At 40.0% G+C, this 288,358-nt stretch overlaps 2 protein-coding genes across 4 annotated transcripts; one reads left to right on the top strand and one right to left on the bottom strand.

The window, feature by feature from the left end:
* Positions 1 to 64,695: 64,695 nt before the first annotated feature.
* tyw5 (tRNA-yW synthesizing protein 5) lies at positions 64,696 to 158,003 on the bottom strand. Of its 2 annotated transcripts, XM_007239514.4 has the most exons (8): positions 157,839 to 158,003; positions 152,599 to 152,753; positions 106,259 to 106,328; positions 87,902 to 87,946; positions 66,729 to 66,866; positions 66,360 to 66,447; positions 65,258 to 65,374; positions 64,696 to 64,984 (listed from the first exon to the last, which is right to left on the bottom strand). In XM_007239514.4, the coding sequence occupies exons 1-8, from the start codon at positions 157,917 to 157,919 to the stop codon at positions 64,716 to 64,718; spliced, it is 963 nt and encodes a 320-aa protein (XP_007239576.1). In that variant the 5' UTR covers positions 157,920 to 158,003; the 3' UTR covers positions 64,696 to 64,715. The 2 variants fall into 2 exon arrangements, with proteins under 2 accessions (XP_007239576.1, XP_007239577.1); XM_007239515.4 differs by lacking the exon at positions 87,902 to 87,946.
* A 17,999-nt stretch (positions 158,004 to 176,002) lies between these two features.
* pgap1 (post-GPI attachment to proteins inositol deacylase 1) lies at positions 176,003 to 274,558 on the top strand. 2 transcript variants are annotated; one of them, XM_049485166.1, is made up of 26 exons: positions 176,003 to 176,402; positions 177,907 to 178,060; positions 178,340 to 178,515; positions 178,954 to 179,125; positions 182,683 to 182,843; positions 186,462 to 186,514; positions 187,663 to 187,729; positions 187,808 to 187,913; positions 201,893 to 201,951; positions 202,026 to 202,109; positions 203,173 to 203,222; positions 205,108 to 205,159; positions 208,654 to 208,731; positions 208,963 to 209,038; positions 236,302 to 236,375; positions 236,500 to 236,551; positions 236,677 to 236,743; positions 236,849 to 236,954; positions 242,608 to 242,646; positions 243,214 to 243,398; positions 244,894 to 245,124; positions 251,070 to 251,205; positions 251,310 to 251,360; positions 253,130 to 253,344; positions 253,813 to 253,917; positions 256,711 to 257,553. In XM_049485166.1, exons 1-26 carry the CDS (start codon positions 176,271 to 176,273, stop codon positions 256,754 to 256,756), a joined length of 2,727 nt encoding a protein of 908 aa, XP_049341123.1. In that variant the 5' UTR covers positions 176,003 to 176,270; the 3' UTR covers positions 256,757 to 257,553. The 2 variants fall into 2 exon arrangements, with proteins under 2 accessions (XP_049341123.1, XP_022519152.1); XM_022663431.2 differs by lacking the exon at positions 256,711 to 257,553 and adding an exon at positions 257,562 to 274,558 and having other exon boundaries at positions 176,081 to 176,402.
* Positions 274,559 to 288,358: the final 13,800 nt, after the last annotated feature.

The raw sequence follows: 288,358 nt of genomic DNA, 5'->3' as shown, positions 1-288,358 counted from the left end.
GCTGTGCTCTTGCAGTCATTTTGAAAGGATGAGAGTAGCAAGAGTGCTTACGTGTGTCTTACTGTGGACACATGAACATTAAGGCTTTTAAAGATACTTTTGTAACCCTTTCCAGCTTCACGCATGTCAACAGGTCTTCTGAGAGCTCTTTTGTGTACGCAAACTCAAAACTGGTGTGTTTTTTATAGGGCAGGGCATCTTTAACCAACACATCCAATCTCATCACATTCTGGCTCCAATTAGCTCTTAGAAAAGTCATTAGCCTAGGGGTTCACATACTCCCCACCCCCCAGAACTGTGAATGTTAACATGTTGTGTTCAATAAAATCATGCAAACATATATATTTTTTGTGTGGTCTTAGTTTAAGCAGATTGTGTTTGTCTGTTTTTGTGACTTAGATGAAGATCAGAACACATTAATGACCAGTTTATGCAGAAATCTAAGTAATCCCAAAGGGTTCACATACTTTTTTTGCAACTGTCTTCATAAGCAAAACAATGTATATAAAAAGATAACAATAACAAACATTTCAAGAGACACAACTGGAAGCATAATTCGCAATCTTAAAGCTAAAGACACAATGGAAATGCTATCTGGCTACTGCTGTCCAGTACCTAAATTGAAAGGTGGAGAAAAATCCCCGACTGACAGCTGAGGAACTGTCAGGACTTGTAGAGGGAGGTACTCAGGTTTCGGCCCAGACAATAAGGCGCACATTGTAAGATGAACTCCAAGGCGCATCCCCCTGCTGACCTCAAAGCATAAGAAGAGTTGGATCCAGTGTGCCATAACCCTAAAAGGGTTTTGAGGAAAGGACATTTGTTGGTATAGTGGAAAAAATATTGTTGTAATTTAAGTTGCATTTGTGTACTATGTAAGTCTTTATATGATATGATTGTGAACAGGGCCGCTGCTAAGGTTTTGGAGGCCCTAAGCATAACTGGTCAGGGAGGCCCCCCCCCCCAAAAAAAAAACAAAAAAAAAAAACACACACACACACAAACACAAAAGGTTTACGCAAAATTTTACTATTTATTAAAATTACACATGTAACTGTGAATATTTACAACGTTATAAGTAAGGCCAATAACAGTGAAGAACAGCACAAGAGTACTATTTATAATGTATAAATAATAAATGAAACGATGCATGTCTATTTTAAGCAGTGGACACGTCATTTACACAAGCCAGCCTTAAAGGTTATGAAATTATCGTTTATATTCGTGGTGTATTTATATCAGCCTGTCAAAATCTATAGAGCTGTCTGATCCTGCTGTCATACAGACCATTTGGATAGTGCACTGACGGCATTAGTCAATAGGTAGGCTACTCTGTTTATTAATTTTTTATTAAAGTCACTAAAAATCTTCAAACTACACTACTACTATTTGCAAACGTGCCACGTGCCTTGCAATACCCAGATTAGTTTCTAGTTAAGCGTTTAAAGCTACCAAATCAGCAAAGCCAACGTAACTAGCTCAGGCAACACCACTGAACATGAAGTAATCAAAACTATTTAAACCTTTATCATCGAAGTTACTCACCAGAAAGGGATGCATGGGCCTCATCTTTCTGATTCTTTTTCTTCTTCTCAGCTCCAGACTCAAACCGTCGCTTCATAGTTGAATTACCATTTAGTAGCAACTTCGCGCGGTGAACTTGTCTCCTGCCAAACTCAAGTAGCGTTGCTACTTTAGTTAGGACTAAGGTTGCCAGATAAGTTACGATTTTTCATCCTATTTGTTTATTTTATTTTAAGTTTTTAACTTACACAAATATTGCACTGGACAAGTTTTTGTATAGAATGGCCACATACACTTTAAAAATGGTTAAACATGCGCAAGATTTAGCGCCTCCATGCATTTTTTGATTATTTATTTGACTGGAAAATGTCACATCTGGCAACAACCAACAGAGCAAACCGAGCCGTGCCATTTCAGGCAATAGGGGTGGGGGCATTATATTATGCACAAAAATAATAACGTGCCGCTTTTAAGTAGTAGAGTAGGTGCCCCATGCAATGTTTAAAGACAAAAAAGATGAGCGTATCATAAATAATTCACATTGGGTTTTAAATTTAATAATGTCATAATTTCAACACATTTCATTCTCAGTCAATTTGGCTCCCTGCAACTGCAAAATGGTTGAGGCCTAACGCTGGCTGCGTTGTCTGCGTATGCAGAGCGGCGGCCCTGATTGTGAACAAGATAAACAAAAAAAAAGTTAAACTTGTTAAAACACTGCAGTGGGGATTGAATAATTTTGAACACAACTGTACCTTATACGCTGAACAAAAATATAAACACTTTCTTAAACACATATATATATCTTTTTCTTAAACACTCATTTTGTATACAATTGGGTCTAAATCTATGTAAGTGAGCATTTCTCCTTTGCTGAGATAAACCATTCACCAGTCACAGGTGTGGCATATCAAGATCCTGATAAGACACAGGCTGTATTCACAATGGCATACTACATACTACCAGTGTTGGGAAGTAACGGATTACATGTAACGGCGTTACGTAATCAGATTACAAATTATAAGTAACTGTAATCCGTTACAGTTACTGCTTCAGTAAGTGGTAATCAGATTACAGTTACTCTGCTAAAATAAAAGGGTTACATTGCGGTACTTTTCTATTTTTGCTCTTCCAATCCAACACTGACAAAACGCAAATAACATTTTGCGGTGAAATCGCTCTGATATGACAGGGAACTGTCTGCCCCTCCTCCCGTCTCGCTGCACACACACACACACAGGGAGGAGGGGCAGCGGCTCACAGCGGCTCCACGCTCACACAACGAGACGAAATTAACTGACATTTTGGTCAACGAATAAAAACGAGACGAAAATGTTTGGCAGGGACGAAATCCAATCAGACTGATTTAGGTCTGTGAAAGGTAGGGACCAGTTAGGAAGAGATCCAATCACTGCTACTTTAGCGAAGGTGAAGTACCCGCCTCTTCTGCAGCAGCGCCGCGCGGAATTAAACTGTCGATACGGAGCTCGACTGGAAGTTAACTCGACAGTGTTCAGCAGGGAGAGAGGGAGAGAGAGAGAGAGAGGGGAGAGGCGATATATTTCTCTTTTGACGTCGCGAAAAACAAGATTACGTGTAAACCGCGTGGAGCGACTCCATTACCGGTAAAAACACCACTAATCTTTCAGCTTCTGCAGACCAGAGTCACACAGATCTCCATGCAGAGATCCGCGTTTTAATGCTGATGTTATTTCATGAGCTGATGTGTTTAACTCAGCAGTGCACTAAAACACAGAACTGATACAGAACCCTAACTCATTAAGATCAGATCATCTGTTTAGTCTCACAGTGGGAAAGATATAGCTAGTGTTAAATCAGCAGCAGGTCAGAAAGGAACTCAATAATATAACGAAAATAAAACAATAAAATAAGTCAATCTATGAACCCAAAAGTCTGTGTAAAGTTCCTTACAGCACTTTCTCATAAGTTTCTCACTTTAACTCATGAAGTCTCTCAGTACATCCTGAGAGCATCTCTACAGGACAGTGTGTGAATGTGTGTTCATTTATAGACTGTAGCTACAGTAGGTGTGCTGGGTTAGTGCTGGAGATAAAACTAGATCCTTTAAAAGTTTTTGCATCTACAGCTCTGTTCAAACTATAATTTAACTATTCAGATGTTTTATGACCTGATTTCTAGAGCAAAATTTTAAATGTAAAATATGTATAGTCACACACCTACAATAATAATAGTAATAATAATAATAATATACATTAAATCATATATAAATATATTTCACTTTCAAACATTAACAATATTACTCAAGTGGTTATTAAACGTTTCATTTTGTATACATGTAGAGTTAATAATTCAAGGGAACTGATGAAAAAGCATTTACATTTACACCCTTTACATTTTAGTCGACTAAATTTACTGTAATTTTAGTCGACTATATTCTTATGACATTAAGTCGACTAAAACTAAAAACATTTCAGATGACTAAATTGTGACTAAAACTAAATACTATTTTCGTTACAAGACTATGACTAAGACTAAATCACAATTTGTTGTCAAAATTACACTGGAGGCAAACCTGCAAGTAGATAGCTTACAGTTGTTGTTACATTGTTTGGTTTTAAATGGTTTTATCATCAAGTGTTTTATAAAATTGTTTGATGAAATGGTTTCATAAGTATTTTTATAGAGTGATTGAAAAGGCTGTTTTATTTGTTTATCTATTTGTTACATTCATTCAGGCTTAAAAAATGACAATATTTAAAGTAATCCACAGTAATCAGATTACGTTACTCACTTGAAGTAATGTAACTGATTACGTTACAAATTACATTTTGAGTGATGTAATCAGTAATCTGTAAGGGATTACATTTTAAAAGTAACCTTCCCAACACTGCATACTACTCGCGTACTAAATCTGCCTAAAGCCAGTATGCAGTACGCAGTATGCGACCAAACTGAGAATCTGTAGTGCACTACAGGTACCCGGATGGTGTACTACTCCGCTCCGATTTCGCAGTGTGCATGGGGAGCTATCTTCGGCGGTGTACTGCATCCCAACATGCATTGCAACTGGCTTCTCCAGCTCGCTTCAGAAAAAAACAAGATGGAGGCGAGTGCGAGAGAATTATGGAAATATATATATTTTTAAATTAAGGGAATTATTTTGGAAAGTATTGGCTCACCGCTGTCGAGACCCTCCGCTGCCGCGGCCGAGCGCTCTCCGCGGCTGGGACCCTCCGCTGACGCGGCCGCGCGTTCTCCGCGTCCGGGACCCTCCGCTGCCGTGGCCGCGCGTTCTCCGCGGCCGGGACCTTCCGCTGCCCCGGCCGAGCGCTTTCCGCGGCCGGGACCCTCCGCTGTGTGCTGCCTTGATGTAGTAAATAATTCCCTCAGTTTTAATAAATTATTCTGTTATTTTAATAAATAATTTCCTCAGTTTTAATAAATTATTCTGTTATTTTAATAAATAATTTCCTCAGTTTTAATAAATTATTTTGTTATTTTAGTAAATAATTCCCTGTTTTAATAAATCGTTCTTATTTATTTAATAAATAATTCCAAAAAAAATATTCTGTTATTTTAATAAATGTTTCCCTCAGTTTAAATAAATTATTCTGTTACTTTAATAAATAATTCCCTTAGTTTTAATAAATCGTTCTCTTTATTTAATAAATAATTCCAATAGATTGTTCTGTTCTTTTAATAAATAATTCCCTCAGTTTTAATAAATTATTTTGTTACTTTAATAAATAATTCCCTCAGTTTTAATAAATTTGTTACTTTAATAAATAATTCCAATAAATCGTTCTGTTAATTTAATAAATAATTCCCTTCTTAATCAATCGTTCTGTTGATTTAATAAATAATTCCCTCAGTTTTAATACATATTTTTCTTTTAAATAAGGGAATGATTTGAATACAAATTAATAAAATTGTTTCACTTGTGCAACGTGTCTCATTTCTTTTATTGTTGAGATTGTGTAAATATGAATGAGAGTTTGTTTAAATGTGTTCTTCTTGTTGGTATTTACATAGATGAAAATAGTAATCTACTAAAATAAATAGGAAAACATATTTAACTGGAACATACTTGGGTTGTGGGGGCTGCTGCTAAATGGTTGTTAGAATTGGGTTAACTGCACATTAAACTGCACATTAAAACCAGCAATTGCTGTTCTGGACAGTATGCAGATCTCATTAGTCTTAATAATGAAAAGGTAGGACATTTTTCATGTTCTTTCTGTTTACAACTCACTCTGAGGAATTCAGAGCACTACAGAGCACTGACTGGTGTGTCACAGCAGGACCGCGTAGGGTACTACAATCAAAAGTGTTACAGTACCGAATACTACATACTGGGCAGTGTGTAGTATGCAGTACATACTAGTGCAGTATGCAGTACGCAGTATAGTAGTATGCCATTTCGAATACAGCCACAGTGATTATTACACAGGTGTACCTTGGGCTGGCCACAGTAAAAGGCCACTCTAAAATGTGCAGTTTTGTCACAAAGCACAATGCCACAGATGTTACAAGTTTTGAGGGAGCGTGCAATTGGCATGGAGAGGCAGTATGGAGAAACAGAAGCGGCAGAAAGCGGGTGCGGAGAAGTTACACGTGAACAAGTTCAAGAGTTTTACTACGTTAGGATAACACAGGGACTTTGAGGTGATTGAGGTAATGTTAGCTCTATAACATCAGAAAGATGAGCAATGGCGATTGATTAGTATCAATATTAATTGGTATTTGCATACTTCCCAAAATCTGGCAGCCACGCCCCCTGATTCTGATAAAATAGCAAACGGTCAAGACTGAGGATGTGACCGAAATGGCTCCCTACTCCCTCATTAGTGTTGCGCTATGTAGGGAGATACTAATAAGTAAAACTGGAGTGAATTCGGACACTAACTCATCATTATCATGCGCCAGCACCGGTCGCATAAACACACACAGGTGAGAGAGGGGTTGAGCCGTGTTTAAAACTCCATAAACACACTGAACTGAGCTCTGAATTAAAGATAGTGAAGCTCTGAGCTGATCATGAAGTTATTTATCTGTTTGTTATATTTACGCTGTTTAAAAGATGATCCTCACATTACTGAAACTACATGAGGAAAACCTTAAAAATAGCAGCGTACACCGGCTCGCATTGTTGCCAGATTGGGTGGTATCATGCCAAATGTTGAGTTGTATCTGAAATTGTCTGGAGGAACAACGCTGTGATTTGACAGGTGAACAAAACTACCAAGTGTAAAGAGTTTGGAAATTTAACTCGGCGGTGTTATAGTTAGATATCTAACCCTGCAGAGACAGAGCTTTTAGTCCTGCTGATGGAAATTTGAAGCTGCGTTTATGTTTATTATTATATGTGAGTAAGTTATTTCTTTCTTTCATTGCTTGCAAGGTTGTTTTTATGTACTGTTTTTACGTTTTTGTTTCGTGTGTCCAATGATACAAGGCACAAAACACATAACACAAACATGCAGATAAACTAATTTAAATATATATTTTTTGTAATCAGTGATATTTAAGATATTTAAGGTATTTTAGTTAAGATCATGTTGGAATAAACTCTGTAATATTGTTAATATGACGAACATCAGCGGTTTGGGTGGTTTTCTCGGTAATTTTGTGGATTTGAAACACGTTTTACCCTGTGAATTGGTTTTTATCTGAATCCCACTGTAACAATCTGGCAACCCTGGTGGCTCGCTGTCCGCTCCCTTTCTTCGGCTGTCTGTTGCTTAGTAGCGAGACCCGCAAAGCATTTTGGGACACATTCAGCTCGCTTAGTAAGCAGCGAAGTTTACTATAAATCATGATGCATTATGGGAGTTTTTAGTGCCCTCAAAATCACGTTTGAATCCCCCCTTATGATTCGGACACTCAAAGAAAAATGGCTGAAATACTCAATAGTGCCCTAACTAGTAAATAGGGAGCCATTTCGGTCACAGCCTGAGATTTGTTGGATGAGCACCAAGTGTCCATTTTAGATATTTAGGTTAAATCTGTGTTGAAAGGCTGCAGTTTGAATTTGTATGTGGTGCTGTGATTCAACATTTTTTAAAAAGCACTCAAGGGAAATAACAGATTTTTAAACTGATAAATGATAAGTAAAAGCTTTGCAATTTAAGCCTGACTAAAAAAAATATCAAACTGTTGTAGAAAAGAAAATGAAAGGTGGGCTACCCCCACCTCTCGTCCGGGGTACAACTCCCCTGCGTGCTCGTTTGGTAGAGAGTCGAAGGCAGGTGGAGTGAAGTTGAAAGCAAACCAAGTATTTATTACTGAATTCAGGAGAACCAATACATACAGACAGTTAACACAGCCTTCCCAGTAGCAGTTCTGACCCCCCTCTAATCTGACTCCTTGTTTATACCCAAAATGACGTAAAGCCTGTTGCTGAGGCGTTGTTAAAATCATCTCATGTTAGCATGCGTAATTTCACGTGTTAGTACTCAAGTTTCACGTGTCTGACTGGACCACTAGTGTCTGACCTTGACTGTGTTCTTCCAGAATGGAACCTCATGGCACTATCTGTGTGTGTGCGTCACCCCCCGCTTTGAAGCAGAGGTTTTAGGGAGGCACTCACTCACCAAAAGGCTGCTTTGATCTAAGAGCCTTTTCTGTAGCAATTTAGCCCCGTACCAGTCGAGTTGATGACCATTAGTTAGGGTCATGCAGTAAACAAAATACTTCAAGCCTGAGCTACATCTCATATGTTATATGTTAATGTGTTAGTAGCGCGTGGTTAGTCCGCCATATAATAGATCCTATGTGTTAATATACGCCTTATGTATCATGTGGGTTAATTTGTCATAATAAGGGTGATGTTAGGCACATGCTCGATCAAACAGTGTTTTAAAGAATATACTGTGATTATTGGTTAATCTTTTATATAAATGCGTGTAAAATACACTGTGAGTAATAAAGATGATCAAATACAATGTGAGTATTGGTTATGCATATTGAATACAAGGTTTCACACAATGATTATGTCATTATAGATACTAAGATAAGTAATCATAACTGAAAGATATTTGTCAATAAACCCAACGTATAATAAACAGTTACTCCTCAATACCCACACTGAATAAGAGTAAGACAGTGTCAAATGATTTTAAGACATAGTTGTGTTGCATGAATTCATAAAGCAGCTCTGTTTGTAGCCTGATACAAATACATTTTAAAGCTGTTTAATGGAGGAAGCACCTTTAACCTGAAGAATTAGAATTCACTTTTATTTTTATTTATATTTTTTTGCATGACTGGGCTTTTATATAGGCTGTGACTTACTCTACTGTTTGAAGTACATATAATATAAAACACTAAGGCTTTAATTTAAGGCTTTGATTAGTATTTGGTTTACTTTGCCCCACAAAATTACACTATATATGAGGTAATCAAACTTTATTAGCAAGAAAACAGCTGAAGAAGGTAAACAACAGACCACATAACTAAAACTAAATATTTTAATAAATAATTTAAGCCATTAGAAACATTAGAGTATTAAAATCAGCCACAATTTCCTTCTTTCTCGCAGCTGGGAACAGCAAGTTACAATGACAGTATTTGAATACCCAACATGTTTCTTTGGTGTTGCTGTTCTACGGTTCAAAATTGCGCACCGGTATACCGAATGAGCGGATATACCACCCAGCACTACACTAAACTTCTTGTATTTAATGTTGATGATACATTATGCTTCTCTGTAACACCACATACATAAATTACAAGTCAGTAGTGCTCCACTAATTATGAGGGGCCGGTCTAAACCAAAAATGCCAGGGCCAATTTTTTGTCCCAGTCCAGCCTTGTTAACATGTCTGGTGAGTAGTGAGTGGTGAGTGCAGCATGGGGCATTATCAGTAGAATTAAGATATTTTTAGGGTTCAAGCACCGAAGGTGCGTAGAACCCTATTGTTTTTGCTAAGATTTTTCTTCTTCTTCTTCTTCTTCTTCTTCTTCTTCTTCTTCTTCTTCTTATTAGGGGTTCGAGCACGTAGTGCTAGAAACCCTATTGTAATTGTTCTGATTATTATTATTATTATTATTATTATTATTATTAGGGGTTCGAGCACGTAGTGCTAGAAGCCCTATTGTAATTGTTCTGATTATTAGGGGTTCGAGCACGTAGTGCTAGAAACCCTATTGTAATTGTTCTGATTATTATTATTAGGGGTTCGAGCACGTAGTGCTAGAAACCCTATTGTAATTGTTCTGATTATTAGGGGTTCGAGCACGTAGTGCTAGAAACCCTATTGTAATTGTTCTGATTATTATTATTATTATTATTATTATTAGGGGTTCGAGCACGTAGTGCTAGAAACCCTATTGTAATTGTTCTGATTATTATTAGGGGTTCGAGCACGTAGTGCTAGAAACCCTATTGTAATTGTTCTGATTATTATTATTATTATTATTATTATTATAGTTCTTATTCTTTTTCTGCCATAGAAGTGATTGGGCAGAAGAAACCGTAAGGCCTACAGGGCTGAGACTTGGTCATATGGTAGTACTTCTCACCGCTACTCAGATTCAAAAGATGAGCCCGATCGGCCTCAAGGGGCGCTATGGCGAAGGTCAACGCGTTAGGCCACGTTTTTTTTAAGAACTGAAGTTGTTTCACCAAATGCCCACTAGAGTGCAGCAAGACACCACATAAAACCTGATGAACACTACAGCTCAATTTATCAATGCTTTTCAACTAGTTTACTCACACCACTCATCTAGCATTGTCATTATGGTCTTTATGGTCACGCTGGTTACCCAGCTTGGTTATCCAGTTTGGTGATGACGGTCAACCAGCAACAGGTTTTAAGCCTAACTGGCCTCCAGGGGCCTCTTTGCCTGTGACGCTCGAACCCCGTAAATCGCCGCTTGCGGCTATATTTATTATTAGGGGTTCGAGCACGTAGTGCTAGAAACCCTATTGTAATTGTTCTGATTATTATTATTAGGGGTTCGAGCACGTAGTGCTAGAAACCCTATTGTAATTGTTCTGATTATTATTATTAGGGGTTCGAGCACGTAGTGCTAGAAACCCTATTGTAATTGTTCTGATTATTATTAGGGGTTCGAGCACGTAGTGCTAGAAACCCTATTGTAATTGTTCTGATTATTATTATTATTATTATTATTATTATTATTATTAGGGGTTCGAGCACGTAGTGCTAGAAACCCTATTGTAATTGTTCTGATTATTATTATTATTATAGTTCTTATTCTTTTTCTGCCATAGAAGTGATTGGGCAGAAGAAACCGTAAGGCCTACAGGGCTGAGACTTGGTCATATGGTAGTACTTCTCACCGCTACTCAGATTCAAAAGATGAGCCCGATCGGCCTCAAGGGGGCGCTATGGCAAAGGTCAACGCGTTTGGCCTCGTAACTCCTACGCCCTGATAGCTAGAGCAAAAATTCTTGCATTATATGATTCCTTGGTTAATGGCAAATCAAAAAGGTCAATAGAACCACTTAGCTCCGCCCACTTAGATTTTTTGCTATTTAGCATAATATGCAAAACCTACTTTTGAGAACTTGTCCTAGGGTCATTGACCAATCCTGTCATATTTGATGTCAAACAACTCAGCAGAGTCCCAACCTCAATAATTATCGAAAAAATTGAGAAATTTGTAAACAATATGGCCGCCATATGCAAATTAATCTTACCGTGGCACACCCAAATTTACTCTAACAGCTGTAACTTTTGAATGCTTAAACCTACACTAATGCCACTTTACAACTTTGATGCCAACATGATTCTGAGGTAGCCCGTCAATCTGTGTAGACATACGCCCCCAGGGGGCGGAGCCAAAGCTAAAAATCTGTTTCTCAGGAACCGTACAAGCTATGAAGCTCTCCTTTGGCATGTATCATCTATGGCCTATGTCCTAATGTTTTACAGAAGGAAAATTTGATATGCAAATTTTTGCGATCGTTATTAGCCAATCATTTTCAAGCAAGCTTTTGACAGGCTAAACAATGACCAATCAGGACGATACTTATACCCTACATGTATCTCAGGGCCTTCTATCATCCAATAAAATATGGCATTGATTGGCCTCAAGGGGGCGCTATAGCAGAAAATCAGTTATATCTAAAGGTACAAGTGGCCTAGGCTTGTTATTCTTTTTTAGTTGTATACTTTGCTGTAGCCTTTACAACTTTGTAATTACATATGTTTACCAAAAATGCAAAGATTTTCATCAGTGGCCAAAAGAGTAAAAATTGCTCTTTTCGAACTTTTCTTTAAGTCCTTAATCAATCAAAACAAATTTGGTCTTGATGCAATCTTGAGACCCTGTAGGTAAATAATTATCAAAAAAATCTTGACATTTTAACTATTTGAGGCCCATAAACCTTGATCAAACATGTACGTGAAAGCCTTTTCAGAGTTATTTGGCCAAAACTGTGTCAAAGTTTAAAACATGCCAAAACTGTTGAAGCTACTAATTAACAATGACATTTGAAGTACATGTGCCAAGTATGAGCCAAATAAGTCTTCAGTAGGCTCTACAGTGAAAAAATAACTATTTTCAATTTATTCTATTTATCGCTATTTTCCAACCTAAATGGACAGAAGACAGGAACCTTTCATCCTATCAACACACAAATTTATACACATGTATAGACTGATAATCTGATCTTGACTGCAAATTTTCAGCCAAATCGGACATGTTTTGCCTCTACAACGGCTGGAAAACTACAGCGATTTTGTAGGCCTCAAGCCTGTATTATCGCTTTTTTCAAATCTAAATGGACAAAAGTCAGGAACCTTTGACCCTATTGACACAGAAATTGACACGCATATATAGACTGATATTGTGATCCTGATTGCAAATTTTGAGCCAAATCAGATATTTTTTGCCTCTAATATGGCCAAAGAGCAACAGCCATTTTGTAGGCCATAAGCCTGTATTATCACTTTTTTCAAACCTAAATGGTCAGAAGTCAGGAAACTTTGACCCTATCAACACACAAATTTACATACATGTATATGTAGACCACTTGATCATGAGTACCAATTTGGAGCCCAATCGGACTTTTCTTCTCTTTTTAATAAATAGAAACACACTGATAGGGAATGTTCTGTCTTTCTGATAGAGTGATAGATTTCCAGCAGGTTATATGTGGTCTCTTGCTGCGCTCTGGTGGTCATTTGGTGAAACAGCTACAGGTGAATTATTCTAAATTAAAGCTCTGCTGAACTTATTCAATCTTGCTTGTCTTGAACATATTTATCCTTCTTGTTCATGCTGGTCAGCCGCCTGGGTCATTCTTGTTTATGCTCCACCCACTTAATTTTTTTTTAAATTTGCATAATATGCAAAACCTACTTTTGAGATCTTGTCCTTGGATCCTTGACCAATCATGACATGTTTGGTGTCAAACAGTTCAGCAGAGCTTACTCCTCAATAATTATTAAAAAAATCTTTACATTTATGAACAATATGGCCGCCATATGCAAATGAGTTCTACCATGGTGCAGTAAAATGTCTTTAACACTTATAACTTTTGAATGCTTAACCTGACACTAATACCACTTCAGTCCTTTGATCATTACATGATTCTCAGATACCCTGTCAGTTTAAGTAGACATACACCCCTCCAGGGGGCGGGGCCAATGCTCGATGCTGTTTCTCTAGAACCATACAAGCTATCAACGTCATCCTAGCCAATTATCATCTATGGCCCATGCACTAATGGTACACCAAATGAAAATTTGATATGGACACTTTTGTGGTCACTATTAGCCAATCACATTACAGCAAGCTTTTAACAGGCGGAATGTTAATCAGGTCAAAACTTATATACTATATATGGGTTATTTATATGCCCTTTTTATGCCTTGTGTTTTTTCAATTTAAGAACTGAATTTGTTTCACCAAATGCGCACTAGAGTGCAGTAAGACACCACATAAAACCTGATGAACACTACAGCTCAATTTATCAATGCTTTTCAACTAGTTTACTCACACCACTCATCTAGCATTGCCATTATGGTCTTTATGGTCACACTGGTCACCCAGCTTGGTTATGCTGGCCATCCAGCTTGGTCATGCTGGCCATTCACATTGGTCATTATGGTCATGCTGGTCATTCAGCTTTGTCCTCATAGTAATGGTGGTCTTCCAGCTTGGTCATACTGGCCAACCACCTTTGCCATGCTGGTCATCCAGTTTGGTCATTATGGTCTTCCAGCTTGGTCAATATGGTCAACAAGTTTGTCATCCAGATTAGTCATGCTGGTAATCTAGCTTGGTCTTCACGGTCATGCTGATCATCCTCATCCAGTTTGGCGATGCCGGTCAACCGGCAACATGTTTTAAGCCTAACTGGCCTCCAGGGGTCTCTTTGCCTGTAACGCTCGAACCCCGTAAATCGCCGCTTGCGGCTATATTTATTATTATTATAGTTCTTATTCTTTTTCTGCCATAGAAGTGATTGGGCAGAAGAAACCGTAAGGCCTACAGGGCTGAGACTTGGTCATATGGTAGTACTTCTCACCGCTACTCAGATTCAAAAGATGAGCCCGATCGGCCTCAAGGGGGCGCTATGGCGAAGGTCAACGCGTTTGGCCTCGTAACTCCTACGCCCTGATAGCTAGAGCAAAAATTCTTGCAGTATATGATTCCTTGGTTAATGGCAAATCAAAAAGGTCAATAGAACCACTAAGCTCCGCCCACTTAGATTTTTTGCTATTTAGCATAATATGCAAAACCTACTTTTGAGAACTTGTCCTAGGGTCATTGACCAATCCTGTCATATTTGGTGTCAAACAACTCAGCAGAGTCCCAACCTCAATAATTATCAAAAAAATTGTGAAATTTGTAAACAATATGGCCGCCATATGCAAATTAATCTTACCGTGGCACACCCAAATTTACTCTAACAGCTGTAACTTTTGAATGCTTAAACCTACACTAATGCCACTTTAGACCTATGATGCCAACATGATTCTGAGGTAGCCTGTCAATCTGTGTAGACATACGCCCCCAGGAGGCGGAACCAAAGCTAAAAATCTGTTTCTCAGGAACCGTACAAGCTATGAAGCTCTCCTTTGGCATGTATCATCTATGGCCTATGTCCTAATGTTTTACAGAAGGAAAATTTGATATGCAAATTTTTGCGATCGGTATTAGCCAATCAGATTCCAGCAAGCTTTTGACATGCTAAACAATGACCAATCAGGACGATACGTATACCCTACATGTATCTCAGGGCCTTCTATCATCCATTAAAATATGGCGTTGATTGGCCTCAAGGGGGCGCTATAGCAGATAATCAGTTATATCTAAAGGTACAAGTGGCCTAGGCTTGTTATTCTTTTTTAGTTGTATACTTTGCTGTAGCCTTTACAACTTTGTAATTACATGTATTCACCAAAAATGCAAAGATTTTCATCAGTGGCCAAAAGAGTAAAAATTGCTCTTTTCGAACTTGTCTTTAAGTCCTTAATCAATCAAAACAAATTTGGTCTTGATGCAATCTTGAGACCCTGTAGGTAAATAATTATCAAAAAAATCTTGACATTTTAACTATTTGAGGCCCATAAACCTTGATCAAACATGTACGTGAAAGCCTTTTCAGAGTTATTTGGCCAAAACTCTGTCAAAGTTTAAAACATGCCAAAACTGTTGAAGCTACTAATTAACAATTACATTTGAAGCACATGTGCCAAGTATGAGCCAAATAAGTCTTCAGTAGGCTCTACAGTGAAAAAATAGCTATTTTCAATTTATTCTATTTATCGCTATTTTCCAACCTAAATGGACAGAAGACAGGAACCTTTCACCCTATCAAAACACAAATTTATACACATATATAGACTGATAATCTGATCTTGATTGCAAATTTTCAGCCAAATCGGACATGTTTTGCCTCTACAACGGCTGGAAAACTACAGCGATTTTGTAGGCCTCAAGCTTGTATTATCGCTTTTTTCAAACCTAAATGGACAGAAGTCAGGAACCTTTGACCCTATCGACACAGAAATTTACATACATATATAGACTGATATTGTGATCTTGATTGCAAATTTTGAGCCAAATCAGATATTTTTTGCTTCTAATATGGCCAAAGAGCAACAGCCATTTTGTAGGCCATAAGCCTGTATTATCGCTTTTTTCAAACCTAAATGGACAGAAGTCAGGAACCTTTGACCCTATCAACACACAAATTTACACACATATATATGCAGACCACTTGATCATGAGTACCAATTTGGAGCCCAATCGGACTTTTCTTCTCTTTTTAATAAATAGAAACACACTGATAGGGAATGTTCTGTCTTACTTATAGAGTGATAGATTTCCAGCAGGTTATATGTGGTCTCTTGCTGCGCTCTGGTGGTCATTTGGTGAAACAGCTACAGGTGAATTATTCTAAATTAAAGCTCTGCTGAACTTATTTAATCTTGCTTGTCTTGCTTAATTGAACATATTTATCCTTCTTGTTCATGCTGGTCAGCCGCCTGGGTCATTCTTGTTTATGCTCCACCCACTTATTTTTTTTTTTATAAATTTGCATAATATGCAAAAAATACTTTTGAGATCTTGTCCTTGGATCCTTGACCAATCATGACATGTTTGGTGTCAAACAGTTCAGCAGAGCTTACTCCTCAATAATTATTAAAAAAATCTTTACATTTATAAACAATATGGCCGCCATATGCAAATGAGTTCTACCATGGTGCAGTAAAATGTCTTTAACACATAACTTTTGAATGCTTAACCTGACACTAATACCACTTCAGTCCTTTGATCATTACATGATTCTCAGATACCCTGTCAGTTTAAGTAGACATACACCCCCCCCAGGGGGCGGGGCCAATGCTCGATAGCTGTTTCTCTAGAACCATACAAGCTATCAAGGTCATCCTAGCCAATTATCATCTATGGCCCATGCACTAATGGTACACCAAATGAAAATTTGATATGGACACTTTTGTGGTCACTATTAGCCAATCACATTCCAGCAAGCTTTTAACAGGCGGAATGTTAATCAGGTCAAAACTTATATACTATATACGGGTTATTTATATGCCCTTTTTATGCCTTGTGTTTTTTCAATTTAAGAACTGAATTTGTTTCACCAAATGCGCACTAGAGTGCAGTAAGACACCACATAAAACCTGATGAACACTACAGCTCAATTTATCAATGCTTTTCAACTAGTTTACTAACACCACTCATCTAGCATTGCCATTATGGTCTTTATGGTCACGCTGGTCACCCAGCTTGGTTATGCTGGCCATCCAGCTTGGTCATGCTGGCCATTCACATTGGTCATTATGGTCCTGCTGGTCATTCAGCTTTGTCCTCATAGTAATGTGGTCTTCCAGCTTGGTCATACTGGCCAACCACCTTTGCCATGCTGGTCATCCAGTTTGGTCATTATGGTCTTCCAGCTTGGTCAATATGGTCAACAAGTTTGTCATCCAGATTAGTCATGCTGGTAATCTAGCTTGGTCTTCACGGTCATGCTGGTCATCCTCATCCAGTTTGGCGATGCCGGTCAACCGGCAACATGTTTTAAGCCTAACTGGCCTCCAGGGGTCTCTTTGCCTGTAACGCTCGAACCCCGTAAATCGCCGCTTGCGGCTATATTTATTATTATTATTATAGTTCTTATTCTTTTTCTGCCATAGAAGTGATTGGGCAGAAGAAACCGTAAGGCCTACAGGGCTGAGACTTGGTCATATGGTAGTACTTCTCACCGCTACTCAGATTCAAAAGATGAGCCCGATCGGCCTCAAGGGGGCGCTATGGGGAAGGTCAACGTGTTTGGCCTCGTAACTCCTACGCCCTGATAGCTAGAGCAAAAATTCTTGCATTATATGATTCCTTGGTTAATGGCAAATCAAAAAGGTCAATAGAACCACTAAGCTCCGCCCACTTAGATTTTTTGCTATTTAGCATAATATGCAAAACCTACTTTTGAGAACTTGTCCTAGGGTCATTGACCAATCCTGTCATATTTGGTGTCAAACAACTCAGCAGAGTCCCAACCTCAATAATTATTAAAAAAACTGTGAAATTTGTAAACAATATGGCCGCCATATGCAAATTAATCTTACCGTGGCACACCCAAATTTACTCTAACAGCTGTAACTTTTGAATGCTTAAACCTACACTAATGCCACTTTAGACCTTTGATGCCAACATGATTCTGAGGTAGCCCGTCAATCTGTGTAGACATACGCCTCCAGGGGGCGGAGCCAAAGCTAAAAATCTGTTTCTCAGGAACCGTACAAGCTATGAAGCTCTCCTTTGGCATGTATCATCTATGGCCTATGTCCTAATGTTTTATTGTTTATTTTAATGTTTTGCATATCAAATTTTTGCGATCGTTATTAGCCAATCAGTTTCCAGCAAGCTTTTGACATGCTAAACAATGACCAATCAGGACGATACTTATACCCTACATGTATCTCAGGGCCTTCTATCATCCATTAAAATATGGCGTTGATTGGCCTCAAGGGGGCGCTATAGCAGAAAATCAGTTATATCTAAAGGTACAAGTGGCCTAGGCTTGTTATTCTTTTTTAGTTGTATACTTTGCTGTAGCCTTTACAACTTTGTAATTACATATATTTACCAAAAATGGAAAGATTTTCATCAGTGGCCAAAAGAGTAAAAATTGCTCTTTTCGAACTTGTCTTTAAGTCCTTAATCAATCAAAATAACTTTGGTCTTGATGCAATCTTGAGACCCTGTAGGTAAATAATTATCAAAAAAATCTTGACATTTTAACTATTTGAGGCCCATAAACCTTGATCAAACATGTACGTGAAAGCCTTTTCAGAGTTATTTGGCCAAAACTCTGTCAAAGTTTAAAACATGCCAAAACTGTTGAAGCTACTAATTAACAATGACATTTGAAGCACATTTGCCAAGTATGAGCCAAATAAGTCTTCAGTAGGCTCTACAGTGAAAAAATAACTATTTTCAATTTATTCTATTTATCGCTATTTTCCAACCTAAATGGACAGAAGACAGGAACCTTTCACCCTATCAACACACAAATTTATACACATATATAGACTGATAATCTGATCTTGATTGCAAATTTTCAGCCAAATCGGACATGTTTTCCCTCTACAACGGCTGGAAAACTACAGCGATTTTGTAGGCCTCAAGCCTGTATTATCGCTTTTTTCAAACCTAAATGGACATAAGTCAGGAACCTTTGACCCTATCGACACAGAAATTGACATACATATATAGACTGATATTGTGATCTTGATTGCAAATTTTGAGCCAAAACAGATATTTTTTGCCTCTAATATGGCCAAAGAGCAACAGCCATTTTGTAGGCCATAAGCCTGTATTATCGCTTTTTTCAAACCTAAATGGACAGAAGTCAGGAACCTTTGACCCTATCAACACACAAATTTACACACATATATATGCAGACCACTTAATCATGAGTACCAATTTGGAGCCCAATCGGACTTTTCTTCTCTTTTTAATAAATAGAAACACACTGATAGGGAATGTTCTGTCTTACTTATAGAGTGATAGATTTCCAGCAGGTTATATGTGGTCTCTTGCTGCGCTCTGGTGGTCATTTGGTGAAACAGCTACATTTGAATTATTCTAAATTAAAGCTCTGCTGAACTTATTTAATCATTTTTGTCTTGCTTAATTGAACATATTTATCCTTCTTGGTCATGCTAGTCAGCCACCTGGGTCATTCTTATTTATGCTCCACCCACTTAATTTTTTTTTTATTAGCATAATATGCAAAACCTACTTTTGAGATCTTGTCTTTGCCTCCTTGACCAATCATGACATGTTTGGTGTCAAACAGTTCAGCAGAGCTTACTCCTCAATAATTATAAAAAAAAATCTTTGCATTTATAAACAATATGGCCGCCATATGCAAATTAGTTTTACCATGGTGCAGTAAAATGTCTTTAACACTTATAACTTTTGAATGCTTAACCTGACACTAATACCACTTCAGACCTTTGATCATTACATGATTCTCAGATACCCTGTGAGTTTAAGTAGACATACACCCCCCCAGGGGGCGGGGCCAATGCTCGATAGCTGTTTCTCTACAACCATACAAGCTATCAAGGTCATCCTTGCCAATTATCATCTATGGCCCATGCACTAATGGTACACCAAATGAAAATTTGATATGGACACTTTTGTGGTCACTATTAGCCAATCACATTCCAGCAAGCTTTTGACAGGCAGAATGTTTATCAGGTCAAAACTTATACACTATATATTGGTTATTTATATGCCCTTTTTATGCCTTGTGTTTTTTGAATTTAAGAACTGAAGTTGTTTCACCAAATGCCCACTAGAGTGCAGCAAGACACCACATAAAACCTGATGAACACTACAGCTCAATTTATCAATGCTTTTCAACTAGTTTACTCACACCACTCATCTAGCATTGTCATTTTGGTCTTTATGGTCACGCTGGTTACCCAGCTTGGTTATCCAGTTTGGTGATGACGGTCAACCAGCAACAGGTTTTAAGCCTAACTGGCCTCCAGGGGCCTCTTTGCCTGTGACGCTCGAACCCCGTAAATCGCCGCTTGCGGCTATATTTATTATTATTATAGTTCTTATTCTTTTTCTGCCATAGAAGTGATTGGGCAGAAGAAACCGTAAGGCCTACAGGGCTGAGACTTGGTCATATGGTAGTACTTCTCACCGCTACTCAGATTCAAAAGATGAGCCCGATCGGCCTCAAGGGGGCGCTATGGCGAAGGTCAACGCGTTTGGCCTCGTAACTCCTACGCCCTGATAACTAGAGCAAAAATTCTTGCATTATATGATTCCTTGGTTAATGGCAAATCAAAAAGGTCAATAGAACCACTAAGCTCCGCCCACTTAGATTTTTTGCTATTTAGCATAATATGCAAAACCTACTTTTGAGAACTTGTCCTAGGGTCATTGACCAATCCTGTCACATTTGGTGTCAAACAACTCAGCAGAGTCCCAACCTCAATAATTATCGAAAAAATTGTGAAATTTGTAAACAATATGGCCGCCATATGCAAATTAATCTTACCGTGGCACACTCAAATTTACTCTAACAGCTGTAACTTTTGAATGCTTAAACTTACACTAATGCCACTTTACAACTTTGATGCCAACATGATTCTGAGGTAGCCTGTCAATCTATGTAGACATACGCCCCCAGGGGGCGGAGCCAAAGCTAAAAATCTGTTTCTCAGGAATCGTACAAGCTATGAAGCTCTCCTTTGACATATATCATCTATGGCCTATGTCCTAATGTTTTACAGAAGGAAAATTTGATATGCAAATTTTTGCGATCGTTATTAGCCAATCAGATTCCAGCAAGCTTTTGACATGCTAAACAATGACCAATCAGGACGATACTTATACCCTACATGTATCTCAGGGCCTTCTATCATCCATTAAAATATGGCGTTGATTGGCCTCAAGGGGGCGCTATAGCAGAAAATCAGTTATATCTAAAGGTACAAGTGGCCTAGGCTTGTTATTCTTTTTTAGTTGTATACTTTGCTGTAGCCTTTACAACTTTGTAATTACATGTGTTTACCAAAAATGCAAAGATTTTCATCAGTGGCCAAAAGAGTAAAAATTGCTCTTTTCGAACTTGTCTTTAAGTCCTTAATCAATCAAAACAAATTTGGTCTTGATGCAATCTTGAGACCCTGTAGGTAAATAATTATCAAAAAAATCTTGACATTTTAACTACTTGAGGCCCATAAACCTTGATCAAACAGGTACGTGAAAGCCTTTTCAGAGTTATTTGGCCAAAACTCTGTCAAAGTTTAAAACGTGCCAAAACTGTTGAAGCTACTAATTAACAATGACATTTGAAGTACATGTGCCAAGTATGAGCCAAATAAGTCTTCAGTAGGCTCTACAGTGAAAAAATAACTATTTTCAATTTATTCTATTTATCGCTATTTTCCAACCTAAATGGACAGAAGACAGGAACCTTTCACCCTATCAACACACAAATTTATACACATATATAGACTGATAATCTGATCTTGATTGCAAATTTTCAGCCAAATCGGACATGTTTTGCCTCTACAACGGCTGGAAAACTACAGCGATTTTGTAGGCCTCAAGCCTGTATTATCGCTTTTTTCAAATCTAAATGGACAGAAGTCAGGAACCTTTGACCCTATTGACACAGAAATTGACATACATATATAGACTGATATTGTGATCTTGATTGCAAATTTTGAGCCAAATCAGATATTTTTTGCCTCTAATATGGCCAAAGAGCAACAGCCATTTTGTAGGCCATAAGCCTGTATTATCACTTTTTTCAAACCTAAATGGTCAGAAGTCAGGAACCTTTGACCCTATCAAAACACAAATTTACATACATGTATATACAGACCACTTGATCATGAGTACCAATTTGGAGCCCAATCGGACTTTTCTTCTCTTTTTAATAAATAGAAACACACTGATAGGGAATGTTCTGTCTTACTTATAGAGTGGTAGATTTCCAGCAGGTTATATGTGGTCTCTTGCTGCGCTCTGGTGGTCATTTGGTGAAACAGTTACATTTGAATTATTCTAAATTAAAGCTCTGCTGAACTTATTCAATCTTGCTTGTCTTGCTTAATTGAACATATTTATCCTTCTTGTTCATGCTGTTCAGCCGCCTGGGTCATTCTTGTTTATGCTCCACCCACTTAATTTTTTTTTAAATTTGCATAATATGCAAAACCTACTTTTGAGATCTTGTCCTTGGATCCTTGACCAATCATGACATGTTTGGTGTCAAACAGTTCAGCAGAGCTTACTCCTCAATAATTATTTAAAAAATCTTTACATTTATAAACAATATGGCCGCCATATGCAAATGAGTTCTACCATGGTGCAGTAAAATGTCTTTAACACTTATAACTTTTGAATGCTTAACCTGACACTAATACCACTTCAGCCCTTTGATTATTACATGATTCTCAAATACCCTGTCAGTTTAAGTAGACATACACCCCCAGGGGGCGGGGCCAATGCTCAATAGCTGTTTCTCTAGAACCATACAAGCTATCAAGGTCATCCTAGCCAAGGTCACTATTAGCCAATCACATTCCAGCAAGCTTTTAACAGACGGAATGTTAATCAGGTCAAAACTTATATACTATATACGGGTTATTTATATGCCCTTTTTATGCCTTGTGTTTTTTCAATTTAAGAACTGAATTTGTTTCACCAAATGCGCACTAGAGTGCAGTAAGACACCACATAAAACCTGATGAACACTACAGCTCAATTTATCAATGCTTTTCAACTAGTTTACTCACACCACTCATCTAGCATTGCCATTGTGGTCTTTATGGTCACGCTGGTCACCCAGCTTGGTTATGCTGGCCATCCAGCTTGGTCATGCTGGCCATTCACATTGGTCATTATGGTCCTGCTGGTCATTCAGCTTTGTCCTCATAGTAATGGTGGTCTTCCAGCTTGGTCATACTGGCCAACCACCTTTGCCATGCTGGTCATCCAGTTTGGTCATTATGGTCTTCCAGCTTGGTCAATATGGTCAACAAGTTTGTCATCCAGATTAGTCATGCTGGTAATCTAGCTTGGTCTTCACGGTCATGCTGGTCATCCTCATCCAGTTTGGCGATGCCGGTCAACCGGCAACATGTTTTAAGCCTAACTGGCCTCCAGGGGTCTCTTTGCCTGTAACGCTCGAACCCCGTAAATCGCCGCTTGCGGCTATATTTAGGGGTTCGAGCACGTAGTGCTAGAAACCCTATTGTAATTGTTCCGATTATTATAGTTCTTATTCTTTTTCTGCCATAGAAGTGATTGGGCAGAAGAAACCGTAAGGCCTACAGGGCTGAGACTTGGTCATATGGTAGTACTTCTCACCGCTACTCAGATTCAAAAGATGAGCCCGATCGGCCTCAAGGGGGCGCTATGGCGAAGGTCAACGCGTTTGGCCTCGTAACTCCTACGCCCTGATAGCTAGAGCAAAAATTCTTGCATTATATGATTCCTTGGTCAATGCCAAATCAAAAAGGTCAATAGAACCACTAAGCTCCGCCCACTTAGATTTTTTGCTATTTAGCATAATATGCAAAACCTACTTTTGAGAACTTGTCCTAGGGTCATTGACCAATCCTGTCATATTTGGTGTAAAACAACTCAGCAGAGTCCCAACCTCAATAATTATCGAAAAAATTGTGAAATTTGTAAACAATATGGCCGCCATATGCAAATTAATCTTACCGTGGCACAACCAAATTTACTCCAACAGCTGTAACTTTTGAATGCTTAAACCTACACTAATGCCACTTAAAAACTTTGATGCCAACATGATTCTGAGGTAGCCGGTCAATCTGTGTAGACATACGCCCCCAGGGGGCGGAGCCAAAGCTAAAAATCTGTTTCTCAGGAACCGTACAAGCTGTGAAGATCTCCTTTGGCATGTATCATCTATGGCCTATGTCCTAATGTTTTACAGAAGGAAAATTTGATATGCAAATTTTTAGCGATCGTTATTAGCCAATCAGTTTCCAGCAAGCTTTTGACATGCTAAACAATGACCAATCAGGACGATACTTATACCCTACATGTATCTCAGGGCCTTCTATCATCCATTAAAATATGGCGTTGATTGGCCTCAAGGGGGCGCTATAGCAGAAAATCAGTTATATCTAAAGGTACAAGTGGCCTAGGCTTAATATTCTTTTTTAGTTGTATACTTTGCTGTAGCCTTTACAACTTTGTAATTACATGTGTTTACCAAAAATGCAAAGATTTTCATCAGTGGCCAAAAGAGTAAAAATTGCTCTTTTCGAACTTGTCTCTAAGTCCTTAATCAATCAAAACAAATTTGGTCTTGATGCAATCTTGAGACCCTGTAGGTAAATAATTATCAAAAAAATCTTGACATTTTAACTATTTGAGGCCCATAAACCTTGATCAAACATGTACGTGAAAGCCTTTTCAGAGTTATTTGGCCAAAACTCTGTCAAAGTTTAAAACATGCCAAAACTGTTGAAGCTACTAATTAACAATGACATTTGAAGCACATGTGCCAAGTATGAGCCAAAAAAAGTCTACAGTAGGCTCTACAGTGAAGAAATAACTATTTTCAATTTATTCTATTTATCGCTATTTTCCAACCTAAATGGACAGAAGACAGGAACCTTTCACCCTATCAACACACAAATTTATACACATATATAGACTGATAATCTGATCTTGATTGCAAATTTTCAGCCAAATCGGACATGTTTTGCCTCTACAACGGCTGGAAAACTACAGCGATTTTGTAGGCCTCAAGCCTGTATTATCGCTTTTTTCAAGCCTAAATGGACAGAAGTCAGGAACCTTTGACCCTATCGACACAGAAATTGACATACATATATAGACTGATATTGTGATCTTGATTGCAAATTTTGAGCCAAATCAGATATTTTTTGCCTCTAATATGGCCAAAGAGCAACAGCCATTTTGTAGGCCATAAGCCTGTATTATCGCTTTTTTCAAACCTAAATGGACAGAAGTCAGGAACCTTTGACCCTATCAACACACAAATTTACACACATATATATGCAGACCACTTGATCATGATTACCAATTTGGAGCCCAATCGGACTTTTCTTCTCTTTTTAATAAATAGAAACACACTGATAGGGAATGTTCTGTCTTACTTATAGAGTGATAGATTTCCAGCAGGTTATATGTGGGCTCTTGCTGCGCTCTGGTGGTCATTTGGTGAAACAGCTACATTTGAATTATTCTAAATTAAAGCTCTGCTGAACTTATTTAATCTTTTTTGTCTTGCTTAACTGAACATATTTATCCTTCTTGGTCATGCTGCTCAGCCACCTGGGTCATTCTTATTTATGCTCCACCCACTTAATTTTTTTTAATTTGCATAATATGCAAAACCTACTTTTGAGATCTTGTCTTTGCCTCCTTGACCAATCATGACATGTTTGGTGTCAAACAGTTCAGCAGAGCTTACTCCTCAATAATTATTAAAAAAAATCTTTACATTTATAAACAATATGGCCGCCACATGCAAATTAGTTTTACCATGGTGCAGTAAAATGTCTTCTAACACTTATAACTTTTGAACGCTTAACCTGACATTAATACCACTTCAGTCCTTTGATCACTACATGATTCTCAGATACCGTGTGAGTTTAAGTAGACATACACCCCCAGGGGGCAGAGCCAATGCTCGATAGCTGTTTCTCTACAACCATACAAGCTATCAAGGTCATCCTTGCCAATTATCATCTATGGCCCATGCACTAATGGTACACCAAATGAAAATTTGATATGGACACTTTTGTGGTCACTATTAGCCAATCACATTCCAGCAAGCTTTTGACAGGCAGAATGTTTATCAGGTCAAAACTTATACACTATATATGGGTTATTTATATGCCCATTTTATGCCTTGTGTTTTTTGAATTTAAGAACTGAAGTTGTTTCACCAAATGCCCACTAGAGTGCAGCAAGACACCACATAAAACCTGATGAACACTACAGCTCAATTTATCAATGCTTTTCAACTAGTTTACTCACACCACTCATCTAGCATTGTCATTATGGTCTTTATGGTCACGCTGGTTACCCAGCTTGGTTATCCAGTTTGGTGATGACGGTCAACCAGCAACAGGTTTTAAGCCTAACTGGCCTCCAGGGGCCTCTTTGCCTGTGACGCTCGAACCCCGTAAATCGCCGCTTGCGGCTATATTTATTATTATTATTCTTATTCTTTTTCTGCCATAGAAGTGATCGGGCAGAAGAAACCGTAAGGCCTACAGGGCTGAGACTTGGTCATATGGTAGTACTTCTCACCGCTACTCAGATTCAAAAGATGAGCCAAATCGGCCTCAAGGTGGCGCTATGGCGAAGGTCAACGCGTTAGGCCTCGTAACTGCCACGCCCTGATAGCTAGAGCAAAAATTCTTGCATTATATGATTCCTTGGTTAATGGCAAATCAAAAAGGTCAATAGAACCACTAAGCTCCGCCCACTTAGATTTTTTGCTATTTAGCATAATATGCAAAACCTACTTTTGAGAACTTGTCCTAGGGTCATTGACCAATCCTGTCATATTTGGTGTCAAACAACTCAGCAGAGTCCCAACCTCAATAATTATCAAAAAAATTGTGAAATTTGTAAACAATATGGCCGCCATATGCAAATTAATCTTACCGTGGCACACCCAAATTTACTCTAACAACTGTAACTTTTGAATGCTTAAACCTACACTAATGCCACTTTAGACCTTTGATGCCAACATGATTCTGAGGTAGCCCGTCAATCTGTGTAGACATACGCCCCCAGGGGGCGGAGCCAAAGCTAAAAATCAGTTTCTCAGGAACCGTACAAGCTATGAAGCTCTCCTTTGGCATGTATCATCTATGGCCTATGTCCTAATGTTTTACAGAAGGAAAATTTGATATGCAAATTTTTGCGATCGTTATTAGCCAATCAGATTCCAGCAAGCTTTTGACATGCTAAACAATGACCAATCAGGACGATACTTATACCCTACATGTATCTCAGGGCCTTCTATCATCCATTAAAATATGGCGTTGATTGGCCTCAAGGGGGCGCTATAGCAGAAAATCAGTTATAGCTAAAGGTACAAGTGGCCTAGGCTTGTTATTCTTTTTTAGTTGTATACTTTGCTGTAGCCTTTACAACTTTGTAATTACATGTATTTACCAAAAATGCAAAGATTTTCATCAGTGGCCAAAAGAGTAAAAATTGCTCTTTTCGAACTTGTCTTTAAGTCCTTAATCAATCAAAACAAATTTAGTCTTTATGCAATCTTGAGCCCCTGTAGGTAAATAATTATCAAAAAAATCTTGACAATTTAACTATTTGAGGCCCATAAACCTTGATCAAACATGTACGTGAAAGCCTTTTCAGAGTTATTTGGCCAAAACTCTGTCAAAGTTTAAAACATGCCAAAACTGTTGAAGCTACTAATTAATAATGACATTTGAAGCACATGTGCCAAGTATGAGCCAAATAAGTCTTCAGTAGGCTCTACAGTGAAAAAATAACTATTTTCAATTTATTCTATTTATCACTATTTTCCAACCTAAATGGACAGAAAACAGGAACCTTTCACCCTATCAACACACAAATTTATACACATATATAGACTGATAATCTGATCTTGATTGCAAATTTTCAGCCAAATCGGACATGTTTTGCCTCTACAACGGCTGGAAAACTACAGCGATTTTGTAGGCCTCAAGCCTGTATTATCGCTTTTTTCAAATCTAAATGGACAGAAGTCAGGAACTTTTGACCCTATTGACACAGAAATTGACATACATATATAGACTGATATTGTGATCCTGATTGCAAATTTTGAGCCAAATCAGATATTTTTTGCCTCTAATATGGCCAAAGAGCAACAGCCATTTTGTAGGCCATAAGCCTGTATTATCACTTTTTTCAAACCTAAATGGTCAGAAGTCAGGAACCTTTGACCCTATCAACACACAAATTTACATACATGTATATACAGACCACTTGATCATGAGTACCAATTTGGAGCCTAATCGGACTTTTCTTCTCTTTTTAATAAATAGAAACACACTGATAGGGAATGTTCTGTCTTTCTGATAGTGATAGATTTCCAGCAGGTTATATGTGGTCTCTTGCTGCGCTCTGGTGGTCATTTGGTGAAACAGCTACAGGTGAATTATTCTAAATTAAAGCTCTGCTGAACTTATTTAATCTTGCTTGTCTTGCTTAATTGAACAAATTTATCCTTCTTGTTCATGCTGGTCAGCCGCCTGGGTCATTCTTGTTTATGCTCCACCCACTTATTTTTTTTTTATAAATTTGCATAATATGCAAAAAATACTTTTGAGATCTTGTCCTTGGATCCTTGACCAATCATGACATGTTTGGTGTCAAACAGTTCAGCAGAGCTTACTCCTCAATAATTATTAAAAAAATCTTTACATTTATAAACAATATGGCCGCCATATGCAAATGAGTTCTACCATGGTGCAGTAAAATGTCTTTAACACTTATAACTTTTGAATGCTTAACCTGACACTAATACCACTTCAGTCCTTTGATCATTACATGATTCTCAGATACCCTGTCAGTATAAGTAGACATACACCCCCCAGGGGGCGGGGCCAATGCTCGATAGCTGTTTCTCTAGAACCATACAAGCTATCAAGGTCATCCTAGCCAATTATCATCTATGGCCCATGCACTAATGGTACACCAAATGAAAATTTGATATGGACACTTTTGTGGTCACTATTAGCCAATCACATTCCAGCAAGCTTTTAACAGACGGAATGTTAATCAGGTCAAAACTTATATACTATATACGGGTTATTTATATGCCCTTTTTATGCCTTGTGTTTTTTCAATTTAAGAACTGAATTTGTTTCACCAAATGCCCACTAGAGTGCAGTAAGACACCACATAAAACCTGATGAACACTACAGCTCAATTTATCAATGCTTTTCAACTAGTTTACTCACACCACTCATCTAGCATTGCCATTATGGTCTTTATGGTCACGCTGGTCACCCAGCTTGGTTATGCTGGCCATCCAGCTTGGTCATGCTGGCCATTCACATTGGTCATTATGGTCCTGCTGGTCATTCAGCTTTGTCCTCATAGTAATGGTGGTCTTCCAGCTTGGTCATACTGGCCAACCACCTTTGCCATGCTGGTCATCCAGTTTGGTCATTATGGTCTTCCAGCTTGGTCAATATGGTCAACAAGTTTGTCATCCAGATTAGTCATGCTGGTAATCTAGCTTGGTCTTCACGGTCATGCTGGTCATCCTCATCCAGTTTGGCGATGCCGGTCAACCGGCAACATGTTTTAAGCCTAACTGGCCTCCAGGGGTCTCTTTGCCTGTAACGCTCGAACCCCGTAAATCGCCGCTTGCGGCTATATTTATAGTTCTTATTCTTTTTCTGCCATAGAAGTGATTGGGCAGAAGAAACCGTAAGGCCTACAGGGCTGAGACTTGGTCATATGGTAGTACTTCTCACCGCTACTCAGATTCAAAAGATGAGCCCGATCGGCCTCAAGGGGGCGCTATGGCGAAGGTCAACGCGTTTGGCCTCGTAACTCCCACGCCCTGATAGCTAGAGCAAAAATTCTTGCATTATATGATTCCTTGGTTAATGGCAAATCAAAAAGGTCAATAGAACCACTAAGCTCCGCCCACTTAGATTTTTTGCTATTTAGCATAAAATGCAAAACCTACTTTTGCGAACTAGTCTGTGGATTTTTGACCAATCCTGACAAGTTTGGTGTCAAACAACTCAGCAGAGTCCCAACCTCAATAATTATCGAAAAAATCTTGAAACTTGTAAACAATATGGCCGCCATATGCAAATTAATCTTACCGTGGCACACCAAAATTCACTCTAACAGCTGTAACTTTTGAATGCTTAAACTGACACTAATGCCGCTTTAGACCTTTGGTAATAACATGATTCTGAGGTAGCCTGTCAATCTGTGTAGACGTACGCCCCCAGGGGGCGGAGCCAAAGCTAAAAATCTGTTTCTCAGGAACCGTACAAGCTATCAAGCTCTCGTTTGGCATGTATCCTCTGTGGCCTATGTCCTAATGGTCTACCGAAGGATATTTTGATGTGTGAATTTTTGTGGTCGCTATTAGCCAATCAGATTACAGCAAGCTTTTGACAGGCTAAACAATCACCAATCAGGACGATACTTATATTGTACATGTATATGAGGGCCTTTTATCATCCATTAAAATATGGCGTTGATTGGCCTCTAGGGGGCGCTATAGCAGAAAATCAGTTATATCTAAAGGTACAAGTGACCTAGGCTTGTTATTCTTTTTGAGTTGTATGCTTTGCTGTAACCTTTACAACTTTGTAATTACATGTCTTTACCAAAAATGTATTGTTTTGCATCAGTGGCCAGTAGAGTAAAAATTGCACTTTTCGAACTAGTCCCTGGATATTCAACCAATTAAATCAACTTTGGTCTTTTCACAATCTTGAGACCGTGTAGGTAAATAATTATCAAAAAAATGTTGGAATTTTAACTTTTTATGGCCCCAACACCTTGATCAAACATGTACGTGAAAGCCTTTTCAGAGTTATTTGGCCAAAACTCTGTCAAAGTTTAAAACATGCCAAAACTGTTGAAGCTACTAATTAACAATGACATTTGAAGTACATGTGCCAATTATGAGCCAAATAAGTCTTCAGTAGGCTCTACAGTGAAAAAATAACTATTTTCAATTTATTCTATTTATCGCTTTTTTCCAACCTAAATGGACAGAAGACAGGAACCTTTCACCCTATCAACACACAAATTTATACACATATATAGACTGATAATCTGATCTTGATTGCAAATTTTAAGCCAAATCGGACATGTTTTGCCTCTACAACGGCTGGAAAACTACAGCGATTTTGTAGGCCTCAAGCCTGTATTATCGCTTTTTTCAAATCTAAATGGACAGAAGACAGGAACCTTTGACCCTATTGACACAGAAATTGACATACATATATAGATTGATATTGTGATCTTGATTGCAAATTTTGAGCCAAATCAGATATTTTTTTGCCTCTAATATGGCCAAAGAGCAACAGCCATTTTGTAGGCCATAAGCCTGTATTATCACTTTTTTCAAACCTAAATGGTCAGAAGTCAGGAACCTTTGACCCTATCAACACACAAATTTACATTCATGTATATACAGACCACTTGATCATGAGTACCAATTTGGAGCCCAATCGGACGTTTCTTCTCTTTTTGATAAATAGAAACACACTGATAGGGAATGTTCTGTCTTTCTGATAGAGTGATAGATTTCCAGCAGGTTATATGTGGTCTCTTGCTGCGCTCTGGTGGTCATTTGGTGAAACAGCAACAGGTGAATTATTCTAAATTAAAGCTCTGCTGAACTTATTCAATCTTGCTTGTCTTGCTTAATTGAACATATTTATCCTTCTTGTTCATGCTGGTCAGCCGCCTGGGTCATTCTTGTTTATGCTCCACCCACTTAATTTTTTTTTAAATTTGCATAATATGCAAAACCTACTTTTGAGATCTTGTCCTTGGATCCTTGACCAATCATGACATGTTTGGTGTCAAACAGTTCAGCAGAGCTTACTCCTCAATAATTATTAAAAAAATCTTTACATTTATAAACAATATGGCCGCCATATGCAAATGAGTTCTACCATGGTGCAGTAAAATGTCTTTAACACTTATAACTTTTGAATGCTTAACCTGACACTAATACCACTTCAGTCCTTTGATCATTACATGATTCTCAGATACCCTGTCAGTTTAAGTAGACATACACCCCCCCAGGGGGCGGGGCCAATGCTCGATAGCTGTTTCTCTAGAACCATACAAGCTATCAAGGTCATCCTAGCCAATTATCATCTATGGCCCATGCACTAATGGTACACCAAATGAAAATTTGATATGGACACTTTTGTGGTCACTATTAGCCAATCACATTCCAGCAAACTTTTAACAGGCGGAATGTTAATCAGGTCAAAACTTATATACTATATACGGGTTATTTATATGCCCTTTTTATGCCTTGTGTTTTTTCAATTTAAGAACTGAATTTGTTTCACCAAATGCCCACTAGAGTGCAGTAAGACACCACATAAAACCTGATGAACACTACAGCTCAATTTACCAATGCTTTTCAACTAGTTTACTCACACCACTCATCTAGCATTGTCATTATGGTCTTTATGGTCACGCTGGTTACCGAGCTTGGTTATCCAGTTTGGTGATGACGGTCAACCAGCAACAGGTTTTAAACCTAATTGGCCTCCAGGGGCCTCTTTGCCTGTGACGCTCGAACCCCGTAAATCGCCGCTTGCGGCTATATTTATTATTATAGTTCTTATTCTTTTTCTGCCATAGAAGTGATTGGGCAGAAGAAACCGTAAGGCCTACAGGGCTGAGACTTGGTCATATGGTAGTACTTCTCACCGCTACTCAGATTCAAAAGATGAGCCCGATCGGCCTCAAGGGGGCGCTATGGCGAAGGTCAACGCGTTTGGCCTCGTAACTCCCACGCCCTGATAGCTAAAGCAAAAATTTTTGCATTATATGATTCCTTGGTTAATGGCAAATCAAAAAGGTCAATAGAACCACTAAGCTCCGCCCACTTAGATTTTTTGCTATTTAGCATAATATGCAAAACCTACTTTTGAGAACTTGTCCTAGGGTCATTGACCAATCCTGTCATATTTGGTGTCAAACAACTCAGCAGAGTCCCAACCTCAATAATTATCGAAAAAATTGTGAAATTTGTAAACAATATGGCCACCATATGCAAATTAATCTTACCGTGGCACACCCAAATTTACTCTAACAGCTGTAACTTTTGAATGCTTAAACCTACACTAATGCCACTTTAAAACTTTTATGCCAACATGATTCTGAGGTACCATGTCAATCTGTGTAGACATACGCCTCCAGGGGGCGGAGCCAAAGCTAAAAATCTGTTTCTCAGGAACCGTACAAGCTAAGAAGCTCTCCTTTGGCATGTATCATCTATGGCCTATGTTCTAATGTTTGACAGAAGGAAAATGTGATATGCAAATTTTTGCGATCGCTATTAGCCAATCAGTTTCCAGCAAGCTTTTGACAGGCTAAACAATCACCAATCAGGACGATACTTATAACCTACATGTATATGAGGGCCTTCTATCATCCATTAAAATATGGCGTTGATTGGCCTCAAGGGGGCGCTATAGCAGAAAATCAGTTATATCTAAAGGTACAAGTGGCCTAGGCTTGTTCTTCTCTTTTAATTGTATACTTTGCTGTAGCCTTTACAACTTTGTAATTACAAGTATTTACCAAAAATGCAAAGATTTTCATCAGTGGCCAAAAGAGTAAAAATTGCTCTTTTTGAACTTGTCTTTAAGTCCTTAATCAATCAAAACAAATTTGGTCTTGATGCAATCTTGAGACACTGAAGGTAAATAATTATCAAAAAAATCTTGACATTTTAACTATTTGAGGCCCATAAACCTTGATCAAACATGTACGTGAAAGCCTTTTCAGAGTTATTTGGCCAAAACTCTGTCAAAGTTTAAAACATGCCAAAACTGTTGAAGCTACTAATTAACAATGACATTTCAAGCACATGTGCCAAGTATGAGCCAAATAAGTCTTCAGTAGGCTCTACAGTGCAAAAATAACTATTTTCAATTTATTCTATTTATCGCTATTTTCCAACCTAAATGGACAGAAGACAGGAACCTTTCACCCTATCAACACACAAATTTATACACATATATAGACTGATAATCTGATCTTGATTGCAAATTTTCAGCCAAATCGGACATGTTTTGCCTCTACAACGGCTGGAAAACTACAGCGATTTTGTAGGCCTCAAGCCTGTATTATCGCTTTTTTCAAATCTAAATGGACAGAAGTCAGGAACCTTTGACCCTATCGACACAGAAATTGACATACATATATAGACTGATATTGTGATCTTGATTGCAAATTTTGAGCCAAATCAGATATTTTTTGCCTCTAATATGGCCAAAGAGCAACAGCCATTTTGTAGGCCATAAGCCTGTATTATCACTTTTTTCAAACCTAAATGGTCAGAAGTCAGGAACCTTTGACCCTATCAACACACAAATTTACAAACATGTATATACAGACCACTTGATCATGAATACCAATTTGGAGCCCAATCGGACTTTTCTTCTCTTTTTAATAAATAGAAACACACTGATAGGGAATGTTCTGTCTTTCTGATAGAGTGATAGATTTCCAGCAGGTTATATATGGTCTCTTGCTGCGCTCTGGTAGTCATTTGGTGAAACAGCTACAGGTGAATTATTCTAAATTAAAGCTCTGCTGAACTTATTCAATCTTGCTTGTCTTGCTTAATTGAACATATTTATCCTTCTTGTTCATGATGGTCAGCCGCCTGGGTCATTCTTGTTTATGCGCCACCCACTTAATTTTTTTTTTAATTTGCATAATATGCAAAAAATACTTTTGAGATCTTGTCCTTGGATCCTTGACCAATCATGACATGTTTGGTGTCAAATAGTTCAGCAGAGCTTACTCCTCAATAATTATAAAAAAAATCTTTACATTTATAAACAATATGGCCGCCATATGCAAATGAGTTCTACCATGGTGCAGTAAAATGACTTTAACACTTATAACTTTTGAATGCTTAACCTGACACTAATACCACTTCAGTCCTTTGATCATTACATGATTCTCAGATACCCTGTCAGTATAAGTAGACATACACCCCTCCAGGGGGTGGGGCCAATGCTCGATAGCTGTTTCTCTAGAACCATACAAGCTATCAAGGTCATCCTAGCCAATTATCATCTATGGCCCATGCACTAATGGTACACCAAATGAAAATTTGATATGGACACTTTTGTGGTCACTATTAGCCAATCACATTCCAGCAAGCTTTTAACAGGCGGAATGTTAATCAGGTCAAAACTTATATACTATATACGGGTTATTTATATGCCCTTTTTATGCCTTGTGTTTTTTCAATTTAAGAACTGAATTTGTTTCACCAAATGCGCACTAGAGTGCAGTAAGACACCACATAAAACCTGATGAACACTACAGCTCAATTTATCAATGCTTTTCAACTAGTTTACTCACACCACTCATCTAGCATTGCCATTATGGTCTTTATGGTCACGCTGGTCACCCAGCTTGGTTATCCAGTTTGGTGATGACGGTCAACCAGCAACAGGTTTTAAGCCTAACTGGCCTCCAGGGGCCTCTTTGCCTGTGACGCTCGAACCCCGTAAATCGCCGCTTGCGGCTATATTTATTAGGGGTTCGAGCACGTAGTGCTAGAAACCCTATTGTAATTGTTCTGATTATTATTAGGGGTTCGAGCACGTAGTGCTAGAAACCCTATTGTAATTGTTCTGATTATTATTAGGGGTTCGAGCACGTAGTGCTAGAAACCCTATTGTAATTGTTCTGATTATTATTAGGGGTTCGAGCACGTAGTGCTAGAAACCCTATTGTAATTGTTCTGATTATTATTATTATTATTATTATTAGGGGTTCGAGCACGTAGTGCTAGAAACCCTATTGTAATTGTTCTGATTATTATAGTTCTTATTCTTTTTCTGCCATAGAAGTGATTGGGCAGAAGAAACCGTAAGGCCTACAGGGCTGAGACTTGGTCATATGGTAGTACTTCTCACCGCTACTCAGATTCAAAAGATGAGCCCGATCGGCCTCAAGGGGGCGCTATGGCGAAGGTCAACGCGTTTGGCCCCGTAACTCCTACGCCCTGATAGCTAGAGCAAAAATTCTTGAATTATATGATTCCTTGGTTAATGGAAAATCAAAAAGGTCAATAGAACCACTAAGCTCCGCCCACTTAGATTTTTTGCTATTTAGCATAATATGCAAAACCTACTTTTGAGAACTTGTCCTAGGGTCATTGACCAATCCTGTCATATTTGGTGTCAAACAACTCAGCAGAGTCCCAACCTCAATAATTATCGAAAAAATTGTGAAATTTGTAAACAATGTGGCCGCCATATGCAAATTAATCTTACCGTGGCACACCCAAATTTACTATAACAGCTGTAACTTTTGAATGCTTAAACCTACACTAATGCCACTTGACAACTTTGATGCCAACATGATTCTGAGGTAGCCCGTCAATCTGTGTAGACATACGCCCCCAGGGGGCGGAGCCAAAGCTAAAAATCTGTTTCTCAGGAACCGTTCAAGCTATGAAGCTCTCCTTTGACAAGTATCATCTATGGCCTATGTCCTAATGTTTTACAGAAGGAAAATGTGATATGCAAATTTTTGCGATCGTTATTAGCCAATCAGATTCCAGCAAGCTTTTGACATGCTAAACAATGACCAATCAGGACGATACTTATACCCTACATGTATCTCAGGGCCTTCTATCATCCATTAAAATATGGCGTTGATTGGCCTCAAGGGGGCGCTATAGCAGAAAATCAGTTATATCTAAAGATACAAGTGGCCTAGGCTTGTTATTCTTTTTTAGTTGTATACTTTGCTGTAGCCTTTACAACTTTGTAATTACATGTGTTTACCAAAAATGCAAAGATTTTCATCAGTGGCCAAAAGAGTAAAAATGGCTCTTTTCGAACTTGTCTTTAAGTCCTTAATCAATCAAAACAAATTTGGTCTTGATGCAATCTTGAGACCCTGTAGGTAAATAATTATCAAAAAAATCTTGACATTTTAACTACTTGAGGCCCATAAACCTTGAAGAAACGTGTACGTGAAAGCCTTTTCAGAGTTATTTGGCCAAAACTCTGTCAAAGTTTTAAACAGGTCAAAACTGTTGAAGCTACTAATTAACAATGACATTTCAAGCACATTTGCCAAGTATGAGCCAAATAAGTCTTCAGTAGGCTCTACAGTGACAAATTAACTATTTTCAATTTATTCTATTTATCGCTATTTTCCAACCTAAATGGACAGAAGACAGGAACCTTTCACCCTATCAACACACAAATTTATACACATATATAGACTGATAATCTGATCTTGATTGCAAATTTTCAGCCAAATCGGATATGTTTTGCCTCTACAACGGCTGGAAAACTACAGCGATTTTGTAGGCCTCAAGCCTGTATTATCGCTTTTTTCAAATCTAAATGGACAGAAGTCAGGAACCTTTGACCCTATTGACACAGAAATTGACATACATATAGAGACTGATATTGTGATCCTGATTGCAAATTTTGAGCCAAATCAGATATTTTTTGCCTCTAATATGGCCAAAGAGTAACAGCCATTTTGTAGGCCATAAGCCTGTATTATCACTTTTTTCAAACCTAAATGGTCAGAAGTCAGGAACCTTTGACCCTATCAACACACAAATTTACATACATGTATATACAGACCACTTGATCATGAGTACCAATTTGGAGCCCAATCGGACTTTTCTTCTCTTTTTAATAAATAGAAACACACTGATAGGGAATGTTCTGTCTTTCTGATAGAGTGATAGATTTCCAGCAGATTATATGTGGTCTCTTGCTGCGCTCTGGTGGTCATTTGGTGAAACAGCTACAGGTGAATTATTCTAAATTAAAGCTCTGCTGAACTTATTCAATCTTGCTGGTCTTGCTTAATTGAACATATTTATCCTTCTTGTTCATGCTGGTCAGCCGCCTGGGTCATTCTTGTTTATGCTCCACCCACTTAATTTTTTTTTAAATTTGCATAATATGCAAAACCTACTTTTGAGATCTTGTCCTTGGCTCCTTGACCAATCATGACATGTTTGGAGTCAAACAGTTCAGCAGAGCTTACTCCTCAATAATTATTTAAAAAATCTTTACATTTATAAACAATATGGCCGCCATATGCAAATGAGTTCTACCATGGTGCAGTAAAATGTCTTTAACACTTATAACTTTTGAATGCTTAACCTGACACTAATACCACTTCAGTCCTTTGATCATTACATGATTCTCAGATACCCTGTCAGTTTAAGTAGACATACACCCCTACGGGGCGGGGCCAATGCTCGATAGCTGTTTCTCTAGAACCATACAAGCTATCAAGGTCATCCTAGCCAATTATCATCTATGGCCCATGCACTAATGGTACACCAAATGAAAATTTGATATGGACACTTTTGTGGTCACTATTAGCCAATCACATTCCAGCAAGCTTTTAACAGGCGGAATGTTAATCAGGTCAAAACTTATATACTATATACGGGTTATTTATATGCCCTTTTTATGCCTTGTGTTTTTTCAATTTAAGAACTGAATTTGTTTCACCAAATGCCCACTAGAGTGCAGTAAGACACCACATAAAACCTGATGAACACTACAGCTCAATTTATCAATGCTTTTCAACTAGTTTACTCACACCACTCATCTAGCATTGCCATTATGGTCTTTATGGTCACGCTGGTCACCCAGCTTGGTTATGCTGGCCATCCAGCTTGGTCATGCTGGCCATTCACATTGGTCATTATGGTCCTGCTGGTCATTCAGCTTTGTCCTCATAGTAATGGTGGTCTTCCAGCTTGGTCATACTGGCCAACCACCTTTGCCATGCTGGTCATCCAGTTTGGTCATTATGGTCTTCCAGCTTGGTCAATGTGGTCAACAAGTTTGTCATCCAGATTAGTCATGCTGGTAATCTAGCTTGGTCTTCACGGTCATGATGGTCATCCTCATCCAGTTTGGCGATGCCGGTCAACCGGCAACATGTTTTAAGCCTAACTGGCCTCCAGGGGTCTCTTTGCCTGTAACGCTCGAACCCCGTAAATCGCCGCTTGCGGCTATATTTAGGGGTTCGAGCACGTAGTGCTAGAAACCCTATTGTAATTGTTCTGATTATTATTATAGTTCTTATTCTTTTTCTGCCATAGAAGTGATTGGGCAGAAGAAACCGTAAGGCCTACAGGGCTGAGACTTGGTCATATGGTAGTACTTCTCACCGCTACTCAGATTCAAAAGATGAGCCCGAACGGCCTCAAGGGGGCGCTATAGCAAAGGTCAACGCGTTTGGCCTCATAACTCCCACGCCCTGATAGCTAGAGCAAAAATTCTTGCATTATATGATTCCATGGTTAATGGCAAATCAAAAAGGTCAATAGAACCACTAAGCTCCGCCCACTTAGATTTTTTGCTATTTAGCATAATATGCAAAACCTACTTTTGAGAACTTGTCCTAGGGTTATTGACCAATCCTGTCATATTTGGTGTCAAACAACTCAGCAGAGTCCCATCCTCAATAATTATCGAAAAAATTGTGAAATTTGTAAACAATATGGCCGCCATATGCAAATTAATCTTACCGTGGCACACCCAAATTTACTCTAACAGCTGTAACTTTTGAATGCTTAAACCTACACTAATGCCACTTTACAACTTTGATGCCAACATGATTCTGAGGTAGCCCGTCAATCTGTGTAGACATACGCCCCCAGGGGGCGGAGCCAAAGCTAAAAATCTGTTTCTCAGGAACCGTACAAGCTATGAAGCTCTCCTTTGGCATGTATCATCTATGGCCTATGTCCTAATGTTTTACAAAAGGAAATTTTGATATGCAAATTTTTGCGATCGTTATTAGCCAATCAGTTTCCAGCAAGCTTTTGACATGCTAAACAATGACCAATCCGGACGATACTTATACCTTACATGTATCTAAGGGCCTTCTATCATCCATTAAAATATGGCGTTGATTGGCCTCAAGGGGGCGCTATAGCAGAAAATCAGTTATATCTAAAGGTACAAGTGGCCTAGGCTTGTTATTCTTTTTCATTTGTATACTTTGCTGAAGCCTTTACAACTTTGTAATTACATATGTTTACCAAAAATGCAAAGATTTTCATCAATGGCCAAAAGTGTAAAAATGTCTCTTTTCGAACTTGTCTTTAAATCCTCAATCAATCAAAACAAATTTGGTCTTGATGCAATCTTGAGACCCTGTAGGTAAATAATTATCAAAAAAATCTTGACATTTTAACTATTTGAGGCCCATAAACCTTGATCAAACATGTACGTGAAAGCCTTTTCAGAGTTATATGGCCAAAACTCTGTCAAAGTTTAAAACATGCCAAAACTGTTGAAGCTACTAATTAACAATGACATTTTAAGTACATGTGCCAAGTATGAGCCAAATAAGTCTTCAGTAGGCTCTACAGTGAAAAAATAACTATTTTCAATTTATTCTATTTATCGCTATTTTCCAACCTAAATGGACAGAAGACAGGAACCTTTCACCCTATCAACACACAAATTTATACACATATATAGACTGATAATCTGATCTTGATTGCAAATTTTCAGCCAAATCGGACATGTTTTGCCTCTAATATGGCCAAAGAGCAACAGCCATTTTGTAGGCCATAATCCTGTATTATCACTTTTTTCAAACCTAAATGGTCAGAAGTCAGGAACCTTTGACCCTATCAACACACAAATTTACATACATGTATATACAGACCACTTGATCATGAGTACCAATTTGGAGCCCAATCAGACTTTTCTTCTCTTTTTAATAAATAGAAACACACTGATAGGGAATGTTCTGTCTTACTTATAGAGTGATAGATTTCCAGCAGGTTATTTGTGGTCTCTTGCTGCGCTCTGGTGGTCATTTGGTGAAACAGCTACAGGTGAATTATTCTAAATTAAAGCTCTGCTGAACTTATTTAATCTTGCTTGTCTTGCTTAATTGAAGATCTTTATCCTTCTTGGTCATGCTACTCAGCCACCTGGGTCATTCTTGTTTATGTTCCACCCACTTAATTTTTTTTTTATTTGCATAATATGCAAAACCTACTTTTGAGATCTTGTCCTTGGATCCTTGACCAATCATGACATGTTTGGAGTCAAACAGTTCAGCAGAGCTTACTCCTCAATAATTATTAAAAAAATCTTTACATTTATAAACAATATGGCCGCCATATGCAAATGAGTTCTACCATGGTGCAGTAAAATGTCTTTAACACTTATAACTTTTGAATGCTTAACGTGACACTAATACCACTTCAGTCCTTTGATCATTACATGATTCTCAGACACCCTGTCAGTTTAAGTAGACATACACCCCCCCCAGGGGGCGGAGCCAATGCTCGATAGCTGTTGCTCTAGAACCATACAAGCTATCAAGGTCGTCCTTGCCAATTATCATCTATGGCCTATGCACTAATGGTACACCAAATGAAAATTTGATATGGACACTTTTGTGGTCACGATTAGCCAATCACATTCCAGCATGCTTTTAACAGGCGGAATGTTAATCAGGTCAAAACTTATATACTATATACGGGTTATTTATATGCCCTTTTTATGCCTTGTGTTTTTTCAATTTAAGAACTGAATTTGTTTCACCAAATGCCCACTAGAGTGCAGTAAGACACCACATAAAACCTGATGAACACTACAGCTCAATTTATCAATGCTTTTCAACTAGTTTACTCACACCACTCATCTAGCATTGCCATTATGGTCTTTATGGTCACGCTGGTCACCCAGCTTGGTTATGCTGGCCATCCAGCTTGGTCATGCTGGCCATTCACATTGGTCATTATGGTCCTGCTGGTCATTCAGCTTTGTCCTCATAGTAATGGTGGTCTTCCAGCTTGGTCATACTGGCCAACCACCTTTGCCATGCTGGTCATCCAGTTTGGTCATTATGGTCCTCCAGCTTGGTCAATATGGTCAACAAGTTTGTCATCCAGATTAGTCATGCTGGTAATCTAGCTTGGTCTTCACGGTCATGCTGGTCATCCTCATCCAGTTTGGCGATGCCGGTCAACCGGCAACATGTTTTAAGCCTAACTGGCCTCCAGGGGTCTCTTTGCCTGTAATGCTCGAACCCCGTAAATCGCCGCTTGCGGCTATATTTATTATTATTATTATAGTTCTTATTCTTTTTCTGCCATAGAAGTGATTGGGCAGAAGAAACCGTAAGGCCTACAGGGCTGAGACTTGGTCATATGGTAGTACTTCTCACCGCTACTCAGATTCAAAAGATGAGCCCGATCGGCCTCAAGGGGGCGCTATGGCGAAGGTCAACGCGTTTGGCCTCGTAACTCCTACGCCCTGACAGCTAGAGCAAAAATTCTAGCATTATATGATTCCTTGGTTAATGTCAAATCAAAAAGGTCAATAGAACCACTAAGCTCCGCCCACTTAGATTTTTTGCTATTTAGCATAATATGCAAAACCTACTTTTGAGAACTTGTCCTAAACTCATTGACCAATCCTGACATGTTTGGTGTCAAACAACTCAGCAGAGTCCCAACCTCAATAATTATTAAAAAAATCTTTAAATTTGCAAAAAATATGGCCGCCATATGCAAATTAATCTTACCGTGGCACACCCAAATTTACTTTAACAGCTGTAACTTTTGAATGCTTAAACCGACACTAATGCCACTTTAGAACTATGATGCCAACATGATTCTGAGGTAGCATGTCAATCTGTGTAGACATAGGCCCCCAGGGGGCGGAGCCAAAGCTAAAAATCTGTTTCTCAAAAAGCGTACAAGCTATGAAGCTCTCCTTTGGCAAGTATCATCTATGGCCTATGTCCTAATGTTTTACTGAAGGAAAATTTGATATGCAAATTTTTGCGATCGTTATTAGCCAATCAGTTTCCAGCAAGCTTTTGACAGGCTAAACAATGACCAATCAGGACGATACTTATACCCTACATGTATCTCAGGGCCTTCTATCATCCATTAAAATATGGCGTTGATTGGCCTCAAGGGGGCGCTATAGCAGAAAATCAGTTATATCTAAAGGTACAAGTGGCCTAGGCTTGTTATTCTTTTTTAGTTGTATACTTTGCTGTAGCCTTTACAACTTTGTAATTACATGTGTTTACCAAAAATGCAAAGATTTTCATCAGTGGCCAAAAGAGTAAAAATTGCTCTTTTCGAACTTGTCTTTAAGTCCTTAATCAATCAAAACAAATTTGGTCTTGATGCAATCTTGAGACCCTGTAGGTAAATAATTATCAAAAAAATCTTGACATTTTAACTATTTGAGGCCCATAAACCTTGATCAAACATGTACGTGAAAGCCTTTTCAGAGTTATTTGGCCAAAACTCTGTCAAAGTTTAAAACATGCCAAAACTGTTGAAGCTACTAATTAACAATGACATTTGAAGCACATGTGCCAAGTATGAGCCAAATAAGTCTTCAGTAGGCTCTACAGTGAAAAAATAACTATTTTCAATTTATTCTATTTATCGCTATTTTCCAACCTAAATGGACAGAAGACAGGAACCTTTCACCCTATCAACACACAAATTTATACACATATATAGACTGATAATCTGATCTTGATGGCAAATTTTCAGCCAAATCGGACATGTTTTGCCTCTACAATGGCTGGAAAACTACAGCGATTTTGTAGGCCTCAAGCCTGTATTATCGCTTTTTTCAAATCTAAATGGACAGAAGTCAGGAACCTTTGACCCTATTGACACAGAAATTGACATACATATATAGACTGATATTGTGATCCTGATTGCAAATTTTGAGCCAAATCAGATATTTTTTGCCTCTAATATGGCCAAAGAGCAACAGCCATTTTGTAGGCCATAAGCCTGTATTATCACTTTTTTCAAACCTAAAAGGTCAGAAGTCAGGAACCTTTGACCCTATCAACACACAAATTTACATACATGTATATGCAGACCACTTGATCATGAGTACCAATTTGGAGCCCAATCGGACTTTTCTTCTCTTTTTAATAAATAGAAACACACTGATAAGGAATGTTCTGTCTTTCTGATAGAGTGATAGATTTCCAGCAGGTTATATGTGGTCTCTTGCTGCGCTCTGGTGGTCATTTGGTGAAACAGCTACAGGTGAATTATTCTAAATTAAAGCTCTGCTGAACTTATTCAATCTTGCTTGTCTTGCTTAATTGAACATCTTTATCCTTCTTGTTCATGATGGTCAGCCACCTGGGTCATTATTGTTTATGCTCCACCCACTTAATTTTTTTTTAAATTAGCATAATATGCAAAACCTACTTTTGACATCTTTCTCTTGCCTCCTTGACCAATCATGACATGTCAAACAGTCAAACAGTCAAACAGTTCAGCAGAGCTTACTCCTCAATAATTATTAAAAAAATCTTTACATTTGTAAACAATATGGCCGCCATATGCAAATTAGTTCTACCACAGTGCAGTAAAATGTCTTTAACACTTATAACTTTTGAATGCTTAACCTGACACTAATACCACTTCAGTCCTTTCATCATTACATGATTCTCAGATACCCTGTCAGTTTAAGTAGACATACACCCGCCCAGGGGGCGGAGCCAATGCTCGATAGCTGTTCCTCTAGAACCATACAAGCTATCAAGGTCGTCCTTGCCAATTATCATCTATGGCCCATGCACTAATGGTACACCAAATGAAAATTTGATATGGACACTTTTGTGGTCACTATTAGCCAATCACATTCCAGCAAGCTTTTAACAGGCTGAATGTTAATCAGGTCAAAACTTATGTACTATTATTGATATTATTGGTTATTAATATGTGCCCTTGTCATGCCTCCCTGCTAGGCTCTCCGAATGCCCACTAGAGTGCAGCAAGAGACCACATAAAACCTGCTGAACACTACAGCTCAATTTATCAATGCATTTCAACTAGTTTACTCACACCACTCATCTAGCATTGTCATTATGGTCTTTATGGTCACGCTGGTCACCTAGCTTGGTTATGCTGCCCATCCAGCTAGGTCATTCTGGTCATTCACATTGGTCATTATGGTCCTGCTGGTCATTCAGCTTTGTCATCATAGCAATGCTTGTCATCCAGCTTGGTCATACTGGCCAAACACCTTTGCCATGCTGGTCATCCAGTTTGGTGATGCCGGTCAACCGGCAACATGTTTTAAGCCTAACTGGCCTCCAGGGGCCTCTTTGTCTGTAACGCTCGAACCCCGTAAATCGCCGCTTGCGGCTATATTTATTATTATTATTATAGTTCTTATTCTTTTTCTGCCATAGAAGTGATTGGGCAGAAGAAACCGTAAGGCCTACAGGGCTGAGACTTGGTCATATGGTAGTACTTCTCACCGCTACTCAGATTCAAAAGATGAGCCCGATCGGCCTCAAGGGGGCGCTATGGCGAAGGTCAACGCGTTTGGCCTCGTAACTCCTACGCCCTGATAGCTAGAGCAAAAATTCTTGCATTATATGATTCCTAGGTTAATGGCAAATCAAAAAGGTCAATAGAACCACTAAGCTCCGCCCACTTCGATTTTTTGCTATTTAGCATAATATGCAAAACCTACTTTTGAGAACTTGTCCTAGGGTTATTGACCAATCCTGTCATATTTGGTGTCAAACAACTCAGCAGAGTCCCATCCTCAATAATTATCGAAAAAATTGAGAAATTTTTAAACAATATGGCCACCATATGCAAATTAATCTTACCGTGGCACACCCAAATTTACTCTAACAGCTGTAACTTTTGAATGCTTAAACCTACACTAATGCCACTGTACAACTTTGATGCCAACATGATTCTGAGGTAGCCCGTCAATCTGTGTAGACATACGCCCCCAGGGGGCGGAGCCAAAGCTAAAAATCTGTTTCTCAGGAACCGTACAAGCTATGAAGCTCTCCTTTGGCATGTATCATCTATGGCCTATGTCCTAATGTTTTACAGAAGGAAAATTTGATATGCAAATTTTTGCAATCGTTATTAGCCAATCAGATTCCAGCAAGCTTTTGACAGGCTAAACAATGACCAATCAGGACGATACTTATACCCTTCATGTATCTCAGGGCCTTCTATCATCCATTAAAATATGGCGTTGATCGGCCTCAAGGGGGCGCTATAGCAGAAAATCAGTAATATCTAAAGGTTCAAGTGGCCTAGGCTTGTTATTCTTTTTTAGTTGTATACTTTGCTGTAGCCTTTACAACTTTGTAATTACATGTGTTTACCAAAAATGCAAAGATTTTCATCAGTGGCCAAAAGAGTAAAAATTGCTCTTTTCGAACTTGTCTTTAAGTCCTTAATCAATCAAAACAAATTTGGTCTTGATGCAATCTTGAGACCCTGCAGGTAAATAATTATCAAAAAAATCTTGACATTTTAACTATTTGAGGCCCATAAACCTTGATCAAACATGTACGTGAAAGCCTTTTCAGAGTTATTTGGCCAAAACTCTGTCAAAGTTTAAAACATGCCAAAACTGTTGAAGCTACTAATTAACAATGACATTTGAAGTACATTTGCCAAGTATGAGCCAAATAAGTCTTCAGTAGGCTCTACAGTGAAAAAATAACTATTTTCAATTTATTCTATTTATCGCTATTTTCCAACCTAAATGGACAGAGGACAGGAACCTTTCACCCTATCAACACACAAATTTATACACATATATAGACTGATAATCTGATCTTGATTGCAAATTTTCAGCCAAATCGGACATGTTTTGCCTCTACAACGGCTGGAAAACTACAGCGATTTTGTATGCCTCAAGCCTGTATTATCGCTTTTTTCAAACCTAAATGGACAGAAGTCAGGAACCTTTGACCCTATCGACACAGAAATTTACATACATATATAGACTGATATTGTGATCTTGATTGCAAATTTTGAGCCAAATCAGATATTTTTTGCCTCTAATATGGCCAAAGAGCAACAGCCATTTTGTAGGCCATAAGCCTGTATTATCGCTTTTTTCAAGCCTAAATGGACAGAAGTCAGGAACCTTTGACCCTATCAACACACACATTTACACACATATATATACAGACCACTTGATCATGAGTACCAATTTGGAGCCCAATCGGACTTTTCCTCTCTTTGTAATAAATAGAAACACACTGATAGGGAATGTTCTGTCTTACTTATAGAGTGATAGATTTCCAGCAGGTTATATGTGGTCTCTTGCTGCGCTCTGGTGGTCATTTGGTGAAACAGCTACATTTGAATTATTCTAAATTAAAGCTCTGCTGAACTTATTCAATCTTGCTTGTCTTGCTTAATTGAACATATTTATCCTTCTTTTTCATGCTGGTCAGCCGCCTGGGTCATTCTTGTTTATGCTCCACCCACTGAATTTTTTTTTAAATTTGCATAATATGCAAAACCTACTTTTGAGATCTTGTCCTTGGATCCTTGACCAATCATGACATGTTTGGTGTCAAACAGTTCAGCAGAGCTTACTCCTCAATAATTATTAAAAAAACCTTTACATTTATAAACAATATGGCCGCCATATGCAAATGAGTTCTACCATGGTGCAGTAAAATGTCTTTAACACTTATAACTTTTGAATGCTTAACCTGACACTAATACCACTTCAGTCCTTTGATCATTACATGATTCTCAGATACCCTGTCAGGTTAAGTAGACATACACCCCCCCAGGGGGCGGGGCCAATGCTCGATAGCTGTTTCTCTAGAACCATACTAGCTATCAAGGTCATCCTAGCCAATTATCATCTATGGCCCATGCACTAATGGTACACCAAATGAAAATTTGATATGGACACTTTTGTGGTCACTATTAGCCAATCACATTCCAGCAAGCTTTTGACAGGCTGAATGTCAATCAGGTCAAAACTTATGTACTATTATTGATATTATTGGTTATTAATATGTGCCCTTGTCATGCCTCACTGCTAGGCTCTCCGAATGCCCACTAGAGTGCAGCAAGAGACCACATAAAACCTGCTGAACACTACAGCTCAATTTATCAATGCATTTCAACTAGTTTACTCACACCACTCATCTAGCATTGTCATTATGGTCTTTATGGTCACGCTGGTCACCTAGCTTGGTTATGCTGCCCATCCAGCTAGGTCATTCTGGTCATTCACATTGGTCATTATGGTCCTGCTGGTCATTCAGCTTTGTCATCATAGCAATGCTGGTCATCCAGCTTGGTCATACTGACCAAACACCTTTGCCATGCTGGTCATCCAGTTTGGTGATGCCAGTCAACCAGCAACATGTTTTAAGCCTAACTGGCCTCCAGGGGCCTCTTTGTCTGTAACGCTCGAACCCCGTAAATCGCCGCTTGCGGCTATATTTATAGTTCTTATTCTTTTTCTGCCATAGAAGTGATTGGGCAGAAGAAACCGTAAGGCCTACAGGGCTGAGACTTGGTCATATGGTAGTACTTCTCACCGCTACTCAGATTCAAAAGATGAGCCCGATCGGCCTCAAGGGGGCGCTATGGCGAAGGTCAACGCGTTTGGCCTCGTAACTCCTACGCCCTGATAGCTAGAGCAAAAATTCTTGCATTATATGATTCCTTGGTTAATGGCAAATCAAAAAGGTCAATAGAACCACTAAGCTCCGCCCACTTAGATTTTTTGCTATTTAGCATAATATGCAAAACCTACTTTTGAGAACTTGTCCTAGGGTCATTGACCAATCCTGTCATATTTGGTGTCAAACAACTCAGCAGAGTCCCATCCTCAATAATTATCGAAAAAATTGAGAAATTTTTAAACAATATGGCCGCCATATGCAAATTAATCTTACCGTGGCACACCCAAATTTACTCTAACAGCTGTAACTTTTGAATGCTTAAACCTACACTAATGCCACTTTACATCTTTGATGCCAACATGATTCTGAGGTAGCCCGTCAATCTGTGTAGACATACGCCCCCAGGGGGCGGAGCCAAAGCTAAAAATCTGTTTCTCAGGAACCGTACAAGCTATGAAGCTCTCCTTTGGCATGTATCATCTATGGCCTATGTCCTAATGTTTTACAGAAGGAAAAGTTGATATGCAAATTTTTGCGATCGTTATTAGCCAATCAGATTCCAGCAAGCTTTTGACAGGCTAAACAATGACCAATCAGGACAATACATATACCCTACATGTATCTCAGGGCCTTCTATCATCCATTAAAATATGGCGTTGATTGGCCTCAAGGGGGCGCTATAGCAGAAAATCAGTTATATCTAAAGGTACAAGTGGCCTAGGCTTGTTATTCTTTTTTAGTTGTATACGTTGCTGTAGCCTTTACAACTTTGTAATTACATATGTTTAACAAAAATGCAAAGATTTTCATCAGTGGCCAAAAGAGTAAAAATTCCTCTTTTCGAACTTGTCTTTAAGTCCTTAATCAATCAAAACAAATTTGGTCTTGGTGCAATCTTGAGACACTGTAGGTAAATAATTATCAAAAAAATCTTGACATTTTTACTATTCGAGGCCCATAAACCTTGATCAAACATGTACGTGAAAGCCTTTTCAGAGTTATTTGGCCAAAACTCTGTCAAAGTTTAAAACATGCCAAAACTGTTGAAGCTACTAATTAACAATGACATTTGAAGTACATGTGCCAAGTATGAGCCAAATAAGTCTTCAGTAGGCTCTACAGTGAAAAAATAACTATTTTCAATTTATTCTATTTATCGCTATTTTCCAACCTAAATGGACAGAAGACAGGAACCTTTCACCCTATCAACACACAAATTTATACACATATATAGACTGATAATCTGATCTTGATTGCAAATTTTCAGCCAAATCGGACATGTTTTGCCTCTACAACGGCTGGAAAACGACAGCGATTTTGTAGGCCTCAAGCCTGTATTATCGCTTTTTTCAAATCTAAATGGACAGAAGTCAGGAACCTTTGACCCTATTGACACAGAAATTGACAAACATATATAGACTGATATTGTGATCTTGATTGCAAATTTTGAGCCAAATCAGATATTTTTTGCCTCTAATATGGCCAAAGAGCAACAGCCATTTTGTAGGCCATAAGCCTGTATTATCGCTTTTTTCAAGCCTGAATGGACAGAAGTCAGGAACCTTTGACCCTATCAACACACAAATTTACACACATAAATATACAGACCACTTGATCATGAGTACCAATTTGGAGCCCAATCGGACTTTTCTTCTCTTTTTAATAAATAGAAACACACTGATAGGGAATGTTCTGTCTTTCTGATAGAATGATAGATTTCCAGCAGGTTATATGTGGTCTCTTGCTGCGCTCTGGTGGTCATTTGGTGAAACAGCTACAGGTGAATTATTCTAAATTAAAGCTCTGCTGAACTTATTTAATCTTGCTTGTCTGGCTTAATTGAACATCTTTATCCTTCTTGGTCATGCTGCTCAGCCACCTGGGTCATTCTTGTTTATGCTCCACCCAATAATTTTTTTTTTAATTTGCATAATATGCAAAACCTACTTTTGAGATCTTGTCTTTGCCTCCTTGACCAATCATGACATGTTTGGTGTCAAACAGTTCAGCAGAGCTTACTCCTCAATAATTATTAAAAAAATCTTTACATTTATAAACAATATGGCCGCCATATGCAAATGAGTTCTACCATGGTGCAGTAAAATCTCTTTAACACTTATAACTTTTGAATGCTTAACCTGACACTAATACCACTTCAGTCCTTTGATCATTACATGATTCTCAGATACCCTGTCAGTTTAAGTAGACATACACCCCCCCCAGGGGGCGGAGCCAATGCTCGATAGCTGTTTCTCTAGAACCATACAAGCTATCAAGGTCGTCCTTGCCAATTATCATCTATGGCCCATGCACTAATGGTACACCAAATGAAAATTTGATATGGACACTTTTGTGGTCACTATTAGCCAATCACATTACAGCAAGCTTTTGACAGGCTGAATGTCAATCAGGTCAAAACTTATGTACTATTATTGATATTATTGGTTATTAATATGTGCCCTTGTCATGCCTCACTGCTAGGCTCTTCGAATGCCCACTAGAGTGCAGCAAGAGACCACATAAAACCTGCTGAACACTACAGCTCAATTTATCAATGCATTTCAACTAGTTTACTCACACCACTCATCTAGCATTGTCATTATGGTCTTTATGGTCACGCTGGTCACCTAGCTTGGTTATGCTGCCCATCCAGCTAGGTCATTCTGGTCATTCACATTGGTCATTATGGTCCTGCTGGTCATTCAGCTTTGTCATCATAGCAATGCTGGTCATCCAGCTTGGTCATACTGGCCAAACACCTTTGCCATGCTGGTCATCCAGTTTGGTGATGCCAGTCAACCAGCAACATGTTTTAAGCCTAACTGGCCTCCAGGGGCCTCTTTGTCTGTAACGCTCGAACCCCGTAAATCGCCGCTTGCGGCTATATTTATAGTTCTTATTCTTTTTCTGCCATAGAAGTGATTGGGCAGAAGAAACCGTAAGGCCTACAGGGCTGAGACTTGGTCATATGGTAGTACTTCTCACCGCTACTCAGATTCAAAAGATGAGCCCGATCGGCCTCAAGGGGGCGCTATGGCGAAGGTCAACGCGTTTGGCCCCGTAACTCCTACGCCCTGATAGCTAGAGCAAAAATTCTTGCATTATATGATTCCATGGTTAATGGCAAATCAAAAAGGTCAATAGAACCACTAAGCTCCGCCCACTTAGATTTTTTGCTATTTAGCATAATATGCAAAACCTACTTTTGAGAACTTGTCCTAGGGTCATTGACCAATCCTGTCATATTTGGTGTCAAACAACTCAGCAGAGTCCCAACCTCAATAATTATCAAAAAAATTGTGAAATTTGTAAACAATATGGCCGCCATATGCAAATTAATCTTACCGTGGCACACCCAAATTTACTCTGACAGCTGTAACTTTTGAATGCTTAAACCTACACTAATGCCACTTTAGACCGTTGATGCCAACATGATTCTGAGGTAGCCCGTCAATCTGTGTAGACATACGCCCCCAGGGGGCGGAGCCAAAGCTAAAAATCTGTTTCTCAGGAACCGTACAAGCTATGAAGCTCTCCTTTGGCATGTATCATCTATGGCCTATGTCCTAATGTTTTACAGAAGGAAAATTTGATATGCAATATTGATTTTTGCGATCGTTATTAGCCAATCAGTTTCCAGCAAGCTTTTGACATGCTAAACAATGACCAATCAGGACGATACTTATACCCTACATGTATCTCAGGGCCTTCTATCATCCATTAAAATATGGCGTTGATTGGCCTCAAGGGGGCGCTATAGCAGAAAATCAGTTATATCTAAAGGTACAAGTGGCCTAGGCTTGTTATTCTTTTTTAGTTGTATACTTTGCTGTAGCCTTTACAACTTTGTAATTACATGTATTTACCAAAAATGCAAAGATTTTCATCAGTGGCCAAAAGAGTAAAAATTGCTCTTTTCGAACTTGTCTTTAAGTCCTTAATCAATCAAAATAACTTTGGTCTTGATGCAATCTTGAGACCCTGTAGGTAAATAATTATCAAAAAAATCTTGACAATTTAACTACTTGAGGCCCATAAACCTTGATCAAACATGTACGTGAAAGCCTTTTTAGAGTTATTTGGCCAAAACTCTGTCAAAGTTTAAAACATGCCAAAACTGTTGAAGCTACTAATTAACAATGACATTTCAAGCACATTTGCCAAGTATGAGCCAAATAAGTCTTCAGTAGGCTCTACAGTGAAAAAATAACTATTTTCAATTTATTCTATTTATCGCTATTTTCCAACCTAAATGGACAGAAGACAGGAACCTTTCACCCTATCAACACACAAATTTATACACATATATAGACTGATAATCTGATCTTGATTGCAAATTTTCAGCCAAATCGGACATGTTTTCCCTCTACAACGGCTGGAAAACTACAGCGATTTTGTAGGCCTCAAGCCTGTATTATCGCTTTTTTCAAACCTAAATGGACATAAGTCAGGAACCTTTGACCCTATCGACACAGAAATTGACATACATATATAGACTGATATTGTGATCTTGATTGCAAATTTTGAGCCAAATCAGATATTTTTTGCCTCTAATATGGCCAAAGAGCAACAGCCATTTTGTAGGCCATAAGGCTGTATTATCGCTTTTTTCAAACCTAAATGGACAGAAGTCAGGAACCTTTGACCCTATAAACACACAAATTTACACACATATATATGCAGACCACTTGATCGTGAGTACCAATTTGGAGCCCAATCGGACTTTTCTTCTCTTTTTAATAAATAGAAACACACTGATAGGGAATGTTCTGTCTTACTTATAGAGTGATAGATTTCCAGCAGGTTATATGTGGTCTCTTGCTGCGCTCTGGTGGTCATTTGGTGAAACAGCTACATTTGAATTATTCTAAATTAAAGCTCTGCTGAACTTATTTAATCTTTTTTGTCTTGCTTAATTGAACATATTTATCCTTCTTGGTCATGCTAGTCAGCCACCTGGGTCATTCTTATTTATGCTCCACCCACTTAATTTTTGTTTAATTTGCATAATATGCAAAACCTACTTTTGAGATCTTGTCTTTGCCTCCTTGACCAATCATGACATGTTTGGTGTCAAACAGTTCAGCAGAGCTTACTCCTCAATAATTATTAAAAAAAAATCTTTACATTTATAAACAATATGGCCGCCATATGCAAATTAGTTTTACCATGGTGCAGTAAAATGTCTTCTAACACTTATAACTTTTGAATGCTTAACCTGACATTAATACCACTTCAGTCCTTTGATCATTACATGATTCTCAGATACCCTGTGTGTTTAAGTAGACATACACCCCCAGGGGGCAGAGCCAATGCTCAATAGCTGTTTCTCTACAACCATACAAGCTATCAAGGTCATCCTTGCCAATTATCATCTATGGCCCATGCACTAATGGTACACCAAATGAAAATATGATATGGACACTTTTGTGGTCACTATTAGCCAATCACATTCCAGCAAGCTTTTGACAGGCAGAATGTTTATCAGGTCAAAACTTATACACTATATATGGGTTATTTATATGCCCTTTTTATGCCTTGTGTTTTTTGAATTTAAGAACTGAATTTGTTTCACCAAATGCCCACTAGAGTGCAGCAAGACACCACATAAAACCTGATGAACACTACAGCTCAATTTATCAATGCTTTTCAACTAGTTTACTCACACCACTCATCTAGCATTGTCATTTTGGTCTTTATGGTCACGCTGGTTACCCAGCTTGGTTATCCAGTTTGGTGATGACGGTCAACCAGCAACAGGTTTTAAGCCTAACTGGCCTCCAGGGGCCTCTTTGCCTGTGATGCTCGAACCCCGTAAATCGCCGCTTGCGGCTATATTTATTATTATTCTTTTTCTCCTGTAAAAACAGTTGTGCAGCCTAAACCGTAAGTCATAGAGAAATGAAACTTGGTAGGTAGATGTAGGATCAGTGCATCTCGGTGGACAACAAAAATGGCACCGATTGGTCAAGTGGTGGCGCTATAAACAAGGAAATTCATTTTTCACAATTTTCTCAATAACTCAAAAACCATAAGACCTACATTCAAAATTCTTTTTTTGATGGATTCCTTGGGTCAATACCAACAACTTTCCTATTTGGACCATGCACTTCCGTCTATATAGATTTTGTGCTAATTTGCATAATATGCAAAACCTACTTTTGCAAACTAGTCCTAGGAATTTTGACCAATCCTGGCATGTTTGGTATCAAAACACTCGTGAGAGCATGTGCTTCAATATTCATTAAGAAAAAGTTGAAATATGTAAACAATATGGCCGCCATATGCAAATTAGTCCTTCCGGATATATGCCCCATTCACTTCAAGAGGTAAATTTGGAGCACTGTTTCTCAGCAACCGTGCAACCTAGCAAGTTGAAACTTTGCATGCAGAATCTATCATACAGCCTCTAAAGGATGTTCAAAGGGCAACTTAATCAATCAACATGGCTGAACACCATCAGCCAATCAGCATTCAGCAGACATTTTGGCAGGCTGAATGTTGCCCAATCTGGATGATATTTGGCAGTTATGTTCAGGTGGAGACACTGTAGTGACCTGCAAAGTGCTGAAACAATCCGCCCACTGGGGGGCGCTGTTCCAAAAAAACGAGTATATGTCAATCATGCTGTACTATTTTGACATCTAATTGTTTTTGCCATATTTAGTACAGTGGCTCTGACAAATTTCTCAATACAACTATGTTTAAAAAGTGCTTTGTTCATTCATAATTGCTAATTGTTTGAAAATAGCTATATTGAAACTACTCTCTGGATATTTGGCCTATCACCTCCATTTCAGTCTTGCTGCACACTGTAGAGTCTCTAGGTAAATGTTCATTAAAAACATTTGTGAAAATTTCACATACAATACTCTCCAGGCATCAAGCAATCTGTGCGTGCTTGGAATTTCTAACCTAAATTGCTGTAACTCTGCAGTATTTGCTGTAATCTCACAATGTTAAAGACCTCTGTACAATATCACTCTGATGAAGCGCCATTTAATACAGAACTAGATTAAGAATAACTTGACATTACATGTCATGTCAGAACATTCACTCCTTTGTGCCTCTTCTCAACATTAATAACAGGTGAAAGACTTTTGATCATTTTAAATGTGACAGAATGTCTCCAATTGTGTTAGACCTTCTTACACATCACCATCCTATGCTCTAGTAGGCACCATTGTGCTAGTTGGTGCTTGATGAAGCGCCATTTAATTCAGAACTAGATTTATAATAACTTCGTAATTACATGTCATATCAGAACATTCACTCCTTTGTGTTAATTTAAACTTGTTTGGTCAAACATTTCAGCTTGTTCTGCAAAGGTTCAAAGGTCAATCTGAATACCACTTTGTGAACATTCTGGTTGAAGCCACCTGATCAATACCAATAACATGTAGACACCTTTTGACTAGTTCTAACTCACTTAATGAATATCCTACAAAGTTCACTAGATTTACATGTGAATTTAAGCACTGATCAGGTTGAAAGGCCTCTGCTCAACATTAATAACAGGTGAAAAACTTGATAATTTCTAAATGTGACAGGGCATCTCCAATCATATTAGACCTTCTTACACATCACCATTCAATGCTCCAGTAGGCACCATTGTGCAAGTTGGTGCTTGAACCCGATGATTGCCGCTTGCGGCTATATTTTTATTATTGTAATTTTACCATTTTACCAGTGTAAACATTTCCCATGTAAGTGCTGCTCTGGAGTTAAGCTAATAAGATCAGAGAGATAGATACTTTATTTATCCCGAAGGAAATTTAGGCATCCAGAAGTAACAATACAATACAATAAGAAACATACTCAGACAAATCAAAACACAGAAGAATAGAAAATATATAAGGCTATAAAAAACCTAACTATACAAGGTAAGATATGTCTGTAGACGGAGCAGTGCAGTAGATGTTGCTAATGGTCATAAATAATTAACAGAGTAAAGTGCAATGTGCAATGACATCGATTACGAAGTTACTGATGTGACATAGAAATATAATATAAATATGCATACGTTAGAAGACAGTTCTAAAAAGTGAAAATGTGAATCTGAATGTGTGTGTGCCTCTTTGTGGTAGTGCTGGGAGTTTCAAAGCGGGTGTAAATGGTGTTGAGGTCATCTGGTAGGGTGTCTGCAGAGCTCAAGGTGCTGGTGGTGGTCTTGTAGTCTGTGATGTGCTGCAGGCCTTGCCACATCTGCCTGTGGAGTAGAAGCCATCCAGTTTCTCCCTGTACTGCCTCTTAGCTGCTGTGATGGCCTTCCTCAGTCTGTACTTTGCAGCTTTGTACTCAGTCTCATTGCCTGATTTAAATGCAAGAGAGCGAGCATGCAGCATGCGTCATACCTAACTGTTGATCCAGGGCTTCTGATTGGGGAGTCTCTTCACCCCTGGACCACTGCACAAGTTGTTTTTTGCTAAGCCTTTATGACGTACATACATACTGTGCAAAATTTAACCCACACTTTATATCACTAAAATATTTTGACAGTGCAAATGCTGCCTACATATGTTGCACATACTGTACACATAGTAAGGTTTTCATTTGAACATTTCCAAAATCCCATCACCATCCCATAACAACCACCATATAAATAAAGTCCCAATTGTGTAGTAACTATAAAATAAAATATACTTTAAAATGTGCACAGAAACTATTAGTTACTATTAGTTTTTTCTGACATTTATAAGGATTTATATTTATGTTTAGTACACAGACTTACTATTTGTAGCTTAACATTTAAGACGTTTGAGAATTTGACAGCTGCACCTGATTCTCATTTTCACTCATTCAGTTTTGAACATTAAAAATGAAAAAAAAAGAAAGCACTTAGACTAAACATAAATGTATTTTATTTTCACTTTGTAATTATTTAACTGAAATTCACTTTTATATTTTTTTATTTGAAATGCCACAGTGCTCTGGCAGCACTTCTCCAGCTGCACAGTCCATCAGTTCTTCAAAACTTCTACCAAAAACAGCAGTGAAATACACAGACCTGTGTATGTATGTTAGCGTTTGTTTCTCATCACAGCAGGAATGGTTTCATCCATTTAATTAAAGGGCCACTATGTAACTAATTTTCAGTGGTAAATGATGAAATGATCAGGATGTATCATCAGATATTAAGGAAACATGTTGAATAAAAGTACTGGCAGCTCTTGTCAGCAGGGCTTCAGCAGTACGTTCCTATTTTAAGTTTTCACTCCGTCCCGGAGTTTTGTGCCGGCTTTATTCTCTGACTCCTCCTGCTGCTCGTTCCCCAACACTAACTCCTACCCCAAGGTTGCCAACACATAACACTACACTACAGCGATCGGAGCTGCAGCAAAGGAGCTTAGCTAGCAGAGCTGGTTCAGAACCTCAGCTGCTACACAGCTTAAAAAGCCTCAGCATGTCTCAAAATGCTCAGTGACCAAAGCAGGAATATTACAAGAGTGAATATTGGCAGTGAGTTCAAACGGTGGTAACTTAGAGCTCAAATAAACTACAAGATTGACCGAGAGCTGCGGGACTCACTGGCCGAGAGGGGGACATAGCCTCGTCGAGCTAGGGGCTCACTCGCCGAGCGGGGGGCACACTCGCCAAGCGTGGGGCATGCTTGCCAATCACAGGGCACGCACGCCGAGCACGGGGCTCGCTCTCTGAGCGGGGGGCTCACTCGCCGAACGGGGCGCATAGCTTCGCCCAGCGGGGGGCTCACTTTCTGAGCGGGGGGCTCACTCGCCGAGCACGGGGCATGGGCCTCACAGGTGATAGATTACGAGCGAGAGGAGAAATATAGCAATATTAAACTCTTCTAAGTTCTCTGCCTCTCCTAATCTTAACTTCATGTAGATTGTGTAGATTCAACCTGCTGAATTTGGCAACCCGAGTAACCTTCGTGGCTGGAGAGGGGTGGGCAGAGCAGACTACTCTCTGTGGTATTTTGAAATTGGACTGCTGTAGCCATTTCACACTTTTGCTCTCAGGTCTTACATAATGCACCTTTAATAACTGTAATTGATTTACAGAAAGGTATTGTTTTTATGTATTTCATTTGTTTCTAGGGTGTTTTTCCAGTAACATTTTAAGATGTTTGAGTCGTAAAACATCTTCAAAAGATTTAAAACCAGATAGGAGGAGGTTGGATTGGAATCACTGAGAAGTAGTAGATTATTTTAGGTAATACTGTAATTTTGATTGTGGATATTTTGCCAAAAAGGGATAGTGGAAGATTCATCCAGTGTTAAAGATTATTGTTTACAGTTGTGAGTAATGTACTGAAATTAAATGTGTGAAGCTTGGACAACTGGGTGGAAAACTTTATGCCAGACACCTCTGATATTTGGACTTGGTCATATAGCTGCTGCTAATGGTTCTATAACAATTGGGGCAGGAGGGAGAAGAGGGGGCATCCTTGCCAACACTTATATGCTAGGGGTGTCACGATTCTCTAAATCAACGATTACATTTTTTTCTGATTTTAGGGTCACGATTCGATCCGATTCTCGATTTTCTTTTTTTACAGCAGAGAGGCCTAAGCCAGTTTTAGATTAGCCTCTGGTCAGTCATTGGTTTGATTAATCAAATTTACAATATATTATTTCCAAAGGTGGGCTTGATATAAGTGATGCAAAGTGATACAAGTGATCTGTAATACACCACATTAGGCACTAATGGTCAAATTTAAATAATTTATTTAAGATTTATATATAATGCCATCTAGTGGCTTTTTTGGTAGCAGCAGTGTGCACTATTAAAACAGCAAATGTGCAATATAAAATAAATAATAAAAAATACAGGAACAGTCATGTACAAAATAATAGAACAATTAGAGCCTTAACAAACTGAACTCTATCCTACTATAACAGTTCAACATGAAAAATAAGACTTTAAGTCCCTGAGAATGACACGTTTTTTTCTTTAACAAAGATATATTATTAACTTCATCTGAAAGAAAGATGCTCCTTAAGGTACCAAAACTATTAACATATTTGAGGCTAGACAAAACAACTGTTATTTTTATATTTTAGAGTTTTTCTTTAAGGAGATGAGAATGTCCACATTCTCTGGGGAAAGGGCTGCTCTGGAGAAAGGTTGGCTACAGTGTGCTGCGCCATTTGCATAGCGTGCTCCGCCATTTGCGTAGTGCGCGTGCTTGCGTAGCTTAGAGGGAGGGATCGTCGATTTTTTTTTTACTTCGAGGCGCTAGACCATGACATAATTTTGATCGATTTCGATTAATTATCGAAATCGTGAAACCCCTATTATATGCAGTGTGAAATTCTGTGATATTAGTCTGTTAGTATTGACTGTGGTATTGGGGAAGTGTATATGGTTTTTATCCAGTCTATAAATGACTCCACGAAACCTAGTTTTTGTAATGCAGCGAACAGGAATTTCCAGTTGACTTTACTGAAGGCCTTTTCTGCATCTAATGTAACTATTACAGTTTCTGGCTTATGGAGTGTTGTGTGATGTATCTGTTTGAGTAGTGTGCACATCATGGCAGTTGCGTGTCTTCCTTTAATAAAGCCATGTATAAAGGATGGGATGACTTTTTACAATATGGTAGTCAAGGCCTTACTTATGAGCTTTGTGTCTGTATTATGAAAAAATAATCAGACTTAAAGTTAAAATCTGTCTGATTTCTCCATTAAAACCTGGTTCAGCTGCGAAAAAAATGCTGCTATCAAAGACTCAGATTTAGCATTCACAGAAAAAAGGAGTACATGCTTAATTACATCAAGGCTAGACTATTGTAATGCACAAAAGTCAAAATTTTTCATGAGAAATACAAAAAAAAAGTTCAAAATGTTGATTCCTGATGATTGCTCAGATCACAGGGTGCTGGTTTCTAGTGGTTCCCAAAAATGCAAAGGAGCTCTGCAGCTTTCTCTTACAAAGCTCCCCAACTCTGGAATAATCTTCCCAAAAATGTTTGGTACTATTTTTATTTAGACTAAAAACTTTAGTCTAGCTTTGGAAATTATTCTTTACCCTTAGATAAAGGGTTCCATGGCATAGGGAATTGGGGTTAACTGAGATGTTGGTGCTGCTGTTTGGACGGTAGAGTGGGTGGATGCCAGTGTTTCAGGGTGCCAGTGTTTTAGGGTGCCAAAGGGTCTGTGTTACTTTCTGGTTCTTTCCCTTTAGTTAGCTGTTATATATAGATCTGCTGGTGTCATTAGCCACACACTGATAGTGTTTCAAAATATACAAAAATACAAAATATACCCCAAAAATGGGATGAATGGATAAATAAATGGACATTGTATTCATCTCAAATAAAATTAAGTTGATTAAATCAATACAACTGCATACATAGAGTCAAAGAACTCACAGGAGAATATACAGCTATACAAGTGTATCAATTAATCGGGTCTTGTGATTTTATCAGCAATAATAAAAGTACAATATGTGCAGCCAATACATAATCTACAGAGCAAAAACTGCAAGATACAGATACATAACATTGGTTATAAGATAAAACAACCTGATATTTACCTATATGTATATACAGGGGATTGCAAAAGTATTTATACCCTTGGACTTTGCCACATTTTGTTGCCCTACAACCACAAACATACTTATATTTTGTTGAGATTTTAAGTGAGTCTATCAAATTAAAATCTGAAAAGTGTGACGTGCAAAAGTATTTAAAATGATAATAATACTTAGTAGAGTACCATTCACTGCAATAACAACTGTAAGTGCTTTGGGGTTTGTCTGTACCAGATTTGCTTGTCTAGATACTGAGATGTTTGCCCCATTCTTCTTTACAAAACAGCTCAAGTTCAGCCAAAGATGAATAGCATCTGTGAACAGTAATTTTCACATCTTTCCTCAGAGGCTCAATGTAATTTAAGACTGGGCCATTCTAACACATGAATATTCTTTGATTTGGCTGTATGTTTAGGGTCATCGTCCTGCTGGAAGGTGAAACTCCTTTCTAGTCTCAAGTCTTTTGTTGCCTTCAGCAGGTTTTTTTCCAGGATTGCCCTGTTTTATTTATCTCCATCCATCTTCCCATTAACTCTGACCAGCTTCTCTGTCCCTGCTAAAGAAAAGCATCTCGACAGCATGATGCTGCCACCAACATGTTTCACAGTGGGGATGGTGTGTTCAGGGTGTTACTTTTCTGCCACACTTAGCGCCTTGCATTTAGGTCAGAAAGTTCCACATTGGTCTTATCTGACCACAGAACCTTCTTCCACATGTTTGCTGCAACGGCCATAAGCAATTCATATGTTTCAACAATGGATTTCTTCTTGACACTCTTCCATAAAGGCCAGATCTGTGGAGCACATGACTTATGATAGTTGTCCTGTAGACAGATTCTCCCACCTGAACTGTGGATTTCTGCAGCTCCTCCAGAGTGGCCATGGGCCTCTTGGCTGCTTCTCTGACCAGTGCTCTTCGGGTATTTTATAACCTAACACTTCGGGTTTTTATAACCTAATCCTGCTTAAAACTTCTCCACAACTTTATCTCTGACCTGTCTGGTGAATTCCTTGGTCTTTATGATGCTGTTTGTTCAATAATGTTCTCTAACAAACCACTAAGGCCTTTACAGAACAGCTGTATTTATACTGAGACTAAATTACACACAGCTGGAATATTAACCAATTAAGTGACTTCTGAAGGCAGTTGATTGCACTGGATTTTATTTGGGGGTTTTAGAGTAAAGGGAGGTGAATACTTTTCAGATTTTTATTTGATAAAAAGTTTGAAAAGAATGCATCATTTTCATTTTCATTTCACTTCACACTTATGCTATACTTTATGTTTGTCTATCACTTAAAATCTCAACAAAATACATAAGTGTGTGGTGGTCTGGTGACAAAATGTGGAAAAGTTCAAGGTAGGGCTGGGAAAAAAAATCTTATCACGATATAGTTTTCCATATCAGCCGATATCTATATGTATCACAATATAAATCAAATCACTTTCTGTTACACTTAAAGGTTTCTTTTTTTTACTCATAAATGACAATATTTTTATTTGGAATTTGAAAGAAATCTCAGTAGTTTATAGAATAAAAAATAATGATGTGAATTTTACTTAAACATATACCTATAAATAGCAAAATCTGAGAAACTGATCTCTTATTTTTTCCAGAGCTGTATACTTCCAAGATTAATGTTTCCCTCTAGAAGCATGATGTTGAATTAAAACCAGCAGTACCAGATGTTTTCTATAACCAGCAATACATGTTAGTTTATTTATACATCAGACAGTACATTTCAGAAAACCAGAGAACCTTTACCGCTGAACCTGACCTGCTCTGGGATCCTGACCCAGTGGAGGTGGTGAGAGACTGAGGGTGAATTAAGACCAAGTTTAAACACATGTTGTGTAATATCACCAGTAATTTAATACTTATTTGTTATTTATATACTCTATGTTCAATATCACGGGTCACTACTTAGCACAAACGTAAGACCAGTTTTGGCAAAAATGCTCTGAATTTCAGAACATCTCCAGAACGTTAGGCAGGTCTTGTGGGTGTTCAGTGGACAGTACCTACCAAAAGTGTCCGGGTCAGGTCAGAGTTACGCCCAAGATGAGGTGGACTAAGAAATTGCCATCCTGTGCTTTTGTCTTAAGTACAGTTTATTAGACACTAAATGTTTGTTCTATGACTTATTTATGTTAATTAAAAACTATATAATTCATGAAACATGTTAATCATTGATATAATGTATAATAAATGCAGAATGAGTTAGTGTTTCCATTTTTCTTTTATTTAATGATCTTATTTTTTTTCAGGGCCTGGTCCACACAACTACTGGATGATTCTCTGAATTGGATGCCCTTTATATCCCCCAACTTTCTTATTTCAATGATTAAAAACCAAAAAATACATTTTAAAGTTATCTTTTAAATACCTAAGTGTCTTTGCATTATGCCAGTGTCTAAGTGTCTTTGCTTTCCCCTCCAAAATAATTGGAACAGTGAGGCTAATCCCTTTAATTCTGCTGCAGACTGACAAAAGAAACTTGAAATTTCAGCTTTTATTTTCAGGTATTTACATCTGAATCTATTACACAGTTTAGAAGATAGCACCTATTTGTCTTGTGAGCAAAAGTACCAGTACGTGATCACGTGTGTCCTCATACATTGATTATTCGAATAATAAACTGCACTGAATGTCCAAGTAGAGTTTTAGATCTCTTTTTTCTGATATTTTCTGATATTTTGATATTTATAGTTAGAGGAGTAACCAAATTGTTAAGCTGAGAGAAGATGGAAAATCAGTCAAAATTATTGCACAAATATAATGTATAGCCAGAACAACTGTATGGAAAATCCTGAAGAAAAACTTATCACTGATGTACTAAGTAATAAATGCTGAAAAGAATGCCAGTGTGGAATTTGCCTCTGAAACACTTATGGACTGATGAGACAAATAATAAACTTTTCCAATGAGAAGGAAACCGTGTTAAAGTTTTATATTACATGTACGTCAGTACATGTAAGTCACAGCCTATATAAAAGCCCAGTCATGCAAAAATATATAAATACAATAATAATAAAAATACTGTGATATACTGTAAAATCACCAGAATCTCGGAAAAAACGTGATATGCATTTTTGGTCATACCGCCCAGCACTAATTTAGTGTCTATTGTTAACTCCACCATTTTTGTCTGCTATGTGTAGTTCAATTGATGTTTTATCCTTTTTATTGAAATCATCTCTAATATGTTTTTTCTGAATTTCTCTGATACAAACAGCTCACTTCTAATTCTTCAGGTTAAATGTGCTTCCTCCTTTAAACAGCTATAACATGCTGTGTATCAGGCTACAAACAGAGCTGCTTTATGAATTCATGCAACGCAACTATGTCTTAAAAACATTTGACACTTATTCATCTTACTCTTCTTCAGGGTGTGCATATATTTTGCTAATATTTCTTTTATACTTTTTTACACTTACTTTAGTCATGCTTAAATTGCAATTTTAAAATCTGTTATTTCACTTGTTTAAGTGCTTTTAAAACATGTTGAACCACCCCACAGAGGCTACAAATTTAAACTACTATGCAGCCTTGCTGCTCATCCAACACTTCTCAGTCTTGACTGTTTGCTATTTTATCAGGATATAATATAATAATATATATCCCTACTCACAATTACATCATCAATGAACATCAGACAAATTAAGGTTGCAATTAATGTTTTTTGCTGTTAAAGTCATCATATGTCTGCCATTTTAAACTAAATATAAATTATATCTCAAAAGATAAATACATTTTATATAAAAAATTGCAATTTTAACATGACCCCTGTTTTGTTTCAACCCTGTTTACCCTCTATAAAATCAAAAACAGTTCCTGTGACATCATCGCTGAAGAAATGACATTGCAAATAATAGCAAGTGTTTTTTTTTATGGTTATGTGAAAACTGACAGGTTCAACTGCTTAACCCTATTATATTCATAAATAAGACTAAACAACAGGGAACAACAGATATGACAGTCATTTTTATTGTGCTGGTTGTGTAGGTTGGGCAGCGTATGCCCGGCTTTGAATGAGCTGCACCATACGGCGGGCGTAGAAGTCCTGATAGTCTTCCGGCAGCTCCTCCAACCCAGCTAGAGCTCGCTCAACACACTGCAGAGCTCTTGAAGCTGCCAGGGGGTCCTTATTCCCATATGGGTCCTTCTTATCATAGCTGTCCATCGAAAGGTGCCGCCAGAAGACATTGACTCCCACACCAAACTGCAGAGCCAGAGTATTGTGGAACCATAGGGCTGGAGAACATCAGGCACATGTTAACATCTTGTTTTTTTTATTATTATTATTTATATTATAGCTTGGATATTTGTTACCTAAAGGGCTATAATCATATAACTTTAATATCTGCAACTCTGATATCACTAAGAATAGAAATACACTCACTGATAAGCCTGTTATGTAAATGATTACAGGTGTGGTGTAGACTGATTAGACTGATTAAGGGACTTGCCACACTCTTGTGTCAGTCTGATATAAAAAAAAAGGTATATGGGAATTTTCTCACTTACATGGAATATACAGCAGGTCCCCTGGTTCGAGAACACATTCATAACGACAAGCTTTTACAAAATCTGGGTATCGCTCCAAGTTTGGAGAGTCAATGTCCAAGACCTCAGATTTATCACCTGTTGAAACAGGAGGGAATAACATCACATAATGGAGTACAGTATGACACTAGATAGAATTTAGCAGTATATTAGTCTGGTTTAGTCTGTTAGAAGTATTTTTTTTTTTAAACCTTGGCCACAACCTCGGCAACAACACAAGCACTCCATCTCCTTTCCAGCAACCAAAACTTCGTCTCCATACATATTAGGGCAAGTATTTTAAGAACTGTGACCATCATCATTTCTAAGCATTTTATCATTTCTCCAAGCTGTAAAAACTTAAATGCTTATTGGATTTATGAATATAAGGTGATGTATATTCTTGGGGAAGAATGTGGTCTACGGACATTAATACCATATATACAGTAAAATTAAAAAATGGATAGTTGGATGCAGCACTCTTGAAATCAGGATATTGAGGCATGATCACAGAGCCATAAATGATTCTGCTGCACATAGTCGACATGGTCACAAGAAACGTGAACAAAAAGACTTAAATTAACTGAGAGAGAAACAAACTGTGATTGGACTGAATGGATGGTCGGCTAAATTGTTTTGTTTTGTTTGCCATTTAATTGCATATTTAGGTTTGAGCACTGTAGTTACAAAATATATCACTAATAAAATGGCTAATAAATAAAATAAATCCTCAAAAATAAAACGTGCTTAATAGGTTTGCATGCAGTGTACATAGACTTTTTTCAATTCTAATTATGTTTTTTCATAGAAGGGAGCAGAAAAGTACAGAGATGTTTGTGTAATTATTGTGTAATAATGTTTGTGAATATTGGACAAGGGAGGACCAGTCAGATGCTCAATATATTATTTGAGAAATAAAAAGAAAATAGAAAATTACAAAAGTTAATGAATACAAAAAACCCACAATCTATCTCACATCAGTGGCTAGATGTCTTATCTGCTGTTCTGTAAGGAAAATGCATATCTAGGACAGTTGAGGCATCTGTATGAAACAGAAGAAAAGGAAACAAGCCTTGACTCTTACCAGACAGGTACAGGTGCAGTGCATCCTGAGGGCTGTAGAGAACAACACGCTTTCTCCCACTCACCTGGGCCAGAAGGTTGTCCATCACCTGATTGAGACATTATTAAAAAACAGAGGTCTGGGATGAAACACTGTGGTACCTTCTACACTTCCACTCAGGTGGTATAGTTAGACTTGTTAGACTACCTTGTGACCGTTGTGCACGGTCAGTACAGTAATGGAATTTTGCAGTTTGATATAGAAGCTAAATTTGTTTTGTTCTTTTCATCTGGACATTTTATCTCACTATTGAACTACTGGTGAATATGTGAATATGACAGCAATGTGTAGAGAGAAAGTCATGTTCCTGAAAAAACAGGTTCCTCTCACATCATAGTGCGTCCACAACTGCAGCCCAGAGGAGCTGATCCGAAACACACTGGAGAAGAACTGGTCCGACTGGAAGAACGGAGGAATGTGGAAATCCTCTGCAAGGTCAGGGAACTGCTTCTTCAGGTTAGCAGGTTCCTAAGTTTAGAGCAGAAACAGCCTATTGGAACTAGTGAACATGATTGCCATTCTACTGTCCAATACATGAAGAGATCATTTGCAAAAACAGATGTGCTATTCTTTATAAATACAATAAATACAAATGTCTTCTTGCTAAACACTATGGCCAAAATTTACAGTTGTGTGAAATAGTGTTCCCCCCTTCATGATTTCCTTTTTTTTTGCATGTTTGTCACTTTCAAATGTTTCAGATCATCAAACTAGTTTAAATATTAGTCAAAGACAACAAAATGCAATTTTTAAATGAAGGTTTTCATAATTAAGGGAGAAAAAAAAAATAATACATGACCCTGTGTGAAAAAGTGTTTGCCCCCCAAGCCTTAACTGTGGTTTATCACACCAAAGTTTAATTTCTCTAGCCACACCTAGGCCTGATTACTGCCACTCTATCAAAAAATCACTTCAATAGGACCTGCCTGACAAAGTGGACCAAAATATACTCAATAGCTAGACTTGATGCCAATATCCAAAGAAACTCAGAAACAAATGAGAAAGTAATTGAGATCTATTAATCTGGAAAAGGTTATTAAGCCATTTCTAAAATTAAAGACAGTGAGAGACATTGAGAGACATTATCCACAAATGGAGAAAGCTTGGAACAGCTTGGAACAGCTTCTTCCCAGGAGTGGCCGGCCGAATAAAATTAGCCCTACAGCATAGCAATGACTCATTCAAGAGGTCTCAAAAGACCCCACAAAAACATCCAAAGAACTGTAAAACCTACAGTAAAACTTGGTGGTGGTAGTGTAATTGTCTGGGGCTGTTTTGCTGCTTCAGGACCTGGAAGACTTGTGATAAATAAAACAATGAATACAGCTGTCTACCAAAAGATCCTGAAAAAGAATTTCCAGCCATAAAGCTGAAAGAACTTGGGTTCTGCAGCAGGACAATGATCCAAAACACACCAGCAAGTCTACCTCTGAATGGCTAAAGAAAAACAAAGTGAAGCAAAGAGTCATAAAAAATGCTAGCTTTTGGCTAATGCTACAGGGCACTGACGTCACTGCAAGCGGACTTAATTTAGGGCAACACCAGTGAATTCTGGAAAGACCATGTTTTGGATTATTATCCTTTTTTACAGGGAGTGAACAGAGTGAAAATACATTTAGTCTTGTCCTATTGAGCATTGTAGTCTGTGTTAGAGCTGGAAAATGGCAGATAAGAAAGTGAGCATTTGATGCTCAGTGATTCTCAGTCCTGGTTCTGGAGTAGCACTTCCCTGCGGGTTTATTGTTTGGTCATTGGTTTATATTAATTACAGCTCACCTGATGCAACGAGAAGAGCTGGCTGTGTTATAGCCAGAGATGTATATTAACGAAGTAGAACTACTTCACTGCTGTATAAGTAAAATGTTGTATCTGTACTTTGTTAAGGTATTATTGTTTTCTCCTCCTTTCACTTTTACTTCACTAACTACATATTTTCCTGTGTTTTAATACTTTTACTCCGATACATTTTTTATGTGCTGCATCGTTACTTCTTACCAGGGGCATCGCTAGTACTTTTTAGGGGCTCAGGAACTGTGAATAATCACCATGGTCACTCCATCTGCACTTAGAAAATGCTCGGTTGCGCTTTCTACACCGAAAACTAGAGTGCGCGACTAAACCGTGTTTTACGGTAGCCGTGTGCACAGCTCACCCGAAGGAGCAGAGACTCGCGCTTCTCGTGCACAGACTGAACATGAAACAGAAACTAGTTTTACAGCTAAATAAACATGAATTAACGAGGTCTAATCAACAAATAATACTACTGCTTATCTGTAGAACAGTGTAAAGTTCAGTGTAAAATGTTTGGAGTGGTATTAAATAAGCAAATCAAATCGTTTATATCACAGCACTAAATTCTTAAAGATCTCATTCTCATGTATCCCAGATATATGTTTTAAGTGATATTATTGTATAATTTCGTAGTAAATAGATCCCAAAAAAGGTCCATTCGGTTTCGCATAAAAGAGATTTTGGAGTGCTATAAAACAAAAAAAATCTAATTGTTATCAAATCAGACCATGAAATCCTTGAAGAAGACATTCCATACTATTAATATCATGCATATCAAGTAATATTACTGTATCATTTTGGAGTAATTGGATACCAAACTTAGGAAAAATGTCTATTTGATTGAACATAAACCAAATTTCGGAGTTCTATAAACCAGGTAGTCAAATTGTTATCCAAGAAAACCAAGACAGTCTTGAAAAACACATTCCAAAATATTAATGACATGAGCAAAAAGTAATATTACTGTATCATTTTAGAGTAATTGGATACCAAACATAGGAAAAATGTCTAATCGGTTGTGCACAAACCAGATTTCAGAGTCCTATAAAACCAGCAAATCAAACTGTTATCCAAAACAGGAACACATATCTTGAGGAACACATTCCATATTATTAAGAACGAGATTAACAAGTAATATTAATTACATTTTGGAGTAATTGTATTCCAAACTTGGGAAAAATGTCTATTCGTTTGTCCACAAACCAAATTTGGTAGTCCTATAAAACCAGCAAATCAAATTGTTATCCAGTGAGACCAAAACAGTCTTGAAGAACACATTCCATATCATTAATTTCAGGAGTAACAAGTGATATTACTGTATCATTTCCATCATGTCCAATCGGTTTTGCCTAAACCAGATTTTGAAGTCCTAGAAAACCCAAAAGTATAATTATCAAATGACACCATGAAATGCTTAAAGAAGACATTACATACTATTTATGCATTACGTAAGAAGTGGTATTACTGTATAATTTTGGAGCAATTGTATACCAAACTTAGGAAAAATGTCCATTCGGTTTTGTATAAAACAGAGTTTTGAGTATTACCAAATCAGACCATAAAATCCTTGAAGAAGACATTCCATACTACTATTTTCATACTATTATGCATTCCTGCATAAAAACATATTTTGGGGTCCTATAAAAACAGCATATCAGAGAGTTATCTTTATAATTTTATGTCAACTTTTTCCCATTTTCTACCCAATTTACACGGCCAATTACCCAACCCACACAGTAGGACTGCCCCTATCACTAGTAATGCCCCAACCACCAGGAGGGGGAAGACTAACACATGCTTCCTCTGATACATGTGAAGTCAGCCACCGCTTCTTTTCGAGCTGCTGTTGATGCAGCATTGCCAAGCAGCCAGCGCGCTCGGAGGAAAGCGCAGCGGCTCGGTTCCTATACATCAGCTCACAGACACCCTGTGCTGCAGACATCACCCTAGGAGTGATGTGGGGAGAGAGTGCCATCTACCCACACAGAGGGAGCAGGGCCAATTGTGCTCCCTCTGAGCGCCGGCTGCTTGATGGCAAAACTCCATCATTCAGCTGCTGCAGTATGAGGCACACAGGGCTTTTACATTTGTAAAACGTGGATGTGGAGTGAAAGTTCTTACTCAACTCTTGGGCTGTGAGTCCATTTGGACAGCAAAACGGTAGCGAGTCCGGAACCACAACAGAACAGAGGCAGGCTGGATGGTGAATATCATCAGAAGCTTTTATTTGTCTACGACTGGGAGACTACATTTAGCTGCAGGTTAGGAAGGCTGTGTACACCACACACACACTCATACTCTGTAATAAAACAAATCATGAAATATACCACTTTAAATAATACTTTTTTCCCTGATTATTTCATTTACACACCATTTTACTTGACTTACTATCTTTGACAGTGTTGTGTAAACAGATTTTTCAAATTGATGTTTAATTTCATGATGTCTCTTAATATTAAACTCCTTAATTACGGCAACCTTTAGACTCTTTGGCCCGTTTTTCTGCACTAGAAATGCGCACCCTCTCTGCTTTTAGACTCTTTTGCCTAATTTTCTGCGATAGAAATGCGCACCCTCTCCGCTTTTAGACTCTTTTGCCTGATTTTCTGCGATAGAAATGCGCACCCTCTCTGCTTTTAGACACTTTTGCCCTGTTTTTCTGCGCTAGAAATGCGCACCCTCTCCGCTTTTGGACTCTTTTGCCCCGTTTTTCTGCGCAAAAAATGCTCCGACTCTTTGGCCCGTTTCTGACAAGTCCAACTGACATGAAAAAATCAGCAAGAACAGAGTCCCACGAGAGTTCCAAACAGTGCATGAACTTCAGTGTACTCAGTAGAGTTCATAGTCTTTGAGGTGCGAAGGCACTCTGCGCTGACTGCACCTTGGGCCAGTCCATTTCCCGGCCGGGTTGCACAAGAGCGGGGTGTGTTGTGTTGACTTTGAGTGTCCTGTGGTTGTTCAGGGGGGGCATGAGCTGAGCGTTTGTGTTGAGCGGAAGCAGGAAGAACAGGTGTCAGGAAAGTGTGTGAAGGAGGGCCAGGGGATGTTTGATGTGTGCTAGTACCCTGACTGGAATGGTGAGACTGACTATTGGGGGCTGCAGCTGGAGCAGCTAAAGGAGGCACTTGTGCAGCTAACATGGGTGACTGGGCTGCTAAAGTAGGTGACTGAGCTGCTAAAGTAGATGACTGAGCTGCTAAAGGTACTTCAGGCCATAAAGGACAGAGCAAAGAGCCAGATGAAACATCAGACCTGGGCTATGGAGCTGGAATGTTCGCACCGCTCGAGTTAGAGACGAATGGCTTGAGCCGATTATAATGTAGCACTTTGGGCCTACTCGACGTACAGGCTAAATTGCGAACCCGGAAGTCTACTGGTAAGGATTGGCCCTCTGGTGCAATAGCATCCAAAATCACAAAAGGGCCAATTCAGCATGGAGCAAGCTTGTTATTGCGATTAGCTGGATCATCCATCAATACTAAATCGCCTGGTTTGTATGGGCTATATTTTAAATGCCGGTCATAGTACTTTTGCTGAGGTTCCTGAGCTTTGTTCCTGAAAGCTGTGGCTGATTGGCAAGCTTCCTTAAGCCTAGCGCACAACGAAGCAGCATATGCAGCCGGAGTTATAGACGGTTTGGAAGATGGCGAAGCAGATGTGCTAAGCAATGTATCTACCGGAACACGTGCATTACGTCCATGGGCTAGGTAGAAAGGTGTGAACCCTGTACTGGCATGCACTGTGGTATTGTAGGCCAGCGCGACCTGTGGAAGATGGTCGTTCCACTCACGTCCTAGCTCAAACAGATATTTAAAGAGCTCTTCCTTAAGCGTGTGATTATACCATTCAACAGCCCCATCACATTGCCCATGATAGGGTGAGGCAGTTTTCTAATCACCATGAGACCGCAAAGGTGCTTAATAAGATCAGATTCAAACTGTCTGCCCTGATCAGAGTGAAGGGATTCGGGGACACCATGCTGATGGATAAACTGTTTAAAGATGAACTGGGCCACCGAAACTGCTGTCTGCGTCTTTAATGGATAGAGATTGACAAATTTGGTATACAGATCCATCAGAACCAACACATAACGGTTACCTTTGGTTGATATTGGCAGTTCAGTAAGGTCAGCAGCCACAATTTCCAAGGGTCTACTGGGTGAAATTGGAACAAGTGGGGCCTGAGGACGAGGTACTGGAGAGCAACGTGACTGACAAGCAGCCCACTCGCGGCAATACTGATGGATATCAGAAGACATATAAGGCCAGTAGAAGGAGCATAATGCCCTATTAAGTGATTTAGCAGGCCCATAGTGTCCTGCTGCTGGGTGACCATGTATGTAGTGTAGTACTAGGGGAATTAGTGAATGAGGAATGACCACCTGCTGAATAACAGAATGAGACGTTGGTATGAGACATACTGTGAGGTGAGGGAACTGAGACCACTGCTTATGAAGGAAAGGAGATGCTTTTCTAAGCTTGCAATTTCGTGGACGCTGACCGCGTTCCATCCAGTCCAGAACTGTTGCAATGTCGGGATCACTCTGTTGTTTTGTAGACAGATCCCAGTCTGTCTGAATATGGACCAGGTTTGTAGACGTGAACGATGAGTTCAAGTTCTTAGGCTGGCAGTCACCACCTTGAACCAACGTCTGCTTATCGCATTCTGTGGTTCTCTGCGTTGCTGTTGAAGTCTGCAGAGGCTTGGGATGCACCAAAGAAGGCTCCAGAGGTGATTCAGATGGGCGACGGGACATGGCATCCGCATTAAGATGTTTAGCGCAGTCACGGTGTACTATTGTCCAGTCATGGAGATCTAGTTCGACAGCCCAACGTGCACACCTTCCAGTGTGATCCTGATCAAGGGGAAGCTTTTGAGAACCACCAATGGTTTGTGGTCTGTGACGATAGTAAAAGGATGGAATGCCAAGTAGTGGCGAAAATGACGCACAGACCAGACTATGGCGTACAGCTCACTGTCAAATGTTGACCACTTTCTTTCTGAAGCAGAGAGGATGTGACTAGCAAAAGCAATAGCATGCTCTTTACCACCTTCTAGGACAACACACTTCCAATTGCATGCAGGGAAGCTTCTGTATGTAACAGAAAAGGAGCTGACAGATTGGGAAAGCCAAGACAGGTGGTGATGTTAGAGCTTGTTTCAGGATCCAAAAAGCATCATTGGCGGCAGAAGACCATTCAAAGGAAACACCTTTGAGTGTAAGACGATGGAGTGGTTCAGCAATATGAGAGAACTGTCGAATGAATCGCCTATAGTAGGAGCAAATGCCTAAGAAGGCTCTCACCTCTGTGGCTGGACGGGGAACAGGCCACGAAGACACCTTGTCGATGTTAGCAGGATCAGGTTGGATTCCAGCACAGGAGATGTGATGGCCTAAGAACGTGACAGAGGAGCGAGCTAGGTGACATTTGGACGGCTTTAATTTGAGACCAGCAGCATGAAAGCGTTAAATGCTGAAGATGCTGGGTAAAGTCCGTACTATACACGATAATATCGTCAAGGTATATTAGACAGATATCCCAGTGAAGACCGCGAAAAACAAGTTCCATCAAAAGCTGGAAACTCGGAGGGGCGTTCGAAATCCCCATCGGCATCATCCGGAAATGAAATAAGCCAGAACCAGTAGAGAATGCTGTTTTCTCTTTATCTCGGGGATGAAGTGGAATTTGCCAATAACCAGCAGTAAGGTCAATGGTGCTGAATATCTGGGCACCAGCAAGCCTGTCTAGAGAGTCATCAACACGAGGAAGTGTGTGTGAATCTTTAACTGTCACTGAGTTAAGCCGACGATAGTCTACGCAAAAGTGGTGAGTGCCATCTTTTTTTCGGACGAGCACCACCGGTGCTGACCACGGACTATGCGACTCCTCAATAATGGCATGCACGAGGAGCTTATCCACTTCCCTTTTTAGCACTGCTTGTGTGGCTGGCGTCACACGATAAGGTCGTAACTTAATCGTTTTTTCTGCACCAGTATCAATGCAATGATGGACAAGGTCCGTTCGACCGTAATCGTAAGGATGCGAACTGAAAACGTCGACAAAATCTCTCAACAGACTCTCAAGGTGTGGTATTTCATCTGGGCCAAGGCATGTCTCGGACAAGTCTACTGTTGGTGTTGGACCACTAGGTGTGCTATCTGTGCTAACAGCACATGTGTCAATAAGTGCATGCTGTTCTGAGCCAAAGAATGTAATTGAAATGTAGGGAGTTGGTGATGTATCTGCACCTGACTCAACGTTAGGGGAGACCAAGGGGGTTTTGGAAGCTGACATTTGGTCCGCAATGCCAGCTGCTATTAGTTTCCCTGATCATAAACAGATTGAGAATTATCTGAGCCTTGTGGAGTGGGGGTGGAGAGGATGAAGAGGGGGGTCTTGTATGTGTGTATTGTGAATCAGGTGATGGGGAGCAGCCATAGTGGTGCTTAGAGCGTCGTGGTGTGTGTGAGGAGTGGTAAGATGAGTGTGGATGGCTTTCTGGTGAGGGGGAGCGTACAGAGTACCTGTCACGGTGAAACCTGGGAGAGGAGCAGTCTTCCCTCGTAGGTTGCCGGTGATGTACCTGGTGAGAGCGAGGCAGAGACTGACAAGGTCGTCTAGGAGTATCAGGGTAGGTGTCATAGCAGGAAACATGCTGATCATCCTCACGAAAAGTCCAGCTGGGTGAACGAGCTCGGTGTCAAGGAGGTGGGGATCCCTCTTGGTGTGGTCGACGTCCTCTGTAGTAGTAGTGAGAAGATGTGACACAACAGTCCACACAGTCACGCCACTGAAGGTCGGCTTGGTCCCGCTGACATCCACTTGTCCAGGCATATGCAGCTGTGTTGTAAGATTGGTGCGGAGTGTGAACACAGCTTGGCAGGCCATGCTGAAATCAGACACTTATCATGTGAGATGGTCAAGTCTCTTCTCAGTATGTTGTAGATGTGTTTGTTTCAAGGCATGCAGGTCTGTTCTGTGGTCAGCAATAGCAGCTGTTAATTCAGCTAAGGCAGGATGTGAAGTAGCGCCAGATTGTTGAGTAACAGTCACAGGCATAACAGGTGTGTGGGCTGCTACTGTCAGAGCTAACTGTGCCCGCTCACACTGGGTTGCCACCTTTAATGCAGCTTCTAGAGTAACTGCACCATGCTCGTGGATTTTAAGCTGCAATGCTTGGTCAAGACCAGTCACAAAACGTCGGAACACCTCACAGTTCTGTGCCTCAGGGCTACACAGGGGAAAAGCATCAGCTACTAAATTCTTGAGATCAGCAGCGTAAACTTCCAAAGGCTCCTTTGGTCTGCGAGGGCGAGCATTTAGGTGTGTCTGAAAAGTGGCCAAAAATTGCGTTTGTCCAAAAACTGCATTCAACTTTGCCAATATGCAAATGCAGGGCCACTGAGTCTTGCAGCTAACAGTTTTGATACCTCTAATGCAACTTCAAAATGCTGAATACAGGAGCTGAGGTTCTAGCATATGGGCCCTTGATGATAACTGCCAATTTTGAGCTTGATTGCTTGTACGGTTGCTAAGAAACAGTTATTTAGCTTTAGCCCCGCCCCCTGGTGGCATATATCTATAGAAATTTAGAATCAGAATCAAGACATGAATATAAATCTTAAGTGGCATTCAAACCATTTGAAGCATTCAAAAGTTATGGCTGTTAGAGTAAATTTAGCTTTACTTCAGGATGATTAATTTGCATATGGCAGCCATGTTGTGTAGAAATTTCAAGATTTTTTGATAATTATTAAAGATCACACTTTCCCAAGTTGTATGAAATCAAACATGTCAGGATTGGTAAAAAATCAAGGACTAGTTTGCAAAAGTATGTTTTGCATATTATGAAAGTTTGCAAAAAATCTAAGTGGGCTTCATAGTCCAAAGTTGTGTGGCTTTACCCAAGGAATAAATCAAAATATTTTTCAGAATAGACACCATGGTTCATGAGTTATTATCCAAAACTTAAATTGCTTTGCTATATCGCCACCTACTGTACCTTCTGACCAAGATTGGTCTTTCTAGCTCTTATAGTTTTGGCTCCAGATTACATTTTAGCCGAGAAGAAGAATAACAATAAGAAAAAAACCAACAATTTCAAGAAGGTCCCAGCACTACATTCTTGGACCTTATAATAATAGAAGGAAATCAAAATAAACTTACTATAGGCAATAATATAAAATATTATAAAAAGCAATAATGCAAAACTATTAAAAAGATGAATAAAATAATAAAAAAAAATAAAGGAAATAAAGAACTAAGAGAAGAACTGGTGCATTGCAGCTATAAGCAGATGTTTCCAGTTCAATAAAAACTCTTGAAAACTGGCAGCTGATCCAGTCACGAATGCGAGTCTGATAATTACTGCTGTTTACATTAATCAATGAAGTGATGTATTCTGGCAAATGACCGGAGAGTGTTTTATAAATAAAAATCAACCAGTGTGTTTCCCTTCTTATCGTTAAAGATGGGCAACCAATGTTTGCATACAGCTCACAGTGATCAGTTCTGTATGGATCTCCAGTGATGAACCTCAGTGCAGAGTGATGCACTGAGTCCAATAATTTGAGGGATCTAGGGGGAGCATGTTTATAAATAATGTCGCCATAGTCCAGCACTGAGAGTAAAGTTGCTTCAACTAATCTTTTTCTGGTGTGCATGGGAAAACAGGGCTTGTGTCTTTAAAAATAACCCAGCTTCTGTCTGCATTTACTGACTAGTTTATTTATGTGTGCTTTAAAACTGAGTTTATCATGCAGCCATTTGCCAAGGTATTTATATTCTGTGACTCTCTATGGTGGATCCTTCCAGGGTTGTAATGTTTACAGTACTAAAATCAGTATTTAGAGATCTGGAAAACAACATGAACTTAGTTTTCATGGCATTTTAAATGAGTTTGTGCTTATACAATGTAACATGTAAAGCATTAAATGAGCTCTGTAATTTTTTTGCTGCAGCCTGAACAGAATTAACTGAGAAATATAAAAATGTGTCAGCTGCATAAAGGTGGATTTTGCAGTCTGAGGTAAAAGCAGAGGCAGCAATATCATTGATATACAGGTCCTTCTCAAAAAATTAGCTTATTGTGATAAAGTTCATTCTTTTCCATAATGAAATGATAACAAAATAAACGTTCATATATTTTAGATTCATTGCACACCACCTGAAATATTGTTTTAATACTGATGATTTTGGCATACAGCTCATGAAAACCCAAAATTCCTATCTCACAAAATTTGCATATCATGAAAAGGGTCTCTAAACGAGCTATTAACCTAATTATCTGAATCAACTCTAAACACCTGCAAAAATTCCTGAGGCTTTTAAAAACTCCCAGCCTGGTTCATTACTCAAAACCGCAATCATGGGTAAGACTGCCGACCTGACTGCTGTCCAGAAGGCCATCACTGACACCCTCAAGCAAGAGGGTAAGACACAGAAAGAAATTTCTGAACGAATAGTCTGTTCCTAGAGTGCTGTATCAAGGCACCTCAGTGGGAAGTCTGTGGGAAGGAAAAAGTGTGGCAGAAAACGCTGCACGACGAGAAGAGGTGACCGGACCCTGAGGAAGATCGTGGAGAAGGACCGATTCCAGACCTTGGGGGACCTGCGGAAGCAGTGGACTGAGTCTGGAGTAGAAACATCCAGAGCCACCGTGCACAGGCGTGTGCAGGAAATGGGCTACAGATGCCGCATTCCCCAGGTCAAGCCACTTTTGGACCAGAAACAGCAGCAGAAGCGCCTGACCTGGGCTACAGAGAAGCAAAATGTCTGAAGTCCAGTGTCAAGTACCCACAGTCAGGGATGGTCTGGGGTGCCATGTCAGCTGCTGGTGTTGGTCCACTGTGCTTTATCAAGGGCAGGGTCAATGCAGCTAGCTATCACGAGATTATGGAGCACTTCATGCTTCCATCTGCTGAAAAGCTTTATGGAAATGAAGATTTCATTTTTCAGCACGACCTGGCACCTGCATAAAGTACCAAAACCACTGGTAAATTTACTGACCATGTTATTACTGTGCTCAATTGGCCTGCCAACTCTCCTGACCTGAACCCCATAGAGAATCTGTGGGATATTGTGAAGAGAAAGTTGAGAGACGCAAGACCAAACACTCTGGATGAGCTTAAGGCCGCTATCGAAGCATACTGGGCTCCCATAACACCTCAGCAGTGCCTCAGGCTGATTGCCTCCATGCCACGCCGCACTGAAGCAGTCATTTCTGCAAAAGGATTCCCGACCAAGTATTGAGTGCGTAACTGAACATAATTATTTGAAGGTTGACTTTTTTGTATTAAAACACTTTTCTTTCATTGGTCGGATGAAATATGCAATTTTTTTTAGATTTTTGTTTTTTGGGGGATTTTTGTTTTTTCTTTACCTTTTTGCCAAAATCATCAATATTAAAACAATAAAAGGTTTGAACTACTTCAGTTGTGTGTAACGAATCTAAAATATATGAAAGTGTAATGTTTATCAGTACATTACAGAAAATAATGAACTTTATCAGAATATGCAATTTTTTTTAGAAGGAACTGTATATATTAAATAAAACTGGACCCAAAAGTGAACCCTGTGGTATGCCTTCAGACACAGATACCAAGTTTAAAATTATATTAATTTTCAATGACTTGCATTGTTTTCTGTTGGTGAGGTAGTTTTGGGTCCAGATTCATCAAAGCCAATCATTTTTAAATTCCTTAAAAGAAGAGAGTGATCAACTGTGTCAAAGGCTTTTGTTAAGTCAATAAAAATAGCTGCACAATGTTTTTTCTTGTCCATTTCTGAATAGAGATCATTTAAAACCAGTGTTGTATCAGAGATAGTGCTGTGTCCTTCTCTAAAACCAGACTGATATTTAAATAAAACTGTTTTTTTTAAGAAATGATTTAATTTATTGGTTCACTAGAGATTGTAACATCTTTGCTAAACACAACAGATTTGAGATTGGTCTTTAATTATTCAACTCTGTTTTCTCACCACCTTTATGCAGAGCTATTCCATGAGCTGTTTTCCAGACCCTGGGAATTCTGCAAGATAAAACTGAGAGATTAAAAATGTACAAAATGTATTGTAAAATAATTGGGGCTGCAAGACGCAATAAAAAGGGGTCCAGTCCATCTTCTCCAGTGGCTTTCCATTAATTAATTTTAGCCAGGGCATTAGCAACTAAACATGGAGAAAATGGCAAAAGAAGAAAGTGAGAAGAGACCATGTGTTTTAGAAACAGTAGACCTGGAATCAGTTTTATTCATTATGTTTGTGTCTATTTATATTTCTAGCAAAATGTGAGTTAAAAGCTTGACATATTTCCTTCTGGTCAGAAATCAGTTGATCATTAACTAAAACACTGGTTGGAAAAAGAGGGGAATTATTTTTGAGGGAATTTACTATATTTCAGAAGTTTTGAGGGTTTCTAGGTAATTAGGTTGAGGTTCTATTCTGATTTAGCTTTTCTAACAGCAGAGGCACATTTGTATCTGTTGATAGTCTCTCTCCCCTGAGTGTCTAGCAGTTGACCAAGCTTTATTTCTGGCCTTAAACAATGAGGAAACTTCACCCACAGGGGCTTGACCTGTCTCCTATTCTTGACTTTTTGAATGAGGCATGTTTGCTTACCACAGTTAGGAAGGTTTTACTGAAATGGTTAAGTGCCCCATCAACATCTGGGATTCCTTAAGTAAGGTAGATTTCACTCATTGCCAAGTCAGAAAGGAAAGCTTGCTTCTTAAAATCTCTTCTAACCACCAACCAAAAGCCTGTTTTGTTTGTACAACTGCTTCTCATGCATCCGATGGGACAATTATCACTTATGCCAAGTTCAAAACTCCTGAGGCAGATAGATAGATAGATGGATAGATAGATACTTTATTAATCCCCAATGGGGAAATTCATTTGTCCAACAGCACACAAATAACAACAACAAAAAAAAACAGTTATTTTGTCAGCTTTATTGGACACTATTAGATCTATCAGGGTTGACTTGGTGGGTTTTTGGAGTTGGAGTTGGTTCATTGATTAATTGTGTTAGTAAAAGATTGACACATATTTCCTTTAAGTGATCGGATGCATTAGAAAGCCAGTTTAGGTTAAAATCACCTAGAGGCAGCAATTGAAGTGAAACCTTGAGGGACAAAAAATATATTTACTCAGGTGTAAATTGCAACTCCCCCTCCCCTTAAAATTCTATCTTTTCTATGGAGAATAGAATAATTTAAAGCTACAACTTCATCATTGTTACTATGACTAAGCCAGGTCTCTGATAAAACTATTATATTGGGATCAGATTGTGCAACCAGGATTTTAAGATAATACATTCAATCTTTCTGTAGTAGGCTTCTAATATTTAAATGGATTATACCTAAACCTTTTATTTTTTAAAAACTTTCAAGATTACTCATAGGATTATCAGTACAGTTTTCTTTTGGGTTTACAGTCATTTGGGATGGCTTAATGTGTATATGATTATCACAATTACAAAAACAAAAACTAATTTTGTAGATTTTTGGTATTTTTTGTAAAAATACTGATCCTAGATTTTCTTCTACTACTAATGACTACTGGTATAATTGAACTTGCATTGTAGGTCTTGGGTAGTCATTTAAAATTAAAATATATTGTGTCCTAAAATCTGCGCACCCAGCCTATTGGGAAATTTGGTTTATGCATAAACAAAATAGACATACAAAATACAGTGAATGTATTCTTTAAGTTTTTCTTTATGACATTGGATAACAATAAATTTTTAGTTTTTATAGCTCTCTAAATTCTGGTATATTTTTCTAAGTTTTGTATCCATTTACTCCAAAATGATACAATAATATTACTTGATACGCATGAGATTAATATTATAGAAGGTGTTCTTTAAGGTTGTGGATAAGTCAGTGGATAACGATTTGTTTTGCAGCTTTTATAGCACTCCAAAATCTCATATAGACCGTTTCAGAGGAATATTCATGAGCGTAGGAAGTGACGTAGCTGTTCCTAGGACACTTCCGTTTAGCGTTAAACAGCGTTCAAAACAGTGGACATGACTTTTTAATTTAACATGACTGCAAACTTCACCTAATCTGAGAGTCACAAACATTAAAAATCAGGTCAAATTGTTCTTTAAACAAGTAAACTATGGAGCACCAAAAATTATATAAATTATATAAAGAAATACACATATAAATGTATAAATATATAAATGAATAAATAAATGAATGTTGCAATTAATAAATGTATAAATAAATTAATACATAAATAAATATATAAATAAATAAATACATGCACAAATAATTGTATAGGTAAATAAATAAATTAATAAATACATTTCTTAGTTATATATTTATTTATTCATTTATATGTGCATTTATTTATGTCAACATTTATTTATTTATTTCTACATTTATTTATTTATTTCAACATTTATTTATTTATACTTATGTCATTTTTGGTCCTCCATAGTAAACACGCGTGCTTTCTTTTTTCACCTTCTTATCTACAAACCATGCAGAGTACGTGTTGGATAGTATTTGACTTGCTCCAACCTCATCATACACTATAGTGATGCTTCTCTGCTATATGAACAAATATTCCCAACTTTTCCACTGAGAAAGGGGGGGGGGGGGGGGGGGGTTCGCTAAATGAGTCGCTAAATGACGTCAACACCTATTTTGCATAATACATGTTTTTGAAGCTGTAAAAGGATTAAGGTTGTGGGAGTGAAAAAAGTGTGTAAAAAACATCCTCAATATGTTAGAAATGTTACAAATGAACATCTGTTACTTTTTAAATAGGCTGTCATTTTTTACAATAACTTCATTTTTACGTGAATTACATAAATTAGTTTTTTTGCTGTGTTCTTAAATGTTATTATAAGAGCAGCAGTTAGCCAGAACTGTTAATTTCTGTTTTTTTTTAGGGTTTTTGTTTGCTTTATTTTAATATTTTTTTACGTTTTCTGTATTTTTAAAGCTATCATAGACAAATTGTTCAATGGTTCAATAGATATTTAGCTTTTTATAAAGAGGCAGACACTGTGGAGGTGGTGAGTGACTGAGACTGTGCAAGTTAAATTCAATATTTTTTTCGTGTCACACTGAAGACACATCCTGATCTGTAAATACGGGGCGGGGTCAGTCAGCGGTGGCTGTGGGCACGGTGTTGGTGGAGCGGTGTGTAAGCTCTGACTGAGAGACTGCACTGTGAGTGATGTTGGCGGGGCTCACGGCAGCAGCCGCCAAAAGTCTCCAATAACACCACAAAAAGTCGCTAGATTGGCAGCACTGACTGACAATCACACTGTCTACATTCTGATTAAGAACAGGGCTGCTCTCACTGACGCGACTCACACGCAGCACCGTGCGCAGTGCCCTAGCGCCTGTAAATTTAATGCTTCAATGAAGGTAATTTAAAAACCAGGACATTTCCTCACTTTTTGGAAAAAAAAAACCCGGAACGCCCGGGACAGGACGTGAAATACGGACATGTCCTGGGAAATAAGGACGTTTGGTCACCCTATATGTAATGCTGCAGCATTTCCCTTCTACTTTATTCTGCTATTGTTCGACGTAATGTCCCACTCCTGATATGTCGTGTGTGTCTTGTCAGTCAGTCAGTCATGGATTTTGGGTTTGATTTCCAAAATAAATGAGCCATATTCAGATTTATGTGACAGAGTAAATTGTTCTCCACTGCTCAATGTAAGCAGATGCCCTGAAAAATCCATACTGACTTTTAAATAGTTTTTCCACTTTTAGCTATTTAAATTAGACCAGATAACGAAGCTCCAGGAGATATTTTTGATAGAAATATTTAAAAATATTACTGAATCTAATATATCTACTGTAAATTAACACACCCGTCCCCTGTACATGAATGTTTGTGTATCTGATTTGAGTCTAAATGATTATATTTCTTCTAACATGACACACTCACCCTTCCTGGAAACTCTTCTCAAATTTATTTACAGTCCATGTTTTTTTCTAAGGGAGGGCGGTCTGGCTGGGTTTCACCTGTGCTAAAATATTTGTTTTAAAGCCAGATTTGTTAAAACAATGTAACAGCTTGCAGTTTAGCCTTTCTTTTGGGTAACTTTGCTTAGAGACTTAATTTAAGACTTCATGCAAATGCACTTGTGCTGTTGCTACAGCCAACTGTGAGTGTCTTTTAGCCTAAATATTTGAAATAATATAAACAATATGATATTTAAACTTTTGACTTCTTTCAGTAATAACTACATAACACAATACTTGTACTTTTACTTTCAGTACTTAAGTAGAACATTTTAGATTGAATTACTTGCAATACTTAAGTAGAAAAAATGTTGAATACTTTCGTACTTCTACTTAAGTATGATGCTTAAAGAACACTTCAACTTCTCCTCAAGTCACTATTTTGACAACGTATTTGTACTTTTACTTAAGTCTGGATCTCTATTTTTTTATACATGTCCTGGTTACAGCAGAAAAAACAAAACCTAAAACCTATTATAAGGAAAAAGTGTTGCTTAATGTAATAAAACAACTAAACACCAAACTTCTTTCATTTATTTCACTGCATAATAAACTTCATTAGAATGTTTATAAGAAACAAACCACTGCACCATAACCCATATTACCAACCCGCTGTTAAATCCAGAGAGGCTGGGGAGTAAACAGGCTGGTTGACTGGATCTTGAAGAGCACAGCAAATATGTATTTTGAGTCTAACTTGGTCTAACTTGAATAACCAGGGTGGTTGACCCTGTAACACATTCAGCTTGCGCTAGCAAGGGCAGTTATTTCATTAGATGGATCAGGTGGGCTGTAAACTTACGAGCAGAGTTCGCTGGTGTTGCACTAATTTGAATCCGCTGTGCGGTGACTTCAGTTTAATGGGCTGTAGCATTAGCTAAAGCTAGCATTATTCTAATTACAACTTTTAATGATGTAATTGTAATTTAGAGGATCCACAGATATTTAGAAGGAAAATGTACACAGGACAGTAAACATGGTTCTAAACATATTTATTTATCATAGAGTGTGATAAGAGCAAGTTTGTGAAAAACCCAAAAGCCATTAATTTATGCCTTCTGTTGTTCTGACTAATGCTCAAATTTGTTTAAGGATCTGAAACAGTTAAGAATGACAAACATGCAAAAAAAATATATATGAAGGGGCAAACACTTTTTCACACCACTGTATACCACAATATATTTCTTAATTTTGGTTGATACGGTATAATTTCAATACTGATATGAACAGTATAAATGCTACAGCCTGTGCTAAACATCACACACTGGCATTGCCAGGCTACAGTGTTCTGTATAGTATAGTGTTCTGCTGTTTCTGCTCATTTTTAAATGCAGTGAACTGACAGCAGTCAGTAACATATGATGTAAATACAGTATATTTCTAACAAAGAGACCAATTTATTATATCTGCACCATAATTCACCGAAATATTACAAAAACAATTATAGCAGATAATTACATAACTAAAAAGATAACATGCCAGAGGTAATTTGCAGGAGATTCTAGGCTGCTCGAATACGTCTTAAAGAGTAACTACATTCTAATAAATGTTTTAAATGAATAGTTGAAATACGTTGCTCTGTATCAGTGAAATATTCAAGCCCTGCTTAAAATGCTTATTTACTAAATTCTAACACAATAGTGCAAATAAAATGTTAACAAAATGCCTGAGGACTTTTATTACAAAGTCCACAATAGCAAATTCGCCACAAACAGCTGGCGATGCTAACTGTAAATCAGAGCAGAATTAATCTTTTTTTTTTTTTAAATAACAGATCGTGTTTGTGCTGGTAAGAGTGGGCAAGTCCTGCAGTATGATATGATATGGGGTTTATATGGGATCATCGCCATAGTTTACTCACGTTCTAAGTTATTACCCTCAAAACAGCTGTCGGCTCAATGCTAGCTAGGTTAAAAGACTGCTGGTGTCAATGGAGATGCAAACTGTATTTCCAAGTTTTTTTCATATAACAAAATTAAGGTATCAAATTATTGTCCAGCCCTGTTTTAGCAAATTAACTCTTTATATAATTCTTGTTTTAGTCAAATTACATTATCCAAATCATTCAAAACATTGGTCATGCAAAATGCTCATATCTCCAAAATGGCAACATTGCATAAGACAAGGTACAGTCTTATGAAAAAGTTTGGGCACCCCTATTAATCTTAATCATTTTTAGATCTAAATATTTGGGTGTTTGCAACAGCCACTTCAGTTTGATATATCTAATAACTGATGGACACAGTAATATTTCAGGATTGAAATGATGTTTATTGTACTAACAGAAAACGTGCAATATGCATTAAACCAAAATTTGACCGGTGCAAAAGTATGGGCACCCTTATCATTTTATTGATTTGAATATTCCTAACTACTTTTTACTGACTTACTGAAGCACAAAATTGGTTTGGTAACCTCATTGAGCTTTGATCTTCATAGCCAGGTGTATCCAATCATGAGAAAAGGTATTTAAGGTGGCCAGTTGCAAGTTGTTCTCCTATTTGAATCTCCTCTGAAGAGTGGCATCATGGGATCTTCAAAACAATTCTCAAATGATCTAAAAACAAAGATTGTTCAACATAGTTGTTCAGGGGAAGGATACAAAAAGTTGTCTCAGAGATTTAACCTGTCAGTTTTCACTGTAAGGACCATAGTCCTGTGAGGAACACCTCCAAAGAGCTGCAGCATCATCTTGCTGCAGATGGTGTCACTGTGCATTGGTCAACAATACAGCGAAAGAAGCCATTTCTGCAAGCACGCCACAAACAGAGTCGCCTGAGGTATGCAAAAGCTTTTCTGTTTGTGGCTTCTTTCGCATCACTCTCCCATACAGCTTCTCCTTGTGCAAAGTGCGCTGTATTGTTGACCGATGCACAGTGACACCATCTGCAGCAAGATGATGCTGCAGCTCTTTGGAGGTGGTCTGTGGATTGTCTTTGACTGTTCTCACCATTCTTCTTCTCTGCCTTTCTGATATTTTTCTTGGCCTGCCACTTTTGGGCTTAACAAGAACTGTCCCTGTGGTCTTCCATTTTACTCTGTTCCTCACAGTGGAAACTGACAGGTTAAATCTCTAAAACAACTTTTTCTATCCTTCCCCTGAACAACTATGTTGAACAATCTTTGTTTTTAGATGATTTGAGAATTGTTTTGATGAGCCCATGATGCCACTCTTCAGAGGAGATTCAAATAGGAGAACAACTTGCAATTGGCCACCTTAAATACCCTTTCTCATGATTGGATACGCCTGGCTATGAAGTTCAAAGCTCAATGAGGTTACCAAACCAATTTTGTGCTTCAGTAAGTCAGTAAAAAGTAGTTAGGAGTATTCAAATCAATAAAATGATAAGGGTGCCCATACTTTTGCACCGGTCAAATTTTGGTTTAATGCATATTGCACATTTTCTGTTAGTACAATAAACATCATTTCAATCCTGAAATATTACTGTGTCCATCAGTTATTAGATATATCAAACTGAAATGGCTGTTGCAAACACCCAAATATTTAGAACTAAAAATGATTAAGATTAATAGGGGTGCCCAAACTTTTTCATATGACTGTACAAATCCCAGGTCAATGTAAAACGATTTAAATCTGGATTTGGAGCACTTTAATTGGCCCATTCAGAAAATAACTATTGCTAAATTCTTCATTGTGTCAAAAAGTGAAAAACAGCAAAATTGAGAAGGGTTTTGTTAATTACAGTTAGCCCCAAAAATATATATACAGTGATACAACCTTAATCACTTGGGTTCTGCATGCCACCACACTGGATTTCAAATGAAACAAATGAGATGCAATTGATATTTAGACATCTAGGTTTAATTCAAGGGCCTGAACAACAATGCCTTATGAAACATTCAGAATTACAACCATTTTTCTACAAATCCTGTACATTTAAGGGGCTCAAAAGTATTTAGACAAATGAACTCTAATTTTTAATACTTTATTGAGAATCCTTTGCATGCAATGGCTCCCTGAAGTCTGGATGCCATGGACATCACCATACGCTGGATTTGATATCTTATGATGCTTTGCCAGCTGTCTTCATTTGTTGCTTGTTTGTGGGTGTTTTTACCTTTAGTTTTGTAAAACATTGATCGGGTTCAGATCTGGTGACTGACTTGACCACTGCAGAATATTACACTTCTTTACCTCCTGGGTTGCTTTTGCAGTATGCTTTGGGTCATTGTCCATCTGTAGTGTTAGTGAGCAGAAAGTAAATCCCTGTACACTGTTTTCTGTCACAACTTAAAGTAAACTCTAGTGACACAGGGCTGGAAACCCATGGCTACTGGAAGCCATGCCTGTCCATGCCATGACAATGCTTTACAGAAGATTTTGTGTGCTTTGTGTGGAGTTGTTCTAAGCTTTCTCCATACTTTCCTCTTTTTTCTCCTTTAAACGCAATTTATGTGTTTACAACAACAGCTTCCAAATATTATGTTTAGAATATATTTTAGATATTTCAGATATAACTACTTGAAATAAAGTCTACACCAATTGCATCTTAGTTGTTTTATTTGGCATGCAGAGCCTAAATCATAAAGAGATTGGGTTACACTCCAAATATTTCTGGGCCTGCATATTTAATAATGATTTACACAATATAAACATGACTAGTGACTTCAAACTTTTGAGTGGCAAATAGGTAGGCATGTAGGGCACACAAGTACTTTATCACAGTAGCAAAAGTGCTGTGAACTTTACCTTACGTGCATCTTCTCCCAAAGATCTCAGGTAGTAACTCTCATGCTGTTAAGATATGTCATAACTGGTCAGAAGGTTATCATTCTGAATAACAGATTTTAATTTGACATTATTCCAGCATTTATTGTACATGTTTTTTTATCTTAATACCCAGCTGTCATCATACATACATTACAGAAATGCTGATTTTCACAGTTACACAGTTTATCAGATTCACTTCTGTGATTGGATTTTCCGAAAGTTTTTACTGAGCTGGAGAATCTGCTTTTAGCTTCAGAGCAGCAGCGAGCTGGGATTTATAACCTCTAAATCTCAGCTCCCTGGTGTCATTCGGACATTTTAAACTTTTACTCTGTAACCACCTTTAAATGACCTGCAGTTGTTTTATTTATTTATTTGTGCTATCATAATTAGTTTTTTTAATTTAACTGAATTCATTTGGAATACCTTGTTTTTACTTCTATTTTTATGACATTTTTTTTTTTTTAACATTATTCACATTACATTACAGATAACATTATTCTATTATTTTATCATTACAATATATATGACATTCATATTCATATGACATATATATACATATGCACACATATATATATGTGGCCAACATTTTGGACACACTTTCTCATTCAATGCGTTTTCTTTACTTTTTTACTATTTACATTGTGGATTCTCACTGAAGGAATCAAAACTATAAATGAACACACGTGGAGTTATGTACAAAAAAAGGTGAAATAACTGAAAACATGTTTTATATTCTGGTTTCTTAAAAATAGCCACTCTTTGTTCTGATTACTACTTTGCACATTTTTGGCATTTTCTCAATGAACTTCAAGAGGTGGTCACCTGAAATGGTTTTCCAACAGTCTCGTAAGAGTCCCCAGAGGTGTTTAGCACTTGTTGCCCCTTTGCCTTCACTCCCCAAACCATCTGGATTGGGTTCAGGTCCGGTGGCTGTGGAGGTCAGGTCATCTGCCGCAGCGCTCCATCACTCTCCTTCTTGGTCAAATAGCCCTTACACAGCCTGGAGGTGTGTTTGGAGTCATTGTCCTGTTGAAAAAAAAATGATGTCCAACTAAATACAAACCAGATGTCGCTGCAGGATGCTGTGGTAGCCATGCTGGTTCAGTGTGCCTTTAATTTTGAATAAATCCCCAACAGTGTCACCACCAAAACACCCCAACACCACACAGCTCCTCCTCCATGCTTCACAGTGGGAACCAGGCATCCGTTCACCAAAGACTCAGCAGACCAAAGCACAGATTTCCACTGGTCTAATGTCCATTGCTTGTGTTTTTGGCCCAAACAAATCAGAACAGTTGTTCTAGAGATGGGTCTTCTGCTAGAACTATGTGAGGCATTCAACTGGTCTCTGATCTGAGATGCTGTTAACTTGTGATTTCTGAGGCTGGTGACTCGGATGAACTTTTCCTGAGAATCAGAGGTGACTCTTGGTCTTCCTTTCCTGGGTCGATCCTCGTGTGCCAGTTTCGTTGTAGTGCTTGATGGTATTGCGACTCCACTTGGGGACACATTTAAAGTTTTTCTGGAGTGACTGACCTTAATTTCTTAAAGTAATGATGGCCACTTATTTTTCTTTAGTTAGCTGATTGGTTCTTGTCATAATATTAATTTTAACCGTTGTCCAAAAGGGCTGTCGGCTGTGTAGTAATCTGACTTGTACACAACACAACTGATGGTCCCAACCCCATTAATAAAGCAAGAAATTCCACTAATTAACCCTGATATGGCACACATGAAAATGATTTCCGGTGACCACCTCTTGAAGCTCATTGAGAGAATGCAAAGAGTGTGCAAAGCAGTAATTAGAGCAATGGGTTGCTATTTTGAAGAAACTAGAATATAAAACATGTTTTCAGTTATTTCAACTTTTTTTGTTAAGTACATAACTACACATGTGTTCATTCAAAGATTTTTGCCTTCAGTGAGAATCTACAATGTAAATGGTCATGAAAATAATGAAAACGCATTGAATAAAAAGGTGTGTCCAAACGTTTGGCCTGTACTGTATATATACACATATATAATTCAATCCCTCTGTACTCAGCAATGTAAATTATGTTAGTTAGTGACAGGTTAAGACATTCTATAAATATCAGTATCTCAATATCAGTAATTATCCCTTAGCATTACTCGCCCACAATATCCACTAGCCAATAAATCAGTAACTTTCAGGTGTATAAGAAGTAACACTGTTGTGAAATGTCAGTGTGTTCCAGAGCAAATTCACGGGAAATTTTATAATTCAAAGTTACAAAACTACCTGGCCAAAAAAAAAGTCGCCACCAAAAAAAACATACACTAATATTTATTTTTCACCAAAATCTTGTATTGATGGTAGAGTTTGACCACTGCAGAAAGCCTTCTCCAGCACATCCCAAAGACTAATCCAATCCATGTGTGAAAATGATCTCATGTTCCCTGAACCACTCTCTCACCATTCCAGCCCGATAAATCCTGGCATTGTCATCTTGGAATACGCTTGTTCCATCAAGGAAGAAAAAATCCATTGATGGAATAACCTGCTCTATATTCAGGTATTCAACTGACCTCATTCTTATAGCACATACTGTTGCTGAACCTAGACATGACCAACTGCAGCAACCCCAGATGATAAAACTGCCCCCACAGGCTTGTACATGTGGTCTGCTCCGGCCGGTAAGGACCAGGACCAGACATGGAGGTAAACAAAAACTTTCTCTTTAATGTCTTTCTCAGCTTAAAATAAACCAAAATAAAAAAGGTGATGAAAAAAGAGAAGGAGCTCTACAGTCAATCTGTGCAACGTCCATCTTCCCGGCCAATCCCGCTTTGTCTGCAGTGTTTTTTTATAGTGCTCCTTGCCCTTGCCCAGTGCCCCCCGCCAACGCGTGACACGCACATTTATATTTCTGTGCTTAAAAAGCCATTTAAGTGGTGCATGATCGGTAATCAATGTGAATTTCCTACCCGTTAAAAAAAGAGGAGCTCCTCTACTACCCACTTGATAGCCAAGACTTCTCGTTCCAGAGCGGAGTACCGAGTTTCAGCTGGCAGGAGTTTTCGGCTCAGGTACAGGATGGGGTCGTTTCCTCAGGATTATTTGGATGCTTGGGGGATTTCCTGGACCGCAACAGTGCGTGAGGGAGAAGGTCCCAGTCGCAGGGATCCTCCTGGACAAGGCGTTTCAGCATCCGTTTCAGCGCTTGGTTAAATCTCTCTGCCAGACCGTCTGTTTGTGGATGCCAGACTGACGTGATGGGTCGTTTTACTTGGAGCATTTTGCACAAGTCAGCCATCAGTTTGGAAACAAAATGGGTTTCCTGGTCTCTGAGCATTTCTTTGGGAATACCCACACGGCTCATCAACAGCACCAGCTTGCGAGCCACCGCCTTGAAGGTGGCTTTATGGAGGGGGACCGAGTCTGGGAATCTGGTGGCATAATAGACTGTGACCAGGATTAATTCATGGCCCTGACTGGACCTCAACAACGACCCCCACAATGTCCATGCCTAGGCATTGGTAAGGCGTGGCGATGATGGGTAGTGGAATGAGCGCAGGCGGAGTTTTGCAGGGGCTGGTGAGCTGGCAGGTGGGCATCGACGGCAGTGGTTTTTGACCTCAGCCCTGATGGATGGCCAATAAAACCTCTGCTGGATCTTGGTCAACGTCATCTCCGCTGTGAGGTGCCCCCCAGGGGGTGTTTGTGGGCCAGGTGCATTATGGTTTCAATGCAGCTGCGGGGGACGAGGATCTGCTCCACCCTCTCTATTCACGTCAATCATACGGTAGCTGAGGTTATTCTTTATAATAAAGAAGGGCGCAGGGCCCCGCGGCTCGCTGTCCACCTCTCGCATGCTTGTTCTCGAGCAGAGGTTCGGCCTTAAACTCCGTATAATCTCTTCCAACCAAGAGGGGGACCGGGAGGTCCGGCATGAGTCCAATGGAAAGGGGCCACTTCATACTTCTGTGACATACAGTAGACAAAAGGCATGATGGGAGCATAACTTTATCTGCCTCTTTTCTTTCCCTGATGCACCCATCATCCTGGAACAGGGTAAATCTGGACTCATCAAACAATATGACCTTTTTCCAATGTTCCAATAAGTCCAATCTTTATGCTCCCTAACAAATTAAAGTCTTTTTTCCCCAGTTAGCCTCATTGATTAGTGTTTTTAAGGCTACACAGTTGTGGTTGTGAAAAGCACCTGTTGGAGTTAAATAGCTTGTTGCCAGCTGAAAGGTAATCGCCCATACAGTAATTTTCCAAAAGGCTCATACCCATTTGCTTAGTTAAATCCAAGTGGCAATGTTTTTTTGGCCAGGCAGTGTATCTACATATACTGTGATACAATACACTCTAAAAAGAAAACAGTGATGAACTCAATTTTTTGGAGAAATATTTTTACACCTAAACATTGAGAAAATTTTAAAGCTGTGATATGATTTATATATGTCATCTGAGTTCAGTAAAATAAGTAAAACAATTAAATAGATAGAGTAATCACATTTAGCTCTCCAGAATAATATGTTAAGTAAATAGAAAAAAATCTTTAAAATAATTGAATAGTTGGAAAAAGTGAAGTGTTAGGTAGAGATGACAAAAATTATGCTACATGCACTCAATGTTTTTAATGTAATGCTAAACATACTAACCTTGCCCGATATCAAATTTTACTTAATTTTTTTAACTGTCAATCAAATGTAAATAAAGCAACTGTAAACACATTAATATTTCAAGCATTTATTCCATCAGCATATTAGTGAAACACAAAAAGTGAACAGAGGCTGTTTTGGATTAATAAAAACCTCAAATTCGATCAGACAAAATTCAATCAGTACTAAAACTTGCTTTAGCACTTTATATAGCCTTAAAGGAGAACTAAACATTTAAGAAGAAACAGGCTAAGTTAAGCCATCCATGTTTTCTACAGTCATTGGCTGAAACAGACCAAGAACAGGGATCTCCTAAACTCCATGGAACCACTGGTTCAAGCAACCTATTAAATCAGACTCATGAATAATCTAATAAATTAATATTTCAATTACATTCTTTTTACTAAAAATCTAATTTCATTGTTTTTTTTTCTAGTTGTGGTCTTTAGTATGAATGAATGCTATGTGAGCTCTTTTTTGTGAAAAAAGTGCTCCGGTGATTCTGTATAATGCTGCTTTAGTCCAGGGGAGGAGTTAGGGGGTTGTTAAGCTTTAAGAGCACGGATGAGCTGAAACTGGTGGAACATCACAAAAATCACAATGTGATTTGTTACTTTAAAATAGAGGTCTATGTCACAGAACATTTTCAACATCCAAACCTGACAGAGCCCCGAGGAAAGCAGTGGGAATTCTCGGTCGGCCCGAGTTCGGCTCGGGTTCTTGCTCGGGTTCAGGCAGACAATCTAAACTCTAGTATGTAAGAACTCTTTCTGATACCAGCACTCGGTTCAGCAGAACAAACGTTGAGAAAGTGCATAGGTTTGCTTTCTTGTCCAGATGCAGTTATTGTTTTACTCTTCTGCAGAGTTTTTTGTTTTTAATCTTTTGAAATTCGTTAGATTTTATTGGGCTTAGATTAGTTGGTTATTTTTCAATTTCATATTTATTTTTCTGTAATTAGAAAGAGCAGGCCTTATTTGTCTCACGGAGTAATACTTTGACTTTTATTTCGCCAGAAGAGATTTGAAACTTGACTCGTACTCGTGACCAAAGACTTGAGACTTGACTTGACCAAAGACTTGTGAGCACCTCTGCTTTACACCATGTGTAATGCCCTGTTGAGTGCAGTTCAGCCACTAACCCAGTATAAGAGTCTCTGTAAAACACAAAAAAAAAAAAAATCCACCGGAGATCCTAAGTAAACCTATGAAAGTAATAAAATAAATAAAAAATGAGTTTTGTTCTCCATGGCAGCTGTAATGGAATAACGTGGTATTAAATGATTCTTTATGTTAAAATGTCTGTAATTGTGTAAATAGTAACATATGGATTTTCTTATGAATACTAGGTAGTAAGCCTTATAGGTCACATGCTCTTCGAATGCCACATACTCACACGTTTCATAGGTCACATGCTTTTAGGCCACATACACGTTTCAAAGGTCACACGTCAAATACGACGTGTGTGGGGTGAGGGGCTGAGAGAGTGTATAAAAAGGAATGAGGGGGGGTAGCTGGATAAGCAGATTCTTGGTGTACGCGACACTGTCTGACTTCAATAAAACCTTGCTACTCACTTCGATCCTGACTCAGCATTCAACATTATTATTTCACTCCAAACCACCAAATTTCCACAACACAGCGCAGCAGAACTTTTTCCAGCAGTGTTTATAATGGTTAGCGGGAGAGACGCTGTGTAAATCAGCTGTGCTCGGGGGAACCGGTGTTCTGTCGAGTTATGCTACCCATCAATATGTGCTTCTTTACAGCACTGCGCATGTGCAGACAAACAGTTTTTTTGTATGATTTCATGTTTTTCATGATATTTCCTTAAGTTTTTATTGGAAACATTAAACAATCTGCTTAAATGTAAAAAAACACATGTAAATAGCAGTTAAAGCATAGCAATGGCAAGTTAAAAAATAATAATGAACTGTAAAACTATAAAAATACGGTTTATAGTCACCTATATGACCATAAAAAGAAAATAAATTGATAATAGAAACATATGCCACTTGTTTTTGAAAATGTTTTATGAAGTGGTCTGAACAAATACTGCCTGAAAGATCCAAATTATTATTTTAAATGATTTATGATTTGTTGTACTTTTTTACATCAAATAATTACGTAACTTTTACTCAAAGTAAAATTTAAATTGAGTAGTTTTTTACTTTTACTCGAGTAGATTTTTAGATGGGTACTTGTACTTTTACTTGAGTAGAATTTTAGCAAAGTAAAGATACTTCTACTTAATTACAATTTTCAGTACGTTTTCCAGTTCTGATCATAAGAATATAGTAAGTAATAATAAAAATAAATAAATAAATAATAATAATAATAATAAGAAGAAGAAGAATTTTCCCGTAGCCCCGATTTGTTTCACTCAGCCCAGCTGTATTATTAATGAGGAGACAGGCCACTGACCGCTGTGTGAATGGAAAATCACTTAATGCTAATCACAGAGCCGGTTCAAAGATAAAGTTCCGCCTTTCAGGAGAAACAGCTAATCAGCTTGCTGGTTTTGCGGAGCACAGCGGGCTAGAAGGGAAGCACAAGTTGACAGACATGGTGCTTTTGTGCAGCATTTATATACAACTCAAAGACACCTATTATATTTTAAAAAGAACAAGAAAATTCTTGTCTATTTTGAGCTACATCCTCATTTGTGAAAAAGTCTGATTAGACATACAGTATAAAAAGCTGAATATATTCTAGTACATGTAAAAAAATGAAACTCTTAAAAAAATGAGCTTTTATCTTGAAAAGTAAAAACTGACTTAAACATGAAATTGATATACAAAAACTCACATATATGCATAGAAAATAATGGATTTAAAAGAGCAATACATTTTTATTCAAATAGTATTTTACCAAAGTTTTACCAACAGTCAACCCTTCACTCTGATATATACCGTCAACTGAAAATTCCAACGGCAAGACATGTTTTTAACTTGTACTTTGAAACTACGCATGCAGGTAGTTTTTGAGTCCTTGAATCTTGGTTAAAAGGAAAAAGTCAACTCTATTTAAGATTTTTTAGGGTATCTCAGATCAGAGACATAGGTTAATCCCAACAAATAGCAACAGGCTCTTTTCTTTAGCTACTCCATTTTGTTTCTACCTCTTGCATTATTTCTTAAATATAGAAAGTTTTGAGTTTTCACAGAAACGATTTGAAGCTAAACAGCTTTACACACAGTGGGCACTATTTTGGCCATCTATAATGAGCTGTTCACTGTGCAGCTTTAGGTTTAGATTTAGGTTGTGTCAGTGTGTTGTTTGTATCATGAGGGTGGAAAAAATAAGCATTGCACAGCTCAAAACATGCAAAAATCATGCACTAATTCTCTTAATTAGTCATTGTGTTTTGGGCATAACATGGAATAAACCAATTAGCATTTCACTTGCTATTTCCTTTCAGATGCTCTGGTCAGGACTACTTTTTTAGTGCTGTCCATCTAGGCAATATTGACTTGTAAAACAATCTGGTCAGCATAATTTTCTTTATTTGAAGCACAATTCTAGAAGAAAGGTAATATACGGAAAATGTGTTGGTGTTTAAAGTGCTTTACTGATATTAAATTTCAGATTAAATCTCTCAAGATAAATGAAATAAAATTACTGAGAAATTAGGTCGCACAGGCCTGAGGGTGCGCTTCTGCACAGCTCCGCAGCTGTACCTGCGCATTCACACTGTGAAAGAAGGTAATTTACAGCAACAGCAATGTTATTTTATTTTGTATTCTGTTAAGTGGAGCTATGTATTATAGCTTAGTTTTGGGAGTTCACGCCCACACTCCTCCCACTTCCTTCCCAATTTAAACCGTTACTTCCTCTCTACCTGCTGCAGTTGAACAACCTTGCATGTGGTGTTGGCTACCGCTCCTTACCTGGTACACGATGGTTCTGCGCCTGTCTGTCTCCTGCAACCGGCTGTTCTTGTCCACCCCAGCTCATCCACTGCCGCTGCCTTCCCTGGTAGTGCTTTGACTTGTCTCAACTACTGCGGCTGGCGTCTCCTCGACCTGCCCTGGCAACTCCCGTGCGGTCTCCTCAGGCCTTCAGCGGCTTCTTCTCTTCTTTTCTCTCACCGCCTTCGCTGCTGCTAATCCCCTCCTGCTGCCCCTACGAGGCCTCCATGCAATCGTCGAGTCCTCGTCGGCCTCTCTCTCTCACTGCCACCTTTCCTAGTGCCGCTGCTGCTAACCCCCCTCCTCCTTCCCTCGCGAGGCCTCCCCGCGATCTCTGCGGTCTCTCTGCCCTCCTCTCTCTTTCTCACCGTACACCGAACTTCGATTCCGCGGCATTTCTTCGCCCGAATCCCGCTGCCCGCTTTCCCTCCTCCAACTGGCGTCCTTTCACCTGACCCACTGGCCAGCTATGGCTCCGCTTCCCTGCAGCCTCACTGGGCGGTACTCGAGCGTGGTCATGCCTCCTCTCTCTCCTGAGCAAGTGTGAGCGTGCCTTCCATATAAATAGTTCAGTTCCTGCAAATGAGTTCATGGCACCACCTGCTGGTCACATGCTGCCAGTTTCAGTGTAAAAGAGTGCATATTGGCAGACCCCAGCAGTCTGAGATATCCCTGCTGTGGGCCAGCTTGCTGGCCGGCCCGGAACTGACATGCACATGGATGCTGACCTCGTTTCAGTATTGAAGACCAATCATCCAAACGTGGTGTCCATCCTTGGAGCGGGACAGAGTGCGAAGGTCACATATGCTCCCTGCTTCCCATCATAATCATCCTCTCCATCATCATAATCATCTTTGCCATCATAATAATCATCTTTGCCATCAGCATCTTCACCATCGTAATCGTCGCCACCATATCTTTTCCACCATCGCCGCTGTTGTCTATAATTTCATCATCATCATCGCAGTCGTAATCATTATCACAATCTTCATCTCCTTCATCGTCATACCACCATCTTTGCTCTCATCATCATTATCGTCGCCTTTTTCATCATTTTCATCATCATCATCATGGCCATCTTCACCATCGTCTTCATCGCCACCATCTCTACCTACATCACCTTCATCATCACCACCATAGTCATCATCATCATGGCCATCTTCATCGTCATCATCGCCACCTTCTCTGCCTACATCACCACCATCATCATCATCGCCGCCATCTTCTCGCCTGCATCTTCGGCGCTTTCACCTTCTTCGCTTTCATCAACACCATCGTTTTGAGCATCATCTTGCCCTCATTATGGCCATCTTCATCACTATAGTCATCATCGCCACCATCTCTGCCTGCACCACCTTCGTCATCATCGCCATAGTCGTCATCATCATGGCCATCTTCATCATCATCTCTGCCACCATCTATGCCTACATCACCTTAGTCATCATCGCCATAGTCGTCATCATCATGGCCATCTTCATCATCATCGCTGCCACCATCTCTGCCTACATCATTGCCATTATCATCGCCGCGAACATCTTCGTCATCGCCATTATTGCAGTCATCATGTCTTTATCACCATCATCATCATTATCATCGTCATCATTATCATCATTATTATCATCATCATCCTTATCGTCCATCATCATCATCTTCGCCTTCACCAACGCAAAGATTGCCATCGTGGTCATCTTTGTCGTCATCTACCAATCAGCACCATTATTCTAATCGCCATCATCATCGCCGTAGTCAACGACATCATCATCATCAGCATCATCACTATCATCTTCTTTTTTCTGATCAGTGCCACCTTCATAGTCATCCTTGGTGGCAGCACGACGTGTAGCTGCGACTTCTCTTTTGGGCCTTTAAGCTATACGTACACCATGTGCATACTACCACCAAGTCGTTCGACACCATCTTTCCACTTCAACTGATTTCTGACTCCTAGGACCTCACCCTCTGTGCTGTTATTCCAGTACACTCCCATACACCTCACTTAATTTATTCCCTACATTTCTGCCCCCGATTTATACACAGCAACTCACCAGCTTGCATCGGCTCATCCTCTGGCTTTCTCAAAGACTACAAGGTCGCACTTCCAACACTCAGGCGCTGGCGTTCCCAAGTTTTTCAAAGTCAGACCTCTTCTTAAATCCTTGCAGTGGTCGAAAGTTTTGGGGCTTCAGCTTCACGCTTTACAGCGAAGCTCCACTCCAAATACTCTGAGTTGGCTCCCCCTCTTTTCTTCTTCTCTGCCCAGTCAAGGGCATGGGACAATACTAGCAAATTGTTAATGTAAAAGGAGTGGAGGAAAATAGATTCTTTTACACATTGAGATGTGTACATAGATGACTATTGTGCCCCTGTTGTATGTGACTTGCCAACTCGACAGACAGCTAACACAGGTGGACTTGGAAACAAGTAGGAACCAAAAGTATCTAGTCTTTGACATTTTACTTGTAAATCCAAGCACCAATTTTGTGAAACTGAAACACAAACAATAAATGGTGTAACAATAACAATCTACACAATATGAGTTCATACATATTAACAGGGATATCTACAGTACATTTATACAACATAAACTAAAATTCAAACATAATACACATTTTAACAGCCAAGATGATGATTTGCTAACTCAATAAACTGTAAAGATTAACACTGCTTAAAGAAATAACTTCACTTACAAACGATGATTTCCAGAGCACAAAACGAAAGGATGATAGGGAATTATAACTCTGCTGTAAGCCTCTTTGAGCTGTAGTAGCTGAAATGAAGAATGGATGCCACCCCATTTGCTCACATGTCACAAGACTGCAACTATCCAATAAGAATTTGTACTGTTTTATAACGCCTTTCCTAGTCATAAATAAATGTCCACTAGGTGACGCAGACATGACAACGACTATAAATTGATTCACAACTGTAAATAACTGTTTTAAATGGTAACTGATCATTTTAAAGGAAAGCAAAAGGCTAAACTCACATGTGCAGTAGTGCAAAACAGTTTGAGGTTAGTACAGTTAAGAGAGGTGTTCACTTATGTCCAAACTACAAAGTCCTTCATCAAAGCACTAGCAACTTCTTCCAAATGGCTGATGATGCATTGGGTGATGACCGCACATGTTGGTTGAATGGGGATTCCACTCTGCAAATCAGTTTTCAACATTAAAATACTTTATTACTTAATACTTTCAAGCATACAGTTTTAGTTTACAAAACCATATGTCATAACTGTTTTAGTTTAGTTCACATTAGAGAAATTATTAACTTGCACACGGCTATTTGCAGGAAAGCAAAAAATGCACTTATGACATATGGGAGTGAATCAATGGATAAATATAAATGGATGTGGTAGTGGGGTAGGTTCATGTGAGACCAAAAAAGGATGGGTGGAGGAATAATCAAAGATTACACGTAAGCAAGGAATAAGCAGGTATAAAAGGGATTAATAATAGCTATTTAGGAAACTAATGAAACAATAAGGTTAGGTAGTTTATCTCGAACACTAGATCTCTCCCCGTAACGCTAGCATGTTAACTAGCTCGCTGCTAATGTTAGTTATCTTCCTGTTTGTGCTAGTATGTTAGCTAGCTCACCGCTAAGGTTAGCTAGGTCATCACTAACCCTATATCTCTCCCCAGTAATTATATAAACACACACACACACACAATGTCTCTGGGAGATCACTGGGCACTATATTCCCTAAAAATATTTTGACAAAATGCACAGAAATCCGTTATGTAATTTTTTTTTTGTACGGATTTCTGTGTACTTTGTGTCTTTATTTTTGATAAATACAGTGTCCAGTGATCATTACATAAAATATTATAATAAGTGGTTTACTAAAAACACCAGCACAAAATAAAACATACCACTGTTGCGGGTGCCCCGTCTCACAGGTGTCTGGCCTGTGGTGGACATGGCCCAGAGGAGCAGTGGTGGGCGCCCCTTATACCAAATTCTGAAAGGTGGCAACCCTACCCTACCCCCTCTCCTCCTCTCTCTTAAAATCAAACCCCATGCTACTCATTAACCTACCTCTACATATCTATCTAGTTATTTTCTCCAAACAAAAATGATAAAACAAATAACCAAAGTCACAACGTTTCTACCAGCAGTACCTTCCAATTGTACAAATTGTCAAAACTAATGCTAGCTAGCTAGAAAGGTAACGATTACGACAAAAACAGACTGCGACAACATTTAGAAAATTAATAAGTAAACTTTGAAACTGTGAATGCACTAAGACATGGTTACAATTAACTCTGAAAACATTAACAGTTGCTAACTGACTACTTACCAATATTTGCAAGCAGTTCAAGATGGCTCTCTCTCAGTACTGCGGTGCTACTCAGCAGATTTCCGAGGAGGCTGGGGTCTCTTTGCACACTTTTTTGTTAATAGCATCCACATGATGATATTTAACTTAACTTTCTTCTGTTGTTGTAGAAAAGTGAAAAATTAATTCGAAGTAACTGTAGTAGGGCTGTCCCTAACGATTATTTTTTAAACGATTAATCTAACGATTATTTTTTTCGATTAGTCGACTAATCTATTCATTGAGAAACATATTTAAATAATTATTTTACGTTTTAAAGCAAACGATAAATTACTATATTTATATATAATAACAACAACAACAACAACAACACAAGCCTACTAAACCAAACCCCACACTTATAATCACTTACATGTACAGCACGTTGTTTAGATCTATAACGCTAAAAATGGATAAGCTCCCATACACCACAACCGTGTGTTGCACTGTTTTCTGTGACCGCTAGATTTTGTGACCACTGGCAAGTAGTTCTCAGCAGACCGGTGCACTGGCCGATTCGAAACGTGTTCGTTTCTAATGTTTACCCCGACTGGCCAAAACGGTTCAGTTTAGGGCTGAGGGTAAGGTGTAGGTATAGAAAGCTTCCGTTTTGCCAATGAACGCTCATAACCGTGAGCACTGGTCACAAAATTCCGACGGTGACAGAAAACGGTGTGACACCGCAGCGCCGACGGCGCTAGCTAAAATAACTTAAGGCAGCTAGCTTAGCTAAACACCTGAACTTATGAATAATGCTACTGTTTCTGGAAACTGCGAAATGCCATGCACAAATATAAACCAAAAATGTATAATTTCTGCCTGTGGCAGGTTTAAAACCTTTGGTAGACAGCCTTAAGTCTTTTTAAGGACACCCGCGGAGACCCTGATGTAAACGGTAACTTACTGTGTGACCCTGTTGACATAGTGCTCCTGGATGTTTGCGCTTCAAGTGCTCCTTTTGCACGTATGGCAGAGGACCACATTGTTGCCCTTTTGCGTGAAATGCTCCCAAACTTTAGATGCCCGCTGGCGTTTTTTTGTAGCTGGAGATTGCTCTCCGGAGTCCAAGCTCTCTAGAGCTTAGATTCTCTGCCCGAACCCGACATGACCCGAGGCCCGCCCGTAAATCCGACCCGGGCTCCAGAAAATAGTCCGAGATGTAGGCGTCTGTTTTTTAATTATATTTTTATTTAAAAAAAAATAACGAAAACTGAAAGTGAAACTAAACTAATTTATTTATAAGCGCTGTTTTCACTACCGCAGTTCTACAGCGGGGGTGTTGTGCCGATTCTGTCCGCGAAGCGGGAGTCAGATTCAGCAGAGAGTCGGATTCGGCACAAACGCGGCGGCACCTCGCGGTCCGCGGTGTCAGTTGTAAGCGCTCGCGCTAGCCGCAAAATACGGCAGAAAACACTGAGGGAGCTGCAGAATTATGAATGGGACTAGAATATGAGCACGAGGAGATCAAAGAGAACCTTCACCTGTGAGTAGAACAAGCAAATCTCTCTCTCTCTCTCTCTCTCTCTCTCTCTCGCACGTGAACTCCTCCGCGTTTGACTTGCAGAACTGTGTTTAGCTGTTCTTAAAAATCATTTTAATTAAATAATAGTTCTATGCTTCTATGTTACCGTGTTAATTAACATAATTCTGATCATATTTCGCTCATTAAAACAGCCCGAAAACAGCCAGTTGGAATTTTTGGGCCCGATCTAACCTCTAATGCTCTCCACAGGCGCCGCCATGTTTACGACGCGCCGACGCACGTTATGCAAATCGATGTATTTTTGTAATCGATGACGTCGATTATGTCGATGCGTCGCCCCAGCCCTAAACTGTAGTAACTGAAACTGATCAGTTAAATAACTCCTACCTTAAATATTTGATTTGGAATTTACCAAAAATATTAAGCATATTTTAAAAATCAAATTAGTAAACAACAAATTCATTTTCTTGAAATAAGCTTAAATAGAAGATGTTATTTCAGGACAAATTTAACTGTTGCCAAATAAAGATATTTTTTTGTCCAACTCAAACAATTACTTTTCAGAGTTTTTTTCATGTAGTATAGCTGTTTATTATTGTGATTATAGTGATATTCGTACAGCCACTGGAATATTTTCAGAGTAAGTAAGGTAATATATTGTGATTGTTCAACTTAAAGAAAAAAAAAATGTCTAAAAGTGAGAATTTTTTTTTATTTTTTATTTTATCCAATAAGAACAGTGATATATATGAAAAGGAATTATTGACCAATTGAAAAGCAAACACTGTGGAAAAATGTAATTGCAATCCACAGGAGGGATCGCTTTTCCACACATGCAGAATACATGCCAAAATGAAATGGAAAACCACTATTGCATCACATTTCACTGCATTTAATCTCTTTATTGAAAAACACTACACGAAAAATTACATTTTCAAAGCCAAAGCTGATTTCATGTCAGAATTGCACACAAACCTCTTTAAAATGCAATCAGCTCAACTGCATTGTATTCCACTGTGTGGGGCTGCAAATGTTCAAAGCAAATCACAATGCATAGGATTGCATTTTGTCTAGGAGCAGCGCCATACTCATGCCAAAATAAAATGTAAATCTAATTAGATAAGATCTTAGTCTAATCAGAGGCCACTACCGAACTTGGGGCAGGGCGGGTGTCAAAGTGTCAAATTACCCAAACACACCCACACCACCCCACATGGTCCCGGGCTTCGATATCTTCCACACCCAGCACGGTTGGCAACAGCGAATCGTAGACAAGGCTCCTGGGCTCAAAAATAGTGTTCAACAGACCAAACGTACTGAATTTCTACAGAAAGTGCACCCAGATCCCGAAAAAGGCTCAGTGTTACAACGCCACAAGTGTGAGAACCTAACCCATGTTCAGGGCTGGACTGGGACAAAAAATCGGCCCTGGCATTTTTGGTTTAGACCGGCCCCTCATAATTAGCGGTGCACAACCGACTTGCAATTCATGTATGTGGGATTACAGAGAAGCAATAAATATAAAGAAGTTTAGTGTAGTGCTGGGTGGTATACCGGTTCATACAGCATACCGTTGTGCAATTTTGAACTGTAGAAACATGCTGGGTGTTCAAATACTGTCACTCTAACTCACTGTTCCCAGCTGGGTGAAAGTAAGGAATTGTGGCTGATTTTAATACTGTAATGGTTATAATGGTTTAAATTATTTATTAAAATATTTAGTTTTGTAAAGGAACCCATGTTAAAGTTGCTGGTGTATCTCTTTTTAAGGTATGTTGTTTACATTCTTTAGCTGTTTTTCTTTTGTGGGGCAAAGTAAACCCAATACTAATCAGAGCCTTAATTTAAAGCCTTAGAGTTTTATATTACATGTACGTCAGTACATGTAAGTCACAGCCTATATAAAAGCCCAGTCATGCAAAAATATATAAATAAAATAATAATAAAAATACCGTGATATACTGTAAAATCACCAGAATCTTGGAAAATATGTGATATGCATTTTTGGTCATACCGCCCAGCACTAATTTAGTGTCTATTGTTAACTCCACCATTTTTGTCTGCTATGTGTAGTTCAATTGATTTTTCATCCTTTTTATTGAAATCATCTCTAATATGTTTTTTCTGAATTTCTCTGATACAAACAGCTCACTTCTAATTCTTCAGGTTAAATGTGCTTCCTCCTTTAAACAGCTATAACATGCTGTGTATCAGGCTACAAACAGAGCTGCTTTATGAATTCATGCAACGCAACTATGTCTTAAAAACATTTGACACTTATTCATCTTACTCTTCTTCAGGGTGGGCATATATTTTGCTAATATTTCTTTTTTACTTTTTTTTACTTTACCTTTCAACTCAGCTTTAACCTAAAAATCTAAAATGCTATGATGCAGCCTAAAAGGGATACTTGCTGCTCATCCAACACTTCTCAGTCTTGACCGTTTGCTATTTTATCAGGATAAGGGAGCAGGCTGCCAGATTTTGGGAAGTATGCAAATACCGATTAATATTGATAATCAATCGCCATTGCTCGTCATTCTCATGTAATAGAGCTAATGTTACCTCAATCACCTCAAAGTTCCTGTGTTATCCTAACTTTACTAAGGTTACCTGTTTACATGCTACACTCTCCCGCTCTGTCTGTTCCTCGGTTTCTGTCACAAGCCTGCTCTCCCTGTCTGCTGCTGCTGAGGACGCGGAGGCTCTAGCAGCGAACATGTCTATGATTTTTACACATTTTGTAGCAGCGTAAATTCTCCGGACCAGCTTTCTGCCGCTTCTGTTTCTCCTTACTGCCTCTCCTCGTGCTCAAAACTGAACGTGGTGGGAGTTCAGTGGACCACGCGGAGAGAGGGTGGGGCTGCTTTTGTCCTATGTCCTGATTGGTTCAGTCCACTGTCTATATTGAAGATGGGCCAATAGGCCGCCCCCTCTTTATTGTGGGCCGGTCTCTTAGAAAAAAGGGAAGAAAAAAAAAATCAAAACAAATATAAACAGCACCGGCCCCTGAGGACTGTCGGCCCACCGGGAAATTGGCCAGTACGCCAGATTACCAGTCCAGCCCTGCCCATGTTAAGATCTACTCATCTCTGAAAATGCACACAGTCGTATGTAACTGTGCCAGCCTTAGTTTATAAAATTAGTGTTTATTTCTCTTATTTCCTGTCACAAAAGACATTTTCTTTGGTTTAAAGTACAGCTATAAGTGCTCGCTTCTGACTGTTTTTTTTAGCCCCGCCACAATTTCTGACTGAACAGTGATTAAATTTAATTTCGGTACGAATAACGCACTGTTCCTAGACTAAATGCAATTCTGTACATTGTGATTTGCTTCTGAACATTCACATTGTCACAAAGGAATACAATGGAATACAAATGTCGTTGAGCTGATAGCATTCTGATAGCAGGAGGTTTGTGTGCAATTCTGAAATGAATTCAGCTTTGGTTTTGAAAATGTTAATTCTTGTGTATTGTTTATTAATAATGAAATTAAGTGCAGTGAAATGTGATTTGTAGTGGTTTGGCATTTCATTTTGGCATGTATTATGCATGTTATTGAGAAAAAGCAATGCATTGTGGATTGCACTTACATTTTTCCAAGGTAAAGATTGCTTTTCAGTTTGGCACTAACTTCATATATATTTTGAAAATCAATAGAGTATTGCAAAACAAAATATCACAATGTGATACTATATCAACAGCTACACTTTTTACAACCTATATGTAACAGCACTATCAATTTAGTATTTATTTGTTATTTACTTACTGTTACCATATATACCAAATAATATTATACAATGTTTCCAATAATCTTTTTTTTTTTCTTTCAGATTTTCAAGTTTTTATATTCTCTTGTATTTCCTGACACTGTTCTGTGCTCTATGCTGCTGTAACATTGTACATTTTCCTGCTGTGGGATAAATATAGGGCAATCTTATCTGGATAATTTTATCTCATTACTACACAATACAAAAAGTGTCCCACCTTGCTGATGAAGAACTCTGGATGCTCCACTGCTGCGGCTCTCTGGACAAATTCAGCAAAGGGTAAAGTCCTGAAACACACAGTGAATCTAATATATTATTACTTCCAGTCAAGACTGAATTATCCTGTCTAATATGGGTTTGAGAAAATATCAGTGTACTTCAATATTATGTTTTGCAATACTGTATCAATTTTCAGAAACACAGTATTGATTTTTAATTACAAGTTTAGGTGTAAAGTGTTGTGTTTAAACCCCGCCCACTAGAGCGCAGTGCTGTACTCTTGATGCCCCACTGTTCTAACTGGTAAAAGCTTTTCTTTTACTCAGATTTTTATGAGAGTATTACACAATGGTGTGTTTATGTACTAACACATTATATTGTCTTGCTTATGGTATCACAATTAATTAATTCAGAACACCAGTACTGTGGTATGCAGTGTTGTGCGTGAACGAGTTCAAAAGAACGCGTTCATTGAACACGCTCATTTTTCCGTGAGCGTTGAACTGAACACAACACATTTTTTAATAAAGAACTTGAACGTGAATTAGTTCACATTATGTGTCCTGAACGGCAGACATCACTGTAAATGAACGTTGGAATTTGTTTTCCATTGAAAACTGAGTGACATCTGTTTTCTCTTTTAAAACGCAACGAGAGTGACAGAACAATGAGGAGAGTGAAAGAAAGCGCTGCAATTAAAAAAAAACTTATTTTATAATATATGTATATTTTTTTTATTAAATGCTGATAGATTTCATTGCACTAAGTGTAGAACTGGTCTACCTTGTCTGTACTGCTGCAAGTTTCATCACCTGGTAAGAAACCCACAATTGCACTGTTCACTTTGAGCATGTATGAACTGAACTTGAACTAGTTCAGAAAAGCGGTGAACTGGCACAACACTGGTAGTATGTGGTACTGTAGTACTGTTGTATACTGTTGTACACACATTTTGTTATCAATTATACTATTTACCTTTCCCATTAATAATAATTAGGGATGTAATGGTCAGTGGTGTAACAAAGCAACAATATACTAAATTAACGCAATATTATGCTTTGCAACTGAAACACAGTACTGGTTTTTAATGATTTATTTTTCTGTACAGATTGGTGTCAATAGTTCATTTAGTGTTTTGTTTATACCCCACCCACTATATAGCAGCACTCTTATTTCAGATTCCACTGATCTGTTTTTTTTTTTAGATGTTGCGTTGCGTAAATTAAGCAATCTATTGACATACTAAGGGTGACCGAATACATTGAAATAAACTGAATTGTACTTCTGAATCATGATATGTATACTTAACATTACATGGACATAATATTTTCTCAATGCTGTGACATTCAGCCAGACTAGTAAGCAATCACAATTTAATTACAATTATGTAATTTAAAAATGCATTTTACACTCAGTTCCACTACAGTTAACATGACACTACATTTACTTTTTCCAATACTAATACTAAAATCTTGAATACTGGTCAAATACAGGTCTGAGATTACTATTAAAATCTCTCATCACAGACCCACGTGCAGCAACACAACCCAAAACTCAGAACCCAGGAACTCAACTCTATGCAAACAACGTGTGTAATGGCTGGGCCACTGGGCAAATGCTCCCTGGGGGGGGAGAGATGCTAATAGGTGGATAGCTACCTCTCCTGTCCTTCATAGGGAAATGCACAGGAGACATCTGAATTACTGAATTAACTCTGAGCTGATGTATTTGTTAACTCAAAATAGATTTTCTCCATAAATAAACTGAAACACAAAGATTTGTAGACCAAGACTTTTCCAAAACTTTCTGGGTGTTTTTATTTTTCCAAAATTTATTCCATGACTGTACGAACCTTGATAAAGTGAGCGTTACATTTTTCCTCCGACAAGAAAAGGCTGATCCCAACTGTCTGCAAACTACAAAGGGCACAACTTGGTATACCATACATACATGGCGTGGCAAAGGGAATAGAAAATTCGAAAGGCACATCAGTTACAGATAAACCCCAAAAATCTAAATCTTTTTAATCTAAAACTGCAGAATGAATTATAACAGAATCAATTACCTTAAAGACATAACAGTTTAACATGTATTAATATATACTCATTCAGAGTATGAAACCAAACAGTCCTGTACCATAAGTCAGTGATTAAGTGGTTGTCACACCAAGTTGACGCCTTGGTCTAAGGTTATATGAGTAAGTGAAAGTAAACTTAAAGTAAACTAGCCGTGTCTCGCAGAAATGTCAATTTGGAACTTGCTAAAAGCAACCTGTGCTGTAACTTCTATGAAGTCTATGAAGACCAAGAGGTAGGGCCTGATGAAGTCAACTCCTGCTACCTCCCAAGGCTCATTAGCATGCACAGAAAACAGCATTCCAAAAAGGCTTCCGCTGTGAAGACTTTGTTAATTGGCAGAAAGGACAGGAAAGGACATAATCTTAACGTCTTTTCTTATTTTTGGCCTAAAGAACTGCAACTTCATTCTTGCTAGTCTTTCTTGCAAGATTGTTTAACATCTCAGCCACCACTAGATCTTACCTCTTAAGACAACAAAGATGCTTTTTGTCAGATAGCTTAATGAATGATTGTGACTTCAAGTCTAGACCTGCTACAACGGCATAACTTTAAAGCACGTCTGTAGGGTTGACATCCACGTCTTGTGGGTTCCTGGATAAAACATCTGGCACCGTGTTTTGGGGGCCAGGTTTATGAACTAACCACGCGTTGAAATCTTGGAACCTGAGACACCACCTGGCCAAACATATGTGGGATGGATATGGGACTTGAGCCATTTGAGGGTACCACGGTCACTGTACAGTTTCTGGAAGTCCCTCAATGTATGGCCTGAAGTGTTCAAGAGCCCAAAGTACACCTAAGCACTCATTTTCTTACGTGGAGTAAGGTCTTTCTGACTTGTGTAAAGTCCAGCTAGCATAAGCTCCTGCTTCATCACTAATTTGAAGAGGACTGTATAGGTGTTGCTCAGAAGTAGTGATGTATGCCTTAGGGTGTCGGTCAGAACACATAGGATACTTAAGCTCAGTTAACTTGTCTCCACTGACGTCTTGAACCATGCTGATTTTGACTAGAAAGGGGCCGAAGGAATCCATACCAGAGGAATAGAAAGCAGGTTTGAATAAACTGAGGCGTGCAGGAGGTAGGCCCACCATTTGTTAAGAGGCAGGTTTCGCCCTCCATCTTTGACATTCAGAGCAATTGACAGATGTCGCCTGATGGCCTCACGTCCTCGTAATATCCATACAGTACGGCACATTTCTGCAAACAATCTCTCTTTTCCTGGATGACAGAGGTAGTGTATGGATGTTTGGGGTCAAGGACAAGTGGGTGAAAAACAGCTGGGTCAAGGTGTTCTGGTAGTAGGAGTCTACCTCCAACTCTAATTAGACTGCTTTCTGCGTCATACTGTGGTGTAAGCCAAGATAATCGGCTGGTGGAAAGGATTGGTTTGCCAGCCTTCAGTAGGTGGTATTCTTCTGGAAAGCCATCCATCTGCACGTCTTAAGATATGCTGCTCAAACAGCCTGTATGTTCTGCTGGAGGAGAAGTTACTGTAGGGTCCCCTTGCCCAGCCATCCCATGAAGCTCCTTAGCTGTGACATCTACGAGTTGTTCTCACAACTCTTTGTGGTGCCTGGTATCAGTGGTATCAAGTTGGTTATAGCCATACCACAGTGGCTGATTGTTTTGGCTCTGTCAAATCTTGCGGTGGCTCTGAGGTGTGTGAATATGGGTAAGAAGGCCATTTATCTGGTGGTAGGTGGAGGAATTTTGGTCCCTGACTCCACCTATTTGGGCTTGCTAATTCTGTTAGTCCTTTGCCTCTGGTGATGTCATTATCTGGATAACTACCTGAATCTACATATCGCCAGGCATTAAGCTCTGTGAGATCTTGGATTTCAGCTATCCTGGTGCCAACCTTGAAGTGACATGATACTAAGTGAAGCCATCTGAGGACAGTAGTTGAATCAGACCAAAGAGTGATTTTCTCCACTTTCAAGGTCAGTTCAGTCTGAAGCACCAGTAAGTGCTGCACACAGCTCCAATCAAGGGACTGATAGCTGCTTCCTTGAGGCAACACGTGATCTAGCCATAAGGAAAGACAGATGTACATGACCACAGGGATCCACTGATCGCAAATAGGCCACAGAGCCATAAGCTCACTCTGAAGCATCACAAAATATGTGTACTTCCCTTTTGACATCTGGCCGGTCCATTGTTGTTGCTGTGTAACATCTGGGCAATATTATCTTTGGTAGGTGTTCCAATTCTCTTTCCCAGGTCGGGTAGCTGTGGATCATCCCAATCTCTGTGCTTATTCCACAAATGCTGTATTATGACCTTGGCTCTGTTCGTAAATAGATGTGAAGTGGTTCATCTTTCTTCATGTGACGCCAAAGGTATCTGAGGAGTAAGGTATCTGTCCTCTGGAAGTAGACACACCTGGTGAAACATTGCCTTTATGTCACCACCAATGGCAACACTGTGTTATTTGAAACGCAGCAACACGCCAAGAAGTGAGGGACTCAAGACAGGATCTGGCAACAGAGATTTGTGACGGAAGGAGCAATTAAATACTACTCTGTTTTTTCCATCATGCTGAACCATGTGATGAGGGAGGAACCAGCTTTCCTTACTGGTAAGTGCAATGTCAGAGGCCTCTAATTTATCTATTGCTGTACTATAGGCTGCTGCTCTTTCTGGATCCTTTGCCAAGCGTTACTCCTGAGGCTTGACATTACTGCTTCCTTTGATGCTTGTGAGTGTGGTGTCCTTCCTCCTCAGTAGAATTGTGGCATACCTGAGTACCCCGTTCAAAGTCACTTGCCTTGTCTTGGTTTTGAGTACCATTAGAGCTTTCTGGTCTTCCTTCGATCTAGTCACTTCCTTCTCGTTCTTATAAGGCAATGTATCTACCTGCCACAACCGTTCTACATGCTTTTGTAGCTCCAATGCCTGTGGGCTGAAAGATATAAAAAGGCATTGCTGAGGGGAAGATTGTGACTCAAGCATCCTGGCTGACTTTTGAAGTGTCCATTTCAGGCTTGTTTGGATAGCAGCTGGCCCTCCTGGAGGACCTAAGTGCACTGATTCAACTGGGCTTAATAGGTAAGGATGGTCAGCCCCAATCAGCAGCAAAGTTGACACCCTGCTAAAGGGTCGTAGAGGTAGGTCTGTGAGTTGGGAGCTGTCTGTTAGTACATTTTCTTGGGTGGACACTGGATACGAATGCTCGGCCAGTCCAAGACGTTGTGCAGTGAAAGCATTGATTATCTGAAAGGATTTCTTCGGTTGCATAATCGGAGAGACTTGGAAAGAAACTGTGGCTCCTTGTAAGGTTTGGATATATAGTTGGACATTGTCGTATAGTTCTCAGACAAAGTTCTTCTGGGTTGCCTGTTACTCCAGGTTGTTGTGCTGCAGCTGTGAGGAGCATAGTGCGGTCAGACCCATCATTAAAGATGCATAGGTGTCCAATGTCTTATCACCATGCCGAAGGAGCACTCTGATGACTTTCAGAAGAAACCGGATGAGGTTTGAAGGTTTATCCTTCAAAACTCACAAGGCAGGTACCTTCCTCACTTTCTGCTTGTACATTTTTACATGACTATCACTGTCCTGGCACCAGGACCAAAGCCAAAGAAGTCCATGAGGTTATACGTCACTTCAGGGTGGCGGCACACGTGTCTTCGAAATTCAGACCTCATCTCAGCTGGGAGCTTATTAAGGAGACATTACACGTGAGAACCACATCTAAGTTATACTCCTCCCTCTTGTCCTAAGGTTGTCAACATTCCCACCAATGCACGGATCTGCAACGCAAACCTTTCAAAGGCCTCTGAGCATCCATTACACTACCAATTTTCTTCAGAGCCAACTGGTGAGGTTGACCAAATTTCTCTGACAGAGCTGCCAGCTGTCAGTATAGGGAGTTGGAGAATTAAGATAAGCATTAGCGATTAGGTGGGCCTCATCTAGTTTTAGATAATCAACCAATATCTGAAACTTGAATAATTCAGTCCTATCTTGTGGAAGCAGAATTTTAAGGCCTTTTAAGGCCTTGGGATCCTTCTTCGTGAGGTCAGGAATAGAAGGTGTAGGGCCTCTCTCCTGTGAGATGATGTATGACAAGGGATGAAAAGAGTTACCAGAGTTGATACAGTACGTCTAAGGGAATGAGGGTGGTTCATACGTAAACTGTGTTATGCCAGGTGATTCCAAATGCCTGCCTTTCCTAGGATAGGAAAGTTGGAGCAGTTTCAGACACAGGAAGATTTCCTGGTTGACCCTGTAACACCTGCGCTTGATCATAATAATTAGACATTGGGGGTACACCTTGAACAGGAAGGCTATTTGGTCTCATCATTGGTGGTTGGCTTAAAGCTGCCAGTGTTTGCTCTTTTAGAAGCCTAAATTCTGCCATCATCTTATCAGAAGTATCAATCATTGTGTTCTCTTTGGAATACATAGTTTGTAATGCAGGAGCTGTCTTCTGGTGACCTGCCTGCATGTAATGTTGTTGCCCAATGTCTGCTTGTTCCAAATGAGGAGTTGGAATTTTATCCTAAGGTCTTAAAGAGTAACTGTTAATTATACTTTGGGTTGATTGACAAATATCTTTCAGTTAATTATACTTTGGGTTGATTGACAAATATCTTTCAGTTATGATTACTTATTTTAATGACAATAATCATTGTGTGAAACTTTGTATTCAATATGCATAACCAATACTCACATTGTATCTGATCATTTTTATTACTCACAGTGTATTTTACACGCATTTATATAAAAGATTAACCAATAATCACAATATATCCTTTACACATATAGTAAAACATTGTTTGATATGGCATGTGACTAACACAGACTTTATTATATGACAAATTAACCCACATGATACATTTACTAACACATTAACATATAACATATGAGATGTAGCTCAGGCTTGAAGTATTTTGTTTACTGCAGGACCCTAACTAACGGTCATTAATTCGACTGGTACGGGGCTAAATTGCTACAAAAAAGGCTATTAGATCAAAGCAGCCTTTTGGTGAGTGAGTGCCTCCCTAAAAAACCTCTGCTTCAAAGCGGGGGGTGACGCACACACACAGATAGTGCCATGAGGTTCCATTCTGGAAGAACACAGTCAAGGTCAAACACTAGTGGTCCAGTCAGACACGTGAAACTTCAGTACTAACACGTGCATGCTAACAAGAGATGATTTTAACAACGCCTCATCAACAGGCTTACGTCATTTTGGGTATAAACATGGAGTCAGATTAGAGGGGGGGTCAGAACTTTTACTGAGATGGCTGTAATACTGTCTTGTATGTACCAGTTCTCCTGAATTCAGTAATAAATACTTGGTTTGCTTTCAACTTCACTCCACCTGTCTGACTCTCTCTATCAAACGAACACGCAGGGGAGTTGTACCCCGGAGGAGAGGTGGGGGCTAGCCCACCTTTCATTTTTCATTTCTACAACAAGTTGGTGACCCCGACCTCTGGCAACGAGTCTGGCAGTGGACAGCATCCGGCGCTAACCCACTCACGGCCGAACTTCAAATAAAGCAGGTAAGCAGAAACCGGTTTTATCAAATTCTGCATATTGGTTATTTCTAAATTTGAGTGGTGCGGCGGCCTGGCTGCTGTCCAGAGGGAAGCAGGCAGCAGACCAAGCTATTTAAATGAGAATAGAAGTTGTTCCTATTCCTGGTTGTTAAACGGTAGACGCTGTACCTACTGAATTTAATGAGAATAGAAGTTGTTCTTATTCCAGGGTGTTTAACGGTAGACGCTGTACCTACTGAATTTATGGATTGGATGCTGGCGTCTCCCCCCGGCTTCTGACGAGAAGTTCGGATAAAGGCTCACCTCGAGATTGATCCGCTCGTAAACAAGCCAGAGTAGACGCTGTACCTACTCATATCTATTTTAATTCGGTTAAACAGAGCAGAAGCTGTACCTGCTCGGGTCGACGTTGTCCCGACCTCTCTATTTTAATTCGGAAGAGTAGACGCTGTTCCTACTCAACTCTTGTATGATTTTGTTAAAAAAGACGCAGATGCTGTTCCTGCGCAAGACATTTGGTAAAAATGAGTAGACGCTGTACCTACTCACCCCTATTTTAATTCGGTTAAAAAGAGCAGAAGCTGTACCTGCTCGGGTTGACGCTGTCCCGACCTCTCTATTTTTAATTCGGAAGAGTAGACGCTGTTCCTACTCAAGTCTTTTATGATTTTGTTAAAAAAAAGACGCAGATGCTGTTCCTGCGCAAGACATTTGGTAAAAAATTAGTAGACGCTGTACCTACTACGAAGTTTTACAAGTTGTTAGAATAAGAGTTATTGTATGATACTGTGGAGGTGCACCTGTGGGTGTGAAAGTGTGCGTGTCCAGTTTTCCTGAGAGAGAAACTGAAAATGTGTATCTTGTGTGGCGGAGAGAAAGAATGTGTGTGTGGCAGTGAGTAAGAAACTGTGTGGCAGCGAATTAAAGAGTGTGTGTGAGACAGAGTGAGTGCAACAGAAGTGTGTGCGTATGTGTTGGAGTGTGTGTGGAACTGTGTGTGAGAGGGGCTCCTGTGAGCGGTGTGATTGGTTGAGTGTGGTTGTCAGGATTTGCTCTTAACGCAGATGTAAATGATGATTGAAGAATGGGTATGGATACTCGATTCGCACGACATTTTTAAACCAGAGGTTAGAAATTCGGGTATCTTCGGAACTCCGGTTCCAACAGGGCTAGAACACCAACAGTTGGCAGCAGATTACACAGTGCCGATTTGTACTCCTCAGCAGCGTATGGTGATTACGGCAAACTTGATGCTATTTCCCACCAGTAAAAGCAAGATAACTCTGCACTGTTTATGATCAAGATATTTTCGGCCGAAGTGGCACCTGGCGGTGGTTTGTTCGTCTTCTGCGAATATCAAACGGTGCAAGTGGCGAGTAACATTCAGTCTGTTTTGAACCCACCATTCTCTCCAATTCATTTTATGGATGACTCAGACTCTGAATAAATAGTATCTGACTATCAGGCTGGTTGTGAAAATATCGTTTTAGGCATACCTGTCGTTCCACATTTCTTATTAGTGTAATACTATATTGTATGACTGGTTTTGCAAATTCATTTGCACGGAAATCAATAGCGTTGTTTAATGTAATATTGACTCTGTTTCTAATTTGCTTCTGGGTGTGTATTTACTAAATTACTTTATATGCCCTGTTGAAATACAATTACATTATAGCTCTGTTTGCTTAATTGCTGTGTGGTAAAATGTATAACTAGCCTGCTATTTCATTTGTCCCCATCTTTCCTTGCCGATTTTTAACTTTTGTGGCTAGAATATAACGCATAAACTTTCCTGGTTAGAACTATAACCTTTTGTTGTTAACATTGCATAAAATATATACGTTTTAACACGCTTACCTGTTTATGTGCGTCTAAAACTTGAGTTGATTTACTGACCTATATTATTTCGCTATAATCCTTATTCCAAAGTCTGTGCGAACTGAACTAAATTTTTGTTTAATAATTTAGATGTATTTGATTTATTGTAACGCTGGTTCACAGCCACTGGTGAACCATTCGGATTTCAGACACTTTTCTTTGCTGGATAATTGTTGTTTGGTACTTAAAGTCTTCAGATTACCGAAATTAACGTTGCTTTCGAATGCTGTATTTGAATGCATATGGTCCAGTTTATCGTTGGTTACGCTTTCTGACAGCTTATTTCTATTTGTCTTAAGAAAAGCGGATAAAGTAGATTTATACGTGGAGGAGCGTTGTGGTAATTAAAGAAAATATATTGTGGTCTTATCTTGAAGTGATACTGCTTTTCTTGGCTTCGGTGGAAACTTGGAGCATACCGGCGTCTAACGCTGATTTATTTATTTTTTTTCCTCTCTGTTCCATACCACACGAGGAGCGCTGAGTGCAGCTCGCGCTGAGAGAAGGGGGGCAGAGGGAACAGGGAATTGTGAGAAGACTGTTCGAAAAGCCTCATGCGTGGAAACCTTGCGGTGTTAACGAAACGCATTTGAGAGAGAAGTAGAACGAAGACCCATTCAGGTGAGATCCAACCTTGATCAGCACCTTACACACAACATGGCTAGTACTAGAAATTTGGTTAAAGAGCTAGATGCCATCTACGGCGTGGGAACCTGGGAGTGGCAAACAATTGAGCAGCAAATTGAACGTATAGCTCATGGAGTGAGAGAGGGGGTTTTAGATTTGAACCAGCGAGACGTAGTGCGGAAAAGTGTGATCAGGAGATTTGACACATGGGCCAAAACACACGCAGGGGAAAAAATGTGTCTGATAAACATCATTAATCATATGAAGAGGGAATTAGAAGACATATCTGATCACGCTGAAACAGAGTTGAATAGAGCTAACTTGCTGAAAAAACCCAAGGCTAAACATAGCTTTAAAATAGCACAGGAAAACTTGGCAGAGCTGAGAGCGATTACCACTGCATTTCTGGCCATGCTGCCTGACTTGGTTCAAGCTAGAACAAGAGATCCGCACAGGCCGACAGCAACCTCGCACACTGCGAACAAGGCGGAAGTGGACAGTGCGTATACAAAACGCCAGGGGGAGGGGCCATACGCCCCGCCTCCACCGTACAACCCACGACACGTCACATCTGCAGACATTCTAATGCCAGTTTTTACTGTGGACTCTGGGATAGTGAGTGTGGAAGAGCAGGAAGGGAGGGGCTCAGCCAGAGAGCACAATCCACTGGCAGAAGAGCACACACACACACACACATACAGAAGATCCTTTTCATCTGCGCAGAGAACATGAGCAACTTAATAAAGACCAGCCTGACTTACACTGTTCTGACAGTGCACTGCCCACCATGAATAATGACAAACATGATAAACAACGTCAACACCGTAAACAAACACTAGTCAAACAATCATCTAACACAACACGCCACCACACTAAACCCACAGTACTTATCAGAGCTACTTTAGCAGGACACGTGACAACTGATGACGAAACTGACCATGACAGTGACATGGCTGAGGATGACGACAGTCCACATGACGGTGTACTGACACACGCAATGTCTCGTAGAGAGGCTAAATTAAACAAAACTACACGTGACATGGAGCAGATAATCATAGCAGAACAGAGAGACTTGGAGTCAAGCCAAAGGGCCTTGGCTGCTCACACACTTACCTCTGACTCAGCACACACTTTAAGAAGAAGCACCAGACAAAAACACCAACCAATGTGTCCACTAGTGGCCACTAGCACAGGTGTACATAAATATGTCCCATTATCACTTACAGATGCACAGTCTTTAGCTGATCAACTTCCACCTTTATCTAGTGGGGCAGCAGCTTGGTTAAGAAAGCTGGATAGCCTAACAGGGGGCATGACTCTGGCACTAGGGGACTTCAGAAACATTGTGAAAAGATCAACCACCTCTATGGAAGCAGCTGAGGTAGAAAGACAAGCCCAAACTTACGCACAACCAAACAATGACCCTTTCCATGCTCACTCACAGCGCCTGACTGACGTTATGAGAGAGATGTGGCCAACTAGAGCAGCATCTACAGTCCCATCATACACCTGGGATGAAAAACTCAACCCGGGGGAGTATATGGGTAAAGCAGTTGAGGATTGGACCAACACTACTGGGGTGCACCCTGCTAGGGGGCAACAGGTGGTTTGGTTTAGAACTGCAGTCTTGAAAGGCTTGCCTACCCTCATAAAGGACAAAATTGAGGAGGACCCAGATATGGGCCCTGACAAACCACATGACCAGTGGGTCAGGAACGTTCTGTTCCACATGAACAAATACAAGACTAAAGCTGATGACAAAGAAAAAGAGACACTTAAAATGGAAAGGGAACTACTAAAGACTCAGCTGGCAGAGGCCAGAAAAACAGTAAATGATAACAAAGTGAAACAAACACCTGACACCATGATGCCTGTGACTGCGCCACAGCAGCCGCAGACATTCATGAATACACAAACATACATACCTGCACAGTCATGGCCCACACGAAACCCACCACACAACTATGGATCAGGTCCATATTTCCCAAAGCATCCCTACACAGGGGGCAGGGGGCGGGGTGGTGCACGGTGGCAGAGAGGGGGCCGGCCCAGATCATGGGCATGTCTCAGATGTGGAGCCATGGGCCACTGGGCAGCACAATGTACAGCATCACTCGCACCTGAGCAAGCAAGCCCCCACCCACACCACGCCCCAAACCCACACCAAGCCCCACGCCAACATCCTGCTGGACAATACAGCATGAAGCCATGGGGTGGACACTGACGGGGCCCAGAGGAGCAACAAGACAGCAGGGCAAGGGCAGAACCCATGCTGTCATTGACTGTGGGGGCCTCCAAAATCCCTTTTCTGGTAGACACGGGAGCCACTTGGTCAGCCATCACCACAGTATTACCAGCACATCTGATTAGCACACAGACTGTGCAGGTTAGGGGCTTCTCGGGAACACCAACGTCACTGCCAAAAACAAAACAGCTACCAGTGAGCACCAGTACACAGACAGTATCACATGCATTTTTGATTGCACCACAAGCACCTTTGAACATTTGTGGTAGAGACTTGCTAATGAAAATGGGAGTCACTATTTTATGCCAACCTGACGGAATTACACTTACATGGCTGGATGGCCAAAAGACAGTGGGGGTGATGGGGTACACTGATGGAATGTACTTGCTACGGCCAGAACAAGACGAATCAGTGCACATTTACTGGGGACTATTGCCTGAACTCAGAGACACGACACCACCATTAATTGACTCGTTCCAACAGTGGTCGCCTTGGATCAAAGCCATGGCACCCTATGCGCCGCCACCCGACCCTTTCCATGTCACCCTGTTCTATGATGTAGGGGGAGATTTAACTTACCATGACACATTTCAGACAGAATTGGAGGGTACTGAGTGGTCTGTTGAGACCAACGGGATTTTTGTGGGTCCTGAAGGTGTAGCATCACCAGTTAAACTGACGCCAGTTCAATACGCTTGGTATAAAATGTCTGACACAGCAGCACCACACATTTCCCTAGCTCTACACCCTAGCCATGAGGCCAAGCAGCTGGGTCCTATGGTAAAAAGAGCGAATGAGGCCACAGATTGGGTCCCGTCACAGCTGCCCGGTCTCATGTTCTCAAAAGCCACACAAACATATCACATCACTGGTAACTCGACTGTTTCAGTAACATTACAACATCAATTGCTAGCCAGACATCACGGTTGTGAGGACTCAGATCACCCACTCACAGAGGCTTTGTTACAATCTCTGCCTGACACATTGTTGTCCACAGGCCCAGACAACGTAGGGCACACAAATCAGACACCAGTCTCATTTCACATGACTACAACGGAACCAATTTGGCTTCCCCAATACAGACATAAGCCAGATGCTGAGACATCTTTAGACAATACGGTCCAGGCTTTGGTGGAGGCCGGAGTCTTGGAACCGTGCCAATCAGCATGGAACACACCGATTTTGCCGGTTCCGAAAAAGGAACCTGGCCAATATCGGATGGCCCATGATCTAAGAGCAATAAATGCAGCTTTGGCTACACCCACTGTTTCAGTTCCTAACCCATATACTGCACTGTCAGAATTGGGTCCGGAAATGAAATGGTTCACGTGCATTGATTTAGCGAACGCATTTTTCTGTGTGCCTCTAGCGGAGCACTGCAGAGACATATGTGCATTTACACACAGAGGTACGCAATACAGATACACCAGGTTGCCTCAAGGATTAGCCCTATCGCCGGGATTGTTTAATCAGGCCCTAAGGCGGAGCCTGGAATCATGCCAACTGCCAGAAGGCTCCATTTTGAGCCAGTATGTGGATGATGTAATTATTTGTGCCACAACACCAGAAATCTGCCTTGAAGCAACCAAGGCAGTGCTACAATGTTTAGCAAAATCTGGATACAAAGTGTCAAAACAAAAGTTACAGTGTTGCAGATCTAGGGTAACTTTCCTAGGACGGATAGTGACACAGGGGTCCACAGGCATGTCAGCCACACACAGGTCCGCTATACTCTCACACACAAGACCAGAGACTGTAAAAGACATGTTAGCATTTTTAGGACTAACGGGGTATAGCAGACAGTACATCCCTGACTTCGTAGGACGAACACAACCTCTTAGAGACATGGTAAAATCTCTAGGAATGCGAAATTTGTCTGGTAAACTGACTTGGACAGTAGAGACAGAACAGGCATTTATAGATGTTAAGCAGGCCTTGTCTACTGCGGCTGACCTCGCCAGACCTGACTATTCACTGCCTTTTTATATGGATGTTTCTGAAACAGACACTTTGATCAACGGTGTACTGTTTCAGAAAAAGGGGGAAGGTAGAGCAGTGCTAATGTACTTAAGTGTTCCATTGGATCTTATAGAGAGGAGACAACCACAGTGCACAAGACATGTAGCAGGACTGGCCAAATTAGTCCAAAAAACATCACATGTTGTAGCAGGATACCCATTGCACATACTAACCACACACGGAGTAGTAGCATACATAAACTCACAAATGTTCACACTCACTCCATTACGACAGAGACGTATCCACAAAGCACTGACTGCACCCAACATCAGCTACACACATGAGGGGGTCAACATGGCAGAGGGAATCACAGAAGGCCCACCACATGAGTGTGAAGAACAGGTAGAAAGGATAGGAAAAGTAAAACTATTAGCAGTAGAACTATTAGCAGTAATTGCAGCGCTAGAGTTAGCAGAAGGAAGGGAAGTTACAGTACTGAGCGACTCGGCGTGGGTGGTATCCGCGGCTCATGTAGACATTCCACACTGGAAACAAGCGGGATATGTCACAAGCTCAGGGAAACCAGTCAAACACGAGACAGAACTGATGCGTTTAGAAGCAGCAATACACAAACCAAGCAAGGTTGCGATAGTAAAGTGCAAAGGACACCAAAAGGGAGACACATTGATCAATAGAGGAAACGAGGCAGCAGACAGAGCAGCAAAAAGTGCAGCAGGATACACGGAACCCAACACCATGCTTGTGTTGGACTCCAGTGTACCATGGGAGCCAATTCCAACAGGAAAAGAGCTCAGACAGATGCAGGACAAAGCAAGTCCAGAGGAGAAGTCAACGTGGTTAACAAAGGGGGCTAACCCAGACACTCAGGTGTGGACATCGCAAAAGGGACAAGCGGTATTACCAATGTCACTAGCGAAAGCAGTTTTGGAAGAAGCACACACAGTAGCACACGTAGGAAGAAAACAAACACTGGAAAATCTAAAACAATGGTGGCACCCATTCATGACAGCATTAGTAGTAGATTACATCACTCAATGTCAAATTTGTAACACCCAAAATGTAGCAAAAGCATTTAAGGTAGCGCCGGGTAAGTTTCCATTGCCAGATTCCCACGGACAAGAAATTCAGATAGATTATACTGACATGATTGACTCAGTAAGGAGATACAGATATCTTCTGGTTGTAGTAGACCGATTTTCAGGGTGGGTGGAGGCAATCCCCACCATAAAAGAGGATGCCAAATCTGTGTGCAAAATGCTGATCAATTCTTGGATACCCGCCAACGGTTTTCCTAGAAAAATTCATTCAGATCGGGGTACTCATTTTACGAGCAAGACACTGCAGTGGGTGGAGCAGTCGTTGGGGCTGCGCCATAGCTATGGTTGTGTATATCATCCTGCATCACAGGGTCAGGTGGAGAGGATGAATCAAAATTTGAAATGCAAATTAGCTAAGATTACACTGACCACGGGCATGAATTGGCTAGATGCCCTACCAATTGCCCTGATCAGCATTCGGAATTCCATTAATAGAAGCACAGGCTTCTCCCCATTTGAGCGGGTCAGAGGCGTAGCGTTCCCAGGCCCAAGAACAAGATTGAGTCCTGATACGGACTCGCCTGGGATTACAACAGATACATATCGTGAGCTGTTTTTGAAACTAAAATCAGTGTGCGAAGCTCTATCTGTGCAGGTACGGAAGAACAGAGGAGGAGACGAGGAGCACGAGATACCTCCAGAGGTGGCAGTGGCCCCATGGTTGTATCTGAGAGCCATTAAGCGAAAGTGGTCAGAGCCTCGCTGGACAGGTCCATTCCGGGTGACGGAGAGAACCAGCCACGCGGTACGACTCCAGGGAAAAGGCAGTTCGTGGTTCCACTTATCTCAGTGCAAGCCAGCACTTTCACCCGGGGAACAACAGAGATCGCTCACAGAGCGAGCAGCTGAAAAGTGTGATCCTGCACAAGCCCCAGCAGGCCCGCTGCAGGAAGGAGGGGTAGCAGAGTCCCCCGCAGCAGCAGCGGCAGAAGGCCTGCAGGAAGGAGGGGTAGCAGAGTCCCCCGCAGCAGCAGCGGCAGAAGGCCTGCAGGAAGGAGGGGTAGCAGAAACCCCGCAGCACGGGCCTGGCCTGGCCACAGCAGAGAACAGAGTTTCTCAGAGCGCAGCAGCAGCAGCACACAGCCTGGCTGTGACTGAGGAGCGGAAGTGAGGGAGTGACTCATTCAGCAACGTTTCGATTGCGTCAAAGTACACTACATACAGAAACTCTTAAACACATCTCATTAAAGAACACACATAGTCTTATCACACACCAACTCATACTTTTCATTCACTGATATTGCAGACATCAAGAGCGAGAATAAAGCTCTTCGTACGTGGGGCTGAGGTAGTCTACCTTCAGAATCCTGAAGCTAGAAGAAAGAAGAAGAGAACTACACGCATTGCAACGTTAACATTTACACATATAGGGGTATAAACTGTGATTTGCTTAATTAGGGGGAGAAACACATTATTTTTCCCTTACAGGTTGCCTTGGACTCTTGAAAAAACGAACTTGTAAAAAAAAATATATATACACTCTGTAACCTTAACACTTACACATATAGAGCTATAGAATAACAAGTTTCCTAAATAGTGGAAAACTTAGAGGGAAAACACATTTTATGGTTTAATAATGGCTTGGTACGGAAAAAGAGGGTGGGACAGGTCAAAGTACGGAAACTATAACCAACTAGCATTTCCTCCGGCTATTCCAATATGGCTCCAGATAATCATAACCGTTGCCCTCATGGGTATAATGATAATAACACTGGCCATTGTCTCAAAGCAAGAACAACTGACAACGGTAGAGGGAACAATTGTAAACACTTTGGCAACCATAAACCCGACAAACGCAACAATTAAACGCCAGCCCACACAGCTTAATAGAACCAAACGATCAACCATCGCCCAGTCTAACTCAAAATGCATCAGGCGCTGGGGAGGTATAGAATTAGACTATTATTGGGGTGAGACGACCGCATGGACAGTAAACTTATGCGACGTAGTGACTTGTGGTAAGCTGGGGTCCAAGGGGGAAGCGGTGTATTTGTGTTGGTCTCGTGATGATAATCTTAAGTGTAACCATAACACCGACCAAGCAGCTTATAAGGCTAGACCTTGTAACAAGTGGGAAAACGTAATTAGGTCCACGCATGTCAATTGGGATCCGAGCGAACGTTGGGCGACTCGTGAGCGAGAGAAATGGCGTAAACTTAACATACAAAGGGATAATGGTCTGATAAATAATCTAATAACCATTGCATTAGAGTGGCACTCCGATCCTAATGGGGAAAAATCTTCGGCATTTTTCATAGGGGTCGGGGTGGATGTAAGTGGTAATGACCCTGTGGGATGGATCAAAGTTAGAGTTACAGATAAACCGACCATTGACACCGACGAGGCCACGACAAACGCAATAGACAATACTGGGGGGGATCGGCCTATACTGGGAGCAGATTATTCTACATGGACAACCGAACAGATTGTGAAGCTAAGTACAGGGTTTGAAGGGAGCAACTTATGGATAAAATGGATAAATGCACAAGCCAGAGAAGCTGACATGGACGGGTGCGTAGCATGTGCCGCTGCTAGGCCGGCATTATTTTTAGGCCCAGCACCGCTGTTTCCAACTGAAGACCCGATAGGATTCCAGTGCATGATTAATTTAACACGTATGGCTAACCCTGCCAATTGTACTGTCCTGTCAAATATTTTTCCAGTAATAGCAAATAACACCGGCTCAGGACCATTTCAGATTCCCGATTCAGGTAACTTTACTTGTTTTAACCATACAGCAGGGGACGGGACGAAGCACCCAAAACACTTAGGCAACATAAACCCTAATTGGTGCCGCACTATATTTCATGGCGATTCCAGTAACTCTATAGGCCCATGGGCTAGGGCGGGACTGTATTATTATTGTGGAGGATCAACCTTATTGTTAAGACTGCCCACGCGTAGTCAAGGCCTCTGCGCTATGGTAAGACTAATTTCCCCAATCACTATGTACGGCGCACACAAAACTATTTCTAATTTGCATAGGCCTAGGAGATCGGATGACTATGATTTTGACTTAACCAAAAATACACCTACGTACATCGACGCAATAGGCGTACCTCGGGGCGTGCCAGACGAGCATAAATTAGTGGATCAGATAGCCGCCGGATGGGAAAGTATCTTAATTTGGATTACACCAAATAAGAATGTTGATAGAATTAATTACGTAAATTACCAAGTAATGAGACTGGCTAACATTACCGGGGCAGCAATAACAGGCTTATCAGAACAGCTATCAGCAACTTCACTAATGACCATACAAAACCGTATTGCCTTGGATATGGTACTCGCTAATCAGGGTGGCGTCTGTCATATGTTTGGAGATGTATGTTGTACCGTAATCCCTAATAACACGGCCCCAGATGGAAAGGTAACTAAAGCGTTAATTGCCCTAAAAGCCCTGTCCAGAGAAATGGCGGAAAACACGGGGGTAGAGAATCCAATCACTCAATGGCTGGAGAGAACTTTCGGAAAATGGAAGGGGGTATTTGTATCTATGGCTTCGGCTATCGCTGTATTCGCTGCTATTTTAATTACATGCGGATGCTGCTGTGTGCCGTGTATCAGATCCCTGATAGAAAGAACAATAACACGAATGATGGAGGGCAAAGACGATAAACCGCCATATATGCTACCTATACTGGAGTATGAGGAAGAGCAGGAGGAAATGCTGTAGATCAACCAGTCTTGGGGATGACTTTAAGGTTATGATGTCACTTCCTCCTTTGATAGAGTTCGTCTCATTGGCCGCCTAGGGGGCAGAGGGGTCGTGGGAGAATTTTTCCTGTCAAAATTGGTTGGACGGCTGCCCGACAGGTTTTCGCTCCCACCAGTTAGCAAAATGTTCAATCACATGTTTATCCAGTGTTGAACATATGTAAATACATATTTGGAGGAATTACGATGTGTTGACGTATCTGGTTGATACGTCAAAAGGGAGAATTAAAGAGTAACTGTTAATTATACTTTGGGTTGATTGACAAATATCTTTCAGTTAATTATACTTTGGGTTGATTGACAAATATCTTTCAGTTATGATTACTTATTTTAATGACAATAATCATTGTGTGAAACTTTGTATTCAATATGCATAACCAATACTCACATTGTATCTGATCATTTTTATTACTCACAGTGTATTTTACACGCATTTATATAAAAGATTAACCAATAATCACAATATATCCTTTACACATATAGTAAAACATTGTTTGATATGGCATGTGACTAACACAGACTTTATTATATGACAAATTAACCCACATGATACATTTACTAACACATTAACATATAACATATGAGATGTAGCTCAGGCTTGAAGTATTTTGTTTACTGCAGGACCCTAACTAACGGTCATTAATTCGACTGGTACGGGGCTAAATTGCTACAAAAAAGGCTATTAGATCAAAGCAGCCTTTTGGTGAGTGAGTGCCTCCCTAAAAAACCTCTGCTTCAAAGCGGGGGGTGACGCACACACACAGATAGTGCCATGAGGTTCCATTCTGGAAGAACACAGTCAAGGTCAAACACTAGTGGTCCAGTCAGACACGTGAAACTTCAGTACTAACACGTGCATGCTAACATGAGATGATTTTAACAACGCCTCATCAACAGGCTTACGTCATTTTGGGTATAAACATGGAGTCAGATTAGAGGGGGGGTCAGAACTTTTACTGAGATGGCTGTAATACTGTCTTGTATGTACCAGTTCTCCTGAATTCAGTAATAAATACTTGGTTTGCTTTCAACTTCACTCCACCTGTCTGACTCTCTCTATCAAACGAACACGCAGGGGAGTTGTACCCCGGAGGAGAGGTGGGGGCTAGCCCACCTTTCATTTTTCATTTCTACAACAGTCTACAGTAAGGGGAAGGAGCGGCTTGTGGAGTCTGATGTGGTAATTCTCCTCGAGCTTGCACAGGATGCTGTGGGGCCTGGCTGGGGGACAAAGTCCAAGGTGATGTCCCATCTTTCTTGACTTACTGGGCTAGAAGACCTGAATGTATGACTAGGTATTGTTGTGGCTTACCTGCAACCAAGGAAGCCTACTTCATAGTTCCTAGACAACTAGGCGATTGGACCTGCCGCTTAGGACATGTTGATTCTGAATGGAATTCAATGAACCTCAGCTGCATCCTGCCATCCAAGGTGAAAACCACTATCTGGTTCAAAGGACCAATATTTTGAAGAGGACTGTATAGGTGTAGCTCAGAAGTACGTCTAAGTGCTTCAAGCAGATCTCCCTTTAACTGCCTGATACTGCACATGAATTAACAAATAAATGGGGAAATAATAACTATTATATTAACTGGTCCTTATTATGAATTACAGTGCAACTTTCTGTACAACTGATCAATGTTGGTAAATTGCTACATAAAAGCTCACAAAGTCAGTAGCATTTAGGCTTACTCACAGTCTGTCAATGACGCACACAATTTACAACACTTTAACTGAAGACAGCGCAGCACACTGTGCCCCTGCTTCAATTATATCATGTAGGAGTCCATGCGGCCATGTGATCAGCAATATTCCTCCACCTCAGGGTGGTGCCAGTGTCACCCTGTCAGTTCAGGGCCTTTCTAACAATTACACTGCATTAGAGCTGCTCCTACTCCCATGTCACAAGCGTCAGTGTGGAGACTAAATGGGCGAAATCTGGAAAATTCAGGACTGGGGCTGAGGTTAGTCCGGTCTTTAAGTAATCCATCGCTACATGGCATTCTTTGTCCCAAGCAAATGATGCGTCATGTCTGGTGAGAGCAAACAGGGGCTTTACATGTTGAGCATAGTTGTAAATGAACCTACGGTAATAGCTGGTGGGTCCCAAGAACTGTCTTACTTGCTTGACATCAGAAGGCAGAGGAAATTTCAACACGGTATCGCCTTTATTAGTGTCTGGGAGAATACCATCAGGGCAATTTTGTATCCCAAGAACTTCAGCTTGTTTTGACAAAATTGACATTTTCCTAGTTTAAGAGTAAGTCCAGGATTCTCCAGTCATGAAAAGACTTCTCTTAAGTCCAAGAGATGCTGCTCAATCATTGGTGAGGCAATAACAATGTCGTCCAGGTACACTGCACAACATTTATAAATAAGACCTGCCAGGAACGTGTTCATCACCCTCTGAAAGGTCACAGGGGCGTTGAGACCAAAAGGTAATACCTTAAACTGGCATAGGCCACAGTGGGATATAAAAGCAGTCTTGGGTCTAGAGCTTTTCTTTCACCCGGACCTGCCAGTTCCTGGGCGCCATGTCTAGGGTTGAGATGAACTTCAGAAATCTCCCCATCTGGCACTACCAGCATGCTTCCCTATAAAAGGAGCCCATGTTTTAGTAAACTTAGCACGGTTGCCACTACGATTATATCTCATCTTCTCCAGTGGAATCATTGACAGTACTTCTCTGACCCATTGTTTGAAAGAAGGAGGTTTCACTGATTTCTATCCCTGGAGAATTAGCCTCCGGGCCATCAATGTGGCGAAGGCTACAGCATTCGACTGAAGAGCAGTGAATTGTTTTTCGAATGGAAACATGCCAAACACCGCATTTGTGGGATTAGGATCCACTATCCCCCCACAGATATAAGAGATTGCTTCAAAGATCTTCTCCCAAAAATCTACTAATAGGTTGCATATGACCTAATGTGGCTGGACTATGATAGCATCTTGGACACCCCAGATCATTTCCGGGGAAGATTATGGCTAGTTTTGCATTTGAATAGTGTAACCTATGAATAATTTTAAACTGGGTGAGTCCATGTCTGATGCAAAGGGAGGTGGTATGTATACGATTTAAGCTATGTTGCCAGGTCTCTTCATGAATTGCAATTTCTAAGTCCTCCTCCCATGCTTGTTTCTTAGCCTCACTAGTAGGGGGGCTGATTCCCTGGATTGATTGTTAGATTTTTTATATCACTCCTTTTCCATGTGGATCCAATTCCAAAATGTAGTCTATTGCATTTTTAGGAGGTACAGAAGGGAATGGGAGGTGTTTTTTTGCAAAACTTTGCACCTGAAGATATCTGAAAAAGAGGATTTTAGGGATATTGTGGTTTTTCTGCAGTGCATCAAAGGAGGCAAATGTACCTTCCAAGTCACAAAAAAATATAAGCCATTGTCTGTCTGAGATGTGGGGAACAAGTGATTGCCTATTAACGGAAAGAAAACAATTGCTTGGTTTAAATGAAAGTGCTTTCTAAATTGGAACCATATTTTGAGAGAGTTCCTAATAGTCGGGCACAAACTTTGAAAGCTTAGGCCAACAGGCAAGGCACAACTTAAGAGAGAGATAGGGGAAAGCAGTGAGTTGGATGCAAGTTCCATGGTAGCCCATACTGGGCCTTGATTATATTCACGTACGGTCAGCCAGTAATTCAGCTTAGAGAGATTGGCAGCTCAGTAAAAGAATAGAAAATTAGGCAAGCCCAGCCCCCCTTGCATCTGGGCATCTCCAGGAATTTCATTTTAATGCGTGGGTGAGAATTGCTCCAGATAAACGTAGTGATGTAGCTGTTCAAGGTGTTGAACCAGGACTTAGTTAACAGTATCGGAATCATTTGAAATAAATACAAAAATCGAGGCAGTACAGTCATTTTAACTATATTTACTCGGCCTGCCAGGGTAATAGGAAGCCGTGACCATCTTTGCAAATCTTGTTTAGTACGCTTTGTTTTGAAATTGCAGTCATAGAGATTTTCATACAGTTGTGTGACATTAATGCCCAAATAGGTGAAAGCATAGCGTTCTAATTTGAAAGGGAATTTACTGTAGTCAATGGATGCTGCTTGCTGGTTTATGGGAAAAAGTAAACTTCAAACTTCTTGAAAAATTCAGTTTGTAGCCTACTAGTCTGCCAAATTGTTGTAATATATCTATGAGCTTGGGAATAGATTTTAGTGGATCGGATATAAACAATAAAAGATCATCAGCATACAGCGATACTTTATGTATTGTTTGGTTCCTACTGACACCTACTATTTCCCCTTGGTCAAATAAGAATGGGGAAAGGCCACAACCCTGACGAGCCCTCTGTGAAGTGGGAAATATTCTGATCTAATAGAATTTGTACAAACAGAAGCTGTTGGAGAAGAATACAGAATTTTGAACCATGTAATGAAGGATGGGCCAACCCCGAATTAATTTAACACTGTGAACAAGTAATCCCATTCAACCCGGTCAAGGGCTTTCTCTGCGTCTAGAGAAAGTATGACTTCCGGCTGCTGGGATATCTGGGGAGAATGAAGTATGTTAAGCAATCGTTGCATATTATAGAATGATTGTCTACCTGGGATGAAGCCCGTTTGGTCAGGGTCAACAATCTTGGGTATAATATGTTCAAGACGGCATGAGAGCACCTTAGTAAGGATTTTGTAGTCACAGCATAGAAGACTAATAGGGCGATATGAACTGCAATCTAGTGGATCCTTTTTTTTCTTTAGTATGACTGTGATTGTCGCCTGAGTCATTGTAGGAGGTAACTTCTCTGTTGTTATTATTTCCTGAAATAACGTGGCGAGAAAGGGCGCCAGTTTGGAAGAGAATGCTCTGTAAAACTCTATGGGGAAGCCGTCAGGGCCAGGCGCCCTTCCACTCTGCATGAAGCTTATTGCTTGTAAGATTTCTTCTTCTGTTATGGGTGCATCCAGTACATTTGGGTCTTCTACATTAATCTTGGGAACTTCTAAACTGTCAAGGAAAGATTGAATGTCTGGTGCATTTGAGGATTGTGACGTATAAAGATTAGCATAAAATGACCTGAAAGTGTCATTAATAATTTGGGGATGTGTGGAGGTGTTATTGGGTGTAATACGAATTTCGGGAATTGCACTGCAAGCTGCTGTTCATAATACTTCATAAAGCGATGTTCATAATACTTCTGTTTTGTTTTTAATAGTGTACGTTCTGTCTGTCTAATTGAAAGAGTATTTAATTCAGTTTGCAACAATAGACGTTCTTTAAATAGTTCGGGTATAGAATTATCTTTTTTTTTTTTTTTTTTTTCTCTTTTTGCCCGCCACCACTCCCCTCTTCGGAGGACCAATTTAACTTTATTGTTTATTAGTGTTTATACAAAGTTTTTTGGTACTGTGGGCATTGTGAGAAGAAAACAATAAATATATAATAGAAAAAAAAACAAAAAAAATAATAATAGAGAAAAAAAATAATAATAATAATAACAAAATATATATATATATAAACAGGGGCGTAGCAGCAAATTCTGGGCCCTGTACACCCTCTATGTTAATGGGCCCCTATCCATGCCAGTAAACAAAGGAAAGTGAGCGAAAAAAAAAATCAGGATTTTCATGGGCCCCTCTCCCTACTCGGGCCCTGGGTAGTCAGGTCCACTTTTCCCCCCACTACCACGCCCATGTATATAAATATATATAATAAAAAAATAAGAAGTGGGGGATAGTGGAGAAAAGAGGGAAAAGAAAAAAAATAATACATAGAAAAAAGAGAATTAATAATAATAATAATAATAATAATAATAATAATAATAACTGAACAATTTGTAAACCACAAGAGAAAAAGGAAAGGGGGAGGGAAAAGAAAAAAACTGATTGTAGCAAACAAGATACAAATATTAGGAAACAACAACAAATAGATCTGAATATTTACAGAAAAAGAATGGAGAAATAAAAAAGGAAGATATATACATATATATTTTTTCTTGTTTGATGTTATGTGGTAATAGAGAGAGAGTAGAGAGAAAAGAGACAGAGAGAGAGAGAGATAGTAAAGGTAGGTATCTGCCCTAAGTGTGTGTGTGTGTGTGTGTGTGTGTGAGTGAGTACAGGAACATTCAGGTACAGGTGTTAGATTTATGGTTATTGTTAAAACGGTTGTATTAGTGGTGTATGAGTGATGTGTGTAGAGAGCTGATGGAGTCACTAATGTAAGAGGTTGTTTAATGCTGACCATGTGTTCATGTGTTCTTGAGTTCTGTTTTTAGTAGATGCTGATATTTGTTCCATTTCTATATGATCTTTGAGTGAGTTTTCCCATTGATTAATTGTGATGTTTTCTCTTGATTTCCAGTTTGTTAGGATGTTTTTTTGGCGATGGTTAGCGCCACCAAAGTGCCCTGTTTTCCTCCTAGTTTAGATTTGTGTTTGAAGTGTCTCCTAGCAGACAGAGCGATGGGGATGGGGGGTGGGCTGTTTCAGTAGTGTTGTTAAGTGGTTTATGATCAGTTGCCAGAAGTGTTGGACAGGTGGACAGTGCCATAAAGAGTGCATGTAGTTGTCTGGGGTGTTTAATGAACGGTGTGTACAGATTTCAGAGTCTATTAATCCCATTTTATGTAGTTTTTGTCTAGTGTAGTGAACTCTGTGGATAACTTTATATTGTATAAGGTGGAGGTTAGTATTGTTAGTCATGTTAAATGTGTTTTTAAGAATGTTAGTCCAGAAATCAGCAGTGAGAGTCATTAGGAGATCTTCTTCCCATTTCTTTGTTGGTACAGAGATTGTTTGGTCTAATTGAGATAAAAACCTGTAAATTTTAGATAGGGTTTTGTTTGATGGGGATATATTGAGAAATTCTAAGATTGGTGGGGATAATTCAAGCGTTACTTTATTCTTGATTTTTGAGTTTAGTATTGATCTGAGTTGTAGGTATTCTAGAAATTGATTGCTCTCAATACCGTATTTCTGTTTAAGGTGTGCCATTGTTGCCAGGTTATTGTTCATAAGGATGTGATTTAAATGTGTAATACCTTTTTCTTTCCATTTGTGTAATTTTAATGTTTTGTTGGTGACAGGGAAATCAGGGTTGTGCCATATAGGTGAATGTTTGGTGGGTGTGAGTGTGGTGTTTGTGCTCTTGTGCAGCATCCACCAAGCTGTTAAGAGTTGATGCTATCATTGGGTTTTTAAAACAGGGGTGGCGTTTTAGTGTTGTGCTGATAAATGGTAAATCTGAGATTTGTATCTGTATCTGTATGACTTGGTTTTATCCATTTAATTATATACTGTAATTGATTCGCAGAGAGATATTGTTGGAAATTAGGTGCTTCGAGTCCTCCCTGAGTTCTGTGTTTTTGTAATGTTTTTAATTTAATTCTAGGTGGTTTGTTTTTGGAGATGATGGAGTCTAAAGTTCTGAACCAGGAAGGTGGGGGTTGGATGGGGATCATTGAGAAAAGGTAGTTTATTTTGGGTAAAACTGTCATTTTGATAGTGGATATTCTGCCAGAAAGGATAATGGGAGGTTCATCCAGCGTTGGAGATCATTATTTACAGTTGTGAGCAGTGGACTTAAGTTGAGTGTGTGTAGCTCGGACAGCTTGGTGGAAACTTTGATGCCCAGGTATGTGATGTGTTGGGTGCACATAGGGATAGGGAGGGACTGAGTTAATGTATCTGATAATTTCATGTTAAAAAGTAGGATCCGGATCCGGATCCCTCTGATATTTGAGCTTTGTCGTAAAGCTGCTGCTAGTGGTTCTATGAAAATTGAAAATAAGAGGGGGGAGAGGGGGCATCCTTGCCTGGCACCTCTGTGCAAAGTGAAATTCTGTGATATTAGACCATTAGTATTAACTGTGGCTTTGGGTGAAGTGTAAAGTGTTGTAATCCAGTCGATAAATGATTCTCCGAAACCTAATTTATGTAAAGTAGTGAAAAGGAATTTCCAATTGACTTTTAAAAGGCTTTCTCTGCGTCTAATGTAACTATTGCTGTCTCTAGCTGATGTAGTGTTGTGTGGTGTATCAGATTGAGTAGTCTGCGCATGTTGGTGGCTGAGTGTATTCCTTTAATGAAGTCGGTCTGATCAGGATGTATAAGTGAAGGGATGACTTTTTCCAATCTGGTGGCCAGGGCCTTACTTATGATCTTTGTATCTGTGTTGATGAGTGACAATGGGCGGTAACTGGAGGGTAAGGTGGGATCTTTGTTAGCTTTGAGATGAAGTGAAATTGTTGCCGTATTCATTTCTGTTGGTAATCTCTTTTTGTGTTTTATTTCCGTGATCAGTCTACTGAATATTGGAGCCAGTATTGTCCAGAAGTGTTTATAGAATTCAGTTGGAAAGCCATCCGGTCCAGGTGCTTTATTATTAGACATTTGATAGAGTGCATTATGGAGTTCTTTTGATGTTATCGTTTTTTCTAATATGCTTTTTTGTTCTTCGGTTAATTTTGGTAGGTTTATGTTATTGAGAAAATTGTGGATATATGTCAGGTCTGGTTCATGTTCTGATGAGTACAGAGTTTTATAGAAGTTTCTAAATATTTGATTTATTTCGTCTGGTGTTTGTCTAGTTGTTCCGCCCTCGTCCTTGATTGCTGGGATTCTTGTTTTTTCTTTATTGTGTTTTACTTGGTTAGCTAAGAATTTTCCGGACTTGTTATTGTGCTCAAAATGTTCATACCTTAGTTGTTGTATTAGAAATTGAGTCCTCTTGTTTATGAGTTCATTATATTGTGATTTACATTCGCTCTGCTCTTTCTTGTTTTTTTCTGTTGGGTTTTTTATCATTTCATTCGATAATTCCTTAATTTTCTGTTGTAGATTAGTCTCATTTTTTGTATCTTTATTTTTCTTGTGAGATGAGTATGAGATGATTTTGCCTCTTAATACAGCTTTCCCAGTTTCCCATAGTAGAGTCAGAGGGGTTTCCGGAGAATCATTTATTTTCAGGAAGGATGCCCACTCTTTTCTAATATAACTATCAAATTCTGTATCTGTTAGCAAAGATGTATTGAATCGCCATCTGAAGGTTTTATATGGTGGCTTTATATTCCATGTAAGTGATACCGGGGCATGGTCGCTGATTATTATAGGGTGATATGTTATATCTGAAATATTAGGTATGATAGAATTGCTGGTTAAGAAGAAGTCGATGCGGGAGTAAGAGTGGTGAACTGGTGAGTGAAAAGAGAATTCCTTGGAGGCTGGGTTTTTGAGGCGCCAACCATCACTGAGCCCTGAGTCTGACATGTATTGTTTAATGGTGTTTGATGATTGCCATTGACGTGTGTTGTGTGTACTGGTAAGTCTATCTAAGTCTGGGTTGATGACTGTATTGAAGTCACCTCCAATTATGATTGTGGAATCAGAGACATTGGATACCTGGGTAGCTTATGGAAAAAGGATGGGTCATCAGTATTTGGTCCGTATATACTTTTATACAATTGTTAAGGGAGTGTTATTGATATTAATATCTATTATAATATATCTTCCTTCTGGGTCTGATATTGTGGTGTTATGTGTGTAGGGGATTTTTTTATGTATAAGAATGGATACACCTCTTTGTTTAGAATATAGTAGGCTGAAAATACATGATTGTAGTGTAGTGATTTAAGTTTTTGATTATTTGTTTCAGATAGATGAGTTTCTTGTAGTAAACAGATATCTGCATTCAGTGAAGTGAGATGGTGTAATACCTTGGTCTGTTTACTCGGTGTGCCTAAACCACGAATGTTCCAGGTTACAAACTTGAGTGGAGACATGTTATGAAGTCTTGATTTGTAGTGTTTATCAATGGTATGGTTGTGGATATATTTGAAGTTTTTTCTTGTTGTGTGTCATGCTGTGTATATGGGCAGAGATACATCTGTGAGATCTGTGGCATATGATAGTAGTAATAGAGAGGTTGATAATGAGGAAGAATACAGGAAGGATTACATAGAGTGGTGAGATATACATGCTAAGAAAGAAAGACGTTTGGTGCATTGAGTAATTCATAATTATGTCCTAGATTTTTTTAGTTTAGGTTTTGTGTTTGTATGGATGGTTGTACTTGTGTGTATGTGGGTGCGTGTGTATTTGATACAGCTAGATAGATAGATAGATAGATAGATAGATAGATAGATAGATAGATAGATAGATAGATAGATAGATAGATAGATAGATAGATAGATAGATAGATAGATAGATAGATAGATAGATAGATAGATAGATAGAGTGTGTGGGAGTATAGATGGCGATAGATAAATAAAAAGAGAGAGAGAAGAGAGAGAGAGGATAGAAAATAGTCTATAGTAGAGATTAAACATAAGAGCGCGCATGACAGTGCGTGTACTAAGGAGACGTGGGAGCGAGTATAAATAATTAATAAATTAATTAAATAAATTAAATAATAAATGTGAGATGCTTTGGAAACTCCTATGTTTTGTGGCGGAGGAGAAACTGCGCTGAATATAATAATATTCATGGTATATTACATACGGTGGGCACGCGTAGAGAGAGTGGGAGAGAGAGAGAGGGAGAGAGAGAGATTATTAGCCAATTATAGCTTGCATATTTTAAAATATAGAATTATCAGCTAATCTTCTATCAATATCTGCTATTTGTTGAATTAATTCTGTGCAACGCTTGGTGCTTTCTTTTTTCTTGTGAGAAGCATATGAAATGATCTGTCCCCGTAGATAGTGATTCCCATATAGTGTATGATATTCCTGGGGTACTATTGGTCTCCAAAAAGAAATAAATTTGGCCAGCTATGAATTTTTTGAATGAACTATATGATAATAATAAAGGATCAAGTTGCCAGGATCGTTGAAAGCTGGGGCTACATGGAAACGCCACATCCATCTGAACTGGAGAATGGTCAGAAATCACTATACTGTGATACTGACAGTTAGATATAACCCTATGATCAATCAAATAATAGTCGATTCTTGAATATGAATGATGGACCGGTGAAAAAAAAGAAAACTGCTTAGTGGTGGGATTGGCGTGTCTCCAAGGATCAAACAATTTATATAAACAATTTATGAAGGATAGTATTGTAGCACCTGATTTAGAAGCAGATCTGTTTTGTCCAGATTTGAAATCTCCCCCTAGTATTAGCAAGTGTTGGTTTAGGTCAGGTAATTTCTCTAGGAAGCAAGAGAAAAACTCAGGGTTATCCCAATTTGGGCCATAGATGTTCGCTAACACCACAAGGATGCCAAATAATTTGCCTGATACAATAACGAATCTACCATTATTATCCGAAATAACACTGGTGGGTAAAAATGGGACTCCCTTCTTAATTAATATTGCAGCACCCCTAGACCTGTTTCCATAGTTAGAGTGAAATATCTGCTCAATCCAACCTTTCCTTAGCTTTACATGTTCGCCAGTCCGGAGATGAGTCTCCTGGAGGTATATGATGTCTGGACTCATTGACTTAAGATGTGTGAAAACCTTGCTGCGCTTTCTAGGATGCTGAATCCCATTAATATTCCAACTGATGAATCTTATTGAACCTAGGACATCAGCCATAATTATAAGATATTGCAAAGGGATATGGATGGATAGTCAAACTGGGTAATACAAAACAAGGCATTAGGCACATTCCAAAATGGCATGCAGACGAAATAGATTCAACAGCAATCAGAAAATAACAACAAAAGCTTGGTTGCTTTGGGTCCCACGGCTGACCTGTACTAAACTCCCAGGTCACCCTAGCCTCACCTAACTTGAGGCTAAACCCACACATAAGTATCTAGGTGGGCTACTCTTGAGACATTCGCTAAGGCCATCAGAACATATATAATAAACAAGTACGGCACATAACCATTAAAACTATTGTGAAACAAAGAGAGCGCTTTGTGTCAGTCCGCCGCACACATGCACATGAGACTATTATATATCCTATTACAACCGAACATATCAGCATATTTGCGTCTAAAGGAAGGAGCACCTAATCAAATGGGTTGGGTGGTAGCAATAGAACCAGAGAGAAGCATGACGATCACATTAGCAACACAAATAACAGCAAAAAGCAAAAAGATCCGTGTTGAGCACAGTTGTATGCGCCATCACAACTTTAACGAGAACAGTACTTACGCATACAGTGTCCGAAATAAAACCTTGGCTCGAGCTATCACCAGCGCCTGGCGCTATTAGCAACCCAGCCATCAAACCCTAGGGGCTGGGGGCTGGCCTGTTGGCCGATGTGTTCTCAGTAACGTAAGACTGGGCCTCCTCCAGTGCAGAGAAGATCCGCTCTTGGTTGTTATAAGTTATCCGAAAACGAGCTGGATACAGGATGCCATACCGGACCACCTCAACATCACGAAGCTGTTGTCTTACTACGTTGTAGCCTGCCCGAGCCCTTGCCACCCGCACGGTGTAATCCGGGTAGATTGAGATGGTCATCCCGTCTAATTTGATCCGTTGTTTTTCCCTGGCCAGGCGGAGGATGTTAGTGCAGTCTCGAAAGTAGTGTAGACGGGCCACCACAGCGCGAGGTTGTTCGCCCTCTTTCAGCGCCGGTGCCAGGGAGCGATGAGATCTGTCCAGCATTGGTGCCTCTGTGAGGCTGAGCGCCTTCTGAAGCAATGCGGAGACGGCTACTGTGGAGCTAGCATGGCTCTCCAGTAATCCTACAATCCTGATATTGTTTATTCTCGACCTCACCTCTAAATCTTCGCATTTGTTTTCTAGTAGCTTTGTCTGGGTCTTAAGATGAGCCACCTCCCGCTGTAAAGTGACAATATCGTCTGTACAAGTTGACAGGCTTCTCTCCATCTCACCGGTTGTGTTCTTTAGCGTGGTTAGGTCTGCGGCGACCATGGTCTGATAGGACTGCAGTTCTGACCGTATTAATGTCAGTTCTGATCCCCGCCATCTCTTTCTCCAGAACACTTCTAATATCTGACTTGATTATATCCCCTGGGTTGTCACGTTGGTCTGAGGATGAGCCGAAGGCACCAGGCCTTCGAGCAGGTGTAGCTGTGTTTCTGTTTTTTGCAGTCTTGCCAGCCATTCTCCTTCGCTTGAGTATGATGGGAAAACTGTCCCAAAGTTGAAAATAATTTAAATCCTTGTGTACTTAAACCAAAAGTGCCTAAAAGCAATGTTTTGAACTGAAAGTTCTGAAGAGCCTTAAAATACACGTCTACTCCATAGCTCTCTCGCCACCCACCCCCCCCCCCCTTTCATCTACTATTTATTTAAAATTTTTATTCACTGTTACTCTTTGTGCAATAATACTGGTCACACCCTACCATAATCATATCTCATCTGACTTTATCTTAGTAGCACTATATGTATATTTTTTTCCTTTTTCCTTTTTTAAATTACTAAGCAGTTTAGAGTTATACACCTACAGTTGTGGTCAAAAGTTTACATACACTTGTAAAAAAACATAATGTTATGGCTGTCTTGAGTTTTCAATAAGTTCTACAACTCTTATTTTTCTGTGATAGAGTGATCGGAACACATACAGTTGTGGTCAAAAGTTTACATACACTTGTAAAAAAACATAATGTTATGGCTGTCTTGAGTTTTCAATAAGTTCTACAACTCTTATTTTTCTGTGATAGAGTGATCGGAACACATACATGTTTGTCACAAAAAACAGTCATAAAATTTGGTTCTTTCATAAATTTATTATGGGTCTGCTGAAAATGTCACCAAATCTGCTGGGTCAAAAATATACATACAGCAACATTAGTATTTGGTTACATGTCCCTTGGCCATTTTCACGGCAACTAGGCGCTTTTGGTAGCCATCCACAAGCTCCTGGCAAGCTTCAGGTCGAATGTTTGACCACTCTTCTTGACAGAATTGGTGCAGTTCAGCTAAATGTGATGGTTTTCTTGCATGAACCCGTTTCTTTAGCACTGTCCACATGTTCTCAATGGGGTTTAAGTCAGGACTTTGGGAAGGCCATTCTAAAACCTTAATTCTAGCCTGGTTTAGCCATTCCTTTACCACTTTTGATGTGTGTTTTGGGTCATTGTCTTGTTGGAACACCCAACTGCGCCCAAGACCCAACCTTCGGGCTGATGGTTTTAAGTTTTCCTGCAGAATTTGGAGGTAATCCTCCTTCTTCATTATCCCATTTACTTTCTGCAAAGAACCAGTTCCACTGGCAGCAAAACATCCCCAGAGCATAATACTACCACCACCATGCTTGACAGTAGGCATGGTGTTCCTGGGATTAAAGGCCTCACCTTTTCTCCTCCAAACATATTGCTGGGTGTTGTGGCCAAACAGCTCAATTTTTGTTTCGTCTGACCAGAGAACTTTCCTCCAGAAGGTTTTATCTTTGTCCATGTGATCAGCAGCAAACTTCAGCCAAGTCTTAAGGTGCCTTTTCTGGAGCAAGGGCTTCTTTCTTGCACGGCAGCCTCTCAGTCCATGGCGATGTAAAACACGCTTGACTGTGGAGACTGACACCTGTGTTCCATCAGCTTCCAAATCCTTGCAGACCTGCTTCTTGGTGATTCTTGGTTGACTCTTGACCATCCTGACCAATCTCCTCTCGGCAGCATGTGATAGCTTGCGTTTTCTTCCTGATCGTGGCAGTGACACAACTGTTCCATGCACTTTATACTTGCGTATAATTGTCTGCACAGTTGCTCTTGGGACCTGTAGCTGCTTTGAAATGGCTCCAAGTGACTTCCCTGACTTGTTCAAGTCAATAATTCGCTTTTTCAGATCCACACTGAGTTCCTTTGACTTTCCCATTGTAGCTTTTGTAGCTGAGTCTAATCACTGGGTCAAATGAGCCCTATTTAAATGGGCTCATGAGAAGTCAACAGCTGTAGTCAATCAGAATCACTTACAAGAAGTGAAGAGGCCATGACATGAAGCTAATTTGATTGACACAACTCGCTACATCACCAAAATTGACAAATTTTGTTGCTGTATGTATATTTTTGACCCAGCAGATTTGGTGACATTTTCAGCAGACCCATAATAAATTTATGAAAGAACCAAATTTTATGACTGTTTTTTGTGACAAACATGTATGTGTTCCGATCACTCTATCACAGAAAAATAAGAGTTGTAGAACTTATTGAAAACTCAAGACAGCCATAACATTATGTTTTTTTACAAGTGTATGTAAACTTTTGACCACAACTGTACATGTTTGTCACAAAAAACAGTCATAAAATTTGGTTCTTTCATAAATTTATTATGGGTCTGCTGAAAATGTCACCAAATCTGCTGGGTCAAAAATATACATACAGCAACATTAGTATTTGGTTACATGTCCCTTGGCCATTTTCACGGCAACTAGGCGCTTTTGGTAGCCATCCACAAGCTCCTGGCAAGCTTCAGGTCGAATGTTTGACCACTCTTCTTGACAGAATTGGTGCAGTTCAGCTAAATGTGATGGTTTTCTTGCATGAACCCATTTCTTTAGCACTGTCCACATGTTCTCAATGGGGTTTAAGTCAGGACTTTGGGAAGGCCATTCTAAAACCTTAATTCTAGCCTGGTTTAGCCATTCCTTTACCACTTTTGATGTGTGTTTTGGGTCATTGTCTTGTTGGAACACCCAACTGCGCCCAAGACCCAACCTTCGGGCTGATGGTTTTAAGTTTTCCTGCAGAATTTGGAGGTAATCCTCCTTCTTCATTATCCCATTTACTTTCTGCAAAGAACCAGTTCCACTGGCAGCAAAACATCCCCAGAGCATAATACTACCACCACCATGCTTGACAGTAGGCATGGTGTTCCTGGGATTAAAGGCCTCACCTTTTCTCCTCCAAACATATTGCTGGGTGTTGTGGCCAAACAGCTCAATTTTTGTTTCGTCTGACCAGAGAACTTTCCTCCAGAAGGTTTTATCTTTGTCCATGTGATCAGCAGCAAACTTCAGCCGAGTCTTAAGGTGCCTTTTCTGGAGCAAGGGCTTCTTTCTTGCACGGCAGCCTCTCAGTCCATGGCGATGTAAAACACGCTTGACTGTGGAGACTGACACCTGTGTTCCATCAGCTTCCAAATCCTTGCAGACCTGCTTCTTGGTGATTCTTGGTTGACTCTTGACCATCCTGACCAATCTCCTCTCGGCAGCATGTGATAGCTTGCGTTTTCTTCCTGATCGTGGCAGTGACATAACTGTTCCATGCACTTTATACTTGCGTATAATTGTCTGCACAGTTGCTCTTGGGACCTGTAGCTGCTTTGAAATGGCTCCAAGTGACTTCCCTGACTTGTTCAAGTCAATAATTCGCTTTTTCAGATCCACACTGAGTTCCTTTGACTTTCCCATTGTAGCTTTTGTAGCTGAGTCTAATCACTGGGTCAAATGAGCCCTATTTAAATGGGCTCATGAGAAGTCAACAGCTGTAGTCAATCAGAATCACTTACAAGAAGTGAAGAGGCCATGACATGAAGCTAATTTGATTGACACAACTCGCTACATCACCAAAATTGACAAATTTTGTTGCTGTATGTATATTTTTGACCCAGCAGATTTGGTGACATTTTCAGCAGACCCATAATAAATTTATGAAAGAACCAAATTTTATGACTGTTTTTTGTGACAAACATGTATGTGTTCCGATCACTCTATCACAGAAAAATAAGAGTTGTAGAACTTATTGAAAACTCAAGACAGCCATAACATTATGTTTTTTTACAAGTGTATGTAAACTTTTGACCACAACTGTACATATTTACTAGTGAAAACTGATAGAAAATATGTTATAAGTGCAATACTGAAGAGAAAACCAGGCATTATTTGTTTTTGTATAAAGCGCAGACTGGATCACTATGCACTTGCAAGTTGAATTTTTTAAACCGTTTTTCAACATAATGTCCCACTGCAGGTATGCAGTGTATACAGTCACAAAAGTTTGTTTATGGAATGCAAATAGCTGTTAAAAAAATCTGTCCGTGAAAAATGGTATTAAGGGTCCTTACAAATGTAACGTAACAGTCAGAAACAGTTGTGTGTTTTTTTTCCGTAACACCAGCAGAAAAAATGTTTTTTTTTTTACCCACAGTTAGGTTGGTTAACTAGTGCCAGCTGTTCTGCAGTATAAAGTGAGTTGAGTCCATCGAAATCGAAAAACATAACAGCAACAGTGTCCCAATGTAAGACAACTGAAAAAATACTGTCCTCTTGAGAAAAAAACTTTTTAAAGAGTGCAAAGCTATGCGATAGTTAGCATTAGCGCTAACAGTAGGCTAAAAAGTTGCAAAAATTAGGAAAAAGGGTCCATTTACCTTCCAAAACAGAGTGATCCTTTGAGAACAGTCCGGATTATTACCGGATAATGCAAGGAAACAGCAGGCCTAGCATTGTATAGCCGCAGACAGCATTGCAAAACAGCAAAAATATCCAGAATAGTGGATGAAAAGCCAGCTGAGGCTAGCATAGCAAGCTAGCATAGAAAGTGCTAAGCTAATGGGGCTGGTAGCCTGAAAAAACAGAAACATACTCCCTTGATATACCTTGATACACCTTGCACTTGATACTCCGCAGCCTCCGGCCTGAGGGGAGCGGGACAAAAAGTGCATGTGCTGGGTGGGTGGGGTCCTTCCTGATGCAGGTGGCCCTTTTCCTTGTTCATGGTGCTGGGGAGGCTGACACCAACAATCCTCCACATGTGTGCCACACATTGATGCTGGAGCACACAGCGCTCTCCACCACACATCCGTAGAAGGAGGTGAGGACTGCGCTCCCGGGTCCAGCTCGTCTCAGCCTCCTGAGGAAGTAGAGCCACTGATGTGCCTTCCTGAACAGAGTGGAAGTGTTGTTGCTCCAGGTGAGGTTGCTGCTCAGGTGCACACCCAAGTACCTGTAGCTGTCAAACACTTCCACCACAGATCCTCCAATGTGCAGGGGGAGGTGGGCATGCTGGCCCCTTCTGAAGTCCACAATCATCTCCTTCGTCTTCTTTACATTGATGCAGAGGTTGTTCTCTCTGAACCAACCCTCCAGGTGTTCCACCTCCTGCCTGTAGCTGGACTCATCTCTGTCCGTGATGCATCCAACCACTGCTGTGTCGTCCGCAAACTTCACAATATGACAGCATGAGTAAAGAGGTGAGCATTTATATGTGAGCTGTGTGAACAGGAGGGGGCTCAACACACAACCCTGAGGAGAGTCAGTGCTGAGGATTATGGTGGGGCAAGAGATGTCTTGAATCCTCACAGACTGCGGCCTGTTGGTCATTAAGTCTAGGACCCAGTTGCACAGGGAAGAGCTCAGTCCAAGTGAGGAGAGTTTAGTTATCAGGGTCTGAGGAATCATTGTGTTGAAAGCAGATGTGAAGTCCACAAAGTAGTAGTAATGGATAGTAGTAATGGATTCTTAACGCCAAGACAGCTCATTGGCTATTTTCCTGGCAGGAGCGGTTATGATATGTACAGTCTATGAAGAGGTAGAGGAGTGTTCAGATATATGCTTTTAGTCCAGTAAGCAATAAGAACTTTAACAGTGTTCCAGGGTTCGTTTGAGTAAAAATGTCCTTTATAGCTGAAGGTAGGTTGGCATCTGTCTTGATGGTACAATTTGCAGTCCAGTAATAAATGTTTAACAGAAAGGGGAGTATGGCAAGTTTCACAATGTGGTGATTCTTCTCCTTTCAACAAAAAAGAGTGTGTTAACCTGGTGTGTCCAATTCGACATCTAGTATATACAACTTGATTCCATCTGTTTTCAAAAGTTCTGGTGAGTCGGCAACGTATAATAGGGTGGATCTCGTAGTTTATTGCTGGTCTGTCTGGCCCATTCAGCTTGCCATCTGTTCATGACATAGGAAATCAGTAATGGTCTGGCATCAGTTGGTGGGGTCTTGCACACAGTAGCCATTAGAGCAGTAGCCTTCTTTGCAGCCTGGTCCGCCATTTCGTTGCCCTTGAGACCGCAATGACCCGGGATCCAGCAAAAAACAACATCATATTTTGAAGATTGTAACTGGTATACTTTCTGCAGTACAGCCACAATGATGGGCTGATCCAAATCTAGGGCACTTATAGCTTGTAAGCAGGATTTGGAATCTGTGCACACGCGTACTTTCTGTCGCCCTGTATTCTGGGCATGGTCGAGGGCCAAGAGCAATGCGTAGGCCTCTGCTGTAAAAACTGAGCAGTGTCTTGGGAGGACCACTCCTGTGGTTTGTTGTCCGTCTACCATGGCTGCAGACACCTGCTCATCTGTTTTGGAGCCATCTGTATAAACCGGGATGTGTCGTGGGAACATTGCCCTAATATCAGCAAACTTCTGGTGATAGATCAGTGGGTGAGTTGAAGATTTCAGATTGCGGGACAGGTCCATAATTATAGTTAGCTTCCGAAGACTGCAAGGTGGAATGGTGGCGGGGTACAAGTAACCAATAGAGTTAAGATCAACGTTCATATTTTGCAGGTGTGACCGTATGCGTAATCCAAAGGGCTGGATATGCTTCGGCTTGGCTTCATACAGATGGACATAGGAGGGAGAGAAGACTGAGGCATATGCTGCATTACGGGAATTAGCCTTGAGTTTGATCACATACTGCAAAGCTAGTATAAGCCATCTGTCATCTAATGAAGGTTCACAGGCTTCCACATACAAGCTCAGTGCAGGGGAGGTACGAAATGCTCCAAGGGCTAGCCGGATACCTTGGAGATGTACAGTGTTAAGTGCTTTTAGGTAAGACTTCCTAGTTGCTCCATAGACGATGCTCCCATAGTCCATTCTGGATCGGACTAGAGCTCTGTACACTCTCAGAAGTGAAGGGAAATCCGCTCCCCATCTGGTGTTGGCCAGAACTTTAATTAGGTCTAACAGTTTAAGGCATTTTATTTTGAGATCTTTAAGATGAGGGATAAAAGTCAGTTTCTTGTCCAGTGTGAGGCCCAGAAACTTTACCTCCTGGACAATTTCAATTTGTATCCCGTACAGGTAGAGAACTGGTTCAGGATGCATTGTGCATAGCTGGCAAAAATGAAGTCCTTTGGTTTTGGTCTTTGAAATTTTGAAACCATTGACGATGGACCACTGATAAATGTTGTTAATGCCCAGTTGTAAGCGTTGTACAACAGTGTTCATATTCTTCCCTTGGAAGCCAATGCACAAGTCATCAACATACAAACTAAAAAAGGTACCAGGTGGGATGACATTTACTACACTGTTTATTTTCAGGCTGAAGAGGGTGACTGAGAGAATACTTCCTTGAGGGACTCCCATCTCCTGAGTGTATCTGTTTGAGTAAGTATCATTGACTCGAACTCGGAAGTACCTGTCAGTCAGGAAATTGGATATGAATAATGGGAGGCGGCCTCTGAAACCCAGACAAAATAAATCTCTCTGAATTTCATACCTCCATGTAGTGTCATATGCCTTCTCCCAGTCAAAGAACACAGTCCCTGCATGTTCCTTCCGAATGAAAGCATTCCTGACAAAAGACTCCAATCTGACCAGATTATCAGTTGTACTTCGACCTTTTCGGAAACCACTCTGCATTTCAGTGAGGGCTCTGTTGGTTTCCAACTGCCATACCAAGCGGTTATTAATCATTCTCTCCATGGTCTTGCAAAGGCAGCTTGTCAGGGCAATGGGCCTGTAATTGTTAGGGTCGCTGTGGTCCTTTCCAGGCTTGGGAATGGGGATGACAATTTTCCCCTTCCAGGAGGGTGGAATTTGTCCTGACTTCCACACCTGATTGTAAGCAGTCAGTAGCAGTGTCAAAGCTCCCTGTGGCAAGTGTTTTAAGAACTGGTAGTGTATCTGATCTGGCCCAGTCACGGTATCACTGGACTTGTTTAGTGAGATCTGCAGTTCTTCCAAAGAAAAATCTTTGTTATACGGCTCTGAATTATCAGATAGGAAATTGAGTCCCCTCAATTCCATCTGTGGTCGGATGATCTGAAATTCTGGTAATGAGTTATGTCCACCAGAGTTCTTTTCAAAGGCTTCAGCCAGAAGAATTGCAATGTCAGCCTCACTGGTGGCTACCCGACCCAGTTGCTTAATATACTGGGTCTGTATGTTATCACCTTTGTTTTTCATTTTGCGGACCAGATTCCAGACTTTGGTAGGCGGAGTAGTCTTCGTCAGCTTACTTACAAAATTTTGCCAGCTTAACTTTTTAGCTGATTGTATCACTCTCCTTGCCTTGGCTCGACTGATTTTAAGTTGAATGAGATTTTCTGCCGTTGGGTGTTTATTGAAGACCCTTTCTGTTCGTTTACGGTCATAAACAGCCTGTTTGCAATGCTCATCAAACCAAGGATTGCGTCTTTTACTTGATCTTGAGGAGGATTTAGGGATGGTTTCATCAGCTATAGATCTCAGAGTGTCAGTGAACCATTCCATACAGACTCCATGTTGGGTTGGTGCCACACATAACTTCTCCCAGCAGCGGGCCTGAAAGGTAGGCCAGTCAGCTTTTTTTCAAATTCCACTTCTGGGCGTTTTGCTGCAGCATAGGTCTGACGGGTGTAACGACGATAGGAAAATGATCACTGCCACAGAGATCTTTCCAGACTTCCCATGAAAAGTCCAGAAAAAGTTCCGGTGAGCACAGAGTCAAGTCAATGGTACTATATGTGCTGTGCCCAGGATGGAGGTAAGTATGAGAAGGGGTATTTAAGAGGCATAAATCATTGCTCCTGATGAACCTCTCTAGCACTTTGCCTTTGGTATTTATAGGGTGATTTCCCCATATTGGGTTGTGGCCATTAAAATCTCCCAGAAGTATATATGGGGAAGACAACTGCTCAACAAGTCCACACAATTCATTCAGCATCAATTTAGAGGTAGGAGGTCTGTACAAAGTGCACAGTGTAATAGCTCTTTCATGGACATTAGATATACATACTGCTGTAGCTTGCAAGGTTGTCTTGACAGCAACATGCCAATGTGGGACATGAGATCTGACCAGGATTGCAGTTCCGCTGGAGGGTCTAAGAGTGTTTGGTCTATAACAATGATAAATTGTAAAACCTTTGAAAGATGGGCTCGTACCTGGCACCAACTGAGTCCCTTGAAGGCATACGGCTATTGGGTTGAGGGTTACCATTAGTTGTTGTAGTTCAGCAAAATTAGCTCTCAGACCACGACAATTCCACTGAATAATAGGATCAATCTTCATTTGGGTTGAGAAGAGACTACACGAGATCCACTTCGGTGTTTGGGCGATTGGCTGCGGTTGCGGCGGGAGGCTACGTCCTTCATTTCGATATCCTTAATTTGGTCGGGTGTACTTGAAGTCTGTTCTGTATTTACCTTGGTTTGAGGTAGACTTGTTTTCTTTTTAGGTTTATGGCCAGGTTGGTCTCGGTCAATTACTTGGTTATGATTGTCCATAAGTGTTTTTTGTGAGGGCATGGGTAAACTCATTGTGCCGGAACTCTTAGCTTTGGTGGGGGCTTGGCTTTTGAGACTGGCAAGCAACTGTGGTTTATCTTTATCCAACCAGGTGGTATCTGTTTGGCAGGCTGTTGAAGTCACAGATCTCACCACTGCTGCAAAAGTTCTCCCAAGCTTAAAGTTAGGGGACTCATTGACCAGCTTGCATGCTTCTGGATAACTAACCCTTTTGGTGATTTTTGTCTTTTGAATTTCCTTTTCCTTCATCCAAGTCAGGCAAGTTTTATCGGAAGAGGTATGAGGGCCCCCACAGTTCCTGCACTTAGGTGACTTTAGTGCTGGGCGATAAAACGATATCGATAGTTATCGAGGAAACTATATATCGCGATAAGTCGGGGCGAGAAATTCGATAAACTAAATTTTCTATTTCCCGTTTAAGTAGCGTTGTGAAAAGGCGCAGCACGAGATCAGGCAGCACGCTGAACTGCTGCTCAGCCCAGTACAAGCCGTGTTAATCCACGTTTCGTGTAAATTAAGGTTAACTTCAGCACGAGTGAGGGGTTAGTATATAAACACACAGAAAGGAAGCACTTTCCATCTTTTTTCCTAACTCTCACTGTTTCTGTTAGAAAACCCTGAGGGCAGCATTCTCCTCTGTCTTTGTGTTTTATAGTTTTTAACAGATAGAGAGTCTGTTATGCTGGATATTTTACTAAATACAGAAGATTATATAATCTGTCTAGCTGTATTTGAACTGAGCTAAACATTGCTGTTACTGAACTGGAGTTTTAAATACACTTAAGTAATGTAAGTCTAGTCTACTGAAAGCCAGTAATGTTAGTATAAATCTGTACTGCAGTAGAAGTGGATCATTTCAGAAACTTGACTTTATTCCTCCCACCTCCATTATAGGCCACTTTTTTTTTAAAATATTTAAATGTTAGCTTAATTTAAATGAAAAAAAAACTAAAGGCTCTTATTTAAAAAAAAACATAAGCAGTAAATTATCTAAAATTACAACAAATAGAAAATAGAAAAACAGTAAAACATATGTAATACATACTTTTTATATGACCAAAATTAAACTAGACTGAAATCTGACTAAAACTAATAATATCCGATAGACTAAAATGTAACTAAAACTATTATACATTTTAGTGAAAAGACTAAGACTGTATCAAAATCACCTGTCAAAATGAACACTGTGATATACTCTTGTATTTTGCTTTATGTAGTTGCCTGCATTCAGGGAGGGGAATGATCTTTTGATTAAATATAATTTTATAAAAATAAATAAAGTGTTATTGCAATTTAAATTAAACAGACATATAATGTAAAGGGTCTTACATATTTTTTAGTTTATATATTTGTCCCCTTTTTAAAATTAATTTAAAAGCTGTACCCACCTGGCAAGATGTTAACATCCTAGTGTCTGTCCACAAGGCTCTGAGCCTGCTAGTGATTTTGTCCATAACTCCCTTATTCTGTCACTTCTGAGTAAAAATAGAAACCTTTAAGTGTAACAGAAAGTGATTTGATTTATATCGTGATACATATCGATATCGGCTGATATGAAAAACTATATCGTAATAAGATTTTTTTCCATATCGCCCAGCCCTAGGTGACTTTAGGCAAGGAAGATCATGTCCCTCTTCTCCACAGTTGCAGCATATCATGGTACCCTTGCAGGTGGAAGATCCATGCCCAAATTTTTGGCACTTAAAGCATCTAATGGGATTGGGAATGTAGAGGTCAACATCTATTCTCTGATAGCCTATCATGAGCTTTGCAGGGGGGAAGGGTTTGTTAAATTACAAACGTTACAATGTACGTGTTTGTTTTTGATCACTTCTCCAAAGAGTAATACGTCTAACATTAGTGACGTCCTGGGGTGCCAGTTCCTCAGCTATCTCAGACTCTTCCATGTCTTCCAATTCTCTAGTACGAATGACTCCTTTGCAACTGTTAAGTGATGAGTGTAAAGGATTTTATGTTAATACCAGCAAAGGTATTAGCACTTAAAAGATTGTCAGCTTGCACCTTTTTCAGGCACTCAACCAGGATCTGACCAGATCTAAGTTTCTTGGCATCTTTCACAGTCCCAGCAATGGCCATTTTTGAATGGCAAAAGGTGACAGCTTTGTCAGTGGTGTTTCTGATGATAGAGATTCCAAGACAATGAATCTAGGCCAACTCTCATTCGATAAAGCAAAAACAGATGCAGTTGTAAGACGCTGTTCTGTATCATAGTCAGTCATTTTTCTTTTGGGGTTAAGTTTAGGGTCCATATTGAAAAGAGGGAAGATTCATCACCCATATTCCCCACCCACCTTGGAGCCCAACAAGGGGATACATAAAGCCGCGGAACTCCAGCGGATATGTACCAGGGATATAAAAGTGATATACTCGAACAATAGATGTAAACATTGCTCGATTGACCCTGAGCCAGTGCCTTCTAGGGATCTCAGATGAGATACAACCTAGGGCACGACCTGACCAGCCGCTTGATTGGAGCGGGCCACTCCAACCTCCCGTCTATGTGAAGTCGGGGCCAAAGTGCTGTGTTGGGAATATGGTAGCCGCAGCCACCAGTCCCCTCAAGCACCAGGATCCCTTTCTCCACAGACACGGGTCGCACCTCACGGCAAACGAGGCACCTCATTTGTTCGCCTTTTACGAACAGCCCGAGGGGGCTGAGGACCTATTCTACCCCGGGTCCCCACAGGGGGAAGTCCACAAAGAGCATTCGGACATAGGAATTCTTCTGCTCCAGGTGGGTGAGGGCAGTGTGGATCACGGAGGAAATGGCATCCTCTGTGGATAGATTCTTTCTGTATTCGTACTATGTGGATCCATGATGACGTTGATGGTGGCTTTGATGTGGGCCTGAACCAAAGCACTTTGTGACTATCGGAGTGAGGGCTACTGGCCGGTAGTCATTCAGACCTGTCACTGCGGAGCTCTTGGGGACTGGGATAATGCTGGCAGTCTTTAGGCAAGTGGGGACAGCTGCCTGGATGAGGGAAGCGTTAAAGATGTCCGAGAGCTGGTATGCGCAGTCTCACCTGTCCGGGGATGTAGCACCCATCCGGGGATGTTGTCCAGGCCAGCAGGTTTCCGGGGGTTGATCCTCCTTCAGCGTCCTCCTTACTTCTTCTGGTGTCAGGCTGAGGGGCTCTTCTCCTGGTGATTGTGGGAGTCTATTGCTGGGGGGGGTGTCAGGATTCTCAAAGCGGGCGTACAACTTGTTGCGAGCATCAGGGAGGGAGGCAGAAAGTGAGGGTGACACTTCACAGTCAGCTGTTCTGTCGCCCTGAAACAGTGGCAGTTTACCAACATGCAGTTTGTGCACCAACCTTTGTTTATTCAGACGCACAGGCCGCCCCCGGGGCTTTCCCGGATAGCTGGCTGCGGTATGCTCGGAAGAGCTGCAGGCCGGCGAGCTGGAACGCTGAGTCCGGCATGGTGTGGTTCAGCCAGGTTTCCGTGAGACAAATCACAGCGCAGTTACTCATCTCCTCAGAAATGCTCATCCTTAGTCGCAACATGTCCAGCTTGTTATCCAGAGAGCAGACATTAGACAGAAAAAGCGATGGAATCGGCGGTTGGTTAGCATTAGCCTTTAGCCTTGCAAGCACACCGGGTCGCTTCCCCCTCTTATGGTGCCGCTTGCACCAACTCCTCCTGCCCTTTGTCTGCAGCGATCCATCGGAGCTTGGAGGAGCTGTAGTCTGCCCAGTTTAGTTTGGATATTATTGTCCATAGTTGCTGTTTTACTGACCAAACTGTCCTTAATCCTCAAAAGTTCGGTTCTGCTATAACTAACACGCGGTGAAGTTGGGCTCAGAACCGGCATAAAACAGATCAAAACAGGGTGTTCGTTAGGAGCGTGAGAAGCCACTGCACTACTGTGTGCCGCCATCTTAAATCTTAAATATGGAAATTTAGCATCCGATTATATAACACACAAAAAGTAAAAAAGGAGGCTGTTTACCTTGTAATGTCAAGTAGAAAAAATGTACAATAAATCAGTCCCTGCTGTGTAGGTAGTCGATAGCTTGAAAGAGTGAACTAGATAGCTCGAAACAGCGAGCTAGATAGCTTCCACATATACTGGGTTGGGGGGCACAGAAAGTCAAAAATACAGGTGAAAAAACAGCAAGTGGTCCAAAGCCAAATAATATTGTATAACAAACTTTTAACACTCTGGGGAAGGTTACTAGTAAGTTCGGGCGCCAAATTGTAATGGCTGGTAATGGTTGTAATGGTGGGCGAATACTCCCTGAGGAGAGAGCTGCTTATTGGTGGATAGCTACTTGTCCTGTCGTTCATAGGGAAACGCACAGGAGACAGCCGGTGCAGGGTAATGGAGACAATTTATTGGGCTGGGGAGCACCACCCATTACAATCCAGGATAACACAGTAGGCAGAACACTCAGGCTACAACCTGGAACTAAGCACCATGCATCCATATCGGTTCACATCTCAACTCTCTCTCCACATGTACAAGTATTAACATTCTAGACGTTTAACTAGGCACCATGTTCTGTTCTCCTGTTTGCTCTGAGCAAGAAAAACTGCCCACCGTCTAGCCTGTCCATCACAGTAATGTCAAAGTATGAAACTTGGACAAATCCAGATTGTGCTGGGTCTTGTGGTGAGTTTCTACATACTGCTACATACTGCATCAACAAACTGCTCGTGTGATAAACTGGAGAGCATTGCATACAATAGTCAGTCACCACTAGTAGTGACACTAACACTGATATGTGCAGCACACTCTGCACTACATCATTCCTCTCATGGCTGGATTTCCAACTGGCAACAAGCTGCAACATCTGTGGGTAAATCAGATTCTTGATACCTTTTTTTGTCAGTCAGTATATTTAAGCTTATCAGCATTATAATTAATGATATAATTGTATTATTTTGGTCACCTGTATACAAAATTTTTATGCAAGAAGTCCATCTGAGGCAGAGAAGACACATGAATTTTGACCTCCCGGTGACCTCCCCTCTCTGATAGGTAATCCACAGTCCATTTCTCCAGGCATGGCCCTAGAGGCACCCCTCTCAGTACTGCTGGCTTTCTCTGGAAAAAACGTGCAAAAAAATGGACAGTTACTGAATATATACTGCAATATATACTGCAGTCATAATGGGCAATACAACAATATTTAATTGAACTGAAATATTTTTTGTTATTGTGATACTCATTATAATTTATTATTGTATTAAGGTGTGTCTGAAAAGCTTTTTTTTTTCCCATTTTCTCCCCAATTTACACGGCCAATTACCCAACCCACTCATTAGGACTCCCCCCATCACTAGTGATGCCCCAACACACTAGGAGGGTGAAGACTAATACATGCTTCCTCCGATACATGTACGCCAGTCACCAATTCTTTGCTGATGCAGCATTGTCGAGCAGCCAGCGTGCCTGGAGGAAAGCGCAGCAGCTCGGTTCCGGTACATCAGCTCTCAGACGCCCTGTGCTGTGGACATCACCCTAGTAGTGATGTGGGGAGAGAGCGCCATCTACCCACCCGGAGGGAGCAGGGCCAATTTTTCTCCCTCTGAGCGCCGGCAGCTTGATGGCAAAGCTGCATGAGCGGGGGTTCGAACCTGCGACCTCCCGCTCATAGTGGCAGCGCTTTCAAAAGCATTTTTTTTATTTGCTGTTACAGGTCCCAGACAGAAAAAGTATGCTGAATCAACATTTATTTGTCCATCTCTAAATACATGAAAAAAACTTTGATCTCCAATATCAGAATTGATTAATTTGTGCTTATCAATTTTTGTTGGTTAAATGTTCTAATTTTACATGTATTGTCTGTGTTAAACTTTACTTATATGTCCATATACTTTACTTATATGTACATCTTATTTGTCTTCAATTCATATAGCTTGTACTGCGGTCTTGTAGTGTACAAAGGAACATTTACTTTAGTCTAAAAGCTTTCTGAGTGTAGAAGAGCCCAATTCATTCGAAACCATTAAATGAACATTGATTTAATGTCAGAATTTTAACACCTACTGATGCCTATTAGGGAATGTTACATAAATGTTGTTTTCCATTAATGTTAAAAGATGTAATGAAACAAAAAGTCAGTGCAATCAGGGATGATATTTTTCTACATAAATATACAGTGATAAACACTATGTATTGTGAAAATGACTTTAAATGGAGTAAAATGAAATTGTTGACATATCAGCCAGCCTACATAATCCCTAATATGAGTTTAATGTTTGCTTATCCCTAGAATAAGAAGGACAGGTATCGGACTGTAACTGCATTAGAGCATGTATTGGAAAGGTGTCAGACTGTAACTGCATTAGAGCATGTATTAGATGGGTATCAGAGTGTGACTGCATTAGAGCATGTACAGGACTATAACTGCATGTATCTGACTATAATTGCATTAGAGCATGTATCAGAGTGCAACAGCATTAGTGCATATACCAGACAGGTACAGGGCTGTAACTGCATTAGAGCATGTATCAGATTGTAACTGCATTAGTGCATGTATCAGACTGTTACAGGGAATGCATTACAGCACGTATCGATCGGACTGTAACTGCAAAAGATCATGTATCTAACAGTTATCCAACTGTAACTGCATTAGTGTATATATTGAACAGGTATCGGAGTGTAATTACATGAGAGCATGTATTGGACTGTAAATGCATTATCAGACAGGTATCGGACCTTCCACAGCGCAGTTTTAGTAGCGCATGTAACAGAATGTAACTGCATTTTTGCATGTATCAGATGTATCGAGTGTAACTGCATTTGACAACGTATCAAATAGGTATTGGACTGCAACTAAATTGGACAGCTATCGGAGTATAACTGCATTAGAGCATGTATCGGACAGGTATCGGACTGTAACAGCATTAGAGCATGTATAGGACAAGTACTGGAGTGTAAAGTGCATTAGAGCACGTATCGGACAGGAATTGGATTGTAACTGCATTAGAGCATGTATCAGATAGGTATCGGAGAGTAACTGCATTAGAGCCAGAATTGGACAGTTATCGGACTATAACTGCATAAGAGCATGTTTTAGACAACTATCGGTCTATAATTGCATTGGTGCATGAATCATCCTGTAACTGCATTAGAGCATGTATCAGAGCGTACCTGCATTAGAGCGTGTATTAAAAAGGTATCAGACTGTAATTGCACTGGAACATATCAGACAGGTATCAGAGAGTAACTGCATTAGAGCATGTAAGAGATGGGTGTCTCTAGCACTCTAGCAAGTATCGGACAGGTATCAGACAATAACTGCACTGGAGAACGCATCGGATAGGTAACGGAGTGAATCGTCATTAGAGCATGTATGAGACAGTTGTAAGACTGAAAGTGCATTACAAAAATTATCAGACAGGTATCGTACTGTAACTGCATTTGAGCAAGAATCGGACAACATTAGTGCATGTATCACACTGTAATTGCTTTACAGCATGTATCGAAAAGGATTCGGACTTGAACTGCAATAGAGCATGTATCGGACAGGTATCATACTGTAACTGCATAAGACCAAGAATCGGACGACTTTCGGAGTGTAACTGCATTAGAGCATGTATCGGTGTGCAACTGCATTAGCGCATGTATCAGACTGTAACTGCATCAGAGTGTAACTGCATTATCGTACAAGTAAGGCATTGTAACTGCATTAGAGCATGTATCGGACAGGCATCAGAGTGTAACTGCAATAGAGCATGTATCGAACAGGTATTGGAGTGCAAATGAATTAGAGCATGTATCGGACAGGTATCGGAGTGTAAATGCATTGCATTGCATTGCTAGCCTATCCTAAAACACTTTTCTCCATTTTTGTCAATTTTTAGTTTATTACATAATTTGAACAAACTGTCCCCTACACTGTGCCAAAATTTACTGATGATCGGACAAATAGAAATTCTTCAAAATGACCCAAAATAAACTTTTTAACATTGACTTTCATTGAAAGGTTACAAGGTTTTTTCTCTCTCCTGTAAACTTGCAGTCTTGGAAATAAGTGTTTTTCATTGGACAGCGACGATTAGAGCATGTATTAGACAGGTTTTGGAGTGTAACTGCAATAGAGCATGTATTGGACAAGTATCTGAGTGTAACTGCATTAGAGCATGCATCGGACAGGTATCAGAATGTAACTGCGTTAGAGCATGCATCGGACAGGTATCGGAGTGTAACTGCATTAGAGCATGCATCGGACAGGTATCGGAATGTAACTGCGTTAGAGCATGCATCGGACAGGTATCGGAGTGTAACTGCATTAGAGCAAGAATCAGACAACTTTCAGAGTGTAACTGCATTAGTGCATGTATCGCACTGTAATTGCATTACAGCATTATCGAACAGGTTTCGGACTTGAACTGCAATAGAGCATGTATCGGACAGGTATCGGAGTGTAACTGCAATAGAGCATGTATCGGACAGGTATCGGAGTGTAAATGCATTGCATTGCATTGCTAGCCTATCCTAAAACACTTTTCTCCATTTTTGTCAATTTTTAGTTTATTACATAATTTGAACAAACAAACTGTCCCCTACACTGTGCCAAAATTTACTGATGATCGGACAAATAGAAATTCTTCAAAATGACCCAAAATAAACTTAGAGCATGTATCGGATAGGCATCGGAGTGTAACTGCATTGCCAGACAAGTATGGCATTTTAACTGCATTAGAGCATGTATCGGACAGGAATAGCAGCATAACTGCATTAGAGCATTATCGGACAGGTATCGGAGTGTAACTGCATTAAAGCATGTATCAGACAGTTATGGCCATGTAACTGTATTAGAGCATGTATCGGACAGGTATCAGAGTGTAACTGCATTATCGGACAAGTATGGCATTGCAACTGCATTAGCGTATGTTTCGGACAGGTATCAGAGTGTAAATGCATTATGTCGCTATCTTATGACAAATATTTATCTCCATTTTTGTCGATTTTTAGTATACTACATAAATTGAACAAACAAACTGTCCCTTACACTGTGCCAAATTTCTTGATGAACGGACCAATAGAAACACTTCAGAATTACCCAAAATAAACTCTTTTCACAGTGACTTCCAATGGAAGTTTGCAAGGTTTTTTCTCTCTCCTGTAAAGTTGCAGTCTTGGAGATAAGTATTTTTCATTGGACAGCGACGATTAGAGCATGTATCAGACAGGATTCTGAGTGTAACTGCAATAGAGCATGTATTGGACAAGTATGGCAAGTGTAACTGCAATAGAGGATGTATTGGACAGGTATGGCAAGTGTAACTGCAATAGAGGATGTATTGGACAGGTATGGCAGTGTCAGACAGGAATCGGAGTGTAACTGCATTAGAGCCTTTATCAAACAGGAATCGGAGTGATACTGTATTAGAGCATGTATCAGACAGGTATGGCAGTGTAACTGCATTAGAGCATGTATTGAACAGGCATCAGAGTGTAACTGCATTAGATCATGCATCGGACAGGTATCGGAGTGTAACTGCATTAGAGCATGCATCGGACAGGTATCGGAGTGTAACTGCATTAGAGCATGCATCGGACAGGTATCGGAGTGTAAATGCATTAAAGCAAGCATCGGACAGGTATCGGAGTGTAACTGCATTAGAGCATTTATCGCACAGGTATCGGAGTGTAACTGCATTAGAGCATGTATCAGACAGGTATCAGAGTGTAACTGCATTAGATCATGCATCGGACAGGTATCGGAGTGTAACTGCATTAGAGCATGCATCGGACAGGTATCGGAGTGTAACTGCATTAGAGCATGCATCGGACAGGTATCAGAGTGTAACTGCATTAGAGCATTTATCGCACAGTTATCGGAGTGTAACTGCATTAGAGCATGTATCAGACAGGTATCAGAGTGTAACTGCATTAGAGCATGTATCGGACAGGAATGTCAGTGTAAGTGCATTAGAGCATTTATTGAACAGGTATAGCAGTGTTACTGCTTTAAAGCATTTATCGAACAGGTATCGGCGTTTAACTGTATTAGAGCATGTATTGGACAGGTATCGGAGTGTAACTGCATTAGAGCATGTATCAGACAGGTATCGGAGTGTAACTGCATTAGAGCATGTCTCGGAAAGGCATTGGAGTGTTCTTGCTGCACAGCTTAAGGTAAACGGCAAAATCCCAAATCACAAATCCAGTATTTACCAGAGGATAGATCTTCTTCAGGAAGCGCTCTTTGTCCACATCTGTGAACACAGTCACATCCACCCTCTCCTGAAGTTCCATACAAAGACCTGTTAAACAAACCTTTACAAAATTATCTGCCTGAGTACGTTTTCCTTATACAACTTCTGACCAGAGAGTCTCTAGAGAAGAGAATCTTTACTTTAGAGTATATTCCGGGTTTATCGCACCACCAGAGGGAGCTCCTCTGTGAGTCTAATATTGTTCATATGGAGTTTCTAAAGAAAATCAGAGTTTTTAAATGTTTGGTATTTTTAAACTGAACAATGTTGTCATTTCCTCAACACAGCAGTATATCAAATGTTTCAGCACTGAAGACACAATTTTTAAAGCTTAAAAATTTCAGTTATAAACCTTTAAACTCTGACTAACCCCAGCATCAGCTCACCAACCAGTAGCTCACAGTAGTAGAAATACAGCCGCTTTGCTCCCTAAAGCCCGTTTACTCTGAACATTTAGGAAATATACAGGTATTTTTTCGTTTTAAAAAGACTTCAGTCTTTTTTATTATGCATTCTTTTTTAATATTTAAAAACTATTAGAGATTTTAACTCTAACTCCGTTCATCCTTATTAAGTGAGGACTCCCTCGCCGCCTCCCTCTAGCGGTCTTTTACTGATATAGCGGGGGAACTGGAAGTGGGCAGTCTATAAACCGGCGGCTCTGTGCTTGACTGTGTGTCTCTTATATCCTCCCCGCAAACGGGTTTATTAATCAGTTCATATTTTTAATATTAATAATAATTTTTATCTTCCTAACCATTCATTTTTATTTTTAGCTAACTGTTCAAATAATCAACATGCACACAGTTAACACTAAGCAGTAATGTATTACAGCTATTGGCAAAATATAAGATGTGTCTAGGAACGTTTATAGTTGGGTTGAATGACAGAGGGACAAATGGGTTGCGTCCCATTTAGCGCCTAGTACAGTTCAGAGGGAACAAGATTCAAAGTGTTTTAGCCTTAAACTGTTTGTTCTTCATCCCTAAAAGAAACTTTTTAATCTACATTAAAAATGTGACTCCAGCTCAGAGATAACAAAAGCAGCACGACTTTAACAGAACTATATTACTGGAAAACACCACCACTTGTTTATTATTTACTAGCTCTTTATTCACTGTTAACTTCTGTTTAATAAGTTACTGGTCACTGTTTACACTGGGAACCTATTTGTGCATAATCTTATAGTTTTATAGCTTTGTTTTATCTTATATTCTTAATTATTATTTAATATTTATATTGTTATTATAATTGTTTTGTTTAATGACATAGGCTAAAAAACAATCCTAAACTTGAGGACAATTTTTATCACACTTATTCAAGTGTCAAGGTAAAGGTTTGCAATTGTTGTAGAAAAGAAAATGAAAGATGGGTCCACACCCACCCCTCATCTGGGGTACAACTCCCCTACGTGTTTGTTTGATAGAGAGTCGCAGACAGGTGGAGTGAAGTTGAAAGCAAACCAAGTTTTTATTACAAAGTACTGAATATTCAGGAGAACCCACACATGAAAGACCGTCTAACAGCCGTCCCAGTATAAGTTCTGACCCCCCTCTGATCTGACTCCATGTTTTATACCCCAAATGACGTGAAACCTGCTGATGAGGCGTTGCTAAAATCATCTCATGTTAGTATGCATAATTTCACGTGTTAGTACTCAAGTTTCACAGGTCTGACCGGACCACTAGTGTTTGGCCTTGACTGTGTCAAGAGAGAGAGAAAGGCCGCACTGTTCGTCCCGAAGTCTCCTTTGTATCAATTCAGTTCGTACAGAGTGCACTAGCTGATGATTGATGGCCGTTAGTCAGAGACATGCAGTGAACGAAATGCTTCAAGCATGAGCTACGCAAGTCACACAATAGATCTCATGTGTTATATGTTAATGTGTTAGTAACGCGTGGTTAGTCTGCCATATAATAGATGTGTTAGTCACATGCCTGATCAAACAATGTTTTACTATATGTGTAAAGAACATATATTGTGGTTATTGGTTAATCTTCTATATAAATGCGTATAAAATACACTGTGAGTAATAGAAATGCATATCAAACACAATGTGAGTATTGGTTAATGCATATAAGATACAAGGTTTCACACTTTTATGTAATTATAGATACTAAGTTAAGTAATCATAATTGAAAGATATTTGCAATACACCCAAGGTATAATAAATGGTTACTCTTCACTACCAATATAGCAAACAGTTGTATTAATGGCAAGCCGTTGACACAATGTTGATGTATTCATGCACATCCGTTTTCTTTGATTTAACATTGATTTAATGTTGTGGTTTAATATGTACTGTTTCTATTAAAGTATAAAAGCCCCAATCATGTAAAACCTTTTAACCTCTTAAACCTGTTAATTCAATTAACATTGTTTTTCACTATCAACTTTAAAAGATATAATGCAACATTATAATGCAACATGTATTCTGTGTTCCTTACTCTCAGAATAGTAAGTAGTGGAGTAGAGAGAAAATAGTAGAAAGAAAGGAGTATAGATTAAGGAGTAAATAGAAGGAGTAAACTAAGGCATAGGGAGTATAAAAAAGGAGCAGGGAGTAGAAAACAAGTAAGAGTTAGTAGTAGTAGAGAGTAGGGAATAGAGTGTTGAGAATAAGCAGCAGGAGTAGATGGTAAGCAGTAAGAAAATAGAGAAAAGGGATTAGTCAAAATGTTTCCTGTTGGTGGCGCAAGCAGTCACTTTATCCACTCTGGGAACAAAACATGGTGCTTTTTTGTTTGTATTGTTGCTTAAACACGATCTGAATTTGCAATCATGCAAGAGTTTGCTATCAGGACAACCAGCACCCACATCTATGACCGGCAGACCCTTCTAAACCTGCAAAATCCATCAAAAACTGCACTTTCGGCAGGTCTACAAGCGGAGCTGTGTACGCTAGGCCTGCTAAGATCTGCGCCTTATCCTGAGCCTGCTGGCCCGAAGAAGGCTCCCCACAAACAGTGCGCAAGGAGCTAAGAGTGCGGTAGGAGGGCCAGAGTCTGCGCTAACTAATAGCTACTAATAGCTAACACCAGCTGGCCAGCCATCCCATCCTTCCTGCTCTCCAATATCTGCTCCCTGGTGAATAAACTGGACTACCTCCAGAGAAAGCGGAAGGCCTAGACTGCTGTGTGTTCGTTTTCACAGAGACATGGTTAACGAATTCCATCCCGGACTCCGCCATTTAGCTGGAAGGCCTGGTCTCCATCCATGCAGACTGCAAAGCAGAGCTGTCCGTTAAGGCCCGCTGAGGGGGCCTATTGTTGACATCAACACAGCATGGTCTCTTTACCATCCACCCTATTCTCACCATATAGTAGTTAAAGCCCTCAGCACTATTAAAAAAACAGGAGAGGACAGGCTTGAGGCCTTCTTTCTGAAGCTTGCATCTCCAATCATTCTTAATTATAGCATATATTTTTGATCTCCCCATTTTATTAAGCAGAATTCCCAGGATCTGAAAAACAGCCCCAGTAATACCACTCCACAAAAGTGGTGACATTGTAGACCTCAACAAATTTAGACCAATCTCTAAAACTAAAATTTTTGAATCCCTAGTGAATGACCAACTCAAGACATTTCTCAGTATAAACTCAATCCTATCAGAACATCAATCTGGTTTTAGAGAGAGGCACAGCACAATAACTGCTACTATTCTGATCCTTAATGATGTTTTAACCTCCATTGATAAAAAAAAACACTGTGCAGCCATTTTCATTGATCTCTCTAAAGCTTTTGATACAGCTGATTATTCTCTACTTTTAAAAAGTTTACAAAACATCGGCTTCGACCACAATGCCTTAGAATGGTTTAGAAATTACTTATCTCATACATAGGAAATTTGGCAGTGTTAAATCAACACTGTTAGTGTTAAATCCACACTTATTTGATTTAACACTAACAGTGTTGATTTAACACTACCATATTTCCTGTGTAGAAAGCAGTGTGTAGTCCTGGGACAAAGTAGATCAGAACCGCTACCCATCTCTAAAGGTGTCCCACAAGGATCAATCCTTGGCCCAATATTATTTTATATATATATATATATATATATATATATATATATATATATATATATATATATATATATATATATATATAGACAATGAATTGTCACCTCCATTGTGGACTGTAAAATACATTTATATGCTGATGACACAATTTTTTATTGCTCAGCTGACCACATTAGTGCGGCAGTAGTTTTCTCAAGTTTAAAACAAGTTTAAAAGCTGAGAAAACCAAATACATGCTGTTCTCCAGATGGTTTAACATTGATTTTAATTCACTTAAAATTACAACTTTGAAGGGTTCTAATGTGGAAAGAGTTAGTGAATATAAAAACCTTGGCATATGGCTAGACAACAAATTTACTTTTAAGCACCATATTAACAAGCTTTCGGGTAAGCTAAGGCAAAAACTCGGCTTCCTATAAAAAAATAAATCATGCTTCCCAATTCACTCAAGAAAAAACATTGTGGAAGCAACGTTTTTTATCTATGCTTATGATGATGTGATTTATAGATATGCATCAGCAACTACACTTAAACCACTAGATTCTGTATATCATGTGGTGCTTAGATTCATTACTGGCGACCCGTACAGTACACATTCACTTTATAAAAAGTTGGATGGTCTTCTCTTGATGTGTGTCGGAAAAACACATTGGTTTATTTTCATTTTAAAGCACTTTCTCACCAAATGCCACGGTACATCTCACAAAAACTTATTAAAAATAACACAACCTACCAGACTCACTCCAGTGATTGGATCACCTTTCAGGTACCAGGAATTCACTACAGGAAACTCTAAAACTCTGCTCACTGGTGTCACTAAATCATTTTAAACTCCTAGTTTCTAACCACCTTCAGACAGCCTGCCACTGTTTTAGCTCATTTTAGTTTTTTATGATCTTTGGTATGTTTTAAGTTTCTTTCTTTATTTTTTAGTTAATTTAAATTTTTAATTGGTTTGTTTTAGCTGTTTTTCTGTTGTTATTTTTAGTTTCTTACTTTTCTTTTATTATTTAAAGGTAGTGCTGATTTATATTTTACCCTTTTATGTGTTTAGTTTTTATTTATTCATCTGTAGTTAAATTTTTATTAGTTCTATTACCCTTTTTTACCTATGATTTTATGATTCCTACTCCTAAATTATTATTTTTACCTTATTTGTTTTATATCTTAATACTTTTTAAATTATTGTCCTTTTTTTAAAAATAATTCTTATACCTTATTATAATGCTCGTTTTTTTATGCTTTTTTAATTACTTATTTTATTCTCTCTACTTTTGTTGTTGTTGTTTCTGTCAATCCCTTCCCTATGTAATTGCTCGGCTGCATTATAAATGAGGGCCACCCTCAATGTACTCCGAGTTTAAATAAAGGTTGATTGATTGATGGTGTAACAATGCTGCGCTGGTCTCCAGCAACTGCTCGCCCGCTGGTGGAGTTTGTTGTAGTCAGAGCCAGGTCATTTTATTTGCAGAGAGAGCCAAACACTGTGTACATAATAGCAGTGTATGTAGCACCTAATGCTGATGCTAACAGTGCTCTTCACGAGCTGTACAGTGCCATCATTAAACTCTAGAACTCTCACGCTGACGTTTATTGTTGCTGGAGATTTTAATCACAGCAACCTGAAGACTTTGCTGCCCAGCTTTCACCAGCATGTGGACTATCCAACGTGTGGGGCTAATGTGCTGAAACTTGTTTGCACAAACATTCCCAGAGTGTACAGAGTAGAGCCATGCCACTACAACGGCTACTCAGAACACAATTCAGTGATGCTCATACCAGCATACAGACAGCTCATCAGACATGCCAAATTAGAGAAGAAGCAAGTGACAACCTGCCCTTCAGGAGCCATCTCTGATCTTCCAGACTGTTTTGAACACATTGAGTGGGACATGTTCAGAGAAGCTGCAACATCTGATGATTCAATCAACCTGGAAGCAAGTGCATTGATGATGTTACTGTCGCCAAAAACATCACAACCCAATCAGAAGCCCTGGATGTCTGCAGAGGTGTGTGTGCTGCTGAGAACCCGGGACACAATCAGGGGACAGGGCAGGCCTCAAAACAGCCAGAGCCAAGCTTCCTTAGGGCATCAGAGAGGCAAAGCGCACCTACGCAAAGAAAAAAAAAAATCACAAAATGTCTATAACTGCTATATTAAGCTACAGTTATTAAATCTGTGTACTGAACATAAATATATATCCTTATAAATGTCAGAAATAAACATAACTAATGATAAATTATAGTTACTGTGCAGATTTTTAAGTATATTGAATTTTTATTGAATATTTATATTATATTAGTGGTATAAAAGTGATTGTGTGTGGTATAGTGACTGGGGAGCGCAGTGCGCGTGGTGATCGTGATCGTTTTTCAGGGGATCATTCGTGCACTGCTTTTTTCTGCCGCCAAGATAGAAACTTGCCAGAAATTTACCTGAACTCACAACATTTTCAGACCCCCACACCCATCGGCGTTAATATATTCCAAAAGTCCAACGCTATTTTAAGGACGCGTGTGCAAGGTGTAAAAATAGACTGTTGACGATCTTCTGAAGTCCACAACAATCCTCCTTGGTCTTCTCTGCGTTCAGAGAGAGATTGTTGTTTTTGCACCAGGAGGCCAGGCGGCTCACCTCGCTCCTGTAGTGTAACTCATCATTATTGCTGATGAGACCCACCACCGATTCGTGTCATCCGCAAACTTGACGAAGAGGTTGAAGGTGTGTGCTGGTGTGCAGTCGTGGGTCAGCAGAGTGAACAGAAGGGGGCTCAGCACACATCCTTGGGGAGCCCCTGTGTTCATTGTGGTGATGCTGGATGTGCTGCTGCCAACCCGCACTGCCTGTGGTCATCTGGTCAGGATGTCTAACAGCCAGTTGCACAGTGAAGTGCTCAGCCCCAGACTGTCCAGTTTGTGTATGAGCTGTTGGGGGACGACTGTGTTGAATGCTGAGCTGAAGTTAACAAATAGAATTTTGACATAGGTGTCCTTCTTGTCCAGGTGTGTGAGGGCTGAGTGAAGAACAGTGGAGATCGGTCAAGCGATTTGACCGATATGCAAACTACTAGGGCTCCAGGGAGAGGGGGAGCGAAGACTTGATGTGGTGCATGATTAGTTGTTTGAAGCACTTCATGAGGAAGGGGGTGAGTGCAACCGGATGATTGTCATTGAGACAGGATGGCGATGCCTTTTTTGGGACAGGGATGATGGTGGTGGCTTTGAAGCATGTGGGAACCACAGCCTGACTCAGAGAGGTGTTATAAATGTCAGTACAAACCTCTGCGAGTTCCCAGGCACAGTCCTTCAGCACACGACCAGGAATGTTGTCAGGCCCAGGACCTTTTCGAGCATTGATCCTGCTGAATGCCCTCCTCACAATGTCTGGGGACAGCGTCAGCACCTGGTCACCAGGTGGAAGGATGGATTTCTGGGCGGGTGTGTTGAGTGGCTCGAACCTTGCGAAGAAATCATTCAGGCCGTTCAGCAGAGATGTGTCGCTGTCGCAGGTCTTTGGATGGGGTTTATAGCCTGTAATAGACTGAATTCCCTGCCACAGGTTCCGTGTGTCTCTGCTGTCACTGAACCGTTGGGAAATCTTCTTTGAGTACAGCCTCTTACCTTTCCTGATCCCGCGGGACAGGTTGGCCCTAGCTGTCCTCAGGCCTGCCTGGTCTCCTGCTGTGAAGGCTCCATTTCTAGCCTTCCGGAGCTTGTGGACCTCTCCTGTCAGCCATGGCTTCTGATTAGCCAGAACACTGATGGTCCTGAGGTCGGTTACATCATCAGTGCACTTGGTGATGTAGGCAGAGACAGTTTCTATGTACTCCTGAATATCTGTGGAGTTGTTGTGGGTGGCACCCTCTCTGAACATGTTCCAGTCTGTTGTGCTGAAACAGTCCTGAAGTCCCTCTGGCCACACTCGTACCTGCTTAAGAACTGTTTTGGTGACTTTTACCAGTGGTCTGTAAGCTGACATTAGCATAACGGTGAGGTAATCAGAGGCTCCAAGGTGGAGGAGGGGGGAGGCTTTGTAGGCTGTGTGTGGTGAAGACCTGGTCCACAATGTGTTGTTACCCCTGGTTGGAAAGTCTATGTGTTTAAAAAGTCCATAAACCATACTCTTTGGGTCTGCATGGTTGAAATCTCTAGCCAGAATGAGGAAAGCATCTGGGTGTGCTGTCTGCTGTTCACTGATGTACTGGTACAGTTCATTCAGTGCTTCACTCCTCACGCTGTTGTTGGAGGATGGAGGAAGATAAACAGCAGCGATCAGCACAGTGGAGAAATCTCTCAGTAGATAGAACGGTCAGCATTTGATAGTTGAGCAGTGTTTGCAGACCACAGCAGCATTTCGACATGAAGCATCGCTGATGTAAACACAGAGTCCGCCACTGCGGGGCTTAAAGCAGAAACTCGCGGCTGTAGGTTTGTTTCAGGACGTGAGCGCACGACAAAGACTTACAAAAACACTGCGACTTACATGACAAAAAACACGAAAACGCTGTTTCCACACGCAGGAAAATGGAAAGTACTTATGTCTCCTAGATCATCAGTGGATCTAATAAAGTCCACAGTGAGTTTATAAAAAAGTTGGTGGTTTTCATGCAGTGGCCAGTCTGTATATGTAGATGTCATCTGTCTTTATAATCGAGGATACATAATGCCTGAACTATGTTTACTTTTTTTTTTTGGTTGTTTTTAGGCTGGTTAAGTATGGCTTTGGACCCAACCAAGGCCATATCACAGTCTGGGATCATTTTCTGCGCATGCATGAAAAGGATACTACCTTATTTCTTAGTATGGACCTCAGAAGAAGTCCTACTGAACAAGACATGGCCCTCATTGCCTTCTACAAGCCCTAATGTGGAATGGGCCCGACCCCTGAATTGTGGACTTGAAGGTAGTTCCGGTTACAAGTAAAAGTTGTAAAAAAAAAAAAAAAAGAAAAAGAAAAAAAAAGAAAAAATAATAATAAATAAATAATTTATTAAAAACATTTTTTTTACTGACTTGCGTTAGAGGAGATGCTGCTATTGGAGAAGGTGTAACTCGTTTCTTCTTCTCAATATGCATGGAAAAGCTAAAATCTGGGTTCTACGTTAACTTTGGTATGTATGCATCCTTTTAAAGGCTGTTATTTTAAATTCATGTGTATTGCATGTTAATTGAATCTTTTTTGGTTTAGTTTATCCTAAAAGTATAAATAATATTTCTAGATGTATAACATAAGGTTTTTGTGTACTTCATCCACCACTGGTAAATATTATTAAATGGCTTGATCATTATTGGATGACACACATTCCAATGTTACATTTAACATAACGGCAGTGCAGGAATTATTTATTACATGGATCGACAACTTTTCAATTATTACTAAGAAACAATAATGTGTGTTAATCTTAAAATAACATGCTAAGATGGTATCTGCAGGTATGGAGAAGATACATTTTTCACTTTTTAATTACCATTCAGACACATTAAAGACAACTTTTAATAATAAAATAGCAAAATGTTCACAAAATCAGTCATGTTCAGACTGACTTCACCCAGTAATTATTAATTTCACTTTAGGGCTTATGTATGCAAAATCATAGCACAAAAAAAAACTTTTTTTTCTGTAAGATTATGTGAACATCACCATGACAAAGTACCAGCATCAGCAATGTAAGCACTTAATGAATATATATTTTTTAATGTCCTTTACATATTTACTATATAAATCATCTCTATCCTTTCTTTAGTACTGTAGTTGGTTTGGGCTTTTTAAACTATATGTTCAGCTAAGGTTTATTTAATAATAATCTGCTGATATTTAGCACAAATAAAGATGGATACTCCAGCCATTACATACTCACACTTATATGTATCTTTCTCTCTCTTTTAAGATGATCTTAATATTATAAATAATATTACTGTCAGTATCTGTTTCACTGGTGTGTTACTGGTGAAAAAGCAATAACTGCAGACCAAGATTAGTAGCAAAGTTGTCTCTTGTCAACTTCCACATGCTGGGTTACACTTGCTAGCTGTATGTGTGGTGATCTCGGGGGACGAGAATGAATCATTAGGCTGGGCAATGCAGAGCCTCGTGTTGTACACATGCTCTTATTTGTGTTTAATATGTATATTTATTATTCGTCCTCAACAACCCCGTGTTCATTTAGGGGTATCAGAATAACGAACACTGCTGATGATGGTTTTACTTTGCTCTTTGAATTTTGTCATTTAGATGCACAAGGGCGTCTCTTTTTAATCCATGAGTTCTGTGGGTGTGGCCATCTTTGTGACACATCAACGCATGTTCTGCTGATCAACGCGTCACGCCAGCCCTAGTATAATGTTAATATGGATGACAAGTGGGGATGACTGGGGTCTCCTGTCGTATCATAGTGCTAACACAGTCTGTCCCCTCACACTCAGTCACACCCTGCGGCAATTTGAGAGCAGTATTAACCTTCACGCCTTTCTACTGTGGAAGGATTCATATCACTTGTTTGTTTGTTTTTTTTGTCTTTTTAAACAGGAAACTCCAGTGTTACAAAGCTTTTTGAAGGAGAGTTGGGCCATTCAACCTCCCATTTTCTTGTGGAAAGCGATCTTTTCTTTGTGGCAGGTAGAATGATGGGCCATTCCTTTCTTCATGGAGGACCGTGCCTGTCAGGACTCAGCCCTGCAGTTGTTCATGTCTTGCTTGGTGGGAGTCCTGAAACTGCAACTGTTACACTAGAGGACTGTCCAGATCTGGACATCAGAGAAACAGTCCGACTTGTTTCTCTGATGTCCAGATCTGGACAGTCCTCTAGTGTAACAGTTGCAGTTTCATGATATTCATGATTCATGTTTCTTTCATGATATTTCATACAGAATGGGACATGCCTATACTAACCATGTTTAATACTATCTTTCTCATAATTTGCTTCTTGTTTTCTTGAAGCTTGAAGGGGAATACAAACTGTCTGATCAGGAGAAAATAAGTGTCCAGGACTTGGCCTATGCCTGGGACCTCCCTCCCCTGACTGAGAATAACAGAAGATGGCTTTTTGAGAAGTTACTGATCCATGCTGTAAGTGAAATTCTTTCTTCTTTTTTCTAATGTAAGTGATGTATGTTTGTTATAAACATTGCTAAATGAATAGAAAATTTGTGTCATTAAGGTGTGGTAAAAAGGGTAAAAAATGTCAGTTAATGAAACAAAATGTTCCAATTTGTGGTAATTATTTCTTTGGAATCAAATTATCATTGCACCAACCTTGGCTACAGGGCGCAAGTGGACACCAGCAACAGCAGCTCTCAGACATGCTGACATTGTGGGGAATGTTCAACAAGGAAGAGGAGGCCTTGGACTAACAAGTAGCCGTCCAGCCTGGAGAAGTGCCACTCCACCAGCACGGAGGAAGATGGTGGTGGAGGAAGTGCAGCGTCAGGAGGAGGCGGCAAGATGGGCCAAAGTAGGGGTGCGAATCTCTCAGTGTCTGGCGATTCAATTATATTCCGATTTTTAGGGTCACGATTCGATTCAGAAACGATTTTCGATTCTGGAACGATTTTTCAAATCAAATGACCTATAAATTTTGTTTAAATTATGTGAGAAGATAAAAAGGTGAAAGGACAATGTAAACAAGCTTTTTAAACTGTACTGCGGAGCTTTTTAAACTGTACCGCGGAGCTTTTTAAACTGAGGTGGAAAAAATTTATATACTTACCGGTAACTAATGAACTAATGTATTGTATGTCCCTGATAGCAAACTTACTCTGGTCCTAATCTGGCCCAGACTAGTCACAACATCTGTAACAAATCTGGCAGACAAATTTGGCCCGGTTTATTTTTGCACAACGGGCCCAAACCGGCACAGATAAGTTTTGCACATCTGATTTGAATTTGGGCCAGAACTGGCACAGCTCTACACTGAATTTAATTACATCTGGCCCAGATTTGCCTCAGAAGCAAATTTACTCTGGTTCTAATCTGGCTCAGACGAGTCACGGCATCTGTAACAAATCTGGCAGACAAATTTGGCCCGGCTTATTTTTGCACAATGGGCCCAAACCGGCACAGATAAGTTTTTCCTATCTAATTTGAATTTGAGCCAGATCTGGCACAGCTCTACACTATATTTCATTACATTCTGCCCAGATTTGGCTCAGATCTATGACTCATTTTCATATCTGGTCCAAATAAGGCACAGACTCATTTACAGTTAGACCGACACTGGCCCAGCTCCACCCCACCTTCTATGCTAAACATCTTTATACCCAAAGCGGATATAGTCCAAAACCTATAGCCTTACTTGTAAACTTGCTTTAATAAAAACTATATTTTAACATATATAATTTTTTTACCCTTCCTCAACCACTCAAAATACAGTTTTCATTCTTACTCTCTTTACTTAGACATATAGGCATGAACATAAACACAAAAACAACAAGAGTTCGAGTTGATTTAAAGTTTATTCTGTAGTAGTTTCCGGTCACGGCTCCGATGGCTGCCAGATACGCATCCTACAAAAGAAAATTAGTCATTTTAATTATTTTCAATACTCAACAATTATTTTTTATTAAACCACAAGCCATTGTAGGTAACCAGGCTTAAATGAACAGAAATATATATTAGGTTTTTGGATATTCTACCAGAAATGCATTTGTATTATATAATACAATCTTAAAATAGGGAATGACATTTAAAATTAAACTGTGTTTACAGCTGAAATGTAATGACATAGAACATAATATAAATTAATGAATAAACCTGACTGCACTCAAATGATAAACATTTTCTAATTTTTTTTTGTATGTGATTTGCAACAGTATGTCAACTGTCACTAATGTATTCTTGAAAATAATTAGAATTGTTACAAAACTCAAAACATGTAAAAAAAAAAAAGTAACAAGATGTAACAAGCACTTAAGGTGATGCTGCTTTGGAATTTTTTCAGGATATTGAAGTCATTTAGATTAGACATTAGACATTTTAAAATTCTTGTTGTACATACTTTGTAAAGAATTTGAAAATGTGCATGTGCATTTCATTAAATTATTTCTAAATAAAACTTGGGAATAAACATAAAAATACAAACAATTAACTATTTCCAATATATTCAAACCTGCACATACTGTATAGCAGAACACTATCTTTTTAATGTTTGTTAGTTTATTATGTTCACCATTTTAAACACTATAAACTTGACACTGAACAGGAATTCAGTATGTCCCTTGACAAAATGGTGCATGTCTTTCACAGCCTCAAAAGTGTTCATGAATTAATCCTGTTCGTCTGCTGGCTGCCAACTTACACACTATAGCGTCAAAGTTTTTCAGCTCACAAATGCACATGCATGGGGAGGTGTGTTCAGTGAGCCTAGTGCAGACAGTCTGCCGGTCTCACGCTGGATCCTCCTCAGTAAGCGAGGAGACGCTATGAAGCTGCGCAGCTGCAAAGAGCCTAGCTCAGCTAGCTAGCAACTAGCTCAGCTAACGTAGCAAACAGATTAATTTCAGTCATTATTATTAAAACATGTGATAAATGTTATGTTAAGAAGTGCCATTTTTTTAGGTCACGGTGGTGGACGGTCCCTTACACAGACGTTCAAACTCTGCTTACATGGTCTCACCAACCGTTTTAATGAACACAGGAATATTAAACAATGTTTATATATATATATATATATATATATATATATATATATATATATACATACAGTTAAGGTCAAAATTATTAGCCCCCCTTATGAAATCAAATAAAACCATAATCCTTCCAATCATATGGGCCATAACCTTAAGTCTTTATAGTTTGTGTGTGTCCACAAGAACTAAGACAACATCTGTGCAAGGTCAAATGAACATTCTTATTTATTTGCTTCACAGAAACAAGAAAAAAGCAAAAAAATGCAATGGTCAAAATTATTAGCCCTCTGACAACTAATAGTCAATTGCGTAGCCTTTCTGCTTCAAAACTGACAACAGTCTGTTCTGGTAGTTTCTTACTAAGTTGGCACATGTCTCCTGAGGGATTTTAGCCCACTCTTCCTTGGCAAATTGTTCAAGATCATGCAAATTGCTTGGTCTCCGAGCATGGACCCGAACCTTGAGCTCCCTCCACAGATTTTCAATAGGATTGAGATCAGGGCTCTGAGAGGGCCACTCCAGAACGTTGATTTTGGTGTCTTTCAAAAAGGTTTTGACCAACTTTGATGTATGCTTCGGGTCATTGTCTTGTTGGAAGACCCAGCGACGACCTAAGCCCAGACTGGAAGCAGATGTCCTAATGTTGTTCTTCAAAATATCCACATAATACTCCTTTTTCATGGTCCCATGCACCCGAACAAGGTTTCCTGTCCCTGAAGCAGCAAAACAGCCCCACAGCATTATGCTTCCACCAGCATGCTTCACTGTGGGGACAGTATTTTTAGGGTTGAAGGCCTCGCCCTTCCTACGCCAAACAAAAGCAGCATCCATATGCCCAAACTGCTCAAGTTTGGTTTCATCAGACCAAAGGACAGACTTCCAAAACTCACTCTTATGTTTCAGATTGTCTCTGGCAAAGTTCAGTCGGGCTTTGATGTGCCGTTGTAAGAGCAAAGGGGTTTTTCTTGGACGATGACCACGAAGTCCACCACGATGTAGAGCCCTCACAACAGTCTTGCGTGAAACATCAAGTCCAGAAGTAGCAAGTTCAGAAACAATCATCTTAGCAGAGGTCCAGGGATTCTTGTTGACATCTCTGATTATTTTTCGCTGCAAAGTTTTTGAAATCTTGCGTTTTCGACCACGTCCGTGTTTATTTTGAACAGACTTTGTTTCTTTGTACTTTGCGATGATGCAACGCACAGCTGTTCTAGAAACCATGAAACGCTTGGAAATGGCAGTATATCCTTCCCCCTGAAAATGAAGGTCTACTACCTTCTGTCTGAGGTCCAGACTGATTTCTTTTCTTTTTGGCATGGTGATATTGCTTCATACAAAGATTACAGAGCAACCCAAGAGTATCCCTGTCATTCAAGTAGTCAACTGATACTAACTCTGCTTCTTGGAGTCATTTAAATAAGGTTCAGTGTAATTGATTGCTCAGGTGTGTTTTCAAATCTAATTGATTGGTAGGTGTGGTTTGAAACCCAGTTAATTTGCTTTGAAAACACAAAATCACATGAGGGCTAATAATTTTGACCATCTCAGTTTTCACCAATTTTTTTATTAAGAAATCTTGAATATTTATTTTATATTCCAAAGTGGACCAAAATGTGGCAGTATCCTGGATTAATAATTTACTATAGAAATTGTTATGTATATGGCAAAGAATTGCCAGTATTTTAGGGAAATAGTCAAAAGTTCTTAGGGGGCTAATAATTTTGACCTTAACTGTATATATATATATATATTATACCTAATAAGAAAGTGTACATAACTGTTACATAACTGGGGAAAGTGGCAAGGGTACAGGATAGTTACTGAAGTATAAAGCTCTTAGTTTAGCTGAATCAAATGGAACAAACGTTCTTAAACACTCAAAACTTGTAAATTATACAAAGTACTGCTCTACATAAGTGTTTGTGTGCCTACTTGTGCTTTTCCCCTGCTCCTGTGCCTGTTGTTTGCTACAGCTACAGCTATTTAGCGTTAGCAATTTTAGCCCTGAAGCGTTAGCAATGTTAGCTCTGACATTTCACAGAATTTCTCAGTGTAAACAATATGCAAAGTTATATGTGTTGCTTCATTAACAAATGTTTACTGTTCACTAGTTATACTTTAAAAGTACAGCTTACCTGAAAAACAGCAGCTCCTTGTTCAGGCAAACCTCAGTTTGTCCTTCCAGCTAAGTTAGCGCCTAAAATGGGGCTGTTAAAATATCCATGCGCCGTGACCGGAACTACTTGATCAATGTATTTGTTTGTAACTAGAAATAATTACTGAATTGAAAATAATTACTCATCAGAGAACTAAATAATTAATATTTTTAACAATACAAATTTCCCACACCAAAAAAATGAAAGTACCAAAAAATAAAGTATGGTACAGGTATTTTTTTTTTTATTCAAAGGTGTCAAATTATTTGTTTGCTTTTGTACTGTAGCTGTCATTTACACAGGTGCTTTCTGAAAAACAGCAGTGTTAGGGCCACTTCTGGTCCAAATAAGCAGACCAGATTTGGTTTGCCCACATGGAGACAGATCAGTAACAGACTCAGCTACTATAAGACACTTCTGTATAGGATCCGGGCCAAATCCAAAAAACGGCAGTGACTGTTATGCGGGTTTGCCGGAGGAAAGCCAGATCTGGATCGGAGTCGTCTGCTATCAGGGGTGTTATGTGTTTTTTGTCTATCAAGTTAATGTTTTGTTTGTTTGTTTGGTTCTTATGTAGCCCTACCAGCCAGAAGATTATGGTCTGATTTATTGGGGCGGGGCTTGGTGTATAAATCGGCGGGGGGGCCTGCTCACAATGCTAATGCTGTGCAGACTAGGCTTAATCTGTGTTTGCAAATCTGCCATTAAATCTAAAAGTTTAAAAGTGTAATGTTTTTCCCACCTTTACCGGGGAGGGGGGGGGGGGGGGATTGAGATTGGGATTGGGATTGAGTAATCTGGGCAAAGAATGCATGTTAGTCCCTGAATATTTTCATTGCGTTTATTTTTTCTTTTTACAGTTTTTCTTTTCTCTTTTTCTATTCGCTTGTACAATCTAAAATAAACAATCACTTAACGTGTGCAACTTACATCTGGAGTCAGACCTGATCCTTGCGGGGATAAATCTACACCTCTACACATATAGACGATTTAATGCAATTACTGCAATAAAGGAAAAAAACGAGTATTTTAATCTTTGATTTAAAAATATCTAAAGACAGGGCTTTACTAACGTTTTCATTCAATTACTTCTGTTTAAGAGTGGCATATAGGCAGGACTAACTACAATAGCACATAAATGTGTTTAAACTGTTAATACAGTAAAATACTTATACAGATTCAGCTTCACCGCTGTTCAGAAGTTTAAATCGCGCTACGTTTAACCGGTAGCACCGCAGTTTCCGCCTTCTTTTGACAGATCCGTTAAGGTGATTGGCTGCAGTAAAAATTGATGGACAGCTCGGTCTGTCTGATGATTGGCTTAATAAAAAGCGATTGACAACGAAAGTGTAGTATCTGATTGGCTGCAGTCGAAAATGATTAACACTTGCTCCTTAAGCCATGTCCGGTCTGCAGCATTACATAGATGCCCGGGGCGCAGATACTACATTTGCATACACCCCAAAAGTATGTAGTTGCACCCCTGCTCATTGGTTAGAAGATCCGCCGACACCTATCACGAATAAATCATTTTTATTGTAAAATATATATCTCATCTAAAACCCCTTAAAAACACAGTATTTACACTGTCATATCTAGTAGCAAGACAGTTCATTTTCATGCAGAATTCATATTTATATCATAATATAGCTCAATTGCTATCATTTTTACTGTTTTATAAAGCGTTCTGAACTGCTCTTATTAATTATCTTTAAAAACATTACGTAACTAGATCTACTGAGATCTTTTCTTTCCTTCTATTTTTTTGTGTTGTGAAATGCGCTAAACAATTGAAAGCTGTGTAAATGAGCATGATGTTGTATTTATTTTTAAAAACAAAGGACAGAAAAGCTGTTCTGCAAATAAAAAAAAAGCTGATTGATTTATATGTGATTTATCTTTAGTGTGTGAAAATTTACTTTTCTGTGTCTGAGGAACAGACTTTTGAATAACACCCAATTTAATCCCATTATTAATTTAGTGCTACACAATAGCCTTAACATGACAGTATGTTTTGTGAATATTTATAACAAGGTTTTATCTCAATTTAATAACAATCATGTTATCTCTGTTTCACTTTTTTGCGATTTTATTCGCACCAGAAGCAAACAAACAGCGCAATCATCGCGAGATCCGCCACTGTTCACGTGGGCTGCAGGTGGAGACTATCCGACTTGACTTCGCTCCTCCACCGCACCCACCCCCCCAATGCGCGCCCCTGCTCTCGCTGACCAACAAGGCGAGGCGCAGCTGTGTCTCGAGCCTAATGTTAAGTCTCACAAGATTGAATCTTTTTCCGTTGGTTCTCACAAGATTGAATCTATCTGTTGGTCCATTTGATTCGATCTCCCAAAAGCCGCACGTTTGCCATTACTACTGCTGTGCCTTTAAGAAGACTTACTGTTTGTGATTTGCAGGCGATCTGCCAGTTATCTCTTCTCATTGGTCGAGCATGAACCTCCAGCCGGCTTTTTATTGGCGGGAGGCGCTGCCTGTCATCCCTCATTGGTGCGGTCGGTAGGGGCGTGTTCAGTGGTGGGAAGATGGAGGCGAGGAGTCCGCGAAGAAAGTGAGCGCGGATAATTTGGAGAGATGAGCCCCGCCGTGTACGCGCTCCATGCCTGCGCGCTCGCGCTGCTGCTCGCAGGGTTGCGGGAGCTGCTGTTCGGCTTCGAGGAGAACCGCTGCAGCATGACCTACATGTTTGAGCATCCCGAGTACCGGGTGGGTATCTGCCCCACCTCCTCCGCGACCGGTTGTTTGCTTTCACAATATCAGCTACTGTACTTTAAGTCGATCCACAATAGAGCGTAGCTGCAACTAATGATTATTTTAGCAGACCACTAATCTGTCGATTAATTTTTCTGGTTAGTCAGCTATTACTTCTGCCGTGCTAGCGATTTTTGCTTCCTAAAGACATTACTCCTGTTCCTAGCTTTCTCTATCGTTTCAAAACGAGAGAAACCGCCAAACATGCCCACAAGACGTATACGAATATATGTAGTGTTCTGATATTTAAAGAAATCTGTGTCTCACTTTTAGTTACTAAGCTGTGTGTGTGTGTTGTGTGAGCTGGTGATCAGAATATGTTGACCGGACAGACTAAGGAAGTGTTGTTATCTGGTGGAGAATTCCTGGGAAACCATTGATTTGTGTGGGTGAGCATTATCCTGCTGAACAAAAAACATTTGAAAGTCTATTGTATAGGTTTGAGGTTTGTAGCTGTATTTGTGGGCTGTATATGTGTATTAAGTTCATATAATTCAGTCAAGACAGAGAATAAGTAGTTATTGCCATTTATTATCTATGTGCTGCTGGGAGGGGGGTTGCAGAAGGGGTACTCACTATATTCACTGCACGCCACTGATATTATCTATCTATCTATCTATCTATCTATCTATATATATATATATATATATATATATATATATATATATATATATATATATATATATATATATATATACACACACACACACACACACACACACACACACTTTTATGTAACTAACCCAGTTGGGGTTTCATAGGCCCTAAAACATAATCTGGTGAACTAAACAGCTATACAATAAAAAAATTAATTCTAACCTAGTATTTTGAGGGGTTAGTACAGTCTTAAAAAAAATAAAAATACGTCTCTATGATGTTTTCTATTGCTGTGTTTTGTAAGTAAGGAAGCAAGTAGTTAATGTTACATTTTCAAAACATACAATTCACTTCCCACTCTGTGTGTGTGTGTCTGTGTGTGTGTCTGTGTGTGTGTGTCTGTGTGTGTGTGTGTCTGTGTGTGTGTGTGTCTGTGTGTGTGTGTGTCTGTGTGTGTGTGTGTCTGTGTGTGTGTGTGTCTGTGTGTGTGTGTGTGTGTGTGTGTGTGTTTGTCTGTGTGTTTGTCTGTGTGTTTGTCTGTGTGTTTGTCTGTGTGTTTGTCTGTGTGTTTGTCTGTGTGTGTGTCTGTGTGTGTGTCTGTGTGTGTGTCTGTGTGTGTGTCTGTGTGTGTGTCTGTGTGTGTGTCTGTGTGTGTGTCTGTGTGTGTGTCTGTGTGTGTGTCTGTGTGTGTGTCTGTGTGTGTGTCTGTGTGTGTGTGTCTGTGTCTGTGTGTCTGTGTGTGTGTCTGTGTGTGTGTCTGTGTGTGTGTCTGTGTGTGTGTCTGTGTGTGTGTCTGTTTGTGTGTTTGTTTGTGTGTCTGTTTGTGTGTTTGTTTGTGTGTTTGTGTGTGTGTGTGGTACAGCGCATCCAGCTCCCCCGGCATGTGGCGCATCAGTACCCAGCTTATGGACTGTATCTGTATGGTGAAGGCATGTACGCTCAGGAGACAAGGGGGCTAAAGCTTACAGGAGCCCCTGTGCTTTTCTTACCGGGAAATGCGGGCAGCTATAAGCAAGGTAACAGTTCCTACACGCAAGGTGCTATTTTGCCTATTTACAGAAGACCCCTCTTTCATTGTTTCTATTGATTCAATCAGAGTTAGAGTACTAGTAGTTTTAACAGGTTTATTAAAATTACATTCAGTTTACACAAATTAAAATACTCAAAATATAATTAGGGAAAATAATACTTTTTGAGCTGCTATGTTGTACTTGTTACTTCTAAGTAAATTCACCATAACTGACCTTGACTGGGTTTAAGTCAAAAAGCTGTTTTTTGTTCTTGCTGCTCTCCAGCTCGTTCTCTGGGTTCTGTGGCTCTGAGGAAGGCTGAGAATATGGAAGGTGGGGTCCATATGAATGTCTTTACTATCAACTTTAATGAGGAGCTGGTGGCGCTGTATGGTGGAAGCTTGCTTCGGCAAACACAATTCCTTCACGAAAGTATAAGAGTCATCTTGCGTCTGTATAAGGTCAGTGAACAAGTTTAGATACCCAGGACAGCAGGGGGACAGATGTACTAATAATTTCTGATTTAAAATTTTTAAGAAGGAATTTCTTTCTAAAACCCACTTATTTAGTTTTGTAACACTGACCAATATATATATTTTTTTTCATTGTGATGTGTTCAGTTTATGAGGACAGTTGGATCTATAGCTGCCAGCGTTTCTAAGATTTTAAAAACACGTCTTAAATCATTTTATGTGTTTTCTCAAGAAAAATTCTAAAAGACAGATATAGGAGAATGCTTCCCTGCCTTTTATTGTATTATGCCCATTGTTTATTCAGGCTATAACTTATTATGCTTTCAGTTTTTAGTTTCTGAGTAAAGTAAGAAAAAAGAATGTCACTAACTAGCCATCTGTATTTCTCCTAAACGATCTGTCAAACCTATTTTTGCACTTCGACAGAACTGTCCGGATCCTCCTTCGAGTGTGGTTCTGGTGGGCCACTCCATGGGGGGTGTAGTGGCTCGAGCACTGTTTACACTGCCACGATTTAACCCTCGCCTGGTCACCCTCATCCTAACCCAGGCATCGCCTCATCTCGCCCCTGTCATCTCTCTAGATCCACATATACTGGGTAAGGAACTTAATTACCAGTTTGGGAATGTTGATGATTATGAGTAAATCTGATTAGCAATTGCTGATCAGCTTGCTGATCATGCCATAGACCTGTCGATAGGAAAGCCCCCCTCTGTGCAGATCTGCGTGAACTCTGATCTGCCAATTAATCAGATACGGTACCAGTCAAAAGTTCCCACATCTCATTCATTTTCTTACTTGTTTTTTTTTTACATTGTACATTTAATATGGAAGACATTAAAACTGTACAGAAACACATTTTGTAAACAAAAATTAAGTTAAACAAACAAAAATGTTTTATACTTTAGATTCTTGATCCATATGTGTTATAGCAATAATATACAATGCAGAAGATACTTCAGCCTGGTATTGTGAATATATCCTATGATTTTGTGTAAGATACAGTTTTTATTTTCATGTCTATTTACATTGTAGATTCTCACTGAAGGCATCAAAACTATGAATGAACACATGAGGAGTTATGTAATTAACAAAAAAGGTCAAATAACTGAAAACATGTTTTATATTCTAGTTTCTTAAAAATAGCCAGCCTTTGCTCTGATTACTGCTTTGCACATTCTTGGCATTCTCTCAATGAGCTTCAAGAGGTGGTCACCGGAAATGGTTTTCCAACAGTCTAGCAGGAGTTCCCAGATGTGTTTAGCACTTGTTGGCCCCTTTGCCTTCACTATGCTTCACAGTGGGAACCAGGCATGTGGAATCCATCCGTTCACCTTTTCCGCGTCTCACAAAGACACGGCGGTTGGAACCAAAGATTCAGCAGACCAAAGCACAGATTTCCACTGGTCTAATGTCCATTCCTTGTGTTTCTTGGCCCAAACTAACCTCTTCTGCTTGTTACCTCTCCTTAGCAGTGGTTTCCTGGCAGTTATTTGACCATGAAGGCCTGATTTGAACAGTCTCCTCTTAATATTTGATCTAGAGATGGGTCTGCTGCTAAAACTCTGTGTGGTGTTTAACTGGTCTCTGATCTGAGCTGCTGTTAAGCGATTTCTGAGGCTGGTGACTCGGATGAACTTGTCCTGAGAATCAGAGGTGACTCTTGGTCTTCCTTTCCTGGGTCGGTCCTCATGTGTGCCAGTTTCGTTGTAGCACATGATGGTTTGTGCGACTCCATTTGGGGACACATTTAAAGTTTGTACAATTTTCCAGACTGACTGATCTTTATTTCTTAAAGTAAAGATGGCCACTTGTTTTTATTTAGTTAGCTGATTGGTTCTTGCCATAATATGAATTTTAATAGTTGTCCAATAGGGCTTTCGGCTGTGTAGTAATCTGACTTCTAAAACTTACCACTTCCATGTGGAGTGGGAGAAGGACTATTTTTTTGTGATGTCAAACTCCAAATGCATCTGCTTGATTTGCCATGCAGCCATCGCACTTCTCAAGAAGGGTAACGTGGAGAGACATTTTCGAACAGTGCACGCAAAGTACAGCAACAAATTTCCACCCAAAAGCGAGCTCAGGAGGAGAAAAGTGAACGAACTGAAATCACATCTAAGTGCTCAGCAGTCTTATCTTCACGAAGCCCAGCTCAAAAGCAAAAGCTGCCACCGTAGCATCATTCCGGGTGAGTCGTGCTATAGTGAAGCATAAGAAACCATTTCAAGATGGAGAAATTATCAAAGAGGCCTCAGTGGAGGCAGCAGACTCGTTGTTTCAGGATTTTAAAAATAAAACAGAGATAGTTTTAGCTGTTAAAGCCATTCAGTTGTCCAGAAACACAGTTACACGATTTTGTGAGATAATGGCAGTGAACTTAGTCCAACAATTTAAAAAAGACATACACAACTGCATGTGTTTTTTTGTTCCAATTTGACGAGTCAACAGATGTCACTGATACGGCGCAATTGTGCATTTTTATTAGAATGGTATTTGATGACATGACATCTAAAGAGGAGCTTCTTGCAGTTTTACCCCTGAAAGCGTACACAAGAGGAGAAGACGTTTTTCAAGTGTTCAAGGAGTTTATTGAAAAATTCCAGCTGCCAGTGTCTAAACTTGTATCTGTCACTACTGTCGGAGCTCCTGCAATGGTGGGTCGCACAAATGGGTTTGTCGCCAAATGCCGGGAGGACGAGGCATGTCCAGGCTTCCTAATTACCACTGTATAGTCCACCAACAAGCACTGTGCTCAAAAATGCTAAACATGCCTGAAGGGATGGGTGTGTCGACAAAAATTGCTTGTTCGATTCGGGCAAGACCTCAGCAGAGACGGCTGTTTTGTGCATACATGGAAGAAGCTGAAGGAGAGTATTCAGATCTTATGCTAAATACAGATGTCAGATGGCTAAGTAGAGGCTTTTACCTGACATCAAAGAGTTTTTCCACATCTCAAATCGTGGAGCATACTCCCAGCTGGACGACAAACAGTGGCTCTTAGATCTGGCATTTATGACCGACCTAACCAACATGCTGAATGACCTGAATTTAGAGCTGCCGACTGAAGACAAATGTGTGGTGGACATGATCAGCTCCGTGAACGCCTTCAGATGAGAACTAGAGTTACTCTCCTTAAAGTTGCAGCGTAATGATTTGCAGAATTTCCAAAACATGTCATCGGAGCTGGAAAAACAGGGAATGTCTTGCACCCAACTGAGTAGTGCACGGTACATTGGGCAAATTCAGAACTTTGAACTTTGCTTTCAGACTTTGAACATCGCTTTCAAGATTCCAGCTTGCTTGAGCCCATTGCAACATTCATGTGCTTTCCATTTGACGAAACAGTTGAAGTTGATGTGTTGGCTTTAACAATTGCATCATTGTTTCACATGGAACCATCTGCTCTGGAAAATGAAATTTTATTTCTGCAAACGGACATTCAAATGAAGTTGAGGGCCTCTGCTGGGCAGTTTTGGAACTTGCTGGCTGAAGAAAAATATCCAAACATGAGAAAATGTGCTGCATATCTGACAGCATTTTTTTTGGATCAACCTACTTATGTGAATCAGGCTTTTCCCACATGAAAATAATTAAGTCCAGATATCGGTCCACACTCACTGAAGACCACTTGTCCAGACTACACAAACCTGGCTGATACCATTCATTGTAAATCATCAGAATAAGGTTAGTGGAATTTTTTGTGTGAATTGCCCGGTATTGCTGATAATATCATAATAAAAATGTAAGAAAATGAGGCCTGGTGGATTACAATGGCCTTTCCACTGGAAAAGTAGATCTCGGGCCAGAAAAGTGTAAAGCACCCCTGATGTAAATACTCATAATATGAAAATAAAGAAAACATATTGAATGAGAAGGTGTGTCCAAACATTTGGCCTGTACCGTGTGTGTGTGTGTGTGTGTGTGTGTGTGTGTGTATATATATATATATATATATATATATATATATATATATATATATATATATATATATATATATATATATATATATATATATAAATATATATATTAAAAATATATATATTAAAAATATTGTGTGTGTGTGCGCACCCATTAATATAAAAAAGTCAGTATGTCAAATGTATATGTATAATTTCTTTATGTACATTTCTCTTATGTGTACCCCGGCTGTAGAGTTTTACTCCTCAGTCCGACAGCGTTGGTCCACCGCTTCAGAGGACCTGCAAAATGTGAGTGTCCTGTCTGTGGGGGGCGGGTACCGGGACTACCAGGTACGCTCTGGCCTCGCTACTCTGTCCTGCCCTGCGAATGACCACAACAAGCTGTCTGTCGTGGTGAGAGAAATTACGTTCTCATTTACACCTGCCACATATATATATTTTTTAATACTACGTCGTCACAAATGATTGAGTTGTTTATTGTTTAATGCTTTCAATACTGTGTAATCCCAGTTACTAGCTTTAAAGGAGTCAAATTAGTAGGCGTGATATGATTCACTTCATATCAAAACTGATTCACACCACATCCAGAGTGGCAGGATCATGGTAAACCTAGTATTCTGAACAAATAAATCAATTTGCGACTATTCATTTGACTCGGTTGAGTGACATGCACACACACAATTGTGGGCATGTTTTTTTTATATCACTAATGAAGAAGCCAAACCACAACCACAATCCCAATTTACAAATGGTGTTACAAATCTTTGCAGTGCAAAGGAGCAAACACAGACAAGCACCCTGATCTCTACAGAGAGATGAGAAGTGGAGAGGTTTGTGGAGTTAAGATTCACTCTGTAGCTTATACTAATATTTACTAGCGACTGCTAATCCAACTGTTTAATTGTCAGGGATAAGATGATAAAACTACTGTCTACTGTCTGTTACATTGAGCGTAGGCTTATTTAAAACGGTAAAATGTTGTATTTGTTAATAAAACCGAGCAATGAGTGTATAAATTAACATAACATTACTAATGTCCAGTGATGTCAGTAACGCGTTACTAAGTAAGTCTAATCTGACCCTTTTTTTCAGTAACGAGTAATCTAACGCGTTACTATTTCCAATTCAGTAATCAGATTAAAGTTACTTATTTAAGTCACTGTGCGTTACTCTCTCTCTCTCTCCACCTCATCTCCTCCACACACACACACACACCGCTCCCTTACCCATTCCCCCTCCGCTCTTCCCCAATCACGCGCGTCTCGCTTTTTCCCCTGTCTCTCTCTCGCGCGTTCGGCGTGTCTTTAGTTTCCGCCCGTTTTCGTTTTTCGCCAGTTCTCGGGCTCCCTATCTCTTTATAAAGGCGTTTTTTTTGCGGCCGCGTCCCAATTCACTAGCCAGGGCAGCGGTCTGCCACAAATTTGATTGGCAGAGGAGAGCATTTAAAGATTTTACACCACACGTGATTGGAAGTTCACTGTGGCGCAAGAAAAGACAAGAAAAGTTCCGGTGCTTTAAATGAACACTGTCAGAATTAAATCCTTCTCAGTAGTTGGGTCCGGTATGGGTCCGTATTGGACAACGTCTGGGTCCGGACCCGGACCGCAGTCTGCAAATATGTGATCCCTGGTCTAGACCAAATACACGGTTCTGCTTTATAAAACCACTCCTTTCTGCCCTGCAGAGAACAACAAGTTCAATGTTCAGTTTTACAGTGTTAAATATGTCAGGTCAAGAAAGACTTTCTTTATTTTATATATTTTTTATAAAAACAAGTATTTATGTTTAGTAAAATCAAGAAAGACCATATTTTATTTTTTATAACAAAAAATATTTATGTTAAGTTAATTTTTTTATTTTTATAAAAAACAACTTATATTTTTAGGAAATAGTTTAACTTAACTGGTTATAATGTTTATGTTAAGGCGGCGGGAGGTGGTGTCTGCAGCTGCTGAAAGTAACTAATAAAGTAACTTGTAAAGTAACTTAGTTACTTTATGGATTACTTGATTTTAAAAGTAACTAAGTTACTTTTTAAAGGAGTAATCAGTAATCGGATTACTTTTTCAAAGTAACTATACCATCACTGCTAATGTCCTCACTCTTTGTTTTCCTTATTCAGGACTGTACTTCAGGACTTTTTCACCCCTTTAAGTTCATACAGTCAGGCTACCATTACATCAGTGCTACACAGACACAGAAAATATGATATATCAGAAAGATAAGAAGCAGAGAGACTAAAGAGAGCTCTAGCTCAATACATCTGCGCAGGTCCTTCTCAAAAAAATTAGCATATTGTGATGAAGTTCATTATTTACTGTAATGTACTGATAAACATTAGACTTTCTTATATTTTAGATTCATTACACACAACTGAAGTAGTTCAAACCTTTTATTGATTTAATATTGATGATTTTTTTGGCAAAAAAGTAAAAAAAATTGCATATTTCATCCGACCAATAAAAGAAAAGTGTTTTTAATACAAAAAAAGTCAACCTTCAAATAATTATGTTCAGTTATGCACTCAATACTTGGTCGGGAATCCTTTTGCAGAAATGACTGCTTCAGTGCGGTGTGGCATGGAGGCAATCAGCCTGAGGCACTGCTGAGGTGTTATGGGAGCCCAGTATGCTTCGATAGCGGCCTTAAGCTCATCCAGAGTGTTTGGTCTTGCGTCTCTTAACTTTCTCTTCACAATATCCCATAGATTCTCTATGGGGTTCAGGTCAGGAGAGTTGGCAGGCCAATTGAGCACAGTAATAACATGGTCAGTAAATTTACCAGTGGTTTTGGTACTTTATGCAGGTGCCAGGTCGTGCTGAAAAATTAAATCTTCATCTCCATAAAGCTTTTCAGCAGATGGAAGCATGAAGTGCTCCAAAATCTCCTGATAGCTAGCTGCATTGACCCTGCCCTTGATAAAGCACAGTGGACCAACACCAGCAGCTGACATGGCACCCCAGACCATCCCTGACTGTGGGTACTTGACACTGGACTTCAGACATTTTGCTTCTCTGTAGCCCAGGTCAGGCGCTTCTGCTGCTGTTTCTGGTTCAAAGTGGCTTGACCTGGGGAATGCGGCATCTGTAGCCCATTTCCTGCACACGCCTGTGCACGGTGGCTCTGGATGTTTCTACTCCAGACTCAGTCCACTGCTTCCGCAGGTCCCCCAAGGTCTGGAATCGGTCCTTCTCCACGATCTTCCTCAGGGTCCGGTCACCTCTTCTCGTCGTGCAGCGTTTTCTGCCACACTTTTTCCTTCCCACAGACTTCCCACTGAGGTGCCTTGATACAGCACTCTGGGAACAGCCTATTCGTTCAGAAATTTCTTTCTGTGTCTTACCCTCTTGCTTGAGGGTGTCAATGATGGACTTCTGGACAGCAGTCAGGTCGGCAGTCTTACCCATGATAGCGGTTTTGAGTAATGAACCAGGCTGGGAGTTTTTAAAAGCCTCAGGAATCTTTTGCAGGTGTTTTAGAGTTAATTCGTTGATTCAGATGATTAGGTTAATAGCTTGTTTAGAGAACCTTTGTGTAATATGCTAATTTCTATGTCCTATAATATTATCAAAAGATTCAGAGTATCTGAAGAAATCCCTGTGTGTAAGGTCAATCATGTGTAAAATTTCAGAACTTTGCAATAAGTGATTATTTAAAAAAACATTTCAGACAGTTTATTGCCACCTGTGTAGTAATAATAGCAGAACATATAATACAAGAACTTAAAATAAAGCATTAATAATAAAAAAAAAGAATAGTGAACATTTAGTTTTTAATTTAATCATTAGGCAGTGGAAATTAAGTATAATAACAAAAAAAAATCTATTCTAATCTAATCTATTTACATTATGGGCTCTCCTTGTTACAAACATGATGGGTAATATGTCCATATATTTTATGATAATCTGAAAAAGTAATCATCATGGCAATTCTTTTATGTTTTTAGTGAGTTAGTATGGGCATTCTGTGGGGTCCAGATTGTACATTTTTCTTGGGCTTGTGATTTTGCAGGTCACTGCAGTTCCCAGGACGTGGGTATCTACGGATCATCTGTCCATAGTGTGGTATGTGGTTCACTTGCTTTGCTGTGCAGAGCACTGCCTTTTTTTATTTATTTACCGTAATCTCTGGGAATCGCTGCCATTTCACTTTAAGCCTGTACTTTAAAGTTTTTATTAAATATTTACTGCTGTATTACTTGAGTGCTTGTATAAAAAAACTGCAGGCAGTGATGGAGAGAGAATTAAGTAAACTTTAATGTTTAATGGGAATCATCATAACGTTTAATGTTCTTAGACATATTTTTTTGTTTTAATATTTAATCAAACATGTTCATCTTTATGTAAAGTCATTTATGGAACGCTTTTAGGTTGGTTTATATTGTGCATTCACAGATTTCAGTCTGTGAGTGTTTTAATAAATCAGATTGGTTACATTAACTACAATGAACATTATTTATTCACTAGAGAAGTAGTGAATAGACCAGCAACAGGCACACACTGCATATTTCTCTATTGGAAATTAAAAACAATTTTGAAGCTAAGAGCAGACGGACAATATATCAGAGCCAATGCACAAATATTGTCCATAGCCAGTAGAACCGTTTTGAATGTCCTTAAGAAGAAAGTCATCACTGGTGTACTATGTAACAGATGTGGAACAGGTAGCTGGGTATGTTGAAGGAATTATAATATACTGTTCACAGAAGACTTCATGAACAAAAGTACAGAGGCTTCACCAGAAAATGTAAATGATGTGATGAGACAAATATCGACTGTCACTAATGTGTAAAAGCCAAAGTTTTGGAGATAGAAAGTATCTGCTCACAAGAGAAATGTGTTCAGACAGAAGGTGCTGTTGTCGTCTGAACTGTTTTAGATCCAGGTGTAAATGCGAAATGTTATTTTTTTTTCCTCATGTTCATTGTTTAATGTCAAACCAAAATGGTTTAGTCTACACCAGGAATAAAGGAATTGCACTTAACGTTCCAGTACTTAATAAGATGTATAAGATTTAAGGGACAATAAGATGTAGATTAATAATTTATTTTGAATTGTATCCAATTTAAAAGAACACTCAAACTTTCCCTGTCTCTCTAGTAATTAAAAACATTTCCCTAAGCTCACCTCAGTTCTATCTCCTCATCCTGTGACACAGTATATTTTTGCAACATTTATTTAATTGAAATGTGTTTAATTGTTTTTATGTAAAGGTGTAAGGAGTTGGTGTTGGCTACGGTTCGAGCTTTTTTTGACCTGATTGAACCTGAAACACAGCAGGTATATCTGTTACTGCAGTTTTTCTTTAAACATGTTTTGTCTTTTATGTGCTTTGTGTTGATCTATAATATTCTGTAGTTCACAGGTGATGTTAAGAAGAGGATGTCTGTGTTGAACCATCATTTTATCCGCCACCCAGTCCTGCTTCCTGGTGACCAGCCTGTCACTCCTGTTAGCTTCACAGGTATTTAAAAGACTGTAGTTCTGATTACTACAATTTTGGCCTTTGCAATTCTGAGATCACCGAGGACTGCAGTAGGCAAATAACTGCACAATTTCACCACTGCACCATTCACATCAAGCAATGCTTCTTAAGAACAGCAAACTCAAAACTGATGCGTGTTTTTATAGGACAGGGCAGCTTTAACCAACACAGCCAAGTCATATGAAAAAGTTTGGGCACCCCTATTAATCTTAATCATTTTTAGTTCTAAATATTTGGGTGTTTGCAACATCCATTTCAGTTTGATGTATCTAATAACTGATGGACACAGTAATATTTCAGGATTGAAATGAGGTTTATTTTACTAACAGAAAATGTGCAATATGCATTAAACCAAAATTTGACCGGTGCAAAAGTATGGGCACCCTCATCATTTTATTGATTTGAATACCCCTAACTACTTTTTACTGACTTACTGAAGCACAAAATTGGTTTGGTAACCTCATTGAGCTTTGAACTTCATAGCCAGGTGTATCCAATCGTGAAAAACAGTATTTAAGGTGGCCAATTGCAAGTTGTTCTCCTATTTCTGTATGGGAGAGTGATGGGAAAGAAGCCATTTCTGCAAGCACGCCACAAACAGAGTCGCCTGAGGTATGCTTTTGCATAATGAGAATATATATTTTGCATATTAAGAAATGGCTTCTTTCGCATCACTCTCAAATCAAATTAAATTTATTTGTATAGCGCTTTTTACAACTGGTGTTGGCACAAAGCAGCTTTACAGAAATGTGATCACAGGACAAAGAGTCAGGCAAGAGATTAAACATAGAAAATACATAATACAGAACCCCCAGCAAGCACGGAGGCAAGGAAAAACTCCCTCAGAGCTGCAGGAGGAGGAAGAAACCTTGGGAGGACCAAGACTCACATTTAAGGGGGGACCATCCTACCACTGGTCAAATGGCTTTTAAAATAATTTAAAAAAGTCTTTCATACATCCACGTAGGTTTTATATATTCAGGAGTATAGCAGTGCCACTAATGGCTTATAGAGTAAGATGGATGATGGGCAGGTGATCTGTGGTGGGTGGTGGATGGATACTGACTTCAGAAACTTCCAGTCTGGCCAGACAGGGGACATGAGAGCCTGAGGGTCCAACATCCATCAGTATCGGATCAGACAGGTGGGCAGTCAGTAACTCGGAGGAAGGCAGAGAGATGGAATTAGTTTTGACTGGATTTATGTAAAACGGTGAATATAAAACATTATCAGAGTGTGGCTAATGACTCCGACAGATCTGAATAAAACAGCCTAACTAAAGGCAGAGAGCCAGAAGGTAACATAGACATGGAGGCTTTCTGAAACACCGGCATCCACCCACTCCACCAATCACAAAGAGCTGCGTGTCATCTGCATAACAATGAAAATTTATGTCATGTTTTCTAATAACTTTACCCAGTGGGATCATATATAATGTAAATAATAACGGCCCTAATATAGAGCCTTGTGGAATTCCATATCTTACTTTAGTATAACTGGAAGACATATCATTTAACCTTACAAACTGATAACGATCGGTTAAGTATGATTTAAACCATGTTAAGGCAGTTCCAGTTACACTGACCATGTTCTCTAATCTTTCTAGAAGGATAGTATGATCTATTATATCAAAGGCTGCGCTCAGATCGAGAAGTACGAGTAGGGAAACACAGCCTTGGTCGGTGGCTATAAGTAGATCGTTTGTTATTCTAACTAAAGCTGTCTCAGTGCTATGATGAGGCCTAAATCCAGATTGAAATTTGTCATAGATCTGGTTTCTTTGCAGGTAAGAGCAAAGTTGTTGGGCTACAGCTTTTTCTAAAATCTTATAAACGGCACGTTTGAAATAGGTCTATAGTTAGACAGTACAGTAGGATCAAGATTTGGTTTCTTGATCAGAAGTTTAATTACAGCTGTTTTAAAGTCTTTGGGTACATGGCCCAGGGTGAGCGATAAGTTTACCATCATTAACAGAGGTTTAATTATATCTGGTAGTACCTGTTTTAGTCATTTTTTGGGGACTGCATCAAGTGTGCAGGTTGTGCTGTTTGAAGAGGAGACAATTTTCTCTAGTTCTAGCTGTGGAAGTGGGTTAAAGACTTCCAACCTAACTTCGGTGACAGGGTTTTGTTCTATATCAGCCACACCAGATGACCGAGAGGATATGCTGTTTATCTGTTTAATTTTATACTGAATGTTTTTTATATCAAAGAAGTCCATAAAAGCGGTGCTGGTGTGAATGGCTGGAATCTGAGGTTCAGTACCTGCCTGGTTTTTAGTTAATTTGGAAATAACACTAAAGAGAACTCTAGGATTATTTTTATTTATCTCGATCTGTGAGGCCAGATATGCTGAGCGGAATCAGGAATAAAATAAGGTAATGGTCTGAAATTGCGGAGGTTTGAGAACGAATATTCAGGTTATCTATGCTAACACCCAGGGTCGAAACTAAATCCAGAGTATGATTACAGTAATGAGTAGGTCCTGTTATATTTTGAATAATACCAACTGAGTCTAAAATCGATGTGAATGCCTTTTTAATGGATCATCCAATTTTTCTAAATGAATGTTGAAGTCTCCTACTATAATTGCTTTATCACTATTTACTGCCAAGTCTGTGACAAAATCACTAAATTATTTAAAAAATCCTAGATAGGGCCCTGGTGCTCTGTAGATATTAATTAAAGAAAATGCATTCTTTTTTGTAACTGGATTAATTATTCTGGTGTAAAGAAGCTCAAAAGAAGTAAAATTATCATAGTGTTTCTGATTGCTAACTAAGGTATTTCGGAAAAGTATGCAGACCCCACCTCCTCTACTCAGATTGTGTATACAATTGTAGCCTGCAGGGGTGGCTTCATTTAATGCTACATATTAATTTGGCCTAATCCAGGTTCCTGTCAGGCACAGAACATCGAAGTTCTGATCAGTTATGATTTCATTCACTATAACTGCTTTTGAATTTATCTAATATTAAGTAAACCAATCTTTAGGCTTGAAATGTTAGTACTACAGTCTGGATATGATTGTTTAATATAGGTTAAGTTATTTAGATTGACTGTTTTGAGTTTTTCGACATTTTTTTGACTTGGGGGACAGACACAGTCTGAATATACTGGTATCTTGGTAACGTCTCTTTGCAGCTCGCAGACGGTCGGTTAAGCCTCTCTGTCTGTGGCCTGGTCCCGGCTCTGGATGGTCAGCAGCTTTTAACACTACTCTGCCGACTAGCTAAAAGACTATGAGCTATGCTGCATGAAAGTAAGGCAGCACCCTCCCGCGTGGGGTGGACACCATCCCTACCTAAAAGACCAGGCTTGTCCTCAAAGTGTAGCCAGTTATCTATAAAGCCCACATGATTTTCTGCATACCACTTGGACATCCAGCCATTCAGCGAAGAAAGCCTGCTGTAAGCTTCATCACCACGCCTCATTGGGATGGGGCCAGAGCAGATTACCTCCTCGGACAGCGTCTGGGCCTGTTTAATCACCTCTTTAATATTAGCCTTAGTTACTTCAGACTGCCGCAGACGAATATCATTGGCCCCTACATGAATTACTACCCTCGAATATCTCCTATTCCCTAACCTAAGGTTGCCACTAATGTCCGGTTCTCTGGCTCCCGGTAAACAAGTAACTGTTGCCGCTGGTGCCCCTAAAGGAGTAGCTAATTTCATGTGTCGGACGATAGAGTCTCCTATCACCTCTCCCCCTCTCCTATCAACTTTTAACAGGCTCCTCAGCGGGTGCTTCACTGAGCGGGGCAAACCTGTTTGACACGTGAACTGGGGGAGCATGGTGTTCAGGGAGAGGGGGAGGGAGAGAGAGAGAGAGAGAGAGAGAGAGAGAGAGAGAGAGAGAGAGATCCGCTAAGTGCGCCTGCGGCGTTTTTTGAGCGCTGGACCAGATTTTCGTTAATGAATTAATATATTTAATATTTCAATAAATTTGCCCAGGTGATAAGAAACGAACGCTAACATATAGCTTTATATTTCTGTGTATTTTAAAAGTTTAAAGTTTTATATAATTGATGGACAGCCCCAGAGGCCAGGGTGACAATGTGCTTTATTTTTCAGATATATATAAAAAAATAATAATAAAAGTGAATTTTTAGTTAAATAATAGCGAAGTGAAATAAAAAAAAATATGTTTAGTCGATTTGTCCATTATGTTCATTTTTTATTTCTAAAACTCCAGCATTTGAGTGAGAATAAGCATCTGTAAAAATTCTTAAACAGCAGAATTCCTGTGTCTGCTGAAATTAAGTTACAGTTATTAAGTCTGCGTACTGAACATAAATATAAGTCCTTATAACTGTCATGCAGATTTTTAAGTATATTTTATTTTTATAGTTAATTGCTGAAGGCTCTCTACGTTTTTTTTTTTACTGTGGTCAGGAAGTGATGGTATGGGAATGCTGTGGGAATTAAATAAAAAAAACTTACACAAACAAACTGCAGCAGCAAACAGCTAATCCAGCAAACCTGACGAAAAAGTCTATAAAAGTAGACTGAGAGTGGATTAATAGGTGTGTAGAGCAAAAAGAAAGCTGACTTAAAGTGGATTAGTTAGTGTGAAGAGAGTAAAAGAGAAGAAAACAGAGAAAAGTGTAGAGGATTAGAGCAAGCTAACAGCAGCACACCTGAGCAGAGCAGAGTGCAGAGCAGAGTGCACACACACACACGTGTGTGTGTGTGTGTGTGTGTGTGTATGTATGTGTGTATGTGTGTGTGTATATATACACTATCGTTCAAAAGTTTGGGGTCACTCAAACAATTTTGTGTTTTCCATGAAAAGTCACACTTATTCACCACCATACGTTGTGAAATGAATAGAAAATAGAGTCAAGACATTGGCAAGGTTAGAAATAATGATTTGTATTTGAAATAACATTGTTTTTACATCAAACTTTGCTTTCATCAAAGAATCCTCCATTTGCAGCAATTACAGCATTGCACACCTTTGGCATTCTAGCTGTTAATTTGTTGAGGTAAGCTGGAGAAATTGCACCCCACGCTTCTAGAAGCAGCTCCCACAAGTTGGATTGGTTGGATGGGCACTTCTGGCGTACCATACGGTCAAGCTGCTCCCACAACAGCTCAATGGGGTTCAGATCTGGTGACTGCGCTGGCCACTCCATTACCAATAGAATACCAGCTGCCTGCTTCTGCTGTAAATAGTTCTTGCACAATTTGGAGGTGTGTTTAGGGTCATTGTCCTGTTGTAGGACAAAATTGGCTCCGATCAGGCGCTGTCCACTGGGTATGGCATGGCATTGCAAAATGGAGTGATAGCCTTCCTTATTCAGAATCCCTTTTACCCTGTACAAATCTCCCACCTTACCAGCACCAAAGCAACCCCAGACCATCACCTTACCTCCACCATGCTTAACAGATGGCGTCAGGCATTCTTCCAGCATCTTTTCATTTGTTCTGCGTCTCACAAACGTTCTTCTTTGTGATCCAAACACCTCAAACTTGGATTCATCCGTCCACAATACTTTTTTCCAGTCTTCCTCTGTCCAATGTCTGTGTTCTTTTGCCCATCTTAATCTTTTTCTTATATTAGCCAGTCTCAGATATGGCTTTTTCTTTGCCACTCTGCCCTGAAGCCCAAAATCCCGCAGCCGCCTCTTCACTGTAGATGTTGACACTGGTGTTTTGCGGGTACTATTTAATGAAGATGCCAGTTGGGGACCTGTGAGGCGTCTGTTTCTCAAACTAGAGACTCTAATGTACTTATCTTCTTGCTTAGTTGTGCAACGCGGCCTCCCACTTCTTTTTCTACTCTGGTTAGAGCCTGTTTGTGCTGTCCTCTGAAGGGAGTAGTACACACCGTTGTAGGAAATCTTCAATTTCTTAGCAATTTCTCGCATGGAATAGCCTTCATTTCTAAGAACAAGAATAGACCGTCGAGTTTCAGATGAAAGTTCTCTTTTTCTGGCCATTTTGAGCGTTTAATTGACCCCACAAATGTGATGCTCCAGAAACTCAATCTGCTCAAAGGAATGTCAGTTTTGTAGCTTCTGTAATGAGCTAGACTGTTTTCAGGTGTGTGAACATGATTGCACAAGGGTTTTCTAATCATCAATTAGCCTTCTGAGCCAATGAGCAAACACATTGTACCATTAGAACACTGGAGTGATAGTTGCTGGAAATGGGCCTCTATACACCTATGTAGATATTGCACCAAAACCAGACATTTGCAGCTAGAATAGTCATTTACCACATTAGCAATGTACAGAGTGTATTTGTTTAAAGTTAGGACTAGTTTAAAGTTATCTTCATTGAAAAGTACAGTGCTTTTCCTTCAAAAATAAGGACGTTTCAATGTGTGTGTGTGTGTGTGTGTGTGTATGTATGTACAGTGAGTCCAAGAAGTATTTGATCCCTTGCTGATTTTCTTCGTTGGCCCACTAATAAAGACATGATCATTCTACACATTTAATGGTAGATGTATTCTTACATGGAGAGACAGAATATTAAAAAGAAAATCCAGAAAATAAATCTAAGGAATATATATTAATTGATTTGTATTTCATGGAGTGAAATAAGTATTTGATCCCTTAGTATTCATTAGCAGTTCTGGCTTTTACAGACCAGTTAGACACTCCCAATCAACTTGTTACTTGACCTGAAGCCACCTGTTCTCACTAATCACTTGTGTGAAAAACACCTGTCCACAGAATCAGACAGATCACACAGATTTCAAGTCTCCAACATGGGTAAAACCAAAGAGCTGTCACAGGACCTCAGAGTCAGAATTGTTGACCTTCACAAAGCTGGAATGGGCTACAAAAAGATTAGTAAGGTGTTGGATGTGAAAGTAACAACTATTGGTGCAATTATCAGAAAGTTTAAAGAGTATAACATGACAATCAACAGACCTCGGCCCGGTGCTCCAAAGAAGATTTCGCCTCGTGGGGTGGCAATGATGCTGAGAACGGTCAGAAATCGTCCTGCAACCACTCGGCAGGAGTTAGCAAATGACCTGAAGGCAGCTGGGACCACAGTTTGCAAGGAAACAATTGGCAAAACTTTGCGCAACAATGGATTCACATCCTGCAGTGCCCGAAAGGTACCCCTGCTGAAGAGAGCACATGTGGAGGCGCGCCTCAAGTATGCCAATGATCATTTGAAAGATGAACCAAGTTATTGGGAGAAGGTTTTGTGGTCAGACGAGACCAAAATTGAACTTTTTGGCCTCAACTCCACCCGCCATGTGTGGAGGAAGAAAAATGCTGCCTATGACCCCAAGAACACTGTGCCCACCGTCAAGCATGGAGGTGGAAGCATAATGTTTTGGGGGTGTTTCTCTGCCAAGGGTACAGGGCTACTTCACCGCATCACTGGGAAGATGGATGGAGCCATGTACCGCACAATCCTGAGGGACAACCTCCTCCCCTCTGCCAGGGATCTGAAAATGGGCCGTGGTTGGGTCTTCCAACATGATAACGACCCTAAACATACAGCAAAGGCAACAAAGGATTGCCTCAAGGAAAATCACATTAAGGTCATGGAGTGGCCCAGCCAGTCGCCAGACCTCAATCCGATTGAAAATCTATGGAGGGAGCTGAAGGTCAGAGTTGCCAAGCGACAGCCCACCAACCTTCATGATTTAGAGAGGATCTGCAAAGAAGAGTGGGCCAAAATTCCCCCTGGTGTGTGTGCTAAACTTGTGGTTAACTACAACAAACGTCTCACCGCTGTGCTTGCAAACAAAGGCTTTGCCACTAAGTATTGAGTGTGTTTGGCAAGAGGGATTAAATACTTATTTTCCTTATTGAAATACAAATTAATTAATATAGCCGCAAGCGGCAATCATCGGGTTCAAGCACCAACTTGCACAATGGTGCCTACTGGAGCATTGAATGGTGATGTGTAAGAAGGTCTAATATGATTGGAGATGCCCTGTCACATTTAGAAATTATCAAGTTTTTCACCTGTTATTAATGTTGAGCAGAGGCCTTTCAACCTGATCAGTGCTTAAATTCACATGTAAATCTAGTGAACTCTAGTGTAGGATATTCATTAAGTGAGTTAGAACTAGTCAAAATGTGTCTACATGTTATTGGTATTGATCAGGTGGCTTCAACCAGAATGTTCACAAAGTGGTATTCAGATTGACCTTTGAACCTTTGCAGAACAAGCTGAAATGTTTGACCAAACAAGTTTAAATTAACACAAAGGAGTGAATGTTCTGATATGACATGTAATTACGAAGTTATTATAAATCTAGTTCTGAATTAAATGGCGCTTCATCAAGCACCAACTAGCACAATGGTGCCTACTAGAGCATAGGATGGTGATGTGTAAGAAGGTCTAACACAATTGGAGACATTCTGTCACATTTAAAATGATCAAAAGTCTTTCACCTGTTATTAATGTTGAGAAGAGGCACAAAGGAGTGAATGTTCTGATATGACATGTAACGTCAAGTTATTCTTAATCTAGTTCTGTATTAAATGGCGCTTCGTCAGAGTGATATTGTACAGAGGTCTTTAACATTGTGAGATTACAGCAAATACTGCAGAGTTACAGCAATTTAGGTTAGAAATTCCAAGGACGCACAGATTGCTTGATGCCTGGAGAGTATTGTATGTGAAATTTTCACAAATGTTTTTAATGAACATTTACCTAGAGACTCTACAGTGTGCAGCAAGACTGAAATGGAGGTGATAGGCCAAATATCCAGAGAGTAGTTTCAATATAGCTATTTTCAAACAATTAGCAATTATGAATGAACAAAGCACTTTTTAAACATAGTTGTATTGAGAAATTTGTCAGAGCCACTGTACTAAATATGGCAAAAACAATTAGATGTCAAAATAGTACAGCATGATTGACATATACTCGTTTTTTTGGAACAGCGCCCCCCAGTGGGCGGATTGTTTCAGCACTTTGCAGGTCACTACAGTGTCTCCACCTGAACATAACTGCCAAATATCATCCAGATTGGGCAACATTCAGCCTGCCAAAATGTCTGCTGAATGCTGATTGGCTGATGGTGTTCAGCCATGTTGATTGATTAAGTTGCCCTTTGAACATCCTTTAGAGGCTGTATGATAGATTCTGCATGCAAAGTTTCAGCTTGCTAGGTTGCACGGTTGCTGAGAAACAGTGCTCCAAATTTACCTCTTGAAGTGAATGGGGCATATATCCGGAAGGACTAATTTGCATATGGCGGCCATATTGTTTACATATTTCAACTTTTTCTTAATGAATATTGAAGCGCATGCTCTCACGAGTGTTTTGATACCAAACATGCCAGGATTGGTCAAAATTCCTAGGACTAGTTTGCAAAAGTTTTGCATATTATGCAAATTAGCACAAAATCTATATAGACGGAAGTGCATGGTCCAAATTGGAAAGTTGTTGGTATTGACCCAAGGAATCCATCAAAAAAAGAATTTTGAATGTAGGTCTTATGGTTTTTGAGTTATTGAGAAAATTGTGAAAAATGAATTTCCTTGTTTATAGCGCCACCACTTGACCAATCGGTGCCATTTTTGTTGTCCACCGAGATGCACTGATCCTACATCTACCTACCAAGTTTCATTTCTCTATGACTTACGGTTTAGGCTGCACAACTGTTTTTACAGGAGAAAAAGAATAATAATAATAATAATAATAATAATAAGAAGAAGAAGAAGAAGAAAAATCTTAGCAAAAACAATAGCTTCGGTGCTTGAACCCTAAAAATGTATTCTTTAAAATTATATTCTGGATTTTTGTCTGCTTCAAACATATTAATATGATGTTTCAACCCAAATAATATCAGTAAATGACTCAAAAGATTCCACAAAAAGGGTGAAACTACCTGCTTTACTCAAACTAAAGCTAGGTATGGCACTACTTTTATATAGTTTTTATTTTACTTGCACATTTTTACTTAGTAGTTATTTTGCACTAAACATTTTTATTTTTTTAGATTAAAAGTTTAAATTTTTTTGCTCTGAGTTTTAGATGCTGCTTTTTTTCTTAGTCCTGCCAATCTTGTGCTACAGTAGGGTTAAATCACTCAGTTTGGTAAAACCCAGTAAATAACTAGAATCTGATTAGATGTATTTAAAAAAATATGTACATTAAAAAATCAAGAACAAAGCAATTCCCCTTAAAAGTAATACCTTTTTGCTTTAATTTTTAAGTAAATTTAGTATTATGTACTTTTATTAACAGTATAAATCATATTTACATTTTTTCTGAAGTACAAATAATCTAGTTCAAACATACCTAGGTATAGAACTAGGATACTGCCACCTGTTGTAGTGCTTTTCCACCAAATTGGAAAGAGCTCATTTCAGGTTTGCAGATTGGCGCATTTTCACCAACACAAATGGGTTCTGGGACCCGACAGGTACCCAGCTATAAACCAAAGAATAGCCGTTGTACAATTTCCTCTGTTCATAAGGTATTATTTGACATGCAGTACAGACCAAAAGTTTTGACACACCTTCTCATTCAATGCGTTTTCTTTATTTTCGTGACTATTTACATTGTAGATTCTCACTGAAGGCATCAAAACTATGAATGAAGACATGTGGAGTTTTATGTACTTAACAAAAAAATAACCTGGCTTCCACAGTCACCGGACCTGAACCTAATCCAGATGGTTTGGGGTGAGCTGGACCACAGAGTGAAGGCAAAGAGGTCAACAAGTGCTAAACACCTCTGGGAACTCCTTCAAGACTGTTGGAAACCCATTTCAGGTGACCACCTGTTGAAGCTCATTGAGAGAATGTCAAGAGTGTGCAAAGCAGTAATCAGAGCAAAGGAAGGCTATTTTGAAGAAACTAGAATATAATTATTATTTTTAGTCATTCCAACTTTTTTTGTAAAGTACATAACTCCACATGTGTTCATTCATAGTTTTGATGCCTTCAGTGAGAATCTACAATCTAAATAGTCATGAAAATAAAGAAAATGCATTGAAAAAGAAAAGGTATGTCCAAACTGTATATTGTGTTGAAGTGTGGGCTAGTTCATCGGCGCCGAGTGGTCCAGTGTCTAAAGCACTGCCACTATGAGTCACAGGTTTGAACCCATGGCTTTGCCATCAAGCTGCCGGCGCTCAGAGGGAGCAAAATTGGCCCTGCTTCCTCGGAGTGGGTAGATGGCGCTCTCTCCCCACATTACTCCTACGGTGATGTCTGCAGCACAGGGCGTCTGTGAGCTGATGTACCAGAACCGAGCTGCTGCGCTTTCCTCCGACCAGCTCGAAAAGAAGCAGTGGCTGACTTCACACACATCAGAGGAAGCATGTGCTAGTCTTCACCCTCCTGGTGTGTTGGGGGCATAACTAGTGATAGTAATTGGCTGTGCTAAATTGGGGTGAAAATGGGAAAAAATTGGAAATGAGAAAAAAAATGTGGGCTGGTTCACTAAAAAATGGCCATGGTTCTCATAAGCCTGAACGGAACCAGTCTGAAACCAGAGTTCTTTTGAGCAAAATCCTGTCTAGGCCAGAGTGATCTCTTGTGCGCATGTCCCATTTCACTTGGTGCTGCAAAAAAATAATTACTCACCCACTGACTAAAGAATTTATTTGTAAATTATGGTGGAAAATAAGTATTTGGTCACCAGATTACTGTGTCTTTAAGAACTTCTTATTTTCGAAGCTCTTCTGTCCTCTACCACACTACGCAGAGAGGGACTCAAATCCTTTAGTGCAAGGCGTGTCCCCCTGCTTAAGACAGAAAATGTCCAGGCCTGTCTGAAATTTGTCAGAGAGCATAGGGATGATCCAGAAGAAGATTGGGAGAATATCATGTGGTCAGATGAAACCAAAATAGAACTTTTTGGTAAAAATTCAATTTGTCTTGTTTGGAGTGAATGCTGATTTGCATCCCAAGAACACCACACCTAATGTTAAGCATGGGAGTGGAAACATGTATTGGGGCTCGAAGTCCTGGGGGTTATTCCAGAAAGTTCAACAAACTCCAAACCTAACCCTGAACTCCAAGTTGACTTACCTCACCGCGTCATACTCCGAGTTTTCAGTTCCACAGCAGCTGATCAGAGTTAGGTTACTCAACTCTGATTAAGTTAAACCCAGCTGAAGCGCGTTCACGGCTACCTACAAACAGGCATTCTCAACGGAGCGGTGAAACAGGGATTGACCATGAAAATGAATGAGGGAAAGAACAAGGCATCATATTTCACCCCCATTGAGCAGGAAATATTAATATCTGCGTATGCAAAGTATTAAATCATAGTGTAAAATCATATTCAGACATAAAAGCAGCAAAGCAAAGGGAGTCAGTTTGGGCAAAAATAGCTGACAGAGACAATGCATGAGTTAACATAAAAATTAAAAACTCACAACAATGCACTTAGTCAAAAAACATGGAAAATATTTTAATTGTTGTTTAATGTAATTGTTTAGTCGTTATTATTATTTAAACATTTTTATTTGTCTTAATTTGTACACTTTTCTTCTTTTTTTAATTAATTTAGGTGTAGTCCAAGTGGGATTAAACGCACATGACAGCAAGTGAAAATGAAATATAAAAAACATTCCACAGTCCACAGTGGTATGACTTGTACACAACTGCCTAATATTGTTACTTTTATCAAGCTTAGTTTGCCCTACAGTTGATTTCTGGTTTTGTAGCTAATAGGAAAAAGGCTGAGGTAAGAAAAACAGGAGGGGTGCCACCACCGCCACCTTTTACCCAGGCAGAGGAGCTGGCACTTTCACAGAACAGTGGGAGGGACATCACTCATGGAATCATTAATGGAGGAGAAAATAAGTTTGTGTAATGTGTTAAATATTAGTCCTTTATTTTTTTTTTAAGTAGTAAATTTATGATCAGTACTTGTATATTAATGCTGTGGAAGGATTTTGTGTTTACATAATCCCCTTCATTTAAGGCAGGTGCTTTAATTGGAACGTGGGTTCCATCCATGCATCCAATGACTCTTGGAAATCCTAAAATATTATTTTAATAATATAATTATTTATTTATTATTTATTTATTTATTTCTGATAATTTTGTAATCTTTGTTATAAAGACAACCCTGCAATTCTGGGAATTCCTCTTTAATGTTCATTAAAGGCTTATGCCCAGGAACACCACAAAACTGGACAACAACTGTTTTAAAGTTAGGCATACTTTAAAAGGCTGATCCACGATGTGGGATATTTTAAATATGTGGCTTTAAAATATTGTTTAGGTGTAACATTGACTGCGAGGAAAAACGGTAACGTTCGAGGAGAAACTAAAAAACACGTCTAATCTGGGTCTAATTACTCGTTCAGGACGGAGAGCTCTGCGAATAATTTGCGCTTCAAAATCAACTGGATCCGTTTGCATTAGAAAAGTGGCCGTAGCCCTGAGTTCGGAGTAAGCTAACCTGCCAGTGAGCAGATTAGCTTCAGAGCGTAAGTTGCTATAGTAACTGACTCAGGTTCTCTCTAAGCTCGGTTTCTGGAACGGAAAACTCTGAGTTTCCGTTAACTCTGAGTTTACTTACCCGGTTTTGTCACTTAACCTGCTTTCTGGAATACCCCCCTGGAGTTGCCTAGCCAGTCTCCAGACCTCAACCCCATAGAAAATTTGTGGAGGGAGTTGAAAGTCTGTGTTGCCTTGCGACAGCCCCAAAAAAATCACAGCTCTAGAGATCTGCATGGAGGAATGGGCCAAAAAAAAACAGCTACAGTGTGGGCAAACAGGGTAAAAATTTGACCTGTCAGTTTAACTTTATTGACCAAATACTTTTACCACAATTTACAAAAAATATTTAAAAGTCCCACTATTACAATATAATTATTATTCTCATTTTGTCTCTCATAGTTGAAGTGTACCTATGATGAACTAAATACTTTTCTTTCCCCTCTGTACATTCTGTTATGGAGGAGAGGTGTTTTTATTTCATGCATTACACACTATTGTATCATTTCACATTGAGGCGTATGGTGTATGCATCACCCAGTTGATGGTTGGATTTCTCTCTGTAGGAACTCCTGAAACCTGGAGCGAGGTCAACACCCTCCGTCTGTTCTACAGCCCCCCCAAGGTACTGCCTTCTCAGTGTTTATTATTTCTCAGCTGAATGTGTCTCATTCATTTGTCTGATATATTTCTCTTCAGGAAGCTACAGTGCAGTACTTCTTTTTTGCCCTCTCCAGTCGGAGGAAAGCATACACCCACTTCTACTGTCGCAGCAGCAGCATGGTAACGATTGGGCCACATTCACTAATGCTTTCTTTATGTTAAATGAAAAACAATCTTAGGGATTGTCGTGTTAACACTGTTAGTCACAAAAAATCATCTTCTGACAATGTTTTTCATATCCACTTTATATCCTGTATCAATACTCTTAAATTTTAAGGGTTTTTTTAGTACAGAGAGATTAAAAAATAAATGTAAAAGAAACAGATTTATTTGTTCTAAAGCTCTAAATTGTGCAGTTTGTGCATAGTTGGCACATAAGACAGTAAGAAAAAAAAAACTAACCCCTAATTTAGAAGTCTTGTTTTTTTGGGGGGGTTTTTGGCAATACCGCTCATACCTAAACTCTACCATAGTGCTTGTTGGTATATCGGTTCATATGGTATACCGGAAGGAAAATTAAAAACATTAGAGTGAGAGGAATGGATTTGTGCAATTGATCCACAGCTCGAACAAAAATTCCTCTCGTGCCCCAGACAAGCCCAGAATCAGCCCTGAGTCATTTATTCGTCACAAACGATAAAACTGCCTAAAACTTTGGACATGAGGAAGTAACTATAACCCTTTTAAATATGTTATACTGTAGCTTGTATTATATTGTATAATGTATTTTAAACTGGAGAAAGAAGGGAACTGTGGGTGATTTTAGTATTGTAATGCCTATAATGGCTTCAACATTGAAATCATATTGAAATTGTATATTAAATGTGTCTGACTTGTGCAATAGAGATTTTGAGAAATATCGCAATACTCAATACTTGAATACTTACACATTGAGTATTTTAGTTTTTTTTGTAGTTTTTAAGGAACTTTTCAAAATATTTATTTTTGTAAAGGAAGCCATGTTCAGGTTAGAGTTGGCGTTTTTTTGTTTACATACGTCAGTAGTTTTTCTGCTAATGAGGTCTGATTCCTCAATATATTGTGTATTTATGTGGGACAAAGTAAAGAGTATGGTAATTAAAAGCTTTACTGTTTTATATTGTGTACTCCTAACATTCTCAAACCATGGTTCACATGGATGTGAAAATTATTTTAGTGTGGTGCTTTTCTGCCTTGTTAACAGGAAATGTCGAGCTGGATCTTTGGGTGCACCCAAATGAATGGCTCCATATGGTGAGTATTTAGCTTGAATCAAGTCAAAGAGTGCTTCATATCATCAGAGGAATACCACATCAGTTATATACATGAAAAAATTAATGTGATTTCACATTACAAAATCATGATCTAAAAAATTAATTCTTGTTCTTTCCTGTATTTTTTGGAAGGGAGACAATGTACTGTAGTGTGCCTGAGAGACTAGAGCTTTTTTTCTGTACTTTATTATAATCTTAGGGTGTTTTTTTGCTTTAGAATAGATACTACATCATAAAATAAAAGTAATCTACTCACTGAACTGAACAATAAGCGTTGATGTGTTTTCGTTTTTTGCGTTGACAGCACTAATTATTAGCACTATTAATATATTAATAATCTTGTACATAACGTAAAATAAATCCAATCAGTGTGTCTGTATCCATCCCCTTTAAGAGGCAGCTGTGCTCTGACTTCTGTTCATTCCTATTTTAAGAGCGCATAAACTGACTGCCTCACGCTGTTCAAATAAGGGAAGCAGCTCAAATAAGGGAAGTGTAATGTTATTTAATTCTTTATTCTGTTTATGTAAAAACTGCTTGATTAATATTCAATGTTGCAAACCCAATCAACCATCATTTACACTGGAGGGGGACCCTCATTTACAATGCCATTCACAGTTTAAAAGGGATTAAAAATATTTTTTAAAAATTAGAAATAAAAACTGACATTTACTATAGACAATAAAAATAAATACATAAAAAGCTCTTCAAAACCTGAACCTATCCTTTATATTTGACAATATTTGATTAACTTTACAGGTCCTCACTCATCTTAATTTAACTAAATTGAGTTTATATTTTTTGTAGCCTCGCGCTGAATTCAGCTTGAGAGAGAGAGATACGACCTTATTTATTAAAATACTTTTTTAAGAAAACGGGAAAATCCCGTGCCGTGCGCTGCCAAATCCGCTATGCGCGCCTGCGGTGTTTTTTGAGCGCTGGACCAGATTTTCATTAATGAATTAATATATTTAATATTTTAATAAATTTGCCCTGGTCATAAGAAGCGAACGCTAACATTGCTTTATATTTCTGTGTATTTTAAAAGTTTTAAGTTTTATATAATTGACGGACAGCCCCAGAGGGCAGGGTGACAATGTGCTTTATTTTTTAGATATATCAAAAAATAATAATAATAATAAAAGTGAATTTTTAGTTAAATAATAGCAAAGTGAAATAAAAAAATATATATTTAGTAGATTTGTCCATTATGTTTATTTTTTATTTCTAAAACTCCAGCATTTGAGTGAGAATAAGCATCTGTAAAAATTCTTAAACAGCAGAATTCCTGTGTCTGCTGAAATTAAGTTACAGTTATTAAGTCTGCGTACTGAACATAAATATAAGTCCTTATAACTGTCATGCAGATTTTTAAGTAAATTTTATTTTTATAGTTAATTGCTAAAGGCTCTGGGTAAGTTTTTTTTTTATTTATTTTTTATTTTTTATTTTTTTTATTTATACTGTGGTAAGGAAGTGATGGTATGGGGTATTTTGGAGCGCAGGGAAAAATGTTAGATTCTTTAGTAAGCAGACAACTAAAATAATTTATAGAAAACTATGTCTTGTTTAATTTCCAGTCTGGTTTTAGAGAAAGACACAGTACCATCTCTGCAACCATGTATGACTCAGCAGATGTCTTCCCCTGTTAAGTGATTTGACCTTTGACCCATGATCCAAACAATATGTTATCTTATTAACTTAGCTTCAGAGGAGAACTGACACAGGAACTGCTTAGACTGGTAAACTAACATTAATTTGAAATTTATGTTCTACAACAGTATGTTTATCTACTGTTCCCATCAAATATTTAAACCTGGTCTTCACTGATTATTTCTCCTTCATTTGTTTTTTTTTTCTCTTAGTGCACAAGCAGTAGATTTGTCATGGAGAGCAGAACTTCTACCAGTTTACAAGGTAAATGTGACAGGGTTTAAAACAAACTTTTAATATGTGTTATTTATGGGTTCCACATCTGCTGGTGGCTGTAATACAGTGGTGTCCTTCATTATTTCCTGTTTTGTTGAATGTTTGTCACTCTTAAATGTTTCAGATCATCCGACTAAAATAGTTGTGAAAGACATCAAAGTAAACACAAAATGCAGTTATTTATAATAATGAATGTTTTCATTAAGAGAGTAAAAAATCCAAACCTATATGGCTCTGGAACAGTGGTAAACAGTGGACCAACATTACCCCAACATAAACTCAAAAGATTTATAAACCTTATATATAATTTTAGAACATGCTTCATCTTTAGATGAGTATGCTTGGCTTGCTTTTGAATATGTTAATGAGTCTATTTGATGGGAATTCTGAATCATATGCTATCCATGTCAAAATGTTAATATGGTCTGTCAACTTATATTTTCTAACAACATTGGGTTACATCTTCAATGTATGTTTTGCCCATGGGTTGTTAATTTCTTCTATATGTCTTTGTAAATCTCTATCGGCCAATATAGCTCGTATAGGGATATTATGGGTTGGAATATTCTCTGTAGATTTCCACTGTGCTTGATATTTTGGATTACACCAGCACACTATTGCTCTAATCTGAGCTGCCCAGTAGTAATTTCTTAATGATGGTAGGGCCCATTCTCCTCTTTCTTTTGGTAACTGTATTGTTTTAAACTGTATTTTGGGCTTTTTTTCCATGCCAGATGAAGCGTGAGATCATTTTATCCCATTCTAAAAAATAATTATTTTCAATTTCAGTTGGGAGAGTGTGGAATAAATATAACAATCTTGGTAGTTTGTTTTAATATGTCAGACCCAGGAAAGGAACAAGACTCCATCTATTCAGATCTTCTCGAATTTGTGTATGGAAAGGGTCCATATTTTTTTTTCCTTTAATTTGCATATATTTTTTGTCAAGTTAACCCAAAGATATTTGATTGATTTTGTATTCTATTTTAGGGAATAGGTGTCCTTAATAATTGAAGGTGGCTCATAGTTGTATGTAAGAATTTCTTGCTTATATTCAACTTATATCCCGATACCGGCCCAAAGTCCTAAACTGCTTCATTAATTCAGGTAAACATTTAGTTGGATCACCCAAAAATTATAATATCATCCGCATAACATGCAATTTCATGTACAACATCATTTATGTGAATACCTATATTTTTTTCATTTTGCTTAATACATTGGGCCAAGGGTTCCAAATATAACGCAAACAGTAAAGGGGACCAGGCACAGCCTTGTCTGGTACCTCTCTTTAAAAAAATCTATTAACCTTTAATCTGTCTGTACCAAACATAATAAAATAATCTATTCTACTATACACTGAGTGTCAAGATTAAAAAATAAGTATAGTCCTTTTCCTTGGGGAACAAATTTCTCCAGACATCGATAAGTCTGATATCTTTCATAAGTAAGTTAAGCTTACGAATAAGGGGTTTTGGAAAGGGTGCTTTCTTATTTGATGTATCTAGATCAGGATGTAAATGGACATTAAAGTCCCCTCCACATATTAGTGTTCCCTGTGTTTCTGAAATTAACATCAAAAATCTTCTGGAAAAAAAGTTAATTTCACTCCTTGGTGGGGCATATATATTAAGCAGTGTCACCAGTGTACTAATTACCTTTCCCCTCACCAGGATATATCTTCCCTCCTTATCTATACATGTATGTATTTTTTCAATTACAATCTTATTAGAGATTAGAATGCCTATCCCTCTTCTATGTCCCGAACAATATGAAGAGAAATACACTTGGCTGAATCCCATTCTACTTAATTTCTCATGTTCACCGTCAGTTAAATGCGTTTCTTGTAGATATACAATTTGGGCTTTCTCTTTTTCATCTTTGATAGCATTTTAGCTCGCTTGACTGGGTTTATTATACCGTTAACGTTAAAGGAAATATTTTTAATATCTTCTCTACTCATTAAGGTTATTTTGGTTTATCATGTTTGAAAAAAATACACAGATAAATAAATGAACCATATGCATAAACATTCCCTGTAGGTTAAGAACATGCAACAACTATAAACAAAAACAAACATCTTAGAACATGCTTCTAATGGAGGGGTCTCAACAAAATGACCCTTCAATGAGCTATTGATGGTTCTTAGCTGTGGAGGGGAAGCCTCCTCTACGGTTAGCAGATATAGGGCCCTCCTTTGCAACATAGCAATTGTAGCAGTAACAATTCCAACAATTCTATATGTACTACTTTTGCATACATTTATATATTAAATCCACCAAAGAGAATTAGATCAACATTAATCAACATTACAAATGTTATAGCATTTCTTGAAAGAAACGTCGGCTAAAAAATCAGCAAATGCGCAAACTCAGCCACTTAGTGGGGATCTGATCAATTCCGTTCACCAGTATATCAGTTATGTACCTTACAGTTTTATTGACATTTTACTTAGCTCTTAGTGTAAAGGAAACGTCAGTCCCCCACATAGTTTATCTCCTGAAAGTCAGGCATCTTTGCTGCTTTTTCACCGTGCTGCTTCGGTCCACAGTCCCAGGCATGTTGTTCCATTTGTTCTGCAAGACTTTCTGTAGAGCTGGTCTTTTTAACTTGAAATCCTCTCGCCTCCAAACCCTTTGTGGCTTCTTCAGCCGTTATGTACAAATGTGTTCCACCCTCATAAAATACCCGCAACCGTGCCAGATAAAGAGTTTGGAACCGTATTTGCTTGTCCTTTAGTGCCCGCTTACCTCAGTGTATTTCTTTTGTTTCCTCAGCACTTCCGAAGGCTAGTCATGGTCAAAGTAAATCCTTTTTCCGTTTACGTGGATTTGCTTTTTCCCCCAAGCCTTTCGAATGGTTTCCTCCTTCATTCTAAACGTAAAAAATTTGACCACATGACTAGCGCCATGTGAGCATGTTCAATCCCCAGGTCTGCTGGATGGATTTCAAGTTCGTCACACAGAAGCTGTTTCACAAAGTTGCTAACTGACTCACACTCCACGTGTTCGGGAACATTGTAGATACGAATGTTGTCCTTCTTGAGCGTCCCTCCAGGTCAACCATGTTTTTTTCATGTTGTGACTGCAGTTTAATCACCTTGCGTATCTAAACTTGTGTTTCCACATCTTACAGTCCTCAGCCTGTTGAATTCTTTGGTTTGTTTTGTTCAGTTCTCCTTTAATCTATTTCAGTTGCTGGTTGCTCTCTCTTTGAAAGATTTGAGTCTCTCTTAGAATCTTCAGGTCGACTTCACTGTTTTCCGGCGCTGCTGGTTGTAGCCCGCTGGCTAGTTCTTCGTTGCCATGTTAGCTGCACCCTGCGTTTTTTGTTCACTCCCTAAAGTCTCATGTCCACACACACACAATCCTTTATTCAGAGAAGCCTACAACAGTGATATCACTGTATTAGATTATTTTATTTATTATTTAATTTTAACCTGTTTTTCTGCTGCTGTGTGTTTTAATGAAATTTATCTCTAGGTTCTGACTCTGAGCTTGGACGAACTGTCGGCCGTTTCTCATCTGGTGATTGATGCTTCAAATCCCAGTGAAAGTCAGGTATGCCCTCAATCTTTGTGATTAATATGTGATTAATTTGCACTTAGCTGGAAGTAAACAGAAAGTGGAAGGTGTCATTATTCAGTTTCATTTAGAATAACAAAAATGTCATGCTTAATCCCCTCACTTCTGACCTCTGATTTGGAATTTTAACTGTTTTCTTAAAAAAATCAGATTTATTAGTTTTAGTTGTATGAGATCACATCATAAGTTCTTGCATTTTTCTTTCAGTATATAGTGGAATGTGAGTGGCAGAGAGAGAAAAGCCTGACCATGCCAGTGCCTGTACCCCACATACTCTCCTTTGGTAAGGGCATTCTCCAGGCAATCTATACTTTTTACTAATTCAGTGCATTAGACCCTGTTCACTCCTCCAGGCTGCCACTTTTAGCTACTGAATGCAGTCAGATGGTATAATAGACAGATGCTATAGTCAGCCAGGCTTTGTTCTGCCCTTCAAAGCCCTTACTCTTTGCAAAAAACAGATATGAACTGATCAGTGTTTATGGGACTAATACCAATCACCTAATACCTTTCAGCTTGATTGGCTAATCTCTGGTACTAATGGAGGGCAGGGCTATATGCCACATTAACCATTTCAGGTACACTTCCCAAAGATGATGTACTGTACACTCTAGAATTTACCACATTTAAAATGCTGTTAATCTGAGCCCCAGCTAAGGAAAATTCACACTGAAAACACTCCATTATTCTGAATTCTATCTATTCTATTATATATGTCTGGCTGCTTTTGCTGTACCTATGATTGTCTTTAAATGTGGTTAATTTTCAGTGTTTGCTTGTTTGTGTGATTAATAGGGTTAGCTCTGCTCAGTCCCACTCATTAGGACTCCCTCTATCACCTAGTAATGCCCCAACACACCAGAAGGTGGAAGTCTAACACATGCCTCCTCTGATACATGTGAAGTCAGCCACTGCTTCTTTTCGAGCTGCTGCTGATACAGCATTGTCGAGCAGCCAGCGCACTCGGAGGAAAGCGCAGTGACTCAGTTCTGGTACATTAGCTCACAGACGTCCTGTGCTGTGGACATTACCATAGGAGTGATGTGGGGAGAGAGCGCCATCTGCCCACCCGGAGGGAGCAGGGCCAATTTTGCTCCCTTTGAGCGCCGGCAGCTTGATGGCAAAGCTGCATGAGCTGGGGTTCGAACACACGAACTCCCCCTCATAGTGGCAGCGCTTTAGACCGCTGGACCACTCTGCGCCAGATATAACACTTTTGAAGCAAATCTGCAGATATAACTACCTGGTCGTGTTGCAAAGATGGCCTACAGGCAAACCTGCCTATAAAGACTTTGGCCTCACACAACGCTGCTTTAATCCTCAACTCATGTATGTGATCAGCTCAGAATCGTCTAAAGTTATTATTTTGCTTAACTTCAATCTGGGTTTTCGTTAACTTTTTTGTTCCATGATTTGGCCATATGGCTACAAAATGCATAGAAATGTTAATGTTCGTACATGTAAACATAAGTGTTCCTAATAATTCTTAACATCTAATGATCGTGCATAAAAACATTGTTCATCTGAATATAAAATAATTAAATTAATGTATTGAAGTGGAATGTGTTTTTGAATGGCGTTTTACTGTCCCTCACAAGAGAGGAACTTCAACAAAGTCTCAAAGTGCTGGAGGACTTCTGTCACACATGGGCTTTGAAAATAAACCACCAAAAAAACTAAATCATAGTGTTTCAAAAAGGGACGAAAAATCTGTGGAATTTTAATTTTAAAATGAATAACACAAATATTGAATATACTAAAACATACACATATTTGGCTATAACATTTAGTTTTAATGGAAGTTTTGGCTTGGCTGTGAAGGAGCTCAAAGAAAAATGGAGAAGAGCTCTTTTTGCCAAATTTGAAATTTGAAGCTTTCAGCACTGACCTGTAAAATCCCTCCAAGCCAGAGAGGTCCAGTTCATCAGAGCGCATGAGGAAGAAATGTCTGTCCAGCCCCATGTTTCCAGCTTTCTGGAGTAGTAGGTGTGCAGTCTGCCTCCAGGGTAGGTCCAGCCCGTAGAGCAGCCTTTGGGCTGCCTTGAGTCTGAACGCCAACACTCTGCTCTCCAGGTCTATAAGGCCTTGCCCTCCCTCACACGTGTGCAGATAAAGGATGGGTGCCTTCAGCCAATGCTGACCCGACGAGAACAAAGCCACCAACTTCCTCTGTATCTCTTCTAACAGACCAGCGGGTGGGTTTAGGACAAAGGCAGGACTTGGGTGTTGGGTGTACACCTGGGCTCAGCTGAGGTAATCAAAAAGAACTGGGATGGTGTCCTGGTGAATAATTGTGTGAAGAACTTTCTTTAGTCTGTTGGCCAGAGTTGGATAAAATCTTATAATCTGTCAGAGCAGCGCCACAGGATGCCAGTTCTTTAGATCACACAGGTCACCTTTCTTTGGTAAAAGGGTCAAAACAGCTCTCCTGCAGCTGAGTGGCAGCTCCCCGTTTTGCATACATTCTGCCAGCATTAAAAATTAATTCTGTCCAACCTGTTCCCAAAAAGTCTTATAGAATTCAGCAGGCAGACTATCAATACCAGGAGAGCGTCCTGGGGTCATTTGAAAAGCAGCAGTTTTGAGCTCATCCATAGAGTCTTTCTCCCAAAGTCAGTTTAGGCAGATCTGCCAGTAACATGTCCACACATGCATTATCATAAGTCACTGCTCTGTACAAATCAGAGTAAAATTCAACTTTCCTGTCACGTATGTCCCTCGTGTCATATGACAGATGACCATCGGACATGTACAAAGCATGAATGTGTTTACTCTTACTTTATTGTTTTTCAAGGTTAAAAAAGAAAAAACTGGGAGCATCCATCTCTCTAAACAATTGGAACCTGGCTCAAACAAGAGCGCCTTTTGCTCTATCCAAAAGGAAGGCACCCGTGTCATGGCACAGTTCCTCAATGTCTTATGTTTCGTTCAAAAGCCTCTATTACCCTTTACCTTTAACAGTGGCATAAGTAATATAATACAGGAAATTGACAAATCCTGCACCTAACAGCTGGGGTTATGCATAGGGCTCAGCCAGGATCTACTACTCACTCAACTAACAACAATAGCAAAACCACCACAATCTGATACTGGCTCGACAAGAATCCAGAAGCACAGCCTAACACTATGTTCATGGTCCATTGCCTCAACTGCTAAGTAACAGACCTACCAAAAATTAACCTATGAACAAACAGAATCCCTCCTTAATCTAAGCTCACTTCCTTTAACTATGGCAACAACACACTTACCTAAGCACAATCACACACAATAAATCACATTACAAGTTGCGTGAGCAGAACACAGCAACCACTACCATCTGATACTGGCTCGACAAGAATCCAGAAGCATAGCGAACTATGTTTATGGTCCGTGCCTCAACTGCCAAGTACTCAGACGTCTACAAAAACTCATGAGACAAATTATTACAAGAGCAGGACCACACCAATCCCCTTCAGCTCAACAGTGAAGTCTGGCGTCCCAGACCCACCCCCCTCCAAGCTTGCTGTAGAAGCACAAACTCACTCCCATCCCCACACAGCCTCAGCCCTTCTGAACCACAACCACTGACTAGATCTTTCAGCTACATCTGACAACTCCTTCACTACAGTCCTTAGCACACGACCTCTAATTCCGAATTCAGACAGCAGTCTTGTGGCAGACTTCGCAACAAAGCCTCTAGTACCTACCTCTACCGGTCTAATATACGCTTGCCACCCACGCTCTCTCACCTCAGCCACCAAGTCTGTATACTTCAGCCTTTTCCTTTCATAAGCTCCATCTACCTCGTCTTCAAACGGAACAGTCAGCTCTATAAAATACACTATACACTAGTTTACTACCTACATCCACTAATAACTTCCAATCTCGTGCATTGGCCCACTTACCAGCAGTTTTCAAGCACTGTGCTGTTTCTCCACTATGCTGCCCCTCACGCACAAACGTGATTACCCTACTGCAACCTACCACGGGCATGTTATTAACTTCTAACCGTTTCTTATCAAGTGCACCTGCAAGAGATCTAAGTACCTGATTATGCCTCCATGTGTAGCGCCCCTGGGATAGACTCACCTTACATGCCGACAAAATGCGCTTCAGCGTGCCACTTCCTGCACATAGCTTACAACTTGGATCCTCACCCACCCACTGAGCAAGGTTTTGTGGCGTTGGCAGAACATCATATGTAGCTCCCAAAAGAAACTTTATACGGCCTGTATCCAATCCCCATAACTCTCGCCAGGTGATTCTCCGCTTCTCTACACTTTCCCATCTCATCCACTGCCCCTGTTTACTCTGCCCTGCTGCTTTTGCCCTCCTTGCTTCCTCCTCCTGCTCACGAATAAACCCTGTAACCATATGCCTTTTCTCAGGTGATGTGGCCTTGCCGAATGCTTTCCAAGAATCACCTAAACCTAATCCTGCCCTCCCATTTTGCACCTGCCCCACAACATCCCTGTGCTCCAGTGCCCTCCTTGCGGCTTGAGTAGCTTCTCGAGCATTCCACTTTCTCCCAGACCTAGTCACTGGTGCTGTTGCTTTAACCAGCCCGTCTTTTGACCCTAACAACTGCATTTCACGTCCTACCTTAGCACATTTGAACTCCTCAACCAAGCTCGTCAACGGCAGTTCCAGCATCCCTCTCCCACACCACGCCACACTACTAAGGCAACGCGGCACCCCCAACCATGTCCTTATAGCCTTGATCATAACCCTTTCTAACCTCTCAACCTCAGAAATCAGAATATCAAACTGTAAGGGGCCACCTTAGACGAGGCAACAAACCAAACTGCAGACACTCAGAGAGGATTATACTGCTGGCAATAAAGCCTAATCTGAGCTTTTCCAACATACTACTGCGTCAAAAAGTTAAAATCCACCTTTCTGTCTGACCAGTTAGACCAAAAGGCCCGAAAACTAGAGCAAAAGGCTGCATCCTGTAAAAGTCTCACATTAAATTTCCAGGAAGCAGCCCTTCTATAGCAGGCTGAAATGACCAGATGAACATCATCAACGCTATGGTCAGAAAAACTAACTGGCATAATTTGAGCATCAACAAGTGTTACAGTGAGAGTTAGAGATGTAAAACCGGTCAAGGCATGCTGCGCTCAGTCTACCATCTATAGTTTTAAGCCAAGTGAACAGTCTAAGGGCAGAGTGTTTAACCCTCCAACAGTCAACCAGATTAAAATCAGTAACAACCCCCCCCTAAAATGTTAGCTGATGCTGCTCCTCTCCAATCCTGTCCAAATTTAGAGGCTAAAGTGCAATTCCAATCCCCTCCCAGCACAAACGAAGCATCCTGACTGCACTAAGCTAATTCCTGCCTAAGGGTATTAAAAAAGATCCCTCTATCTTTGCCTGTATTAGGTGCGTAGACGTTAAGGAATATAATATCTTGCTCAAACATTTTGTCATGAACTAAAAGCATGCAACCTTTGCAAATCTCTTTTTGTGAGATCAAAGTAAAAGACAGCCCAGGTGAAATTAAAATGGCCAGGCCAGCACTTAGATTAGTGCCACTGCTTAAAAATAAAGGCCCTTTCCACCACATTTTCCACTGGACCTAATCATCTGCATCACTATGGGTTTCCTGTAAAAATAATACATCCAGCCTCTTGTGCTGCATGTATTGACGCTTACAAACGTCTCTCGCACCATTGATATTTAAGGAGCCTACATGTAAGGTGTGCATGAAGAAGAAAGGGAGGACCAATAACAGGAAACCAGAGAACAGTATCACCAAAGACCATGTCAGAGAGGATCTAACCGCACCGCTGTGGTCCACTTCTTGAGTCTAATAGGTCTCTTGGGTGAGAGCACCTGAAGAATGTCTGTTTTAGTAGCATGCTAGACTGACCTGAGTCAGGAAAAAAGTGGCTCAGACATACGTTTCATTTACCTTTTGTAGCACATAAGAAATTGTTAATTACATCAATAGAATATACATCTGTCTGACCAGATGATTCAGCTAATGTCTCATGTGAACTAGCTGGCTGACTAAGCAAAACAGCTGGAATATCAGACAGCCCTGAGCACTGATAACAGATAACACGCTCTCATCCTCAGAAGCTAACTCTGCTTCTTCCACATCAGCCACTTCTTCATCCTGAGCAGAGCTCACGATGCTGTGTTGCCCCACAAATGGCACGTCCTCCTCCTCCTCTACAGGCCTGTTAGTTTTACACTTGGTTTTACCTTTTACTGAGAACTGGTGTCAGAGGGCTGATCATGTGTGTCTATGCTGATATTGTCAGTTAGCTCAGTGCTGGGTTCAGTAATGTGTACAGGTGCAATCACATTTATCAGAGACTAAAACCTCTGTGACCCCCCCTTCCCTCCCCTGCCTGCCTGCTGCTCCCCCTGCGAGCCGCCCTGCTCCATCTCAGCACCGTCCTGCTGCTCTGCTTTATGCGGGCAGCTAAGCTGTTTGTGGCTAATGTCCCCACACTCAAAACAGCAAAGCTTCTCTGTGCTGGCAAAAACTATATATGCTCCGTCGTCGTACTTGCACCAGAAACTCACGCCTAGAAACTGCTCCCTGTTATTTAAAAACACAAACACTTGCCAAACTTGCCGAACTTGCCAAACCGGCCCAGTTCTCCCATTATTACATGGTTTTTAATAAACGGGGGGATGTTTGATATAACGACAAAGAGAGGGAGAGACTGAGCGAGTGGAAGAGAGACGGAGAGACAGAGTTAATCATTTCTAATATTAATGATTTATTGCTTATTATTACACATTTATAAAATCTCCACACTCTTATTTCCTTCTATTTTAATTATCATTAATAATAATTATAAGTGTTAATCCTGTAAATAATAAGTTCTGTTGTTGTGATTGTATGTATGTAATCTTTCTTTTAATTAATTATTATTATTATTATTAATTTTTGGTTTGTTTTCTGTTTTATGCTTTGGCAATAGTGTTAATTGTTACATTCATGCCAATAAAGCACTGTTGAACTGAACTGAACTGAGAGGGAGAGACTGAGCGAGTGAGTGAGAGACTGAGCGAGTAAGAGAGGGAGAGACTGAGCGAGGGAGAGACTGAGCGAGGGAGAGACTGAGCGAGTGAGAGACTGAGCGAGTGAGAGAGGGAGAGACTGAGAGAGGGAGAGACTGAGCGAGTGAGAGAGGGAGAGACTGAGCGAGTGAGAGAGGGAGAGACTGAGCGAGTGAGAGGGAGAGACTGAGCGAGTGAGAGAGGGAGAGACTGAGCGAGTGAGAGAGGGAGAGACTGAGCGAGTGAGAGAGGGAGAGACTGAGCGAGTGAGAGAGGGAGAGACTGAGCGAGTGAGAGAGGGAGAGACTGAGCGAGTGAGAGAGGGAGAGACTGAGCGAGTGAGAGAGGGAGAGACTGAGCGAGTGAGAGAGGGAGAGACTGAGCGAGTGAGAGAGGGAGAGACTGAGCGAGTGAGAGAGGGAGAGACTGAGCGAGAGGGAGAGACTGAGCGAGTGAGAGAGGGAGAGACTGAGCGAGTGAGAGAGGGAGAGAATGAGCGAGTGAGAGAGGGAGAGACTGAGCGAGTGAGAGAGGGAGAGACTGAGCGAGTGAGAGAGGGAGAGACTGAGCGAGTGAGAGAGGGAGAGACTGAGCGAGTGAGAGAGGGAGAGACTGAGCGAGTGAGAGAGGGAGAGACTGAGCGAGTGAGAGAGGGAGAGACTGAGAGAGGGAGAGAGGGAGAGACTGAGAGAGGGAGAGACTGAGAGAGGGAGAGACTGAGAGAGGGAGAGACTGAGAGAGGGAGAGACTGAGAGAGGGAGAGACCGAGCGAGTGAGAGAGGGAGAGACCGAGCGAGTGAGAGAGGGAGAGACCGAGCGAGTGAGAGAGGGAGAGACCGAGCGAGTGAGAGAGGGAGAGACCGAGCGAGTGAGAGAGGGAGAGACCGAGCGAGTGAGAGAGGGAGAGACCGAGCGAGTGAGAGAGTGAGAGACCGAGCGAGTGAGAGACTGAGCGAGTGAGAGAGGGAGAGACCGAGCGAGTGAGTGAGATAGAGGGAGAGAGGGAGAGACCGAGCGAGTGAGAGAGGGAGAGACCGAGCGAGGGAGAGACCGAGCGAGTGAGAGAGGGAGAGACCGAGCGAGTGAGAGAGGGAGAGACCGAGCGAGTGAGAGAGGGAGAGACCGAGCGAGTGAGAGAGGGAGAGACCGAGCGAGTGAGAGAGGGAGAGACCGAGCGAGTGAGAGAGGGAGAGACCGAGCGAGTGAGAGAGGGAGAGACCGAGCGAGTGAGAGAGGGAGAGACCGAGAGAGGGAGAGACTGAGCGAGTGAGAGACCGAGGGAGTGAGTGAGATAGAGGGAGAGAGGGAGAAACTGAGCATGTAAGAGAGGGAGAGACTGAGCGAGTGAGAGAGGGAGAGACTGAGCGAGAGGGAGAGACTGAGCGAGTGAGAGAGACTGAGCGAGTGAGAGAGGGAGAGACTGAGCGAGTGAGAGAGGGAGAGACTGAGCGAGTGAGAGAGGGAGAGACTGAGCGTGTGAGAGAGGGAGAGACTGAGCGTGTGAGAGAGGGAGAGACTGAGCGTGTGAGAGAGGGAGAGACTGAGCGTGTGAGAGAGGGAGAGACTGAGCGTGTGAGAGAGGGAGAGACTGAGCGAGTGAGAGAGGGAGAGACTGAGCGAGTGAGAGAGGGAGAGACTGAGCGAGTGAGAGACCGAGCGAGTGAGTGAGATAGAGGGAGAGAGGGAGAAACTGAGCATGTAAGAGAGGGAGAGACTGAGCGAGTGGGAGAGACTGAGCGAGTGAGAGAGGGAGAGACTGAGCGAGTGAGAGAGACTGAGCGAGTGAGAGAGGGAGAGACTGAGCGAGTGAGAGAGGGAGAGACTGAGCGAGTGAGAGAGGGAGAGACTGAGCGTGTGAGAGAGGGAGAGACTGAGCGTGTGAGAGAGGGAGAGACTGAGCGAGTGAGAGAGGGAGAGACTGAGCGAGTGAGAGAGGGAGAGACTGAGCGAGTGAGAGACCGAGCGAGTGAGTGAGATAGAGGGAGAGAGGGAGAAACTGAGCATGTAAGAGAGGGAGAGACTGAGCGAGTGAGAGAGGGAGAGACTGAGCGAGTGGGAGAGACTGAGCGAGTGAGAGAGGGAGAGACTGAGCGAGTGAGAGAGACTGAGCGAGTGAGAGAGGGAGAGACTGAGCGAGTGAGAGAGGGAGAGACTGAGCGAGTGAGAGAGGGAGAGACTGAGCGTGTGAGAGAGGGAGAGACTGAGCGTGTGAGAGAGGGAGAGACTGAGCGTGTGAGAGAGGGAGAGACTGAGCGTGTGAGAGAGGGAGAGACTGAGCGTGTGAGAGAGGGAGAGACTGAGCGTGTGAGAGAGGGAGAGACTGAGCGAGTAAGAGAGGGAGAGACTGAGCAAGTAAGAGAGGGAGAGACTGAGCGAGTGAGTGAGAGACTGAGCGAGTGAGTGAGAGACTGAGCGAGTGAGAGAGAGAGAGGGAGAGACTGAGCGAGTGAGAGAGGGAGAGTGAGCGAGTGAGAGAGGGAGAGACTGAGCGAGTAAGAGAGGGAGAGACTGAGCGAGTGAGTGAGAGACTGAGCGAGTGAGTGAGAGACTGAGCGAGTGAGTGAGAGACTGAGCGAGTGAGTGAGAGAGAGAGAGGGAGAGACTGAGCGAGTGAGAGAGGGAGAGTGAGCGAGTGAGAGAGGGAGCGACTGAGCGAGTGAGAGAGGGAGCGACTGCGCGAGTGAGAGAGGGAGAGACTGAGCGAGTAAGAGAGGGAGAGACTGAGCGAGTGAGTGAGAGACTGAGCGAGTGAGAGAGAGAGAGGGAGACTGAGCGAGTAAGAGAGGGAGAGACTGAGCGAGTAAGAGAGGGAGAGACTGAGCGAGTAAGAGAGGGAGAGACTGAGCGAGTAAGAGAGGGAGAGACTGAGCGAGTGAGAGAGAGGGGGAGAGACTGAGCGAGTGAGAGAGAGAGGGAGAGACTGAGCGAGTATGAGAGGGAGAGACTGAGCGAGTGAGAGAGGGAGAGACTGAGCGAGTGAGAGAGGGAGAGACTGAGCGAGTGAGAGAGGGAGAGACTGAGCGAGTGAGAGAGGGAGAGACTGAGCGAGTGAGAGAGGGAGAGACTGAGCGAGTGAGAGAGGGAGAGACTGAGCGAGGGAGAGAGGGAGAGACTGAGCGAGTGAGAGAGGGAGAGACTGAGCGAGTGAGAGAGGGAGAGACTGAGCGAGTGAGAGAGGGAGAGACTGAGCGAGTGAGAGAGGGAGAGACTGAGCGAGTGAGAGAGGGAGAGACTGAGCGAGTGAGAGAGGGAGAGACTGAGCGAGGGAGAGAGGGAGAGACTGAGCGAGTGAGAGAGGGAGAGACTGAGCGAGTGAGAGAGGGAGAGACTGAGCGAGTGAGAGAGGGAGAGACTGAGCGAGTGAGAGAGGGAGAGACTGAGCGAGTGAGAGAGGGAGAGACTGAGCGAGTGAGAGAGGGAGAGACTGAGCGAGTGAGAGAGGGAGAGACTGAGCGAGTGAGAGAGGGAGAGACTGAGCGAGAGGGAGAGACTGAGCGAGTGAGAGAGGGAGAGACTGAGCGAGTGAGAGAGGGAGAGACTGAGCGAGTGAGAGAGGGAGAGACTGAGCGAGTGAGAGAGGGAGAGACTGAGCGAGTGAGAGAGGGAGAGACTGAGCGAGTGAGAGAGGGAGAGACTGAGCGAGTGAGAGAGGGAGAGACTGAGCGAGTGAGAGAGGGAGAGACTGAGCGAGTGAGAGAGGGAGAGACTGAGAGAGGGAGAGACTGAGAGAGGGAGAGACCGAGAGACCGAGCGAGTGAGACAGGGAGAGACCGAGCGAGTGAGAGAGGGAGAGACCGAGCGAGTGAGAGAGGGAGAGACCGAGCGAGTGAGCGAGTGAGAGACCGAGCGAGTGAGAGACTGAGAGAGGGAGAGACTGAGCGAGTGAGAGAGAGAGAGACTGAGCGAGTGAGAGAGAGAGAGACTGAGAGAGGGAGAGAGAGAGAGACTGAGAGAGGGAGAGAGAGAGAGACTGAGAGAGGGAGAGACCGAGCGAGTGAGTGAGATAGAGGGAGAGAGGGAGAGACCGAGCGAGTGAGTGAGATAGAGGGAGAGAGGGAGAGACCGAGCGAGTGAGAGAGGGAGAGACCGAGCGAGTGAGAGAGGGAGAGACCGAGCGAGTGAGAGAGGGAGAGACCGAGCGAGTGAGAGAGGGAGAGACCGAGCGAGTGAGAGAAGGAGAGACCGAGCGAGTGAGAGAGGGAGAGACCGAGCGAGTGAGAGAGGGAGAGACCGAGCGAGTGAGAGAGGGAGAGACCGAGAGAGGGAGAGACTGAGCGAGTGAGAGACCGAGGGAGTGAGTGAGATAGAGGGAGAGAGGGAGAAACTGAGCATGTAAGAGAGGGAGAGACTGAGCGAGTGAGAGAGGGAGAGACTGAGCGAGAGGGAGAGACTGAGCGAGTGAGAGAGACTGAGCGAGTGAGAGAGGGAGAGACTGAGCGAGTGAGAGAGGGAGAGACTGAGCGAGTGAGAGAGGGAGAGACTGAGCGTGTGAGAGAGGGAGAGACTGAGCGTGTGAGAGAGGGAGAGACTGAGCGTGTGAGAGAGGGAGAGACTGAGCGAGTGAGAGAGGGAGAGACTGAGCGAGTGAGAGAGGGAGAGACTGAACGAGTGAGAGACCGAGCGAGTGAGTGAGATAGAGGGAGAGAGGGAGAAACTGAGCATGTAAGAGAGGGAGAGACTGAGCGAGTGGGAGAGACTGAGCGAGTGAGAGAGGGAGAGACTGAGCGAGTGAGAGAGACTGAGCGAGTGAGAGAGGGAGAGACTGAGCGAGTGAGAGAGGGAGAGACTGAGCGAGTGAGAGAGGGAGAGACTGAGCGTGTGAGAGAGGGAGAGACTGAGCGTGTGAGAGAGGGAGAGACTGAGCGAGTGAGAGAGGGAGAGACTGAGCGAGTGAGAGAGGGAGAGACTGAGCGAGTGAGAGACCGAGCGAGTGAGTGAGATAGAGGGAGAGAGGGAGAAACTGAGCATGTAAGAGAGGGAGAGACTGAGCGAGTGAGAGAGGGAGAGACTGAGCGAGTGGGAGAGACTGAGCGAGTGGGAGAGACTGAGCGAGTGAGAGAGGGAGAGACTGAGCGAGTGAGAGAGACTGAGCGAGTGAGATAGGGAGAGACTGAGCGAGTGAGATAGGGAGAGACTGAGCGAGTGAGATAGGGAGAGACTGAGCGAGTGAGAGAGGGAGAGACTGAGCGTGTGAGAGAGGGAGAGACTGAGCGTGTGAGAGAGGGAGAGACTGAGCGTGTGAGAGAGGGAGAGACTGAGCGTGTGAGAGAGGGAGAGACTGAGCGTGTGAGAGAGGGAGAGACTGAGCGAGTAAGAGAGGGAGAGACTGAGCGAGTGAGTGAGAGACTGAGCGAGTGAGTGAGAGACTGAGCGAGTGAGTGAGAGACTGAGCGAGTGAGTGAGAGAGAGAGAGGGAGAGACTGAGCGAGTGAGAGAGGGAGAGTGAGCGAGTGAGAGAGGGAGCGACTGAGCGAGTGAGAGAGGGAGCGACTGCGCGAGTGAGAGAGGGAGAGACTGAGCGAGTGAGGGAGAGACTGAGCGAGTGAGTGAGAGACTGAGCGAGTGAGAGAGAGAGAGGGAGACTGAGCGAGTAAGAGAGGGAGAGACTGAGCGAGTAAGAGAGGGAGAGACTGAGCGAGTAAGAGAGGGAGAGACTGAGCGAGTAAGAGAGGGAGAGACTGAGCGAGTGAGAGAGAGGGGGAGAGACTGAGCGAGTGAGAGAGAGAGGGAGAGACTGAGCGAGTGAGAGGGAGAGACTGAGCGAGTAAGAGAGGGAGAGACTGAGCGAGTAAGAGAGGGAGAGACTGAGCGAGTAAGAGAGGGAGAGACTGAGCGAGTAAGAGAGGGAGAGACTGAGCGAGTAAGAGAGGGAGAGACTGAGCGAGTAAGAGAGGGAGAGACTGAGAGAGGGAGAGACTGAGCGAGTGAGAGAGGGAGAGAGACTGAGCGAGTGAGAGAGGGAAAGACTGAGAGAGTGAGAGAGGGAGAGACTGAGCGAGTGAGAGACGGAGAGACTGAGCGAGTGAGGGAGAGAGGAAGAGACTGAGCGAGTAAGAGAGGCAGAGACTGAGCGAGTAAGAGAGGGAGAGACTGAGCGAGTAAGAGAGGGAGAGACTGAGCGAGTAAGAGAGGGAGAGACTGAGCGAGTGAGAGAGAGAGGGAGAGACTGAGCGAGTGAGAGAGGGAGAGACTGAGCGAGTGAGAGAGAGAGACTGAGCGAGTGAGAGAGGGAGAGACTGAGCGAGGGAGAGACTGAGCGAGTGAGAGAGAGAGGGAGAGACTGAGCGAGTAAGAGAGGGAGAGACTGAGCGAGCGAGTGAGAGAGGGAGAGACTGAGCGAGTGAGAGAGGGAGAGACTGAGCGAGTGAGAGAGGGAGAGAGGGAGAGAGACTGAGCGAGTGAGAGAGGGAAAGACTGAGAGAGGGAGAGACTGAGCGAGTGAGAGACTGAGCGAGTGAGAGAGGGAGAGACTGAGCGAGTGAGAGAGGGAGAGACTGAGCGAGTGAGAGAGGGAGAGACTGAGCGAGTGAGAGAGGGAGAGACTGAGCGAGTAAGAGAGGGAGAGACTGAGCGAGTAAGAGAGGGAGAGAGAGACTGAGCGAGTGAGAGAGGGAGAGAGAGACTGAGCGAGAGAGAGAGAGAGTGAGAGACTGAGCGAGTAAGAGAGGGAGAGACTGAGCGAGTATGAGAGGGAGTGAGAGACTGAGCGAGTAAGAGAGGGAGAGACTGAGCGAGTAAGAGGGAGAGAGAGGGAGAGACTGAGCGAGTGAGAGAGGGAGAGACTGAGCGAGTGAGAGAGGGAGAGACTGAGCGAGTGAGAGAGGGAGAGACTGAGCGAGTGAGAGAGAGAGAGGGAGAGACTGAGCGAGTGAGAGAGAGATGGAGAGACTGAGCGAGTGAGAGAGGGAGAGACTGAGTGAGTAAGAGAGGGAGAGACTGAGCGAGAGAGAGAGAGAGAGTGAGAGACTGAGCGAGTAAGAGAGGGAGAGACTGAGCGAGTATGAGAGGGAGTGAGAGACTGAGCGAGTAAGAGAGGGAGAGACTGAGCGAGTAAGAGAGGGAGAGAGAGGGAGAGACTGAGCGAGTGAGTGAGAGAGAGGGAGAGACTGAGCGAGTGAGTGAGAGAGAGGGAGAGGGAGAGACTGAGCGAGTGAGTGAGAGGGAGACTTTTGACTTTTAACACCACTTTAATTAAACATTGTCCACATAAAATCAGTAATTAGAACTATAGTTGATTGAAAAACAAAACAAAATAGAAAAGAAAAAACAAAATCAATCAGTGTGCAACAATCTCAGCTCACACGTTCAGTACAAACCCTCCAAACTCTTCTGGTTCACAAAGCAACCCCCCCAGCTCCCCACACAGCAAAGAAAGTCCACATTGTCAACGAGGCTGTAATAGGCAAACTCAAAACGGAGTCTCTTCATTATAAACCCCCTAACCATCAGAACCGGGTCGGTACCCCCACAACCTTTAATCCTGTTCTTCCTCGTGCACCAGACGTGGCTAACTTAGCCACACCATACAGAAAGTTCAACAGCACCACTCTGTCCTTTTTCGCCACTGAATACTTAGGGCCATAAATAAATAAACTTTCCGTAAAAAAGCCTAAAAACTCCAACCCCCCAGTCTTTAATTAAAATCAGAATAGGACCCAACCGGCGACACTGAAGAAAAACGTGAAAAACCGTCTCTGACATCCCACAAAACGGACAGCCATCACCTAGTGAGGGATCAATCCGTGCCGCGTGCCTGTTTGTGGCTATAATACCATGCACAATCCTCCACTGAAGGTCACCCACCCTCTTCTCAGTGGGTCTCTTGTACAAGGACCGCCAGCTACCTTTAGGGGAAGAGTCGGTCTGAACAACCTCTGTCCACTTAGTCTCTCGCACGTCTCTCAGGCTCGAAAAGTTCAGGGCTTTAGTACAGCCATTATACAGTGCACCCTTCTGGGTGCTGAAAAGTCCGAGACTCAGTTTTCCCAGTGACAACAGCATCCCCTGACCCTCCTGCCAGTCATCCCAGCCCAGGTCCATCACCAGCTCAGGAAAGTCACTCTAGTCAATCTGACACTGTTCAACAAGGTTGATGTCCAAAAAGTCACACAGGGAGGCAGACAGGTCAGACTTCAGTTTGTTTAAGACCTGTTTAAACGGGCGCACTGACCTATGACCGGCCAAAACTGCCAACTGTTCCCCTGTCACCCAGTCCACACCCCTCCTTAAATGGCAAACCTTAAAAACACCTTTTTCCAGCAAACCAATCCTCAGAGCCCCCGAAACCTGATTGAGAAAACAGCGGCTCCTCAAAAATCCACATGGACGGAGCAGCACCACTCTCCTGGGAAAAGGAAAAGAGCTGCCACGCCTCCACAGCCGCTAGATAAAAAGAAGTCAGACTACGTAAATCCACTGCCCCCAGTCGAAGAGAGAACAGGTGCCTGTCCAAACCCATTCTACCAGCAGTCCTAAGGAGAGCACAAGCAACATCCATCCAGCTGTGATGATCAAGGTACAGCAGCCTTTGTACTGCCTGCAGCCACAAAGCAGCAACCCTGGAACGAATGTCAATTAGACCCTGTCCACCCTCCTGTACAGGAAGATACAGAACTGCAGTCTCAGCCAGTGTTGTCCACTCCAGAAAAAGTTCACCAGTGCCTTTTGAACAGCATCGATCAGCAGCCTTGGAGGATTTAGCACTGTAAACTTATGCCATAAAGCAGATGCAATGAGGTTGTTGGCGACCAGAACACAACCCCTATAAGATAGCTGGGGTAGCAACCAAGACTATTTAGACAACCTGGCACAGACATTCTCCTCTACACCTTCCCAGTTCCTAGCCATAGCCTCGTCGGTTCCCAACCACACCCTTAAAAACTTCAGTCCAGTCCTACTCCACTGAATACACACTTGAAGTGGTGGTAAAGGCTGCTCCCTACTATTAGGACCACACCACAATGCTTCTGTTTTATCCCAGTTTAGCTTAGCTGAGGTGGCTGAACCATAAACCTGCAGGGCAGTTTTTAGGGACACAACATCCTGCTCATGCCTAATTACTGCAGTAATATCATCAGCATAGGCAGAAACCTTAATAAAACAAGACTTAATCTGTAAACCAGACAGTCTCTTTCTGAGCAGACAGAGTAGAGGTTCCACTGCAATGGCATATAATTGCCCAGACAGGGGGCAACCTTGCCTAATCCCCCTGCCAACTGGAACAGGAACACTCAATCCACCCCCTCACCTTGATCAAACATGCAGCACCCGAATACAACAGTTTGATCCAAGAAATAAAACCATCCCCAAAACCAAAAACTTTCAATGTAGACAAAAGATAGTTATGATCTACATGATCAAAAGCTTTTTCTTGGTCAAGAGACAAAAGACCAAAATCCAATTCAGACACTTTTGCATAGTCAATCATATCTCTTAATAAAAATACATTGTCATAAATCGATCTTTTGGGGACACAGTAAGACTGATCTTTATGTATAATGAAATCTAACACTCCTTTTAACCTGTTAGCTATACAGCATGATAAAATCTTGTAATCTGAACATAAAAGTGACACAGGCCTCCAGTTTTTCAGAAGGCAGAGATCTCCCTTCTTTGGTAAAAGAGATAAAACAGCACGCTGACAGCTTTTTGGAAGAACACTGGCTTCAAAACTAGCCAGCAAAACTTCAAACAAGTCTTTCCCAATAATTCCCCAGAAGTCCTCATAAAAGTCAATTGGCAAACCATCAACACCAGGTGCTCGCCCAGAAGTGAGCTGGTGAACAACCTTGGTGACCTCATCGAAAGATAATGCAGCATCCAGATCCTGCTGCTGCTGTTCATCCAGTTGAGGTAGATCCTCATGAAGAGAGTCCAAACAATGTTGATCCAGAGGACTGGCTGTGAATAAATTAGAATAAAAACCCACAGCCAGCTTCTTCACCTCAGCCAGATCTGTTGTAACTGTCCCATCCTCCCTACAAACTGAGACCAATGTCTTATGTTGAGGAGTAGATTTTTCCAGATTAAAAAAGAATGAAGTGGGAGCATCCATTTCCTGCACAGACAGGAACCTGGACCTAACTAAAGCTCCTTTTGCCTTCTCATTCAAAATGTCACTTAGTTCCTGCAGCTTCACAGTAAGATCGGCTCGCAAATCACCCACATTCTGCTAGATCATTGCGCTGTGTATCCTGGTAATGTCCCGCTCCAGTACACCAACTGCACTTCTAAGTCTCGAGGTAGAAAACGCAGTAAAATTAAGCAAAAACAAACGCCCAGCCACAACTTCATTAACAGACAGAACAGACATTACAGACGACTGCGCTAGGAGGAAAGCCACACCATCACTGACATTCGAGCCATGGCTGAGATAAAAATCCCCTTTTGACCATAACCCCCAATCAGATATTGTGGTCTCATCGCTGTGCGTCTCTTGTAAAAAACAAATATTATTTTTTTTAAGAGTACTTAACATTTAATGATCCCACTCTAAAGACCCCCATATTAAGAAGAGAGATAGATAAGAAACAGTGAAGCAAGAGACAAAGAACGAAAAACGGAGAAACCATCTCCCCATGTGCTCTGTGACTATACATTATCTCTGTCGGAAACCAGACTTTACACGTTTAGCCATTCGATTATTGGTCATATGCTTTTTTAAACGGTATCGGTTCGTCTTGGGCAGAATATCAAAACCGACGGACTTCTGTGCCTTTAAAACTGAACCTACAAACTTGTCCAAATCCGAGAAATAATCCTCAACCGCAACAGGCCTACCTTTAGTTTCATCCAGGAAAGAATTAATCTCCTCAACAGAGTACAAATCCTCCCCAGTGCACTGACCCCCTCCCCAGTCTTCCCGCACCAGACACCTCCGACATCCTGTCATCCTCCATCCCCTCCTCTGCCAGAGACACCACTGAACCAGCCTCAGACTCATTTACCTGATCACTCAAACCAACCACCACAACCTCTTCACCCACCTGAGAACCACCACTACACACCTTAGAACCACCACTCCTACCCATGTGATCCTTTGGACTACTGTCTAGCTGTACACCATCCGTGCTACATACCCAAATACTAGTATTACTACTAACTTGAGCACTAGCCCCACTACACAACTGAGCACCAGCCCCACTACACACCTGAGCACCAAACTCACTGGGCACCTGAGCACCAGCCTCACCGCGCACCTGAGCACCAGCCTCACCGCGCACCTGAGCACCAACCACACTACACCCCCTTGACACCAGCCACACTACCCACTTCGCCATCACTATTTCTCCTGTGATCAGCACTAAACACTACACTCCCCTTATCAGTGTACCGTGATCAGTGAACTCAGAACAATAGAAAACCCAGAAAGAGGGGAAAAACTGAAAAACACACTCTCACCTCCACACACACTACCGCTCCCTCACACACCTGCACACGCTCCGCCCACTCCCAGCATGCAGAGAGAGAGAGAGAGAGACTGAGCGAGTGAGTGAGAGAGAGGGAGAGACTGAGCGAGTGAGAGAGGGAGGGAGAGACTGAGAGAGGGAGAGAGAGGGAGAGACTGAGCGAGTGAGTGAGAGAGAGGGAGAGACTGAGCGAGTGAGAGACCGAGGGAGAGACTGAGCGATTTAGAGAGGGAGAGAGAGGGAGAGACTGAGCGAGTGAGTGAGAGAGGGAGAGACTGAGCGAGTAAGAGAGGGAGAGACTGAGCGAGTGAGAGAGGGAGGGAGAGACTGAGCGAGGGAGAGACTGAGCGAGTGAGGGAGAGACTGAGAGAGGGAGAGACAGGGAGAGACTGAGCGAGTGAGTGAGTGAGAGAGAGGGAGAGACTGAGCGAGTGAGTGAGAGAGGGAGAGACTGAGCGAGTGAGTGAGAGAGGGAGAGACTGAGCGAGTGAGAGAGGGAGAGACTGAGCGAGTGAGAGAGGGAGAGACTGAGCGAGTAAGAGAGAGAGAGACTGAGCGAGTAAGAGAGGGAGAGACTGAGCGAGTGAGTGAGAGAGAGAGAGAGAGAGAGGGAGAGACTGAGCGAGTGAGTGAGTGAGAGACTGAGCGAGCGAGTGAGTGAGTGAGAGACAGAGAGAGGGAGAGACTGAGCGAGTAAGAGAGAGAGGGAGAGACTGAGCGAGTAAGAGAGAGAGGGAGAGACAGAGAGAGAGAGAGGGAGAGACAGAGAGAGAGAGAGGGAGAGGGAGAGACTGAGCGAGTGAGAGAGAGAGGGAGAGACTGAGCGAGTGAGAGAGAGAGGGAGAGACTGAGCGAGTGAGAGAGAGGGAGAGACTGAGCGAGTGAGAGAGAGAGGGAGAGACTGAGCGAGTGAGAGAGAGAGGGAGAGACTGAGCGAGTGAGAGAGAGAGGGAGAGACTGAGCGAGTGAGAGAGAGGGAGAGACTGAGCGAGTGAGAGAGAGAGGGAGAGACTGAGCGAGTGAGTGAGAGAGAGGGTGAGACTGAGCGAGTGAGTGAGAGAGAGGGAGAGACTGAGCGAGTGAGTGAGAGAGAGGGAGAGACTGAGCGAGTGAGAGAGAGAGGGAGAGACTGAGCGAGTGAGAGAGAGAGAGGGAGAGACTGAGCGAGTGAGAGAGAGGGAGAGAGACTGAGCGAGTGAGAGAGAGAGGGTGAGACTGAGCGAGTGAGTGAGAGAGAGGGTGAGACTGAGCGAGTGAGTGAGAGAGAGGGAGAGACTGAGCGAGTGAGAGAGAGAGGGAGAGACTGAGCGAGTGAGAGAGAGAGGGAGAGACTGAGCGAGTGAGTGAGAGAGAGAGAGGGAGAGACTGAGCGAGTGAGAGAGAGGGAGAGACTGAGCGAGTGAGAGAGAGAGGGAGAGACTGAGCGAGTGAGTGAGAGAAAGGGAGAGGGAGAGACTGAGCGAGTGAGAGAGACTTTTACAATTCCTTTATTAGCAAAGAACTATGCACAAAAACATTTCACAAAAGAGGGACAAACCCCACTCAACCCCACCTAAGAGGAAACGTTAAAAGTAATCTATAGATAGATAGATAGATGGATAGATACTTTATTTATTCTGAAGGAAATTTAGGCATCCAGCAGCAACAACACAAAACAATAAGAAACAGACTCAGACAAATCAAAATACAGAAGAATTGAAAATATATAAGGCTATAAAAAACTTAACTATACAAGGTAAGATATGTCTGTAAACGGAGCAGTGCAGTAGATGTTGCTAATGGTCATAAATAATTAAATAATTAACAGAGTAAAGTGCAATGTGCAATGACATTGATTACGAAAGTGACTGATTTGACATAGAATTATAATAAATATGCATATGTTAGAAGACAGTTCTAAAAAGAGAATGGGGAAATGTGAATACCCAATCATGAGTAAAGTGTACTTGAATGTAAGTGAGGTTGGGGAAGTGTTAATATAAATAATTAAGTGGTTGAATAATGTCTGTGGTGTGACTGGATTAAACTCAGTCGGCAGCAGCATCCCGTCCCCGATGGTCTGATGGCTCTCGGAATGAAGGATTTTCTGAGTCTGTCTGTTGTGCAGCTCTGTGACAGCAGTCTGCCACTGAACACACTCCTCTGCTTCATGATGGTGGTGTGAAGTGGGTGAATATCATTGTTCATGATAGAAAGCAGTTTATCCAAAGTCCTTCTCTCAGCTATTGTAACCAGAGAGTCCAGCTCCACTCCAACCACTGCCCCAGCCCTCCTGACCAGCTTGTCCAACCGTGATGCATCTCTCCTCTTCATGTTGCCTCCCCAGCACACCACAGCGTAGAAAAGAATAATGGCCAAGATTGATTGGTAGAAAATCTGCAGAAGCTTCTTACAGATGTTAAAGGACCGCAGTCTCCTCAGGAAATAGAGCCGGCTATGTCCCTTCCTGTACAGGGTGTCTGTATTTGTTGACCAGTCCAGTTTGTCGTCCAGCTGCAGACGAAGGTACTTGTAGGTCTTCAATGTCTCCACATCAACCCCCTCGATGGAGACTGGCTGCAAGGGTAGTCCAGACCTACGGAAGTCCACCACCATCTCCTTGGTCTTGGATATGTTCAACTGCAGTTGGTTCAGTCAGCACCAAGCAACAAAGTCATCCACCTGTCTCCTGTACTCCTCCTTACCACCCTTCACACACCCAACGATGGCAGTGTCATCCGAGAATTTCTGCAGATGGCACATCTCAGAGTTGTACTGGAAGTCTGATGTGTAGAGAGGGAAGAGGAAGGGGGAGAGCACAGTCCCCTGTGGTGCTCCATTGCTACTGACTACAGTCTCAGATGTACCATCAGTGAGCCTCACATACTTTGGTCTGCAGGTGAGGTAGTCAGTGATCCAGGACACCAGGTGAGGATCCACATTCATCTTCACCAGCTTGTCTCTCAGAAGTGGAGGCTGGATGGTGTTAAAAGCACTGGAGAAATAAAAAAACATGATTCTCACAGCACTACTCCCCTTGTCAAGATGAGAGTAGGTTCGGTGGAGGAGGTAGATGAAGGCATCCTCAACACCAATCTTCTCCCGATATGCAAACTGTAGAGGGTTCAGTGCATGCTGTACCTGGGGTCTGAGGAGTGGGAGAAGCAGTCGTTCCATGGTCTTTATAATGTGCGAGGTCAAAGCTACCGGCCTGAAGTCATTGAGCTCACTGGGGCAAGGTTTCTTGGGAACAGGGACCAGGCATGAAGTTTTCCACAGCGTAGGAACCCTCCCTAACTGCAGGCTCATGTTGAAGATATTCGACAAGGGTAACCCAAGTTCAAAGGCGCAAGCCTTCAGAAGTCTCGGGCTCACCTCGTAAGGTCCAGCTGATTTCCCAGAGCGGAGTCTCCTCAACGCCCCTGTGACCTGGTCTGCAGAGAGGTGGAGGGGGGAGGGGGAGGTGGAGGGGGGAGGTGAGGGGGACATGCTGACATTTTGTGGGAGGGAGACCTGAGCAGCACTTAGAAGAGGTAGGGAGGTGTCTAGTGGGGCAGAGGCTGAGGTTGCTGAGGTAGCAGGACAGACAGAAGCAGGTGAGGATGAAACAGGGCAATCAAACCGGTTATAGAAGAAAACCGCACCACCAGCTGTTGCACTATCACTCTTTGGCTTGCACCCCGTGATTGTCCTCATACCGTCCCAGACTTCCTTCATGTTGTTAACTTGTGACTTCTGCTCAACCTTCTTCCTGTAGGTCTCCTTAACCTCCTTTAAGCAGGACTTGAGTTCACGCTGAATATTCTTCAACTCCTCCTGATTCTTGTCTTTAAAGGCCCTCTTCTTTTTGTTTAAGAGGTCCTTTACGTCACTTGTAATCCAGGGTTTGTTGTTGGCAAAGCAGCGAACATTTCTTACAGGAACCACAATGTCCATGCAAAAGTTCAGATAGTCAGTTGTGCAGTCTGCTACTCCCTCAATGTCCTCGCACCACTTCCTGAAGGAGCGTGTTGTGGTTGGTTGCCTCATCACACAGGGTTTGTACTGAGGCTTCAGGAAAACCAGGTTGTGGTCAGATTTTCCAAGTGGGGGCAGTGGGATGGCGGTGTACGCATCACTGATGTTAGCATACAGGAGGTCAATTGTCCTGTTTTTTTCTGGTGGGACAGTCCACATCTTGGGTAAAAGAAGTCAGTGTGGAGTCCAGCGTGATGTGGGTGAAGTCACCAGACAGAGCGACAAAAGCATCCGGGTGTTGTGTCAGGAACCTAGCTATGGTCGCGTGTATGATTTCACAAGGGAATGTTAGCGGTTAGCCAAGTCTCTGTGAAGCAGAAGATACTGCACTCCCGGTATGTCCTCTGGTTCCTCACTAATGCTGCGAGCTCGTCCGTCTTGTTAACCAGCGAGTTCACATTCCCCATCACTGCCGGAATACAGGGCTTGTATCTCCAGCGGTTCTCCCGTTGTTTAGCCTTTAGCTTAGCTCCGGCTTTACAGCCCCTGGAGCATCGCTTTAGCTCAGCCAGAATGGGGTGCCTCGCGCCGGCGCGGCTCTTTGTTCTCAGCGCTAGAAGTTCTTCCCTCGAGTAAACAAAGTTTCTGCAGCCCATGTGCAGAATTTGGCGATCCGTATCCATAGGATACAATAATAACACAATACAGCGTAGTAAAAGACGAAAAAAGAAAGTAAACAGTGTAAAAAAGTTCACTTAAGGTGAAACGCTACACGGAGCTGCTGGAAGGCTGCCGCTCTCGTCAGCGCCGGGAACACGAAACCCAAAGAGGATTCAAAAAGAAAAACTCATACACATATCACAAGCTCCCCTTCTTCAACACAACACAGGGCCTCATTGACGCACCACAAATTTTCAAACGTGCTAAAATCATTGATTGTACTAAAGTATGCAAAGTCCACTTAAATGCGTGCACTGATGAAACTCCGTAACATAATGTCTGGGTCAGTAAGCCCATGTCCTCGCATTTTGTTTCTTCTGGTAAGCCATATTGCCAGTTTAGCTGGCCGAACACAAAGTTTATCAGACGCCATTTGAAACGCTGTGAAAAAGAGTACCTTGGCCCCAGTATGAACAAACCAAAGGTAAAAGTCACTCCAAATCTTAAACAAAGTCTGTGTAAAAACCCCAAAAATGTGTCTGTAAAAAGGTGCTGAACAGTCTCTGGCTGAGAGCAGAAAGGACAGCCTACTTCCACCCCCTGGACAAAGTGGGCAGTGTGCTTGTTTGTGGCAATGGCCCCGTGAATAATACGCCATTGTAAATCCCCGGTCCTCTTAGGGATTGGCAGCTTGTACAGGACCCTCCACCTGAACCCAGCAGTGGTCTCACCTGTCAAAAGTTCTTGCCACTGATGCTCTCTTACCTCTGCCAAATCTTTCAGGTGTCTCACTTTAACACACATGGTGTACAGAGCCTTCCCATTGGCCTCTGCAAACAGGCCCAACCTCGGAAAAGAGAAAGACCGTAGCATACCTCCACTTTCCTGCCACCCCCCATCAACAGCAGTCCAGTCAGCCCCGTCTGACACACGTAAGTGTCCCAGCTTACAGATCCCAGAAGCCAAGAACTTCTTTACTATGGTTACGGAATGCAGAGAACGAACAGGTATCAGTTTGTTATAAAAGATAGGCTCTTCCCATATCCGTGGTAAAGGCTCAAGTCCCCCTTCACGGGTATGCTGTAACAAGCACCATGCTTTTAGCATAGACACATAGAAAACGTCCAAGCCAGAAAAATCTAGTTCTTTGACTTTCAGGAGGAAAATATGTTGGTCGAGTCCCATATCACCAACTTTACGAAGTAGTATGTGTGCCGCGTCCCTCCAGGGCAGCTCTTTGTGGTAGAGCAGCCTTTGTACAGCCTTAAGCCTGAAAGCAGCCACTCTGCTCTCTAAGTCAATCAGGCCTTGCCCTCCCTCATGCGTGGGCAAGTAGAGCACTGCAGCCTTCAGCCAATGCAGGCCAGACCAAAAAAAGTCTACCAATTTCCTCTGAACCTCACCCAGTAGGCCAGCAGGAGGGTTCAAAACAGCCAGTCTATGCCACAAAGTGGAGGCCACAAGATTGTTTATAACGAGCACTCTTCCCCTATATGACATTAGTGACAAAAGCCATTTCCATCGTGTCAGTCTTTTCGAAACAGAAGATAAAACATCAGCCTAGTTGTTTCGGATAGCGTATGTCGAGCCCAGATGTATTCCCAGTAGTTTAAGACCAGACCTGCTCCACTGTAGACCCCCAGGCAGCTGTGGTGGTGCACTGTCCACCCAAGCCCCACACAGCAAGGCTTACGCCAGTTCACTTTGGCAGACGATGCTGCACTGTAAATGTGCAGACACTCTTCCAGCTTCTGTATATCCATTCCATCCCGCACGAACACAGACACATCGTCTGCATTAACCCCATTACCCCATTAACCTTATCTCGTATTAGTCGTAGTAAAGGCTCAATGGCAAGGCTGTAGAGTAGTCGCGACATAGCTTGTCGGACTCCTCTCCCTAGCTCAACTGGTCTGGCCAGCCCTCCACCTACCTTAACAAGGCAAGAAGCTCCAGTGTACAATAAATTAACACACTTAATAAAATTCTCACCAAACCCAAAATTCGATAATACTTTAAAAAGATAGTTATGATTGACTCTATCAAAGGCTTTTTCCTGATCTAAAGAAATAAGGCAGAGATCAAAAGGAGTACTGTTTGATAATTTGCTTTTAATAAGGGATGTGTTGGAATTGTCGATTATAGAGAGACCAGGAATACAATAAGCTTGATCAAGATGAACAATAGTGTTTAATGTATTTTTCAGCCTATTTGCCAAAGTTTTAGAAAGGATTTTGTAGTCAGTGCACAAAAGTGCCAGTGGGCGCCAGTTTTCTAGTGCTCACAAATCCCCTTTCTTAGGTAATAGAGTCAAAACTCACTCTCTCTAATACATTCCATTAACACTAAAAAATAAATCATGACCGATTTCATTCCAAAAGGACTTATAAAATTCTACTGGTAGTCCATCAATACCAGGGGCACGACCAAGTGCCATCTGGAAAGCAGCAGTTTTAAACTCCTCTACAGTTAGAGGGAGCTCTAGTGAGTTCTTATCTTCTAAATCCAGTTTATACAAACATCTTCACATGCCTGAGCTTTATATAAATCAGTATAAAACTCAACAGATCTTTCTCATATTTCCTTTATATCAAAGGACAAACGACCGTCAAACATATACAGAGCATGTATTAGTTTTCTTTCATTGCACTGCTTTTCAAGATTAAAAAAGAAAGAACTTGGGGCATCCATCTCATTAAACATTTGAAATCTAGTCCTTACAAGAGCACCTTTTGCTCTGTCCAGCAGAAAGGCACCCATCACGGCGCAGCTGCTCTAACTCTCATTTACGTTACCCACAATTTGTTGTTGTAACAGCAATATTTCGTTCCAGGGCTATCAGCACACGTTTATTTTCAGAGGTTATGTACGATGTATACTGTTGACAAAACAGCCTGATTTGTGTTTTCCCCACTTCCCACCACTGCCTCAAAGAATTAAAATCTGTTTTCCTCTCTGACCACCTTATCCAAAAAGCTTTAAATCCAGAGCAAAAGGCTGCATCTTGCAACAGCTTCACATTAAACTTCCAATACACTGTTTTCCTGCAGGTGACAGGAAAAGCCAGATCAACAATGACTACGCTGTGATCAGAAAAACTGACTGGTACAATATGAGCACCAACAAGCCTATTGCAATGGGGATTTAAAATAGTCAGCTAAATTAACATCAAACACTAAACTTTTTAAGACGTTTGCAGATAGCATATAAGGCTCCTGCCCGGTTCTATCCAAAGTAAAATCTTATGTGCAATTCCAGTCACCACCAAGCACAAAAATGCCATCTTGACTGCACTGGGCTAGTTCATGTCTAAGAATATTAAAAAAGATCCCCTTCTCTTTGCCTATATTGGGAGCATATACATTTACAAGTACAAATTCTTGCTCATACATTTTAGTATGTAATATCAACATGCGGCCTTTACAAACTTCTTTTTCAGAGATAAAACTGAAAGTCTCTCCGTACTGGCGAACACCATATATGACCCATCACCGTGTTTACACCTGAAACTCACGCCTAAAGACTGACCACGTCTGTTCAAAAACATGAAAATCTGTCTACGTAAAGACAACACGTGTTTAACAGCAGACTTTTTACGTAAAAACTTCGGTTTTAATATATGGAGGAGTATTAGACACAATGACGCGGGTGGCAGGAGCACTTAATGGGCTAACCTGCACCATCTCCCCCTTCACCCATATCCCAGTCTCAATCAGCCTCACTGCACAGCTCTCCGTCTCCATAAACACTACCACAGCCTTGTTCATACGAGAAGCTGAGTACATTTTTTCATGCCCTACCTGCTCCCTGATCGAAAGCAACACGTCCTCGATAGTCATCCCGCTCTCTGGCACACACCTGACGCCATGCCGACAAAAAGAAAGTAAAAGAAAAGAAAGTTTGAAAAGTTGGCAAGACGTCGTAAAACTCTGCACACCAACGCGGGAGATCCGCGCGTGCGCAGAATGAGAGACTGACTGACTGACTGACTGACCTGACTGACTGACTGACTGACTGAGTGAGAGAGAGGGAGAGAATGAGTGAGTGGGCGAGAGAGAGGGAGAGACTAAGTGAGTGAGCGAGTGAGAGGGAGAGACTAAGCCTTGTTCATATCAAATAGCAATACCCAGCCCTAGTTATAGTTCACTTCATTCCTTAGTTGTTGACCTCAAAACTCCAAATTGCAGCAGCTCAATGCTACCTAACAGCTGAACTGAAGCCAGGATGGTAACTTTATTCTGAGATGAATTAATGGCTGATTTTTTATATTACAATGATATTATTACTACTTTGCGTTTAGATATGGTAAATTCTGCTGGTTTAAATAATGTTTGGATAATCTCTGTACATTACTCTGGGCTTTATTTATGAAAGCCAGAACACTGGCAGTGCATTACAGTAAACACCAAGCTAAGCGGTGGTGTTTGCCCCAGTGACCAGCGCTTTAGCGCTTTAGTCTTTTTCCAGCATACAATAAATGTCAGCAAGTCTCGATTTGAAATATGTTGCCCTTGCTTAATCATTGACCCTAATTTTGTAGGTTTGACTGCAAGTGATGTTACAATTAACTCATCTGGGCTCCTCCACTCAATTCAGCTGCAACACTTTCACCAGGTGAAGCTCTCCTCTTTTTGCCTTTTAGCTTTGATTTCTGTGAATGTTTTATCATGGTATACATTTGTGCATTACTCTATGTAAAACATATAAGTGCTTGGCTGTTAACTGTTTCGACCCACAGGTTTACCAGGCTTTTAAAATCACAGTGATGTGCCACTGCAAAACCACTAAAGGTGAGCTGGTGTCTGATAATGTAGATTAGATTCGTTCCTTACAGGTAAATGCAATGCAGTTTAGTCCAGGCAATAGTCCAGTCCTGTACAATGATTAATTATCAATATCTTGCTTTGGCCTGTAGACAGAATGCTGAACATCTACAGAATGAAGGTGCCGTGGTTTCGAGAGGACTCCTTCCACACTGCGGGGTACTGTAGAAACGATGCTTCACGTTTTTGTTTAACTTTATTAACTATTAAATTTATTTTTGTCTTTTTTTCTGAGATTTTGATTCACACTTCTGTACTTCTCAGATTTCCCTCAGTCACTGAGATATCTGCCATGCTACATATGGCCCGCAGTGACAACACCTCAAGTGCCATCTTACAACTCCACACTGCCCCCAATTGCCAGTACAAGGTATCATAGCACATTGGCTCTTATTCATTATAGTTCTGTACAGTTTTGATTATATTTAGGGGTCCAAGCACCGAAGGTGCTGGAACCCTGTTGTTTTTGTTAGGATTTTTAAGGTTCAAGCACCAAAGGTGCGTAGAACCCAATTGTTTTGCTTAGATTTTTATTTTTCTTATTAGGGGTCAGAGCATGCAGTGCTAGTAACCCTATTGTAATTGTTCCAATTATTGTTCCTATTCTTTTTCTGCCCTAGAAATGATTGGGCAGAAGAAACCATAAGGCCTACAGAGCTGAGACTTGGTCATATGGTAGTACTTTACACCGCTACTCAGATTCAAATCAATCAGGCCTCATGGGGGCACTATGGCAAAGCTAAACTCGTTAGGCCTTGTAACTCCCACGCCCTGAAAGTTAGAAGAAAAATTATTCCGTTTTATGATTCCTTGGCGTATAGGTCGATAGAACTACTAAGCTCCGCCCACTTAGATTTTTTGCTATTTAGCATAATATGCAAAACCTACTTTTTCGTACTAGTCTGTGGATTTTTGATCAATCCTGAAATGTTTGGTGTCAAACAACTTGGCATAGTGTGAACCTTAATAATTATTGAAAAAATGTTGACATTTGTAAACAATATGGCCGCCATATGCAAATTAGTCTTACCGTGGCACAACAAAATTGACTCTAACAGCTGTATCTTTTAAACCGTTAAACTGACGCTAATGGCACTTTAGAACTTTGATCAAAATATGATGCTGAAGTAGCCTGTCAATCTATGTAGACATCCGCCTCAAGGGGGTGGAGCCAATGCAAGAAATCTGTTTTTCAGCAAACATACAAGCTAACAAGTTCTGGATTGGTAGTTATCATCTTGGGCTTATGTCCTATTGGTTTACCAAAGGACAATTTGATATGCAAACTTTTGTGGTCGCTATTAGCCAATCAGATTCCAGCAAGCTTTTGACAGGCTAAACAATGACCAATCAGGAAGACACTTATACCCTACATGTATATGAGGGCCTTCTATCATCTATTTAAAATATTGCATTGATTGGCCTCTTGGGGGCGCTATAGCAGAAAATCAGTTATATCTAAATGTGCTCTAGCCTTCACAACTTTCTAATTACATGTCTTAACCAAAAATGCATTGTTTTTCATCAGTGGATAGTAGTGTAAAAATTGCACTTTTCGACCTAGTCTTTGGATATTCCACCAATCAAATCAGCTGTGGGCTTGATGCAATCTTGAGACTTGGTAGGTAAATAATTATTTTAAAAATCTTGAAAAATTATTTTAAAAATCTTTTGTGGCCCCAATACCTTGATCAAACAGGTACATGGAAGCCTTTTCCGAGTTATTTGTCCAAAACTCTGTCAAAGTTTTAGGCATGTAAAACATATTGAAGACTCTCAACTTGAGACTCTTAACAATAACATTTCAAGCACATTTACCAAGTATGAGCTAAGTGAGTCTTCAGAAGGCTTTACAGTGATGAATTAACTATAGTGCATTTACACCATTTATCGCTCTTTTCAAACCTAAATGGACAGAAGATAGGAACCTTTGACCCTATCAACACACAAATTTATTTACATATATAGACTGACAATTTGATCTTGATTACCAACTTTGAGCCAAATCGGACATTTATTACTTCTAAAACGGCCAAGAAGATACAGTAATTTAAAGGACTGAGGACTAATTGATCGCTTTTTTCAAACCTAAATGGACACAAGACAATGACCTTGTGACAATGACACAATGACCTTTGACCCCGTCAACACACAAACTTATATGCATATATAGACAGACAATATGATCTTGGTTAATGTTGAGCCAAATTGGACTTTTCTTACCTTTACAATGGTTAAAAACTGAGAGGCTTTTGATTTCTCACTCCACTAGGTTTTCAGCAGGTTATATGAGGTCTTTTGCTGCACCCTGGTGGGCATTTGGTGAAACAACTACAGGTTGGTCATTGTTGTTCATGGTCCGCCCTCTTAGGTTTTTGCAAATTTGCATAAAATCCAAAACCTACTTTTGAGAACTTGTACTTGGCTCTGTTTGGTGTCAAACAGCTCAGCAGAGCATAAGCCTCAATAATAATTTTAAAAATCTTGACAATTGTAAACAATATGGCCGCCATATGCAAACTAGAACTACCATGTTGCAGCAAAATTTCTTCTAACACTCTTTTGAATGCCTACACAACTTTTGAATGCCTAGCCTGACATTCATACCACTTCAGTCTTTTGATCATAACATGATTCTCTGATACCCTGTCAGTTTTTGTAGACATACACCACAGGGGGCGGAGCCAAGGCTAGGTTGCTGTTTCTCTAGAACCATACAAACTATCAAGGTCTGCTGTGGCAATTATCGTTTATGGCCCATGCACTAATGGTACACCAAAGGAAAAATTGATATGTACATTTTTGTGGTCACAATTAGCCAATCAAATTCCAGCAAGCTTTTGACAGGCTGAATGTTAATCAGGTCAATACTTATACACTATATGTGGGCTATTTATCTGTTACCTTTTTATGCCTCACTGCTAGGCTCTCAGCAGGATTAATGTGGCTTGTATTTTTCAATATAAGAACTGAAGTTGTTTTACCAAATGACCACTAGAGTGCAGCAATACACCACATAAAACCTGCTGAACAGTGTAGCTCATTTGATCAATGCTTTTCAACTAGTTTAGTCACACAGCTCATCTAGCATGGACATTATGATCAACCAGCTTTGTTATGCTGGTCATCCAGCTTCATCATGCTGGCTTGGTCATTATGGTCATGCTGATCATCCAGCCAGGTCATGCGGGTCATCCAGCTTCGTCTTTATAGTAATGCTGACCATCCAACTTGGTCATGCTGGTCATCCAGCTTGGTCTTTTCTGTCATGCTGGTCATCCAGCTTGGTCTTTACTGTCATGCTAGTCATCCAGCTTGGTCTTTATGGTAATGCTGGTCGTACAGCTTGGTCATGCTGGTCGTACAGCTTGGTCTTTACAGTCATGCTGCTCATTCAGATTTGTCAAGCCTGTCATCTGTGCTGGTTATCCAGCCAGGTTATGCTGGTCATCCAGGTTTTTCATGCTGGTCATGCTGGTCAACCAGCTTGGTCTTTATGGTCATGCTGGTCATCCAGCTTGGTGCTGCTGCTCATACAACTTGATTTTACAGTCATGCTGGTCAACCAGCTTGGTCTTTATGATTATGCAACCAGCAATATGTTTTATACCTAACTGGCTATATGGGGCCTCTTTGCCTGTACTGCTCGGACCTCGTGATGTCATAAAAAAACATGGCCGCTAACAACCAATCAATTTTCAGCATGTCCTTATCATTAAGCAACTTGATACACATGTCCACATATTAACTCGCTAATAATCCTCCAAGTATGACAGGTGTCAGCCTTTTAAACATTAAAATCAACAAATTTCTCAGGTAACGCAAATAAATTGAACATATGATGCACTGATCCACACAACTTTTCAAATCCAAGCTATTAACTATTTATTAGTATTAAAATCATCTTAAATACTGCTTTACAACAACAAGTAGAGCATCTAACTAAATTATATATTATATATTATATAATAATTATAATATATTATATTATAATTATATAATTATAAATTATATAAAAAAAAATTGAACACAGCATATCTACAACATGTCTATCAATCCATGTCTTAAATAATTTACATATATTAATTTACCTAATTGCAAAATCCTTTTCAAAAGATTTTGAAATAATATTTCCAGTACATTTATTTCTCACTAATATGCAAAAATCTAACATTTTCATTTATACAATGAAAGTTAACAAATATACATGTACAGCTCTGTCAGGCTCAGAGCCCCTCCCCCAACACATCTGCAGCTCCCCTGCTAAAACACATACAGACAGATACACGGTCGCTCCCTCAGAGCTGGAGGAGGAAGAAACACTGGGAGGAACCAAGACTCACTAAAGGGGGAGGACCATACTTTTCCTAGTCAGACAGCTTTTAAATGAATTTTAAGTCATTCTACATCCACGCTCGTCTAAAATAAGTCAGGTGTAGAAACACCAGCAGTGGAAGCAGTTAGAAAACTCCTAGTTAGAGTTTATATAAGCTTTAATGTGATCAGTATTGGAGTGGAGAATAAGCAGCTAGTCAGTTATCAGCTGTCAGTGTTGTTCACCAACAGATACACACACACACACATACACTCTCACGTGCACAAATACGTCAACCTGTAAGGATTTTCACACATGCATACACACATACATACAAGTACATATGCATACATAAAGGCATACAAGTACATATGCCTACACACACACAAGCATACATGTGATATGCATAAATACATATGCTTTTACACACACATCTATGCATAGACACATCAGGATACAAATAAATGCATGCACAACACAAACACAACACATACACAACACAAAGACATAGACACTCCCTCAGAGCTGGAGGAGGAAGAAACTCTGGGAGGAACCAAGACTCACATATAGGGGGGGGGGGCATCTTTCCACTGGTCAGACAGCTTTTAAATGAATGTAAAAGTCATGCTACACCTGACTATGAGTGTGGATGTAGAAACATTAGTAGTGGAGGCACACACACACTCTCTTACACACAAACAAACACACTCACATGCACACAGATTCAAATATATCTACCTGTACTAACAAACACTGTGTGATTTTCACCAATACACACACATTCATACGTGCATATGCATACACGCATGCATTTACACATATGCATAAATACACAAGTTCACCTCTAGACACACACACACACACACACACACATTCTTCCACTTGTGCTCTCACAAGCACTACCAGTGTTAAAGAGCAGCAATAGACACTAATACACCCTAACTCTGGTGCTTCATCATTGTACAGAACACAGTTCCACTACTTCACAGCACAGTGCTGCTGCTTTAAACACACCTGCTGTTAAACCTGGCACTGAATGCTATACCGGAACTACATCTATAAGTATTACCTTTTGGCAATACATCTGAATCATTTTATATAGCTCCATGCATCTTCACATGCCCGTTGCAAAAAGGCTCTAATGATCAGCTGCCCCATCCTCCCTCCATCTCCACACTGATTGAGAAAATATCATACCATATCATGTATGATATATCATATCATACAATACGATATATCAATACTGATCATATCGTATTGTGCCTTCTTGGACTACTTTTGCTTGTGTCCCGGAATCGCCACTTGCAGCTATATTTATAGTTTTTATTTCACTTAATTATAGTTAATATAAACTAACCAGTAGCCCTGTGTGACACTCAGCCACAGTCTCCTCACACGCAAATGGAGATTCACTCACTCTCTGCTAACCAGGCCCTTAAAAATTGCACAAAGCAAACTATATGTGGAGGTAGGTGTTAGATATTTGGTTGTCCACATTGCATGTTTTATTTAATAGATTACCGATATGTCAATTTGCAGGTTTCTGGAATGTTTGTTGTTTAACAAATACATTTATTTATTTGAATGCATAAGTAGTTCAGTTATTCACTATCATAACTTAAGATCAGTTAAATACCATTTTTTTTCAGGATGGTACAAATAATTACAGTAAATGATTGTTTATTCAAATGGGCTGTCCCATATTTAGGTGTCAGTGCGGACCTCCTTTCCCAAAGTGCTTGGACAGGTAAGCAGATTATTTTCTATTTTTATAGTTCCTTAATTATTCACCACAGTGCACCAGCGAGCTGGAATTCACTACAGGAAACATTGAAGCTCAGCTCGCTGGGATCACTGAATCATTTTAAACTTTTAATTTCTAGTCACCATCAGAAAGCCTGTGATTGTTTTAAATTATATATATTTTTGGTTTCTTTTTCTTATTTAATTTTTAACGTATTTAATTTATTTTTATTTATTTGTTTCTTTTATTTTTTTATTGTAGTGTTTTATATTTTTATATTCTTGTTCTTAGTTCTCTTGTTTATTTTATCAATTCTTATCATTAACATTTTACTTTACTTTTACTTTTATCTTTTTACTTATTTTCTATTTTTGTTTCAATTAGATTTTTATGGTATTTGTTCACCCTCAAGAGTGAGAACAAAAGATTGATTGATTGATTATTTCATGCAAAATACCACACATGGACACAGTCACCCCTTCCTGATTCTTTAAAGTTGAAGTTCTATAAAACTGGAGCACTTCAGCAGACTTGTTATAACCTCAATCCAAAACTGTTTCACTTTGACAGATTCTGCGTTTCTGTGGACCAGTGTTGCCTGTATACATGGCTGTTGTGCTGCTCCTGGCCTTAAAGAGGCAACTTTCTGTTGTTCTTCATACGGGCCGATCTGTGGCTATGAGAGAGTCCATAGCTAAAGGACTTCAGCCCCATAAACTTGAACTGCCAGTTCTGCTCTTCCACCTTCTGCTTAGGTAAGTTCATGTATGAATATGAATATGAATATGAATGTGAATATGGAGTATTTATCACAATAAATGTTTTTTAAATATATTTGTTGTTGTGCATGAACATGTCTAGAGATTTGTGAATCATTACATAAGTTGTGTATTAGACAGATTTCTCTAGTGATGTCATTGGTTCCAAGAATATGTTGATTGTGGTGTTATGATAAAACACCATCTTAAAATAGAGCTGTGTCCCACTGCTCACTACCACACTGAATAGTGTGTTAAAATTTTGTACCACCATTCGAACTGCGTTCATTTGTGTAGTAAGTACAGTACAGAAGTGTGTACTTCGTAAATAGTGTGCATGCGGATATTTGTCAATGAGAGAGAAGCCAGCTGCTTAAAACTGTGAAGTATTTTGGATAGAGAACCAACTATATGGTGTTCTGTAAGCTTTGTTGTAAATGTCTAGATGGCTGATATGCACAAGCATACAGTCAGCATGGTACCATAACAGCACTGTAGTGCTTCCATATATACCACACATTTCACTATACCTACATACATGTATTAATGCATAGCAAATAATGTATGTGCGTATATGGCAGTGCTACTGTGTGGTTTCTGCAGCGCTGCTGTTATAGTAGCATAGCATAGCGTAGCGTAGCATTGTTATTGGCCATTTTATATTTATCTGTTTACTTCAGTGTGTGTGTGTATTAGTGAGAGACTAAATAAACTAACATCTCAGTCTGTTACTACAGCCTGTCAAATTGCTGCCTCATCTGGTATATCTGTTTAATTTCCCCTCCGGAAAGCATTTTTCATATACAGCCATACCGCTAGAAGTGCTGCAGAGCATTCTTGTATCTTTCATCATTAAATGCTTATTAACACACAAGGCTACTGTGATAAGTTCAACTGTGTCGAGTGAGTGCAGGTACTGGCCTGCATGGAGAAATCATCTGTTAAGAGAAGAGAACTTGTTTGGAGGAGCACCTTCACAGTGAAGTGCAATGTACCCCAAAATGTACTGCTTCTCGCTGTGTTTACACAGAATAGGATGAATGGCATTGCGCATTTGGTTTACCTCTCACAAACCCAGACCCAGAACCGGTTCTGGGTGCAGAATATTTTTTCCAGGTCAACATGGACATTTTTAAAAGTTTTATTTGTTAACTGGAGAACCAAGGGGACTGGGACAACAGCTATTGTAATACTTTAATGCCTTGTCTTCCAGAATAACATATAAGTTGATGTCCATTTATATTTAGTTTTAAAAAGGAAGCAATGTGAAAGTTGTTGGCATATCTTAATTTAATTAGTTTTAACCAAGACCTCAATCACACTTATGACCAGTTTAAGTTAAAATCTAGAATTTCAGTAAAATATTAATTTTCCATTTTAGGTAAAACATTTTTTTTATGTAGAGGTTTTTGCAGAAGGATATGTGATCATGCAGGTTAAACAGTGATTTACAGTTGTGATAATTCTGTACTCCTGTCTTTCTCTCTAACAGACAGGCTTGGTTTCAGGAGGGCTGGTCCACTCTGGGTCTTCCTTCAGTAGACTCCCTGCCCCTGAGCCCAGTGGAGGACCTTCTTCAGCATGAAGCAGTGCCAGGGCAGGACTGGCCCCACCTGATTTCTTTGTCGCTGTGTATCCTGGGGGCAACCGTTGCATTTTGGGGTTCTACCGTCCTCAGCATGTCTGTACATGTGATGTCTTTCATCCTGGCCCCACTGCACAGGTAATGACCATGGGACAAAAATAGAACTGTTAATTTGCTGGATGGGCAAAAAAAGGGTGTGGAACCATTTATAATAACAAGTATTTCTGTAATGATTACTGGAAAAAATGGGTCTGGTCATAATCTATTGTACAATTTTAGACAAAAACAATCACACCAACAGATTAACATTTTATATACTTTATTAAATGCACTGAGTATACATACACACAGCAGGATACAAAAAAAAGTAGTCGCTTCCTTTGTGTTCTTGTGATAGAAGACAGATGAGCGAACATTTCCATTTTTTTGGCTTCTGTAGGATATTTGCTGTTAATCTGCTGTGAACAGAGCAGTTGTTCCTGGGGAGAACAGCATCAGTCATTTTTTTCGTTCAAATTGTTTTTAAGTTGGTCCAGAATATTCCTCTAGGATCAATAAAGTACTTCCTTCCCTCTCTTCTTTTTTCCTCCCTTCTTTCCTCCCTCCCTCCCTTCCTTCCTTCCCTTCCTTCTACCCTTTCTTTCCCTCCCTCCTTTCCTCCCTCCCTTCTTTCCTATCTTCCTTCCTTACCTTCCTCTCTCCCTCCCCATACACCCTTGCTTTATTGCACAGCACTTTCCAACCTTTCTTATCGGTAACTTTGTGTCTTTTTTAAATTTATACACTTCTGTTACTGTATATCTTCTTTCCAAGTTTAAACACATTTTGCTCATTATTTAGCCTCTTTGAGAAGTCATCACATTTACATGCTAATAGATAGATGGTTAAATTATTGACAACATTTTCAGTTGTATATATGGGGATAGATTGTGGGTTTACAGTATCGCACAAAAAATGAGTACACCCCTCATATTTTTGGAAATATTTTATGTCTTTTCATGGAAAAACACTGAATATATTGCACATTGTTACAATGTAAAATAGTCAGTGTACAGGTTGTATAACAGTGTACATTTCCACACATTTATTGACCTAACTGTGTGGCATGAAGCAATTGAGTCTAAATCTGTGTTAGTGAGCACTTCTCCTTCTTGCTGAGAAACCATCCACCAGTCACAGGTGTGGCATATGGGACATTCCAGGATTTTGGTACATTTCAGGGGTGATCACTTTTGAAAATTTGATCTTCAATTTGATCATTTTTAGTCATATATTTATTAAATACAGGTAATAGACTATCAAAAAGTTTGATTCGTCAAGCTCAGGTATCAGAGCAGTTTTTTAAATTAGATTATGCAATATATTTGGTAACTTACAGTAACAGGGTTGCAAATCTAGGCTAAGTTGTGGTTTACCCCACAACACATCTCCTTCGCATAGAGTTGATCAGGTTGTGCATTGTCTTCTGTGGAGTGTTTGTCCACTCCTCTTTAATGGTTGTGCGAAGTTTGCTGGATATTGGCAGCATGCCAATGCACGCCGATGAGGACAAGGAGCATGCAGATGAGCCTTTGAGGCATTTGGTGTAACTTGCAATAAGTCTTTCACAGCGTTGTGGAGGACTTTTTGCCGACTCATCTTTGCAGAATTGTTGTAATTCCACCACATTTTAGGGTGAACGCCTTTGAAAGGTCATGCCACAGCATCTGAATAGGATACAACTCAGGACTTTGACTAGGCCACTTTAAAGTCTTTACTTTGTTTTTCTTCAGACATTCAGAGGTGTAATTGCTGGTGTGTTTTGGAATATTCTGAAGCTAATTTTGTTAGTTTATTGAGGTCATTCTTTTCACCATTTTGTAGTTTCCCATATTAAAACCGTCCAAACTACACATAGTGGCCTGTCAAACATTGCAATCATTCACTTGCAATTTTTTTTTTTATAAATAAGTGTTTGTTTGGCGTTGACTGAACAGCTGAGCCATACACTCTGCAGACTGGACTTGTAGACACATCAGGCAGAAGAACAAAAGGCTCCCTCTTCCTTCAGTCTTAGAGTGCAACGCCATTTATAACAATTGCTAAGAAATTGTCAGATGTAGCATGGCACCACTATCATTTACATCAATAGCTGAAAAAATACCACCACTGTTCTCTGAGGATGACATGATTTTGCTTATTGGACATGATCTACTGAGTGGTCACAAAGTGAGAAAGATAGTTAATGGTAAACATAATGAGCCATACCCACAGAAATTGGACCTAGGCTGGGTCATTGCAGGTAACTTCCACCTTGACAATGTCAACAAGCCAGCTGAAGTAAGTGTTATGAAAACTCACATTCTGGGTGATGGTCACATTCAAGTGAAAGAGAACTTTAGCCTAGAAACATCTGCAAAGGATGTCCGTCATCAATTCAATGCCTCAATTGCACCAAAATGCTGCACAGACCAGGACAATGAGCCTGCACGTTCAGTGGAAGATGGAATGTTTATGACCATTGCCCCTTTTCCTCCCCAGACTCCCAGACGTCTCCTTCCTGACAATAGATTCTATGCTTCTAAGCGACTTGCACACTGGACAGGAAAGAAGGCATGAGAGAACATTTTTTCGAGTGCATGTAGAAAATGATCAGCAACTATTATGCTGAACTGGCACCAAGGATTGAAAATGGAAAAGAAAGGTGGGCTTACGTGGTCTACCACCCACATAAGCCTAGTCAGATATGTGTGGTGTTTAACTCGAGTGTACAGGTGGAATTTCACCTGCTCTATGTCCTGCTCATAACAGCAGATATTCAACATGTTTTACTGTTTTGTTGGTAAGGATGCAGAGATTTTTTGCGATTTCTCTGGTTTCAAGACAATGATCTCAGGAAAAATGTGGTAGACACTCGGATGAGGCTAGGTTTTTGGCAATAGGCCCTCACCAGCAGTCACAATGCTTGGACTTAGAAAAGCAGCTAGAGACGCCGAAAAGCAATATGGGGGTGATGCATGGAAATTCATAGAAAGGGATTTCTGTTAATGATGTTTTAAAATCTTTTCCTACTGAGTCTGGGGCCATTGATGTATTAAAAAGAGCTTGGAGTATGCTAGCATTATAAAACATACGGCTTCACAAGTTTGCTTCTATCAAAAATTATGTCATGAAGGTCTTTCCTGTTGAAAATCAGGCAAATTATGTAATTGAATTTTTAGATGGAATAACACTTGAATTTTTTGATGGATGAGCTTAGTTTGGGGGGGGGGGGGGCATTCACTTTCTAAGTTCCTTAAAAGCAGAAGCCAGTGGGGGATGCTTTTAGTAATAAATAGCCTTTTCAAACCCTTTAGGCAATGATCTTGATTGGGACAGACCCTTACTCTTGGAAATGTATGTGAAATGAAGAAGATTGCAAGATTCTTTACAAAATCTGAGAGGACTGTGACACAATCATACGTGTCTTACTTCATTTTACAAGCAACACACACTGAGCTCTGTGTGTTTGCCTGTTGCTTCAGAGAAAGGCATTGCTTCTGTGGCCTATTTGAAATTTACCCAAGAGGATGGTGACACTGAAGTGGGGTTTTTGTTGGGCAAGGCCAAGCTGGCTCCAGTTTCTGGACTCATTTCCAGGCTTGAACTTTGTGCTGCAGTGTGTGCTGTAGAGATGTCGAAGATGATTGTGGAAGAGCTGGACATGACAATAGAAAAGACCACTTTTCATACTAACAGCAAAGTGATATTGGGGTACATCTGCAATCAGAATCAGCGATTATGTGTGTATGTCTGTAATTGTGTCTAGAGAATCAGCAGTAGCAAATGAAAGTGGGCCAAAATTCCTCTACAGTGCTGTGAAAGACTTATTGCCAGTTATCGCAAATGCTTGATTGCAGTTGTTGCTGCCATTTTTTAATGGGGCCAGGTTAGTTTGGACAGATTTTTTTCCTTTAATTAATTAAATAATCATAAAATGGCTTTTTATTTTGTCTGATATTAAAATATGTTTGTTAATCTGAAAAATGTATGATTAAAAAAACAAAACAAGAGAAATCTATAGGAGGACAAATAGTTTTTTACAGCACTGTTATATGTATCCTGCTCTCTGTGTTTGGAGGCAGAGAAATGCTGGACATGATTCCAAGAACAGCCTCCTGTCAATGACCAAAGACATACTGGTCCTTCTAAAAAAAAATTGCATATTGTGATAAAGTTCATTCTTTTCCATAATGAAATGATAAAAAGTTAAACTTTCATATTTTTTATATTAATAATTGCACACCAACTGAAATATTTTAGGTCTTTTATTGTTTTAATACTGATTATTTTGGCATACAGCTCATGAAAACTCAAAATTCCTATCTCACAAAATTAGCATTCATGAAAAGGTTTTCTAAACGAGCTATTAACCATATCATCACCAATCATCCAAATCAACGAATTAAGTTAGTGACCAGACCCAGAGGAAGATTGTGGAGAAGGGCCGATTCCAGACCTTGGGGCACCTGCGGAAGCAGTGGACTGAGTCTGGAGTAGAAACATCCAGAGCCACCGTGCACAGGCGTGTGCAGGAAATGGGCTACAGATGCCGCATTCCCCAGGTCAAGCCACTTTTGAACCAGAAACAGCAGCAGAAGCTCCTGACCTGGGCTACAGAGAAGAAGGACTGGACTGATGCTCAATTTTTGCATGTAATTCGGAAATCAAGGTGCCAGAGTCTGGAGGAACACTGGGGAGAAGGAAATGCCAAAATGTCTGAAGTCCAGTGTCAAGTACCCACAGTCAGGGATGGTCTGGGTGCCATGTCAGCTGCTGGTGTTAGTCCACTGTGTTTTATCAGATTTTGGAGCACTTCATGCTTCCATCTGCTGAAAAGCTTTATGGAAATGAAGATTTCATTTTTCAGCACGACCTGGCACCTGCATAAAGTACCAAAACCACTGGTAAATTTACTGACCATGTTATTACTGTGCTCAATTGGCCTGCCAACTCTCCTGACCTGAACCCCATAGAGAATCTATGGGATATTGTGAAGAGAAAGTTAAGAGACGCAAGACCAAACACTCTGGATGAGCTTAAGGCCGCTATCGGAGCATCCTGGGCTCCCATAACACCTCAGCAGTGCCTCAGGCTGATTGCCTCCATGCCACACCGCACTGAAGCAGTCATTTCTGCAAAAGGATTCCCGACCAAGTATTGAGTGCGTAACTGAACATAATTATTTTTGTATTAAAAACACTTTTCTTTCATTGGTCGGATGAAATATGCTAATTTTTAAAGATTTTTCTTTACTTTTTTGCCAAAATCATCAATATTAAAACAATAAAAGGCTTGAAGTATTTCAGTTGTGTGTAATGAATCTAAAATATATGAAAGTCTAATGCTTATCAGTACATTACAGAAAATAATGAACTTTATCACAATATGCTAATTTTTTTAGAAGTACCTGTATGGCCAAGGCAACAAAAGAGTGGCTTAAGAAGAACCTGGTGACCTAGTACAAATTACTGACCTCTGTGTTTACCAGCAAGGGTTTCTCCACCAAGTACTAATACTTGGTCAAATACTTAATTTACCTAATCAAATACAAATGAATTTAGAACTTTTATTAGATTTTTTTGTTGATATTGAAATATATATTGCAAAAAAATTATAGACATGTAAACTTACAAAATTAAAAGGCGATCAAATTATTACATTTCCTTATGTACATATGGTTTTATTTTCCTACAGTACATTTTTAGAATTGGCAAATTTTAATTCAAGTTGGCTTACTCATTTAGTCACAGTCGAAAATAAGTGGAACCAAGAGCTTTATGTTTGGCTTCAAGAGGCGCCATTTTAGGTATGTTTGTTGCTTTTAGCTAGCATAGTCAGTACTTTAGGCGTTTTCTCTGGACTATCAGTGTACAAACAGGAAAACAGGAATTAAGTGTGTTGTAAAATCTGTAAACTTAATAAATGCTTTTTGCTACTGTGGAAGTAGTATTAATTAAGTCTGAGGGGATATTAAAATCTCTTAAAATGTAATTTTTCCATGCCTGCAGATACCATGTATTGATATGTATGTAGTTGACACTTTTTTCGTAATTTTCTTGTAGGCCCTCTGTGTCTCGACATTGTGCCACTTTCAGCCCACCTGCACAGTTTCTCCTTATCATCAGTCTGGTAGTGCTTGGTGGAGTCACCTGTGGTGCTTTATCAATAACAGCCAGTTATCTGTTCCACCTGTACCGGGTAAGTGTGTCTACTAGTATTAGAAACGGATCACAAAAAAGTCCTGCTTGGTCAACATAAATATTTATTATTATTAATTTGCAGAATTGTGTATTATTGTATAGGTTTTAAGATTACAGATGACTGAGATGTCTCTGAGTCACATGCTAAACCTGGTGAGTGCTTCATGATTTTCCTCTGCCTAAATCCACCCTTCCCACTGGCCTTTAATTCTTCGCTGCTCAAACACCTGAACCCTGCTGTCAACTAAACCAGTTAAAACACCCCTATATGTTAAGGTTTCCAGTAAGGTTGAGTCTAAACAGTTGATTAATTTAAAAATGTGAAGATTATTTAATAAGAGAAATAATTATTTGCTGGAAATAATAATAATGATAATAATAATAATAATAATAATAATAGCTGCAAGCAGCAATTGTCTAGATCCAAGCACTTCTCAGAAATCTGGAACAGTTTAGATAAACGTTGATGTACTAACATTAGAGAAGTTCCACATTGACAGAGTTGCCACTTAGCAACCATGGCAAAATAGCATTTTTTCAGGCAGTTTATTGCGAGATAATACAAAGGAACCAGCACCTTCTTTGCAATATTTACATGCATTATTAGCGAATTTTGTCAAATATTGCAAAAATAAAAAAAACTGTTATAGATTCAGCTATACATGGGCAGTTCCACCGAATAGGTGCCATTTGCTATATATATATATATTTTTTTTTTTCCCCAATAAACTGCAGCCATCTTTTTTAAACTATTGAGTTGTCCTTAATGATTCCCTTATGAAATGGGTCACAAATGCAGCAGGCAAAGTTTAAACTCAATTGGACTCAGCATTGGTTGCCTTCCACAGAATCATGTAGCTAAAAAAAAAAATCAAAGTTTCATAATCCAGGGTAGCAATCTTTAGACGTTTATGTGAACTAAGCTCAACCTCAGTAGGACTAATTGGCACATAACAGCGATTAGTTAATAAAAATAAAAGTATTGTGATCTGTAGAAAAATCCAAAGCTGTTAGAGGCTAGGATCAAACTCATAACCAAACTCATAAACTTCTGGTCCTGTGGAAAAGCCCTGTTACAGCTCGAACCAAAACTATGGCAATCAGGAGCATGCTCAGTTAGTTACATGGTGTCACATAAACTGTAAGAAGAAGAGAAATTTGTATGTGTAGTTTTCTTGTAAAACTGCAAAACGAAATACACATTACAAACCAATAAGTACTAGAGGAACACTGTAAAATATATTTATCACATTTGTATTTAGCTGACAATAAAATGCCTGTTATCAGAAACAAAGCAGATATTCACAAAAACGCATAAATATAATTTTTAGCAGTGCAAAACTTGCAGATGAAATTTTTGAGCTTTGAAAATGGAGAGCATTGCTCTGCAGAAGCTCATTTCGTAAGGCACAAGGAAATAAAAGGACTTCCTGATTTCTTCTTCCTGCTAGGTTATCTTTAGCTACTCACCACCAGGTGGTGCTTGCAAGCCGTAAACTCTGTGCTTCTTTATTGCTGAGCTTCATTTACTTTTTTTCATGTATCTGTCCGGTCCATCTCAAGTCAAAGCAGGGATGGATTAATTAACAAGTTTCCAAGAGCTCCCAAGAGGTTATTTATTTAATGTCTAAATGTTGTCCATTTTTTTCCACTAAATCCCCCCCCCCTCTTTTTTTTATCGATTGTTTTTTCTGTGCATCACGTTTTAATCAGAATTGTCCCACATTATAAAATACAGATAGTTTGTCATGTTTTGCACAGAGAGTATGGCTGTAATTCTCAGGATGTGTCCTGCAGATATCACAGAGTGGTACTTAGAACGGATTTATTATATTAGCTTCATATCTCAGTATTTCCCAGTTTCTGCTGTGCTTCTACTGATGATCAGTGGAACTTCTCTGACCCTGTTTGGTTCTGACCAGGTTCCACAGAAAACCCAGCAGAACACAGAGAACGGCTACAGCAGTGCGGAGGCCCAGAATAAGCCTAAAGAAAGTAATGGCTCTCCCTTTCTGTCGGAGGCAGCACTGCATGATGTCAGAGATGACCTGCAGCTGCACCTGAGTGTGTCCACACTGCTCACACTACCCTTGATGCTCAGTGCACCCTCCCTCATATACTGGAGCCGCAACCTCAGGTAAAGAACAAACTTTATTTAGTACAACTTGGTCTAGCTTTGCTTTAGAATGAGTTGTTATTTTGTGGCATTTGAGTTTATTGGTAAGTTTGCTTCTCTGTTTAGATTAAGGTTACATTTTGGAATGATTGTTTTTTTTTATCTTAATAATAAAATAAAATAAAAAAAAATTTTGTTTGCAGGTTGTTTACCATAGATGGTAAAACAATGGAGTTTTTAAGAAATATATTCCAGTTCTGGCCCTAAAACTTTGCGGGTTTTAGTGTTCCTCTTTATTTAAAACTGGTAATACAACAGGTGGAAATCCAAAAAATGTACTGTTTGCTTCTTGTCTTTAAAACCTATAGGTAGTTTGCTATTCCAGATTCCACCAGCATAATCTGATGACACTCTTCTTGCTGATATGCTGTACTCTCTTGTGCAGATCTGTGGGTCATTGCTATATTAGGACTGATCTTTGTGTTTTAGATATTCAGTTCATCTTGTTCCTGACCCCTGGTGGCCGCACACAGTGCCTCTAATCATTGCCTCTGTGCTGCTCATCAACTGTACCACCCTCACTCTGAGCCACAGGTGAGACGCATATCTTACACCACTGTGTATATATCTGACCACATTCACACTTCAGGTAAAATTAGCTCAAATCTGTGTGTATGTCATCATTCTGAACACATCACATGTGCTCTGTCTTTCCTAAGCCTGTGGCATTAAATCAGACTTGTTTTTTTCTTGTCCTTTTTACACTCTCACACAAAGAATTAATCTGTGTCAAATATTAAGGAAACTTCAAATTTTGGCCACGTTTACCTGCAGTCTGAGTGTAGCAGTGCACTAGTGACCATATATACACAGGACTATGGCTAATAGATACAAATACAGTTGCAGAAAAAAGTATGAGAACCCTTTGGGATTACTTGGATTTCTGCATAAATTAGTCATTAAATGTGATATTCATCTAGGTCACAGTAATAGACAAACACAGTCTGCTTAAACTAACACCACACAACAAATGATATGTTTTCATGGTTAAAAACCTCAACCAAACATTTCCTGTAGTTACAGATTAGACCTGCACAATGATCAGGAGGAATTATGGATCATTCCTCTTCACACTTCCTTTTCACATTGCAAAATGTCTTGGTTAACTTTATTTTTCCGTTGATGACAGCAGTCCGTCCAGGCCCTGAACCATGATGCCCCCTCCACCATATTTCACAGTTGGGATGAGGTTTTGATGATGGTGTGCGGTGCTTTTTTTCTCCACACATAGTGTTGTGTGTTCCTTCCCAACAACTCAATTTTGGTTTCATCTGTCCACAGTATATTTAGCCAGCAGTGCTGTGTAACATTCAGGTTCCAAACTTCAGACATGCAGCAATGTTTTTTTTTTGGACAGCAGAGGCTTTCTCCATGCTGTCCTCCTGTGAATTCCATTATTGTTTAATGTTTTGTTTATTGTAGATTTGTTAACAAAAATGTTAGCATGTGCCAGAGATTTCTGTAAGTCTCTAGCTGACACTCTAAGTTTCTTCCTCACCTCATTGATCATTCTGCGCTGTGCTCTTGCAGTCATCTTTACAGGACGACCACACCTAGGAAGAGTAGGAACAGTGCTGAACTTTCTCCATTTGTAGACCGTCTGTCTTACCGTGGACACATGAACATCAAGGCTTTTAGAGATACTTTTGTAACCTTTTCCTGCTTCAAGTCAACAATTCTTGAACATAGGTCTTTTGAGAGCTCTTTTGTGCGAGGCATGATTCACATCAAGCAATGCTCCTTAAAAAGAGCAAATTCAAAACTATTTTTTATAGAACAGGGCATCTTTAACCATCACATCCAATCTCATCACATCCTGGCTCCAATTAGCTTTTTTTTGAGTGGTATTAGTTAAAGCAGACTGTGTTTGTCTATTGTTGTGACTTAGATGAAGATGAGAACACATTTAATGACCAATCTATGCAGAAATCCAAGTAATCCCAAAGAGTTCATATACGTTTTCCTGCAACTGTAGGTAGAAGTGATAATAAACTGTATTCTGCCTTTACTGCTGTTTGTGTGATGAAGCCATTTTTTGAGCTTCACACAGGGTCATATCTATGCACACAGCACACCTAATATTTGGTTAAAGGTCCCCTTCCGCTAAAATCCACTTTTTCTTATTCTTTCTGAAATACTATAGGTCTCTTTAAGTTGTATATGCATGCTGCATATGAAACCGTTTGACATTTTGAAACTGCCCAAGCACCGAATCACAAAGTCTGAAAAGAGTTTAGTAGTTAGTTCAGCTTAAAGAAACATTATCAATGCCGTGGGGAGGGGGATCCACACGGCCGTGGCGGGCACAGGGCTGTTTGACGCTGAACGACGCTGAGAGTCTGATGTTAAGCAAAGTTTAAGGGTTAACTTTACCTAGCACTCAGTGCTACATGTTCAACTAAGGCTGTATCTCTGAAAACATTTTGTTCTTTGAGTTTTAGATGTAAAATTGACTTTGGACAGAAGGCAGGTAGGTGTTCTTTATGCTGTTAGCCAATTAGTGGTGATATGTTTGCATGTATAAAAAATTAATAAGCAAGAGCCAAAACATTTTACATAAAAGTTGTTTACATGGCATTCATTCATAATAGAGACCGCAAATAGACATTTTAAAATGAATTTAAAAAACCATGAAATGAGACCTTCAAATGTCCAAAAGCATATTGAATCATGACAAAACATTGTTTACCATCAGTAAGCATCAGTAAGCTGCTTCTGGCCGAATTGTACACTGTGAAGTGTATATGTTCTCCTGGCAGATAATCAGCCCCAGCCTTAACAGTTAGTTAACAGTTATTGTGTTGATGGTTTCACTTTCTCATCTGACTATAAAGGCCTGTGCCTTGGTGGTTCCTGGACATTCAGTCCAATTCCCCCCCCCTGCTGAGTGGGAAGGTTTGGGTCTAATGTTTGTTAGAGTGTTTAAGGGATGTTAAAATGTCAATGGTAAAAAATGGCTGCAGCAGACATTCCTGACTAAACAAAGTTTTGCTCTGTCCTGGTAGATACTGTCCAACACTTGTATGTGTGTACAGAGAAGCTAATGAGAACTGGACATTAGGAGATTTTTTTCTTTCTTTTAAAGGTGTACGCAGTCATTCTGTCCCAGAAAAGGCACAGTTAAAAGAAAAAAAATAAAGGCCATGGCATTCATGTGCATAAGTATATGTAGATTCTGGGTATCCATAACAACACTGCTGTTTTCTAATTATTTTTCAATCTAAAAATGCATCAAACAATTCCACCTAGACCAGATTCATACCTGGTATTATTTTTATTTATTTATTTATTTAATTACATTTTTTTCCCATTTTCTCCCCAATTTAGCACAGCCAATTACCCAACCCACTCACTCGGACTCCCCCATCATTAGTAATGCCCCAACACACCAGGAAGGTGAAGACTAGCACATGCCTCCCTTTGATACAGGTGAAGCCAGCCACCGCTTCTTTTCGAGCTGCTGCTGATGCAGCATTGCCAAGCAGCCAGCACGTTCGGAGGAAAGCGCAGTGGCTTGGTTCCGATACATCAGCTCACAGACGCCCTGTGCTGCAGAAATCACCTCAGGAGTGATGTGGGGAGAGAGCGCCATCTACCCACCCCGAGGAAGCAGGGCCAATTTTGGAGTGCCGGCAGCTTGATGGCAAAGCTGCATGAGCGGGGTTCCGTAATTGGTATTATTATGCGTCCTGGGTATGCAGTAAAAGTGTAAACAGTTGTAAAAGGAATACAGTGCATCTCGAGAAGCGTAGTAGTCCCTTTACTCAAACCACGATCACATTTAAAGGAGATCAGAGGTGCATATGATCACATTATTATTGTTATTATAAGTGTCTTGGTACATACTGTTATCCACGTCACCACCTCATGGAGTAACTGCGATACTACACCTTCCTCTGCCCGCATGTGTTAGCTGAGCACAACACAATAACAAGCTAACAAGCTGTAAACAGCCCTGTCTCTAGGATGATGTATTTGTGATCGAATCACCCAGAAAAGTTAGCATTAGTATTAAATCTTAATGAGTAAACATGATTCTGTATAGGAGTCTGGCTGAATGCTGCTTACGCCTACATTAATGAGAAAATTGAAAATAAGAATTTTCAGTAGAGAATGGTTGTGCTGGGAGTGTCAATTGTGTTTTGAATGAGTTTATCTCTCTTTTTTTTTCTCTTCAGTAAGCTGATGCTGGGACTGACCTTCCACCTCCTGCTCCCTCTGTCAATCACCATGATGACCTTTTCTCCTCTGCACCTCTATCGGGTCACCCACTTCCTGTCTGCTGCTCTGACCCTGCTGGCCACTTCATGTTACCTTTGACCCTCTCCCAGGGCCACCAGGTAGTCATTGCACCTGTAAATGTAGTCCGGGCTGAGTTTCGACTCTTGGCCTGGATTAGACCGAAACAGCCTTAGCGTGAGCTACCTTGTGTTCTTAGCAGCTCACAATGATTCCACTGTCCTCAACCTCGCGGCCTGACTGACATGCTGCCACCAGCTTCTGAACAGGGTAATACATTCAGAAGTACCTGAGCATCTCTTATTTATTAATGGGGGGAGGGCAGATCTCTGATGTCAGTAATTTAACTTGTTTCTGATCTATTTCTGGTCTGTAGTTTTTTGGTTAAATGCCTGTATCAGTACAACACATTCACCCCACTGGCAGCAGTTCATTAGTCTATTTACAGCAATGATTCTTCATTTAGATATTCAGATCTTTGTTTATGTTCAACTTAACAGAAACATGCACGACCTGGTGCAGCCCAGTCCAGATGAGCTTCTGATGCCTTGTACACACTACGTGGTTTTAGCACGGTTTTATATTTGCTGACAAAAACCTCTAATCAGAGGTAAACTGTGATCACTCTGCACTTGCTTGTGTAGTGTTAACTGCTGAAATACCCTCGCCTCGCCCATCACTGAGCGAGTCACAGACACCTGGCAAATATCAAGCAGGTTTATTATGTACACCAGTCTGCAACTGTGACTCAAGAGCAGCAACTACCTACAGCCAATGGGATCTCAGAGAGAGAGAGCCTTGTGTCCAACCAATCTTCCGCATGGCATTGCTGGTTCACACATGCATTTATAGCTAATGTTTTCTTGTGGCTTTGGAAAGCAGCGGCACAAGTGTGCGATTTCCCATAGTGAAAAATGGTGCAATTTGTGTCCCTGTGTTGACTATTCTCATTACACGGAACCCAGGCATGTAGTGTGAAAGGCACAATGGCATGTCCTCTCAAAAGTGAGTAGTGTGAACCAGGCAAAATTAACTGAATGGTAACCTTTAGCCACCCTGGCTCAATGCAGACAGATTTGCCTTTCCTGTATTGCAGAATCGGAGCATATTCATACTTTTCTCGCACTGGTCATGTAAATAAGAAGTTTTATTTTGTGTTAAGCACCATGCTTAAGGTATTCTGTGGTCGAGGCAGTTTGTGTTTGCTTTAATTTATTATGGTAGATTAATATGTGTTGTGCTGTTTTTTTTTTTTTTTAATAGCCAGCTTATGTTGAAATGCAACACAACTGATAGCTTTTTGCTAAGCAGTAATTACCTTGATTACAGACAGCTTGCCTTTACTGTGTTGTGTTGGTCCTGCGCCCATCATGAAATGTCTGTGGGTTTTAAAGCCAGGTGTAAACACTTGTGCTGTAAATAAGATAATTTCTGTAATATCTGAGTAACATTATTAAGCTCGAGGCAGCAGGAAGAGTATTCAGACATGTTGCAGTCAGTTTGTATCGATCTGTTCTGTTAACAAATAATAATTGTTCCAAAGCAGGTCACAGTAACAATACCTTAAACATGACGCTTTGGTAATGTAATGCATAGTAAACACACATGACTGTCAGCGACTGATCTGACCCATCTTTTTTTTTGAGAGAGAGAGAGAGAGAGAGAGGTTGCTTTATTCATGCTTTTAAACATATATATAAACATAAAAAACGTTCAAGTGCACTAAAAGTAAAAATCTTATACTCTTTTTACCACTGGTAAATGATTTGAGTGTCTGTAGGGCATCTGTATGATGCTGTAAAATGCAAATTGCAGCCTTTAGATACACAGTGTAAAGTCATGGTCATCCTAGACTTCTAATGATTTATTCTAAACTGTTTGGGCACACTGAGCACTTTTTTGCAAAAAACAATTTTGCGTGCAAAACATTGTCAAGTTTTTTCTCTCATAAGTCCTTTAGAATCACATCAGGATGCGCAACAGTTTTAAAGACTTTTAAACACTGTATGTCTTCTGTTCAGTAGCTTCTGAATCGGACCAGCACTCAAGGGCAGTTTTGCTAGAAATGCACTGGAAGGAAATTTTGGCCAAAACAGAACAAAATTAAACATTTGACTGGATACTGATTCTTAAGATCCCTGACAATAAACCAACAAAGCACAATATATTTACCTCAGCAGTGCTACTCTTATGAAAATACTGCAGCACAAATTGATAAACTGATATCACAATGGAGTGAATTTTGCTGAGAGAAAAGTTAGACTGAAGCTAAGTTAGCTCAGCTAATGATATTATCCTGGCCCTGAATGGCTTATATATTTTAGCTGTAAAACTGAAGTAGCAAACTAAGCGAACTGGTGGCGAATGTGATAAATGATGGTTTTATTTAGTTTCATTCGAGTGTAGAGTTAAAAATGCTTGTTTGCACTTCAGTATTTCTGCTGCATTGTATACAGCACTGTCTGCCACCACACTGCTTAAAAAACTTCAAACATTTCAAAACAACTTACCCTATACCAAAAAATTTTTTTTAATAATTAACATTTATTTGGCTGAACAACAAAAGTGCCTTTTTTGGCATTTTTGGCCAAATAATTTTGGTTGGCAGATATTTGGTGCATATTTTTGCCTCAGTGTTCTGAATGCCTTTTCTACTAATTTCTATGTAGTTCCTATTATTGGGGTCATATTCTACACACTCCTACAATGAAGAACCCGCAGGGGCATTGCCTGAATTGTGAATTGTGTTTACTGTGTGCGTAAACAGTTACATTAATTTTAACTGTTTGTGCATGTGTTGTTATGAGTGTTGGATAACGAGTGTTTGTGTGTGTTTGTGCAGTGCAGCCTCGCTTTAACTCTTTGTGAGCTGGTGCACACATCAGTTTGGGTTTTTTGGTAAAGGTTGTAGAGATTCCTTGTTTTTCAGGGATGCTTAATGGTTTTAAAGTTTTTTATTGGTGTACACTGTGATGTGCTGTTTTTTATTAAGGCGAGAGACTGTATTTACATTTTTTTTTTTAATCTGATTTAGCTGGTTGTGGGTCAGGCAGGTCAGTGTTAGCTGCCTTACAGAACTAGAGGATCGTGGGTAAAAGGGCTGAGCTACACTGTGTAGCTATGTGTGTGCCTGCAGGGTTGAAGTTAGTATTTAATATGTTAATACAGTGTATCACAGAAGTGAATACACCCCTCACATTTCTGCAGATATTTAAGTATATCTTTTCTTGGGACAACACTGACAAAATGACACTTTTACACAATGAAAAGTAATCTGTGTGCAGCTTATATAACAGTGTAAATGTATTCTTCCCTCAAATTAACTCAAATACAGCCAGTAATGTCTAAACCACCGGCAACAAAAGTGAGTACACTCCTTAGGGAAAGTTCCGGAAGTGTCATTATTTTGTGTGGCCACCGTTATTTTCCAGAACTGCTTTAACTCTCTTGGGCATGGAGTTTACCAGAGCTTCACAGGTTACCACTGGAATGCTTTTCCATGACGACATCATGGAGCTGGCGGATACTCGAGACCTTCCACTAGAGGATGCTCCAAAGATGTTCTATTGGGTTTAGATCTGGAGACATCCTTGGTCAGTCCATCACCCTTACCCTGAGGCTCTTCAATAAAGCAGTGGTTGTCTTAGAGGGGTGTTAGGGATCATTATCATACTGGAACACTGCTCTGTAACCCAGTTTCCAGAGAGAGGGGATCATGCTCTGCTTCATGTGTGCCTCAATGAAGGTAACTCCCCAACACCTGCTGCACTCATGCAGCCCCAGACCATGGCATTTCCGCCAGCATGCTTTACTGTAGGCAGAACACACTTATCTATGTACTCCTCACCTGTTTGCCGCCACACATGTTTAAAATTAATTTTGCTCTCATCAGACCATAAGACGTGGTTGCAGTAATCCATGTTCTTTGTTAACATGTCTTTAGCAAACGGTTTGCGGGCTTTCTTGTGTACTGACTTTAGAAGAGGCTACCAATTTGATGTAGTGTGCAGTGTATGGTCTGAGCACTAACAGGCTGACCCCCCTACCTCTTCAATCTCAGCAGCAATACTCTTGTGCCTATCTTTCAAAGGCAGCATTTGGACGTAACGCTTAGTACGTGTATTCAGCTTCTTTGGACGACCAACACGAGGTCAGTTCTGAGTGGACTCTGCTTTTTTAAAATGCTGGATGATCTTGGCCACTGTGCTGCAGCTCAGTTTCAGGCTGTTGGCAATTTTCTTGCAGCCTTCGTCATCTTTATGTAGTGCAACAATTCGTCTTTTAAGATCCTCAGGGAGTTCTTTTCAATGAGGTGCCATGTTGGAACTTTCAGTGACCAGTATGAGAGAGTGTGAGAGCTGTACTACAAAATTGAAAAATTTAACACACCTGCTCCCGATGCTCACCTGAGACCTAGTTACGAGAGACATGACATTTTGGATGGAAAATGACAAGCACTGCTTAATTTGGACATTTAGGAGTGTAGTCTCTTAGAGGTGTACTCACTTTTTTTGCCAGTGGTTTAGACGTTTGAATACATTTACACTGTTAAATAAGTGGCACACAGACTAGTGTCATTTTGTCGTGTTGTCCCATAAAAAGATATACTTAAATATCTGCAGATATATATGACACACATATATATATATATAATGTCATATGAAAAATTTGGACACCCCTATTAATCTTAATCATTTTTAGTTCTAAATATTTGGGTGTTTGCAACAGCCATTTCAGTTTATTTTCCTTAATAAATAAAATCATCATGTAAAAAGTAATTACATTTACCCAGGTAATATTTGTGTAATATTATAGTTTGTTTGATAATCTGAAAAATGTAAGTATGACAAAAATGCAAAATAAAAATAAATCTGTAAGGTGGCAAATATATTTTCACGCACTGTACATACATATATATATATATTTGTGTTCAAACTTATTCAACCCCACTGCATTCTTTTAACCAGTTTAACATTTATTTTTATAATATATAGTATAGTATAATAGACAAATGCAACTTAAATTACAACAATATATTTTTTTTATATTCCAACAAATGTCTTTTGTGATTTCCTCATTGACAAAATTATTTAACAACTACTTAATACAACTTCCTTCGGCAGTAAAAATGTCCTTAAGATGTAAAACATAGCTTGACACAAGATTTTGCAGCGATCAGCAGGAGATTCCCTGTGCCTAAAAAAAAAAAAGAGAAACAGCTCCAGAACATGACTGACCCACCACCATGCTTCACATTAGGCAAGGTTTTCTTTTCTGTATAAGCTTCCACCTTTCGAGTTTCTAATTCATTTTAAATTGCTGCTTGTTACTTTTCTGTTCACACCTACAGGTGCTTTTGAGGTCTGTTTAACAATACAATTGAAACTCCTGTTCTTAAAAGTGGTTTAAGGGCTTAAACTATTTTATTAATGAGAATCGCAAAAAGGAAAATTGTTGGAATATTAGAAAAACTATTGTTGTAATTTAAGTTGCATGTATCTGTTCTAGTAGTCCTTATTTGATCTGATTGTGAAAAGGATAAAAAAAATAAATGTTGAACTTGCTTAAACACTTTACTGCAGTTGGGGCTAAAGAAGTTTGAGAACAACTGTATATAATATATATGTATGTATAGGAATGGCGTCTCACGCTGTGTTATTATGACGATATTGCCCACAACAATGTCACAATACTGTGATTCTGTGATACTTAATATATCAATACAAGACAATTCTCTACGATACAAAAGCAACTTCAAAGCTCTTCAGCATTACTAAAGAGGATAAAGTACTTCTAATTAAACTAAGTAAACACCAGTATTTCATTGTTCTATTATATAAGTTACTGTAAACATTTTATCCAAAAAAAAAAATTATTTATTTTTAAAAGAGCATTTATTTGCAGAAAATGAGAATCGGTTCAAATAATTTAAAAAGATGCAGAGCTTTCAGACCTCAAAGAATGCAAAGAAAAACAGATCATATTAATTTAGAAACAACAGTAATAATGTTTAAGAAAAAAAACAATATTTGTTCCTGATTTTTAATTACAACATTCATATGTCTCCATCAGTCTTACACAGTGCAAAAATTCATACCGTTCAGCTTTATTTGATTGCTTGCGACTATCCATCTTTCTCTTTATCACATTCTAGAGGTTTTCAATGGGTTTCAGATCTGGAGATTGTGCTGGCCATGACAATGTCTTGATATAGTGGTTCCACATCCTCAGAATTGGGAAACATTGGCAAGTTTTCTTCCATGATCAGCTTAAATAAGCTTAAATCATGTAACCTTATAGTCTCTTGCAAACTTCAGCCTGGCTCTCCTTTGCTTCTCATTAATGAAAGGCTTTTTCTAGCTTTATATAACTTGACCCCTGCATTCAGAAGCTGTTATTTTTGTGCACATTACCTCAGCTGCCATTTGCCGTTCTTTTTGTAGGTCACTTGATGTCATCCTGCAGTTGCTGACTGTCATTTGAATAAGTTGTCAGTCAATCTGCTTATGAGATGCACTGTTTTTTTCTGTTCTCTTATTTTCTGCAAAAAATGCCCCAAATGACTATATTAATTTGTAATTTGGATGAAATGTCAGTAATTTGTTGAATAAAACAATCTTAATATCACACACACACACACACACCTGCAATTCTGTCAGATAATGCTCCATTTCTCCCAGAAAATGATTGCAATTACAAATGCTTTTATATTAAAATGTTCATTTAATTTGTCTTCAATGGAAAACTACAAAAAGAATTGTCAAAAAGCCAAATTGGATATAATTCCACACCAAACATAAAAAAGGGGGGTGGACAAAAGTATTGAAAATTCATGTGATGCTTCTCTAATTTGTGTAATTAACAGCACCTGTTACTTACCTGTTGCACATAACAGGTGGTGGCAATAACTAAATCACACTTGCAGCCAGTTAAAATGGATTAAAGCTGACTTAACCTCTGTCCTGTGTCCTTGTGTGTACCACATTGAGCATGGAGAAAAGAAAGAAGACCAAAAAACTGTCTGAGGACTTAAGAAGCAAAATTGTGAGGAAGCATGGGCAATCTCAAGGCTACAAGTCCATCTCCAAAGACCTGAATGTTCCTGTGTCATTGTGCGGATGGTGGATAAAGTACCTCGACTAACATCCAAACAAGTTCAATCTGCCCTGCAGTCTGAGGGTACAACAGTGTCTGTCGGCGTCTGAATGAAAAGAGACTCTATGGTAGGATACCCAGGAAGACCCCACTTCTGACCCAGAGACATAAAAAAGCCAGGCTGGAGTTTGCCCTGATGTTTTGGGGTTGCTTTGCTGCCTCAGGCACTAAACTGCTTGACCATATGCATGGCCAGTGTTGGGAAGGTTACTTTTAAAATTTAATCCCTTACAGATTACTGATTACATCACTCAAAATGTAATTTGTAACGTAATCAGTTACGTTACTTCAAGTGAGTAACGTAATCTGATTACTTTGGAGTGGGCTCCTTTTTTAGCCCAGGAGTTTCATGCCAAAATCCAGCCCATTTTTTCCATGGAGCAGGAATTTGAATAAATAAAACAGCAGCTAGATCTTACAATGCCTTTTTATTGCATATACGTACAAGTATATGTTGGTTAACAGAACACCCTTTACTTAAAGATGTTCTATTCAAATTTAAATCAGATAAAGATTTAAAAGGTAAAAAATTAAAATTTTATGAATTAATATTACTCAGAAGTAGTGCTGGGCGATATAGGAAAAATCTTTTTTTATTTTTTTTTTCACCATAACGATATATATCATGATATACCACATTAATATAAATCAATTATAAATACATTAACAAACACAAAAATAAGGGTATTCAATCTTATTTCAGTTCGTTTTAGTTTTTCTTTTATTTACCGTTTTAATTAGTTTTAGTTAAGGAGACGTTTCGTTAACAATAAGACTTGGTTACTTAGCTATATGGTGATTATCATGCCATAGCTTTATATAAAATTAAAATAGTATTAAACATCTGACATCACAGACTATTTCCTGGAGCCCGACCAGCCGAGGAAAGTGACGTGCTGCGTGACGTTCAGTCTCTCAGCCTGCCAGTCAGACTACAGTGTCAGCATATAAATCAGGTGCGTTTTCGTACAGGACAAACCATTCAAACATGCGGATGAGCTCTCAGCACCCGATTTAAAAAATCAGAGAGTGTATGTCTGGCTTAAAATAATTAGATACAGCTATTAAATGAATAAATCAACATTCATTTAAAAGACCAGGGAGCCGTTATGTATGCTAACAAGCTAATAACAATATTTAATAAAAACAGAAAAATAGATATAAAATAGGAAAATAACCAACTAAACTAAGCTCAAAATGCTAAAAGAAATATAATCTAACGAATTCTAAAAGATCAAAACGAAATAGTGAATCCTCAAAGCAGTAGCTTAAAGACAGAATATAAAACTTTACCAGATTCAAAATTATGAATCTTAATTCTAATAAACAAGGCATATTTCGCCCGAAATGTTTATTTCCTGAGAGGACATACAGCTAAATAGGCTAGATACTGAAAAGCAGAGATTCTAGGCTTTAAAATGGCATATTGGGTGTACATAATTATTCATAAACACAGCAAGATATTAACTTTGAAATATTTCTTGCCCGTCGGCGGGCCAGGGCGTGTTAAGAGGTTAATGATGTTTTTTGGGCTCTACAAAAGAAACTACGCTAAATCACATAGCAAATGTTGCCCAATAGCTGACAATTCAAGATTATTTCCAAATCTCTGTTTACCGGCTGCGGCTAACAAGTTTGTTAATTTTGCACATTTGGCAGCTTCTTCTTCCATCTTCTTTCTTTATTTTAGTCTGGCCTTTTCGGCTCCGCCTGGCCTCTTTTTACCCTCCATCACAGCTGACTGACGCTTCGTGCTATTCTGTTGCTGTATTTAATTTTATCACTTCAGAAAAGACCACTCGAACCAACCAACTCAAACATTTGGGTCAGGCTCCATTGCGCGGACTAGCACTGTCTGATAAACAGGTGAGGGTGTCTGACGTGAGTGACGCCTCACCAATATTCTGGCCAGGAGGTTGTGAATCATAGAATATTCTGATGTCGTGATTTATGTGAATGTGATTGCGTTTTGTCAGTGTTGGATTGGAAGACCAAAAATAGGAAAGTACCGCAATGTAATCCATTTATTTTAGCAGAGTAACTGTAATCTGATTACCACTTACTGAAGCAGTGACTGTAACGGATTACAGTTACTCATAATTTGTAATCTGATTACGTAACGCCGTTACATGTATTCCGTTACTTCCCAACAGTATGCATGGCATTGTGAAGTCTGAAGACTACCAACAAATTTTGCAGCATAATGTAGGGCCCAGTGTGAGAAAGCAGTGTGAGGTCATGGGTCTTCCAGCAGGACAATGACCCAAAACACACTTCAAAAAGCACTAGAAAATGGTTTGAGAGAAAGCACTGGAGACGTTTTTTTTTCATTCTCTTTTGTGTTTTTTTTTAATTGCAAGCAAAATAAATGAAGATATTAACAGCAAAGCATTTGTGATTGCAATCCTTTTCTGGAAGAAATTGAGTATTATCTGACAGATTTGCAGGGGTCAGCACTGTATATTGGAGATCAAAATTAAAACACTTTTTTTCTGCATTGATTAACATTTGTAAGATTTTTTTTGTCAATGATATACCATGCCATCAGTGTTTTACAAATTAACTAAAGTATATCAATAAAATGTTTTTTTTTTTTTTTTTTTTTTTTTTTTTAAATGGTCATGATCATAATTACAGAACAGTCACCAATCAGTAGGAAGTGTAAAGGCCTTTGAATTACTGAATTAATTCAGCACATCTGCGGCCACAAGACATCACTCTTACAGTGCTCTGGTGTGATTTTGGTCCACTCTTCTTCCAGTCTCTTCCACAGTTCTGTGGGGGTTGTGGGTTTCTTGGCCATCATTTTATTACCAAGGATTTTCCATTGCGTTTTTAGGACTGGCGATTTCATTGTTTTAATGTTTTTAGTTTTAAGGAACTGTTTTACCCACCTTTTCAGAGAGGCATTTTCCTGCATGAACATTGTTGGCTAATTAAGTGATGGATGCAAGAAAGCAACCTTGTGTTGTTAAAGGAGGTTCTGATGCACACTTGCATTCACTTTACTTTTTAAAATATACTTTATTATTGCATTCACTTTACTATGTACAGTCATGTGAAAAAATTAGAACACTCTATGAAAGCCTGTATATTTCTTAACATATTTGGACATGTGGATATTTAATATCCAAGTAATATAAGTAAACAATTAAAAAGTAAGGAAAGCCTTTTTACAACTTTCTGTATGGAAATTAATAAGAATGCAATTTCTGGTGAGTAATAAATTAGGACCCCACTATATATTGACCCACTTAAAATAGTTAAGATCACACACAGGTGTATCACATCAGGTGCACATGATCAGAACATCGTTACCCAGCATTTTGAATGAGGCTTGCCCTATTTAAACCTCAGAAATTTAGTTTGGTGTGTCCCTGACAGTTGAAGTAAGAGTGAGCACCATGGTGAGATCCAAAGTGCTGACTGATGCCCTCAGAAAGAAGATTGTGGCTGCGTATGAGCCTGGGAAGGATATCAAAAGAAGATCTCAAAAGAGTTTGACGTCAGCCATTCCAGCATCGGGAAAATTGTTTACAAGTGGAGGACATGCAAAACAACTGTGACCACGCCCAGGTCTGACCTTCCAAGCAAGTTCACCCCAGAGCAGAATGCAAAATGCTAAAAGAAGTCACGAAAATTAAAAAATTTCATCACAGGACCTACAGCAGGTTCTTGCTACTGTCAATGTGAACGTGCATGACTTAACTATCAGAAAGAGACTAAACAAGTTTAATTTTCATAGGAGGTGTGCAAGGAGGAAACCATTGTTTTCTAAAAAAAACATTAAGGCCAGACTGAAGCTTCCCAGAGAGAATGCAGACAAAGACCAGAACTTCTGGAGTAATGTTTTTTGGACAGATGAGCCTAAATATTTGGACACCAGAACAGAATACATGTTTGGCGTAAACCAAACAGCATTCCAAAAAAAAGAAACCTATACCAACTGTGAAGCTTGGAGGTGGAAGTGTTCTGGTTTGGGAATGCTTTGCTGCAGCAGGACCTGGCAGCTCTCAATCATATAAATTCTGCTGTGTATCAGAGGGTGCTGGAGGAACCTGTGAGACCATCTGTAAAAAAAATTAAAGCTAAAGCGGAACTGGACCCTGCAACATGACAATGACCCAAAACATACCAGTAAATCCACCAAGGACTGGCTAAAAACTAAGAAGTGGAGAGTCCTGGAATGGTCAAAAGTCAAAGTCCAAAATCTCAGTTCAGTTGAAATGCTGTGGAGTGATTTAAAAAAAGCTGTACATGCAAGAATTCCCTTAAACATGTCAAAGCTGAAATATTTCTGCATTGAGGAGTGAGGCAATTTTTCTTCAGCTCAATGTCAGAGATTGGTAAGTGACTACAAGAAGCATCTCACTGGTGTTATTTCAGCCAAAGAGGGCAACACTAGTTATTAGAGGGTGGGGTGTCCTAACTTTTTCTTCCATTATAATATGCATTTTTGTTCATAACTTTTGTTTCATGAGTAAAACAATGTTAATTGCAATTAAATAAATAGATTGCACATTATTATGTGAACATTTTTTTAATGAAGAGCTGACTATTTCAATTTTTTCACATGACTGTTGCTGTATGAGAGTTTCAGCAAAACATTTCCCAAATCATAACATTTACTCTATCTTTCACTGACTTCTTTATATACTTTGGGGTTAGCCTTTACCAAGTTTGTTGACGGACATAATGGTTTCCATCAGACCCAAATAAATGAAACTTGCTTTCATCACTAAAATGAACTCTGGACTCTTCTCCTCTGTCCACACAGCATGCTGAGATGAGTCTAGCCTTTTGATTCCTTCTGCTAATGAGAGGTTTGGTCACTGCAAAGTGGGCTTTCAGTACAAATGCTCTTTAACGTCGAGATACTGTATGAACAGACCCTTACCCTGTTCAGTGCTGAACTGGCAAGCGATTTTATCTGCAGCGTTGAAACGATTACCCATGGAGATTCTCTGTATTATCCTGTCCTCTTTTGCATTTGTCGTTTGTGGGCGACCAGCCTTCTTGGGGGAAATGAGTGAGTGGTGTTGTAAAACGCAATGTTCTGGAAATCACAGACTTGGAATGACCAACTTATCTTGCTATGGCTGATAGGGTCACCCCTTTGGCCTTCATCTGGACAACCTGCTGCCAAAGGATTTAAGTCACCAGTTTTGCAAAGTCGGTAAAAACTATAAAGTTAGGTCTGACAGTTAAATAGGGTTTTTCTTATAACTAAGTAAATTAGCATCAGGGGCCAGATTAACACTAATAACTTGCAGGTATATGAAAGTGTTCTCTATTTTTTCGGTTATCACATTCAAGTTTTTTTATGTTATGCTTTAGAATATAAACAATTTTTGAAATAGCTTAAAATATTGCAGTTTTACTCCTGTTACGATAATCATTGACATCAGATTAAATAGATCTTGACATTTAGGAAATTCTGTTTTGTTCACTAATTTTGATCTCCAATGTATACACTCCACTGGTAAGGCCTAGTTTTAAAGGTCCCCCCTCCCCCAAAAATTACAGTGTTGTGAAAAAGTGTTTGCCCCCTTCCTGATTTCCTGATTTTTTTATGTTTGTCACATTTAAATGTTTTGGAACATCAAACCAATTTAAATATTAGTCAAAGACAACACAGGTACACACAAAATGCTATTTTTAAATAAAGGTGTTTATTATTAGGGCAGAAAAAATCCAAACCTACATGGCCCTGTGTGAAAAAGTGATTGAAGTGTGTGTTTGTGACACCTGAGTACACTATATCTAGCCACACCAGGCCTGATTATAGCCACACCTGTTCTCAGTCAAGACATCACTTAAACCTGCCTGACAAAGTGAAGTCCACCAAAAATCCTTAAAAGCTACGCATCAAGCCGAGATCCAAAGAAATTCAGGAACAATTGATAAAGAAGGTAATTGAGATCTATCAATCTGGAAAGGGTTATAAAGCCATTTCCAAAGCTTTGGAATTGCAGCGAACCACAGTGAGAGCCATTGTCCACAACAGTGGTGAACCTTCTTCCCAGGAGTGGCCGGCTGCCGAAAATTCATCCAAGAGGTCACAAAAGACCCACAACAGCATCCAAAGAACTGCAGGCCTCCCCTGCCTCAGTTAAGGTTCATGAATCCACCATCAGAAAGAGACTGAGTAAAAATGGCGTACATGGCAAAGTTCCTAAATTAAAACCACTGCTGAGCAAAAAGAACATTAAAGCTCGTCTTTAAACTTTTCCAGAACACATCTGATCCCCAAGACTTTTAGGAAAACATTCTGTGGACCGATGAGACAAAAGTTGAACTCTTTGGAAGGTGTGTGTTCTGGCGTAAAAGAAACACTGCATTCCAGAAAAAGATCATTATACCAACATGGTGGTGGTAGTGTGTGATGGTCTGTGTTTTGCTGTCTTTGACTAATATTTAAATTGGTTTGATGTTCCGAAACATTTAAATGTGAAAAACATGCAAAAAATCAGGAAATCAGGCAAACCCTTTTTCACACCACTGTAAATGTGATTAATCCCACTTTTTGTTCAATTTCACTACAACCAGGCCTGATTACTGCCAGACCTGTAGAATCAAGAAATCACTTAAATAGAACCTGTCTGACACCAATTAAACAGCTAAAAGATCTTAAAACACATTATGCCCTGATCTAAAGACATTTAAAAACAGTAATTGTAACTTTGCCTGTCCATACAGAATACACATAAAAATGAATCCGTTTTATTCTGTTAAAGTAAATAAGAAAGGTAACCTAGAGACTTTCTGCTTTGCATATACCCAAAAAACATGAGATGCTTTGTGTAAACCTATACTATTGTTTAAAAGTTTGGAATTAGGGATTTTCACATCCAGTCCTTTTGTTTTACCACTGTGCTGCTCCTGAGTCACCCATCCTTTTAAAGTACTGCTAGTACTGAACACTATTACTGAACACTGTTGGAGGTGAATGTTTTAAAAAGCTAAAATAAGCTAAAATACAATATTCCAGAATGTTTCCTCATATAATACGCTCCTGAAACAAAAGTACATTTATCGAAGTATTAACTGAAAGCATAGTAACCCAAATTACTGCATTATCATTAGGGAAACACAGATGGTTTAGGTACTTGGGTCAGGCTGGGGTCTAAACATGGGGTGCAGTTTTTGTCATTATTGAATTCTTGTTCTTATAAAATGTCTCTTCTTAAAATGTCCTACTTTAAATATTACAACTAAAAATATTGTTTATTATAGTTAAATCAGTTTTAAAACATTTAAGGACATAAATGAATGTAGCGGTGATTCCAAACATTTGAATAATGGCTTTTTTTTGTACTGACCTGTAATAAAGGGATTTTGTGTGTAAACTCTTGTAATTCAGGCCTTCATCTTGTGGCGATTTCTTAGCTAATTACAGAAATTCAGGTTGATTTGTCGGTTAAACCTGCAGTAGGTGGTTAACGGGAGCTTTTACTGTGGCCGCTGTTGATGCAATTAATAAAAGTTTGTTGTAATTAACGAAAGCTACATTTCTTAATACATTTCTTAAGGATCAGTGTGTCAGTGTGTATTTCAAGAATGCCATAAATAATTGTTCAGAATGATTTTAAGATGTTTTTAACTATAACTAAGTGTAACTTTATACAGTTAAATCAGTTCAATTAACGCAAACCCAGACATCTGCTAATTGTTGAATTCAGCAGATGGTGAAGTGACCAAGTGAACATTTGTTAATTCTTAGGTTTAAAGTGTCTTGTGGAGTTGTGGTGGACTTTGATGATTTTATTTTACTGGGGTTTCTGTTTTATTTTTGTATAGTGTATTTTACGGAATATAAGGTGCACCGTATTTAAAGACATTATAAGGTTCGCAGTAGTGCTAGCTGCGGTTAGCATCGCTTAGCGCTAGTAAATGCCACCTGACAGCACTACAACTGAGAAACCCTGAGTGTTCCAGTAACCCAGGGTGCTATCTGCTCATTACAACCTGACTGGTAAAATTCATACATAAGGCGCACCGGATTAAAAGGCTCATTGTCGATTATAGATGATCCCAGATGGAAATTCTGGGTGTAAAATTGTCAGTAAAAAATTACAGTGCGAAAATTACCATATATATACAGTGGTGTGAAAGTCTTACGTTTTTTTTTTTTTAAGATTATCAAACAAACTTTAATATCAAACAAATAATACCTAAGTAAATATAAAAATAAGGGGAAAAATATCCAAACCAATCTAATATCCAAACAAATCTGTTTAAAAAAGTGTTTGACTGTGATTAATCACACTCAGGAAAGCTGAGTTCAATTTCACTACTACAACCAGGCCTGATTACTGCCAGACCTGTAGAATCAAGCAATCTCTTACAGAGGTATGAAAAAGTTTGGTCTTCCCTGATAATTTTCATGATTTTCTTTTATAAATCATTGGTTGTTTGGATCTGCAATTTCAGTTAAATATATCATATAGCAGATGATATTTGAGAAGTGAAATAAACAAAATTAGGCAGATACATACATTTGGTCACCCTTGTCGTTTTATTGATTTGAATATCTTTAGCACTATTTATTGGAACACATTGGAATTTATTTGGCAAGCTCATTTACCTTTGAACTACATAAATACACAGATTAATCCAATTATGAGAAAGGGTTAAGGAGCCAATTGCAAGTTTTTCTTCTCTTTGCATCTTCTCTGGAGAGTGGCAACATGGGAGCCTCAAAACACAACTCTCAAATGACCTGAAAAAAAGATTTTAGGGAAATCTTGCTTTCCCTAAAAGGGTTTAGGGAAAGCATACTAAAAGCTATTTCAGAGATTTCAGCTGTTAGTTTTCTCTGTGAGACCACATACTAGTTCTAGTTAAGGCCTGAAGTAGCAGGTCAAGAAAAATCAGAGGAAAAGGATGTTGAAAACAGTCATAGTTGAACCACAGAGCAGCTGCAAACACCTACAACATCATCTTGCTGCAGATGGAGTCACTGTGATCGTTCAGCTATTCAGCACACTTTACACACGGAGAGGCTGTATGGGAGAGAAATGTAGAAAAAGCCTTTTCTGTGCACATGCTACAAACGCTTGAAGTATGCTAAAGCTAAAGCACAATTGGAATAAGGTGCTGTGGACTGATGAAACTAAAATAGAGTTATTTAGATCGCAGTATGCATGCCAGAAAAAGAATGCTTTAAGAGCATTTGGGAGTAATTGGGGTCTGCAGCAGGACAAAGATCCAAAACACACAAACAATTCTACCTCTAAATGGCTTAAAAAACTAAATGATGGTTTTGGAGTGGCCTAGTCAAAGTCTGATTAAGATGATGGGACATGATCTTAAACAGGCTGTTCATGCTCGAAAACCCTCTATATGTCTGATTTAAAACAATTCTGCAAAAAAAAAAAAAAAAAATGGGCAAAACTTTCCTCCACAGAGATATGAAAGAATCATTGCCAATTATGAGTAAAGCTTGATTGCACTTGTTGCCGTCAATGTGCCCAACCAAGTTATTAGGTTTAGGGGCAAACACTTTTTCACATGGGGCTTGATTGGTTAGAATATTTATTTTTTCCTTTAATAAATAAAATTTAAATGCCTTTTTTCTATTCACTCAGGTTATCTTTGTCTGATATTAAAGTTTGTTTTATCATCTGGAAAAATAGCAGTATAACAAAAAAGCAAAAACTAAAGAAATGTGTAGGGGGAAATACATTATATATGTGTTTATATTTTAAAAAGTCATTTTACATTATGTGTGTTCAATTTGTGTGACCCGTTGCAGTACAAATAAATATTCATTATAGTAGCGAGTCTGTCTTATTCTGTGTTGATTTCTACAATCGTTTTAGAGAAAATACACTATTTTCTCCTCAGCCTCTTTAACCCTTGAACTACAGCTCAATCATTTGGTAGAGTACAGTTGAGTCCGTATCTTATTAATGAAGGTGGTAACTGAACTTAACCTGATTGTCCCATCTCTATCAGTAGAAATGTTAGGATTATCTATAACAGACACTTTGTTGTTATTATTTTGCATATGTGGTGTTTTTTTTTTTTGTTTGTTTTTTTGCAAATAACAATTTATTGAATTGTGGTTTGTGTTCTGATTTTAACACAGTGTTATTTTAACTGTGTCATATAGGTATATATTGAAAACTTTTGGGTTTAATTGACACTGGTTACTACAGAGGATCTTAACTAATTATTAATTAACACTAGATAAGACAATTAAATATTTTGTAAACAAAAACATCAGTTCATTATTATTTACAAGACTTTAAGGCATTAACCTTTAATGTTTAACAATGTCTTATGTAGTGTCAACTCATAATTAATTGAGATATTACTGAACCACATAAAAATGTTGTTTACTGTCCTAAGTACTGTTTTTTTGTGACCCTTATTGTAAAGTTTTGCCAAAATAACATTGTTTTGATGATTGCAACAGAAAAATACAAATATGTTCTATTGTGTTTTTTTTTTCATGCTGAAGACATTAAATGGTGACAAAATACAGTGCTAATTCATTCTGGTCCAGAACGATAGATGCACATAGAGAATATGGAGGTAACAGTGCAAACATCAACACGACTACCATCCATAACGCAACAGCCCAAAGATGTTACATAACAGTCCTGACTCGTACTATCCCTGTTTCTGGTGTACTAGAGTACTAACCTGTGTTAAATAGCCCTCCTCTACTCTCCTGCAGCTTTCCAAGATTCAATAATTTTGTGCTTTTTGGCCCAGCACTCTTTACAATGTGAGCTTAAGGGCATATTTTGCCCCAAATAAATCGCTATTTATCTATAAATCGTTATCTAGGCTCAAAGTAGCTCCACACCTCATTGGTAGAATCTGGAGAGCTCTGACATTTAAAACGAGGCATTAAGAACATATACTGCTAAAAAAAAAATAAAGGGAACACTCAAATAACACACTCCAGATTTAAATGAATGAAATATTCTCATTGAATACTTTGTTCTGTACAAAGTCGAATGTGCTGAAAACAAAATCACACAAAAATCATCAGTATAGATCAAATGTATTAACCAGTGGAGGCCTGGATTTGGAGTCAGTGACAAAATTAAAGTGGAAAAACACACTACAGGCTGATCCAACATTAATGTAATGTCCTTAAAGCAAGTCAAAATGAGGCCCATTGGTGTCTCTGTATGACCTCCCTACAACGCCTGGGCTGCTCCTGATGATGCGGCGGATATTCTTCTGAGGGATCTCCCCCCAGACCTGGACTAAAGCATCCACCAACTCCTGGACAGTCTGTGGTGCAGTGTGGTGTTAGTGGATGGAGCAATACATGATGTTCCAGATGTGGAGAACGGGCAGGCCAGTCATAGCATCAATGCCTTCATCATGCAGGAACTGCTGACACACTTCAGCCCCATGAGGTCTAACAGTTGTGCTGCATCAGAAGAAACCCAGGGCCCACTGCAGCAGCATATGGTCTCACAGTGGGTCTGAGGATCTCATCTCGGTACCTAATGGCAGTCAGGGTAACTCTGGCGAGCACATGGAGGTCTGTGCAGCCCTCCAAATAAATGCCTCCCCACACCATTACTGACCCACTGCCAACCCGTACACGCTGGAGGATGCTGCTGCAGCGGATCGTTCTCCACAGTGTCTCCAGACTCTGTCACGTCTGTCACATGTGCTCAGTGTGAACCTGCTTTCATCCCTGAAGAGCTCAGGGCGCCAGTGGCGAATCTGCCAATCTTGGTGTTCTCTGGCAAATGCCAATCGCCCTGCACAATGTTGGGCTGTAAGCACAAGCCCCATCTGTAGACGTCAGGCCCTCATACCACCCTCATGGAGTCTGTTTCGGACAGTTTGAGCAGAAACGTGGATATTAATGGCCTGCTGGAGGTCAGTTTGCAGGGCTCAGGCAGTGCTCCACAAAGCCGGAGGTAGCGGTCCTGCTGCTAAATTGTTGCCTTTCTACGGCCTCCTCCACGTCTCCTGGTGTACTGGCCTGTCTCCTGAAAGCGCCACCAGCCTCTGGACACTTCTTTCAGCAAACCTTCTTTCCACAGCTCGCATTGATATGCCATCCTGGATGAGCTGCACTACCTGAGCCACTTGTGGGCCCTGGGTTCCTTCTGATGCAGGACAGTGCTAGGACTCATGTGGCAGAGTGTGTCAGCAGTTCCTGCATGATTAAGGCATTCATTGAAGCTATGGACTGGCCCGCCCGTTCCCCAGACCTGAATCTAATTCAGCACATCTGGGACATCATGTCTCCTTCCATCCATCAATGCCACACTGCACAACAGAGTTGACGCTTTAGTCCAGGTCTGGGAGGAGATTTCTGTGGAGAACATGTGCCGCATCAGGCGTAGTGGGGAGGTCATACAGGCACGTGGAAGCCACACACACTACTAAGCCTCATTTTAACTTGTCTTGAGGAATTTCCACTGTTGGAATTGAGTTGGATCAGCCTGTCATTTAATTTACCACTTTGATTTTGAGTATGATTCCAAATCCAGACCTTCATGGGAAAATCATTTTGATTTACAATGATCATTTTTATATTATTTTGTTTTTTTTTATGCATTCCACTATGTAATACATAAAGACTTTTAACTGGAATATTTTATTAATTGAGATCTAGGATATTATTTTACTGTTCCCTTTATTTTTTTGAGCAGTGTATATATGTCTATGGTCATGACCAGTACCGTGATTGGGGCACCCGAAGCTGTAGCTAACACTACGGGTAGTAAACAGTGTTTTTTTAATAAGCCTCTTGTGTACTTATAATGACAGGGCTGGTCAGATTCTACCAATGAGGTGTGGAGCTACCTTGAGCGTGGATAACGGTGTAAAAAGCGATTTAGCAGGGGCAAAATATGCCTCGGCATACCCGTTGTATAGCGTGCTGGGCAAAAAGCACAAAATTACTGGATGACGAAAAAAGCTGTGGGGAGAGCGGTGTGCTATTCAGCAAAGGTAAGTCCTTTAAATCATGTTTTACTACACCCAAAGTCAATTTTACATCATAGTTCTAGTTTTGGTACTTTTACATGAGGTACTGAAATCTGATACATATGTTTTGACTCATAATATAGCAGTGTTCCTTAATTCTGAAGTGTTTAAAAACTCCAGTAGCACTCATGCCAGCACAATACACCAAATACACCACCACCATGCTAATCAGTGTCACTGCAGTGCTGCGAATAAATGGCCCACCACCCAAGAAGGTCATCATAATATTATGCTTGATTGGTGTATATACAAACCTCTAAATAGATTCTTTATTTATTTATAAAGCTTAATAAAACATGGTTGTTCACTGCTTGGCTCTAATGGTGTTTATTTGTTCTCTGTCTAAATCATTGAGAATCTCAGTAGGAATACTGTATAAACCAAAACAATTACCAATCAACTAACTAACCTAATCATACTAACTTACAGACTACAAAAGCGAGCAAGCTCCACAAAACAGGAGAACACAGTCCTCCAAATAACTCAATTTTAGATTCATCAGTCCACAGCACCTTATTTCAAAATGAAGCTGGCTTGTACAAATGTGCTTTAACGTACCTCAAGTGTACGGTGGCCATGTCTCCTTTCTCAAACACATTTATCATGAAAAATTGCGTCAAGTCTGAGGTATCAGTCGTCATTTTTCACTCATCACTTCTCAGTTGTCAGGTATCAGTCATCACTTTTCAGTCAGTTATCAGTGGACAGATATCAGTTTCTGTCACCAGGGGCCAGTTGTTCAGAGGTAATCTGATCGGATTTTGGTTATCGGATTGGATCAAATCTGGAAAACGGGTTGTTCAAAAGGGAAAGAAGCATTCTGAAATCTGATCAGATCACGTAATCCAATCCAAGTTTGTAAATGGATCAAACCTTCAGTTTCTGTTGTTCAAAACTTTTCAGTAGGATTTGGATAACTTTGATCCAAAAAAACAGGATTACCCTGATCCCAACAAGGAGTAGGATTTCAAGGGGGATTTCAGGAAGTAAATGTGGTAAAACTTTAAAATCAAAGTTTTAAAGTAAAAAAAAAAAATACATTTGTACAATTTAGTGTATATACATTTACTTCTGTTTTGCACTTGACCTGTTTAACCGTTACAGTAATAAAGTAGACATTGGCTACCAATTAAGCCTTTTACTATAGTAACGTAAAAATAAAAACAATCTTGACCCCATTAAATAAACCCCCCAAAAGATTTCAATAACAAACAAAAATAATATATTCATTTTTTCATCTACGTCACTGTCATTCATCACTGTATATTAATGTCAAAGAAACATTCATCAGATATATAGCTGTCAAAAATAATTTCGAACATTTGCAAAGAACACCAGAGTTTGTTCTGGTTCTTCAACAGGCTCAGGTGCATCATGAACATCACAGAGAGGGACATTGGTAGCAACATTGGGCAGGACAATACATGCAAGTGTTATGTTGCATGCTCCCTGTGGTTCGACTCGCAAATAGTTAAGGCATGCAAAGCGTCTCTGCAGAACGCTCAATTGCTCGTATTGTTTTGCAATAAGCAGTATCTTGTTACTGCAAGAAAAGGAGTCATCAACCCCTGTTGGTTCTTCTATCTGTTTTTTACATAGCTGGTAATCCGGATTAGCTAATCCTGAAAACTGTGTTTCTGGATCAGGTTGATCCAATCCAAAATTGCTTTGAAAAACTGTCTTAAAAGTAAGACAGATCACCTGATCCTGGATAGCAAAAAATGTGATTACCAAATCTGGATAATTTTGATCCGGATTACATTTTTTGAACAACTGGCCCCAGGTATCAGTCATCACTTTTCAATCATCAGGTATCAGTTATCACTTCTCAGTCATCGGGTATCAGTTTGTGTAAATTTACTTAATATAGAAATAATATTAAATGTAATATGTTTCTCAAAACCTTTAAAAATGTAAAAGTTGAGGATATTTAGCTGATTTTTTATGGAAAAAACAGACATTTATCAAGTTAACAATCTAGCTAACCAGCTAAGATAATTGTTACGTCATTCCATTCGAAGAGTGAGCTAAAGGGGCATAGGCTTGTCCTTTTCCAGAAACCTGGTAAGGTGCTTGGCTACTTATTTTCTGTGTACCTTTATCCCTGTTAGACAATTCTTGTTTGCCTGAGTGTTGTAACGCTGCGTAGAAGGAAGGACGCACATGCAGGTAATAATTTATTAAACAGAAAACAAACAAACCAAATAAACCAAACTGAATAACAGACATAAACGCAGCCGAGACAGACAAAAACCGACAAACTAACACTAAACGCAGGAGCTTAAATACACACACAAGGCGGGAAAGGGAACAGGTAACACCTGGGGCTGATTAATGAGGGGCAGAGTTACAAATGAACACAGGAGAATGGAAAATTACTGGGGAACACACGGGGAGACGAGAAACACAGGGAAAACAGGGCAAGGGCGTGACAAGTGTGTTATGACTTTCTGACAAGTTTGCTTTAATATACAGTGACATTTGTAAATGTGTATTTTATTTCTACAAGCCAAAGTTATCAGTAGCTAGGCTGTTTAGCTAGCTGTAGCTGTAACCCCACTTCTGGCCCACAGACATAAAAATCCAGAAAGCCAAAAACGTTTTGGAAGAATGTTCTCTGGTCAGATGAGACAAAAGTAGAGTTTTTTGGAAAAACGCATCAACATAGGTTTTACAGGGGAAAAAAATGAGGTCTTCAAATGAAAGAACACGGTCTCTACAGTCAAACATGGCGGAGGTTCCCTGATGTTTTGGGGTTGCTTTGCTGCCTCTGGCACTAAACTGCTTGGCATTATGAAGTCTGAAGACTACCAACAAATTTTGCAGCATAATGTAGGGCCCAGTGTGAGAAAGCTGGGTCTCCCTTAGAGGTCATGGGTCTTCCAGCAGGACAATGACCCAAAACACACTTCAAAAAGCACTAGAAAATGGTTTGAGAGAAAGCACTGGAGACTTCTAAAGTAGCCAGCAATGAGTCCAGTTTGGAGAAGGCACCCTTTAAATTTCTGGGACCTGGAACATTTTGCCAAAGAAGAATGGTCTAAAATTCCAGCAGAGCATTGTAAGAAACTCATTGATGGTTACCGGAAGCGGTTTTCGCAGTTATTTTGTCTAAAGGTTGTGCACTGAGGTTGCCAATATATATGTCTGGCCCATTTTTGGATTTTTGTGTAAAATGATAATTGATTTGACTTTTTTTTCATTCTCTTTTGTGTTTTTTCATTGCAAGCAAAATAAATGAAGATATTAATACCAAAGCATTTGTGATTGCAATCATTTTCTGAAAGAAATTGAGGATTATCTGACAGAATTGCAGGGGTGCCAATACTTTTGGCCAGCACTGTATATATATACAGTATAGGCCAAAAGTTTGGACACACCATCTCATCCAATGCCTTTTCTTTACTTTTTTTACTATTTACATTGTGGATTCTCACTGAAGGCATCAACACTATGAATGAACACGTGGAGTTATGTACAAAAAACAAGGATACATTTTTGAAAACGTGTTTTATATTCTAGTTTTTTTTTTAAATAGCCACTCTTTGCACATTCTTTGCATTCTCTTAATGAGCTTCAAGAGGTGGTCACCTGAAATGGTTTTCCAACAGTCTCAAAAGAGTCCCCAGAGGTGTTTAGCACTTGTTGCCCCTTTACCTTCACTCTGTGGTCCAGCTCACCCCAAACCATCTGGATTGGGTTCAGGTCCGGTGGCTGTGGAGGTCAGGTCATCTGCCGCAGCGCTCCATCACTCTCCTTCTTGGTCAAATAGCCCTTACACAGCCTGGAGGTGTGTTTGGAGTCATTGTCCTGTTGAAAAATAAATGATGTCCAACTAAATGCAAACCAGATGTTGGAACCAAAGACTCATCAGACCAAAGCACAGATTTCCACTGGTCTAATGTCCTTTCCTTGTGTTTCTTGGCCCAAACAAACCTCTTCTGCTTGTTACCTCTCCTTAGCAGTGGTTTCCTAGCAGTTATTTGACCATGAAGGCCTGATTTGATAATATTTGATCTAGAGATGGGTCTGCTGCTAAAACTCTGTGTGGCTTAACTGGTCTCTGATCTGAGCTGCTGTTAAGCGATTTCTGAGGCTGGTGACTCGGATGAACTTGTCCTGAGAATCAGAGGTGACTCTTGGTCTTCCTTTCCTGGGTCGGTCCTCATGTGTGCCAGTTTCGTTGTAGCACATGATGGTTTGTGCGACTCCATTTGGGGACACAATTAAAGTTTGTACAATTTTCCAGACTGACTGATCTTTATTTCTTAAAGTAAAGATGGCCACTTGTTTTTATTTAGTTAGCTGATTGGTTCTTGCCATAATATGAATTTTAACAGTTGTTCAATAGGGCTTTCGGCTGTGTAGTAATCTGACTTCTGCATAACACAACTGATGGTCCCAACCCCATTGATAAAGCAAGAAATTCCACTAATTAATTAATTAAGACACACCTGAAAATAATTGCCAGTGACCACCTTTTGACGCTCATTGAGAGAATGATGCCAAGAGTGTGCAAAGCAGTAATTAGAGCAAAGGGTGGCTATTTTGAAGAAGCTAGAATATAAAACATACATATGTAGGGGTTGGACAATGAAACTGAAATACCTGTTTTTTTTACTACAATAATGTATTGTCTTGACGGACAGTTCTGGTGGAAACAGGAGGGTTGAGGTGTACATTGAATTCTGCCTCGATTTGGGCAGCCGTGGTTTTATGTTTTTTTTTTATACAATCCGGGTTAGCTGTTTAGCTCCATTTCAATTGTGTCCTTTTATTAAATCCTCCATAGACCCTTTTCATGATTTTAATAGTTTTAAACATAAACATCTTTGTGAAGTACATCACTCCACATGTGTTCATTAATAGTTTTAATGCCTTCAGTGAGAATCTACAATGTAAATAGTCATGAAAATAAAGAAAACGCCTTGAATGAGAAGGTGTGTCCAAACTTTTCGCCTATACTGTATGTACAGGGTTTAGACAAAAAACCTGAAACACCTGGTTTTAGACCACAATAATTTATTGTCTCAACGGACAGTTCTGGTGGAAACAGGAGAGATGAGGTGCACATTGAATTCTGCCATGATTTGATCAGCCGTGACCCGATATTATAATGCCGACAGAATCCTGGCTCAGGCATCATGTAAGTGACGCTGATGTAGCTCTTGAAAATTTCACCCTGTACAGAAGGGACCGAAAATCAACAGGAGGTGGAGTAGCTGTTTTTATAAAAACGAATATAGAAGTTGAAATATTAAAACCCATTTTTTAAAGAAAAGTGTTATGAGTTTTTAGTGCTAAAAGTATCACCAGGAAAAATTACTCCTTTGTTATAATAGGGATTTATAACAATCTCTGCAACAGATGACTTATCAGAGCTTTTATCGCACTTCAGAAATGCTGGTTCTGGGTGATTTAAATCTGAACTGGTGTTTTAATGCATTCCGTCCAAACCTAAAGGACCCCTCCAAATCCACCCTGATTGATTTAATTATTTTTAATAGGGCAGATAAAATCACTGCCGCTGGAGTTTTTGAGCTTGGTTTTAGTTTTCATTGTCCGATCGGGTGCATTAGAACCAGTTTAAAGATAGAAACAGGTTAGAAGAATTTTTTACAATTTTAATGAACAAGCTTTTCTTTTCAATCTACCATTCTGCTCTGAGATTTATTACTGGCAACCCTTGCACTACTCAGCACTGCCCATTATATGATAGAGTTGGTTGGTCCTCACTAGCTGCATATTTTTATCTATAAATCACTCTCTGGCCATTTGCTAGCTTATATCTCTTCACTGATACCAATTATTAATAATGCATATCAGACTTGTTCCAGTGGCTGGATCACCTGTCAGGTACTGAGAGTTTTTAGTAAACTGGGAAAATCTGCTTTTAGCTACAGTGCACCAGCAAACTAGAATTCACTATAGGAAACATTGCGACTCAGCTCGCTGGGATCCCTGAATCATTTTAAACTTTGTTTCTAATCACCATCAGAAAGCCTGTGATTGTTTTAAATTATTTTTTTATTAGTTTATCTTTTTTCATATATTCATTTTTTATTGAATTATTTTTTTTGTTTATTTATTATTACTTTTATTTTATTCTAATGTTTTATATTTTCATCCTTGTTCTTAGTTATATTATTCATTTTATCATTTCTTATCATTCTTAATATTTTACTTAACTTTTATCTTTTTTACCTATTTTATTTTTTGTTTTACTTATTGTGTGTCAATTTGTTTTTTATGGTATTTTAGAATTTTCTGTTTCACATATATATTTTATTCATATGTATTAAATGTTAATTTAAAATTAGTACTTCTTTTATTTTTTTGTTACTTTTTTATTCCTTATTATTTCTAATTTATTATTAAATATTTTCAATCCCTTTGATGTAAATGAGGGTCACCCTCAATGTTTTTCCCGAGTGAGAATAAAGGTTGATTGATTGATTGATTGATTGATTGATTGATTTTTTTTGATACCTTTATTTATACGATTTTCACATTACAAAGTTTTCCACAATATTAACATCAAAATGAAACTGCAATTCAAACAGAAATAAAAAAAAAACAAAACACAACAAAAATATATATACATATCCTAATCGTAACATTAGAGGGCACACTACAAAAAGTTCACTTGCATACAGCAGTCCAACAGGGTGGTGAAAAAAGAGAAGAAGAAAAGTATGAGACTAAAATAAGCTACAGTTTTCAACCTAGTGTGTATTATCTAGGTATTCCAAAAAGGGGTTCCATATTTTAAAAAAATTCTTCAAATTACCAGACAATATATATCTGAGCCTCTCAATATGCAGCATATTTGCAACTTCTGTAAGCCACATTTTAAATGTTGGTGGGGTATCCAATTTCCAGAGTCTTAATTTTTTTTTTTTTTTTTTGCAATAATCATCCCATATGTAACAGCAGTTTGTATACACCAATCAAAACAATCAAAAGCCATTGAGAAACCAAACAGAGCCATTTCAGTGTCAGGAGAAATTCTTACATTATACACCTCTGAGTAACAATCAAATATATCACCCCAGTAATTGTTCAGCTTAGGACACATCCAAAATAGATGAGCCAGGGTGCCTTCTGCACCTTTACATCTGTCACATAATGGTGATTGGGAAGGTAAAATATGATGAAGCTTTGTTTTAGAGTAGTGAAGTCTATGTATAACTTTGAATTGTAGCAGCTGATGTCTAGCATTTATTGAGCAAGAGTTTACTCTTGTAAGACTTTCCTTCCAAACATTGCTTTCTATCTTAATAAACAGTTCTTTCTCCCATACAACCCTCAGGTGATCTGTGGTAAAATTTAAAAGATTTGAAAAAACACAGACAAGGTCTGAGACTAATTTTCTTGCTTTTGTGGGTCCTAATAAAATCTGTGACACCAGATTCTCAGATGGGAGAGACTGATAGAGTGGTATATTCTGACGGATGTAATTTCTTATCTGTAAGAACCTGAAAAAATCTGACTTAGGGATAGAGAATTTTGTTTGTAATTGTTGAAATGAGGCCAGATTACCCTCAATGTATAAATCTTTCAGCATTACAATACCTTTTTTGACCAACTACCAAATGTGCCATCAGATAAAGAAGGAGGGAAGACATGATTATACCATACTGGAGCATATATAAGAGTATCAGGAAGACTACAATCTTTCCTAATCTGGTGACAGATTTTTTGAGAATTGAATAATATGAAATGATTTTTCTTTGAAATTGAGGAGGTCCTAGGTGAGGCAAAAAGAAGGGCAGGGAGGCAGGAGTCTTCTACCAGATCCCTTTTAACAGCTAACCATGAGGGCACATTTGAGGAGGTCCTTGTAACCATACTGCCAGTAGGTCAAGGCCCTGACATTAGCTGCCCAATAATAATGCAAAAAGCAGGGTAACCCTAAACCACCCAATGCCCTATGTTTTTGTAGGTGTGCTTTGGAAATTCTGTGAGCTTTAAACCCCCAAATGAAGGGCATAATGATCGAATCTAACAATTTAAAAAAGGATTTGGAGATAAAGACAGGGATGTTTTGAAACAAGTATAAAAATCTAGGAAGAGATACCATTTTAATCACATTTACACGCTCAATAAGCGAAAGAGGTAGTACCCTCCACTTCTCTACATCATGTTTAAGCTGATTTGTTTTTTCAACAAAATTATATTTAAACAATGCATTAGGGTTCTTTGTGACTTCAATACCAAGATATTTTATTTTAACTGTGGAGATTTTAAATGGGAGAGAATTTACAAACCCAGAATTTATATTAGAGAGCGCCATGAATTCACTCTTTTTTTTACCAACATTATCTTTATTGTTTTATCACAATTAGATTTTTACAACACTGTTTTAAAACAACTAAACACAAAACATTTTAACAAACCTTCCCTCTTAAAAACACGAGAAGGAAAAAAGAAAAAAAAGAAAAGAAAAGGAAAAAAATATATATATAAAATAAATAAATTGTTTCTTTCTTAAAGGGGTTTCTAATGTAAGGGGTGTTATGGTTATCGTTGTTTCCTTAGCTTACTTTTTTGCGTCAGGAGGGGAAAACACATTTTAAAGGAGTTTAAACTTTGCAGAGGATTACTTATACAGTCATTGTCTCTTGTAACACATGTGATAAATCTGTGTTCTCTAGGAAATAAAGGAATGGGCCCCAAATATCATAAAATGAAGAATATTTACCTTTAATGGCGTAAGTAATTTTTTCTAAGGGCAGTGTCGTAATTAATTCACCTAACCATTTAGCTATATCTGGCGCATTTACTCTCATCCAAAATAAAGCAATAACTCTCTTAGCCAATAATATACCAATATCTAAAAACTGTTTTTGTCTGTGTTTAAGTTTGAAATTTCTTGGATTTACACCCAGTATGAAGAGCTTTGGATCTAGAGGTATCTGCATTTCTAGAATATCCTGGATATAATGTCTCACTGCCTCCCAGTATTGTTGCATGTGGACGCACTGCCACAGACAGTGAAAAAGAGTGCCCTTTTCTGTACCACACTTAGAACATACATCAGGCACCACTTTCAGGGGTTATATATGTACGTAATAGCCAATTGTATTGCATGAGCTTGAGTCGTGAATTAACTGTCTGTGAATGAGCTTTGGTACATGCCATCTCCCACTCCTTAATGGAAATATTCTCTTGTAGGTCCCCTCTCCATGCCTCTAACCTCTCTATGGATGTTTCTGAGGATTCCCCTATCAAAAAGTTATATATATTTGAAATAATACCACTCCCCTGAGCATTCTCAACCATTAGTTTTTCTATTTTGGACAAAGCAGGGATAGAAAGTGACTGATTTTTTTTTTGTTTTAATAAAATTTCTCAACTGTAAGTATTAAAAAAAAATGATTATGTGATATATCATATTTATCAGCTATTTCTTGAAAAGACATAAGCCATTCACATCCAGGTTTGTATAAATCCACTATTGCTTGAATTCCTTTTTTATCCCAAATTTTAAACCCCCCATCTAACCTCCCTGCTGGGAATGAATCGTTACCCCATATTGGACTGAACCGAGAGAGGGATGACGTTTCTCCAATGTATTTTTTTACTTGGAACCACACCGCAATCATGTTTCTCACTATAGGATTCTTAGTATTTTTTTTAGGTTTTTACTAGAAGCTGAATAGAGATGCAAGGGAAGAGGTACACCCAAAAGATGGCCCTCCATCTCTCTCCAAAGAGGAGCATCCTTTTCTGTAAAGTAAAACATTAACCCCCTTATCTGTGCTGCCCAATAATACCACAGAATATTGGGGCACCTAAGCCCCCCTCTTTCATAGGGTAGGTACAACAGTGAAATGGGCAGCCTAGATCGTCTCTTGCACCAAAGAAAACGGGTATTTAAGTAAAAAAAATAAATTACTAGGTGGTGGTAATGGAAGATTTTGAAACAAATACAGCAGTTTCGGCAATATATTCATTTTAAGAACGTTAATTTTCCCTATTAGCGACATTGGAATAGATGTCCATCTATTATATTGTGCACGTAGTAATAATCATTTTTGGTGCACTTCGGGAGACCTTGAATGGTAGTAATTCTGTTCTAGCTGTTTTATTTCTGTTTCCAACATTTTAGCCTTCTGATACATCTGCCTAGCTTTATTACTAGTGATACTATTTATCTGGCCCCTAATAAATGCCTTAAAAGCTTCCCACCTTGTACTAGCAGATGTTTCTGATGTATTTGTTTCAAAATAGTATTTTATTTGTTCATCCAAATAGGAGACAAAGCCCGGATCCTCCAGCCATTTTTGTTTAAATCGCCATCTTGAGGTATATTGCATCAATTTAGCCTCTCAATACACTAAGAAATTGGGTGTACTAGAATAACATGAAAAAGTTGTATCATTAGGGTTATATTCCCTCCACACATCTATTAGATTAAGTTCTTTCATAAAATGGTGTATAACCCCCCTACTTCTTAGGTGTGACTGGTCTACTCCTGAGCTCCTGTCTCTCACCGGGTCTAAGGTGCAGTTAAAGTCACCTGCTATTATATAACTTCCAGAGAGTGTAGATAAAGTGAGAAATAGATTCTGAAAAATGAAGGATTGTCTATATTTGG

The sequence above is a fragment of the Astyanax mexicanus genome, chromosome 11 (genome assembly GCF_023375975.1).
Source record: "Astyanax mexicanus isolate ESR-SI-001 chromosome 11, AstMex3_surface, whole genome shotgun sequence".
NCBI classification, from domain to species: domain Eukaryota; kingdom Metazoa; phylum Chordata; class Actinopteri; order Characiformes; family Acestrorhamphidae; genus Astyanax; species Astyanax mexicanus.
Note: the sequence above shows the minus strand (reverse complement) of the source record. Positions and strands in the feature narration are given on the sequence as shown.

Excerpts from the sequence above, each read along its gene's own strand:
- tyw5 (XM_007239514.4), bottom strand. The coding sequence starts at position 157,919 with ATGGAACTTCAGGAGAGGGTGGATGTGACTGTGTTCACAGATGTGGAC. Across the intron at positions 106,329-152,598 it reads CATAAAAATTTTGTATACAG|GACTTTACCCTTTGCTGAAT; the intron begins GTGACCAAAATA and ends TGTGTGTTTCAG. Across the intron at positions 66,867-87,901 it reads TGGGAGAAGATGCACGTAAG|GAACCTGCTAACCTGAAGAA; the intron begins GTAAAGTTCACA and ends CTCTAAACTTAG.
- pgap1 (XM_022663431.2), top strand. The coding sequence starts at position 176,271 with ATGAGCCCCGCCGTGTACGCGCTCCATGCCTGCGCGCTCGCGCTGCTG. Across the intron at positions 205,160-208,653 it reads AACTTCTACCAGTTTACAAG|GTTCTGACTCTGAGCTTGGA; the intron begins GTAAATGTGACA and ends ATTTATCTCTAG. Across the intron at positions 208,732-208,962 it reads CAAATCCCAGTGAAAGTCAG|TATATAGTGGAATGTGAGTG; the intron begins GTATGCCCTCAA and ends TTTTTCTTTCAG.